The sequence below is a fragment of the Pinus tabuliformis genome, chromosome 3_1 (assembly GCF_031772625.1).
Source record: "Pinus tabuliformis cultivar Carrire ecotype Pingquan chromosome 3_1, CPIR1, whole genome shotgun sequence".
In the NCBI taxonomy this organism is placed as follows: Eukaryota; Viridiplantae; Streptophyta; class Pinopsida; order Pinales; family Pinaceae; genus Pinus; species Pinus tabuliformis.
This window is the reverse complement of record NC_142301.1, coordinates 833,341,893-833,597,942: the sequence shown is the minus strand read 5'-3', so window position 1 is coordinate 833,597,942 and position 256,050 is coordinate 833,341,893. Positions and strand designations below refer to the sequence as shown.

The 256,050-nt window shown below is 37.4% G+C and overlaps 1 protein-coding gene across 2 annotated transcripts; it reads left to right on the top strand.

Moving 5' to 3' along the window:
* Positions 1-76,500: 76,500 nt before the first annotated feature.
* On the top strand, positions 76,501-214,771 carry LOC149190080 (uncharacterized). 2 transcript variants are annotated; one of them, XM_089412020.1, is made up of 6 exons: positions 76,501-76,660; positions 84,526-84,693; positions 84,946-85,205; positions 149,962-150,049; positions 213,680-213,746; positions 213,927-214,771. In XM_089412020.1, the coding sequence occupies exons 2-6, from the start codon at positions 84,623-84,625 to the stop codon at positions 213,978-213,980; spliced, it is 540 nt and encodes a 179-aa protein (XP_089268146.1). In that variant the 5' UTR covers positions 76,501-76,660; positions 84,526-84,622; the 3' UTR covers positions 213,981-214,771. The 2 variants fall into 2 exon arrangements, with proteins under 2 accessions (XP_089268146.1, XP_089268147.1); XM_089412021.1 differs by lacking the exon at positions 76,501-76,660 and having other exon boundaries at positions 84,941-85,205.
* The last annotated feature ends 41,279 nt before the right edge of the window (positions 214,772-256,050 follow it).

Below are 256,050 nucleotides of genomic sequence, written 5' to 3'. Positions count from 1 at the left end.
AGCCTGAAATATCGATGGTGAATTACACACATTGATGCGCTTCACCAAAATTGAATTCCAAAACGTAGTTCGAATTTATTGTATTTGAATTTGATTTGTGCTCAAAACTCATTTATTTTGTTAGCTAACTCAATTTCATGAGTTTATGAGCCTAATTTGCAACATAACCACTAGGCAACTTGTACGAGTTAAAACACAGCTTTACATCTTTTAGAATAATTGCTAATTATCAGTGATGTGTTTAATTTATATTGTATATACATACTTGGACACTTCCATAAGGAGTTAAAACACAACTTTACATCTTTTAGAGTAATTGCTACTGCTTTTAATTTATACTATATATAAATATGTAACTAATTGGATGGTACTCCAAAATAAATGAATATTAACTAAAAAGTGTGATAACAATTAATGGGTAAATTAAAGATAACTAACTTTTATAATAATCTCCTCTTATATAAGCTACATATCATTCCACACACATAATTCATAAAACTAAATATTATAAAAATGGATAATTCTACAAGACTTATTACAATCTTTTCTATGAAAAAAAAGCATAATTCATAAAACTAAATATTATAAAAATGGATAATTTTACAAGACTTATTACAATCTTTTCTATGAAAAAAAAGCAAATATAGTGGAAATCAATGTGTAATTCTAAAATTCAAATTTTATTGCAATCTCCTCATACATATACCACATTTTATTACACATAACATATTATAATCTTTTACTCAAATGATAAACTTTTTAATTTTTTTCAACGAAATAATAAACCTTTTATTACTCAATACACTTGGAGAGGCTTTGAGATTGTATTAAATTGGATCCCAATGCAACATAGCACTTATTGGAATGTGAGATCAAATTTACCGCTTTTAATTGATTAAAGAGTGCTTTTAATTGCTAGTCCAAGGTTATTTGAAATGATTGACATACCTTGAAATAGTAAGGAAAGCCAATTAGAATATCATTGGAATGTGAGATCAAATTTACCGCTTTTAATTGATTAAAGAGTGTTTTTAATTGCTAGTCCAAGGTTATTTGAAATGATTGACATACCCTGAAATAGTAAGGAAAGCCAATTAGAATATCTAAGTTATTATGGACTAATTATAACCATTAACACAACGCAAAAAAAATTAAAGCAGAATTTGCATGCAGACTAAGCTCATTGGCAGGGATTTGCTGCTCAGCAACTCCCCTTGTTCTTTATACCATTGAGATTATAAACCTTGCTCCCATGTTTCTAACTCTATAGACTATATATATAGATACTTAAACCTTTGAGCTAGTTTTAGTCATTGATCATTACATGGAAATTTTGTCACGATGAAATTAGGTGAGGAGTGATTAAGATTTTGGTAAGCAATTAAGTTAAATTTATTTCAAGAGATTTGATTCTTCTCAGCTTTTGATAAAACCACTATTGAGATAGATTTAGGCCAAATTAATTACCCCCTTTAAATAGGCTATATTGCACATAAATACCAAGGATAATATCATGTGTTCTCATAAACGTGGAGCTGAAAAACCACTGCTAACTTGACCAAGTCAAATTTACTTTCACTACTCAACAAAAATTAATAATGGACAATTTGTATCTTAACACAGGGTTATTTTTATTTTATTTTGATGGAGTTAAAACATTTACATTATATTAAATTAATCTTTCTATTTTTTTTATTGAGCCAAAATGTTTACATAGGACATTACAACATCTCTTCTCTTTCATGCGTCTCTCGGTGCAATCAAAGAAAAATTATTATAATTAATTTAAAGAGATTATGTATGATAGTTTAAGATATAATAACAATGGTTTGGAGGTGCATAGTCTAAATCATAGATGAAATGACTCTTTTTTATGCTTCTTTTTTGGTCAATTTTGCCCTAAATCTAGTAGAGATTTTTAAGAATCATAAGTTTATGTAGTTTAATTTGCAAATTTCGAGTGCCTCAAGGTTTTTTAGGGTGTTGAGTCCATTTATACATTCAAAAGTGCATTTTAAACAACAATAAATTGCAATCTTTTACTGCATTGTATTAATGGATTCTGGTCAAAAAAATCATTTTGTCTATTAGTTAGACTACGCAGTTTTGAGGATGTCCATTTATCTAAATAGTTTGGAATTGATATTTATTATAAACTCAATTGAAATTATAGTATTAAGAAAAGGACAAATTGAAGGTGGAAAGCTTGGTATGGGCTTGAAAATAATCGTTAAGTTAGCAAATCTTTGGATACATGATTTTTAAAAACTCCTCTTTTAGACTCTCATCGCTCTTGCTAGTTTATATAGATGTGAGGTTTGGGGTTTCAATACTTCTAAGGAGACATGGAGAAATATAAAACAAATCCAAAAGCAGTTTAACTTGCAACCTCAAGATTGAAAGAAATAATATTAAAGCAATTCCTTCCCTCGTAAGAAGCATGACTATGAATAAGTATCTCACGTATAAAAAAAAGTTAAACAATATGGAAGACAAGAAGTTTCCTAAAATAAACTTTATCTCTAGCCAAAACCACCATATTGGCTCAAATGTGGATGGCATAGGGATGCTCAATCTTGGCTAGACCATTAGGTGATAAAGAAGGAGATCATTTTGCATAATAAGGATAATGCTAAAAATAATATTACATCAAAATTTAGGAGTAACTATGTGGTGATAAAGAGTTAGAGGGAAAGAGGAAACTAAGATATTATAAGGAAGTGATTGACCCAAATCTCAAAAATGAAAATTATCTCTCTATCTTGACTAAATGTAGAGAATAAAATATACTAAAATAAGAACAAATTCTCATAAGCTTCGTAGTGAAACTGGATGTTGGACAATTCCTAAAACATTGTGGGATGAAAGAGTTTGTCACCTTTGTGACAATAAAAGGGTTTAAAATGCAAAACATGTTTTCTTAGATTGTTCAACTTACGCTCATATTCAATCTAAATTTAAAAATATTTGTCACACTACCAACCTTCTTAACCTTATAATCCAACAAAACTATGGTGATCATGGAATGTTTCTCTTAATGTTTTCTTAACATAGAAATACAATGTAAAACAATTTTGAGTAATTCCTTACTTTCTTAAGGTCTAATAAACCATTTCATTCTTAGTGGATATTAATCATCATCATCATTATAAAATTTGTTAATGGATATGATAGTTATTATTTTTTTTCTCTTTCTTTTTCCTGAGCCAAGTTGAGCCTAAGGTAGGGTTAGCGCTAGGTGGAAGAATGATCTACCCTACTACCAAATGTTGCCACCAAGTAGATGAGTTAGTTTATGTGCGGTTTAATCCCCATCAGGTCAAAGGTTCAAATCTCATGGGTTTAGTCCCCATCGAGTTAGAGGTTCAAATCTTATGGGAAAGGGGTATAAGGTGGGAGCTAGTTATTGGAGATACAAACTATCATGTGAGGTGTTCAAGCTTGAATGAGCCTTGCTTTATATATATATAAACGAGGCCAAGCCTAAGTTCAGGTCATCCCTAATGTTGAATAGAAAAATTATCTACCCAATATTAGGATGTTATTATCAAGATTGTGATAAAATTGACCAAGCACATATGTAATGTCCCTAGCCCCAGTCAGGCAACACCACTTGACTACTATTGCATACACCATTAATTTGTTTGAAATTATCTATGGAAGCATACATGCTTATTTCCACCATAAATTTTAACATGTGCTTGGAAATTATAATTATCATGAAGTGCAGTACTACATGTCGTGCAAACAAACTTTTTTTTGTCTGTCAAGATGTATGTGATCCTCCAGGCTTGACCTGTGGCTTGAGGAGTCACGACCGAGGGGCATCGAAGTAGTCAAAGTCATCCAGGGATCACACCCAGCCTGGGTCACACCAGCCCTTAGCTGACTAGAGCTTTTAGCATGTCTCCTCCCCCTAGCACAAGGCACAACCACCCCTCATGAGGTTTGATCCTAGGTTGCCTTGTTGACGAGGCCCATCCTCAATCGGTTGTGCTAGTGGGACTTGACCTTGTCATGCAAACATTAAATATCACGTAAAACATGATTAAATAACACAACGAAAATAATTGACATACAACATATTGCCAGATTCCCTAAATCTAGGGTTTAAACACGAGTACATTAATTAAAACAACACATGCATAAACAATTATGTATGGGAAGTCAAATACTTCTCCGATAATAAGGATCCAAATGGCTATGAACTCTCCATGTTCCACACAGCCATAGAATTTGTGGTTCATAAGCTCAACCATAGGTCACCCCCGAGTTGAGGTAACAACTACAGGTAACAATTGTACAACCAACAATAGAATCTTGGCCACGACACTAACCCCAATAGCCTCAATCTCGACTCATGTTCCTTTGACTGGAACCCAAGTGGCGCAGCCTGAGTCCCTCGGTGGTGCCCACCTTCTACGGAAACTTACGATTGGCCATAATAGTCTTATATGGCAACTCCAGGAGCCATATTGTTGTCTGGAGTCCAAGTGTAACACAACCCAAACCGAAATAAACCCCTTAGTCGGTGCTAGAGCCCAAACCAAAACTCTTTGACTATCTTTGAATTGAGTTCCCCACCATAACTCGATGGCACCAAGCCAAAACCAAGGCCAACAAACCCTCTGACCCACCAAGCTCTCGGAGCCACTTAGGGGCTCACTTAAAATCCGGATGCATCTAATTGGTACGGTTAACTGAATAACCACATCTGAGCCAACTCCAGAGTCCAACCCTAGGACTCCCTAACACATCAGTCACCATGACTAAATTTCCTCCCATCCAACCATAACTAGTCGAATGAATGAATAACAACAAGAACTATAATTATTTTTATCTGCATGGCCCTATCTCGCCATGTGGCACTTTCTAGAGCCACGTGGACCCTGGGGTGCACTTTTCACCAAACGCAAGCCCAATTGTTTCCTTTTTCTTGGAGTTGTGCCCCCTATATTATTTTTGTGGAGTGGGCTTCGCAGACAACCTTATTTTATTAATATATAAGAATATTTACAAATTTACTTTATTTACATTGTGGCTCCCCTAACGACTTAGCCAAAAATGACACATCAATATCTAATGCAACTACATGGCCATGTAGGATGCATAATATATCAACCAACTTACCAGCCTAAGAATCAAAAGTGCATGTATTTATGTCTTCAAAAATAGGTAGGGGAATTGCATTCCTCCCCCCTTAATTTATGCATTGTCCTTAGTTCATAACATATACAAATATATACAACACATTAATAAAAACAATATGAGGGTATTTTGCCCTAGTGATCTATTCTTGCTCTCGAGCCGCATCCTCAAGACTGAGCATGGTCCAATACACCTTTATCATATCGGTGGCTAGATTCCATAGCACTTTGACGTAGTTGTCCAAAATCTGCACCGACTGAACCTAGGAGTCTCCCTCAGGTTCCACCTGAATCATTTTCCAATCAATAACATGATTAGTGCTAAGAACATATTTCTTAAGCAATGAAACTTGAAAGGAATCGTGAATATGTAAATATCCAGGCAATGAAATCCTATACACAGTTGCGCTGATCCTTTCCAGGATCTCAAAGGGTCCATAATATATGGCTACCAGCTTGGCACAACTGCCCAATTTTATTGAGCTCTTCTTTGCCTTCACTTTCAAAAATGTGTGCTCCCCAACTTTAAATTCCATGTTTTTCCTATTCTTGTCTGCATAGATTTTTTGCCTATGATGGGCAACTTTCAAATTCTGCCTAATTTTTGCCATATGCTCTTCCATATCCTTAAGAAATTCTAGACCAACCATGATTCTATCCACTCAATTACTGCAACTCACAGGAGTATTACATTTTATGTCGTACAAAGCTTCAAATGGGCTCATTTTCAATGAAGCTTGATACCCGTTGTTGTATACAAATTCTACCAAATGTAGGTAATCCTCTCATTTGGATGGTTTATCCATCAAGTACATCTGTAACATTTCTTCATATCTTATTAACCCTTTTTTTTCCCATCTCACTCAGGATGATACAATGTGCTAAAATTTAGACTAGTACCCAATCCTTTAAATGAACCCTTCCAAAAATTGTATGTGAATTTCGAATTATATTTGAAATTATTGCCTTAGGCACCTAATGAAGCTTGGTGATTTTCCATATGTAAATATTTGCAATATTAGTTTCTTTACACATTGCCTTTACCACAATAAAATCAACATCATTTGTGAGTTTAACCACCACCATCATTATAGAGTCAAGTTCCCTTAACATTATGGGCAAACTAGTAATAAAACCAATTAATACCACCTACCACTTCCACTTATGAATGGAATTGGCTAAAGAAAACCATCTAGGTGCTTGTGCTCAGCCTTAACCCTCTGGAATTCTAGACATCCAACTATGTAATTAGCCACTTCCTTCTTTAAACCCAACAAATAAAACTACTTCTTAATTGTCGGAAGAGTTTTCTGATTCCCTGGGTGACCAACATATGGTACCTTGTGCATTTCCTGTTGAATTAATTATTTTATTGTCGGTACATCCGGTACATAGAATCAACCTTTAAATAAAAGAACTTCGTCCTTGCCCATCTCATAATCTTTGTACATTATTTTGCCATGGGTTATTTTTAATTTCTACATACCGGTGGTTTGAATTTCCAACATGTAAAATTCTTCTAATTAAATATGTTTTTTAGTTGCTAACTATTGTGGCATGCGTAGTGTGCACTCTCTAACGAACTGCATTAGCCACCCGATTTTCTTTCCCCTTGATATATTTAATATCAAATTCATATTCAACCATCAATTCCAACAACCTGACTTGCCAAGCATTTAATTTTGGTTGTTCAAATAAATGTCGCAACCCATAATGATCTATTTGTAATTCAAATTTCCTATCCATGAGATAATGTCTCTACATTTTAAGTGGGCAACATAATTTTTCATGTGCTCCTATAATTTTTTGGACTTGTAGTAGATTACGTGTTCATTATTTTGCATGAGCACTCCACACAATCCTTCTTTACATGCATCATTGCACACCATAAAATCTGCATTTAGATTAGCAGTTTTTAATACTAGAACTCTAGTCAATAAAGATTTTAACTGCTAAAAAGTTGCTTCACATTTAGGTGACCATTCAAATTTTATGCCCTTCTTCTACGGCGATGTAATCAGGTGTGCTATCTTGGAAAACCCTTTGATAAATCTCTGGTAATACCGAGCTAGGACCATAAAATACTTGACTTCTATCACATTATTCAATGCTAGCCATTCTCTGGTAGCTTTAATTTTCTGTAGGCCCACAACTATTCCATCTTCTGAAATAATGTGACCTAAGTAATGGATCTGCTTCTAGTAAAACTTGAGCACTTACTCAACTTAACATACAAGTAAAGCTCCCTGAGTACCTGCAAGACCAATCTCAAATGTTGTTGATACTCCTCTTTAGATTTAGATTTATCCAAATATTCCTTGAAGACTCCATTCATTAAATACAAAAAAAACTCACAATGCATTGGATAAACCAAAAGGCACCATTACGAAGTCATAGTGTCTGTAACGAGTTCAAAATGTTGTTTTACTGTTATCTTCACATGTAATCCACAATTATTGATATCCCAACCTTAAATCAATTTTAGAAAATATTTTTTCCCCACGGAGTTGATTGAATAGATCGTCAATTATTGGCAATGGGTATTAATTTGTAATAGTGACTTTATTTAATTGTCAAAAATCAATACATAGTTGTAATGTACCATATTTCTTTTTAATGAAAAGAGTGGAGCACCCCATGGTGATACACTGGGACATATATAACCTTACTTCAATAATTCTGCTAACTGCATTTGCAATTCTTTAAGTTCTAGTGTACTCATCCTATACGGTGTCCTAGATACTGCAACAACCATTGACACCAAGTCAATTGAAAAATCAATATCCATCCTCATAGGTAATCCTGGTATCTCTACAAATACATTAGCAAATTCTTGTAGCATTGGGTAATTATTTGTATTAAATCTGTTGGTCCATATTTGATTCCTCCAAATGAGCTTCAAGGATCTGGCACCCTTTCTTAAAAAAATTCTTCAATTTCATGGTTGATATCTCTCTGATGGATATCAACTTAGGAATTCCTTGGACCTGATTTTGTCGTCCCTAATTATTAATATAATTAAAATATTTGTTGTAGCAATCAAGGATTACATGGTGCTTCCCCAGCCATTCCATGCCAATTAGACAATCATAAGACCCCAACAAAATTACATTTAACTCAGCTTTTGTACTTAACACATTCATACCAATTGAGCATTCTTTGATTGTTTTTGCAATTCTCTTCTTCACACATTTAACTAGTTGTGTTAACCATGCTTTGGAATCTTTAGTTTTCTTTAAATCAAACTTTTCAACCAATTTAAAGTCAATATAACTATGACTAGCTCCTGATTCAATCAAAATAGTTATGCGCTAATTATTAAGCTTACCTTCGACCTCAATCATATGAGCCAAGTGCTCTGCTTGCTTAGTATCTAATGTTGCATAAATTCTGAACACCCCCTACCCAAATCTTCCAAAATAGTTGTTGATTGTATATTGTGCACAGTCCTCATGTTTACTACCTTATGAGGACAATATTTGTACCTGTGATCCCCTTTACAACCCCAACATTTAATATGTGAAAGTTGAAGCTTATTGCTTGAAGAATCACCCCTTTCTGGCTCCTTAAAGGCTGGTATTGTTTGTTGATATCCCTGAGAATTATTATTAAATGGTGCGGGTTTAAAACCCTTTTTCCTCTATTCCATAAAATTCTTCTTCTTATTGCCCCAAGCTTTATACATAAATGATCTATTTTATTCTACTCATATAATTGCTCTGCCTTTCTCATTGTTTCCTCCAGGGTTTTAGGTCTATCAAATTTCAATTTTCTTGCATAAAATGAGGGTAGTCCACGAATATACCTTACAAACTTCATCTTGATGCCGTGAGTTCCCTCCCAAATATCTCCTCCTTAGATGACAATATTTCCAATCTCAAACTAACAACATAAGTTTATCTTCTCTGAGTTCTGACCTCCTCAATCCTCTACCCTCTAGTCATTTTATAGGCCAAGAGGAAGAATTTTCAGATCCAAAAGAGGAGGATGAGACTCCTTAATTGAGGTATTGGGTTTCTATGAGAAAAGGGATTAAGATGCATCATATGAGGGTTATAGTTCAAATAGTCACGACTTTGAAGCTTTCAGTTGGGAAATATTCGACCAACCTTGTTTCTAGAATGTACTTTTTATTTTTACTTTCTTGAATTCACCTGCGCAAGTTTATAGTGGCAGACAAAGTGCATCTTTGCACTGTTCTCAGAGTTAATTCCAACAAATGCGCGGGAAAAGATAGAAAAGACAGTGCAAGTGAAACTTAACAAGGTGTGACAACTATTTTCCCCAAATTTCTCATCTACTTCAAGATATTTTTTGTTGTTTGAATTCTAAGGGAGTTCATTCAAACATGTTCACGGATGGTAAAAAGACCCATAAACTGATCAAGTGTCATGGCGACAAATTGATATGTAACAACATCGATAAATAAATGTATGTTTCTGTTGAAGAACTTGGTACTGCATAACCTATTGCTATGAAATATGAACAATTTTTTTTATACAATGCCACTATATTGTTGTTTCTATGCATAAAAGTTCAAACAATGAGCATGCTACAAGATGTAGATGACTTTGGAAACCCCAACAACTGTATAAAATAAAGTGAATTACAATTTCAATGTTGATGACAAATGCTACATGCTTAAACACAGAGCATCAAAAAAATTTTATCTATTACGTTTTTCTAGACCTTCACTAGTAGTGGAAAATGATATAAAAACAAAATTTAGACTGAATACATATTCCAAAATGACTTAGACTGAACCCTTTAAAATAAAATAAAAATCACTTCTCCTACAAATTTGTGAATGAAACAATCTATATATTTTGAGCCAAAATCCATGTGTGCAAAAGAAACTTGTGTTTCTTACTCTACACACCCATTTTCTTGCACAAGAGTCGTGAGATGGGGATTTCTATGTTATTTAATAGAAAGTTCCGCGCCCTGCACATGATTGCATGCAATCATTTACACCTTAACAGTAAGACAATGGGGTGTTATTGAAGAGAAGCGAGAGACATGAAAGTTTTATGATAAACAAGAAATTTGACATCATGTCGCAGGGGTTTTATAGTGCGTTCCTCGGGCTCGCGCCGTAAGTCTCCTAGTTTGAAAATTCTTACCAAGTCTAACACAATTACCTATGAAGAAATTAATTTCTAACATATAAGATTACACTCATCATTGTAGGTAAAATTTGTGTGGAGTTGAAGTCTGTATGGAATAGACATGTGTGAAACAAAGATGTGTGGAACTACAAAGATAAAAGGGTAAGTTCCATTGTTCTACATAAGGTGAACCCAAAAGCAAATATTAAATCTATAATCGTATTGTTAAAGCGACACATATATCTAAACTTTGGTGTAATGATTTCTCTAGTCATATAATTTATTTTTGTGTTACATGGAGAGAAATTAAGATGGCCTTGACCTGGTAAATTGGAGAGTTAAAATGCTTGTAAAAGTGATAAATTTGAGAGTTAAAGGGTGGCCTATTAATTATCAATTACTAAACTTAGTACCTAATAATTTCAATACTGAAAGGCGGACCGAGGGTTTAAACACTTCACAAATGTTTACCATGTCTAACGATCATAAGACATAAAATATTGATGCAATTACGAAAAAAAGATAATAATTTCAAATATTAGTTTCAAATTATTGCCATTCATGCATTTCAAATTTATTTCTGATTGTAAATAAACAAAAAGTAAACTGGTATTGATAAACAAATGTATAGCTCGTGCTTTAAAAAATTGTCAATTTAATTTTCTCTACTTCATTTTTTAGACATTTTTCTTAGTTTTAATACAACTTAAATATTACAATTTTAATTTATCCCACCTTCAAATTTGATAAATATAAAAATATTAAAACAAATAAAAATATAATAATTATTACTTGAAATTACCTTAAACTAGATGGTTAGAAACAAAATACGAGGGTTATTCAAAATGAAATTTTGCAGGAGGCCCACAGGTCCTTCCATCCTTAGGCTCAAATGTAGGACTTGGACAAAACCCCTTCCCAATAAGTAGTTTGGTTCGTAAGTCCTCGTTAACAAAACACTTAGATAGTGGGTTGTTGACCCCTGTAGTGCTTGCTTTAAAACAACAAGCTAACAAGGTATTGACATAGTGCATTCAGCCTCCTGAAACTAAATGATACATTATCGAGCCTTTGGTGAATCTTTGTATTTGATTATGTTTTCATTAAAGAGTCAGGGTGGTGGTTGCCACTAGTGACAATCAATAAACCACTTTGCTTGACCACTTAGCTCAAACTGTGAATCCATTTCAGGGTTGATTAGTTGCACCAAATCCGAGGTGTACCTATCCTAAAAATGGTTTTTCTAACCATTTTTAGATACAAATATAACTATAATTGTTTGTGAACATTTGATTATGACATGCGATATGCTTTGTTGTGTCTTTGACTAATGCGTAGCCATCTATATTTATGAACCAGTATACTCAACATCTGCAGAATTATTTGAGAGTAGGCAACTAGCAAGCATTTACAACAAGCAACCCCATTTCTCTTCACATATGACATGCATCCAAACATGCCTCCACCAATTTTATACCTAGCAATATTGCCGAACCGGGAAGACTTATGACTCTAGCTAAAGTCTGTATGGAACAAAAGCATATGTAAGAGTACACATATATAAAGGTAAGTTTCACTGTTCTACACAAGGTGGGGTCAAAAGAAAATATTTAATTTATAATCATGTTGAGAAAGTCGCCCAGATATTTAGACTTGAGTATAATGATTTATCTACTTGTATAATTCATTTTTGTATTATGTGGAGAGAAATGAGGCTACTTTGATGTATGAAAGACAAATATAGATTCCAAAGTAGCTACACTTGGCTGTAAATTATAAATAATATTTTTTTTTCGTAAATAAATGAACAACAACTCATAAATGATTATTTATCTTCTTTGTAAGTAATAAAATAATGAAATTATGGCAAAAAAAGGTAATAGTTTCAGACAATAGTTTCAAGTTATTTTCATTTTACATTTGAATAATTTTGTGAGTCATCTGCAGAGCCAACCTAAATGGCATGAAAACTCTAATTCTTATATTTGATTCAGACATATTCAAACAGTCATGGACAAACATTTTATGTTGCAGTATTATTATTTTTTTGCATACTTTCGAGTTGATGGGGAACCGAATAGTGAAGAACTATTCTACTTTTATCCAGATTCTCTTCTATTGTTAACAGAGTAAACTGGTTATACCTCAGAATGATCCTCACTCATCTGGGCTTCCCTCTGGAGTTCATAAGCTGGATTATGGGTTGTATTACATCTGTATCCTTTGCAATCCTCATCAATGGGTCAACTTCCCACCCCTTTCAGGCGGAAAGGGGAATAAGACAAGGTTGTCCTCTATCCCCATTACTATTTCTCCTTGTTATGGAAGGCCTGAGTAAATTGATTGATTCGGAGAAGCGAACTGGGAGACTCAGGGGATTGAAGATTACTGATCATTTTACTTTGTCCCATCTTCTCTTTGTGGACGATATACTCATCTTCCTCAGTGGAAGTGTACAGGATATTATGTCCATGAAAGAGTCATTAAAGCTTTTCAGTAGTGCTACAGGGATGGAAATCAACAGGGAAAAGTCTACTATTTCCTTCTCAGAATGCTCACAGCAGGAAATACAACTCTCGCTTCAAAATTTCCCCTTTCAGGTATTAGATCTTCAGGCCGGACTAAAGTACCTAGGATTTAGACTCAAACCAGATGGTTACAAACTAGCTGATTGGAACTGGCTAATTACCAAGGTGGAGAAAAGAATCAATATCTGGTGTCATCGCTTCCTATCTAGGGCGGGAAGACTGATTCTTATCAAAGCAGTATTAGAAGCTACCCCTGTTTTTTGGATGTCTTTGGCATGGATCCCCATGGGGATTCTCAACAGAATACAAAAAGTGTGCAGTCATTTCCTGTGGAAGGGGCGGAAGGATGGGAAGCCTTTCACCTGGGTTAAATGGAGCAAAATTGCCATTCCCAAAAAATGGGGAGGTTGGGGACTAAAGCATCTTCCAGCCTTTGCACAAGCGCTGGCTGCAAAACAGGGGTGGCTACTACTAAAACACAAGAGTCTTTGGTTGGAGGTGGTCTCCCACAAATATATCTGGCCCAACTCCATTATTGATTGGATAAGGCGCCCCTCTTGGAGCAGAAAAGGAATCTCAGTCATATGGAGGGCTATTCTAAATACATTGCCCATCATCAAAGGAGGGCTCATCTGGAAAATTGGAAATGGTGCCTCTATGCGCATCGAGATTGATCCCTGGACAGGCAATGGGAACTCATATCAACTTCCACCAGAGCTGATCACATTCCTAAACAATATAGGCATTTTGTACATTTCGCAACTTGGTGACCACATAAATACTTCCTTTCTATCTCAAGCTTGGCACTCTGGGGTGGAATGGAATATCCCGATTCAATGGGAAATATCGTGGAAAAACTATATACAAGCTCTAATAGAGTCCCATGTTAGACTAAATGAAGACAAGGATGAGCTTATTTGGGGTCACTCCAAAAAGGGTCATTACTCCTGTTCAGTCAATTTAGTGTTGGCTAAATTGCTATCATAAATTGTTAACCAGGGGCTCGTAAGCTGATGAAGTGAAGGTGTACAGTATATACTTAAGTAACCTCTTAGATCTTTTTGTCGTTTGGGGGTGTTGTGGTCAATTTAACTTCCTAAGATGGAGTGATGATTTTATAAACAAATGAGTGATTTGTGTGTGTATGGTGGTTTCTAAATGAGTGAGTGTGTGTAACTGGTGGTTTCTAACTACCTTCTAAACTTGCAAAGAAAGAGCTTGAAAGAAATAACTTGAAATGAAACTGAAAGCAAAGCATAAAAACCACTTTCTAATGGCACTAGTCACTACTCATGCTGCTGCAATAAAAAGGTAAGAAAAACCACTTTAAAGACCAATTATAATGTTCATCTCTTCCTAACACTCTGCTTCCAACATATAGTACTATGTGAAACACGATTAAGAAGTAGTTAGATATAAGTCTAAAAAGTAATCAAGCTCTAAGATGACAAATTATAACACCACTGTGCCTCTCTTCAACATTCTGCTTCCAACATACATTGTAATGTGTAACAAGTGAAGAAAGAGTTAGTGATATAAGTCAAAAACTACTCAAAGCAAGCTGTGATTTATTAGTATTCTGATCTCTTAAAAATGAACAACTTATGATAAGGAGACCATCAATATGTTAGCATACAACTTGAGAAACTAAACTAGAAATCAAGCTAGAAAAACAGAGTAAAGGCAGCAACTATGAATATGACAACTGAAAATACCATTAGAGATAAAGCAAATACAACAAAGACACACAATCCCGGGCTAACACCTGCAGAAAACAATCCTGATCAGTTAAAGTAAATGTTGGAAATGAAATGACAGTGAAAGTAAATCAAAACTGTACATGTATTAAAGAAAAGGAAAATTGCTGAATTCGAAAGAAGGAAATGGCAAGAACATAAAGGTAAATTTACTGTACAAAGGCTGTTATGAATGGGGGCCCTCCATCCACAAAACCCAAGGAAAGATCAGCTACTTGAAGGAGTCAAAACAGCACAGTCTTCTATTAACTCATATGCAGAAATTACAGTAAAAAGCGCTGAAACAGCAGCTTCAAAACAGAGTTTCTGTATACGCTAAAATTGTAGCAATTACATAAACAAAGCAACTAAAACTAATCCTTAAGCGTGCGCAGACGCTGGATTTTATAGGCGTATGAACAACTGCCTACTGCGTAAAACGTGAAACTAGAAATTAACTGACAGTCATGCTAATTAAATGGTACAGCAACACGTAAATAGGTCCGTGTGTTATCTGGAGGGTACGGTCGTCATGGAGGTTGAATCCAAGGTTGGATCCTGTCTCCCATAACTTGCGTAGCGTGGAGGAATCGCCATCTGGAGTGACGTGACCTATCAGCTCACGCAGCACCGTTTGAGCTGGCTTTGTTGACCGAAGTTTGATCCACGTTGACCGGAGGTGTACGTGGCGTTGCTAACCGAACCAATAGCATAGGAACCTTTAACACCTTCATTCCCACGTGCCCATGTGATTCGTTTTTCAAAATGACACGTGGAACATAGAGATCAATGAAAAGGTTGCGGAATGACTAGATAGCTGCGTAATTGCTGAATGGCTGCGGAATTGCCAGACAGCTGCGGAATCTCTGTGCATATGTCAAAAATCTAGACAAACAGTCAAACATTAGCAAAGTTAACCAATCATGCTTAAAGACATCAAATGTAATGATCTGGATGGGTTTATGAGGAAAATAGGGCAAAAGAGAGGGATAAGTGAGGAAAAGCTGTAGGTAATGATAGATAATTAGGTGCAAGTTAGAGGCTCTACAACTCCTCCAAGCAAAGTTATGACATCATTCAAGCAGAGGCAGAGCCGGACAGACTGAAAGGTTGGTGGACTCATATCTAGAAATTGAAAGCCCCCCTGCGCACAAGACTATTGATGTGGAACATTCTCGAAGATAAAACACCTACAGGAACAAATCTAAGGAAGAGAGCCTACATTGGTCCTTCATGGTGTGTACTATGCCATCAGGAGGAGGAATCGACTCAACACCTATTCCTCTCTTGCCCTATTTCAAAGATGCTCTGGGAGCAAGTTCTGCTTTCACTCAACATAAACCAAATCTGGCACGGAGTAGATATCCCTAGTGCTTGGGACATCTGGTGGGGAGAAGCAAATGACCCAAAGTTAAGAAACCTGCCACTCCTGGTCTCCTGGCACATTTGGCTAGGACGTAACTGTATCATCTTCCAAGACAAGCCTATAAACTGGGCCCTGATTCCACCCAAGATCTGCTCGGGGTATGAGGAAATCCCAGCTGAAGAGATCATCAACAGGCCCAGGATCATAAATCAGGAACAGATTGACAAAACTCGGCCCTGGGCATATTTTGATGGGGTTGCACAAGCCCAGGGCTGCGGGGGAGGCATACTTTTCCATCTCACAGACACACATTACTTTCATATTTGCATGGGTTTGGGCGAGGGCACAAACAATTTCGCCAAACTGATCTCTCTTCGACATTTGATTTATTTTGCTATCCTTAAACAGTGCAGACATATACAAATATATGGGGACTCCAAGAATGTGATAAATTGGTTTAACAATGCAGCTACATGCCATGCATTTTCTCTAAGAACTATTATGGATGAAATTGTTTTTTTTCAAAACACATTTTGACCATATTTCATGCTCTCACATCTACAGGGAGCGTAATGAAAATGCGGACAAGCTTTCGAAAGAGGCAATGAATCGTCCTCGAGGAGAATGGCTGATCACTGAACACACACCGGAAAGAATCTATCAATATTTTCACAGGCCATACATAGACAGGGAACTTCGGAGGGGGGACAACCCCTAAGTATTTTCAGCATATTTTGATTATAAATACAGTTTGTAAATGATGTAATTAACAGCTTTGTTTTTTGAACAGTCATCACCGTTTGGTGACATTTTGGATTGTAATTGCATAATTGCACAACACACCCCACGGGGTCTACTTTGTATTTATTTCTGAACTACTATCAGTTGACTAAGGTCACAGTTTGCATATGCTCAAGGCCATCTATAGAACAATTTGTTAATTTTCAAATGGTTTTCTAGATTGAATATGTAATTTATTTAATTTAAAATTATTGGTTTAGCATAGTTATTTTCAGGGAAAATGAAAGAAATAGTTGGAGATCTTCACTCAAACAAAGTTTGAGTAAAGGTTCTATATTCTTAATGGTTACATCGAACTTAAATAAATTTGTTGGAGTATTGTCCAACACGCATGCAACGGTAAAATTGTGAGAGGAAATAAAACTTCCAAAAGTACAATGAAATATATATATCTACAATGAGTTACTTCCCACCATTATTTATGCAGGAGTAACATTATAAATGTGTAAACATCTCAATTTATTAGTTCCTACCAAATTGAGACTACGAGATTTGATTTGCCTATTGACCACTATTAATTTAGCATTAACCAATGTGATTCACAATTTTTTATGCAATTTTTTCTAGAGCATAATTTCTAGTTTTAAATGATTTGTAACCTCTTCCTCTTCGGTGTTCTCTTCCCCTGCTTTGGGGGTATGCTAGTTTTATTTTAGATATTTGATTGAGTTAATATACCATTACATAACACTTACATAACATTTTACAACATCACTACTATACACACTTTAACACAAAACTTATCATTATCAAATTTGAACATAGCCATTTAACAATGGCATCCTAAAAATATGTGTTGTTTAATCTAAGTAATTGATGATACTTTTATCATTGTCATTGTGTAACATGTTTCACAAATTTATATTAAAACCAATTATTAATTTGTTATTACATTTTCTCGAATTTATACATATAAAACATGAAATTTCAACATAATTATTGATTTGTTATTAATAGCCAAGTGATGCAAAGGTTGAATGCTAAGATTTGAACCACTAGAAAGCCAAAAGGCATTAGAATTTTATACAAGCGACGCCTTTTCTCTCATATTATTGTTCCTCTTTTGGCATACTGAGTTATCTTCATATGTTGAATAAAGTGACATATTAACTTATGCATCATACTCTTCTTAGTTGTTAGTGGTTGTAGATTATTCTCACCATTCACTTGCTTGGTTTCTTAGGAGTTTCAATGTTGTATCTTTTGAATATTGTGGAGAATGGTCATTCCCTTAATAACTACGTTCATTCTTGCTCATCTACACTTTGATAACTTGTTGGATAGAAATTTTGGGATATGTAGATTAACTTCGGTTCTCAAAACAAGTTTACGTTATAACGAAAATGGAAGTAGTATATTTTTCTCCATACCTTTGCATGTCTTTCTTTGATTTTATGTCTAGTGCTTTCAATGTGTGAAACTTAAATTTTTATAGGTAATTGTATCTATCTTTATGCATACTCAAAGAGGCCTTAGTTGTCTCATGTTTCAGTACTCTTATAGAGCTATTTCTTGGTTGTAAACTATTCTCACCATTCACCACTTCCTTGGTTGCTTCTAAAGATGGATGTCGTGGAAAAGGGGCATTCTCTTTATCAACATATGATTTTTTTCTTGCCATATATTGTGCTAATGGGTTGGATTTGTGGGATAGTAATCGATGGCTTATTCTCCTTACTCTCTGTAACCCCGTCATGTTCCATATCAAATTTGGATTTATTGAGTGTGTGCTCCTAATTGGCGTAAGATAAATAGTTATATAAATTAGATGGAGCGAATTAAGTGCATCCTGCAATGTTTCATCTTGGTTTCAATTGTACATTAGCACACTTTAGGAATCACAAGTGAACTATGCCTTAATTTGTGTAAGCACAAAAGAAGATCCAATTACAGCCAAGCCATATCTAGAGAGTTTTTCATTTAAATGGAGAATGATCAAGTTGCTCCCTTTCACCAAGTGAAATTATGTCATTGACTCATGACAAATTTTTTGAAGGAAACTTAATGGTTTACTTTGTCAAATCAACATGAAGCGTAGAGAAATCACATATATCCATATGAAATAATATTCAATTAATTAGAGGAATATATATGAGGTTGATTGTTAAAATGGGTACAATGGATGTATATATAAATACATGCAGGGATGATAGGTCACGTTCTTTGGAAAAATGCACAACTTACCATTATTACAATATTAATATAATATTAACTTGTGTGACTACTATTACAAGATATATGTTTATGCACTATTACATGATGGTAAAATACCCTAGATATATTGCAAGTGCCCCTCCAAAAATGTTTGTCCTCAAAGCATAGGTAGAGAATATGACTTTTAATAAAATGATTGATCATTTCCTAACTTCGGCATAATGATTCAATAAATTTGACAATATAAGGCGATATGAATTTTGAAACCTTGAACAATATTGCTGCACTAAAGGATTATTAATCCAATCTAAATGGATTCTTATTCAAAACCTTTCTTGATAAATGCATTAATTCAAACTTTTTTGTTGTTGACTTTGAGATGTATTTACTTTTGGATGCTTCAATATGTGAGAATAATGTTGACATTGGTACACTAATTTTTATGTGGTACTTTTTATGTAACTTGGGTGTTGATATGGTACCTTAATAAATTGATCCTTATGAATATTTAGTTTAATATTTTCATGGTATACATGTATGGAAAGGGCTAACCAGCCATATATTGGGTATTTAATGCCCTCAGAGCAGCACGCGACTTAACGCAATAACACGGGAACGGGCAAATTCGGCATTAAATAATATTTGCCCGCTCCCGTGTTATCGGGCTAAGTGGCGTGCTGCTCTGAGGGCATTAAATACCCAATATATGGTTGGTTAGCTCCAGCCATACATGTATCATCATGTTGATATTTGATATTTTGTATCCATTGGTGCATTTGCAACTTCATATAGGATGACCAATGGAAATTCAATCATCAATGAATATGTTGCCTTGTCATTGAATTGTTTCTTGAACTCACTTTTTTAGGATTCTTTTTCACTAATAAAACTTTCTCATAAAGGCATAGTGATTTTTAGTTTCAATCAATTTTGTTAGGGTCTCTTGATCCAGTCATATTAATTAAAGTTTCTCTATCTACAGTGTCAACTTCTAAAAACTTTCTTGATTGTCTATAAATGGATGTATCTTTGTCTACTTTAATGATTTATATATCTTTTTTGTTTTAAGTATTTCTTCCACAAGAAAGGTGTGACAATGGTTCTTTAAATCATTAAGTTCCTTCTCTTTATCTAACAATATTTTCTCTAAATGTTTCTTAGCATCAATCTCATTTTTCTTTTTCTTTTTTAATGAAATATAAGTACTATCTGTATTCATATAGAATGGTTGTGTAAGAGAAAACAACTAAAATTACATAGTTGTATAAAAAATAGATGTGATACTTCATAAAATGTATAGACTTCCAATATTATTTCTACCTGATTTTGCTTCACAATTGCAATGTCATTCCAAGTTATTTTAGAGGTAATTTCCTTTAAAATAAGACCCAAAAAACATATAACCTAGAAATACATAGATCCACTAGGTGAAAATTCATCTAGGGGGTTCAACTCCTCATTGTCCATTAGCTCCTTACTCTACTAAACAATTTACTTTTCATCTTTCCTAGTGTGTTGGGAGTGCCCTGAAACCAAGTTTTTTTTCCCGTAGAAAAAAGTCGTAATTTTATTCATATTGATAAAATTACATTTTGTAAATGCTTGAAGCAGATGGTTGTTCCTGTGTAATGACAGGCAGCAAACAGAAATAGCAACACAAAATAGCAGATGGTTGTTCCTGTAATGACAAGAAGGCAATAGTAATAACAGAAAAGTAATGTTGTGCCAACAGGCCTATTTTTTCCTGCCTTTTTTCTTCTCTACTTTGCGCCAGACTCCAGTGTTGGGAGTGGGAACAATTATAGCAAGTTGGTTTTCCTCTGTGTACATTGGTTGTTCTTTATCAGATTCCGATCCTTCGGAGCTATGTGCTCGTTTGGCGCCGCTTATTTCCAGCTGTAATTCTTGCTGCCGTACCAAGTGATTTGGCTCCAAATTGGGCCCCTCGGTGCTCTCTTCCTGTGTTTTTTCCTGTCTCCTTCGCACGTCTGTGGGTTCTGTGTTCAGTGCCTCTTCCTCCAGTGGTTCGGTATGCTGCCAACCTTTGGGTTTTTTCTGTTGTTTCTTGTTCCCTTTTGGCTCCTTACTAGCCAGTGGACATGCATATTGAAGGTGCCCTGTCTGCAAGCAGTCGCGGCATCTGAATGCCGTGTTCTCGTAGTCAAGTTGTTGCGTCCACAGTGAATTATTAAAATTCAATGTGATGTGATCTGGGAGTCCTTGACTTAGATCCACTTCAACACATATTCTGGCATATGTGAAAATTCCTCGGATAGCTCTGTCTTCATCTGTTTTAAGATGTTTTCCTAGGGAGTTCCCAATGGCTGTTAAAGCTTTTCGGTGCCAAAAATGCAGTGGGAGGTTATGCAGCCTTACCCAAACTGGCATCGTTGAAACTACCATGGTATTGGCATCAAAGTCCAGGAACCAGGGGGTGATAAAGAGACCAACACTACCCCAAAACCAAGGTCCCTGATTAATGGTATTGTCTCATTCCAGTTTTGTGCTAAATCTGACTATGAAAAAACCCTTAGGGCATAGATATATTTCACATTTAGATGACCAAGATGTAAAAACCCATTGATGCAGAGCATCCACTTTGGGCCAATAACCATTAAATCTGCATATAATAGCATTGTGGATTAAATCTGTGTATAGATCTATTACCTCCGGCAGCGATACAGTAAGCATGGGTGATTCTGGCTTCTGTTCCACTATGTAGGGGCCTGGAAGCTCTGATGTGGGTGTTGATCTGTGTTGTAATGGTTCCTTTCCTTTGACTGCATCGCGGAAGGAACCTGTAGTTTTTGAACTGGTTCCTTTGCACCCGCCTCGCAGTCTCAGATTGAGGATGATGGTTGAATCTTTAACAACTCCATAGTGCTGGAGTGTGTGCTGGTCCTGCATGTAGAGTCCTGAAAATAACAGATTTTGGTATGTCACTGGAGTTCCCAGTTTGATCTGGATCTCCTTTTTTAACTCCAAAACACTCATTCCTTCCCAGATCTGCACACAACAATGTCTGCCTTCTATTGATCTGATAAAGATTTGCTTCGGATCTGACGGATCAACCTTATCCAAGCCCCGATTTACTAGATTGATCTCCAGATCTGGCGGTTCGATGGTGGTTCTAGGGTTTATATGTCTTCCCGCTGCATAAGAGGGCATTCCACCTCCTGTCAGCAATTTTTCAGGTGCAGCCGTAATGGTTCCAGAGTGTGCTTCTGCGGGTCCAGGCCATTCAATAATAATAGCATAAGATCTATTTGATACATGCCCAGTTGCTCGCAGTTGTCCCTTCTGTTGATCATTCGCCGTATAGATCTCAGATATCAGATTTGGGTCATCCCTCATTATTCCAATGGGAAGTAAGGGCGTAACATTCTGTTTGGCTCCTATTCGCATAACCATTTCCGGCCAGATCGCTTCTTTCTTGCCCTTAAGCACGGTAAAAAGCACAGATTCAAGGTAGTAATGTGTTGTTGTTTGCAGATCTGGTCGCTAGTGGGCTGCATCACCCATACCATGTCCTGTTACAAAGAAAGCAAACGGTGCACAGTGAGACAGACCCTGAAATAGGTAAAAAGAGCTCGTCCATGACCTGTGTGAAGATCGATCTGCCACCGGGGACCGATCAGTCGCAGGGGATTTGTTGTCTGGGCCGCTGCGAGGCCAGATCCTTGACAGTGTATGCGATTCGGTTAATCCAGCGCATGATTTGTTGCGGGAGCTTCCTGCTATCACAGCCCCTTCGCTGATCCACAGTGTGTCGGCGGCGCTGCGGAGTTCTGATACCCTAGCCATCCTGTTCGCCAAGCCGTAGAGCCAAATGTATGTCGTAGAGAAACAATATTTAGCAACCAAGAAAGTTCTGATCCGCCCTGAAACCAAGTTATTAGAGGCTAGTGACAAATTATCTAGACATTAAGCAAGGAAAATATCTCAAAGATGACTGCATTCTGCTTCTAAGGAGTTAGTCCTCTAATTTTGCATATGCAATAGGCTAATCACATATGCATTATGAGCTATAATGGCTTGTTCCATCTCTACCAACTTAGTAGTAATGAGTGATAGGCCTTTGTTATTTGCAATATTTGTCTCTTCTTATATATTTAGGACCTAGCACACTTCCTTGGCATTCGCCCTATCCATCTCTACCATGTCTAATGAACACAACTCACCACAAAGAAAACTAGGGCAGTGATTATTTGCATATTGAAACCAAATAATACATAGATTGAAACTAGATTGTCTTTTGCCCAAAACTAGGATTATAAACATATATATATAAGATAAAACAAATCCAGTCATTCCACTTAAATCCATGAGAGAGAGACAAAAGAACAAATGGAATCTAAGTAAATGATTTCCCAAAACCCACCGAATGGGCCTTACCTTAGCTAGAAGTTACAAGCTTTTAGGAATGAGACCACAAACTAGCCATCACACGCTTTTTTTATTTGTTACCAAGATGCATTACTAAACTTGACCCTCCATAATTTTCAAATAAACACATATATAGGTGAATGCATCCATGGCCCCAAATAACTTCGAGGAGGCATCATTATCACATAGGTTAACCACACCTATAGTCACTTGAAGCAAGTGGAGAGTATGGGTGACCCATGCCCCATACATATTCATGCGAGGTAGCCTTTTCCCTTGAAAGGTGAACACTTTGGGATTTAAGCTATAACAATAATTTAAACGCATATTTAAGAAATATTAAGAGTGCTAATGATATCATTTTTATTTAGGGTTTTTTGTTGAAAGCTAGTCACAAATTTGGATTAACAATCTTCCTTTGTGTTTCTATTCCATTTTGATGTGAGAGGAGTGTTATAGCTCAAAAATACACCCTTAGGGTCTAAGAGAAAGAAACAACCCTTTCCAAGTCAAAGGGTTAACTTGTGATCAGTGGAACATCCAAAAAATTGGTCTTTTGAGGGTTCAATGCTCTTATGCAATTTTGGTTATGAAATAGAAGGCCTATCAATGTCCTTTGCTAGTGTTAAGCTCAAGATATTAGCCAACAATGCCCTCTCTCCAAAACAATTATGAAATAAAGTGCAAGTTCTAGAAGAATTGGCTTGATTTGGTCAAGTTTGATAAGGTCATGGTTTATTTGGTCATATTTAATCATAAACTATGATACGATCAAGAATGTGGCTATGTTTAATGTGGATAATCAGCAAGGAAATCTATATATATAAAGCTCTCCACTAGCCATAAAGGAGGATAAATGATTGTATGTTGAAATCTTGAGAGAATTTTTGCGATAAACTTATGCTAGCATGTTCTACATCTAGTGAGCATAGAGGCTAAGGAAGTGATCCAAACATGATCTACAAAATTTCTCAACCATATACTTCATTCTAATAGTAATGCAAAATATTGAAAGCTTTCCCCAATTATGTTCACATTTCTTTATTTCATGTTGCATGAGTAATTTGGCTTTGATAAGAACTAATATTTGTGGTTGCAGGAAATAGGAGTTCTTATTGAAGATTGTGTGTAGGTTTCAAGAGAGAATCTAGAGCTGATATTTTGAGGATATCTTCCTAAAGCTGGACTTATCAACAAAGATTGGATTCTCATGAAACCATGGTAATTATTTCAATTTCCTTATAGATTCTTATGCATGCTTGGTAGTTTCTTTCTTTGCTTAATCATTATACACACACATTGTCTTGGCAGACTATGGGCAAGTCTATTGGGCTTAAACTAGCCTTCTACTATAGGTGAAATTTACTCTTAAACATAACTGGTGACCATACTGGGGAGATCTTGGTGGGTGTAATTTTTTCACCTAATGCAACTCATTTTTCTTGGGGATTTTCTAGTCCTTTGGTGTTTTATAGTGGTCCATAGTCTTCCTAAAACCTTATATTCAAAACCCATAGGCCAAAAGGCTCTAGATTTTCTTTATCCCTTTCTGTTTCTTTCCTCTAGTGTTAACCATGTTGTTGAAGGCCATTTGTTTCAGAGTTTGTTCTGTGGAAGAGCGTTGTTAGCCTCTTTGTTTAAGAACTTCTTCTATGATAGAGCGTTGAAGGGAATCTTTTGAGATATTAAAGGGATTAACTCAGAAATTCCAAGGGATTTTTACATCTTTGTAAGCCCTGTAGGGGTCTGTACTTGAATCTCTAGTTTTGGAGTCTGGTCATTGTTCTTTTTGTTGAATTTACATGCAATCTTGTAGATTTGGTTATCTGATTATGGTTTAAACCTGCCTCTTGGGTTTTGATTCTTATCAGAAACATTAGTGTCTAGATACCTCTCTGGAATCATTGTACTGATAGCCATGTACTATTTTTCTACATGTAAGCTTGTTGTTTGATTGAATTATTTTTTCATATCTTAGTGCATTCTTGTTGGTAGATTTAGGGTTTTTGGTTTTGAGTAGATTTTTACTTGTTTCCTTCTATTATATTGCATTGTTGTAGTTGATTTTTCTAATTTGAATGATAGATCAAAGAGTTGAATGAAAGAGAAGTGAAGACGATGTGCATGGTTGCATATAAAAGAAAAACATATCTTCCTTGTTTTAGGTAGAATTCATAGAAATCAATTTTTTTTACATTGCATATACTTCCATGGTTTCTCTAGATCGAATGAGTCACAACACCATAAAAGTTTCATCCATTATTTATAACTTAACAAAAACCTTTAAAAATAGCATGCATTAATAAAATTAATTCGACATTTTTCTCTTTTCGTGGTAGCACACCAACATTAGATAAGTTAAGGTCTTGGGATAGGGAAGAAAATTTAACTTCCTCAAGACTAGGAAACAAACATAGAATTTTGAGATAGGGAGCGTAAATTCAATTTCACTGACACAGTTTGGGAAGCCCTTCTCACACAAGAGCTTAGCATTAGGATGCATTGGGACCTATAGGGTGATCTCCCCACTTTGCTTGGAACTAATGGTGGTTATATTCATAAACTACATCATACTTGTAAGGGTTTCTTTTGGGAGGCTTCGGGCTCGATACCCTGCCTGTGTGTGTAGTTCATGCTGACATATGTCCCCCCAAGATGTGTTATTGTTGGCGGTTACCCTAGTGGCCTTTCTTAGGAGACTATCACAGGTGATGACGAGGGGGCCAATCCTTGTTGTAGATTTAATCCGGACTCACTCGATTCTCCTAAGGGGGTGCTCCACTGTAGATATTTGTGTGCGAGCACTTGGTCTTAGGCATAAGAGTTGTTAAGTAGGTATCTCTTATAACTATCCTAACCATTTCCTCACCATTTATCCGCTCATTGATTAAAAGGGCTCCAACATTGGGAGGATCCATTTCTGCTCGGGTTTATTTGGTTTGTTGCTATAGGATATTTTTAGTGTGTGTTGTTTTTCCTATTGTATCTAGTGGCCTTAGGATTTTTCTTTCTTCATGCTTGTGTCACCTTTGGCTTCCACTGTGGTGGATTTTAGTTTGCGTCACTCTTATAGACTTGTGGCCCTTGCTTGCTGTGAGGTGGGTTCACCTCCCTGTAGGAATATACCTAACTCCACCATAGGTACAACCTTGTCTCAAGTTACTTTAGGTAATACAGAAATGCCTGAACCATTTGTTCATCGAGTGGTTGACCACGATCTACCACCTCATCACCATACCTTTGAACCCGTCTCATCAACTGGGAGTGTTGACTTGTTGGATATTTTCCTAGTCCTTTACCTAAAGTTTTCATGGATAACGCTACTACCTCTACATCGAAACCCATTGTTTCCACACCTGTAGTGACTGATAGTATTCCACATGTCACACCTACATTTATCCCTTTGACCATAAATCCATTCCACACAACATCCTTTAATTATTATTTCTCCTCATTTTGGCAAAATCTTCATGGAATTCTGCCACTTGGCACATCCAGTACAAGTGCTTCTACATCAACAACTTTTAAATACCCATTCACATTAAGTGGAGGTTCTAATTCCATTACATTTAATATCCCTATGTCCAATATTGGAGGGTTTAACTTATCTTTCGGATCTGGTTTCACGAGCCTTATGATAGGTTCTGGTATCTCAGTAGGAAGTATGACAATATGCAATAATAGGTTTCCATATGGTTGGAATCCTTGCAGTGTATCAATGTCATCCTCAAGCAACACTAAAGGTATGTTTTTTTCCAGTGGGTCCACGAATCCTTTTGGGAGTCAACTACTTGGAGGATCTACGTTCCACGGTCACACATCTAATCCATGGAATGCCTTTAGGGGCACAAACATTTTTTACATGTATAATATGTGGGACCGTAATCCTTTCAATAACCCTTTCAGATCCACCTATGGCCCAGGAGGTTAACAACCTCTTGGAAATACTTTTTCAACTGGGGCCACTTACCCTGGGGGCATTAACCAACCACAATTTTACATGGGTTTTGGAGCTAACACCTCTAGCCAAATCACTTCCATGAGTAGCCTTAATACTGAAAACAACACTACGGGGGAAAACCTCCCCCACTTGTGTCACAAGGGGCATTTAAACCCTCCCAAGCATCGTCACATCTCCTTTCTTGGGAACACTATATTTTCTTGATATTTCTAAGTTGATGAATAACCCTATAAGCTATAATCATGCATGGCCAATTTTTCCGCATAAACTCCTAGTAGACATACCAAATTTGATGGTAAACCTGGAGAATACTCTGCAACCCATATCACTACTTATAATTTGTGGTGTTCCTCCAACTCATTTATGGACGATAGCATTAGGTTGTGTCTTTTGCAACACACTCTCACCAATGGTGCTACCAAATGGTATATTGATTTAGATTCTACTACTTGTGATACTTTCTTATCTCTAACACAAATTTTTATTAATCATTATCAATTTCCTATTAGATATGAGGTTCGTACAAATATTCTTACTAGCTTTATCCAAGATAAATTCACACACATTTCTGACCATATTCATGAGTGGAGGAGGAGATGAACCTTACTCTAAACCAATTTTCCTAATGAGTTGTTATGCGAGTGGTTTATTGTCTTTATTGCCTCAAATTACCAAATATGTCGCAAAGGGTGGGGTCTAAATTAAGGAGCAAGATAATCTTACATGCCCACAACCTCGACTTGATCTGTTGTCAAGTGGGAAACTCATATTATTGTATTCCAAATGCCCCTTGATCATCCATTGATCCTTCAAATCAAAAAATTGAGACCTGTGATGATGGAGTCATGGGATTTGTATCTTCTAGAAACAAAGGCGAACTAGCCTCTCAGATGGTTCAAATGAACATATATTCTAGTGCCCCAGCTAGAAAACCTACTACTCAAACTCCTCGTGTCCTTGTTCCTTCCTTTGAGGTCAATTATATTTAGTCCACCTTGAATAAGAATCCTCGGTAACCAAGAGGTAAGAAGAAAAGGAATAAGCCTAAAATTTCACTAAGGAACAAGGGGAATCATAAACCCATGAAAACATTGGGACTTGTGCCAAGGAGAAGAAGAAGAAGAATCATTTTCCTTGAAATATTTGTGGGGATGATTATCTTACCCATGAGTGCACCTAGATGGATGAGATTAATTAGTATTTATCGCAGTAATCTATTCATCAACCAATTGTTTTGACGAATCCTCTTCTATCTCAACAACCACACATGGTTGCTAACCCTCCACCACCTCAGCAACGGAGCAGTGGGGGAAACACTTCTTCTAATGAATCATCTTCTATATAACATATCTTTGTTGATATTTAACTATAATTGCAATGACTAGAGCACATAATTGTGAGAAGCTTGAGAGTGGAACTTCTACCTCAGATCTCGTGACCCAACCTCTACCTGATGGTCAAATCCATTTTAATAAGGCATCGTTGACCACTTTTTCATGCCCACCTAAGGGTTCAATTCAAAAGACTACGCATAATCCTAATGCGAAGGTGTGACTCAGAACTACAATATTGTCAAGGATCTGGCCCAAGCTCCGGTTGCTACGTCTGCGCTAGAAGTTTTGCAAAGTTTCCAAATGAAATGCAAGGAAATGTTATCCACCATCAGTGGGGTGGATTCATGAAACTCAAATATCATGAGCTTCGATCCTACTTTTTGGAAACCCCATCTTCCACATCATCTCGCATTCCAAATAATGGTAAACATTTTTGGAGAACATATTCATTTGACAATTTTTTATGAGGGGATATCAATTTGCATTATGTCATCGAAATGTTGGAAAGCTCTTGGTTCCCCAACATTGTCTCCACCTAGATCAACATCAAAGGCTTTTGATTAACATACCTTGTAGCCTCTAGTCGTATTTCCATTTTACCTATATAGTTAGGGAGAAAAATGATCTGAGGTTGAGTTCATCAATGCACTACTTGATTATAACCTCCTTGGCCGAAGTTGGTTTTATGCTATGACTATAGTTGTGTCTTCAATCTTTCACATCATGGTATTCTCCCCTGAGGGTGAGATAATCACCATTGACTAATTGGACTTTTGCAAGCCTAATTTTTTATTTCACAATAGTTAGTATGTCCCCTTTGTAGGCGATTCCACCACTCTTGCTGAGAGTATTGGGGTATGAATGTTCAAAGAATCCACTTTGATGGGCACATTCCCCCTATGTAACCACCCCTTCCCACATTTACCCAAATTCACAAGATCTCCAAGGTACACATGAGATGAGTGTCACTATGACTTAGCCCGAACTCCTAGTTCCAATTAAGGAAGTGGGGCCTACAAAATGACCATAATTTGACATCCTATAGGGACTACAAATCACCCAAGAGTTGAAGAAAAACAGCAGGTGGTCAATCCTTGAGTTGTAACCTTTTTTCAATGACCTAGACTTATATCCACACTCTTGACACTACCTACATGTGGATGTGAGGCTCCAACTGCACCCACAAGCCTTGCTCCATGTGGTTATGACCCCATATCTCCAGTTTGTGCCTGTGGTTCCAGGATCTTAGTCACATTTCTAGGCTAGTCTCTAGACCACTGTCCATAAATTCTTGTAACTTTCTAGAATCATATTTCTCATAACAACAATGTTAATCATTCCAAATTAGAGGTAGAACATAACCTATATTGCCTATAACACATTAGACATTTTGTCAAACACATGGAAAAAATGTAAGCTACAAGACATGAATGCATATATGATCATAAGAGTTTGAGATTCATCTGAAGATCACCAAGAACACTCTATTCCCTCTCCACATACTTGCAACAACACTTATTAGTCCATATATCCATCAATCATTTGATAACTAAACAAATATTGACATGAGCCATAGATAACATACAACATGTCACCAACAAATAACAAGAAAATATCCAACATAGAAACCATGGCAACTCAGCCATAATAACACAAACATAATCACTAAAAGTATACATGAATCACGATAGAATAATAACTCTTATTAATATATGGAAATACCAACCAAGTCAGGGACTTCCGCGTACAACCTGAACATAGATTGGGATGAACCAAATCTCTCTTTCAGCCAATCACCCCCTCTCCATATTCCAAGCATGAATGTGGGATCTCATGGAATAAACCAAGATAAAACCAAATGAGGGCTTCCAGAGGCCAAACCACCTCAACCTTCATCCATAATGATTCCACCTCTATGGTCCAGAAATCGCTAACATCAACCATATCAGTCTCTACCCAAGTTGTCTAGGGCTCTGGTGTGGAATTTTCTCTACAAATCAGCTAGCTCACTGATATCATGTAGAAATTTCACCTGCAGATCAAACTGATATATGCAATGTACTAAAGCATAATACTAGATCTACATCTACCATAAACTTTGTGGAAGCTTAATTGAGCATGAGCAACATCAATCATGAACACATATAACTGATAAGAAGGAATCAATCAGAGATAACACAGAATATATCATTGGGGAAAGCACTAGCATAAAACCCCAACACTGTATTATCAACCAAGTGGCAATCTAGTCTGGATTACACAGTCTAGTGCTTCATATATTAATAAGAGTTATTATTCTATCGTGTTTCATGTATACTTTTATTTCCTTGAAGTCTAGCACTAGTAGTTATTATTCTATCGTGATTCATGTATACTTTTATTTCCATGAAGCTTATGGAAATAAAAGTATACATGAATCACGATAGAATAATAACTCCTAGCATAACTCCTATTTCCTTGTGCAGTTTCCTTGAAGTCTAGTGCTACCACCTGTGTGAATTGGCCTCTTCACACACTCACTAACCTCTAATCTAACTACACAAACTTGAAGGAGATAAATCCTCATCATGGACAAGCTTCCATTATAGGAAAAATATTCATCCAACTGATAGTACACTATCCCTCATCTGATCTCAACTGGGTCTCTGACAGAACCAACATGCATTAGTTATCCATGAGTGAATACACAGTTATCTGGAAATAATAGTTGTCACATGCATGCAAGCATCAACAAACTGTATCTCATTAATTTAACGACTTGTTAAATTAATCTAACTGAAATTGACTAAGTTAAACTAAGTCAACTGATCCTCTCAATATAGAACTCATCCTTAATTCCTCAATCAGTGGAGCAAATCAAGGACACATTCCCTAATTAGTGGAGAAATAATTGCATGTTCTCACAAAGACATCAAGTTTACTTTTCCTAACTAATTAACTCATGGAGAATTAATTAATTAATATTCAAACTGTTGGTAAGACAAAATTTGAATTTTACTTCCTATTTTAGATCAGGGACTGTCTAAAAATAGGAATCCAACTTGAACTACTAAAAATAGAACTTCTATTTTTAGCACTTCCATTTTTCATTCCCTGTTACCCAATCTAGCACTGATGCCCAAACTGCTAGTTTTAGCAGTGCTATTTTTGGCAATGCTATTTTTAGCACTTCTATTTTTAGCAATTTCTTGTTGCCAATTTTCAACACTCCCTCTCAACCAGAAAGGCTTCCTCTCGAACCCGATCCAGTACCTCTGGAATGTTCTGCATGCAACACATCTTCCAAGTGTGGTTGCTCCAGCAACTCTCGGAACAAAAAAAACTCCCAACTGACCACTCTGTTGGGCTAGAAACATACTTTGATGCTGAAGCTCTACCTGCTACTGACAAGTGCTCCCTCTATGGCCTCTGCGCTACTGCAACATCTCCATGCATTTCACACAGTTGCACCCTTCTCTGTACTACCCTGCATAGTGCAACACACTTGTGCCTCTTGCATTGCTGCAGCCTGCATGCTCTGTGCTGTCCTGGGATTCCCTGCACTGTAGCTCTCTCTGCCGCTCCATCCGCATCTGTCTCTACCCAATCAGTCAATTCCTGCTACTCCACATCGGGGCTCCCATAGCAAGGTCTCATCCAAGAGGTTGGGTACCTCAAGGATCCTGCCCCTCCTCCATGGGACAATCACTCCACATCGCCCCACCTCCTACCTGGAGGTATGGCTGCATGTGATCCCTTTGCCCACCTGGCTCGAAGTTCCCCCCTGCTGGAGGTCTTTGCATGAGTAGATGTCTCTACTCGATCTCCTCTCAGCTTCCCCTGTTATGGCTGCTCCACAACCTCCTGAAGCTGCTGCACTAATCGTGGCTCCTCCACAATTGTCTGAGACTTCTTCTGGCACTGCATGTTGAGAGGTAATATACTCTCCCTCTCAACCACCAAGTCTCTAACCTTTTCCTTGCTCCTCAAGGCTTTGCATGCATCTTGTACCTCAAGTGCATATAGGTTCTTAGCTAGCACACCAATCTATTTCCACTTTCCCGTCGTCACGAAATTTTCTAGAAAAAGAGTTGATTTTAAATCAGCAATATCTCCCTCATTCGAACTCCGATTAGGTCGATTTTTTTTTTGGGTATTTTTCCACAAGGAATCCAAATCTGCTATTTATTTCTGAAAAATTTGTATAGAAATTTTCAGATCTGCTCTGCAAACTCTTGGCCCAAAACTCAAAACTTTGAAATCTCCTCTCAGTATATTGTTCTCTCCTTGATCACCTCTGCTCTGATACCATGTAGAATTTTCTCTACAAATCAGCTAGCTCACTGATATCATGTAGAAATTTCACCTGCAGATCAAACTGATATATGCAATGTACTAAAGCATAATACTAGATCTACATCTACCATAAACTTTGTGGAAGCTTAATTGAACATGAACAACATCAAGCATGAACACATATAACTGATAAGAAGGAATCAATCACACATAACACAGAATATATCACTAGGGAAAGCACCAACATAAAACCCCAACACTGTATTATCAATCAAGTGGAAATCTAGTCCGGATTACACAAAGCCTTAGCTCGAAAGCTATCCAGCTCTCAGTACAATCCCTCACCTTGAGGTCCAGTGCTGCCACCTGTGTGAATTGGCCTCTTCACACACTCACTAACCTCTGATCTAACTGCACAAACTTGAAGGAGATAAATCATCATCATGGATGAGCTTCCTTTATAGGAAAAATATTCATCCAACTGATAGTACATTGTCCCTCATCTGATCTCAACTGGGTCTCTAACAAAACTGACATGCATCAGTTATCCATGAGTGAATACATAGTTATCTGAAAATAACAGTTGTCACATGCATGCAAGCATCAACAAACCGTATCTCATTAATTTAACAACTTGTTAAATTAATCTAACTGAACTTGACTAAGTTAAACTAAGTCAACTGATCCTCTCAATATAGAACTCATCCTTAATTCCTCAATCAGTGGAGCAAATCAAGGACACATTCCCCAATTAGTGGAGAAATAATTGCATGTTCTCACAAAGACTTCAAGTTTGCTTTTCCTTAACTAATTAACTCATGGAGAATTAATTAATTAATATTCAAACCGTTGGTAAGACCAAATTCGAATTTTACTTCCTATTTTAAACCAGGGACTGTCTAAAAATAGGAATCCAACTTGAACTGCTAAAAATAGAACTTCTATTTTTAACACTTCCATTTTTCATTCCCTGTTGCCCAGTCTAGCACTAATGCCCAAGCTTCTACTTTTAGCACTTCTATTTTATCAATTTCTTGTTGCCAATTTTCAACATCTAGGAACTAGTATCTCAACCCACAACCTTCCACGGCTCTGGAGCATTTATCCAACCTAACTCCAAGGACTAGTAGCTCATCCCACCAAGGGATCCAGAGCGTTTGTCCCAACCTACGCTCTAGGAATAGTAACTCAACCCAAGTTGTTCCAGGGCTTCCAGAGCATTTGTTCCAACCCATAGCTATAAGGAACATGAGCATTAGTTGAAAAAAACAAAAAAACAAAAAACAAAAAACAAAAAACAAAAAACAAAAACAAAGAAAACAAAAACAAAAACAAAACAAACAAAACAAACAAAACAAACAAAACAAACAAACAAACAAACAATCAAGTGGAAAAATCCACAACACCATGGTTATCCAGGAAATTGAAAGGCAAGGCTAAAACCACTATCAAACTAGGAAAAATATCCATGCCAATGACAACACATAACCAGAAAAAACACATGCATCTATCATGCATCCATAAATCAACAAGGAAATCACGTATGCAACTTGTTACCTGCAAAGAAATCCAGTTGTAGTTGTTGATCAAACTGTTCCCTTGCACTTTCCTGCTTTCCTTTCCTTCTTTCTCCAATCCAAGTGAATGCTCAAGTGTTACAAGAATGCTCCAAGATTTCTCTAAGTGTGCAAGAGTATGAGAGAATGAGAGAATGAAACGAGAGCTCCAAAAATGAACTGGAAGAAGCTGTGAACTGGTCCTCATAAGCCTTTTTATCATTGAGGACTCTATTTTCTTCATTTTCCTCTAATTTCCTTGGCATGCAAATATGTTTCTCTTCACCTTCCTTTTCTCCTATTTTCCTTTATTTTATAAATAAAATGCCAATTATTGCCACTTTGCCTTTATCAATACCTTTGCCAATTTCCATAGCCATTTATTAATCACAAATGGTACCCATCACTATGTTTTGCCCAAAATTCAGCTTGGGATACATGTCCCATGACCTTGGTCTTATTTTATTTACATAGAAAATCAACTAGGGGTTGTTACAAACCCCTCCTCCTTGGAGGAACACTATCTTCGGTGTTCTAAGTCACCCATGGAAAAAAAAATCGTTGGGAGCAACACATACTACCCATGGAGCTTTATAACATAGCTCGATATAATATTTACAATGACAACTACTGCAAATAATGACCAACATGACAAACATGACAATCATACTGCCTATTAGAGCTTGTGGTACCTACAACAACATCCATATATACATATACCAAAAACTCATTAGCTTGAACCAACAAATAATGAAGGATATAAAGGTTGCATCTGATCAACCATCTCCCATGTAGCTTCATTGGGCCCAAATTTCTTCCATTTCACTTTAACCTACTTGATTACTCTATTTCGGAGCATGAGTTATTTTCGCTACAATATGCATTATGGTTCTAGTTGGAATTCTCCATCGTGTTCCACTTGTAATACAAACCGATCAATCACATGATCAACATCCTTGACATACTTCTTAAGAAATCAAACATGGAAAACATCATGGACTTTCACTTAGTTGGAGGCAGTGCAAGTTGGTGGACCACTAGTCTAATCCTCTAAAGGATCTCAAAATGCCCGTAATACTGAGGTGCTAGATTGGCACATGACCCAATCCTCAAGCAAATCCTCTTAGGCTTGACGTGAAAGTACACATGCTCCCCATCCTGAAACTCCTTAAATACCTTGTGTTGATATGCATAACTCTTATGATTGTCCCGTGTTTCCTTTAAATTCCTCTTAATATCCTACATTTCCTATTCCATCTCTACCAACATATTTGGTCCAATAAACAACATATTCACTAGATCACTCTAGCTGATAGGAGTACCAATCAACACCCTATTCCCTAGATCACTCTAGCTGATAGGAGTATTACAACTCCACCCATGAAGCGCCTTAAATGGACTCATCTTCAAGTACTCTTGATACCCGTTATTATATGCAAACTCTATCAGTGGAAGATACTCCTCCCACTTCCTCTATTGATGCATAATGTACATCCTCAACACGTCCTTAAGAATATGTTAACCCTCTATGTCTGTCCATTTGTCTGCGGATAATAAGTTGTACTGAAAGCCAACTCTATCCCTAAACCTACAAACAACTCCTTCCAAAACCTAGAAGTGAACTTGGCATCTCTTTCGGATGCAATCTTCTTGGGAGCACCATGCAATCTCATCTCTCTCTCTAATGAAGATCTAATCTACCTCACTAGTTGAATTCTTAGACTTAACTGCAATGAAGTGAGCTACCTTACTTAACCTTTCAACCACAACCATGATGAAATGATGCTTTCTTGATATCCTCCACAAACTTGTAATGAAGTCCATGGAAATTACCTCCCACTTCCACTCTGGTATCGGAACCAGCTACAATAGACCACCTGAATGCTTGCACTCTACTTTTACCCATTGGCAGTCCAAACATCTCGCAACAAACTCAACCACCTCTTCCTTCAAGTTCGGCCAATGATAGAACTTATTAACTGCTACCAATGTCTTCTGATATCCCGGGTGACCTGGATAGGACTTGACATGAAACTCCCTTAAGAAAAGCTTCTTGAGCTCACTGTCATCTGGTACATAAAGGTTCTTCCTGAATCTGACCAAGCCATCCATTGTGAGATGATACTCCTCATCCCTATCACCTTCACCCTGTTGTTGTAACATGTGCCTCAATTGTTGATACTTGTCATCATGTTGTCCTGCCTGCAATATCTGCTCCTACAAGTTTGTCCCATAAGAACTCACTGTTGCAATGTGATTCACCTGCACTCTTCTACTAATAGAATATGCAACCCTGTTCTCCTTTCCCTTAATGAATTTAATCTCGAAATAAAACTCACCTAGAGTAGCCAACCATCTAGCTTGCCTGACATTCATATTAGGTTGGTAAAATAAGTACCTCAGCCCACTATGATCACTCATCAAGATGAACCTCCTACCAAGAAGATAATGTCTCCACATCTTCAAGGCATGAATGATAATTGTCAACTCAAGATTGTGAGTCACATAGTTGCACTTGTGCACATTCAACTTCCCTGAATCATAACATACTACTTGTCCTTGTTGCATTAGGACTCCATCAAGTCCTCTCTTGCAAGCATCTATACATACCACAAACTCTTTGTCGAGATATGTGATCTTCAAAAATGGAGAATTTGTAAGCAAATGCTTCAATTACTTAAAACTAGCTACACACTACTCAATCCATTCAATCTTCTTCCCTTTTTGTTGTAATAGGATAGGAAATCTGTGAGAAGTTCCTTATGAACCACTTGTATTAACCTACTAATCCCATGAATGATTTGACCTCATCCACATTCCTAGGAGCTTCCCACTCCATGATAGCTATGATATTTTTCGGGTCCATTGCTATACCTTGCTTGGAAAAACCATGTCTCAAGTAATGAACTTATGTCTAAATTAAACTGCACTTACTAAGCTTGGGATACAATTAATTCTCTCTCAACAATCTTAGCACCAATTTTAGGTTCTCTTCATGATCTTCCTCATTGTTAGAATATATCAATATGTCATCAATTAATACTATCACAAACTTGTATAAATAAGGATGCAACACACCATTCATCAAACACATGAAAGTAGTTGGAGCATTAGTAAGACAAAAAGGAACTACCACAAACCCATAATGCCATACCTGGTATGAAAATGTGGTTTTATAGATGTCCTCTTCTTTGATGCATACCTGATGATATGTTGATCTCAAGTAAATATTCGAGAACACTATTGCTCCCTTTAACTGATCAAACAAGTCATTAATCTGTGACAAAGGATACTTGTTCCTGATAGTCACGTTGTTCAACTACCTGTAATCAATACATAACCTATGAGTACCATCCTTGTTCTTCACAAACAATACTGATGCACCTTAAGGCAACATGTTTGGCCTAATTTATCCCTTATCAAGCATTTCCTTAAACTACAACTTCAATTCCACCAACTCTGAAGTGCTCATCATGTAAGGTGCCTTTGATGTTGGTGTTGCTCCCGGCATCAATTCAATAGAAATTCCACTTCCCTATGAGGAAGTAACTCTAAAATCTTTGCCCGAAACACATGCCGAAACTATTACAAAATTGAATGCCTCTTCAAGACTTCAACATCCTTAACATGAACTTTAAACAATACACACCCTTTCATGCTACTACTCTTTTCTTGCATGGATGTAACCATTCTCACTGATCCAGGCTTCTTTTTACCCTACAAGATTCTATTCTCTCTATTATCATCCATACACTCAATAACCTTATCATAGAAATCTACCTTGGTCCTGTGAATGTACAACTAATCCATGCCCAAAAGCATACTGTATGGTCCAAATGGAAAGACATTCAGATGTGTTGATGTGGACATACCATTCAATTCAAATGCACAAGATCTCACCCAATGACGAACTCTTTTCTTGGTCGCTATAACCAACTGCACCAACCAAGATTTTACATGCACTTCTTTATTCAAGAAACACTTATCCACCATGTCAAGACTAATATAACTATAGTTAGATCCATTTTCAATTAAAATAGAAATAATTCAATCACAAAGCTTACCTTCCATCTCGATAATATATGCATAATGATCAGCCTGCCTATTATCCAATGTTGTATAAATCCGAGGAATACTATGTCCAACATCCCCAACTGTCTGTGCCTCCCGAGCATTGTAGATATGAGGTCTTCCACCTTGATGTTGTGGAAAATATCTCTTGCGATGATCCTTGCCACAAGTCCAACACTTCAAAGGCCTCTTGCCATCACCCATGTTATGATCCTTAAATTAAAATCCTTGTCCTCTGTCAACTGCATTGAATTTCGTGTACATTGTTGCATTATCCTTATTACCTGCATGATGAGGTCTTCCTCGCTTCTTATCCCACTTTCCTTTAGTCTTTTTATTACCTTTCCAACCCTTCTTAGGATTTGATTTACACTTATACTGCTCATAACAATGTTTCAACTTCCCAATGAATTCCTTCAATGTTCGAGGCCCATCATACTCAATTTGATCCTTAAATGCTAATGGCAATCCACTAACGAATCTTTAAACCTCCGTCTTCTCATCCTTAAGATAATGCACATACCTCAACAATTCCAGAAACCTAGTAGTGTACTCTTTATCTGTCATAGACCCCATCTTCAATTCGTAGAACTCTTTAGCCTCATCATCATAGTATCTCTCTGACAAGTACTTATTTCTGAAGAGTCTTTTGAACGCATTCCAACTCGAATCCTCTATCCTGATGCCTCTTACATGCTTCACATCTTCCCACCAAATGCCCGCTTTTCCCTTCAGACTGAAAATAGCTATCTTGGCTTTCATATTATCTGTATAATCATGCATCCCATAGAAATTATTCATCCCAAGCAACCATGCTTCTGCATCTTACAGTTTCTTCAATTCTCCATCAAAGGTAGGAGGTTTGGATTTTTTGAACTTATCCGATAAGTATTGCTTCTCACTCCTTATGTAAGGATGATAACGATGATGACTATGTTTTCTCTTTGATCTAGAACTAAAATAGAACCCATAACTACCTCTTATGTTAGGTGTATCCATCCATTTACCACCTCTAACTGTGTCATCCCAATCCGACCTATGCCCTCCATGAGACTAACTATCATATGCCCCATTTGTCCTTTCACCATGTCCATAATTGACCTGTGGTTGTCCCTATCTCTGCAAATATGATAAACTCTAAAGGATCACTGCATTGAACTTTGCTTTCTTTTCTTGAGCTCTCGAAAGTCTTTCCCATGAATAAATTATCCTGTCATTATCCACCTTAAAACTTATGATCTCTGACTTTAAAATTCTCAATGCATCTGCTATGTTAGGAGAGTACTCATCTCCTTGTTGCTCAATTGATCTATAAGGATAGTCACGTGAACTGTAATCCACCATCTTTCTTTTCATCTTTTATCTTCTTCTTCCTGCAAACATACCATGTTAGATAACCAAATTTTAACATGATCAAACATACCTTAGTGAAGTTCGGGGGAGGCTATCTCGTCTGCACAAACCAGTCCATATTATCAAAATATATATACATATGTAACATCAACATGTCAATCATCTCAACATACCAACATCATCGACCTCTACATGATGGCACAACTGTGATAATGACCATCACGAGTAATAACCAACATGCATGCTTGATAAACACATAGATAATTGAACATGCATACATAACAATCACATATACCCCGAGGTACAATGCTACAACCTCGCTCTGATACCAATATGTGGTATTAGATATCACCTAAAGAGAACATAACCCGATCTTATACTAATCTGTAGCCACCCCTTCCCACACTTACCCGAATTCACAAGATCGCTAGGGTTAGAATGAAATGAGTGTCACTATTACTTGACTTGAACTCCTAGTTCTAGTTAAGGAAGTGGGGCTTACAAACTAACCATAAAATGACATCCTACGGGGACTACAGATCACCCAGGAGCTGAATAAACACCCCATGTGGTCAATCCCTTAGCTGGAACCTTGTTTCAATGACCTAGACCTATAATCACACCCTTGACACTGTCTACATGTGGTTGTGAGCCTTCAACCACACCCACAAGCCTTGCTCCATGCGGTTATGACCCCAAATCTCTAGTTATGTACTTGCAGTCCCAAGATCTGAGCCACTTTTCTAGGCTAGTCTCCAAACCACTGCCTAGAATTTCCTATAACTTTTTAGAATCGTACTTCTCATAATGACAATGCTAATAATTCAAACTTGAAGGAAGAACTTGACCTAGGCTGCCTAGAAGGCACTATAAATTTTGTAAAACAGATGGAAAACATGTAAGTTACAGGTCATGAATGCATATGTGATCATAAGAGTCTAATATTCATCTGAAGATCACTAAGAAGGTTCTATGCCCTCTCCACATAGCTACAAAAACACATAATAGTGCATATATACATCAACCATTCAATAACTAAAAAAATCAAGACATGATCCATAGATAATATACATCATATAACTAGCAAATAGCCAACAAATATCCAACACAAAAACCATGGAAACTTAGACATAATATCACTAACATAATCACTACAAGTGTTGGTATTATGGCTATTGTGTTGTCCTTTGATGGCAACTTGCTTCATAAAGATGTCAACATTATGATAATATGATGATTATGGAACTAATGCAGATTGGTACAAATGCTACAAAGGATATGGATAGAGGAAAGGAAATCTAGTTACACATGGATGACAAAAGTGAAGTTTGAGAAAGTATACACGATTCTCGTGAAGAAGGTTCGCATATATACACAATTCTTGTGAGTAAAAGTCACGTACATAATCTGGACCATGGAAATATGGATACTAAGGGTCATTACCACGGTATTGGACCATAGTAATTGGAGCGACAATGTTCATTTGATCCCATCAACATATACTGACGACATTACCAAAAGATTTACCTAAGGTAATGGGTAAGGAAAAAGCTATATAAGGAGATGGAGATCAATGTGCGTTATTCATATGTGATTTGATTTGAAATGGGTGTGCACTAGGGAGCGAGGAGATGGCTCAAATCTAATAGACCTGAAAGTGTATTAAAGACTAATGAATACACTTGTTTGATATGTTTATACTTGTAGCTAATGACGATAGATATATGGTTATAATGATGTTGTAATATGAATATGGGACAATGAGGTTTACGGAATGGGAATTGTGTTTGCAGTGAAAATTTTCAAATATGTAAGCAATATTTCTCCTGAATAGTCACGTACATACATGGATCTATTTATGGGTAATCACATATATAATCTATGATGTGTTTTTCAGTATGTTGAGACCTATACATGGGTTACCACATTATAAGCACATATATACATAGATATACTTAATTAAAATTGTGTACATATTATGAGTCAAATCTGGTCAGGGTTTGCAGTGCTGCGTGATGATAACTATTGATGATGTCTGTTCTATTTGTTGTTTTTTGTCAATGATCTCTTGATAAGCATGATTTGTATCTGGTAGTGTTGTTTGGGTTGATTGAGTTGTGGAGTGTTATATTGATCAATTATGATGATTGGGTTTTCATGTATCATTTGTGATTTAGTTTTTCAGTGATTTAGTGACTGACACAGTGATTCAGTTCGACAAACTTTTTAGTAGTCAGTGATTTGAAATCTATATACAGATATATGCAGAGGAATCACATATATACGTAACTTCTCTTAAGAACAATCACGTACATATTCTAAAGTTCATTTGTTTTGGTTGGGTTCTGTATGATTCAGTTGATTTACAAAGATTCAGTGATTCAGATTTGTGTTTTAGTATTTCAGTTTAGATATTGGTTTGGGCTTATTATTGGTGTGGGTTGAATATGAAAATTTGATGAAAGGTGGCTGACAGGTTGTTTGATGATAGTTTGACAGGTGGATCTAATCTGAAACATTATGAAAAGTGGTCCACAAGGACTTGAGGGTTGCAACCTTCAGAAAGAGGATAGGAGCTCCCTTCCGATAGGAGTTGGTAAACGCATTCAAGGGGATGTAGCTCCCTTCCAGTGGGTACTGGAGAACAGGTGGAGGTTGTAGCTTGCTACAGCTGGGTGCCTGCATTCTGGTAAGAGTTAACACCAGTACAAAATGTAATGAAGAATTTATTTATAGAATAAGAAAGAAGACAAAGATAACATCGATGGTGGTTTTCTCCCACATTGGGTTTCCACTTAAAATCCTAGAGTTCTATGTGTGTGGCTTATGTGTTTTGATTTATTTGTCTACATAGGAAATGGTTAATGAATCAATAATGCAATGGTTAAGTTAACTCACTGATGAAAGTTATGACAAATTAAGTTATTTAGATATACGTTGATTGCATTCACTAAAGTCACGTACATACGTTGGTTGCATGAAGAACAATAGTGCACAAAATTCTGAATAAGAAATTGAAAGTTAAAGTGAATTAAAAATACTGATTCACCCCCCTCCCCCCTCGATATTTTTCCTAACAACTGGTATAAGAGAAGGTTCCTCAGAAGATGCTTGATCGCTTAAAGGGAGATCCATCAATATGGGCAGTAAAGAGGGAGTATCTTCTATTAAGCTGCCTTTGTTTAATGGAACTAACTTTGTATTTTGGAAAGTCAAAATGAGAGCATATTTGTAGGCTCTAGGATTTGATGTATGGGAAATTGTCGAAGGTGGATATCAATACCCTACCTCCATTCCCAAAGATGATGTAGGGAAGAAACAATATGAGATCAATTCAAAGGTTGACAATGTTGTCTTGGGAAGTTTAGTTGAATCTGAGTTTGTGAAAGTCATACAGTTGAATACCGTAAAGGCAATATGGGATAAGCTTGTCCAAAGATATGAAGGTGACGCTAAGGTAAAAAGTGTTAAACTTCAGATATATAGAATTCAGTATGAGACTCTTAAAATGCATGATGATGAAAGTATTGCAAGGTTTTTCCTTAAAGTAGACGAGATTTTTAACTCAATGAAAAATCTTGGGGACGAAATAAAGGTTTCTAATGTTGTTGAAAATATTTTAAGATCTCTAACCCAACAGTTCGATTCCAAAGTTTTCGCCTTGAAGAAATGCAGGATTTGAAGAATCTCACTATTGAATAGCTCCATGGGAACTTAACATCTTATGAGATGAGAAAGAGGGGTACGTAAGGTATTAGAGGAGCAACATTCAAAGCCACAAACAAAGGGAAAGACAAATAAGAGCCTAAGGAAACATGTTTTATTTTAGATGAAGAAAAAGATAATTTTGTGAAGAAGCTTAAAGTAGGAATTGCCAAGTTCAAAGGTAAGCTTCCTTTTAAATTCTATGACTATGGAAGAGTAGGTCACTATGTCGCTAAGTGTATTTCATAAGTGTATGAACCAATGAATGGATGATGTGATGTGTGGAATGGGAGGTCAACGAACTTGAATTTATATGGGAGTTAGGAGGTGAGATTTCTCTCTCTATGCCGATTTGTCAAAATCATCTTGACTTAGACCAACATTAATAATAATATTTTTCCATGTGAAAATTTGATTTTTACCAAGTGGAAGAGGAGTCCCTTCAGGGGTTTCTAGGCTTCTCTAGTGGGGAAATTCATCCCTTCATTGCCAATTTTCAACACTCCCACTCAACTAGGGAGGAATTTCCATCTGCACCATAAGTCTCATCTTAGATGTACATGTCTCAACATAGGGTATCCCATCTCGTCTCATCTCTACTCATCTGCTAAACAATGGTGTCTCAATCTAAAGAAGAAGAATCATCGTAGGGGAGATCAATATCCATCCCTATATCCAATGAAAATAGGGGAGATACCACTTACCATCTTTGGTAAGGATTAAACACATCCTATTGTTCACTGATCTTCCCACCTTGATCCTCAAGAATCAAGTTGTAGAACACATGTATCCAATAACTTAGGGGAGATACCACTTACAACAAGTGGTAAGGATCTAACACATCCCAAGTCTCCTCACCCATTGGCCAGATGGGTGGAAATACCAATAAGCCCGACTTAGGGGTAGGATTCATACTAGAGTATACCCAATAGTAGGGGAGATACCACTTACCATTCCTGGTAAGGAGCAGACACATCTTACTTTGAAAATAGGGGAGATATCTATCACCATTTATGGTAAGGATCAAACACATCCTATTGTCCATGGCTCATAAGGAGCATCCTCAACCCCAGGAGCTCCTCGACTCCATCTGCCCCCCCCCCCCCCCCCCCCCCCCCCCTCAAATTAATGGAATTCAAAATACAAGGAGGAAGAACATAACTCAATGTTCTCAATCAACAGTGAACCCTTCTCAGAAGGGTCACATCCACCAATCCAAGCTGCTCTATGAAGACCAATAACTTCCCTTTTGGAAAATGCTTGTTAAGAATGCCAGTTATCTACTCATTAGTCAGGATGTGTTAGATCCTTACAACTCCATCATATCTTGGATATAGTGATATCTAATCTCAATGTGCTTAGAATTTTGGTGGAACAAGTGATTCTATGAAAGTTTGATCCCACTCTTATTGTCACTGTATATCACAATCATATCCAATACCTACTCAAACAACTCTCCAAATAGTTTCCTCAAACATACTACCTCATAGATATCCATGCTAGCATCAATGTACTCAACCTCAGCCATGCTAAGGGCAACAAATTTTTGCTTCCTACTCATCCAAAATATCATGGCAAACCCCAAGCTAAAACAACATCTAGATGTGCTATTCCTGTCAACAATGCTACCAGCCCAATCAACATCAGTATATCCATGAAGTCTCAGCTCGTCAGAAGTGTGTTTCAATCCATGATTGATAGTCCCATGCAGGTATCTCAACACATGCTTAGCAACAACCCAATGTGCATGTAATGACTCCACCATAAATTGGCTCAGAGTGTTGTCATCAAAACATATGTTTGTTTTAGTTTTCGCTAAGAACATTAGTGCCCTAATCAATTGTTGGTACTCAAAAGGATTTTCCAAGTCAAGTCCAACAAATTCACCACAAAGTTTCTTGAAGTTTATTTCCATTGGAGTGGCCATAGACTTGCACTCCACCATCCCAAATCTTTCCAACAACTTGACAACATATTTTCCTTGAGAAAGGGAAATCTCTCCAGGTCTTTGTCACACCTCTAAACACAGGAAGTAGTGCATCAAACCAAGGTATTTTATTTCAAAATTATATGCCAACTCCCTCTTACACTAGAGAATAAGAGGCTTTCCACCTATCAAGAATAAATCATCAAGATATGATACCAGGATCAATGGCATACCTTCTTCAACTTTGTAGTAGAGGTTTAGATCAACATTTCTTCTAGTAAATCTAAGCTTTATCAGATAAAGAACAATGAAAACATACCAAGCCCTAGGGGCTTGCTTCAATACATAAAAATCTTTCTTCAACCCGCACACATGAGTCTTCATGTCATGTGCCTCGAAGCTTCGTGGTTGCTCCAAGTATACCTCTTCCTTGAGAATGCATTGTAGAAATGTAGTCTTTACATCCATATAGTGAAGTTTCCATCCTTGGATAGAAACAAAATAAATGATAGATCAGATGGTAGTATATCGGGATACCGATGCAAAAATCTCATCACAATCATCTCCCTCTTTCTAGGAGAAACCTCTAGCTATGAACCTTACCTTGTACTTTTCAACACATCCACCAACACCATGCTTAATTTTGTAGATCCACTTTGAAGTCACAATAGAATTACCTTCTAGTCTCAGAACTGTTTCCCATACATCATTCTTCATTATGGAATCATATTCTTTAGCCATGGTATCCTTTCAAACTTGTCCTTTCACAACTTTTTCAAAAGTGCACGGTTCAACCTGTATAATGTTAGTCATGGCTACATCGCCATGCCTTCTTTCTCTCTCTGAAGGTTCCTCTCAGGGCAACATGTCTCTCAACATCCTGCAAAGTGTCACAAAGCCATAATGGTCTCTTTCTTAATTCTAACTTCCTTGCAAAAGTCAATGAATTCATTTGAAGTGAATTCTCCTCCATTTTCAATCCTCAAAATTTTGATTTTCTTTTGAATTTCATTTTACACAAGTGCCTTGAGGTCCCTAAACATGTCAAATGCTTGGTCCTTTTTCTTTAAGAATAAAATCCATATCTTGTGGGAAAAATTATCCATAGAGGTTATATAGTACAAATAGCCACTAAGAGAGGTCACATGCATGGGTCTACAAAGATCATAATGTATAAGTTGAAATAGTTCATTAGTCCTGCTGATACTAGAAGCAAAAGGTCCCTTCACATGTTTTCCACTTGCACATTCGTGACAAACTCCATCCTGATCTAGACGTATCTCAAGCATTCTAAGAACCATATTTCTCAAATTAGGCAAAGCTTTGTAGTCAAGGTAAGAAAATATTCGATGCCACAACTCACATTGATGAGTATTATCATGGACCAATGCTTGGATTGGTCTTCCATTGACTTTATAAAGGTCTTCAATTCCCTACCCCGTAGTGAAGGCATTCTTCAAGCTAGACTTCCTTGGCCAAGCAAGGACCTTTCCATTTATGGAAGCAACTTTGATTCATTTGTCCTTCAAGACAAATATAGAACAAGATTCTTTTTCAATATTGACACATACAAAACATTTTGTAGATGTATAATATAACCAAAATCCAATTGAAATGAAACAGATCGAGTCTCATTTATAGGATATGTAGCATTATCTCCAAGAATAATCTTCAAATTGGACTCCCTCTCAACCAGGTTTGAGAGGACTTCACGATAACTAGCAAAGTGTCTATAGGCCCCACTATCTACTAACTAGGTATCAAAAGAATTCAGAGGAGAGGAACTAGAAAGAGCAAAAATAAGAAGTATTCAAATTTAATTTAAGCTACATTATCATCATACATTGGGTTCCTTGATCTCTTTTGAGGATGATGACTTTCTTCATGAGCAATAGGAGTTTCTCTTCTTCTTTTATTGTTAGACCTGTTGTTGTTGCCACAGTTGTTGTTATTGGACCTTGGAGGACTTCTATTTTTGGGAAAGTCTCAGACATAATGACCATGCTTGTGGCAATTGTAGCATTGAACTTTTTTTAAGTCCCTTGTAAATCTTCTATTGAATTTCTTAGATGCTGGATCAAGCTTTCGTAAATTAGATGGTCCTCCTCTTTCTTTCCTCTTCTTGGCTTGGGTAGAAAAGGCAGCGGGTTCTCCTTCTTCATGCTTTGAAATTCTTCCTCTAGAGATCATCCTGGACTCCTCTTAAGTGCACTTGCCTAATATCTCATTGAATGTGGGGAGCTTGTCATTATTGCTAATAGTTGTGATAAATGTTTCCCAATACATAGGAAGGCCTCCAAGTGTGACCAATGCCAGGTCTCTATCAGATATAGTTTCACCAATAAACAAAAGTTGATCCTTGACTTTAGATATCCTTATGAAGTATGCTTGAATGGTCTCACCTTTGTTCATATTGATGTCCTTGAGTTGATTCTTCAAAGTGATGTTATTTCCCAAGTTATTGACTTCATGCAACCCAATCAAGTTATCATACATTTCATTGGACTTCTTCATCTTGGATATTTATGTGATCAAATGATATTTCAAAGAGTCAATAATGTGGCTTTGATCTCACCCTTTTTGTAATTTGACTTGACAGTAGCAATTTCATTTTTTGGTGGCTTAACTACCTTGCCTTTAACATATTTCATAACATAATTCTCTTCCAAATTCAAATCCAACCTAGCCCTCCAAGCAATAAAGTTTGAGGAGTCATTCAACTTCTCCTTGACCTTGAAGTATGAGGTAGAAATCTTTACTTGTCCAAATTACCTTTAACAACATGTAAGATATCTTCAAGGGTTGATTTATTTGGTCTCCTTGGGCTTGTCTTCACCTCAGCTCTGATACCATGTTAATTTTTCACAATGTTCTATGTTGTAACAATCACTTAAACAATTTCTTCTTTTAGTAGCATTCACTTTTCAATTTATTTTTAATCACCCAATAACAGTAAGCAATTGTAGATAGAACAATAAACAATATGCGCAATAGAATACAACCAAGATGAATTAGATACAAATATTTAGATCAAAAACCAAGGAAAAACCCCACAAGGGGGAAAACCCAACCAGATTATTCTTCTATTAGATAATCAATTGTTTAACAAATAATACATCCGTCAACAAGTCAAAGTCAATGTCTTGACTATCCAAGTCAATAATATAATAACCAATCAATGATGAGGCATAAGGTCATATATAGTCAAAGTGCCAACATGCAATTTTCGACCTTGTAAATGTATAATCAACAACAGTCAAAGATAGCCCTAACTAGTCAAAGTCAATGGTCAATAGTACTAATTCTTTTTCGGTCAACCCACAAAGAGTGTGGCCTTCGTTCCTCAATCAAAGCCAGTCAAAACAAATCCAAAATCCTTTCAACAATTCGATCAAATTCCACAATCAATAGCTCATATTTGTGATCAAACTAGTTAACGCATGCCCAAATGTTCAATCAACACCGTAGTCAATGTGGCATCCAAAGCATATCAAAATTTAGTCAAACCAAGTCAAAATAGCCCAAGTCAATGTTGGTCAAAGAATTCCCAAAACATAAAGTCAACGTTGGTCAATAGAGATCCTCTCTCTCTCCTTCACATGTGTGAAATCGAGCCTGCAATTTCAGAAGTGTAAGAACCAATAAATAAATTATGTGATGTATGAAATTGTCTCCAAGTTAGGTCAATGAACTTGTATTATATGGGAGTCAGGAGGTCAAATTTATCTCTCTACGCTGACTTGTCAAAATCATGTTGACTTGGACCAACATTAATAATAATATTTTTCCATGTGTAAATTTGATTTTCTTTTTTTAATTGGAAGAGGGGTCTCTTTTGGAGTTGTTGGGCTTCTCCAATGGGGAAATTCATCCCTCAGTTGCCAATTTTCAACATTACAGTCTTATAATAACCCATATTTAAGGTGTAGCACGAGCTCCCTGTGGCACATAAAGTGGCCAAATTTCAACCCTAGTACAGTCATGTAGCAAACCATTTTTGAGGTGAATTGCAAGCTCCCTATGGCAAATAACAAGCCCTAGTTCAGACCTGAAGTAGACCTTGACCAAGAGCACTTTGTGGATAACTTGTGGAATTTCTGATTTGGAGCTTTGTAGAGGGTCAACTTGGCATTTGTTGGACTATCATCTTGGTTAGTTATTTATGGCTTTGATATCTTTTGTTGAATTGATTCTCTAAGGAAAGAATTGTTGATTTTTTACCCCAACTGGGTTTTCCCAAGGTAAACATTGTGTTGGTTTTGTGCATTGTGATCTATCTTTCTCTTATTCTTGTATGGTTGAATTTTTTAAGTATAATTGCTTGATGAAGAAGTTGTAAATGTCGAAAGAAGACATATGATCATTAGAAGTAATTATTAGTGTTTTTAAGTAAGTGCTAGTCTATATTGTATTTGAAAAATCAACAAGGTTAAGAAATAAAGAGATGCAAAGATTGAGACCCAAAACATTCTTGATTTTCTTCCTCGTCTAATATATGGTTGGAGTGTTGCACATATCTCTAGTGCTTGGCTTAACCATACATTTTAGAACTTGATCAATCGAATTCAACCCTTTAGCAAATTGCTTGAAGGTTATTGTTTCCCAACGATTTAGTTGTTACAAGGGACACAACACTAACCGAGTGAAGGTAGGTGTGTGAGTTTGAAAGAATATATCTAGTGGAAATAGGGTAGGCGCGATCATCATTAGAAACAAATATGGGATACAAATTATTGGCTCAACGCCCTAATTGATCACACAAAGCTTGTCCCTCTAATATTCAAAGGAGGAATATTCTATTAGGAGGAATGCACAAATATCAAATCCACCATATATGCATTTATTCTTCAACTTGGGATCCTTAATTTTCAATATGTAGAAGTCATCTATATATATCATATTTTTGTAGTAGCTCTTATCCATATTTTTTTAACCACAGTAACATAGATCTCAGTGCCTCAAATTTGGACATAATTTGAAAGATAAAATGTAAATCGTAGACCTAAAATTTTGGGGCAAAGATCACTAAGGAATATTTCATGATTATGGAAAAGGCTTGCTCACCGTTAGATCTCAAAACTAATGCTTGTTCTTGGAACATTTTGGGTAGCTCCTCACTGTCTGGACAATTGAATACGATATGTCATGCCATTTAGTTTGAATCACTTAGACTTTTATTATATGATAAGGCCAAAAATATGTTTTCTTAGTTTATTCCACGTTTATTCAAAAAAATTGTTAAATTTGAGTTTATTTTTTATTAATAAGGTTGTACCATTTTCAATCACTAAGATGATCCTTTAGATCTTGAAGGACAATACATGTTGATTTTATAATTAGGCCATTTATTATATGATAGGCCAAATATATGTTTTCTCAGTTGATTCAAAATAAGTTGTTAAACCTAACTAGATTTTTGTTTGATAGGCTATACCATTTTCAAGTACTAAGATGATCCTTTAGATCTTGAAGGACAATACATGTAAATTCTAGAATAATCAAAAGAAAAAATCACATGTCCCAAGAAGTAGATTAGAGATGATCTCATTAACAAATTAGATCCCAAATAAATATATAAAGCAACAATTTGATAAAAAATAAAAATAATTGCCAGATCTTATGTGTACAACTATGAGTTCATATTGTGTTTGACATGTTGAGAATAACCAACAATTTCAAACGTATCTTGCATACATTACTTTAACGTTGAATATAGATTTTCTTTGACATGTCAAGAAGAGCCATCATCTCTCACCATGGACTCTCATTCAATTTCAAATCAAATTCACATGTACCACGAAGTATATCAAATATGATCTCATTGACAAGCTAGACCGCAAATAGATATCCAAAGCAATCATTTGATAAAAGAAAAATAAAAAATAATATATATACATCATATTTTTGTAGTAGCTCTTATCCACATTTTTTAAACACATTAACATAGATCTCAGTGCCTCAAATTTGGACATAATTTGAAAGATAAAATATAAATCATAGACCTAAAATTTTGGGGGCAAAGATCACTGAGGAATATTTCACGATTCTGGAAAAGGCTTGCCCACCGTTAAATCTCAAAACCAATGCTTGTTCTTGAAACGTTTTGGGTAGCTCCTCACTATCTGGACAATTGAATATGATATGTCATGCCATTTAGTTTGAATCACTAGGCATTTTATTATATAATAAGGCCAAAAGTATGTTTTCTTAGTTTATTCCATGTTTATTAAAAAAAAATGTTAAACCTGAGTTTATTTTTTTATTGATAAGGTTGTACCATTTTCAATTACTAAGATGGTCCTTTAGATCTTGAAGGACAATACATGTTGATTTTAGTATTAGTTAATTTATTATATGATAAGACCAAAAATATGTTTTCTCAGTTGATTCAAAATAAGTTATTAAACCTAACTATATTTCTGTTTGATAGGCTATACCATTTTCAAGTACTAAGATGATCCTTTAGATCTTGAAGGACAATACATGTAAATTATAGAATAATCAAAAGAAAAAATCATGCCCCAAGAAGTAGATTAGAGATGATCTCATTAAAAAATTAGATCCCAAATAAATATCTAAAGCAACAATTTCATAAAAAATAAAAATAATTTCCAGATCTTATGTATACAACTATGAATTCATATCATGTTTGACATGTTGAGAATAACCAACAATTTCAAACCTATCTTTCATACATTACTTTAATATTGAAGCTAGATTTTCTTTGACATGTCAAGAAGAGCCATCATTTGTCACCATAGACTCTAATTCAATTTCAAATCATGTACCAGGAAGTATATCAAATATGATCTCATTAACAAGATAGACCCCAAACAGATATCCAAAGCTATAATTTGATAAAAGAAAAATAATTTATGGATCTTATGTGTATCACGCTTGACATGTTGAGAACAACCACCAATTCCAACTCACTTTTTCATATGCTACTTTGCATCAAAACTAGATTTGCTTTGACACTTCAAGAAGATCATCCATCACCATGGACTCTTGTTGAATTAAGCACTTGCATTTTAACACCATTAACTACTCATATGAAATATCTCATAGAAAACTGCCATGGAGTTATGAGACCCTTAAAACTAAAGGAGTTTCGATACCATGTTAAGAGATAGAACATAAGATTGGACCAATAATTTAACAACAAAAGCGAAGTAGCCAACCCATATAATATTCGTATCAAAGTTATAAATGTATAGTACAATGGGCGATGCAACATCATATAAAGCTTTGCTCTAGATCCTAACACCTTGCATGGTGATGAGGCTAGGGAATCTTAACTAATTTATTTAGTCATTAGGGATTTTTTACTATTATCCTAAATGAACAGTGCAATTCAAAGGTGACAAGAAAACCCATTGAGTAAATTGGTAAGTCATAAGCAAACAAAAATACCTTTTTCAAGGTCTCTAATCATAGTCATGTAGACTTCTTTTTCTCCTCATGATTTGTTATTTGTTGTAGTAATTTGTCAACTTTTTATTTTTATTTTTATTTTTTATAAGGAAAAAAATATGCCTCCATCTTAGCCTAGGGGCTAGAGTGAGGTCATTGGTACTAAGCTAGCCCATAGGTATACTCACTTAAGCGTTCACAAGGCTTGAAGCCAATGCAACAATATTCATTGGCATGAAGCCATTACAACAATATTTACAAAGGCATTATAACTCATCATGTCACTAGTAGAGAATTGAACCTGAGTGGAGAAGATAATAGTCATTCCGCCCAACCACCCAAGATAAAACCCAATTGACAATAATTCACCAAATTTATTTCTAAGAATTTTGATCATTTTTTTTTGGTCAAGTAAGAGTGGAACCTTCAATTACCCAAACAAAGATTACATATTGTGCACGTCTTTACAAGTGTAAAGCCCAACAAAAGACAGACCCGTTGATGATCAACAAACAACAGGGTTTACAGAACCCAAAACCTTACACACATAACCACAAAGCCCCCTAGGCCATATTCCTAAGTGTTCAGACTGTTGATCTCTCTGCAATTCTTCTCTTTCAATTCTTACCGCTCAATCTCGCTAATTCTTAACCCTCCGTCTCCATCGTCGATCGTTCTTTCAATCGGACAGTTGATACATCCTCCGATCAATCGAGATCCATCGTCGATCTTACCTTTCATCGGATGATTGATAATCGATCCGATCAACCAAGTTGCACGGTGATCCTGCACCGTAGATCAAAACCCATTTGATCTGACGGTCCTCAAGTTATCGCTTCAGAAACTTGCGTGGTACTTACCCACTTTACGGAGCCAATATAGATTAAAACGTTGGTCTATAAAAATTTCGGGCCCGCTCTTCGGCTTAACCTCCGATTACTTTGAAACCCAATATCCATTCGATATCGAAGGCCTTCAGAGCCTATGGCCTATGGTCCTTCAACTAGCACGATGTTTATCACATCCTCAACACCCATAGTTGACTATGACATAAGCATTGACTGTGGGATCGATGGTTAGGATTTACTGCGGCACTTCAACCAGGCTCCAAGACTTCGGCTCTTTCCTACTCCCACTAGTCTTCCTCCTGCTCATTATTCATGATCTGGAAGTACTCTATGTCTTTGACCGGTTGTCGATGATAATCTTCCTAGTTTACCAGAGGGTATGGAATCCCAGTCGTACCAGATATATCTTTCCTTGCATATCACGCCTTCATTCGCGAGACGATTAGCTAACATATTGGTTTTTCTTTGTACATGAACAAAACTGACGGTTCTCAGGGTTCGCAAGTGGGAATGAATACGCTAAAAGACTTGCGAGAGCCTCCAATGTTTCGACACTTTTCCAGGTGTCATTCCATTACACATTTTCTTGGCCGCATTAATCACCAATTATGAGTCAGCTTCAATGATGGCATTGTGTAAATTTAACTCAATCAGGATTTCCATGCACTGTTCTAAGGCCATGAGCTCCGCCATGTTATTAGTGGCAGTCCCCAAATGACCATGGAAAATATCCTTTATGCTCCCCTGCTCATCTCTTATGACTCCTCCAAATCCACCCATCCCTGGGTTGCCCTTAGAGGCCCCCTTTATATTGATTTTCAAAAAACCATGAGGAGGAGATTGCCAGATATCTTTACCAACAGTTGTTTTGCTCACACTCTTAACAGTGCCTAGGGGAACCAGAGAATGGAGACCTAACTGCCTTAGTATGCGAGCCTCCTGGGCTGAAGGGGGGTCCTCCGGAATTTTCCATATAACAGATACTACTGTATCTTTGATCTGTCGTAGAATTTGAACAATGATATTCTGGGTCGAACCTATTTTGTTCTTGAAAATCCTGCCGTTGCGTTCTTTCCAAACATCCCAGATAATAAAACCTGGAACCAGAGTCCAAGCCTTGTTAATGATTTCATTACCTGAGAATTCTTTCCTCAAATTTTTCAACACGTTGGTGATGTTGAGTCTATCCCTGTCAATTTTCCTGAAGACTAAGGCCGCCCAATCCCACAAGGTAGAGGTGAAGGGGCAAAGGGTTAGTAAATGTTCCATTGTTTCTTCCTGTAAGCCACATAGATGGCATTTGGATGGGCCAACAAATCCCCTTTTAAGAAGATTCTCCCATGTGAGAATTTTCTTTTGGTGAACCAACCACATAAACAACTTGACTTTCATCCATTGCGGGTTCCTCCAAAGGTCCTTCCAAACCTGGTCAGGGTTTGGATAATCAAAACCTAGGGTCATGCGTTTAGCTTCTTTGAGGTTAAAAGTGCCTTCGGTGTTTCGACACCATCTCAGTTGGTCAGACAAGGAAGACACTAAAATCTTCCTCTTCTCCAAGTCAAGAGCAAGGGAATCCGCCTGGACTTTCAAAGGACTCTCTTCACTGTAACCAAGATTCTTCCATATTCTCCATTTACCATTGTCCCTTACCTGATCCCAGAAGTCACTTACCATGAGTAAACCTTTGTTGTCAGTGTCATTTTTTAGAGCAGTTAGTTCTTCTCCAAACAAATTTGGTTCCTGCTACCAGTTATCCTCCCAAAACCGTGCAAGGTTCCCAGCTCTGATCTCCCAGAAACTATGTTGTTGGATAATGGCTCTATTCTCCCAAGAAAGGTTCCAAATGTGGGAGCCTTTGATGAGCCTTGACATTCTGATATGATCCTTCTCCTGCCAATTATTTGCATATTTCTGTTTCCAAAGCTTTGCCCAAGGGGTTGCCGATTCCTTGGGCCACCTCCACCAAAGTTTGGCTCCTGAAACTCTGCTAAGGATTTTAGGGTCATGAAGCCCCAAACCACCATGGGCCTTAGGTTTTCAGAGCTTGTCCCAAGCTACCAAAGCCCACTTATTTTTCTCTTCCCCTTTGCCCCAAAGAAAATCTTGTTGAATACTCCTGATTTGTTGTATAACTCCTTTGGGAGCAGGAAGAGCTGAAAACATGAAAATGGGTATAGCCTGCAGGATAGCCCTTGTAAGCACAAGACGCCCCGCCAAATTCAAAGATCTGTAGGTCCATTTCCTGACTTTATCCTGAAGTTTATTAGTCACTGGCTCCCACACTCCCTTACACAGAGGTTTGTCAGTAAGAGGCATTCCAAGGTACTTGGAAGGTAACTGAGCCCTTTGAAACCCAAGGATTCTGGTGAGGTTCCTCTAAATAGCAATGTCAATATTGAAAAAAAAAACTTTGATTTATCAAGGCTTACCTCTGTACCAGTAGCCAATGCAAAGTCGTTCATGATTTGTTTGAAAGCTATGGCTTCCTTGACCGTAGAAATTTCCTGCACATTGTGTCATCCACAAATTGTTGATGAGTAGAGGCAACCCCAACCGAGGTAAGTTCCAGACCTTGGATTCTTCCTTTAGCATTTGCCATTTTTATCGCTCTGCCTAGTCCTTCCATCATGAGAACAAAGAGGAAGGGGGAGAGCGGATCCCCTTGTCTAAGACCCCTAGAGGATATAAAGGTTCTAAAGGGTGAGCCATTAAGCAGAATGGAGAAACTAGCTGTGGATATAAGGGCCATAACCCATCTTATCCAGTTGTGGTCGAAACTATAAGCTCTTAGCACTTCCTTGATGTACGCCCAACTTAGCTTATCATATGCTTTCACTAGGTCCAATTGCATGATCATACCAGATTGCTTATTGCTCTTAAGAGAGTCTACTACCTCGTGAGCTTGTATGATGTTGTTGAAAATCTGTCTTCCTTCCACAAAACCAATTTGCTCCTCAGAAATTAGAGCAAGACGAAGAGGCTTGAGTCTGTTAGCGATCACTTTGGAAATATTTTTGTACACCACATTACATAAGGCTATGGGTCTGAATCTATCCGGTGTCATAGCTTTTTCCTGCTTTGGAATCAAAGCTATGAACAAGGCATTAAGAGCTTTCAAAACAGTTTTGGATCTTCTAGAGTCTTCCACAACTTCAAGGATATCTTGTTTGACTATTTTCTAGAAAGCTTTGAAGAAATCCACATTGAACCCATCACAGCCAGGAGCTTTCCCATTTTGCATCTCATTGATAACTTCACTAACCTCCTCTTCAGACACTGGACGGTTAAGATTGTGGTTGTCTTCCCTGGTTATAAGCTTAGGAATGAACTTTGTGAATTTGTTAATGAACCGAGCTCTGTCGACGAGAGGCTCATCCTCTGTTGACGTGCTCTTTCCCTTGAGAGTCTTTCAGTTTGGAAATTCTGTTGTGAGATTTGTGATCCAAGGTTGATCTATGAAAAAACTTTGTGTTTCTTTCTCCTTCTCTAATCCACTGCACTCTCGATTTCTATCTCCAAAAAATCTCCTCTTGCATGCATCAATATTCCCATTCATTCCGAAGAGAGTCTACCTGAGTTTTCCATTCCTTGGTAAAACCCTCTGAGATGTTGATCTGATTAATCTCCTAGAGTTTCTGCTCAACTTCTTTTTTGGCTTTAAAAATATTACCAAACTCTTGTTTGTTCCAATCTTTAAGCCTATATTTGATGTGTTTGAGTCTCTGTTGCAGCACAAACATTTTAGTTCCTTGAACAGAGCTATCTTCCATCCACCATTTGTCAATATTGTTGGTGAAATCAGGGTGAGAGAGCCAGATATTTTCAAACCTAAAAGGTCTGTTCCTTGGTGTACTCATAAAAGTAGCTTCCATCTGGACAGGCCAGTGGTCTGAGCCTCCGAAGGGAAGGATTAAAGTTGAAATATCTAGGCCTGTGATAAAGAGGTCCTCTAAGATTATGAATCTGTCTAATTTGGAGGCGACTTGAGAAGCCCCTCCCCTCTTATTATTCCATGTAAAAATGCCATTTGTTGTTTCTATGTCCACTAACCCCATGTTATTCATGAAGTTATGGAAGGTAATGGTGTAGAATTTTTTCTACAAAACCAGCTAGCTCTGATACCATGTAGAAATTTCTACAAATCAGTTAGCTCTGATACCATGTAGAAATTCTCATTGTAGATTAAACTGATTATGCAATGTACTAAAGCAAAATAATTAATCTACTTCTACAACCAAACTTGTGAAAGCTTAATTGGTTTTGAGCAAGATCAACCAGAACAAATATAACAAAGAAGAAGATTCAATCACACAAGAAACACAAAAGAATACTCTGGGGAAAGCCTTAGCTAAAAACCCCGCTATCTGTATTATCATACAAGTGGAAATATCTCAGGATTACACAAAGCTTTAGCTCTCAAGCTATCCAGCTCTCAGTGCAATCCCTCATTGCTGCTCATAGACAGAATATATAACACATAAGCCTTCCTTCAATCCTCCAAGCCTCCTATTTCCTTGCATAATTTCTCCCGGGTCCTCCAACTGCAACCTGTGTGATTCTCACCTCACACACAACACTGACCTCTGAAATAACTGTCCAATCCTGGAGGAGTTAATTCCTTTTGCATGGATGAGTTTCCTTTATAGGAAAATTCCTCCAACTGATAGTACAATGTCCATATCTTTAATCTTAACTGGGTCTTTCTCTGAACTGACATGCATGAGTTATTTATGAGAGAATATTCAGTTATCTGGAGAACACTAGTTGCATGCATGCATGCATTAACTGACTGAACTCACAATTAGTTCCTCCAACTTTTTGGAACTAATTTAACTGGACTTAACTCAATTAACTGAGCTAACTAATTACAACTCAAATATAGCTCATCCTTGTCTCCTTAATTAAGGGATAACTTCCTCAATCAAAGGGATAACTGTTGCATCATGTTTTATTTTCTCCAACTAATTAACTCAAGATGAATTAATTAATTGTTTTTCAAACAGCTAGTGAGACTAAATCTGAATTTTAATTCTCAATTTTAATTCAAGGACAAATTAAAATTGGAACATATCCCGAAATGTTATCTATAACAACGTTATTTTTAGCATTCTTATTTTTGACATTCCTTGTTGCTACTTTCAACACTGGTACCTGAAATGCTATCTATAGCAATGCTATTTACGACATTTCTATTTTTAGCATTTCTTGTTGCTATTTTCAACACTCCCTCTCAACAGGAAAGGCATTCAACTCAAACCCAATGCTAAACCTTTGGAATGTTCTGCATGCAACACTTCTCTCAAGTGTTGTTGCTTTAGCAACTCCATAAACAAAAAAATATCCAACCTGAATCAGAATGATGCCTCTGTTATCAAATTCTCTAACTATTATTGCCTCTGTCGACTGAAAACTTTGCACCTTTGTGCTCTTCAGTATCTGACTGCTCTAGCCTCTGTCACTTTGATCTCTGACTGCATTAATCCCACTAATTCCTCCTGTTGCATCCGTGCTACTGCTGGCTCTATCTCCCATCATGTATCCGCACTGCACCTCCTCTCATCATGTTGCATTGTGCTGCCCATTACTGCAAATGCAACTCAGTTATTGAGAAGTAAGTAACTGATCCCCCAACTGACCTCCCTGTTGGGCTAGAAACACCCTTTGATGCTGAAGCTCCCTCTATCGCTCAATCCGCATCTATCTCTACCCACTCAGCCAGTCCTGCTACTCCTCGTTGGGGCTCCCGTAGCAAGGTCTAATCAAAGAGGTTGGGTACCTCAAGGATCCTGCCCCTATTTCAGCCTTCATGGGACTATCACTTCACATCGCCCCACCTCACACTTGGAGGTATGGCTGCATGTGATCCCTATGCCCACTTGGCTCGAAATTTCCTCCTACTAGAGGTCTCTGCATGAGTGGATGCCTCCACTCGGTCTCCTCTCGACTTCTCCAGTTGTGGTTGCTCCACAACCTCCTGAAGCTGCTTCACCAATTGTGGCTCCTCCACAATTGTCTAAGACTTCTTCTGGCGCTGCATGTTGAGAGGTAATGTACTCTCCCTCTCAACCACCAAGTCTCTAACATTTGCCTTGCTCCTCAAGGCTTTGCATGCATCTTGAACCTCAAGAGCATACAAGTTTTGTACCTGTGAATCAATCAGTTTCACCTGACCCATGGTGATGTGTCTAAGGAAAACCTTTCCCTTATTGAAGAGAACATCGTAGCCTTTGTCCTCCAACATCGTGATCGATACCAAGTTTTTCTTCAGTCCAGGCACATACTTCACATCAGTCAAGGTGATAGGAGCTCCATGCTCCCTCTGAAACACAACTGTACCTTCACCTGAAACATGGTACTTTCCATCATCGCCCATCTCTATGCACATCTGGAGGTCTTTCTCCTCCAAGGTACTGAACAAACTCTTATCGTCGGTCATGTGGAATGAGGCTCCAATATCAAGAAACCAACCACAACCCATCATCGATGAAACCATGCATGCGATGAGGGTAAAATCCAATTCGAACTGAGAGGCCAGGGCCTCACCTTCAGATCCTTCTGAGGATCCCTTCTTGGATTTCTTTGATGGACAATTAGTTGCATAATGGCCCACCTCATGACAATTAAAGCATCTCACTTTAGATTTGTCAATCTTCTTCCCACCATGGGAAGAACCCGATTTGGAATGAGAATCCTTCTCCTTCCCTTTCCTTGCCTTACAGGCTAAGGCTAGATTTACTTCATCCTCCTTGGATGAAAAACCATCTTTGGTGCTCCTCTTGATCTCCTCCTGCATCAGATCCAACCACAGTCGTTCCCAATCTGACAGTTTCTCTCTTCCATTCACTAAGTCCTGGTAGCTATGCCAGCTCTTAAGAAGATTGAGGAGAGCAAGACTCACCATGTCATCATCCGCTATCGTGATTCCCACACTTCCAAGCTCATCTCTACAGGTGGTGAGCTTGTTTAGATATGTAGAGATCGTGTCGCCCTTTTCACACTTGATTTTCCAAAGCTTGTCCTTCAACGCCAACTTCCTCTGGTCCCTGATGTTCTGATATAGATCCTTCAATGTCTTCCACATTGAAAATGGAGTCTCCTTCCCATGGAGACTCGAGACAATATGGTCTTGAACTCCCTCCAGAAGAATCCTCCTTGCTCTCGCCACACATCTCTTCCATTCCGCCAATTCTTGGGCATTAGCTGCTACTGGCTTGGGGAATTCTTGATTAATGAAGTCCTTCAAACCATTGCCCTCTAATACTGCTTCCATGCGATCCTTCCAGACTATGTAATTCGAGCTGCCATCCAGGGCATACTCGAATCTCAAGCCATTGAACACCATTGGTGAACTTTGAGATGTGATAAGAAATCGATTATGTACCTACAGTCAAGAACTTCAAACTTCGAACTTCTCCCTTCTTTGTATACTGTTCTCCGCTTTGATCACCTTTGCTCTGATACCATGTAGAACTTTTTCTACAAAACCAGCTAGCTCTGATACCATGTAGAAATTTCTACAAATCAGCTAGCTCTGATACCATGTAGAAATTCTTACTATAGATTAAACCGATTATGCAATGTACTAAAGCAAAATACTTAATCTACTTCTACAACCAAACTTACGGAAGATTAATCGATTTTGAGCAAGATCAACCAGAACACATATAACAGAGAAGAAGATTCAATCACACATGAAACACAAAAGAATACTCTGGGGAAGCCTCAGTTAAAAACCCCACTATCTGTATTATCATACAAGTGGAAATATCTCAGGATTACACAAAGCTTTAGCTCTCAAGCTATCTAGATCTCAGTACAATCCCTCACTGCTGCTCATAGACAAAATAGACAACACATATGCCTTCCTTCAGTCCTCCAAGCCTCCTATTTCCTTACGCAGTTTCTCCTGGGTCCTCTAGTTGCAACGTGTGTGATTCTCACCTCACACACAACACTGACGTTTGAAATAACTGTGCAATCCTGAAGGAGTTAATTCCTTCTGCATGGATGAGTTTCCTTTATAGGAAAATTCCTCCAACTGATAGTATAATGTCCTATCTTTAATCTCAATTGGGACTCTCTCTGAACTGACATGCATGAGTTATTTATGAGAGAATATTCAATTATCTGGAGAACACTAGTTTCATGCATGCATGTATTAACTTATTGAACTCACAAGTAGTTCCTCCAACTGTTTGGAACTAATTTAACTGGACTTAACTCAGTTAACTGAGCTAACTAATTACAACTCAAATACAACTCATCCTTATCTCCTTAATTAAAGGATAACTTCCTCAATCAAAGGGATAATTGTTGCATGTCTTCACAAAGACATCATGTTTGATTTTCTCCAACTAATTAACTCAAGATGAATTAATTAATTATTTTTCAAATAGGTAGTGAGACTAAATTCGAATTTTATTTCTCAATTTTAATTCAAGGACAAATTAAAATTGGAATATATCCCGAAATGCTATCTATAGCGATGCTATTTTTAACATTTTTATTTTTTGCATTCCTTTTTGCTACTTTCAACACTAGTACCTGAAATGCTATCCATAGCAATGCTATTTATAACATTTCTATTTTTAGCATTTCTTGTTGCCATTTTCAACAAATGGAGTCCCTGCCTAGTTTTTTGGTACCACCTTTTTTTCTCTGTAAGAGATCTAATCATATTGAAATCCCCTGCTAGAATCCAGGGCATATCAAGATATCTCTCCCTCAGGTCCTCAAGGGAGGTGAGAAGCTTTAGTTTCTCTTCTAGTTTTTGAGGACCATAGACATTAGTGATCATGTAGATCTCCTTATCTCCTAAAGGTTGAATCACCATCGATAGATAATTCCTAGAAGCTTCATCATCTAGGATTCCAAGTTTTTGAGGATCCCATAGAGTGAGAATCCCACCCGCCGAGTTATCCACTTTAACCTCTAGATACTCATACTTTATTAACCATTTGCTGTGTATCTCTATGATCTTGTCCATCGAACATTTTGTTTCATGAATAAAAACCATGTCTAATTTTTCTTCTTTTATTCTACTGCTGAGATTTCTTTGTTTCCTTTTACTTCCTAGACCCCTAATGTTCCAAGTTGTAAGCTTCATTAAGAAAGGTTTGTAAAGGAGTAATTGGTAAGATCCCTCATCTTACCTGAGTTAATCATAAGTTTCCCACATTCAGACAATAGTTTATTCTATTTTTTCCTTCCTCTTTTCCTACCCGGGTTCTTGTAAGAAAGCATCGGTGTATCCTCCATCGTTTTCACTCCCCTATTCTCCTAGCTGTCATGGTTTCTTTTGACTCCATAACACTTTGTTTGTGATCTCCAGAGGAAGAGCTGTTGAACCTGTCAAACTCCTCTTTTGGCAGAGAGTCTACCCCTTTGGTGATTCCCTGCTCCATAAACTTTTCTAGATCTAAATTCTCCCTCTCTAGAATCTCTTGCAATTCATGGTCTTCCATTCCTACCTCACTTGGGGTCATCTCGTTGTCCCTACTGAGCTCCATCATGCTCGGAAAATCCTCCATTTGTTTGTTTTTTTCTAGTATATCCTCCATCTCAGCATCCCTTTCCTTCTCAGTGGGAATATTCTCTGCTTCCTAGTTCATCCCATTGTTTTCGACTTCTTCTTCTAAGATCTTGAAACTATTGTGGTTCGGTTGTTTGTCTTCAGTAATTTTCTTTTGGTTCCGCTTGCCTCCTTTCTCTTTACCCCCAACTTTAGTAAAACCTTTGGGATCCTTGCATGTAGTGGCTTTCATATTGCTCTCCAGCTTGTTCATTGGGCAGTCCCTGTATAAGTGCCCGTGTTCATGGCACTTACGACACCTAAATGGGACGTGTTCATAGTCCACCGCCTGCACCCATTCCTCATCATACACTTCTAAAATGATTGCATCTGGAAGTGCCCCCGATAAGTTCATTTCCACGCATATCCGGGGAAAGGAAGTGTGTTTGCCTCTTAGAGTAGCATCTGAGGTCTTTATAAAATGCCCTAGTTTGTTGCCGATAGCCTTAAGAGACTCCGGCAGCCAATAATCTAAAGGGAGGGAGTAGAGTCTTATCCATACCGGCACTGAGGTGAAAGTATCTCGTTCTGGGACAAAGTTCATTACCCATGGTCTCATGTAAAGGCCTGTAGAAGCGTAAAAATAGGGTCCTCCCTCGAACACTCTGTCTTTATCCTCTAAGCTTGTGAACACCACCGTGAAGAAGCCCTTGGACCCAATGTGAAGGTTAATTTTCCCCTTTGGTTTCCAGTGGTTCCTGATCCATGCTTGCAAAGCCTTCTTCGTCGGCCAAATCCCCATAAATTTACAGATAACAACATATTCCGCCATGTGTTCTTTGTGCACCTGCAGTGCTGGGTCACTTAAAACAACTTGAGGAATGGTGGTTGACTTGGGTTTATAGGTCCAGGATGTACTCAGAGGAGAAACTTTTGGACTGCTAACCTCTGTTCTCTTCTCCTTACTAGCTTCCTCAGGATTCTCTTCCTGTCCTTGAGGTCCAATGGTTTCTGATTTTTCTTTATTCTTAGCCTTTGCTACTATCTCCGTTGGTTTCTTGAAGCGATGCAATCCACCTCCCTTGCTTCTGTCCGCAACCACTTGACTATAGGAGGGAGCCGAACTCCCCCCTCCGCACCCCGCCATGGTGACCAACAACCAAACCCTAGAGCAAAACCCTAGTTCAGATTTGTAGAGCTCTAATAGTTCTCCATTATGCAAATTAATACTTGTTTCGCCTCTGAACTCGAATTTTGATCATTTTCTTATGAATAATATATATAGAAAAGAAATTCTTATAATTACTTTTTAGTTCTTTATATATATTAACTATTAAATGGCACTCAAATTTTTAACGCAAGGTTATTAATTGTTCTGTTACAATTTTTTAGGGATTATATTTGAGTAATACCATAACTCTTTCATATAGTTTGTTTTTTCATTAATCACTGCTCTATGGCAATTATTGTTTTTCGTGAAAAGTAAAACTACGTTGATTTTATATTATTTAATTTTTTGGGGATTATATTTGAGTAATAACGTAACTCTTTCGTATAGTTTGTTTTTTTCATTAATCACTGTTCTATGGCGATTATTGTTTTTTTCCGCAAAAAGTAAAACTAAGTTGATTTTATATTATTTATTTTACACTCTTTTAATGATAGCTATTTCTATTTTATTTTTTTCTAAACAAAATGAGTAGGATTTGTATTAAAATTTGCACCCGGATGCAACGGTTACTCAGGAAGTGAGTTATAATATATTCTTCTTTAGCTAATAGCACTTTCAAAAAAACTAAGAGACCAACCTCCTCACGATAAGAGTAGAGAGGAAAAAGTTTAACATTAAGTCTTATGGTTTTTATTCCTACCACTATAAAAGAGCAGGAGTGAATTCTGACAAATTGCTTGCACATAAAAATGCAGAAACAATACATTTCTATAAATTGCTAGAGGATGGTCCACTACTTGACTCGCAGAAGTCAGAACCAAAGTTATTTCTACTATGATCTTTCATGCTTCTTGTTATCGGTGGGGAGGAACATTGCTTTTTAAGCACGTCTAAATAGGAAGGGGAAGAAGAGGAGGACTTCTTCTCGACCACCTTAATAGTTTTCCCATCTTTTAGTATAGAGATCTCTGTGGAAAGCTTTCCCACCATTGTTGGAGGGGTCCAATCTGGATTTTCTTCATCATTCAAATCAAGAGGGACCTTTGGAACATGGTTATTTAGATGATTTGCTTGGGCCTCAAGTTTCTCACTTTCTTCTTCAAAAGCATTTTGGACTTCAGAGCTTGTTTTGGAAAGGGGTTGATGCTTAGGATAAGCCTTACAAGTCTGTTGCTTTTTACTTCCTTGCTTCTTATGTTTCCTTTTAACGAGAGTGAATCCTTACTTGTTATCTCCTTGCTCTGGAGGAGGCAATGGAGTTGGGGAGCTTCGAGAAGTTGAAGCTTTTGGACAACTTTTCGCAAAGTGTCCATACTCGCGGCACAAATTACATTTGAAGGAACCTATTTGTAATCCAAAGCCTAAAGATGAGACCACCCATCTAGATTGAGCTGACTCACCTCAAGGAGGCCTTTGGAGAAATCCATTTTATTTTTAATTTAGTTTATTATTGTATTCATCTCAAATTTTAAAGTAATAGTTTTTTTTCACATATATATATATATATATATATATTAATTTCATACATTTATTCTTTCATTTAGTTTATATTGGATGTGATTTAATTTTTATAGTGTGCACATTTTTTTTTTTTGAGTTTTAAAAGTTAAGAAAAATGTCGTGAGTGGCTATTTTGATAAACTCTAACATCGACATTGGCTTCGATGTTCTAAATAGTGCAAGCTCTAATTGTCTAACTTTGATATTGGTTCTAATGGACATTGTTGTAGTCGAGGTGCAAGGCTCACTACTTCATCACTTGGCTATGTCCTTACCACCTATCCACCTTCTTCGTTCACCATAGGTCCTTAGAACCTACCCACCTCCACAACGTAAACTACATATACATTACATTGTTTTCAATAGTGTTTTATCATTGGTTGTTTTGCTTTTCTTTTTGTTTGCATTCTTAGGTTTTCGTTTGTTTGCCTGCTAGTCCTCTGTTGAAGCTGTAAGCTGTGTTACAACTCTATACTTCACGAAATCTTTTTAAATATTTCCTATGCATCAAAGGGAGTGTAAAGAAATGATTTAGTGGGAGAGGAATTAGAGAAGAAAAATGAAACATGTAAGTTTGTTTAAATGATCAAGTAACCTTCATGATCTTGAATTTTTTTGATTTAAACATCACAGACACACACACACACACACACACACACACACACATATATATATATATATATATTAATAATATTGCAAAGAATGATCTAGTCTAATTTGCTTAAGTGATTTGTTTCCTTTAAAATTTGTAAATATCTCTTTGTATTTGTACTCCGTAAAATAAACAGAGCAAACTGGAGTAATCTTACAATTTAATCCTAAGCTGCGAAGTTGGAATATTCAATAAGAAATCAATGAATCAATGTTATGGAATTCAAATAGAACTCTCTTAGACATGGAAGAATTTAATTTTTGTGCATTTTTTGGTTCACTTGTAGTTTGTCATAGCAACAATAAAGCTTCTTGTCATTGTTGTCACTGTTGTTCTACTGTGTCGTTCACCACTTTCTTTGTCTGCTCCAAGTGGTCGTGGTGCTTGGTTTACTTGCAACTTCCCTTTTGGTCTTCTTATGTGACATCTTATTCTCTTTTGAGTTTTCAAACCTGCACAACTACATAACCAAAATTGAAACCTAGGAAATCAAAGTTTCTTGAAGCCTAAATAGTTTAATCATATGAAAAAATTAGAATGTTTTTTTAAGCATGCATATTTAAGCCAATCAATATTTAAGTATAGATGTCTAAATATTTTAGCAGTACGACAAATGCTTATTATTATACCCTAGACATTAGATGCTTTAAATCCAAATATTGTTATTATTATTGGAATAATACATATTTAAGCCAATAAATATTTAGCTACACAAGTCTTCATATTTTAGTGGTAAACCAATTACCTATTATTCTACCTAATCACTAGATGTTTAAATCCAAATATTGTTATTTTTCTTGGAAGCATGCATATTTAAGCCAATTAATATTTAGCTACACAAGTTTGTAAATTTTAGCAGTAAACCCAATTACCTTTTATTATTAGTAAAGGTGGCCATAGTGCTTTGGTGAACAATTTGTTTCCCTAGCTAAATGGGTTCAAGTCTCTAGAGACATGTTACAACTAACCTATTTGTGGCATTTATGAAACAATTGTATTTGGTGTAATAGTGGCAAGCCGATATTTCAAAGTTACTGATTCTCTAGAAATTCTCATTCAGTTAAAAAGATAAAAGAAAAGTAAAGGCAACCATAGTGTCAATAATTGCTTCAAAATTCAATAGCATGAACCTGCCACTTTCGGTTAGGAGGATGAAACAAAATCCCAAGTAAACATAACAACCATTAACAAAGCTTTCTCTAATTTAGATTTTGTGGTATTTAACCACCAAAACTATTGGATTTTCATAGTCCCTAACATGCATATCAAAAGAAGACTTGTTTCTCATTATTGCCTTTAAAAGAAGGACCCATGGCAATCCCTCAGACATATAACATGCTTTTGCAACAAATGTAGAGCAAACTCCAAGCTTGTTCCATGTAGCGGTTAAACAAAATGCCTCTTTGCTCAACCTCTCAATCCATAACCACACCCTTTCCTAACAACATGAACAACTAACAACATTATGATAATAATATGCAATCATCACTTCCAAAAGCAAATGACAACAATGCTTTCATAGGCATATATTCACAAATGTATCACAGATTTCAAGATAATCTTGTTGGAGAGGTAAATCCCCTCTACGGATAGAGGCGATCCCTACTAGCCCAGCAAGGGTCTAGCAACAATCAAACAATGCTGCTATGCATGTTCCTAATTACAATTAAACAAGAGGTAAAGAGCACCTACTTGGATTCCAGCACTATTGTTTGACGAAGAGATGCTGCCTTCGCTCCTTCGCTTTGGCTGGTCACAATCTTCCACGATCTCCGCGAATAGATACCTGCACACACGAAGAGGAAACAAACACAAGCGTGAAATCTAGTAAAAGCAACCATACATCAGTCAGAAAAGATGTAATTCGCATTTAACCATTGCATAGACAAATGAGAATGGAATAATAATAGCAGTCATCTATTATTAATCAAACAGAGAAGAGTACAACCAAATGTTCTGACGTCGGTAACCTTCTCAGGAGGGGCCAGTCAGCAAGTGTCTCAAGCATTCACCTTTGGAAATGATTCTCCCAAAACAAGCAACTCTCTCTCTCTCACAAGCAACACAAAACAACCTTCCCTAAGCAATCAATCACTTCCACACCTAGCACACCAAATACCTATAGTAGCAGCAATCTGAGCACTATAAGATCTATACAATCCAAGCTATTCCAAACTAGCTGCTCATGGTAATGGTGGAAGTTTATATAGGAGAAGGAGCCTCCTAAAAGTGTGGAAGGATGAGCTTATCCTTGAGGGAAATGGTTACAAAGAGTCGAACAGACATGCCATAGAAGGGAGTCGATACTCACAAAGCCAACAACCAAACTTGGAGTTATCTGGAAGGCTGGCTTTTGGAACAAATTCGCCCAAACAGGATCAGCGCGGATTATGTGGTAACTGACGCGCTGACGTCGCGCCTCAATAACTGGGAAAGTCATGTCAGCGCGACCCAATACAAAGGAGAGATGCGCTGGCTCATAAAATGCGACCAGCGCGGAAAAGTGATGTGCTTCCGCGCTGGAAGCGCACTGAATACACTACGAGTCGCCAGTCAGCGCAGATATTTTAGAAACAGACGCGCTGATGAGGAAACTTTGGAAAAGTGGGTTTTGGGCCAGTTCAGAAGGCATGAACTTGATTATTGTGAATTCTTGACACAGTAGGGTGACTGACAGGGAGACAGTGACAAATTACTGTGTAACAATCTCAAGAACTCTATTCAAACTAATATATGTATTACATATAATAATTGAACCATTGTGACTTCTTGATCTCTTAGATTTCTAATTTTTCATTTTTAGTTTTTTATGTGTCAAAATAATGTTGGAAACCTTGAGAATGTATAAACTTCCCTCTAAGTAAACACAAAATACAATTGTCATTTGAAAAATTTAAAACAAAATTTAATAAAGTTTCTCCTAAGAATATTAGAAAGATGTATTTTATTTTTATTTTTAATTTTTTATTTTAATTTTAATTTTAATTTATTTAGATTCCACAATCTTGTCTAGGGTTAAAGACATGATGTTCTATTGTCGGAAAGGATAAATGTCAATAGAACATGCCAAACAATTGTGTTGGATATGACAATTGCATATAATAACATTTACGACCCGTATGATCAAAGTTCACATGTGATACTAGATACTTGCAAAGTTGTATCATTTGTTTATGGAATACATTAATGAGTAGATGAATTCAACTTGATTTTGCGCTAAGAGGTGCTCTATAGCCTAGTATAGGGGGAGATGTGTAGGTGTAAATGATTGTAAAAATTAACATATAACATAAACAAATTTAATGTAAGGTCGACCTTAATTAAAAATTTAGTAATTAATGTAATGTTTGCCCTAACAAAATATAATTATGTATAAATAAAATATAAAAACTAATTGAACACATCACACAAATCAAATCAATCTAGCATTTGGCTTAAGGATTTGGAGCAAAATTTAGAAAAGGTTGGAATTTTACTGTGCAAAACTCAGGTAATCTAATCGTTATACATGAGCATAAAATATATCTAGGCTCTAGGCTAACTCTACGCAATTAGGGTTTCCTATAGAGATTCTGGCATGTGCGAAGGTTGCTATCTTGTAAACATTTTGTATATCAAATATTTTGGTGTTTTGATTATGTTTCCGTGCTAAACGTGAAGATTATGCACATATTTCAATATTTCAATAAGACAATTAATCTTTACCTTTTTTTAACATATATGGATCATTTTAACAAGATTTTACCTAATTTACCCACAATAATATTTTACCTTTCTTAAACTCATTCCAATTCCTCATGTAATTAGGATTATGTAAATTTTGTATTAAAATTGACAATGTTGTGCGTAGCAATCCCTAACATTGAATGTAAAGCAAATAAATGTCCTTTCCATGGTATGTTTGTCACGCATTAAGATACATGTTTTGAAGACAATTTAAAATATATATATATATATATATATATATATATATTTTTCTATTTTTAAGGGTTACCTCAATCACAATTATTTTTCTCGATAACCCACACCACTTTAAATGTATGATTCCAATCATCGAAATTCCCATATAGTATAATAGTATTGGACCCTCTCACGTACACCCGGGAAATACTACATCCTTGAAAATACTACATCATATTCTCGATTTCCCTAATGGAATTCCCTTTGGATATATCAATCACTATGTCAGGTTTGTTGTTTGTTAAACTTGTCAATTTATGAGTTGATTGAATTATCTATACCTAAAAATCTAGTTCGCTTAACTGCATCTGCTGTGACAATGGAGATCTAAATATGCATAAAGTTTCAAATGACTAGCATGAAAAATGGGTAACCATCATAGAAATTTTAATTGGCAAGTAGAACAGATTTGAAATTCTAGAACTGAGTGGGTCACCTAATCTTTTACATGTGAATTCCTAGACTTAAAAATCTTTCAACTCGTGTGTGAAAAAATAACTAAAATTGTCTTCATCACACGCCAATAAAGTTCTTTTTTTGTTGGCAAATAGATCACATTATATTAACAGAGAAAAATACATAGAATACATACAAACAGACTTGGGAGGCCATTGCCCATGGGATGCCTTGGAGAAGTATCTAGGTGAGGTTATCTGCCCCTAGTAGGGGAAACCAAAAAAACCTTTTGAAAGTTTACAATTCAAAACCATTACATTGCATGAGAAAAACAAAACTAGAGACCAACAATTAGTGGTGGAACAAAGCCACTATTTGACTAACATTTGGAGAGTAAACAAAATTTCAAAACTAACTGTGCTAAAGGGAACCTATTTGAACTGTTGGTGCCATGGAGACTAGGAGAAACATTGACCTATTGCTGTTGAGCACGTCCATTGCTATGAGGGTTGTTATTGACAACTCTTGCAAGCGGTTCCTCTATGATGCAACAACCATGTGAACTAGGGTGGGGAGTGGAGAGCTTGGAAGCTGTTTGCAGGGTGTCATCCGGAAGAACTCATGTTTCTTGTTGTCTACGGGCTAGTGAGGGATGAGCATCATTTGCAAAGATGGTAGAAGGTGATGAGGAGCCAAGACAAAGGTCAAAGGGCTAGGGGAGGAAGAGGAGGGAAGGTCAGGAGGGAAAGTAATGGCCAGGTCGTGGGAGAGGTAACATAGGGATGAGGTCATGTGGTTATTTCTCGTAGAGAGTTCAATAATCCAACAAGTTGCTCTGGATTTTTCTCGTTCTTAAGTGAGGAGACGATGGGCGATAAGGTTGCAGAGCACCCAAAGTGCGTTCTGACCATGGTGGATGTCCTCGACTTCTAATTTGTTGACTTGACACTAGATATGAGCAAGAATGGTGTTGTCATACAAAGCCTAATCTTCATCAGTAATAAGGGCAGTGGGCGAGCAACCTCTTCCCCTTCCACGACCAATATAACGAACTCTTCCTCATTCACAACTCATGGTGGTGCAATTGGGATTTATGGGATGTACAAGAGGCACAGGTGTGTCGATGAATGCAAGAGCAGAGCAGGCAGGTGGGTGAGACCATGTGTTGAACGAATAAGCCAAAGAAGGAAGAGGAAAATAACAAATTGTGAGCATGATGCGATGAGTAAATATGTCGTGGGTGTCTGATCGGACATTAATTCTAGGCGTGTGAAGATGTTGCGAGAGGCAGATAATAAAGTGAGGCGTTGGCATGATTAGACACGCCAGAGATGAAGGATACCAAGTGGACGACATCGTCATTCAATCCTTAAGCAAGTGGTGGGGTTGTTCAAGACACCCAAATATGGGGGCATTACACGACAATAAAGTTCATGGAAGAGTCTTTGAAGAATAAATAAAGTTCATTGAAGAATCTTTGCATTCATGAGCGAAGAAAATATGGAAACAAATGGTCTGGAAAGTTGAAACGTACACGTAACTTTATTTTCATGTTTAATATTTATTTTCATTAAATTTAATTTCTTTAAAAGTATGATGTTGTGTAGGTTTGTATTCATGATAGTTATATGTTGAATGAAAAATTGGTTTATTATATATAGATTGTATCCTTATTGAGATTGTGAAATCCGATAGATTATATATATATATATATATATATATATATATATAGATATATATATAGATATATATAATGTTGAACATAAAATAAGTTTTCAAATAGAAATATTGTTATCAAGATTATAAAACTCAATAGGCCATATATATTTTTATTCTAACAATTAATTTCCATCTATATTGAAGTGTTTAATCCCACTCATAGTCATCAACCAAAAGCATACATTGAGGCCAATATCTCTTAGAGAGCCAAAATTCTTATTGCTCAGTTAAGGACTAATTCTCATCAACTTCGTTGTGAAACAAGGCGCTGGAAAAGACCAAAGGAAGTGTGGGAGGAATGAGTATGCATTTTTTGTTCTTCCGAAAAAGTGGAAACAGAAAAACATTTCATTTTAGAATGTGAGGCCTTCAAAGACAACATGGAAAGTTATGTAGGTATGCTGACAACTATCTCTTGGGATAATCTATTTAGCGAGGGTTTTGTCGAGAAGCTGGGAACATTTATTTTGAAGCTTCACAGAAAAAGGGCCGAATACATCAAGCGGATGAAGAAGCAATTTGTCCCATAGGCTATCTTTAGCGTCGTGGACATTAAAATAATTTCTTTCTTTCTTTCTTTCTACAACTCTTCAATATAAAATTTAAATTCAAAATAAAAAAACAAACCTTACATCAATCTAATCCACTAATTTACATTCAACAAATAATAAATATAATGCATTAAAACAATAATGATAAAATTGTATATTAAAAATGAATTACACCTTGAGTGCTTGCGTGAAAGTGAAAACTTCATCATGAAAGTTTAATGGTTAACACATTGATATCCACAGACACCCCATTAAACGAGCACGGGAAGGTAAATAAGCAATATCACTTTCTTTTAGTTTAAGAATATACTAGCCTAGATCCATCTTAACTCTAGATCTATCAAGCACTTAGAGGGATCAAATCCCTTGAGATGTAAACCTCTTTTAGAATGTAAAGAGATTTGATTCCTCTTAGTGCTTGGTATATCCCAAGTTTTTTTGGTTTTTTTAACTAAAATAAGTAGAATTTATATAAAATATATCTCCGATCACAACAAAAATATAGGGATTTTATAATATGGTCTTCTTGAAATAATCCCCTTTAACTAGCTTCATCTAATGGCATTTTTACAAAAGCAACTGAAAAGCCAACCTCCTCCTAGTATGGTAGGGAAAGTTCGAAGGCTAGATCTTCAGATTTTTCTACCCACTACTTCGTGGGAGCTAGAGTAAATTTTAATGAATTTCTTACAAAAGAAAGTGTAGAAACACAACATTTCTATAAAATGCAAGAAGACAATCGACCGCTTGACCCATGGGAGGCAAGACAATTCTCAGGACCACAGTTCGTTTTGCCATGATTCTTTCTACTTCTTGTTACTGGTGGAGAAGAATGCTGCTTTTAAGCACATCTGAATAAGAAGGAGAAGAAGAGGTGAACTTCTTCTTGTCCATTGTGCTGACTTCTTTATCTTTCAGTGGAGAAGGTTCCTTTGGAGAAGATTTTTCCACTAAAAGTTTTCTTTGGAGAATCATGATCTGAGCCTTCTTCATATTTCCTATTAGGAGGGATCTTTGGAATGAGAGTTTTCTTGGGAATTGGCTGATTTGCTTGGGCCTCATAATTTTCATCTTCTGTTTCAGGACATTTAAGACTTCAAAGCTATTTTTAGAAAGGGGCTGGTATTGAGGTTCTAACTTATATGGTTGTTGCTTCTTATTTCCATGCTTCTTTTGCTTTCTTTTAATTGGAATGAATCATTGCTTATCTTTGTCTTGCTCTTCGGGAGACGCCGAATATGGATAGCTTCATGCAACTAGAGCTTTTGGATAAATTTTCAGAAAGTGTCCATACTCATGACACATATTACACTTGAAGGGAATTTGTTCATAATCCAGAGCTTGGATATGAGACCAACCATCTAAGTTTAACTGGATCGCTTATGTGAGACCTTTTGAGAGGTCCATTTCAACATGAATTTTGGCACATGAAATATTCCCCCAATGTTTGTATCACTGGTAATAAGAAGGCCTAGTTTATCTCATATTGCCTTAAAAATACCATCACACTAACAAGGAAGAGGGGGAAATTGCATCTAATTCACACAGGTATTGATGAAATTTCCATCAGTGGATTAAATTCCAAAGTCCAATGGGTGAGGAACAAGCCTCTATTACCCATGAAATAAGGACCTGACTTATAGATCTGGTTTCTATTTTTTTGGTTCTAAAAAAGAAATGCATAATACCCATTTCCACAATAGAGAATACTCAAGGGTTCATGATTTTCCCAGTTGTCAAAAACCCAATCTTTAATGGTTTCATAGCTTGGCCACAAGCCATTAAACTTTCCCAATTACCCTTTTCCCTTCAAAAGAACCACATTTTGTTTTGTTGGGGAGGAAAACCCTAGATTTAAAGAAGGAATAGTTTTTGTCTTCTTCACAAATTTATCTGGGACACTCTGTGCTTCCATGAGGAAAGGGTCACAACGACAAGATAAACAATCATGTCATTAGCCTCAAAGCAAAAGACTAATGACCTTAAGACCTTGAGTAGGTTGATTACAAATGCATTAACAAAGAACATCTTCATGGCAATTGCTTCAAACTAGCAGGGAATAATACAACGTCACGATTTAGTTTTTGGTTGTGCCTGCAATCGGAAGGATTGTCAGTGGCTAGGGAAACCCTAGTCGCCGAGAGTATGAAGAGTGTTGAACTTCATTCCAAGAAGATCCTTGCATCGATAAACATTCTATTTAAAAAGTCACTTGGTAGATTCAAAGTTAAGATGGATCTAGTCTGATTATATAAATTCTTCCTCAAATTCAATTATCAGAAGTTAATAATTTTATGTGATTGATTGAAAATTTGACCATGCAACTTTGCAACTAAAGGTTTTAGTCCATTTTAAGAAAACCCAAACATTGAAATTTCAAAAAAATGAGTAGATCAAGATGGAACTTGCAAATTCAGTAAAAAAAAGTTATGTTTATCCATTTATTAAGTCATTCCTTTGTCTAAATTTTACAACAACAATAAAACCACATCTAATAATACTTATCCTCAATGATCTATCATTATGTGGATAAGGTAACTCCTAGTGAATTAAGTTTAAATGTAATTCCCGCCCTACACACATAAAAATATATAACCATTTTGTGCACACATAAAAACATATAACCATTTTCCTATTGCCAAACCATACAAATAAACCCATTTTAAAAATAATACCACAATACAAATAAAACACCTCTTTTAACATCCATTGCTCAAAACTTGTCCATAATAAAATAACAATATCATTATAAACCATATTTAAACAAACTTCCACATTAATAATAACAACCTAGACAGTATTGAACAATTTTGCACCAACCAAAGACAACATAAGCTTACAAAAGCAAAAATTAGTTTCAACCCATGCCTCTCTTTCTAAACCTTTCTAATAATCGGAGCTTTGTTGAACAACATCTTCCCTTCGACTCGACTTGGAGCCAATCTAATCGGAGTTTTGTTGCGCAACATTTGCCTTGCACTTGGAGCCAATCAAGTCATCATCAGGAAGACATCACCATGTTTCAACCTCAACGCATGCGAAGGAGGAAGAGCCCATGAAATCATATCCTCTAGTTTTCCAAATTTCACGTTTTAACAAATTTAACAGTAACATGAGCGACGCCCCTCGAACCCTTGAGATGTCATATCAACGAACTTCTCGCTTTCCCAACTTTACTTTTCAACAAATTTAACATGGCTACACTGCTCGCCGTATCATATAAACGAACTTCTCGTTATCACTGTGCCGAGGAACACGTGACAGGCTTTAATTAGCCAAGGGACAGGCTCCAGCATGGCGTTAGCTGATGACGTGGACTACAGTGAGATAGTGTTTCACGTAAACCGTGGGTTTCTCCAACTTGTTATTTATTTGCATTTTTTCCGCAAAACCTTTGAGAGCAAGAGAAGCCGGTCAGTGCTTGATATTAAAGAATAAAGAGGGTTTCCATTGACGGCCGTCTCTGCAAATAAATGATACTCCGTCGTTACTGTAGCGAAGGCTGTCCCAATGACAGGGAAGCGAAAAAATGTAAGTATTGCGAAGCCCTGCAACTCTACACCACAGGTAACCAAAATAACGAACGTTTCAATTTCATAGAAATGACTCAAAACCACATTGATTTGGTTAAAATTGATAGCTTATTCAGTTTTATCTGTGATTTTAAGGTTTTGCTGGTTTCATTGCTGTGGTTTTATGTATTCCTTATGTGAAACCCTTGAAACAAAACATGGATGTTACGATTTCTGTATTATCTTTGCAAGGGTTCTGTAAATCTGCGCGTCCCACTTGCTTGCAACATAACTCGCAATGTTCGTTGCATTTTGATTTTTAGGGTTCGTTTAATAGTCTGCTATGATTTATCGGCTGTTTCTTATAGATTTTTAATTTAAATTCTAACAATAAGACGTCAGATCCTTCATGCAAGTAACGGCATTGTAAGGAGGCCCAAATAATTAAATGAATTCTCTTAGCACAGCTCTGCACAATTCTTCAAGCCAGTGCGAATTGCAAAAGTATTTCCCGATGAATTAAATTGGAATATTTAATTGTAAAATATTCTACATAGGAGCACAGATCTTAATGAAAGTTAGATTGAGGGAGGGTCATTAAAATTGGCGAGGATGGATCTATGCTGGTTTAGAAAGGAAGTAAGGCACGTCATCCAATCAAAATTAGTCTGCCTTATGTTGTAAGAGCCGCTTTGGGTTGAAACCTTAAAGGCCTTTATTAGTTTACCTCGTATTGCTAGGGTTGCTTGATATAATTGGGGTTGGGTTGTCAGGGTTGATTGATAGCATCCGTCTTGGCGACGGCAACTTGGTTAAGCTCTGATGTAATTTGACAAGTAGTGGGCAACTTTACATATGTGTTCCGTAGAATCTAGTTTGAAGTGGGAAGTGTCTCGGCTAAGTTTTACGTTAATTGAATGAGCAATGGTATGTCGCTCTTATCTAAAGCAGCAGTTAAATCAGGCCAATTTATAGAATGTATCTGAATTTGTCGAGAACTGGGAAGTGGCACTAAAAGGTTTTGTTTTTTGCTCTAAAAACAGGCATTCTCATTTCCACTGCATTTTGGAATTATTCCCTCAGCTGGCTGTTGCCGTTCTTCAAATATTTTTTCTTCTGGAGCTGCTCAAATGCTCAAATAAGGATGTTTTTTATTCATGAAATGTTCTTGGTATGTTGTTTTGTGCATGGCTATTGACAATTCACTGTAACAGCTATGAAGTAACCTTGGGCGTGAAAGGGTGAAACTGAGAAGTTCCACAATTGTGGAGTGCGCTAGTTCTGGAGAATACTTAGTAGAGTTTTAACCAGAATAGATGCGTGGCTAAGTTGCTTCTGGCCAGGGTTACAGTTATGGGCATGACACTTTTTGAAACAGAGGGAGAAATACATCAAGGGTATAAAGTTACACAGACACACACACATATACAAAAAGGATGATGTGAATTGGCAATTATTCAGATTCAAATAATCAAATCATCCAATCATTCATGAATTGACATTCAACATTCATCAATGATCAGAGAAACTTAATCATTTTTATTGATAACTTGAGTCTTTAACCATGTACAAATTGCACAAGGGCATTTAAAAAAATGAAAAAGCAACATAGCTGAGTGATAAAGGATCTAATACTTCTGTCTCTGGCAGCTGCATTATCATCATTGATTAGGTCCTCCATCACCAAGCTCTTCAAGTGATCACTGCTCTCAAGCATAGGCTCTTCTCTTTGGACTGTAACTGCAGGCAGTTTGAGAAGGCCATCTGGTTTTGGCTCCTCATCCACACATGTAGTATTGGGCTACCTCTTGGAAGGTCCTTCCTTGTACTCCTCATTAAATTGATGAAAGAATAAGTGCACCAATTCCTATCACAAGAGAAGGCACTTGCTACTAGTAAGAGTAACCACCTACAACTCTGGAGCTTTGTGTACCATGAAGCTGCCAGCGATCAATTGGATCCTTGTTTTTACACCTATCTTTTATCGCATCATAAGAGCGAATTACACCTCATCCTTGTGAAGTTAGGCAAACTAAGTACATGTATCGGTGCCCTATGTAGAACCATTATATTCTTAACAACATTCAAGAGTCCTTTCACCATCTCCCTATTGTGGGAAAGGGGCCTCTTTGTTGTCTCGTGATCATACCAATTTGGATTTATGACATAAGTGCCATATAAAGTGGGGTATTCAACTTATTCCACCACCAATGTTTTCAACTGTTGGTACAAGATGGGATCTCTCTTATCTGTAGATTGTGATTGATTGAATCTTCTTAAACAGTTGATGTTTTCATAAATCTCACCCAAACATAGGCTGTTTATATTCACATTGTGGAGCATATCACCTTCACATACTACAAACTCTACAACGAATTTAACATATGGCCAAAAATGATTGTTCAAAATCATATGCCTTGCTTTGATGGCTATCTTTGGGGAAGATTACTTCCACAATTTCCATATTTCACCAACAACTGTGAAAGATAAAGCCCCCCTACACCTCCAATAGCCTCTGTAAAAGAATGTAGTAAGTGCAAATCTCATGTCAGCTGGTTTAACCCAATGTTATCATAACTGAACCAGTCATCGAACCGGTTGACCCCTCGAATTGAGAACCGATCCATAATTGGACTGGAACTAGAAAAAAATTGAACAAAAAACTGGTTGACCAAACAATACTTGAATTTTTAAAAATTTAAAGAAAAAATGTATATATTCATGTACATCCATATGAATCCAAATTATTTATACACAAATATGCAAAAATTCTCTTTTTTTTAATAGCAAGAGTGCATATAACAAAATGTAGCAATTAGTGCAATACATCTCTGAACCAAAATTACATCAACAAAGAGGCTATAAATGGCCTCTAGCATAAAAAAAAATATCATGCCACAACAAATACCTACATATCATCAAAATCATTGCCTCTATTGGGATCCTCATTGTCAATATCACCATCTAAGCATTGAAATAAGATAGAGAAAGCTTAACACGTTGAATTGATATTTTGTTTGAGTGATGGGTACATTTATATTAAGTTCATGATAGAGGAGTTCATCACTCAATGATGCTAACATGAAGGTACATAGAGGGCTTGGTGCTTTTGATTAAATGTTAGTTCCGTACCCTCATGCGTGACAAAATCCAATGAAAACATTGCAATCCCCCCAATCCTGAAATCTTAAAAATTGTTAAGTCTACAGGGTTTTGAGTGGGATCTAAAATTCTACTTTCTCCATATGAAATTCAGTGAGGTTGGAACCACTCAAACATCCTAAAATAGTTAATGGTAATGTTAAAAATTTAAGTAAAATGATAGAATTTAACATCACCATTAATTACATATCATTTGTACGGACCTAGGGTTGAATATTGGGCTGCAGCACTCATAAATCATTGTTCTTTTTAGAAAATTTCAGTTTGGAGGGTCATTGGTTATATTGTATAAAACTAGCCAATTTGGTGAAAATAGGGTGGTTCGGTACCTAATCGGCCATTTCTGGTTTTGTGTAGGCAGCAAAATGGTCAGACTGGCCGGTTCCACTGGTTTAATGAGCCGAACTTTGGCAAACATTGTAGCTTCATAATTGTTGAGTCTATTTTTCTTCCATGTTGCCACACTCCCACCGACTATTTGCAATCAACACTTAGTTCATGAAGAGCAAACATGCCCCAGGTGGGATTTGAACTTCCCAATTAATACCTAGCTCTTGAGGAGCGAACATGTCACAAGTGGGATTTGAACCTAGGTGTGGAGGATAAAAACTTTTATTCTCTACTACTTGAGCTAGACCCAATTGACCAATGTCAAGCCTATTTGCATGTGTGAGGGCACATGTAAAGCACGAGTTACATGATCATGGAATATTGAATAGGATTTATTTGTTTTCGCTGTAAGCCATCATGCCTCATTTTTTGGCACATTTTTCCCTATACTAATGATATTGAAGCAGAGATGAATGGTATTGGGAGTAGCAAATAAGATGTAAAGGGACAAAATTGTGAAAATTTGGATGCCCAAATTATGACTGCAACAACTTATTACGTTTCTCCTATTTGTTAATTACTGAACAAAATTATTTACTGTTTCCTATAGGAAACACTGAAACGAATACACTGCAGCCTTCACCATTTAAATAAAATGCGGAAACAAGAAACTGAACAAGAAAGAAATACAACACATCTACACAATTATTTTTGGACAAATGTCCTCGGAAAAACCTAATGTGCGAAAATTGGTGCAACAACTCAAAGAGTTTTATTATTATGCAGTAGTAATTTCTGAATACAATCTCTGGATGCCTTCTTGACAATCCAGTTACAGAGAATATCACTGACAGAGAGATAAGTGAGGTTACCTCACACTATCACTGGAAATCTTGGCTAATCCAACCACTAAATGAACTGCCCCTGGCTGCCTCTGTGTAGTCACTGAGTCAGTGCAACGTCACACCCTCTGGGGATAGCGTCACCCCTTCGGTTGATTGATTTGCTGCCCAGGAACTTCGATTTGGACCTCCCGGTCTCACGCCCCGGTTTTCGGCTTCTGCAATCGATTGCTTTAGCAAATTTTTGGATTCCATCTTGGCTTTTGCGATTGTCGCTGCCTCTGCATGGCCCTACGTGGCTCTGCGTCAACCTCTTCGGCTCTGCATTGCCTTTGTTGAATCTCTCTCTCTTCCTTGCTGAGTATTCTCCGATCGGGAAATATTTCCCTTCAGATACTATTCCTGCCCCTCACTCCAAAAGATCACTATCAAAAATCTCTCCGGTAGCTACTCTGCTTTAGAAAATCAAACTTCTGATCTCCCCTTTGTGTGTTCTCCAAGTGCCCATCAATGTCCTTCTTATAATCCTCCAGTTGTGAACCAACGGCCCAGATTAGATTCTAATCAATGACTCAGATCATTTGGACTCGATCTCCGTCTTCTTCTAGAAGTTTCACTGATAGTTTAGATTAATACCCCATTAATTATTTTAATTTCCGAGGTTTAGACTTAGGGACCCATTATAAATAATTAATTATTTTAATAGAACTGTCTTAGGGGGGAATTTCCCAAAATGATTTATGACTATTGGAGAATGCATGTGTCTAAGCCTCCCTGCAAATTTTGAGACTTAGAGCACATCTGATGCTACCAGAAATCAACAAAAACAAACAACTAGAGAGATGAATCACCCAAATCGGGGCTCATCCTCAAGGCGACCCTTTTTTCCTTTCTTTCTTTAAATCTTGGCTCAACCTTTCGAAGGCAGTTTGATTAAAGCGATCTGTAAATTATCATTATGCGTTGAGGGAGATTCCTTATCCGATTTTGAAGAAACATTACTATTCAATATGTCTGTGCTTGTTGAAGGAGCATGGTCCATGCCAGGAGCCGTTGAGCTGTGGATATTGTTCTCTAGATGTATTTCATCATCAACTTATTCATCATCCTTGTCCGACGTAGAGGAGGCCTTGCCATCCATAGGAGGAGGGTTGCAGGCCTTCTAACTTTTAGATATGGAATTGTGGATGTTCCGCTTCTGTTGAGAATTAAATACTAGACATGAATTTTGAAGTGGCTTGTTTGATGACAAAAGCGGCAACGAAAAACAGTATTCTCATAATCCAAAGCATGTGTCCACTGAAAATCACCGAGTTTTAAATTGATTTGATCTGGCAGCCCTTTACTAATATCAATTTCAGCACAAATTCATCCATAGGTGTATACACCAAGCTTCCCACGAGAGGCATCAATATCAAGATAACGTCCCAGAGTGTCTCTAATGCCCTAAAAGACTGTATAGTGTCACAAGTTAGCTAGCAGATTAGGAAGCCTTATCCATATTGACATCTTCGTAATGACAGCTGTGGATGGGTCAAAGTCTGGGAACAAAGGGGTAAAAGACAGTCCAACATTGCCCCAAATCCAGGTCCCTTTAGATAAAGCTTTCTGATAGTCTTCTGGTTCCCCAAATAACACAATAAAGAAACCTCTTGAGCAGAAAACACCCTTGCAATCTTTAGTTCATACGGTATGGATCCATTGGTAGAGATCAACCATGCGAGGCTAGAAGCCATTAAATTGACAAATGAGGGCTGCCTCTGAATATGCCTGATGAAGATCCTTCAGATCTGAGTGATAAATTTCTAGGGAAGGGGCTTCCTCTGATTTTTTCACTAAAAACGGCCCAGGAGTCATCTGGGTCTGATCTGCATTATGGGGGTGGCATCTTCATAAGAAAAAGTTTGAGAGGAGGAAGGCTTACCTCCAGCCCCCCCTTGTAGACGAAGAACCATGAAAACAGTGGCATCTTTACCAATGTTGTAAACTGAGAGAGGATCATCATCATCCAACTGCTTACCTTGAAAAAGCAGGCATTACATGCTCGAGGAAGTGCTCACTCGAAGCTCTAAATACGACTTGAGATCTCAAACCAGATCTGAAGAGGAAACCTTAATGAGCAGTGACTGCCCGGAGGAGAGCTTGACAAAGATCTGATATCAAGTTGGTGAATCTGGTACACGGTGTCCGGGCAACATATCTGCGAGTGTAAAGAAAAAAACCCTCTAGGAGATAGTCTGGGCTGCCATGAGTGTTTCTGAAAACTTTTGATTATACACAGATCCTGAAAACCCAAGCTAGCAAACATAGGATTTTGCAAAACTTATATTACTTGCAGCTTTTATTTTTCTCTATCGTGCTAGGGTGTGGATTTTGTAGCAGAAGAACACCTTGTGAACAGGCTATTTAATATTCAAACAATAATATGCAGCTTTGGATTGCTTTCCATGAAACTGTGAACAACTATATCTGTAAGTTAAAGCTTTTTATCAAATGAAAGTGGTCAGTAAAGAATCATGTTTCTTTTTAACATGGACTGAGAGTGGTAAAATGGCATGTGGCCTAATGTGTCCTGTAGCAAAAATTTGGTACAGGCAAGTTTTTTTTGAGTAAGCTAATCTCATAGCAAATGGACCCTCTTTTCCAGTCACAACTGTGGTAGGAATTTGGCAGAAATTTCAGGCATGAGCAGAGTTATACCATGATCCAAGGCCTGTCCATGGTGGAACAGTGCCATTAGGGGGTGTAGCCCCCAATTCTCAACCGAACCCATATTGTTGAAGAATCGATGAGAGTTCCAGATCAATGAGAACTGTTTCTGTATTGCTGGATTCTGGCAACTAGAGGGAAGTTTGTTACAAGATTTAGATGGGTCCATTTTCTGAATGTTTTGTAACTGCTCAAACATTATTAAAGGGGTGAACTTAGCCACTAATGACAATTGTTTCTGTATGAGTTAATTATGGTCATGACAGAATTACAAATCAATTCACTGCATTATCACATGGAACCATTTTGAGAAGGTTGTGCAGCGTCCATCTAAGATGGTCATACAATTTCAAGTTAGTGTGTTCAGTTACAATTTATTGGGTTTTCTACTCTTTGGGAATTGGATAGTTAAAGAACTACGAGGATTATGTGAACTACTCTTTTTTTTTTGGTGTAGTATGTGTGAACTACACTTATTTTTTTGGTGTAGTAAGTGTGAACTACACTTCTTTTTTTGTAGGATGTTTCAGCTGGACTACCCGTAATCAAAGTCCGGTCCCATCAAAATTTTGCATTCATATAATATTGAGCTGAATATTGAATTAGAGAAATACGACTTGTGTTTTTAATATCCAGTTTTTTTTTAGTTGAATGAAAGTTGCTCACATGTGTTTTTGTTAGTGCTTTTCCCATTTAAATCTGTGAGCAATTAAAGCATGTTTTTTTATTTGATTAATTGATATACTATACATGTATTAGCTTGTGTCATGAACAATGACCAGAAAGATTATACATTGTACAAAGATATATCAGTATTGATTAATTTACTTTGTTGGAGCAGGAGACATGGCATTCAACTAGTATTCAATATATTGAACTTCTACAAGGACGTCTTTGACAGGAGTGGTTGTCAAGCTTAACCTCCTAAGGACGTGCTTATGGTTGTTATCATTACAGAGCACTGCAAGAAATTAAGATTTCTGTCCTCTGTTTCATGTGCTTGCATGGGGTCGGTATTCTACAATGATTAAAAGATTATGATAACAAGAATTTGATTTAATATTTTTCCTCCACTGCAATAACGTGAGATAATAATAGTTAAATTTTAGTTTTGGTTCACAATTTTGGTCACTTAACTGGCTTTCCATCATTTCTCACTATTGCCTATGTCTTAGAAAATTGGTTATCTGAGCATTAAAGCACTAGGTATTAAGGTCCATTTGTTTTTCATTCTCATTAATATTATTTTCAAACAGAGCAGTGGTTGTGTTGGAGGATGTGCTAAACCCCCACCAGGCACCACTGTAGAAAGATCTTCAAGAAGGCATCCATCGAGAAGGGGAGTGAGTGGACTGTTTCTGGTGAAAAAGGACTGGTGGTCTTCTAGCCCAGACGATATGGAAAACAATGTGAACAGTTCCCATTCAATGCGAAGGAATCCATCAGTTGGCAGCACAAGCCAAGCTGAAGAAACACAGTTGACAAATGACAGTACAAACAGTACTACTTTTGTAAATCATGGTATGTATGTATTTCAGCTTGCATATATGTTATAAAGGTTATATAATAGAATGCCATTCTGGATGATTTTTCTTTCGTAGTTAAATAGTACTTATTAATTGATCTTAGCATAAGAAGCTCATGCAAAATATTACATAGTTAATTCCTCTTAGCATGTGGCAAATAGGAAAATTATAAATTGTTCAAGCATATGTATTTCATGTTTGCCTTTAATATGCAGAACTAAAATGGTCAATAACCCTAGTTGCACAGGAACATCTCTGGGGAGTTGGGAAACCCGTTCCTGCTCTTTCTCAAGTTCCAGGATTTTTGAAGCTTGTAGGAAATGTTCCAAAAGCACAGTGAATGGTTCTGTGAGTTTGGCAGGGTAGCCAACATCAGCCAAGTTGGGTCCAGAAACTGCCAATTGTGATCATGTACCCTTATGAATATGCTGCTTTGTGTGGTTTGCACTCATCAAGACCTAGTTGGGTCATTGAGTTGCGAGTTTAATGGTTGTTTCTCCATTTTCCAGAGGTGAATGAAGTCCTTCATTTTAATGGTTGTCGTCTCTTAAGTCTGTTGAATACCTTTGTTAGTTATATTTTTTTTCTGATTTGTTGTCAATGACCCCATGTTGGTTTATGTTTTTGAAGAGACTAGGGTAGTGTAAAAAATTCTCTAGGGTTCCACAGGGACGGGTCCCATAGGGTGGGGTGCACGGCACACACACCTCACGCTTCCCACACACTTGGGATGGAGCGACGCTTGGCGAAACATTTCCCCACATCCCCCTTTTGCGGAGACGTGGGGAGATGCAGGGGAAATGTTTCCCTAGTGTAGGGGGACACGTTTCCCCAAAAGGGGTGTTTGTGGGCATCCCCCCCTCAAAAAGGGCTAGGTGTCCCCCCTTGATTTTGCTTCAAAACAATGATTTATGAGTGGAGAAGCTTAATATTCAACCCTAAGGTCCTACTATTGCTATGTAATTAATGGTAATGTTTAAGTGACATTCTCCTTTATCTTTCATTTTCATCCTTTTACTTAAATTTTTAACATTACCATGAAATGGTTCGGGATGTTTGAGAGTGGTTCCGACATCATTGGATTTCATATGGAGAAAGTAGAATTTTAGATGTCACTCAAAGTCCAACAAACTTAACATTCTTTCAGGATTTCAAGATTGCAATGTTTCCATTCGATTTTGTTATGTACGAGGGTATGGAATTAGTATTTAATCAAGAACACCAAGCCCTCTATGTACCCTAGATTGATCAATCTTTACTATTTTTGAGTTTTAGTTATATCAATTTACTATTCTAGTCTTTAGATTTTAGTATCTACAAAGTTTATTTTGCTTAGTACTAATTAGATGCAGATTTTAGAATGGTGAATAATAAATGATGAATATTGATCAATGCATTTCGTTATTGAATCTCGTGGTCCATGGATGAATGATGTATGTATTAGTAAGAATGACGTGCATGGATCGACGTATTTCATTATTTAATTCAATTATGTATGGATAAAAAAAATGGACATGCAAAATTTGTGGCTCTGTTTTAGAGGAAATTGCCAAAGAGCCTATCATCATCTATTGGGTGGCCATCATTTTTGCATTGAGTCATGCATTTGTTCACATGAACAAAAAACTGAAATTGCTCGAGCTTATGAAGCTCACAACTTTAGAATCTAATCACTAGTACTTTTGTGAAGATAGACTTTACAGTTAAACTTTAGGCTATGTTACATTGTTATAACTTAAAAGACATTATATTTAAACTTTAAGTCTTTAACTATTTAACTAGATCATTAGAGAAATTTTGAGGTAAAAAATGGGCCTCTACAACCAAAATCAACTTTATAAGAACCAATAGGATTCCAGATGATGATGTCAACCATAGGGGATGATTCACCATTTTTGGAGTAAAAAGATTAAAAAATAAAAAACTACTTTGCCAACTCGTAATTTCAACTTATCTCCTTATGGTTTTACACAAATTTTGAGCGGGAGCACTCATTGGATGCGGAATTCAATTCTGCATCCATGCAATACCCATATTGCATAATTTCGATGGATCCTATTACACAAAAAATGAGAAATACATGAAAAACATGATTGCAATAACGTTTTTTCATGTATTTCTCATTTTTCGTGTATCAAGGTCCATTGAAAATATGCAACATGGGTACTACTTGGATGATGAATTGATTTCCATATCCAACAAGTGCTCCCGCTCAAAATACTAGCAAAACCGTAAGGAAATAAATTGAAAATGTGAGTTGAAAAAGTAGTTTTCCCCCCCTCTAAAATTTGATTTGATGTAATCTATTCTTATTTTATTATTTCCACTATTATTTTATAATATTCCTTATGAGGCCCATTTTAGACCTCAAAATTTCTCTAATGTAGATTCTGTTTTTGATCAATGCATTTAAAATTCTAATTTAACTAGTTCAATGATTATTTCAATATGTTATGGTTATTCTTATCAGTCATGTTCATTGTTATGCATATGGTGAATTTGAATTCTATACATATATATTTATATTTGTCGTCCCTTGAAAATTTGTTGGTGCGCTCTAGCTGTCCCAATGACTCGTCCCCTCGTCCTTGATGCCCCCCTTGTCCCCACAACCAGCCATTATAACATGCGTAATTCACTGTGACATTTATGATTTCCACTGAACAAAAACATCTCCAAGCATGTTGAAATGTTACAATTGTGCCATAAGCATATGGATGATATAGTTGCAATAACTGTTCTATGAGTAGCATTGCACTAAATTGAATAGTCTACATTGATTTAAAAAATTCACACATACTTTTGTTGTGGTTGTGTCGTTTGGAAGCAAATTCCAACAAAACGCACTTCAATAAAAAATATTGTTAACATGGATAGGCTAGACATAAAACATCATCATATTATTAAAATTTTCCTAGTTAAGGTGCATAAACATGTAATTTTATAATACCCCTCTCGGAAAAATTATCCTTAGGGGTGAAATTTTGGGCTAGGGTTTCAATGAGCGCATGACACGCTTGTATTTTATAGCAGTATTACAATACTTCTTCAATCTTTAAAATGATGCTGATTATTGAATGCGAGAATAATGTAAACAAGAATAATTGATTTCACCAGCAACACTATAAGTAAGCCCAATTCAACAAGTACTTAAAAGACTTACAAATCCACAACTTTTCCAATAACACAATGTAATTTTGGGACTCACAACTGCAGCTATCACACCAACAGACCTTATTGCTATCTTATACTATTCTTATGACCTCGAGTTTTCCCTTAGCTCCTCATTGTCAACCAGCCGCAACCTCAAATTCTTGAGTGGAATCCCTTGATCACTTGTTGCCTTGATTTGACCCTATATCAACTCGCTGTAGGATAGCATTCTACTTTTGGTAGCCTGCTACCCTTTTCCACCACAGATAACTAATCATTGCTCCTCTTCCAACCTTCGTTGCCTCAAAACCAGGCTCCAGATCTTGTTTGCCTTAGAAAGTGGGTTTGCTGCCTCAGAGGGATTGATCCCAAATCTCAAACAAGATGATTTGTTGTCTTAGTGGGATTGATCCCAACCCTCTTTGCTTCAAAAAAACCTGCGCTGCCATAGGAAACCGGTTCGTTGTCTCTAGGAGGACCTTAGTTACCTTAGAAAACCAATCTGCAACATCAGGAAGACTTTGTTGCCTAGAAAAGTAATTCATTGCCACATATAGATAAGTCACAACCCTTTTCTGTCCCAAAAAGTTATGCTCAGTTAGAATTTCGTCCTATAGCTAGAAAGATTTGAGAGTTGGCTAGGGTGGAATCTTTCACCACCGAAACCAATCAGAGAAAAAGGGGTCTTAAAACCCACCAAGTGCCTCGACCCAAAATAAGAAAGAACAACAATCCATGATGAGCATAATGAATCTCCTCTCTCCTTTTAATAGATTCTCTTTGGGGTTTTTCTCTCCTAATTTCAATATTGAGTGACTAACAAGTTTCCCTCCAATTGCCCCAAATTAACTAATTATTATCTAGTGTTAACTAAGTAACATTAAATAACAATTTCCCCCTTTTCAAATGACTATAGCCTACGGGGGTAAATAGGCTGCTATGTCCTCCCTTGGGCAATTAGTTTGAGGACAGTATAGGTCCCCCCTTCCTGACATTGCTTGTTCTCAAGCAATTCAAATTTAGGTGCTGCATGATCTAGTCTCCTTCCCATGTGGCATCCTCTTCAGGCAAATCCTTCCACCTGATAAGATATTTTGAGATTGTCCTTCCTCTCAATCTTCTGTCTCGGGAAACCATGATAGCTTCCAGAATCAATACCAACTGCCTCTTCTTGTCCAAAGGGGGTACTCAGCTGAAGTAGTGATTTGTCAACCTTCTTAAGGCATGATACATGGAAGACATTATTGATTTTGCTTCCCTCTGACAACGCTAGCTCATATGCTACTTCACCAATTTGTCTGATTATTTTGTAAGGTCCATAAAATCTTGGTTTTAGCTTCTATGCATCTCTTTCTTGAGTGAAGACTCTTTATATGGTTGCAATCTAAGAAACTGGATTCGTCCTAAACCCTTTGCATATCCCGAATTGGTAGAACCAAACATGATTCGGTGGGACACATGTCCTCCGATTGTGTTTGATTGTGTCTCGATCGTGTCTGGGGAACGAGTCCATCATGTCTCAATTCTGGGTCATTTCTCCCTCACTTTTCTCTGTCTCTCTTGCTGTGGGGGTGTGGGAGCAAATAACAAAGGGTTTGGGAGAATTTTGGAGGCAATTCGTCTTATTTACAGGTAGAGGGATGAGTGGTTGAAGGGAAAGACAAAGATATGGGATGTCTTTCTTGATGATATGGGTTTGGACAACAGTGTTGAGTTGGCATTGGTCGACTTGGATCTTATTGAGCCAGTGCTAGAGCCTGTCACTTTTGGTGATGGTGATACTGTTGAGGGGTCATCCTCCACACCAATAGATGCAAAGATGACATTGGATATAGAGGAGGAGGATGCAACAGAGGAGAGTAGTGGTGACCATGATGATGACAGTGATGTTGATTTTGATGATGATGATGATTGATGACTCATGAGCTACCTACTACCTTGAGGCTTGTAGTTGTTTTGTATTTGCTATTTCTGTTTGCCATTGGCATTGCTACTACTTATGTAACACATTTCGATTTTGATGACTTAATGAGAAAACTACAGTTTCTTGTCTTTCTCCTATTGGATCATTGATGAATTTGTCACAATTGTATTTGTATGCATAATGTTACTTTGTAAAACTTACATCTACATGAAGATCTATGTTTGAATCAATGAATTTGTATCATGAATGAGAATTTGTGTAAGAAATATCTAATTTTTAGCAACTATATAACGTTTCTTGTTCCGGGGGGTCATTGTGTTGGTGTCGAACACTTGAATCCTCGTGTCCTGCGTGTCCCGTGTCCCATGTCTGGTGACTTAGGTTGCAATCTTAGGAAAACTAAATCTCCTACCTCAAAGCCTGTGCTCTACTCTGTTCCTATATGCATACATCTTTTGTTGGTTCTAGGTGATTTGCAGATTCTCCTTAAGGACCATAGAATGTCCTGGCTTTCCTATATCCAATTTATGGCTTTTGGAGACCTGTTATTCCCAAAAGCCAAATCAACAAATGATGGAGCATCGTACCCTTACAGTGCCCTAAATGGGGTCATCCTAATGGATGGATGATAAGTGGTGTTGTAGTAGTGCTCCCCGAAATGCAACCATTTGATCCATGCCTTCTACTGTCCTGGCACATAGTTATGCAACCCCTTAACCCTTTATTCACAATCTCTGTCTGGCCATCTATTTGAGGATGATAATTGGTACTAGGGGTCAATCTAGCCAAATTGCATTGATAAACCTGCCATCTTGATCATTAACTATATTTTTAGACAACCCATGGAGTTTAAATACCTCCTTGAAGAACAATTCCGCCACTTGTGTTGCCTTATAATATGCTGAAATCACAAAGAAATGTGCGAACTTGGTCATCCTATCATATATCACGTAGATGCAACCAACGTTGCATGAAGTGGGGACGAAACGAGGAATTTTTTGGAAGCGGGGACGCGGAAGTGTCATTTTCCAAAAATCTAAGAAGCGAAGCATCTCGGAAGCGTCTATTATATATATATTGTATATTTTTTTTTTGCATTTATATTCAAAACAAACATCCCAAATACCAAATTAGTTGTAGAAGACATGGAAACATGCATATTTTTACATAAATCAAGATATGGCATCCATGATTCCATTGTACATCAATGATTAATTATTTGAGCATCAACCATTTATATTCTAGTAATTACAAACATACATCAAATTTTTAAGCATATTATAAAAAATAAAACATTTAAGCATATTATAAAACATAAAACATAAAGCATATTATCTAGCAAGTGAGCAACTGTCAACATTAGTCATGTCCAAAATTCAAATATTAATGTTACAAAATAGGCCACTTGGTCACCGCTAAGACAAAAAGGTTCAAATTCACAACAAGCCTACAAGTCTAATGATTAATCTATGATAAAAGTAGTAAATTGTGAATATATCTACTAATCTCTCCTCCTTCCACCATGAAGAGAACGTGGTTGTGGGCCTCCAAGTGGTGGCAATGAAGAAGATGGTGCCTGTGGAAGTTGTGGGAGTGGGACTAAAATTGATGAAGATGAAGCCCATGCTGTTGGTGTTGAACCATGGAACCTAGGAACCAAGGGACCAGATGGGTTTGGCAACTCAACTTGATCTTCATCATCCTGGAATCACTTAAAAAATTCATACCCAAAAAAACCACTAGTTAACAAAAAAAAATTAAAAACAGGAATTAGAGAAATGCTTTATAAGCAAAATTCATACCACAATGGACATACCTGGAGAAGAGCATCCTCTAATTGCTCTAATTGCAACAGTCCATCCTCCAAATTGGGCTCCTCTGGATTCCTGTCCCACACCTTAAGGTCTTTATTATTCTTTGCATCATCACAGTAATGGGACAACAATCGCAAGTTGTAATGAACATAAACCAAGCTCTCTGCCTGGAATAAGAGCTCCAACACCTGTCTGCAGAGGAAGTGTTTACCACCTGTGATAACACCCGCAACGCCAAAGTCTGTAGAAGTGGAGTAGCACCTCGATGCATGTTCCATCGCTCAAGAGAAGAAAAACTCTCTTGATCTCTAATTGCATGAATCCTCCCAAATGGACAAGTGCTAAGCGTATAGTTGCTCAACTATTTCTGTACAATGGCAGCCTCCTCCTCATCAGGGACTAATTTACCCAATGCAATCATATATTTTTCTAGAACCTCTGGATCTAGGTGTGGTTTTCTCCTGCTCCCCCCCAGGTGCTGGTGTTGAAAGCCATGATGGATGATAGTATTTAGGTGTCAAAACATATGCTAAGGCATGCAATGGAACATTCAACATTTCCCATCGGTTTTCCACCTCTGCACGAATATAATTGTACAAGGTGATATCTCTAGGCTCAACAATAATCTGCCCCACATGCTATCCATTTGCTCATACACCTCCCCAATTATTGGCTGATCTAAATATGCAAACTTGATCATGTAATAAATTGGTTTGGTTATTTGCAAAACATATTTAACCTGTGACCAAAAGAACATGTCAAGAATAGTGTCCTTGGCTACATTAGCACCATTGTGGTTTTCTCCTGCTCCCCCCCAGGTGCTGGTGTTGAAAGCCATGATGGATGATAGTATTTAGGTGTCAAAACATATGCTAAGGCATGCAATGGAACATTCAACATTTCCCATCGGTTTTCCACCTCTGCACGAATATAATTGTACAAGGTGATATCTCTAGGCTCAACAATAATCTGCCCCACATGCTATCCATTTGCTCATACACCTCCCCAATTATTGGCTGATCTAAATATGCAAACTTGATCATGTAATAAATTGGTTTGGTTATTTGCAAAACATATTTAACCTGTGACCAAAAGAACATGTCAAGAATAGTGTCCTTGGCTACATTAGCACCATCATTATCAGTGTTAATTTCCTCCCATGATTCAAAGGTCACCATATTAGTTAAAGCTTGTCTCACCATATTAGTTAAAGCTTGTCTCACCTTCACTAGCCGCCTAAAGGTGAGGTAATAACTTGCAAATCTTGTTCAACTGCAACTTGGAGTAAGTGCCATAGAAGTAGTTTACCCTTCTATGCCATGTGATAAATTTAATGAGTTGCTTCCCTTTCTTGTAAAGCTCATTAATCCATCCACATTCTTTATGCTTCACAATATCATGCATCAAAAGGTTCAATGTGTGCACCAAGCACCCAAACCAAAAGATGTGTGGATGAGTATGCTCAATAACTTTTCCTGCTGCCTTACAATTTGCTGCATTATCTGTGATCACTTGAACCACATTATTCAAACCAACATCTCTGATTGATTGCAATAGGAGATCTGCAATGTTTTGGGAAGATGCACTGATGGAGGAGGAGTCATGACATGTAATAAATATTGCACCACTAGCAAAAACACCAAGAACATTTATCAAATGTTGGTTTCTCATATTTGTCGACCCATCTGATACAATGGATACCCCACAATCCACCCACTCATTTGTAAAATGTGTCAAAGCTCTTTGAACCTTTGCTTTTTCTCTTTCTAATAACACTGTTCTAGCTTTCTCATAGTTGGGGGACTTTTATCCTTTTGGGGCTTCATTAATGGCCTTTACCATTTCATGCCAATAGGGAGAGCGAAGCATATTGAATGGTACATGGCAAGCACTAAGAAATCAAACTATCTTTCCATGAACATCATCCCTCCCAGCAACATTCAAGAAATCCCCTATTGTTCTTTTACCTCCAGAGCTTGCAAAAGTACCATGAGGAGATGAGCTACCAAATCTAGAGGTTGTACTTGATTCAAACTGAGTTTTTTGTTTCGTGCTTTCTTGTTGTGCAACCTCCTCTATTTGGATGTATTTTCTTCTTTATTCAACTGAAATGTTTGGGCAAATTTGTATCCCCATAATACCCTTTTTATCATCATTGTCCATCACCCCACAAAGATGCCTCCTAACACGGGTATATGAACCACTAAATGGTTTTCCTTCATGACAACCATGAGGGCATAGAAATTTGTAGCTTCCACCACCTTTTCCCCCATCAAGTTTCATCACATAGTTCCACAAGGGTGTCAATGCAGCTTTCCCCTCTAGTGTTTCACCATTCCCTTCAGGTTCATCCCCTTCTTCCTCATCAAACATTGGGTCACTCATATGGGGACCACTATCCTCTTGTTCTTCTTCCCTTTTATTCCTAATCTCCCTTGCCATCATTAAAATCAAAAGTGGAATGATACATAGAAGCCAAAAGAACACCATCTTGGAATATGAATATAGGTGGTGGACAACCTGCAATTAAATGAGCAAGAAGAAGGAATTGGAAAGGGTAGGAGAGGGAGGAGAAAATACAAAAAACAATGACAAAAAAATGAGGGAGTTTGGGGTTTGCACTACTTCTTTATATCTTGTAGATGGAAGCCCTTCTTCACTCCTCCAAGCTCCTCTTCCTTCTCCTAGCGCTGCCTTCTTCACTCCTCCAAGCTCCTCTTCCTTCTCCTAGCTCCTCCTTCTTCACTCCTCCAAGCTCTCCTCTCTTTCTCCTCTCTTCTCCAAGCTCTCATAAAATAGATGTGAGCCAATGAGAGATGAAAGGGCCTTTTAGTCCCATCACTCCCCACCCTAACCCAACTTGGACCCACCCCCAACCAATAGCAAAGAAAAAAAATAAAAAAAGGTGAATGAGTGGGCTACGCGACGGAAACGTTTTACTGCTCGTGGAAGCGGTCGTGATCCATACGGATCTGGCCCTGAAGCGCGACGTTTCGTATGACCGATCTGCCGACTGAAACACAGTCCGAAAATTCCGAAACGTGAATCGGGCAGTACGGTTCCGACAGGGCATGCATTGTCTTTTCCGGCCTGATCCGCGTTTCGGAATTTCTGAACCGCGTTTCGGCCGGTGGATCACCCACGGATCCGTACGGATCACGTTTCAGGCTTTTGATTGGGGGGGGGTTCGTGCAACATTGGATGGAACCCTTGTTCTGTACCTTGGGTAGACCCGTGATGAAGTCCATTTATACGCTCTCCCACTTTTGCTGTAGAATTGGCAAGGGCTATAGCAATCGCAGGAGGAATATGCTTGGGCTTTTTCTGTTGGCAAGTCATGCACTCCCTTACGTGTTTGAACACATCATCCTTGAGGCCTTTCCAAGAAAACATTTCTTGGAACCGCCTGTAAGTTTTGAAGAACCCTTGGTGTCCTGCTAGTGGTTCAACTCACAAGCAAACTTGTTTTTGGAATATTTACCAAGAGGCAGGCTTTCCAATCTCCTGTCATCTCTATGAGTGAACACACAACCAATTTCTTGGAAAATGCATTAGGCATAACGTTCTTCTTGCCTTTCACGTCCTTAATATCAAAATCATAGGCGTGAATCTTACTTTACCCATTTCTGCTGTCTTTTATTCAAGTCCTTTTGCTCCAGGAAGTATCGTAAGCTGTTGTGATATGTTTTGACCACAAACTTGTCCCCTACCAAGTGCTGTTTGAACTATGTCAAAGCATGCATAATGGCAAGCATCTCTTTGTTGCAGATGGAATAGAATTTCTCTGGATCCCCGAGTTTCTGGTTTTTGAAGGCTATCAGGTGTTTATTCTACATCAACATAGCTCCTATCCCCTCACCCAAAACATCACACTATAATATAAAGGCCTAGTTGAAGTCAAGAAGTGCCAACACTGAGCATGAGCTCATCACCTCTTTCCGCTTGTTAAATGTCTTCTTAGACTCTATCCACCTAAACGCCCCTTTCTTCGTTAAGTTTGTCAGTGGTACAGCTAATCGAGAGAATCCCTTAATCAATCGCCTTTAATAGCTGCAAACCTCAAACAATCGTCGCAACTCAGTAAGGTTCCTGGGTGTGGGCCAATCCAGTATGGCCTGTATCTTCTCTTGACATATTTGTACAACTTGCACATTGATTGTTGTATCTGTACCACTTGCGCATTGATTGCATGGCCCAAATAAAGGATATTGGTCATCCCAAACTCACACTTTGATGCCTTGGCATAAAGTGACTGCTCCTTCATAACAACGAAAATCTCATCCAAATGTCCCAAGTGCTCCTCCCATGTTTTACTCTATATGAGGAGGTCATCAAAGAATATCAGTAAGAACTTCCTTAACCATTTGTTGAAGATGTGGTTCATGCATGATTGAAAGGTGGGTAGTGCATTGGGCAACCCAAATGGTATGACCAAGAATTCAAAATGCCCATAGTGGCACCTGAAGGCTATTTTATGCACATCTTGCTCTCAGACTTGGATATGATGATAACTTGATTGAAGATCAATCTTCGAGAAATACACTGCTCCATGCAACTCATCCAACAACTCATTGATCTTGGGGATGGCGTACCTGTTTTTTATGGTGCATTGGGCAACCCAAATGGTATTACCAAGAATTCAAAATGCCCATAGTGGCACCTGAAGGCTATTTTATGCACATCTTGCTCTCAGACTTGGATATGATGATAACTTGATTGAAGATCAATCTTCGAGAAATACACTGCTCCATGCAACTCATCCAACAACTCATTGATCTTGGGGATGGCGTACCTGTTTTTTATGGTCTTCTTGTTCAAAGCTCAGTAGTTAATGCACATCTGCTAGATACCATCCTTTTTCTTCACCAAAACCACTGATGAGGCAAATGGACTCGAACTAGGTTTGATGTTGCCCATGGCTAGTAGTTCCTTGATTGTCTTCTCTATCTCATCCTTGAATTTCTTAAGATGTTTGTAAGGGGTGGTGATCACTGGTTCGACCCCCTCCTATAGCCCTATGGTGTGCCCAGGGCTCCTTGGGGGAATCTCTCTAGAAACCTGGTCATGCTTATTCAGTAATCGCTGGATATCTGCATGATAATGTTGGTTGTTATCTGACGACTTCTGACTTGTAATTAGACATTTTTCTACGCAAGCTACATTTCCACGCTTGAATATAGACTCCATTCTTTTAGCTGATTCAATTCAAGGAGCACCATTGGACATATCCCTAAGACTACTTTATTGCCATTGGAGGGGTTGAATCCCATCTCCATTACCTAGTAGGTCATTGAGAACTTCCCCAACGAGTATTACCGTTGGACCCCCAATACAACATTGGTGTTTGGAAGATGTACTACATAGAAGTCATCAACAAATGTGTAATTGCCTAGTGTCACGTTCAAGCGTGGAATCAACTCTATGCATGTCATGCTGTATCCATCAACCATCACAACGTTAAAGCCCTCAAAGTCTTTTATGGGGATACTTCTCTTTGCCACCAAGGCTGCATCGATGAAGTTGTGAGTTGCCCTGCCATCGACCAAAGTTGTGACTTGTTTTCCTTGTATGACCCCCTTGATTCTGAAGGTGTAGTGTCTAGGGACTCCAAAAAGAGTGGCAATAGTACCACCTTTATCTCCCGTACTAGGTTTTTCATCACCTTTAGCTTCCTCACGGGACTTCTCCCCCTCTGAACTACCAGGCTCACTACTTGGTTTTGGTGTTGTATCCTCTTCAATGTCGCTATCTGACATCACTTCGATATAATGGACCTTTCCGTTGCCTAAGCATCTGTGACTTGGTTTCCATGGTTCCTTGCAAGTGAAGTAGGGTTTCTTCCTTCTCAGCGTGCTCTGAGTCTCATTATCCAACCTGTCCTCCTTAGCCCACTCTTTCTGAAATGGCTTCTTATCTCACTTCCTTCGAGGGATTAGTGGTTTGGATGGAAATTTAGCTTTAGGTATTGCATTTTCCATGTCATGCGTCTTGGTGACGACGTCTTTTAAAGTGGTGGGTTTGAAGTCCTTGACCCAAGTACGTAGGGGTTCAGCGAAACCTCCTGTGAAGAGCATGATTAGCCTTTGCTCAAATATGTCTGTCACCACGACAACTTCTCGCTAAAATTCTGAAATGTAGGCATTTGGTGTTCAGATTTGCTTTATCTTTGCTAGCTCCTAAAAGCGTATCTTCAGATCTTTCCTGTCAAACCTGTCTATCAATCTTTGCATGAAGTCCATTTAAGAAGTAATGCTTGAATGTCCTAGGGTGACCAATCTGTGTTACCACCATTCATGAGCTTCTCCTTCCAAATGCAAGGTGGCGAATTTGATGGCCTCTACTTCCAACATTGGGTTAAGTTGGAAGTAAGTGTCTAACTTTTGTACCCAAGACCTTGCCAAGTATTTGGATGACCCATTGATGGAGGGGATGGGTGATTTCCCAATCTTGCGCAATAGCTCATAGTTCTGCAGCATGTCCCTAATATGATCCCTGGGCCTATTTCTGTACTTAATGTTACTGAATTCCTTAAATGTCATAACTGCTCGAACATCCGCTCCAAGTGACGCATACTCTTGGAAATATTTTGAAAAATCTCCGGTTTGTTCTGTAGGTCCTTGGTTTATTGCTCTCTAACCATCTAGAAATTGGGGTAATAGAATTCTAGGGTTCCTCCTATTGGTTTCCCTTGTTAGTTTGTGCAAATATGTTAAGAGGACCAAGATTATGGTTGTTTCTTCCTTCTGCTAAACTCTTGCTGCATTCATTAGATCCATTAGCAACATTGTTACTGCATTATTCAAATTTGCTACAATTTTGGGTGAAATTTGGGCCATTTGCTATTGCCCTTGTGCCATTAGTTGAGCCATTTGCTATTGCCCTTATGCCATTTGTTGAGTTATTTGCTGTTGCGATCTTGCTAGCTCCCCTAAGATGTCAAAGGGGTTAATTTCTAGAGGTTGCCCTTCCTTGTCTTCCATGACTGAACTGAAGGTACCCTTATTTTTCTTGATTTTAACGTTTTCCCTATCCTCTGAGAGCATCCAAAGCTCATATTCTCACAAGTTGGCAGGTTGCATAGCTTTGATACTACTATAATACCCCTCTTGGAAAAAGTACCCTCACGGGTGAAATTCTGGGTTAGGGTTTCAATGAGCACATGACAATTGTATTTGATAGTAGTATTACAATACTTCTTCAATCATTAAAACAATGATGATTATTGAATGCACAAATAGTGTAAACAAGAACAATTGATTTCACTAGCAACACTATAAGTATGCCCAATCCAACAAGTACTTAACAACTTACAAATCCACAATTTTTCCAATAACACAATGTAGTTTCTAGGCTCACAATTGTAGCTATACACTAGTAGACCTTATTGCTATTATACACTGTTATTTTGACCTTGATTTCTCCCTTAGCTCCTTGCTGTCAATGAGCCGTAGCCTTAGATTCTTGAGTGGATTCCCTTGGTCACTTGTTGTCTTGAGTTTGACCCTATATCAACTCTCTGTAGGATAACATTAAACTTTTGGTAGCCTGCTACCCTTTTCCACCATAGATAATCGGTTGCTGCATTTCTTCCAACATTCGTTGCCTTAGAACTAGGTTCTAGACCTTGTTTGCCTCAAAAAGTGGGTTCATTGCTTCAAAGCGATTGATCTTAGCCTCTCTATCTTAAACAAGATGATTTGTTGTCTCAGGGGGATTGATCTCGACTCTAGTTGCCCTAAAAAAACCTTCACTGCCATAGGAAACCAATCCACTATCTTTAGGAGGACCTTCGTTGCCCTAGAAAACAAGTCCACAACCTTAGGAAGACTTCATTGCCCAAAAAAGTATATTCACTGCCATAGATAGATAAGTCACAACCCTTTTTGCTTGCTCAAAAAATTATGCTCAGTTAGAATTCGGTCTTGTAGCTAGAAAGGTAGGAGGATTGGCTAGGGCAGAATCTTTCACCATTGAAACCAATAAGAGAAAAAGGGGTCTTAAAACCCTCCAAGAGCCTCAACCCAAAATCAGAAAGAACAAGAATCCATGATGATTCTAATGAATCTCCTCTATCCTCTTTATAGATTCTCTTTGGTGTTTTCCCTCCTAATTCCAATTTTGAGTGACTAGCAAGTTTCCCTCCATTTGTCCCAAATTAACTATTATTATCTAATATTACCCAAGTAACATTAAATAATGATTTTTCCCTTTTCAAATGACTATATCGTACTAGTTTAAATATGCTACTACATCCTCCTTTGGGCAATTAATTTGAAGAGTACATTACAAATTTGGCTAGTGATCTTACATTGCTCTGATGGCCGTCACTTTAGAATGAAGAGCAGAAAGCTTAAGCACTAGTGAAAAAAATCGATTCCTAATTGATGGTTGAGAGTTTAGAATCATCCCAACAAAAAATCAAAATAAAGATGAAATTGGGACTATTTGTAAGATTCATGTGAGTTAAGAACAAGATAATAAGATGAGATGAATTATTTCATGCCCAAATAGTAACCACAATAAGTAGGTCAATGGGACTGGAAAGTACATCTGTGTAAATTTATTGTGGGAGTGCAAAAGTAATTCTTAGTGCTAGTCTATCTCCAATAGAAATAGATAACAGAGTACATAGCTAGAATTACACAAGAAGTGCAAAAATGAAACCATGATAAGGAGAAAGGATGTCAAGGTGTGAAAAAATCTATGATGCACTTGGGATGCGTCCCCCTAAAAAAACCTTGTGTATGTTGAAAATGTAGAGAGAAAGGTCTTTTGGCTTGTGCCTTAGCTAGTGAAGACCTCGGGTTGCCCTCATGAGTTAGACTTCAGTTAGGATGAGTTATTTTCAGTTTTCGGGAATAATCATCTAGAGTTCATGCGTAGTGTTGGAGCTCTAGTTACGTGGAGCCTTCTTCAGTTTAACTACATGATTGGTTGGTAGTTACGAGTTCAATTTAGGATGAGTTGGGACTTCAGTTATTGATTGAAGGAAGGACGAGTTATAACTCTAGTGATGATTGGAGAGAGAACCAATTCGATTCAATTAACTTGTCAATCACAACTCAAGTTCTAAATTTGTACTTGCCTAATTTAGCATGGATTGAATCAATAAAGAGGAGGATGAAGGCACAAGGAATTATGAAGTTTTGTGCACAAAGGTTTGTGTGACAAGACAGAGCTCACAGGTTGTGAGAGAGCCTTGTTTGTATTCGATCTATTTGCTCAATCAATAAATACCACATCAAGCAAAGGGGTTTCCTAGTTGGGTTCCCTAAAAATATATTGTGTTATTGTGTGGCTATGTTCTTTATCTCTGTGATTATTACGCTGCTAATGGATCGTAGGGAAATTTTGTGTCTTGATGAAAAGAAACTAGTTTTTAGGTTTCAGATTGTTCATTGTAGCAATTGTAGAATTTCGTGGAATTTCTACATCGTATCAGAGCAAATATCAGTATAAAGACCAACATCAGATTGACCAGTTAATGAAGAGCGTAGATCAAGCAGAAGGCTTGTGTTAGAGATTTTTTAGGGCTGAGAGGAATTTTTCTTTTCTCACGAGTGATTTTTTTATTTTTTATTGAGTTGAAAGAAAAAGAGATGAAAAGAGAAATAAAGAGCCCATTTTTTTTTTGAAAAACAAAAATAAATAAATAAAAAGAAGTGGCTAGTGGCTGACACCCTAGCTGCTGCCATATTGCTGGCAACCACTAGAATGATGGAGAGCACACAACAAGACCAACAGTGTAGGGATTTGAGCGACGGGCCAATCGCAGAAGTTAGCGGGAGACAAGGAAACCAAGTCAGGGCTTGGAGGCAGAGGGACAAACCAATGATTGGATGCCACAAACGTGTAGAGATTGAAACAACACGGAGGATTGGAGGGCCGTTGGGCCACGAAAAATCTAGCACATGCTGACACGACCATGACATGAGAAAATCGGGCCACAGGGATAGAGCAGTTAGTTGTCGCGTGGGCACATGTGGTTGTTTGGGCCAACAAAAGTGCCAAGGTTGCAGGTTGACATGTGTGGCAAGCTATTAGTTAGAACGTGGACCAAGGAGTTGGGGGCAGAACACGGGCATAAGGACCGACAAGACTGTGGAAGATAGCCACGAGCAAGTTATGTTGCAGCGACAACCGAAAGTTGCAAAGCCAACAGACTAGTAGGTAGGCCTGCTCTGGAAGAACGACATTGGGGGCTTGGAAATTTGTGGCAGGTAGATGTAGACAAGATCACAAAGGCTGTATTGTGCATCGAGTTGACAGTCCACGAAGGTCAAGGGTCAAGTTGTCAAGCGGACAAGAGGCGCACGTTAGGGTCTGCAGTTGGAAAGCGGTAGGTTGAAGCCACTAGTTGAGATAGGTATGTCGTGTCTAATGGTCGAGGTCTGCTGTCAAGGATGCAAGGAGAGCTAGCGAACGAGTAGACATGGACACTCGAGGACCAAGAGCATAGGGCTGATAGTTTTTTGATTAGCTAGGAGTTAATTAAAAAAATGCTGCTACTTCTAAAGTGTTCATGCAACACGCGATTTCCAGGTAGCTAGTAAGAAGGCTCCGGACAATTGTGGGAAATGTGAAGGAAGGTTTGGGTAGCAGGAAGAAGGTTCGAGTAGCAAGCAACAGGCTCGGGTAGCAAGCTTGGGCAACATACAACAAAGGGATGAATAAGCAACAACTGAGATACACAGGGTACATGGCACTTATGACTAAGGTGATAGACTTGCAGAGCATGGTTGGAAAGAACAGAGCTGCAGATCAAATTTCACAGAAGAAAGGAGGGAAGTCTTCTAGTTCAGAGGGAGCAATTGCAGCAACAGATAACCTGGTGGTGAAGACATGTCTAGGTGGATGAGGTTCTTCTAGAAGTACCTTCCTCACTAAGAGGGAGCGTTGAAAATGTACTAAGCAAGTTCTTTTGGCTTGTGCCTTAGCCAGTGAAGACCTCGAGTTGTCCTCATGAGTTAGACTTTAGTTAAGATGAGTTATTTCCAGTTTTTGGGAATAGTCATCTATAGTTCATGCATATTGTTGGAGCTCCAGTTACGTGGAGCCTTCTTTAGTTTAACTGCAAAATTGGTTGGCAGTTACGAGTTCAATTTAGGACAAGTTGGGCTTCAATTATTGATTGAAGAAAGGACGAGTTATAACTCTAGTGGTGATTGGAAAGAGAACCAATTTGACTCAGTTAACTTTTCAATAACAAACCAAGTTCTAAATTTTTACTTGCCTAATTTAGCATGGATTGAATCTATAAAGAGGAGGACGAAAGCATAAGGAATTATGAAGTTTTGTGCACAAAGGTTTGCATGACAAGACAAAGCTCATAGGTTGTGAGAGAGCCTTATTTGTGGAGATCTCAAAAAGCTCGTGTCTTGAGTAATAGGAGATCATAAGAGCGCTAGGATTTAGGAGCTAGGATCAAGGGACAACAGGGCATGTCTAGGCTAGATCAATGGGAGAACAACTTTGTTCCCAAGAGACAGTTTGCTTTGTATTTGATCTATTTGCTCAATCAATAAATAACACATCAAGAAGGGGGTTTTCGTTGTTTGGTTCTCTAAAAAAATATTGTGTTATTGTGTGACTGTGTTCTTTATTTCTGTGATTATTTTGCTGCTTATCTATCATAGAGAAATTTTGTGTCTTGATGAAAAGAAACTAGTTTTCAGGTTTTAGATTGTTCAGTATAGCAGTTGTAGAATTTCGTGGAATTTCTATAGTGTACCTTGCATTTTGGTGTTTCAGGGACTTTAAAATAGCTTGGAAACGTTCTAGATTTTGTTGGGACACCCTCGGGGACTTGGGGACGTCCAAGCTGTTCCCATATTGTCCTTAGTTGATTTCAGGGACTTTTCGTGCACTGTTCCACCATCCCTCCAAAAAATAGGGACATTTGACCATCTATCGACTTGGTTAGAAAAGAAAAACTTGGGTGATGAAGCACTACGCCTTATCCCCCCCTTCCTGTGACTTATTTTCCCCTAACCGTAACTTCATTTCCCCTTCGCGATTTTGCTACATCTCCTCCAGGCTCTGTTGCATTTTCTCCTTTATGCTTTGACTCATGTTGTTCAAAGTCCCAACTGTTAAGTGTTTAATATATGCTTGTGGCTCCAACCTCTAACAGATCGATGTAGCATACCTCATGGGGGTCTAGTTCACTTGCACAATGCAAGGGTTCTATGCACCTATTGCTGATTGCGATGTCCATTGCTCCTCATCCTAGCTACCAAGTTTTTGTTCCAACTCTCACAAGCGATAACTTTGCTCCAACCTGTAGGTCTTTAGCTGCTTGTTCCAAGTATTTGAATTTAAATTTTTTAATATGATTAAACATTGTTATATTTATATTTTTAAATTTTTTAAAAGAAATTTTAAATTTCAAAATAAAAATTTATAATTCTAATGCTACAAACTTAATTTTATTTTTTTTAACCTATTATTAAATATATTATTTTTAAATGTTATTTAAATTTAAGTTTAAGCCCCTTCAAAAAAATTTAATGTGAACATTTTGCTCATTAAATTATTCCCTAAATATCCCAAATTTTTTAGATGGAAAACTCTTCTCCATCTCCTCAATTTGAAATGAGAGGACTTCCAAATACAAACCATAATCTTGAGTCAACTGAAAACTCAGTTTCCATTGGAATCAATGTGAAAAAACCATTGTTGCAATTTGTTAAGATCACTCAAAACAAGAGGAAATATAGTGGTGGTTTAGAGCAATGGTTATGCAACCTCTATAGTCATGTATTTAAGGGCAACTACACTAGAGTTTACCATTATTTATTGGCTATTCTGGGGGACGAAGTGAAAGTATGCAATTGCACAATGGAAAAAAGAGCTGAAATGACTAAACCTCACATGTTTGCCACAGGTGGTACTATTTTTGCAGAGGCAAAGGAGTACAATTATGCCATTTAAAAAAAACCAAAAATTCATAGCTCAATGGAGTCCTCTCAAGGAGCAACCAATGACCTCGATGACATTGATTCAATTGCAGGTTCTAGTTACATTAGTTTAAGCAAGAAAGATGCCATCATAGAAATGTTCAATATGGAATGCAGATAGGAGGCAAAGGATGTAGTGGCAAAATTTTTCTTTGCTAATGGAATATGATTTAATGCCACTCGTTCTCTTGTTTGCAAAGAGATGATGAGGAAAGTCATTGTTGTTGGCCCATTGTCAGGGCTCTTAATTGATGTTCTTATTGCTAGTTAGCTCGTTTTGACCTTATAAACCTGCGTTATTTGAGTATTACCTATGTTGCACGGGGATCGTCCCACCATAATTCATGATGTTTCCTCCGTTCTGACGATTCAGGAACTTTGGAACTCGTCAAAAACGTTCCAAATTTGTCGGGTACTCCATCAGGGACTTGGGGACTTAAAGGCTCGTCCCCTAGCCGTCCCTCGAAAAATCGGGGATTTTTTGGGGCTTCCAAAACATCCCTCGATAAATCAGGGACTTCTGGACGTCCCCAATATAATTTCAATTGACAACTTGCAAAAATTTTAATTTTTAATTTTTTATAAAAAAATCAAAACTTAATTCAAAATTGTAAATAAAAAAAATTAAAATTACATCGTTTACCTACCCTAGTGCATACCTAAATTTACAAAGGTAAAACATAACCCACATAACATTTTGGTTTCATCTACCATTCAGCGGACAGGGAGAGAACCGACATGGAGAGTTCCAAGTTCCATGCAGGTGGGTTTTCTTCATGCACACATGAGGGTTTTCTTCACGATGGGCAGGCAGTTTTCAGTGTTTGATGCAGGCTTCACGACAGGGGTTCACACCCACCTGGACACAGCCTTCACGCCCAACAGTGCACACCCTTCACGCCCTTCACACCCAGCAGTTCACACCCTTCACGCCCTTCACACCTAGCAATTCACACCCTTCATGCCCAACAATTTTAGTATTTTATCTTATAATTTTAATTTCAAAATAGTAATAGTTCTAATTTTTATATTTTAATTTATCATTTTGATTCATGTTTATGTTGTATTACTAAATTTTATTTTAATTTTTTAATAAATGTAAAAATTAGTTGCCACACTTGCCATCCCCAACCCACCATCCCCTGAAAATTTGGGGGTGCGCTCTAACCGTCCCGGAAACTTGTCCCCCAGTCCCCACAGCCAGTGCAACATAGAATACTACCCTCCTTTTCGCACCATTAATTTGGAAGCATCCACTTAAAGGAGCTTCAAGGTAATTTAGTTTATTGTTATTAATTCCATTGTTTTAATGAGTAAAAGGGACTTAATTGAGATTAATTCCACTAATGACAGTTTTGAGCCAAGTCCTGTAACCCACTTGGCATCTAGTAACTCGCCTCAATGATCAACGAGGTTGCACATTTCTAGAGAAAAAACCACGACATGGGTTTTCTTTTTGGCAACCTTGGGAAGCACTCATGTTCATTAGGTCAGCCCCAGGTCGAATGTGGGACGCGTTGGTTGTTGGTTAAAGTAGTAGTCATACAAAACCCCAAAATGGAGCGTACAAAAGAGTATTGGGCCTACACAACGAATTTGCGCTAATCAATATGCCAACAAAAGGATTGTGGTTCGTGTGGTTGAGTTTGAATCTAAAGATGTAATGGAATCTAACTAAACGACCCATTTTTTTTCTTTTTGTTATGCATCAATTACTCTTAGGCAAAAAACAGGTGATTTGTGAAATTCACTTGCTTGTTGTAGCTATCATGTAAACAATATATGATTCGACCTTTGTGCATCATAGAAGGTCAATTGGTCTGTGGATAATTAAAATATGGTATTTGAGTTTGTGATTCAATCTTTGATCATTATGCGCTCCTGCATTTCTATGTAATTTATGTAATTTTGAGATAGTAGTAAAAAGCTTATTTTCTGGTGTTCTTTATGATTTGATTGTTGTTTGATCTTTCATGTACTTTAGTTTCTCCTCAGGCAGTGTGAGCTGGTTGGGAAGGGCCCACCAAGTCAGCCACGCTCGCCTATGTTTTCATTAGTTTTGTAGCATAGTTGTTTGCATTTTCATTCATAGAGTGCGTATGAGATCAATTCTTTGGGTTGTAACTAGGTTGTGCGATTATTCCTTTTCGTAGCTAGGCCATGTGATCATTTTTAATAACCAAATTTATACATCGATCCCTTACAAAGTGATTAGATTGCACATTGATTGTTTTAACCAGATTATAACAATTTGCTTCATGACCAAATTGTGTGGTTACTTTCTTTAACAATCAAATTATGTATTATAGTGTGACTAGATTGAATGTCAATTGTTGTAACTAGATTGTGCATTGATTCCCTTTTTATGACCATGCTGTATGATTGCTCTTTAACACTTGTGTATTGAATCCTCTATAGTGTAATCAAATTGCATATTCATCATTGTAGCTAGCTTGCACTTGGTTCCATGTCTTTTGATCTATAATTAGAGTTGTGATTCAATATCCCTTGGTCTCATAATTAGAATTTGTGTTCGCTCAGTAATTTATGAAGGGCATGGTATTAGGTTTTAAATCCAATTTCGTGGAATGCATTAATGCTTTACTTTTTATCATTGCTTACAATTGGTTTCATTTATAGAAGCGAGATTGACCACTGAAGGGTAGGGATAACATGCTGCAACTCTTCATGGTTGCATGAACACCTTGTACTAACATTGTGAAAAATAGTAGCCTGTCATGAAGGGGCCTTGTGTTTTCACCCCAGTGATCACAATATCTCTTAGGTTTCCTTGCTTCTTGCATTTGTGTGGATGCTTGATAAAAGAGGGATTGCCTACTGAAGGGCATGGTATACATTGTAATTCTACTGCATGAATAATTTATAAAGTTGTTATGAAATATTGTGGTGAAGAGACCTTGTATTGATACCCCAGATAGCAAACATCCCTTAGATTGTATTTCGTATACTTTTCTGTTGGTAGTTACAATGGACTAGGTTGAAGGTGGGGTTTGAGACTTGTTTTGTAAACTAGATAGGAACAATTTGTTCACAGCTGAGTAAACGATCGTCTCCTGTGCCCTTAAGCCTACCATCCAATGAATAAGTCCTCTATAGCCTTAACTTACATTTTGTTTGGTTTCCTCGCGATATTCCCATTTTTTTATTAATAGAATAGAAGGTCCATTAATGTTTTGACCTTTGCAGATATGGTGTAGTATCTCTAAGTGTACGCTCACTAATTGATAATTTAATGTCTGAAATTTAAGCAATTAAATCGATAGACTTTTTTGGTATTGTTGCGGGAGATTCTAAAAGAGACTAATACATTAATGGTTCATTTTTTGCCTATCTTTTAAGAATTGTTCTGAAAATTTCTTTTCCTTTTTGGTGCCAACATTCTAGATCTAGTAATGAGATAATGACGGTAAGACACAAAGAAGACCTCACTTTGGAATTCTCAGTGTAATAGCTTGATGCATTCACTTTAGTGAGTCTGTTGTCCCTTGGTTCTAAAGCAATGTTAGTACGGTATGAGTAGGGCCAAAGATAGTAGCGGTAGATTTAAAGGGTGAAATAGTGTAATTATTTTGGATAAATACACCCCTTCAAACACTAACATGTTGGCAGTTACATCTATAAGAAGAAGACAAGCAAGCAAGACTCCATTAGATGTTCAAAGCTTGTGGCAAGTAGCTTAAGGAATCAAAGGTCTACAACAAGAAAAAATACAGAATTCGTGAACTTTTGGGCAGATTCAACAGTGAAAGCAAAAATAACAAGCATCCAAAATTGACAGCAAACCTTGAAGTGAATTTCAACCCAATCTGCTCAGTCCTATCGAGGGTTTCTTGTAGAAAAATGATATCACATGGCTCACTGCCCAAGAGCCTCTTGAGAGTTAATTTCTTGGAGGGGCTGGCTAAACCCCTGCAATTGAAGGATAACCACTTCATGGGGGAACACTGCCAAGGGTGTTTTGTGCTCTAATTACCCTTTCAATGGTGTTTTGTCTGCCCTGGGCCACATCAGCCCCAACAATCTTGATGGCTTTAGATATCTTAGATGGTCTCCCCGGGAGGGCTTTTGCTCGGGTTTTGAGGATGTGATGCCCAATCTAAGCGATTTAGGAAGGGCCTGGTGGTGGGTCGAAGGTTGTATGAGTGAGAGCCCGATGCAAATGGGGAAATAGGGAGGTCTCAGAATCCATGAGAATGTACAGCCAAGGGGTTGTGGAGAATGTGGACAGAGGGGGGTCAAGTGCACAAGTGATGGGGAAGGGTAACCATGCAAGGAAAAGATGCAGTACATGCCATAGAGAAAATAAAATTACTAACATTCAGAACTGAGGAAAAGGGGGAAGAAACAATACTCGTTGATAGAGCATCGCAGTAGACTGGGATCTAGTCATGGGTGGGGAGATAGGTGGAATCTGGGTAGCATAGGATGGTTGAACAGTGTCCCCAGCCGCATCCTTTGGACTATCCGGACCTGTGGGCTGCTCATCCACAATCGAGTCTTCTGTCTGGCGATGCTTCTTTCCCTTGGATGCAGGAGGAGAAGATGGCGAGATGAGTGGACAATCTTTGTAAAGATGCCCAACCTTGTGGCATCTTCTGCATCTGAATGGGACACCTTCATAATCTAGATTTTGTCTACATGAGTAGTGCCTCCAATGAAGGGTTATCTTCTCCTCCAGGCCTTCTCTGGTATCCAAGTGAACTAGAATACGAGCCATGGTCATATTGCCGGTTGTTTCATAGGACTGGTCATGCTCCAAATAGGTTCCTAGTGCATTGCTGATGCGCTTGAAGACATCCGGAGACCAATATTGCATAGGTAGCCCTGGTAAGCGTACCCATATCGACCCAACTCCTAGTTGTTCCCTTTCAGGATCAAACAATAGATCCCATCTTTTCAGCAAAACCAGTGCATATTCAATGTGCCAAAACCTTGAGAGTATAATTGGAGATCCAAAAATTCCCCTTGAAACGGAGTACAACTGGTTTGGAGGAAGAAATATGGTAGAAGGTGAAGGAGAAGTCCATACTAATGGAGAGGTGGAAACATATGCAAGAGATAAAGAAGATGTAACTTTTGGATTTCCTTTTGTGGACCCTACCCCAACAATACAAATGATGAACATCCCTCTACTGGCTTTACCTCACTGCCATGGCATGATTATTGAAGACCTTGACACATTTCTTTTTGAATTTGATATATTATGCCGTAGTTTTGATCATTCAAAAAATGCGCAAAAACTCAAAGTGTTTCCTGCCACTCTCAAGGACTCAACGTTGTGCTGGTTAATGGGATTGGGGGAAAATACAATTCAAACATGGGATGAAATGCATAGAGTCTTGGGAAATATCAAGAATACTGTAAAAATGATGAACCCTACCCCAACAGTACAAATGATGAACATCCCTCTATTGGCTTTACCTCACTTCCATGGCATGATTATTGAAGACCTTGACACATTTCTTTTTGAATTTGATATATTATGTCGCAGTTTTGATTATTCAAATAATGCACAAAAACTCAAAGTGTTTCCTGCCACTCTCAAGGACTCAACCTTGTGTTGGTTAATGGGATTGGGGGAAAATACAATTCAAACATGGGATGAAATGTATAGAGTCTTGGGAAATATCAAGAATACTGTAAAGCCAAAGATTTAAGAGGAGATTTTTTAAAATGATTAAAAATGATGAAGAATATTTAGAGTACTACCTTGAAAGATTTTATACAATCTCCAACGATCTAGGAAAAAAAAACTTGATAAAGATACCATTAGAACCATCTTCTTAAGAGGAGTGTAGAACTTGTTAGTGTCCTATATTATAGTAGTCAAAAACAAGTTTAGTCTTTCAAATTTATTTTGGCAAATGTGTAAAGGTTGGGCTATGATCTCTTAGAGATCAAGCTATTGGTCTTAGTAAAGAATGAAAGATTTCATTTTTGATGTAATTATGTCAGAGTGTGTGAAAGATGATGTAAAGATAGTTTATGATTGCCTAAAGGTTGAGTTAAGTGAGTCTAGGGTCATGTCTCATAAAAAATCATGAGTGAGGTCATAGTGTGTCTTGTCTTCTCATCATTGGCACAGATTTGTAGGGTTAGTATGGTCAGTTAGGGTGTCAAAATCACATTGTGCCATGACATCATCACCAATACAATGGTTATGAGACGTGCTACGCTTCTGACAGTTGTTGCGCTTTCATGATTAAGGTTCAAAATTGCAATCATTGCCCTTGAAAGTCGGGTTTTGTCACCTTGGGAGTTCAAAGGCTTGTTTTAACATCCAAAAATACTAGAGAGCCATTCCTTCTTCCATCGAGAGCTTGCTAGACATCGCTTGGGGTTCACTGCGCAAAGTCTGCAGGGGAGGCGCTGCGCTCATAGAGAGTCCTTGCGCTCACAAACAGTTACTGTGCTCCTTCAAGCCAAGTGGTTATCGCTATTTTTTAGTTTTCAATTCCTTAGCTTCTTGAATCATTTGTCTTGCATTTTGTCAAAATTGCCCTTATCTGATGAGAAAAATGCATTAATGACCTTGCAAACCTTGAATTCATAAGCTCGTTGCATTTCTTTTTTGAGCCTGGAAGGATACGCTACACTTCACCTCAGTTTGGAACCTCACATCTTGTTGTTGTTGCTTGCCCTTAAGGATATAGAAACACTTTTTCTCTCATGCGCTTCGCTTTTTTGTTGCGCCTGCGTTTTTAATTTTCCCATGGTAAGCAAAAACATTTCAGCTGCTATTTTGGGTTTGAGAGATAAGTTTTGTTGTCTGAGTTTGCTATATAGGGTTTTTCATTCTAAAATTGCCATAAAGTCCTTATCTAAAGCCCTATTTTCATCATTGCTACCCTATTGCTGCGCTAAATTGGCAAACACTGAAATTGCATTCAGAAACCCTAGAGTTCATCTTTGTGTGAAGTCACGACAACTCCAGATAGAAAGAAACAACAAGGGAGGAGACATAGTGAGGTTTGAGCCTCAAGACCTTACCTTAATAAACTCAGACCCAACAATTAGAGTTGCATTTGAACAAGTTGGCTGCATCAGATTTTGTGAGAAGATCTAGGGATATAGTGTACAACTCACCAAAGAGTTTGCCTTGAATTTCACTGGGCTAGATGTTAAGATTGGAGAGCTCAGTTTTCTAGTGTCAGATGTCACCATTTCAGCTGCTACAGAGATTCCTCTACAAGGAGAGCAATGGTTCAAGGGCATGCCTCTAGACATAGCCAACTACAAAGATTTCTTGAAACCAAAGTACAAAAACAAGGGGTATGGAGCTATTGTACCAAGAGAATACCTGCTTGAACCCTACAACAAACTTTTGAAGGTAATTCAGAGATACTTTACTTGTGAAGGTAGATTTGGGAGAATTTATCAGTATCATTTTAGGCTTTTGATGCATTTCACAGGAAAAAGCCCTTTGAATCTGCCTTTTTATTTGTTCAGAAGCCTTAGTAAGATGGCAGATAAGGTTCAAGGTAAGCAAAGCCAAGTGGAGCCCAGTCTTTTCCATTTCTCTTTGACTAAGTTGTTGGTGGTAGAAGAATTGAACAAGAGAAATCAGACATGGTAGGCATTCATAGATTCATCAAAGTTGGCAGTAGAGTTACCAACTAGCCCTTGGAGTAAAAAGGACACACCATCATCTATGCCAAGAGATGTGCAATCACCAGTTGAAAGTTCAGTAAAAAGGCCATCAGTTTTAGTTGATCCATCAGAAAAGAAGAAGGGTAAAAAGCTGCAATTTTCTTTGAGGTAGTGGAGGTTCCCAAGAAGCCACTCACTAGAGCCACTGCAAAGAAATTGCCTTTGGAACAAACACTTGAGCAGCCAATTGAAGCTTTAGAGACTATACCAGAGGATATTGTTCCAAATGATAAAGACAAGGAGATTTTAGAATTACAAGAACAACTGAAGAAGGCACACTTGGTTATTGCTCAACTACAACATGACAATAGGGAATTGAAGAAGACTATTTTAGAAAGGACACCTAAGATTGGTGAAACAGAACAAGTAATAAAAGCAACTCCATCTGTCACCAAGTCTAAAGGTAAAGAAAAGGTAGTAATAAAAGACATTCAAGAATTAGAAGCTCCATCAACAAGAATTCGTGTGACCAGGTCTTCAGCAAGAAAGTTGCAGCTGCAGAAGGAAGAATCAGTGCAAGAAGAGAAGAAAGTTGAGGTAGATGAAGGGAAACATACTTTCAATAGGTTGAGGATGCAATTGAAGAAAGCCCAAAATGAGATTACTAGGCTTAAGAAACAAGATGAAAGGGCTAGGCAAAAGATATATGACCATTTGAACATGTGTGAGCCAGCTGAGAAGGACTTTTCCCTTACATAGGCAACTCAAAAACATCTCTGCAGATAGAACCTCACCTTGAGGGAGGAGCTAAGGGTTGCCAAGCAACAGTTGCAAGGAGATACAAGAGAAGGATAGGGGAAAGCTTGATTTTTTGGCTGAAGTAGCCAAAGTTTGAGCCTTGAAGTAGGGAATTGAAACAATTTTGCTTTTGCCCTCTTGCCCAAGTATACTAGTTGAATGATGTTGGAATAAGGAGGTTGAGAGGTCATATTTTGCATGAAATCCTTCTAGGAGCATAGTCGGTTAGAGTTCTGAAGTTTATGAAACTTTTTCTAAAGGGAGCAACTCAGACAACATGTTGCATTTTGACAAGGCATTAGGGTTTAATGTAAATGTGAAAATTTGGCATCTTTTTGGTGAGTGGTTACTTGAAAAGGGCTTTCAACATTGTCAGTATCATCAGAAGATTGTTTATCTTGTTTAGAGACGTCAACACTAGTCAAAACCGTGAAGGATAAGTTTCGCTGCACTTTCATATAGGGGCTTTGCTTTTGCTGTAGGTGGAGTTTTGAGAGATGGAAGCTTTGTTGCGCTTTCATATAGGCGCACTGCGCTTCTGTGTTGCGTTTCTGCAGGACTAGGAAGTAGCACAGCGCCGGCGCTGCGCTTCCACACAATCAACCCTTTGACCATGGAATTCATGTCTAAACCTTATGTAAGTAATTTTTATGGTTATGGTTAATGTTTTGAGGTGTCTAAGAACTTTGAAACTCGTGCTTCCACACAATCAACCCTTTGACCGTGGAATTCATGTCTAAACCTTATGTAATTAATTTTTATGGTCATGGTTAATGTTTTGAGGTGTCTAAGAACTTTGAAACTCGATTTAGGCATTGTATTTAATGTAAATTTGTTTGAAAAAGCCTTAGTCAAAGTAGTTCCTAGTTTTTAGAAAAACAATTCTATATTCGCTGCAGTAGGCAGAAACATAAATCTTTTTAGGGAATTCGGTTCCTAGAGGTGGGAACTAATTGTTTTGATCTATTTATAATGTAATTTTGATGAAGAAATGGTTGGTCAGGGTTAGGAGAAGAAACAATGTGCATTGTATTTTTCTGATATTTTCCTAGTGAATGAAAAACACTGAGGTGTGACTTTACAGGGATTCCTGTGTCAGTTCCTAATGGTGATGTGATTTCTTATGTTGTAAGTTTTCTCTCTTGTCATTTCCATGTTTTGAATGTATGTCTTCATGTTTGGTTAAACAAGGATTTATCTCAAAACTCACTGTCAAAGTGCTCTGATATAGTTTGCTAAACAATTAATGTTTTCTTCTTAAATGACATTTAGAATTCATCCTTCAGTTTGATGCTCTATATGTCATTTCCACCATTCCTCTGCTCACCCTTCTACAACGAATTAAATTGAAAACACCAACAGGACTGCCTACCTTGCCCCTATCAAAAGATCCCTCATCCCTTCATCCTCTCATTGGAAAAACAATCAACTTTATATGAACATATGCCCAATGGATTTTCCCTCTACCCTACCAACAAATTGTTAAATCTATACCTCTGATTTTATTACCTAGCCTAAAACTTAAGTGACTGAACATTTGGATAGAGAGAGCCCTCTCTAAAACTGAAAGGGCTAGATTCCAGTTTCAAAGTGGTTTGTGGTTACCTTTGGGTTCCTCTCCTCAACCTAGAGGACTTACAAAGTGCTAACAAAACCATCTTCTTAAGAGGATTTTTTGATGAATCCATTAATCTTCTTAACTTGATGGGGGCAGGAGATGTTTCAAAACTAACTAATATGTGCTCTAGCTATGCATTTACTATCTCAAATTGCTAGTTCCTTTGTTGCAAAAAGGAACAAGTCCACATATAATTTTACCCACTCTTTTAAGAATAATAGGCTAACTTCTAATTGAGTGAAAAAAATAGTTTATGTGCATAACAATCTTCACCTACTTACAAGGAAAGCACCAAAGTATTTATAGGGACTAGCAACATAGTGGGATGTAGACCTGGAGGATGCTACCTAGATTGATGATGAGGTGGGTGGTCCATCTCTTGAGACGTGATTTGTAAATGTGCCATTATATGACATCAAATTGCAATTGTAAGACATTGATGATGAGGAGGGAGAAGGATGCGAGGCTCCTACATTTTTGGATTGACATTATGCAGAAGATCTAAACGTATGATTATTTTCAACCTTCATGCTAGTATGGGAAATTGAGTCAAGGATTCCATTTTTTGTTATTTTGAGGCATTTTGCTACTTGCACCCACGCTATCTATTATTTTTAGCATTTTGCAATTTTAAACTACCATGTAATATCCCTTCCAATAAAACTTGCTAAGTGCATTTCTCAATTTTGAAAATTTTGGATGGAGAACAATTTTGGGTACAAACTTAGGAAAAGTGGGTGAAAATTAATTAATTTAATTTTGTGTGGTATGGGAAGTCCCAAACATTAGACAAAGGGAAGATTAATCACATAGTGGGATGTGGGGGCCACCCCATGAGAAATTTGCACTCCTTGAGGAAGTCTAATTGCAGGGAAGAGAGAAGAGTCAAGGAGGTCGAATTGTGGAGCCCACAAGAGAGAAGAGAGCAGCGACTATAAATAGGAGAAGTGGCCTCCATTTTGGGGACTTTTTGACACTTTGACATTTACTCTCACCAAGCACGCTTGCGTTGTTGAGCCAAGTCTGCACCCAAGATTCTCAAGCGAGTTTCTCACCCCTTGCTTCGGTGGACTTCGAATGCCAACCCAAGGAGGGAAATCGACATCCTTTTTGTGAGCCAGTTCAACATCATCACAAGCATTTTGTGGAGCTTTTTTTGCTGCATTTTGGGCATAGTAGAGAAATCTGAATTTCTTGGAGAGACTAGCGTAGAGCATCAAACTTATTGAGAATTCCAGGGGGAATTACTGAGTATCACTGCCATTTTGGGGACCTTCAACAGTGATATTTACAGGCAATGTTTTAAAACTCCAACTCGGGTTCGAAACCGGCTGAGGGTAGACTCTGACTCCGACTCCGACCTGATATTGACTCAGCGAGATTCATTTCAGTGACTCAGTCGTTGTAAAAAATACATTAATTTTTTTTTAATGAAAAAACATAATTTGAAAGATTTTCATTCATATTTCCAAACACAAAGCATTAGAATATAGAGAGAAGACAACATATGATCAAAGTAGGCTCATGAATATATCCATTATATCAAAATGGCACCCAGTGCACTGTCCAATACATACATGATATAGAGATCAAAACAAAAACACATAACCAAGGAGGCTCTAAATGGCCTCTAACTTAGTCACCAGTACTACTGGCGACTGCTAGAGAAGCCAACATCATCTGACTCTAACTTTGAATCAGAGTGAAACAGGGAAACCCATGGCTCCTCCTCCTCCTCATGACCATCTCCAATTGCCACTGTAGAAGTAGTAGCACTAGTAGGCGCATCAGTTGCACACCGAGATAGACGAGATATGCGCTTTTGCCGAGGCTGAGTAGAGTAAGTGCCTGCAACTGGAGGACTTGGGGCTGGGCCTGGTACAAGTGGGTCTACATTCAACTAAACATTATGTTCAACTAATGCCTCCATTTGTATATCCAAATCAAGACCAATATCCTCTTCAGAATCAAACTCTGCTAGATGACTCTCCACTACCAAATCTGATGTTGGATCAATATCTTCCAATGCAATGGGATTTATATTAGGTCTTTTGTTCAGCAATTGGTTGCATCTTAGCCAGACATTGTATTGGACATAGACTAGATCATTTAACCGTTTTTGTTGCAAACAATTTCTCTTCTTCGTGTGAATCCTCTCAAAGACAGACCAATTGCGCTCACACTTGGTAGCACTGCAAGTTTGACTCAAAATACGGATTGAAAACTTCTACAATTGAGGACAATGGCTACCAAATGCCTCCCACCATTGTGTTGCAAAAAACATAGTTGTGTAACGAGTTAGCTCAACAAATTATATCCAACTTTCAAATTATAAACAATTTAACAAAATAAGAATTTGGAAATTGAAATTGTTTGTTTACCTGGCTTATTTGCTTCCCTTGCCATCCTCGCTAGGTTCTTGCCAAAGGTACCTGTGGCTCTACGGAAAGAAGTGATTAGTTGGTGTATCTCCAGCTGATCACTCTCCTTAGGGACCATGCGGTCAATGTAGTCAATCAATCCATCTCTAACCTCCCAGTCAAAGCTTCTGCCTCCAGAGATTTATAATGATACTTTGGGTTCAGAAAAAACCCAGCTGCATGTATAGAGCAATGGAGTTGATTGTTCCATCTTTGATCAATGATTTCCCAAATGGGCCCATACTTAGCCACTCTATCCTTGTATACAGCCTTTATTTTCTCCTTTGCTTGATCCATAGCCTCATAAATGAAGCCCATAGCCAATCTTTCCCCATCCACCAACGGCAACAACTTACCCTGTGGCTTAGCAACCTTCACTATCTCTGCTGCCTTTTTCCAAAATATTTCTTCATTAACTTTCTTTTTCACATCTCTGCCATCTTGTTTGTGAGACCATTGACATTCATTCCATTCATCACTGGAAAACAACCTTTGCAAGTTTCTATGTTGGGAAAGCATATATTGCAATGTCAAAAAATGAGTTGCAAATCTAGTTACTAAGTGTTGGAATATGTAATGTGGCAACTATTATTTCCAAATCTTTCTTAACCTCAATACTTGCTTGTGAACTTTATTATTCTTGTGTTTTTTATTAGATCTTTTCATCAAACAAATATCGAGAGCAAAACAATAAATATAGTGGACACAGATATTAGGCTCCAAGTCAGGGCAAAACCCCTCCAAGGGCAAAACCCGAATTTTCTTCTTCTTATAGAATCTTCTTCAAAAGAGGCAACAAAGATCCAAACTCTAGACCAAGTCCTCCTCCAAGTACCAAGTCAGCCCTTCCAAGAGAATCGGATCATCACAATTCAATCCTGCATCAACTAGCTTCTTACTGCAACTTTGACCACAACTTCCACCCTGCGACTTTGTCGTGCAGCTTTGTCTTGCAACTTTGGCCTTGTAGCTGTTGTAGAAACCCTGATCCAATTTCTTTAAGAGTTCCTTCTTCGAACAAGATAGATCCTCCCAAGGTCAATGAAGTCAAGACAAAATATTCCTCCTCCCAGTGACTTAATACCGCTTCTCGTCTTATTGCAACTCGAACTTGTAATTTTTGCCTCCTTTGTAGTTGCTGAAATCCTAGAATTTTGCATGTGTGAGAGAGATAGAGCCCAAAAATAATTTTTTCCCAGTGTTCCACAGGGTTGCGTCCCCCCACCTTGGGGTCGAGTTTCCTAACTCCCTTGTGCTCCGGGGACTTAGGGATGACTGGGGGTTGTTTTCCCACACTCCCAAAAAGCAAGGTATGCGCGGAAACTCAGAAGGAGCCGTTTCCTCTAAATTCAGGGTCGAATCCTCAAAAGGGGGTTGTCTAGGGTTGTTTCCTTTGACAAAATTCGAATTTTTTTTATTGAAACAATATATTTTTTTTTAAAATCATAAATTTATTATTTTTAACGCCCGCCTAGAGGGTTTTAATTCATTGTGCAACCTTATTTTATTGTGCCATTGGACGCCGCCATCACTGCCATAGGACGCCGCCGACTGCTGAACCGCTGCTGGATGTCGCCTCACTGTGCCTGCAACCTCACCCATCTACTTTGCAGCCTTGTGTCATTGTGGCGAGGGCCGACTATCGACTCTGTTGACGCCCATCGAGTTCCATTGTGTCGACTCCCATCCATTTATGTTGACGCCCATCCATTGTGCCGTTGTTCGACTGTGTTCAGTGCCCACTGCCATATACATCACACCTATGGAGTCTGCCGTCATGACCACATTGCACACTGTGACTACACAATAAGTAACGCTAGCCTGTCACTGTAATTTTTATTTTTATTTTTTGTAAATTTTTTTAATTTTCAGTGTTGTTGATTGTGTATTAATTTTTTTTTTGTAAATTTTTAATTTTTTTAATTTTCTGACTTTCAGTGTTGACTGTTTATAGTGTTAGTAAGCTTGTGTAATTTTTAATTTTTTTTTATTATTTATTTTCACTATGTATGAGTATGCATATGCCATAAAACTTTTATTAAAAATAAAATTTAAATTTAAACAGTAAACCCTTGTTGCAGGTTGTAGCCTACAAGTTACATTCAACTTACAACTATGAGTAAGAGTTATTCTGGGAACAATGGGAACAGTGACAACAACTACAGTGGTAGTGAGTCACATGATGCACAAGAAGAAATAGAAATTGAAAGCAGTCACAGGAGGGCAGGAAATCAGAATAGGCCTTTGCATGGTGTAGATTCTGAAGGCCCACCAAGAGATCTGGGAAAATTTGCAAAAGGGACATCTAATCCTCTAAAACCGCTTCTAAACTATGTAACCAGACTTCCGAAAAAAAAGCCAAAAGTTGGTGGTGGCTCACGTGATTGCGTTTGCAATATTTGTGGGCATCACTTTGTGGCAGCGATACCAGGGTGAAGCAACATATTTTTGCTATTACAGGTAAAGGAGTTAATATGTGTCCCTCAAAGAACCTGAATTCAACTCAAAGAGAGCAACTTTGGAGGCTAGAAAGGGTAGCCACTGGAAATCGGCTGTTTTCTAGCAAAAATGTTGATCCATGCACAAATATGCCTCCATCCAGTGCTTCATCAAAAAAAGACAAAGGGTTCTATTGGTGCATCTCGTTCTTGTGCAATGGGTGCTACAGTGTCTGGAATGTACAATGTTTTAGATCGAGATGACACAGATGATGCAATTGACAAATTTCTTTTTGCCAATGGAATTCCCTTCCATGTTGTTCGTTCTCCTTATTACAAGGAAATGGTCCAAGCAATTGCAAGAATAGGGCCTTCATATGTACCACCCAGAGAACATAAGCTAAGAACAACAATTTTAGATAGAGAAGTGTCCAAAATCAATGTGTAAAAAGAGAGAATGAGACAAACATAGTTGAGGTTTGGTTGCTCTATTATTATGGATGGATGGACTAACATCCAAAAACGCCCACTAATCAACATCATAGTGACATCTGCAGAAGGTCCATTCTTTCTTTTAGCTGTTGACTGTCCCGGAAAGCGAAAGGATGCATCTTTCCAATTTGAGCTTTTTTGAGAAGCTATAGAGGATGTTGGGCCTGATAGTGTGGTGCAGGTTGTGACAGGTGCAGCAACAGTTTGTAGGTTAGCTAGGTTATTGATTCAAAGTAGGCATCAACATATTTTTTGGACTCCTTGTTGTGTGCATGCACTCAATAATGCACTAAAGGACATTGGCAAAATTCAGTGGATATCAGACTTGGTGACAATTGCTAGAGATGTGTAGATGTTTATCAGCAACCACCATGAATCCTTGGCCATTTACAGGGCTCACACGAGGAAGGAATTCCTCAAGCCCACCGATACTAGATATGCTAGCTATTTTCTCTTATTTTGGAGGATCCTAGAGGTACAAGCACCTCTACAATCCTTGGTTGTTAGTTCAGAGTGGGGAAGGTGTTCAGAATCAAAGATAGACACGGGGAAGAAGGTTAGGCTTCAGGTGTTGGACAATGATTTGTGGGCAGATTGTTCTTATTTGGTGTCATTCTTGGGCCCTATTGTGGAGGTCATTCATTACACTAATTTAGATGCTCCTAGCCTTGGAGAAATCTATGAGACCTTTGATAGCATGTTGGGTTGTGTGAAGGCAACCATTCAGCATAGGGAGCCCTCATTAGAGTTCTATACATCCTAGATTCGACCCATCATTCAGCGTAGGTGGGATCACATGAACACACCTTTGCACATGGCATCACATGCATCAAACCCGAAATGGTATGCTGAAAGGCCTGGGAGGGTGCCTCCTAGTGATGATCCTGAGGTAAAGAATGGCTTCGTAGGTGCAATTGAAAAGATGTACAACGAGGAGGAGGGGGCAAAATTTCGAAGACAGTTTGTTCAGTTTGCATCTCTTAGTGGCCCCTTCAACACATGTGGTGCTCGGGAAGATCACATAGATCTAGTCCAAGATGACTTGATTAGTTGGTGGAGGATGCATGGGGACGGTGCTCTAGAGCTCAAACATCTAGCTATGCGTTTGTTGTCTTAGATTGCTAGTTCCTTTGCAGCAGAGAGGAATTGGTCCACACATAGCTTCATCCACTCTATCAAGAGGAACACGCTTACCTCTAAAAGTGCTGAGAAGTTAGTTGCTGTGCATAGTGCCCTACGCCTTGAGCATAGGAGGAGACTGGAGTATTTGAAGGGACCAACAAAACGATGGGACGTTGATCCAGAGGATGGTGCATAGGTAGATATGGAGGAGAGACTTGATGAGACACGGATGGGGTTGGTTGGTGTGCCACTTAGCATGTTTGAGAATGCAAGTGATTCTGATTCAGATGGTGATATGGTTGATCCTGATTTATTCATGCAGCAGCTGGATGCAAAGACTAGCGGGGCATTACCTTGAGCAATTATGCTCATTTATCTTTTGATATGTTCTTATGTTATTAACTTATTTGCTTTTTTGTTTCAGACTTCAGTTGTAGACTTTAGGTTATTTTGAATCTTGATATATGAATCATGATATATTAGACTTGAGTCTTGACTCTAAAATTTTGACTCTTGATGTATCATACTTGACTTTTATAATTTTATTTCAATATTCAGTGTTCAATGTTCATAGTTGGAACATCAATATGGTTTAAACTTTAAAAATTTAAACATTTATAATTTTATTTTCATTGTGCATTGTTAGTAACTTAGTAGTTACACTATACAGTTACAAACTTACATGTATGATGTATGATTATATGATAATGATATCAATGATCATGCTTTTCGTTTTAAATTTGTTTCAGTTATATGATTCATCGATTTTATCATTTATCCTTCATGATGTAAGTGTTATATTATATATATTATATAATATATAATGATAAAGACAATAACTTTATAAATATTAAAATTTCAATGATATGTATTTTATATTTATAAGTTTTTAAGACCTCGACGTCCCCCCACGTTTCCTAAAAATTGGTGGGGAGCTTTTGCATAGGCCGCTCTTGCTTATCCCCACTCCCTCGCCTCCTCGTCCTGAGAACTTGGCGGAACATTGGTTTTTCCTTGACTTCTTGGATTCCTTTTGCCTTCTAGACCATTGATCCTTCTTTCTTGCCTCTTCTAGCCTTAGATCAAACTTCTTTTCTTGAGATCGAATTTGTTAGCGAGTGTGTGCCAAATGAGGTCGAATCTGCTCCTTTATATAGCCTTTCCAAGGGGTCAAATTCCCTCCTTTAGGCCGACTTGAAGCTTCCAAGGCTGACTTGTACTTTGGAGGTTTTCAGGACTTTCTAGACTCAATAAATTCTTTTACAAGATATATTTTGCCTGGAAGGGTTTTATAAATATGATGTTGACTCTCTTGACTCATGACAATATATCCTATGACCAAACAAACCCTAGAAGCATGAACATGCTTTTACCTAGAAGACCATCAATAAAGAGCATGAAAAACCATGCTTTAAAATAATAACTTTTTCTTTTCCTCTTTTGTTTGTTACTTAAGTTACATATTGAAATGAGTAGAACAACAATTATGACGACCGAAACTAATTACATTTCCAACACTAAGACTTTGTCTAACTAGAGCATCTTGTCAACAAAAATTGATATAAATAGGGTGGCTGTGCCATACCTTTACACGCTGCAACATTGCTACACGAAAATGATTGCTAGAGATGTAAACAAAAAACTAGTAAATCATAATAGGTTGTGGTCGGAACCTCTAGGTATCTGCGGCTGTTGGTCACCATCGTCATCCGAGGAAAAGGGGATGTTAGTTGATCTCTTTGCTAGAATAGTCAAATTATCAATACGGTCGATTTTGTCCTCCAACTCTACTAGTTTGATTGCATCTTCTTGTTGAGTGTTTGATCAATCAGTGAGTACTCGCACCATGAGAATTTTGGTACGCCAATAACATTGACCATTTGCATGTACCAATAAAATTGTGATTTAGTTGAGGTCCCTGTATTAGGGATCCAATCACAAGTGGCAACATCAATATGGGGGTTTGGAATAAAGCGCCAGTCATGGCACACTGGCTTCCACTCGTTCAATTTCTTGCTAACCTAGTTTTGGAATAATTCCTTCATATCGAGCAGTGGAGTCACGAGTGTGGGCTTGAGCACCGAGCTGGGAGGTAGAGGCAACATGGTGATCTATTTGAGTAGAGACAGAGGAGCACCCCTGCCTACCCCCTTTGTGTGCAGTTGTTGATCTGCTGTGGGGCATTGCTGCATGAAAGAGCAAGGTAAAGACAAAAGGATAGAGGAACGAAACATAGGAATCAGAGGAGGCGTGGGGGGATGATTGGGTGGAAGAAGAGCTAAAGTGAGACAGGTGTAACCTAGAAGGAGCAATCAAGAAGATTGAAGGCGTGTGGTGTGGAGACGCTAATAGGAGAGAATGGATGGAGGCTTGTCCAGAGTGGCAAGGGAAGGCCTAGACGAATGTCCAGATAAGCCTAAGGAGGACGAAATTTGAGATGGTGAGGGAAAGGCATAAAACACAAAATAAAGAAAAGAGGACATGAGTGTAAAGTATGTGTTGAGAGAAGGTGAGATTCAACAAAAAAACACTGGGCACCAAAAATGGAGCATGGCTATAATACCTAGGAAAGAGACACGAACCTAAAATCCAACGAGTCCATAATTGAACAGACCTTTGCGAAAATAAATGGAGATGAAATAAAGCTGAATAGAGAGAACTGTTACCGAACACGGAGAGACGTCCACGGAGAGGTCGAGCCTGAGTGCTCTAATGGAGGTTGACAAGGAGAAGCTTGTATATATAAGCACAACTCCAACGATTTGCAACATGGTCAACTTTGAGAGCAGTGCATGCTTTGCCCTGTGGATTATTGCCAATGCCAAGAAACTATGCATTGACAAGCCAATAATTCAGAGACCAAAAGTAGTAATTATACTTGGTAGAAAGATGCCAAAATGGGAATTGGAGCTTGAAATGCCAGAAGAGTTGAACTTTGCATGAGCTCTGAGAACAATTTAATTGTGTGACGGAAGTTCCCATGGTGGACTATCTTCTTGCACAATGATGTAGCAAACCCAATGCGAATTCAATCCCAATTATGGTTCGTTCATGGAGAGAATCCACTTTGATCACCAATTGATACCTCCTGTACTCTCCTCTACTTCCCATAGGGATCGATTGACATCTCCCTTGATAGAAACTTCTTGTCATTATCATTGATATGACCAGAGCGCATGCATTGTGCCAGGTAGGCTGGGAGCCGCAACCACCTTTCAATTGGGTTGTCGCCATTTCAAGGTGGGGGGAAACACCTGCTCTTGGGCACTCTCCTTGGGCAAGGGCTATCATGCATATTTTTCCCGACCTTGGATATATAATCTCCTAAATTATTAATCAAATTTTCTCGACTCTTGAATCTCATGTTCTTAACCCCTTTCTGTTAATAGTTACAGATTCCAATCATTATAAATTTATAATTTATATGTGATTGTTCTATGTTTATTTTAATAAATTGTTTGCTATTTAAATTTTGACATGATGATGCATACATTGTTTAAGTTTGCAACTTGTAAATACTTTGTTATTTAATATTCGAATTTTGAAGCTATCATTGTTTTGGTTTGTGCAAACTTTAAAATTACATTTCTTTGAGTTTGGACATTTGTCATTTACTATGGATGGACGAAATGAAGATCCCTAGTTAAAGTACATGACACTACTTGAGATTGGACAAGAGCATTCCAAAAATTGGATGCGCAAAATTTGTGGCATCCGTTTTAGAGGAAATTGCCAAAAAACATATCATCATCTATGGGGTGATAGTGGGTCTGGTGTTAAGTCATGCATTTGTTCACATGAACAAAAAGCTGAAATTGCTTGGGCTTACGAAACTCACGACTTTAGAATCTGATTGGTATTATTTTTACTTTTATAAATTTAGAGTGTAAAGTTTAAACATTAGACTAAGTTAATAATGTATGTTTACTTTTAGCGTTTAAGGCTTGACAATGGACAAACGGTAAATTGTCAAATTACAAAGATGATTATTGATTAGACAATATTAATAGCTTTTTGTGCAGTAAAGGATTGGTTCAAAGCTTCAACGTGAATTTTAGATTTCAGATAGTGTATTTGGTTTTGTAATTATTAATATGAATTTCAGATTTCTTAACTACAATGTTTTTGCAATGATGTATTTATCATTCATCTTTATGCATATGATGAATTTAAAAATATATTTTATTTCTGTCCCCAACTTGCCATCCCTTGGAAAATTTGGAGGTGCGCTCTAGCTGTCCGAGAAACTTGTGCCCATCGTCCCCCCACTCCCCTGTCCCCAAAGGCAGTGCAACATAGGAGAAAATAGATTGAAGTAATTTAGTTCATATGTCCATGTTCTTTAATTGGTTATAGCAGTGTTTTCGGGTCCTGATTCCTTGCCATTGTGCAACCAGTTTGATTCTGTTGAAAAGGATCTGTCCTCTTCAGACATATGTGGGCCATTGATAATGAGTTGGATGAGGGAATTTTGAATCTGAAATTTGACACTTGAAGGAGGCAACTGGTTCTTTGCCACATTGACTTAAGTATTGTAACTGTGAAATGGTTGCGTATATTTTAGAATTATTAAAGGCAGACTTGAAACACTGATTTCCTTAATTGTGGTTCTCTTTTAGGTCTTTTCCTTTTTGGTGTTTCTTATTTTTTAAATGTGACAGATAATGGTACAAAGCATCTTGTGACGGTCACAACCTTTTGTAAACAGTGCTAAGAATTTTGGGGAGGGGGGATATTTTACCCGTTTTAGGTCTATATTTGTTTGCTCTTACTTATGCTGCACTGCCTTTGGGGATGGGGGACAGCGGGGATTGGGGGACAAGTTTCTGGGACAGATAGAGTGCACCCCCAATTTTTCTAGTTGATGGCAATAATAATAATAAATAAATAAATAAATAAATAATTAGAAAAAATTTCTCTCTTTCTATATATATATAATTCACCATATACATAAAGATGAATGGTAAACACATCACTGCAATAAACATTGAAGTAGTTAAGAAATCTACAATTCATATTAATAAAAATAAAAGCAAATACACAATCTGAAATCTGAAATTCGGATTGAAGATTTGAACCAATCCTTTTTTTCATTAAAAAAATTATTAATATTGTATAATCAATAACCATCTTTGTAATTTGACAATTTGGCATTTGTTCGTTGTTAAGCCCTAAAAGTTAAAACTAAACATACATTTCGAAGGTCCAAGGATTCAAACGATTAAAGTTAGTGTTTGAAGTTATGAACTTAGTCTAATGTTTAAACTCTAAATTCATAAAAGTAAAAATGCTATTAATTAGATTCTAAACTTGCGAGCTTCATAAGTCCCATCAATTTCAGCTTTTTGTTCATGTGAAGACTTAATGCCAAACCCACTATCACCCAATAGATGATGATATGCTTTTTGGCAATTTCCTCTAAAACACAGGCCACAAATTTTGTACATCTAATTTTTGGAATGCTCTTGTCCCTTCTCGAGTAGTGTCATGAACGTCAACATGGGATTTTCATTTTATGCAGCTTGGCCTTGAACATTTTGTTCATCCATAGTAAATGACAAATGTTCAAACTCAAAGAAATGTAATTTTAAAGTTTGAGCAGAAGTTACAAGACCATACAAAGCAAAACAATGATGACTTCAAAATTCGAATTTCTAAATATTAAATAACAAAATATTTACTAGTTGTAAACTTAGACATTGTATACATGATCGTGTCAAAATTTAATAGCAGGTACAATTTATTAAAATAAACTTAGAACAATCATAATGATATGAATCTATAACAGCAAGGGGTTAAGAATATAAGAACTATGCTTATCAATAGTTCAAAGGATCATAGAGCATTGCTTATTCCAAATCCTATAAGTTGCTTGTATTTGTGGAGAGAGCATTGCTTATTCCAAATCCTCTAGTGGGGAGACAGTTTGGCTAAACCTAGATGGACAACAGTTAAAACATCAAGAACCTAGTGAGCTCCAACTATTTTGGTGTGGGCCTTGTACAATTCTGCCTATCATTTAACATTTATTATGTGTCACTTAATAGTGTTTTATATAGGGAATTTTGAATTTACTTCAGGAAGACCAAGGATGAGGTTTTTGACAAGTTTCGAGAGTTTAAGGTTCTTGTAGAAAATCAGAAAATAAGGAAGATTAATTTATTGTAGTCTATAACAATGGAGAGAATATATGTCCAAGGAGTTTGACACTTTTTGTGGGCAATCAGAAATTGAGGAGGAGTTGATAGTATCTTACAACCCTTTGCAGAATGGGTTTGTAGAGAAGAACAGGTCCATCATAGAGGTGGCTAAACCTATGATTCATGATCTAGATCTACTCGTGTCGCTAGGAAAAAGCATTTGTTACATCTGTCTATATCGTGGACAGGTCCATCATATAGGCAGCTAAACCTATGATTCATGATCTTGATCTGCTCATGTGTCATTAAGAAAAAATATTTCATAAATCTGTCTATATGCTAAATAGGTGTTGATTCATGATCTTGATCTGCTCATGTGTCATTAAGAAAATTATTTCATAAATCTGTCTATATTCTGAATAGGTGTTTTTATAGAGTTTTGATGGACAAGACCCCAGAGGAGGCATTCACAAGTGAGAAGCCTTGGGTAGCACATCTTCATTTATTTGGTTGTCCTGTCTACATTCACAGTCCTAATGAGTAAAGGACCAAGCTTGAACCTTCTAGTTTGAAGCAATGTTACCAGACTCGGAATCAGCAATAAATCGGCAAGGCAAAAGAGCGAAGAGATTTAATCGGATCGGGAAAAAATCAGCAAAAAATCGTTGAATTCATTAAATAAAAATATACACATATATTGAATTAAAAAAACCATTTTTCATTAATATTGGGTAAAGGCATGTCCAAACAATGCATAATATCAATAGATGTCCAAAATATCATGAATAAATAAGTATCTCATATATGTTATGACTCCAAACATGATCCAAAGCACTGAGTCTTGAGTCCTTATAAAAAACTGCATACTAATCAGAAAAAAATTAGCAACTAAGAGTCTAAGACTCTTAAGAGTGAGAACTAGAAGCGATTCCTTCCACTCCTTCGCTTGCTTGACTCTCAAAGTTCTCCAAGTCATAAAGGCTTAAAAGAGGAGGCTCATCTAATTGAACCCAATCTGTCGCATTTGTAGCTTGCAAATCTATCTCTTCAAGGCCGAATGGTGAATGATCCATACCTGTCATTATCATGAGACATTGAAATGTGAATTAAAGTTTCACTTTGAAGTTTGAACTTTAAAGTACGAACTAGATTATGAAACCTTCAAATTCAAGCTCTCGAGTCTCACCTAGTATTTGTTTGTTGCAAAGTCGTAGATTGTAATGGACAAATACAAGGTCATTCAAGTGTTTTTGTGTCAATCGGTTTCGCTTCTTAGAATGTATTTTCTCAAACATGCTCCAGTTGCGTTCAGAACCTGAAGCACTGCATGCTTGGTTTAATATTCGAATGGCAAATCTCTTCAAATCTGGCGTATCACTACCAAAGTTTTGCCACCAAAGACCTAGCAAGTGGTAAGGGTTTGTGAGTAGAAGTACTAAATTAGTAAATAGTAAAAACTTAGAAAAGAAAATTTAATAAAACATTTAACATACAAAATAAAGTTTAAACAAATTTAATGAATTGATGAAGCCTTCAAGCTGGGTGCCTGGCAACATCTTAGACCTTTGTCTTATAGCATTGGTATAGGCAAACAATTTAGATGGTGCCCTATAATCTTGTAGTGGGAAAAGACACGACTTTGTTGTTCTGGATCAGGGAAGCACCTTTCCACGCATGTCATAAGTCCTCTGCCAACCTCCCCATCCTCATTAAATTTGCTCTTATCATAAAAATATTGTGGGTTTAAGAAGTACCCAGCAGCATGTAAGGGGGAATGCAATTGCCTATACCAACGTGCATCTATAATGTCCCAAAGAGGCATATACTTTGTCTCATTGTCCCCATATCTTCTTTTGATGGCCTCCTTTGCGAGATCCATCGCCTCATAAATGTAACCCATAGCGGGTTTGTCACCATCAACCATCCTGAAAGTTCAAGCATTCAAATTTAAAGAAATATGAAACATTGTAAATAAAAAGAATCTTGAAATGAAATTTAAAAAATGAAAAAGTTAAAAGACTTGAAGTACCTGAGAACTCTAACAAGGGACTCTGTCACAGCAATAATCTCTTCGGCATCTTTCCAGAAACCATCATTAAACACAAGTGCAACAATTTCGATGCCTTCAAGGGTCTTGGAATGTTTAGATCCCATCCACTAAGGTCCCAAGAACATCCTCTTCAAATTTATCTTTTGCTCAACCACAAATTGCAAAGATATAAAATTTGTTGCAAATCTAGTCACTGCAGGTCAAACAATTTCTTTACCTTCAGTGTATATTCTCATAGCGTTTAGGACAATAGTGTGGTTGTATAGGTATTTGGTTATGGATTTTGCCTTCTCCACAACCTCATGTATCCAATGAAGCTTACCAATGTCCTCAAGCATTAAATCTATGCAATGGGCAGCACAAGAGGTCCAAAAAATAGTGGGGTGCCTAATCTCAAAAAGTCTACCAGCGACCATATAATTAGCTGCATTATCGGTCACAATTTGTACAACATGTTCTTCTTCCACTTCTTGAACGACTTCCTCCATCATTTCACAGATAAGCTGGGCAGTCTTAAACTTGTCTGAAGCATCCACTGATTTGAGAAACATTGTGCCTGCGGGACAAGATACAAGGAAATTTATTAAAGTTCTATTCCTCTGATCTGTCCATCCATCACTCATGATGGTGCACCCTGTTTCTACCCATGATGAACGAAATTCAGCTAGCACAAGCATGACATCTTCAACACTCTCTAACAACATATCTGTCCTAAGGCTCTATGATGTAGGGGTTTTGAACCCTGGATTTGCAATAGCAATTGCATCAATCATAGCTTGCCAATAAGGACTTCTGGCACAGTGGAAAGGTATGTCAGAATAGTACCAAAAGTTAGCAATGGCCTTCCTTGCCTGACTATGGATATTTTTTTTCCAACCAGTGGCATCCAAGGTAGGTTGGGAACCGGGTTTTGTGCGGGGAGCAAAAAAGGTGTTTATGTTTCCACCTCCAGTGTTGAAGGAAGGAGTCGAAGGACTCGTATGGCTTTGAGTTTGACTTGGCCTTGGAGGCATGTGTGGAAAACTTGGGAACAACATTGAGGATTCAATAGAGTGAGGTGACATGGGGCTAGTGGTAGAAAAACTATCAACTCCAAGAGTTCCTATTTCAGTATTTTGATTTGCTTTCTTGGCATTATGCTGATCTAACATCTCAAGGGCCAAGGCTACTTGGTATTTGACATTATCGTCAACCTTGTGCAAAGACCTATATCATGGCCAGGTATTTGTGCAAGGTGGAACCTGAATCTATAAATGCCTCCACTACATTCCTTTTTGCAAAATTTACAAAGGAGCTTGGGGTCTCCGAGAATCTTGTCACAATAAGCCCAAGCAAAGTCCTCCTCTCTCGACATTGTTATTGCTTTGAACTTGTGTTTAATTTGTGGCTTCTGTTAAGATTTGGAGTCGTTTAATTTGTGGCTCCTGTGAAAGACAACAAAAAATCAAATTTAAAAATGATCCAAAAATTTAAAATATGCTAGAAATTTAAAAAATTAAATGAAGACAGATGTCAGTAAACAACAGTCAACTAAACATATGTCATATATATTATAGAGATTATGCAAAAGGAGAGTGAGGATCACTGTTATGGAGCAGTATTCTAAGGTACTAGGAGTCTAGGAGATAGATAGATCATAGGATCATAGGTGTGACTCTGTGAGGATCACTGTTATGAAAACAGGGACAATTCTAAAGACAGGCTATGGGTAGAGACCAGTTTTCAAATGCAAACTTTCAAGCCACCTCTGATGCCAGATGCAAGACAGAAGAATTTTCTTTCTCTTTGCTGTTAGGAAGAGAATTAGCTCTAGAAACTGCATTGCTATAGCTGCAACCTGCAACACTTTCCTTGTTTTAAACTTTTAGTATTTCAGTTTCTAATTTTCTCCAGCTAATGAATTTCTCTTGCCCCATTGTGACCAAAATTGCATTTTTCTTCATTGCCCATACCCTGCATTCTGTCTTTGAAGTTGCATTCTTGAAGATGCTTGTTGAAAGGCTAAAATTTAAAATTAACTTTAGTGCCTGTCCTTTACTATTTGTCATTTGTTACCTCTTATGACATGCTTCTAACTTCAGACTACAGAACAGTCACTTTGGAGGCATATAAAGCTCGGATTTGCATTTGTAGACAGTGCTAACTTAGGAATAACAAATAATTTCAAAGTGGGAAATGAAGGATTATTCACTAATTGAATGCTGATGAATTTATTCACTGTCTCGCACAAAATATTACCTATGTTTGTAGCTGACAATTTATTTCATTGGATACTCCAGTAAATAAGAAGCAAAATGATCTTGTAAAAGGGAGATATGACTTGGCAGATCTGATATGTTTCTGGAAAGAAAAGCGAGCAAGGTTTAATAAAAAAGATTTGATGCAAACGTTTGAATTTGTGAAGGCATGACAAAACGGAGGGATATTTGGTCAAGATTCTGATGCCTTCTTTGATAGTTTGATGATGATCCTATTTTATGCAAATAATTTTAACTCTGTTAAATTGTATGACCTTAAGTACACGTATCCAAAAAAATATATCTTGCTATCTTCATTAGAAAAGAGTGCCCTATTGCTCAGGCCCTACATGTGATAATTATGAATGCTATTAGTTGTGTTATCACTGCTAATAACATCTTGGACCAATCTCATATTGGAGCTCAAACCGTGGTTTAGATACCTCAGAACAATTACCATTTGGCAAAGTGTGTGAACAATAGGAGCTCGGAACCTTTGACAGCCTCCATTACAGCTCGGACAGTGGACAGAAGAGTGGACAGTGAGCTCAGACTGTTATAAGTTTTGTGGGAAAATTGATCTTATACCCCTCTGACAAGCCTGAAGTAGTGAAGCTCAGATTGAAGTGTAGAAGCTCGGATATGGAACAGTGATAGCATTGTTGACTGTGTCAACCTCGGATCTAAGGGTCACTCTATTGTGGAGTGCTCAGATTAGTTGTGGAGGAGACTTATGCTCAGGACAACAGTGGACTTGTAGCTCAGATATCTCAAGTGCAGACCTATATATCTTGGACAGGGACAGTCATATTTGATAGCCCAGATTTGTGGAAACAAGAAGCATGGACAGTCCTATAGTTTGAGGATTCTGTGACTACACCTTCACCTGTGGAATACAAGATCAGTTTTGTGGATTAGAAACTCAGATTGCAGTCCTAAAACTTGTGACAGCTTGGAGGGCTCGGACCAACTTGTGGTGACATCTCTTCCTTTGTAGTGACACATCCTTCGAACCTTGTACTGGTTGGCACGCCGCACAATACAACTTGTTCGTCACGGCGAAGGGGATAATATAACCAGTGTTCCACGGGGACGCGTCCCCCAGGGTGGGGTGCGCGCACCACTCGCACCCCACGCACCCGGGACGGGGAGACTCTCGGGGGTGCGTTTCCCCACGTCCCCCTTTTGGGGAGACTCGGAGAGACGCAAGGGGGTTCGTTTCCCCAGGGTGGGAGACTCGTCTCCTTGAAAGGGGTACTTCTGGGCGTTCCCCCCCAAAAATGGGGTTCTTCTGGGCGTCTCCCCGAAAATGGGGGTCTTCTGGGCGTCCCCTCTTCATTTTTGTCTAATTACCCTTTATATAAAAAAAATAAAAAAAATAAAAATGAAAATTAATTTATTAAAAAAAATAAAATAAAAATAAACTAAACTAACAATTACAAATAAAAAATTACATGAAAAGTTAGGTTTAACTCTACTTTTCATTCTTTCACCATTCATTATGCTCTTACCTCTGTTAAAAGTTAAAACAGCTAAGTGCATTTTTTTCTTCCATCGTTTCAGTGTGAATCTGCTCCCACTGCGCCCACGAGAGCCTCGGAGCTTCAGCTCACGCCTTATCCTCCCTCTTCTCCACACAGCGGCTTGCTCTTAGTAGTTACGTTGCAGTGGTTATTGGTTACCTTGCCGCTCCATGCAGCCGGCAACATTGCTGCTCCAGGGTTCCACCAGCCCTCCACGCAGCTAGCAGCTGAAACAACGATTTGTTATGTTCTATTTGCTGTGCTGGTAATTTTTGTTTTGCAATCTACTATGCCAGTCTCTTAACATTTTATCTACCTTCTAAATTTTAATCCAATTCAGGCCATGCATTATTATTATTAAATTGTTTTTCGGATTTCCCTGTGCTGTTTGTCTCTTTAAAACATGGGTTCAACCTCTACTTGCTAGGTGGGTGTTTATTTCATGGTTCCACCAAACCCACCACGCGGTCGGCAACATTGCTGCTATAATATGTTATTATTTGATTCAATTATGAATTTAAATTTTATGTATGGATCAAATTTGAAATTTCAATGTATTGGTATTACTATTACTAATTAGTCTATTTAATATGCTTTTATTATTGAACAATGAATATGAACATGAAAATTTCAAAATTATATACATATATATAATATATATAATTAAAAATTATATTGTATATACCTTGACGTCCCCTCGTCTCCCCTAAATTTCCCTAAAATTTGAGGGTACTCCCACACGTCCCCTTTGTGCGTCTCCCCGCACCCGCGTCTCCCCGTCCCGGAGACTTGGTGGAACATTGAATATAACACTCAAATATTCATTATGTTGGAGATTATGCAGTCCAACCACTAAAAAGATAATAACAACAGATTTGATCCCAGATTATCTATCCTTTCACGAACCTTGGATAATAACAAAACTTGTTTGCTGAGTCGTGGACAGTGGAAGCGCTAGAGTCTGCGGCGTCGACGGCTCTGCGACGTAGTGGAATGGCTGCGCGTCGAACTGGTTGTCTGCGGCTGTGTGGAACTGGAATGGCTGTGCGAGTCTGCGCGTCAGGTAAGATATATTAATAATAACGACAACCTGAAGTTCTGAACCCCGTAAACCTAAACAGAAATATGGCGGGACGCGGAACTGAAATCTGGCGGGACTCGGGAAACCGGCAATAATCGGGTAAATCGCCAGACTCGCGAGTCAAACTCGCGTTGACCACGAGTCAAACTCGGTCAACGCGAGTTGACTCGCAGAGTTTCAAATCGGATCTTTTCACCGCCGACCAGACTATGACTCGCTATTAATCGCCAAAATCGGCGATTCCTGTTTCACTGGTTTGAAGGGTATCTTTGTGGATTACAGTGAGACCTCCAAAGCTTATAGAGTTTACATTCCATGTCAATAGAAGGTAGTTGTGAGTAGAGATGCCAAGTTTGATGAAGATGCATGGTCCTTCAAGTATTGGGAATCTCTAATAGTGTTTTGGGGAAGTAGAGGAGCTTGCTACCCCAAAGGCTGATCTGTAGATTTTGGGTCAGCCATCCTTCCAAGGAACTTCTAAATTATGTGGCATTGATGTTTTCTATCATTGATACAGAGCCTCCTAGTTTTGAGGAGTTAACATGTTTGGTAAGATGCTATGGTGGAGGAGTACAACTCCAACTTGAAGAATGACATGTGGGTATTGTGCCTAGACTAGAGGGGAAATCAGTCATTGACTCTAGGTAGCTATAGAAAGTTAAGCATCAATAGATGGAAACATAGAGAAATTTAAAGCTTAGTTTGTGGCTAGAGGGTTCTGTTACTGCCTTAATCTATACCTAGGATTATTGTGGAGAAAATCTTTAACTCTACTTTGGTGTGGCCTTGGGGGCAAGTCTCGAGTTGAGGCTGTCGCCTCACCTTCACCTTTGTCTAGGCTTATTGCTAGTGAAGCCAAGGGGGGTGGACCCTAAAAGATATCTAAGACATAACTAAAGAAGTTAAGTTCTAGGAGTTAGTAAAGATTATCAAGATACACTTCACTATATAACATTAGAGTACATTCATGAGCATATACATCAACAAGAATAAATATTGCAAGAATCATAGTAAGACCAGTGCCAAGTTATGAGTACTTGCTAAAAAAATATTCCAAGTAAATATAATGATTTTGAAAAGGAAAACTTGGAAGTAAAAATGGCACAAGAGATACTCCTTTAAAGTAAAATGGCAAATGATAACTTACCAAGTTCTACACCTTGGAATATACTTGAGAATGAAATAAATGCTCAATATGATACTTGAAATAAATAAGGAGTGCTCAAACTAAATAACACTTGCCAAAATCAGAGCATATGGAACATAAACTCAAATATAAACCCTGCTTTGTAGTGTAGTAAAATTATTTTGGTAAATTTTAGCTTAAGTTAGTCCTAATATCTAAAGCAAGTTTTAAAACAAATCCTTTCCCCAGACCTTACCCTCGCTCAGGCCTGGATCTCAAAGTAAGGAGACAATAGGAGATGGAGGGTCCCTAATGTCTACTTTAGCCAATTTAAGTTGGAGGTAAATTATTAGTGCATAAATTGTCAAGTTGCTAATGAAATGTTGCTTGCAACATAAAAATGCTTGAAAGAGAAGGGAAAAATAACCCAATTAGAGATGAGCTAAATGAAGCTAAAAGACATACACACGTTTTGCAAGAACAAGTAAATCTATTAGTTGCAGGAAATAGAAAATTGCACAAGAGATGAAAGCAAAATCGCATGTAAAATGAAAATTAGCTACCTAATGAAAATTATTCAGCATATAAAACTAAATCGCATGTAAAATGAAATGGGCAATGTTGAAAAAAAATGCATGACTATAGAGATTGCATGTCAAGTAAAGAAATTCTATGCATGAAAAGCCACTTAAAAGAGATTGGATGCCTTAGCTTATTAATCTACCCTACTTAAGTAAATCAAAGCAAAAATGGAACCACTCAAGCAACCACAAGGTTTTCCCCAAATGGGGAAGGGGATGCCTAGGGGGAAGACCCCCTAACTCCCACAAAAAAAATGTTCTTTTATTAAATTAGGCCCCTCTTACGAAAATGAGGGATGAGGAGGTCTTTTGGAAAGAGTTTACAAGTTAATCCCTCAAAGGGGGAAATACACTCTTTTCTAAATGTTACAAGTGAAATCAACTCTTACTCCAAAATTACAATGGAAGTTGAGCAAGTAATTACAACCTTTTGGTTTGGATTCTTTTACAAATGAGATCAAGGTCCAAAGCCAAAATCAAAGCTCCCTTACAACCAAGTGAGAGCTATTACAAAATGTTACAAAAGGGGGGAAGTTCCTTGAAGGATCTTGAAAGGAATAAGGCTACAATGATGGAGGTTTAATGCTCTTTCAAAGGTGTCCTTGAAGGTGCCTAATTACTAGCTCCAAACTGCCTTGTCGCCAAAACTTATGCCAAAATCAGAGAAAGTGGGACACTCGAGGCCTGCCCAACAAATTAGTCCCAAATCTTTGTCCCAAAGAAGGTTCTCTCTGCCCCAAAATTCTGCCCAAAAGCAGTTCCAAGGGATCTGCGAATTGCCTTAGCAGACAACCCTCCAAATAGTTCACAAAAGATGGTCCTGGTTGCCTATGGATTTGTTCAAGAGGTGTTGAGAGATTTTTTAACTTCCAATTTTTTTTTTTTTTTTTTTAAGGATGCATCTTCGATCATTTTATTTTTATTTTTTATTTATTTTTATGATGCATATGCCTATGTTATAAAGAAAAATTGTCGGTAAATTTGCTACTAACATTCTCACCCAACTGACTTAAAAAAGACGCTTACGCATGTTTTCAGCCCCATCCTGGCTTTTATTTGTTACTTTACCTTAAGGGTTTTTGTCCTGATTTATTAACTTCCAATTTTTTTTTTCTTCAAACTTTTTGGTTCTTCTATTTTTGTTTCCCCTTTGAAGGATGCATCTTCAATCATTTGTTTTTAGGATGCATCTTTGATCATTTTTTTTAATGATGCATATGCCTATGTTATAAAGAAAAATCATCGGTATATTTGCTACTAACATTCTCACCCAACTGACTTAAAAAAGACGCTTACACATGTTTTCAGCCCCATCCTGGCCTTTATTTGTTACTTTACCTTAAGGTCCTGGCTTTTATTTGTTACTTTACCTTAAGGGTTTTTGTCATATAAGCGTCTTTTTTAAGTCAGTTGGGTGAGAATGTTAGTAGCAAATTTACCGATGATTTTTTTTTATAACATAGGCATATGCATCATAAAAAATAAAAATAAAAAAAATGATCGAAGATGCATCCTAAAAAATAAAAATAAAAATTTTTGGAAGTTAATAAATCTGATTTATTAACTTTCAATTTTTTTTTTTAAGGATGCATCTTCGATCATTTTTTAATTTATTTTTTATTTTATGATGCATATGCCTATGTTATAAAGAAAAATCGTCGGTAAATTTGCTACTAACATTCTCACCCAATTGACTTAAAAAAGACACTTACTCATGTTTTCAGCCCCATCCCGGCTTTTATTTGTTACTTTACCTTAAGGGTTTTTGTCATATGTACTTTTGTTGGTAAGTGGCTAACAAAACCTGAAAATAATGTTGTGAAGACTCATCATATATTTTGAATTAATCATTAGAAATAGTTTGGCATTAAATCAATGAAAAAACTACTCTAATTTGCTAAAAGGGAACCAAGTGAACTTGGTTCCTCTTGAGACAAATAGGACCACTTTTGGGACAATGGTCCAATTATGGAGCCTACTGCTCAAATATTCAACGCAACACATGTACAAGTAACCAAAAGAAATTTGAGTTTAAGAGGATGGGAGGAAGAAGTAATGTAGGTGCTTTGAAGCCCTTCTTTTGATCCTCTTGAAGGTCCAAGGGTTGGATCAAGGCAACTTGTATGTGGGGCTCCTTGGCTAACTTGGAGTTGGCTAGTCTAGCCAACAATGTCCCCAAACTCCAAGTATTTAGTAACCTGCATACAATAAATCGAGTCCTTGCAACACAAAAATCAGTACCAAGAGCACTTGCCCTTCTAATGACTAGATTTGACTTGTGGTTCAACTGAGAATCCACAAACCTAAATCATGTCTAGAAGATGGACAATTCTAAGAGGAACTACAAGTAGTTGTAGTTCCTCCTCCCTAGGCAATATTGCCTTCAAGCTAAGATACAAATAAGTGTAAGCAAGATAGAAAACTCATACAAATAAGAACATCAAAACCATTGCGAAATGTACAATGTTACCTCATACACCAAGAGAATTCACCACCATACAAGCCAAGATAACCCCCCAAAGACTTTCAATATTATTAAAGTAAGAATTATTTCGACAGAGTATGCCCAAGCATAGAGCTTCCAACCATGGGCAAGAGTGAGTCCAGTGGGCCTATTTATACAAGTGGGAGCAAATCCCAATGGTAACTTGAATTCCAAGTGGAAGAGGGTGAAGATCCCAATGTAGGTCGAGTTCAAGTGGTGAGATGACTGCTTGTAGGTAGTACAATACTAGCCTGTGCAAATCTTTTGATTGATGAGCATGTTCCCTTAATTGGCTGGTGCGAGTTACAACTGTGGATTAGTGTCTTCCATGTGGAGAATAAGTGAAAATGGAGGGAGAAAATTACCACATAATTTGACCCTCAACTTCCTGTGATTTGATCTTTAACAAGTGCCTTATCTTTTGTTGCATGGAGCCTTCAAAATGCTTGCATATTGACTAGAGAACTAGCTGTGAAAGCTGGCCTACTCTACGAGCGTAAGGCTGAGTGTGCTGGTAGCCAAGCATTGTGGTTAATGTTGATTTTTCAAGTGCAATAGATACAATCACTAATTTCTAAAAACTAATAATTACTTCTAATGATGTAGATATTATTTTAACATTTCCATTTTATCATTAAGCAATTACACTTAAGAAATTCAATCATAAAAGCACAAGGACAATAGAGATCATAATGCATAAACACAACACAAGATTTACTTGGGGGAAAAAACACTTGGGGGAAACTCAACAACCTTTTCCTTAGAGAAATTCTTTAGTTCAGCAAGAGATACACCTAATTTTGCTAGTCAACATTGATGGTCAAATTGACCAACAATGCTATGGTCGAACCTAGTCAAACAAGCCTCTAGTAAACTCAATCTTTTGCCCAACAAACTCGACCTTCCTTGATCTATCTAGGACGAAATTCAACCTCCCAGAAACTACCAAGAAACTCGGCCCTTCTGCCTAGAATTTTGGCCTTGCTGCCTAGACACTGCTTGCCAGAAGTTCGACCAACTGCCTAGAATATGCCTAGAAAGTCACACTTGCGAAGTCAAAGACATAGAGATATGTTTGTGATGAATTCATCCTTCTTGTCTTTCTTCTTCCTTTGCTTGGATGCCCATAATATATCTTCTTACGTGAGAGATCGAATGGTGCCTTGTGGAGGAGGTCGAGTGCCATATATATAGTGTTCTGCATGGTGGAATGGGTGTCTTTCTGCCTGGGGCCGACTTGACTTGAAAGAGGGTTGACTTGACAAGTTTGGAGCCAAAAATTCAAAATTCAAAATTTTCTCTTTTAAAACCGACATGAAGAACATGTCTTACATTTTTCATTTTATATATTTCAAGGGCTAAAACATTAATTATGAAGACCAACCATAGCTACAAAATTCAGTACTCCCTCCTAGCTAGGGAAGTATTCTTAATGACTATCTAGATGTTCTCTTGTTGACAAATTTCTCTAAGAAAAGGTTATAGCAATTCATCGTCATCAACATCATCCAATTACCATAATCCCAGTCAATAACTTTGACACATGGTAAATCAATAACCATAATTCCGGTTGGTACCTTTGACCTATGGTGTATCCTCACCATAATCCTGGACGATACTCTTGACACATGGTACATCATTAACATCAACTAGTCACCATAATTCCGGTCTATCTGACACGTGGTATGTTGACTAGTCTTGGTTCGCAATCATTTTGGTCAATATCTTTGACACATGGTGAATCTCCAAAGCCACACTCTACCTGAGTAATTCCGGGCCTGATGCTAAATGAGCCCGCTCAACCTATTAGGAGAGTTCTAAGCTTGATGCTAAAAGGAGCCCACTCAACTAAGTGATCTGGGCCTCTAGGACCATTCTTCCTAATTCCGATCAACATAGGACCATTCTTCCTAATTCCGATCAACATACCTGACACAAGAAGAATGATTGTTCTATGCTGGACCATTCTCCCTAGTTCCGGTCATACTTGACACAAGGAGAATGTTTGTCCTTGATGCTCATCAACAATCCCTCTCACTAATGGAGGTATTCTCAGCAAGTCCAAGCTTTCCCTGAAGTATACAAACTTTGCTTTGGATAGAGGCTTTGTAAGAATATCAACTATTTGCTCATCAAAAGAGATTTAATGAAGCTTTACTGCTCCCTTCTGCACCAGGTCACAAATGAAATGGTACTTGATATCTATGTGCTTCGACCATTCATGGAAAACTAGATTTTCTACAAGCTTCACATAACTTTGATCAAATAGTCTTGCGAGTAACTTCCAAAGCCAAACTGTTTCACAACTTGCTAAACTGGCTGCAATATACTTGACCTCGATAGTACTCAGTGCAACAAATGTCTGCCTCTTGCTCATCCAAGAAATCATAACAGAACCCAAACTGAAGTAATTTTTGGATGTACTCTTTTTGTCTTTCGCACTCCCTGCGCAATCTGAATTTGTAAATCCCTGTAGTTGTATGTCATCGTTTGAGACCTATCTCAAACCATAATCAACTGTACCATGTAAATATCTAAATATATGCTTTGCTGCAATCCAATGATCATGTCTTGCTTCCACATATAATTGGCTCATAGTGTTCACTGTAAAGCAAATGTCCAACTTGGTATTAACCAAATACATCAATGAGCCAATCAACTTTTGGTACATGGATGGATCTACCAAATCTGACTTAGAGTTTCTCAACTTCCTCAAATTAGTCACTATGGGAGTTGCCATTGATTTACAGTCCATCATTCCAAACTTCTGAAGGGTCTTGATAATGTACTTTCCTTGACCAAGGAGGATTTCACCAAGCCTCTGCTAGAGGCCAACTCCCTCTTACACTGAATAATGAGATACTCTACACTTGTCAGAAATAAGTCATCAACATACAATAACAAAATCACAGGTTCATTCTTCTCAACCTTGATATATAGATTTAGATGAACATCACTTTTGGAGAAACCAAGTCTTGTTAGGTATCCATCAATTCGAGAATACCAGGCTCTGGGTGCCTGCTCAAGTCCAGATAAGGCTTTCTTCAATCTGCAAATGTGAAACCCTTTCCCATGAACCTCAAAAGTCAAAACCTTGAGGTTTTTCTATGTAAACTTCTTCCCCAATCACACCATTAAGGAAAGAAACCTTTACATCACTCTAATGAAATTCTAACCCATAGAAGAGGCAATAGAAGTAATAGATCTAATAGTAGTGTACCTGGCAACTAGAGCAAAAGTCTCATCGTAATCCTCTAGCCACAAATCTTGGCTTGTACTTGTCAATACTACCATCCACTGCATGCTTAATCTTGTATATCCATTTAGAGATCACCACTGACTTCCCTTCAGGTCTAGGCACAATTTCCATAAATAATTCTTCATAATAGATTGGTATTCTTCCATCATTGCATTCTTCCAAACTTGCAAGATGTTGGCAAGCTGCCTCTTCATAGTTGGAGGGTTTAGAATCGATGAGATTAGTCATCAATGCTGCATATCTAGAATATCTCATTGGTCTCTTGCTTTCTTTGAAGGTGCCACGTGGAGTTGCATGTCCTTCTGCTTCTTGCAAAGTAGATTTAACCCAAGTTGGCCTTTTCTTGATTTCTGGAACAACAACTGGATCCATTGGTTCACTAGGCCCTTCTGGCTCTTCTTGATGATCTATGGGATGTTTTGAAGGATTGGATGGACCTAAGCCTTCTTCCTTGGGAGATTCATGTTCTTCATCATCATCAGAGTCCATGGGAACTTCTTTAGACTTCCAATAGGAAACATTCTCATCAAAGGTAACGTCCCTACTGACTTCAACCTGTCGCTGTCCAGGAACATAAATTCTATAGGCCTTTGATGACTCGTTGTATCCAAAAAATATTCATTTCTTTCCTGAAGGCTCTAATTTCTTCCTTTTATCTTTGGCTAGATGTATGTAAACTGGATAAGTAAAGATTCTCAAATGTCCAACCTTTGATTTATGTCCGTGAACACTTCTTCAGCAGTCTTGTCCTCCAAGATTCGATGAGGACTTCTATTTTGAATATAGACGGATGTAATGGATGCTTCACTCCATAAGAACATAGGAAAGTCTTGATGAAATTCTTCAATGGATCTGTTCTTTCTTTCAGCAACTCCATTTTGTTGTGGATTGTACGAGACTATCAACTCCCTCTTAATCCTATCTCCTTTACAAAAGGCAATGAGTTCCTTGGAAGTGTATTTTCCTTCGTTATCTGATCTCGGTATCTTGATTTTCTTTCCTGTCAAGTTTTCTACTTCAGCCTTAAATTCTTGAAACTTGTTGAAGACTTCACCCTAGATCCATGTCTTGCAGGAGAAGTCATCAATAAAAGTTACATAGTGTTGAGAACCTTAAAGAGATTTACCAGCATTAGACCACATACATCAGAATGAACTAGATCCAAAATTTCCTTGGACCTACTTTAACTGCTTGGAAAAGACTTCTTGACATTCTTCCCAAGCACACAACCTTTACATACCCCTTCATGCTCCATATACAATTCTGGAACCCCTGAAACCATTAACGCTGGCAAATCTCTGTAGTGAAGATGAGCATATCTTCTATGCCATAGTTCGTATGGAATGATATCATTATGAACTAATGCTTGAGATGGTTGTTTCAAGAGTCTATACAACCTTCCTTCACGGACTCCAACTACTCTTGCAGAGTTTATACTTGAGCCTTTAGGCCATAAGAGGACTTTACCATCAACAATTGCTACTCTATCTCCTTAATCTTCCAAACATGAAATAGAAACCAAATTCTTCTTCAAACTTGGTACATATAGTATGCTGCTAAAATGAACTCTTTCACCTGATTTCAGCTCAATGGATGTTGTCCCAATGCCTTTGATTGCATAACTATTGTTATCTCCAAGCTCTACCTTTTGAGATAATTTCTTTTCCATCAGACTTGTGAGATTGTCATGATCTCCTGTCATGTGTCTTGAGGCACCACTATCTACCAACCACAAGTCATCACTATCTGCAACAGAACTTGTAAGTGCAGAGAAATAGAAGAAATCTTTGTCACTTGGATTTGTGGGTTTCTTTGGATGTTCATCAATTTCTGCTGTGGTAGCATGTTGCTTTCCCTTTCTCTTTCTATCATTCGATATTTCAGGACAATGGCTTCTATAATGACCAAATTTGTGACAATGATAACATTGAACCTTTGACATATTATTCTTCCCTTGAGGAGCAGGTCTTCTATCTTCATTTCTTCTTTGGAAGCCAAACTTCTTTCTTCCTCCAACCTTCTTTGAACGTGTTGCAAATTCTTGAGAGTCACCTTCTTTAGATCTTTGAATCTTTCCCTTTGCTATGGGTCTAGATTCTTCTTGAGTAGATGAGATCCAGAGTTCTTCAAAACTTGGAATGTCCTTGCCATAGACACGATGCAAACGAATCCCATGAATCAGGCAAACCATTTATTGTTGTAGTCACAAGTTCTTTATGAGAAATGATTTCACCAATTGCTTGAAGTTGATCTCTTAATTGAGAGATCCTTCTGAAATATGAGGCCACAATATCATTTCTCGACATTTTAACATCATGAAGCTCATTCATAAAACTCATTGCTTTATCGATGTTATTTATAGCATATAATCCAACTAGGGCATCATACATTTTCTTTGAAGTGTCAAGATTTGTGACATATGGAATCAAATGATCTCTGATAGAATCCAGGATAATACTTCTAGCTATGATGTCATCCTTCTCATATTTTTCTTTCCCTTCATCATTTGAAGGTTTAGTAACCTTGCTCTTCTCAATATCCAAGACATCATTCTTTGTGAGGATGAGGTCAATCCTTGTCTTCCAAGGCTTGAAATTTGTAGCTCCTTCTAGCTTTTTCTCTGACTTCGTAGAGGAACCCATGGATATAGACATACAATCATATTGTAGATGTAGAACTCTTCAAAACTCTTTCCTTTACCAAAGATCTTTAGTAGTGATCTAATCCTTCACCAAAGCTTTGATACCATGTTGATTTTTCAAGTGCAATAGGTACAAGCACTAATATCTAAAATTTGATAATCACTTATAATGATGTAGATATTCTTTTAGCACTTCTAGTTTATCATTAAGCAGTTACACTGCAAAAAATTCAACCAGAAAAGCACAAGGATAGTAGAGATCACAATGCACAAAGACAACAAAAGATTTTCCCTAGGAAAACCCACTTGGGGGAAAACCCAACAACCTTTTCCTTAGAGAAATTTTTTGATTCAACAAGATATACACCTAATTATGCTAGTCAACTATGATGGTCAAATTGACCAACAATGCTATGGTCAAACCTGGTCAAACAACCCTCTTGTGAAGTCAATATTTTGCCCAACAAACTCAGCCTTCCTTGATATGTCTAGGATGAAATTCGGCCTCCTAGAAACCGCCCAAGAACTTGGTCTTTTGCTGAGAATATGCTGCTCAGAATTTTGGCCCTGCTGCCCAAAAGCTCGACCTGCCGCCCAAAATATCGACCTGCTGCCCAGAATATGCCCAGAAAGTCACACGTGCGAAGTCGGAGAGATCACAATGCACAAAGACAACAAAAGATTTTCCCTAGGAAAACCCACTTGGGGGAAAACCCAACAACCTTTTCCTTAGAGAAATTCTTTGATTCAACAAGATATACACCAAATTATGCTAGTCAACTATGATGGTCAAATTGACCAACAATGCTATGGTCAAACCTGGTCAAACAACCCTCTTGTGAAGTCAATATTTTTCCCATCAAACTCGGCCTTCCTTGATATGTCTAGGATGAAATTCGGCCTCCTAGAAATCGCCCAAGAACTTGGTCTTTTGCTGAGAATATGCTGCTCAGAATTTCGGCCCTGCTGCCCAAAAGCTCGACCTGCCGCCCAAAATATCGACCTGCTGCCCAGAATATGCCCAGAAAGTCACACGTGCGAAGTCGGAGAGGGAGAGGGAGATATGCTTGAGATGAATTCGTCCTTCCTCGGCCTTCTTTTCTTTCTTCTTCCTTCGCTTGGATGCCCAAAATATATCTTCTTGTGTGAGATACCAAATGTTGCCTTGTGGAGGATTTCAAGTGCCATATATATAGTGTTTTGCTTGGTGGAATTGGTGTCTCTCTGCCTGGGGCCAACTTGACAAGTTTGGAGCCAAAATTCAAAATTTCTCTTTTAAAATGGAAATGAAGAACATATCTAATATTAATCATTTCATGGGCTAAATAAAATGACATGAATAACATGTCTTTCATTTTTCATTATATATATTTCAAGGGCTAAAACATTAATTATGAAGACTGACCATAGCTACAAATTTCAATAGTTAAGTGGAGGGAAAGTTGGGAGTCAACTCCTACAAAATATGCTGCGACTGATCCATAACTGGCCCATCAAATCCTCGAGCCCTCCAAGAGATACTCGAACTTCCATGTCAGCCAATCGACCCCACTAAGAAGCAGTTAACTTGGCCTCATCAAGGCTCATGACTTGGCTGTCCAAGGTGGACCTCAACTCAACTTCTAACTGACCTTTGATTTTACTTAGATTTTCCATGTCATTTTGACTTCGGAACATATTTATTGTATCCACCATTTATTAATTTGTTTAATTTTTCTCTTTTTGCCAGTAACATTAGAGAAAGCGGGTGTTGAGGCGGTAATAGTCATTTTTGGACCCCCAAAGGTGGTGTTAGGATAATGTTGAGGTTGTGAGCATGAATTTCAAGTACCCAAATGCAAGCAACATATCTTAGATCCATTTATGAATGATTTTACATAGAAAATTAATTAAAATCCCATGATCCATCCCGCGGGAAATTTTAATTAATTAAAAAGTCCTATAATAACTTAGTCAAATTTCGTGACACTCTGGATATGACTTAGCATGGTAATATCCATCGACCTAGGCATTAGGACCAACCCAAGGTCCAATTATCAACCCGCACTCCAGCTTTGGGGGTTATGTGAGTGAAAAAACTCAGCAAATTATTCATTGCTGAAAAACGAGAATAATTAGCTAAGTAAAAAAACACTCTAGAGTGGACTCATGTGATAATTGGGTCCCAAGTCGCCTAAACCTGTTACAAAAATTCATCATGCTAGCGACATATAATACAATTTCCCCGTAGAGAGAGGAGAGAGAGGAGAGTGAAAGGGGCATAAGTGCCCTGCTGACTTCCGAATTTCTGAAAAATTTGATGAGTGCCCTGTACATTGGGCCATGGGGTCCTCAGATCCTGCTAGTTACAACTTAGCAGGTAACAGGTTCTCCCATAAAGAGGGAGTTGACTATGTGGAGACTTTTGCACTTGTTATTATGTGTACCTCAATGATATTCGTAATGTCTTTAACGTTAGTCCTTGGCTGGCATTTATATCAGATGGGTGTGAAGAGAACATTTCTTAATTTGTTGATTGAGGAGGTGTACCTAAATGGGCCAAGAGGTTTTGAGGTGCATGGGCATGAGATCGATGTTTGCAGATTCAAGAAGGCACTTTATGGGTTGTAGTGGGCATCACATTCATGGTACTGCATGATCAATGAGTATCTTTCAGGTTTTAGTTTCAGTAAAACAGATGTAAATTCCAATCTTTACTATTTGGTTGATGGTTTTAATCTGTTTCTTTTAGTTATGTATGTAGAGAGTCTTAGACTCATAGGAAGTTTAGAGAAACTCATAGCATGGTGCAAGGTAGGACTAGCAAGAGAATTTGACATGTCTTTACTTTGGCTTGTTGTACTAGGTTGTGTCTGAAGGTGTGGCAGTGTCTAGGTGAGGTTTTACTTGGATAGGGTAAGTATGCCATCAAGATTTTAGATGAACTGTAAGCACATTCCAATCTTTACTATTTGGTTGATGATTCTAATCTGTTTCTTTTAGTCCTATATGTAGAGGGTCTTAGACTTGTAGGAAGTTTAGAGAAACACATAGCATGGTGCAAGGTAGAACTAGCAAGAGACATTGACATGAGTTGACATTGGCTTGTTGTACTACATTTTGTGTCTGAAGGTGTGGCAGTGCCTAAGTGAGGTTTTCCTTGTATAGGGTAAATTTGCAATCAAGATTTTAGATGGATTATAAGCCTATGGCTTATCCTATGGTAGCAAATCTGAAGTCACTTATTGATTCAGATTTAGATTTGATTGATGCATTGGTGTATAGGTAGTTGATAGGTTCCCTCACATACCTGGTGAAGAACGAACAGTTATTTTGCAGTCAACACCTTGAGTTAGTACATAGTGGAGACCAGGCAGCTTCATTGGGTTGCTGCAAAACATCTGCTTTGATACTTGAACAGCGCAATGCATTTTGGTTGAGTATGTTGGCAATGGGGAGTTCGTGTCACATGGATTTACAGATTCTAATTGGGCAGGTAGTGCTAGTGTCAGAAGGAGCACTTTAGGTTGTTGCTTCAGTTTGGATTCAGGTATGGTTTTCTGGTTTAGGAGGAAGCAGACTTCAGTGGCACGCACTTCAGTAGTGGTAGAGTACATGGTAGCCTACTTTGCTTGTTGTGAAGCCATATGGCCTGTCAAGTTATTAGCAGAGTCGACAGATCAGACTTTGGACACAACCATGATTTACTGTGACGATCAAAGTTATAACAAACTCTCTGAGAATTTAGTTTTTCATGATTGGTCCAAGCATATTGTGATCAGGTACCACTTCATCAGAAAGAGAGAGTTTTTCCTGCTGAAGTAGAGTGTGCAGTTGGTAAGATAGAAGGGTCGCTCATGCATGAGGTTTCCAAGTGTAATGAAGGGCACAGATCTCTAGGAATGCGCACTCCCTTTTGGCTCAGTTATCCATTCAGCAAGGCACACTAAGGTTAGGAGTTTTTACTGCCATCTGAGTTACTGGCATGCATGTGTCCAGATTCATTGTATCTCTCTTCTTCCTAGTCTATAAAGGAGAAGGAGGCTGCACCATTTTGTGGTTGAGAATTTGAGTTTGGAGCTGTAGCTTTCAAGTTTTCAGATTGAAGAGAAAATTGTGATGCTGTTTTGAATGTTCAGAAATTGGTGTTTGCTATTTTATTCTATGAGCAGTATGCGTTTGTATGTTAAAACTTAAAAGTACTCCTAGAAGAAGTTTTGATTGATGTTTTTCAGCTTTAATGATCTATAGTTGTTATGTTAATTTTAGAGTACAGAATCTGCTCACTATGGTCTGATTTTTGATAGATAGAAGAGAGCCAGAAGTTTCATGGTTGATGTTTATTTCTATAGGATACAATTCCCGGGATTGTGGCACAGACTACTAGACAGAAGCTAAGTACCACATTCATGGTCAATGTTTATTTCTGTGGGATACATTCCTGGGATCAGGGCACAGACTACTAGATGGAAGCTAAATACAATATTCATGGTCGGCAAGAAAAGAAACTTGTCTTCACAAGCCTTGTGTATCTCATGGTTTCCTTTTTGAGCATCAGTTTCCTCAGCAGGGAGGAAAAGATGAGCATGTTAGTCTAGGACTAACAGAGCTTTGTAAACATTTAAGGGTTTGAACATTGAAGAAGTTTTAGTTTGAATATTTAGGATGATCTGTGTTGAAGAATAGTGTTTGTCCTTTGTGTGCCCAACTAAATTTGGGATTCCCATTGAGAAATTACACAAGTGTCCTTTCTAGATAATGGGCATTTACATAAGGTGACAGAACCATACAGAGGGTCCCTTCTATTTAAAGGCCCTCAACTTTTCATATACAACAGAGTGTGCTCAGTTAATGGAGTTCACTCTTTTATTAGTAAGTTTTATGTTTTAACTGGTGCAGTTTTTTTACTTCCCATTTGCTCTTGCCTTAGCTCACATCAGTAGTGTATCATCATTTATTAATCAGTTTCTCACAAACAAGATAAACTGTTGTAGTGTGGCATTCATAGTGCCAAAGTTGTGAGTGGATGTGGTGAAATATGTAAGCTTTTGAAGCCAGCATTTATTTCACGATAGCTCTCTTTTCTTTGATTCTCATTCTCTAATTCCCTTGGATGCTGTATGTTTGTAAGTTTTGGATGTTTGTCCTGTTTATTACGAGTTCAATGCTGATTGGACTTTTTTGGCAAATATTATTTGTAATGTGTGAATTTGAGTTGCCTTTCCTTGTGCTGGGTCTTGCTGGTACTGGATTGGATTTGTGTTTGCAACAATTAAAAATATACATAATCCAAATTGCAGCATTGATAATGTGGAACGAAAGAAGAAGAGAGTGGCTAGGAAACCGTTCTCAAAATCGGCCCCAAATGCCTAGAGAACCTATAATAAGGTAATATTGATCTTCCTTTTCACAATTTGATTTTTTTTTTATTGCCATAAATTCAGAGTTCATTTTATGATGCCATCATAAACAGGAAATGTTTCCCTTAGTTTTGAATTTTTTCACCCCGGTTTGCTGAAATGCTGAAACATGTGATTCTGTTTATTATCTTCTTCAGTGAGGAAAGAGGCGATACATTTTTATTCGGCATACATTAAATTTGACATTTCAGTTATCTGTTTGCTGTCTTTAATTACTGTTATATGTTTTCATCGTGCTTAGAGTTGCTTCTCAGAGGTAATTGATGTCTTAAAAAGAATCATTCAATATATTTTTCAGGTTATTGTCTTGGTCAGTAAGCAAAGGGGACAGACACCAATATTGAAGTTTCACATTATTTGTTTACCATTTTTCTTATGACCTTTGTATTCTTCAGGTCTTGCTTAGTGTTACTTCTCATAAGTGCTTGTGTTCAAGCAAGGTATTTGATATGGTTTCTTTGTAACTGTTAACATAAACTCAGTGGAAAACACCCCAAACTTCTATTTTCATAAGTTTGATATGGATTTACAAGATGCATGTTACTTGGATATGAATAACTTTGCATGGAAATTTCTAAAAGGAAATGCTAAATTGCCTGTCTTGTTGGGGGAATTTAGATCTTTGAAATTTGTACATAAATCTTTATTAAGTTTTAGACTAAATTGCTATATATAAAACTCAATGCTAATAAACTTGTCATATTTATAACCCTTGTTTTACGCTAAATTGAAACAAAAGTGAAATTAATGTCCCTGTATTTGGGGACTAAAACTTGATGTTTTATGTATTGTTATCGTATAATGATATCAAATGATATTGTAAATTGATCCTTTTCAAACCAGTGACCAGCAAGAAAAAAACAGATGGTGCATCACAAGAACCTGAAAGCAACCATTACTGTCCCCTCTAGTTGCGTAAACTACTTCGAAGTGTTAGGATACCTGAAGGCCTTAGAAAAGCTTGAAGACACTTGCCTTTGGGCAATACTGTTGGAAAAGTAATTTATCTTTGTACTTGTATCAATTTGTATTTTATGTAGAAGAAGAAAAATAATTTTATTTAAGCATGGATTTCATGCTCAAGTCTAGGTCAAGCATGTTCTTCATGCTCCTAGGGTTTAATGAGTCAAAAGAGTCTTTGTGATATATATAAGACCCATTTCGACAATTTGTAACAAAGTTTTTATTTTTTATTTTTTAATTAAATATTAGAAAGTCAATTTTGTCTCCCAAGGCCAAGTCAGCCCTGCTAGAGAAAGTTGGCCTAGGAGAGGCCTATTTGACCCCTTGAGAAGGGTATATATTGGAAGAGACTTTGGCCTATTTGGAGATACACTCAGGCATTCGATCTCTGCACCAAGAAAGGAAGAAAGAAGAACGAAGGACAAGGAAGGAAGAGAATGTCAAAGAGAGGAAGAAAATCTGATATTTTGATCATTTTCTCTCACACGTGTGAATATCCTAGGGTTTCTGCAGTTGTTGCAGGGCCGAAGATTGCAGGCCGAATTGCTGACCCAAGGAAGAAGGACGAGATTCAGACTTGGAACAAAATTTGTGGAGGTTGACCATATTTGACTTGATTGAGAAAGACTTTTCGAGGGCTGATTTGGTGCTTAGAGAAGGTCTTGGTCTTTGGTTCTTGGAGGTCTTATTTTGATTTGATTCTATAAGAAGAGGATTGTTCGGGTTTTTCCCTGGCTTGGAGCCTATATCTTGTGTTCTTTGCATCTTTGTGATCTTCATGTTTTGGTAATTGCTTGATGAAGAAGTAAAACTAAATAATAAAAAGCCAACAGATATCACAAGTAATTATCAAGTAAGGTGAATCAACATTAATCTACAAATATCTTGATTTTCCAACATGGTATTAGAACCAAGGTTGGTAAAAGGAGGCTTGAAGATCACTCTTGTTGCCCAGTAAATGGAGGCTTGAAGATCACTCTCGTTGGCATAATTGAAGATATCTCTACAACAGTTCCACCATCGAAGGCTAGAAGAAGACCTTAACATCTTGGAAGCAACTCTCTTAACAAGTCCTCACAAATACGAAGTTCTGTGAGAATAAATGCGGTAGTACGAAATTATGTGGAGGCAAGTTTCGCTGCGGAGCAATACCAATGATGCTGGGCACAAATCCAGGTTTTTCCTCTTGACAAAATTCCGATTTCAGCTGATACAAGTAATCCAAGTAATGCAAGAACTATGATATAAGGTATGATCCGAAGTATGCTACTGTTGCCAAGATTATAAGTATGTTTGTTCACTATGTATATATGATACGAGTAACTTCAAGAGGTATTTAATCAGAACTACTACAGTGATCTATGACAATATGACAACAACTTGACAAGAATTGATATATAACCTTGAGACAGTATGTTTGATAGCATAACAATGATCCATGAACAATAATACCAATGGCAGAAATAAAGAAGGTCCTTCCTTAACATGACAACAATATGCATGATACAGTGTCGTGGTGTCATATGAAAGATAGGTAACCCTATCTCTACAGTAATATGTGTTGTCTCTCCCATAGGCAATGCATGCCTATGATACAATGCTACTTTGACTATGATGCAAATTCAAATTGAAGATCTGAATTGCTTTCTCTTAGCAAGACTATGACAGTGATCTGTGGGTTAAGCTTGAAGAGATGGACTGCTAAGGAGGTTGTGATCTGATCCATTCTAATGCAATTTTTCTAGAAGATTTTTGTCAAGAAGGATCATGTTCTCAAGGAGTAAGCTGGGTTTTGTATTTTGAAATCTAGTCATGCTCATGCAGGACTTGTTCTTGCAATAAAGCAACCAAGTTTGAGAGAAAGGGATCATCTTGATCCTTATGGAGGCTGAGTAGGTCCAGTAGGGCTACAAGAAGAAGACGTTCATAGGTGCATATTCCTCAAGTGAAAGCTGTGCAGAGGAAGGCCACTTTCCTCAGGTCTGTGCAAACATGGTGTTGATTCATTGCAGGAAAAGAGAGGCTGGATGGTCGAGTTAGAAGGAAACTCTGGGCATGTGTTGAGGAGCGGACTCTCTGATATAAGATTGAGGATTTCTGGGCATTGTAGGAAGGCTGTAAGGCCTGTTTTTGAGGGTCGAGAGGCCTAACAGAATACTAGTGCAAGGTTGCATCCTCCTGAAGCAATTGCGCATGAGATCAGGGTCCGAGGAGAAGATCGTTGTGAGGAAAGGCCGAGCTCCTTGGACAGGGTACTATCTCTGCAACAAGATCACTGAGTTTGTATGGATAGAAAATTCAAGAAATGGCCACATTCTAGAGCAAAAAGATTAGCAAAAAACCAGTATGTTGTGGATTGTCATGAAGAGGAGAGAAAAGTGAGGCCTGTTCAAGATCTGAACAACAATGGTTTGTACCCTTGCCAAGGGTTCCTTCCATGGTACGTTCCTTACTATTATCACTCAAGGATGAAGAGAAGTCGACCTACAATTTTGAGGAGAGAAAGATCTTCAAAGAATGAGAAGATGGGCAACCAAGATGGGCTTGTACAGTGAAGGTAAAAAGGCAGATTGATGGAGAAGATTGGAAGTCTGCTCATAGGTAATGAGCAACTATGTTATGAGGAGCCTAGATCAGTCAAAGTATTAGCTGTAAGAGGGCATATCCTTTAGCCCTATTTTTGTGGTTTGAGGGTCAAACCACTAGTGTGAGGGCAAAGTTTTTTGAGTCTATGGAGCTGCGTTGACTGACATAAACTAATTGGAAAGGTCAGCCAAGTTGTGTTCACAGGTTAACTGAACAATAGATTGGCTAACCTTGTGCTGTGATAATTAGTCAGTTGAAGGAACTGTGTGATGGACTATCTTCAAAGCAGGAAACAATGCAGTGCAAGAAGTAGTGTTGGACAACTGCAGTAGGTGAAGATCTCAAGTACACGATCATAGACTGTTAGGAGGTAGATTTGGAGCCCTGGTTCAAGAAGTTGCAAGATGAGCAAACTTATTGATAAGACGGTTGGTTGAGGAAGCTACAACAATTGTAGGTGGCTGATGTAAGGGAAGTATGGGTACTTCTGACACAAGCTGACGCTTGTTGTTGCCGTCTCCTTGTTTAAGAGGGAGTGAGCATGGATTTCTCCTCTCAGGTTGAGAGGGAGTAAGGTTGGACACTAATTCTCCTTGTGTCAGATTCTCTAATGGATTAGGACTGATATCCCAAGTCAAGTACATGGACATGGATAAGGAGAATGGTGGATTGGATAAGTATCTTGGACAGGCATTCTTGAGTCATGTACCGTGATGGATTAGGATGGAGATGATGGATTAGGATGGAGATCCTAAGTCAAGTACATGGAGTTGGATAAATGATGGTCCGGTGGACAAACATTTCCTTGAGGGAAATGGTTCAGTGGAGGACATACTCCATATATCTTAGGCGGAGTATGTACCTTGGTGAGGCGGTGTGGTGTCCCATGGAATGGCTCCCAACATTGTGCTTTGATCTTGTGGAGAGATAGAGTGTACCTGTCAAGGCCTTGGTAATGTGGCAATGTTGGCTATGATGATATATCATCATTAATGCTTATCAATTTGGATCTCTTCTTATGAAAATATTTCAATTTGAGATAAACCTAATACCTACCTAGTTAAGAGGGAGTGTTGGAAAAGTAACTAGGTTCGATTTTCATATTTATCTTTGTACTTGTATAATTTGTATTTTATTTAAAAGAAGAAAAATAATTTTATTTATGCATGGGTTTCATGCTCAAGACTAGGTCAAGCATGTTCTTCATGCTCCTAGGGTTTAATGAGTCAAATGAGTCATTGTCATATGTATAAGACCCATTTGGGCGATTTGTAACAAGAAAGAAAAAATATTATTTTTTATGTTAGAAAGTCAAGTTTGTCTCGCAAGACCAAGTCGGCCCTACTAGAGAAAGTTGGCCTAGGATAGGCCTATTTGACCCCTTAATCAGGGTATATATTGGAAGAGACTTCAACCTATTTGGAGATACACTCAAGCAATTGATCTCTGCACCAAGAAGGAAGAAAGAAGAACGAAGGCTTACTTTATCTAATCTTATTTAACATTGTGGGTTTGAATTTGAATTCTGTTAAACTTTGACAAGGCCAATTGACCTATGGGATGGAATAGCTCACATCTAATATAATATTCTAATGTACATATGAAAAAGGAAAACTTAATGAGAAGGTAAGATACATGTTGTTGAGAATTGTTAGCTGAGGGATGAATTTTCTTGCATAAAATCTCATTTCTAACAATTCTAGAGTGACTTTCTAAAACTAGAAAGTCATGTCTATCATTTCAAGCATGACTTTCCAAAAATAGTAAATCACCTTGCTTCAATTGGTAATCAAGTATAGATGATGGAAAATCACTTAACTTATCCTTAATCAATCTTAATTGTTCAATTTTTACTTAATCATCAATATTATCATTAATATTATTATTATTATCCTTATGATACTATAATATTATTATCAAAATAGAAATACATGTCACCTTTCCTACTTGGCACTCAATCATGCCACTTCGTACCTCTCTCTCCCATTGATGGCACTCGTACTCATCTCTCTCTCTCTCTCTCTCTCTCTCTCAATGGATTCATTGCACTCCTCTTACACTCTTACACACATTAAAGATTCGTCATAACACTCCTCTTACACATTAAAGTCTCGTCATAAAATATTCCTCTTACGCACTCTTCAATGCATAAGTTACACTCTCTCCTTCAAGGCATGCGTACTCCTCTTTATGGCATAAGTTGCAAAGGCAAACGTACCTCCTTAATGGCATGAGTTACAAAGGCATGCATTCCTCCCTAAATGGCATATGTAACTCCCCCTCAAGGCATGCAAGTTACTCCTCTCCTTCATGGCTCAAACTCCTTGCTCCTCATATATATATGTGCCTCTCATCTTCACTCTTACTCACTTGTGCATTGTGAAAGGAGACTTCAAACTTGTGAAAGAGAAGCCTTGTTTAAGTCTCAACCTTAGAAAATAAAGGTTATGAGCTTATCTTCAGCAGAGAAATTTCCTCAAGCCCTTAAATTCTTGAGCAATGAAGCAGATTGGAGTTAGGGTGAAGAACCTCTATAGGCTATAGTTTGAGATAAAAGTGACCTTGAGCAGTAGAGAGATCAGTGCACATAGATGTGACCTTGGAGAGATTTGGCATAGGTGTATGGGTCATTTACACTATGAATCACTGAAGATTTTGAGGGAGATTGCTATAGGGTTACCACAGTATAGTGTAGATCAACATGATGTGTGCAAGGGTTGCACACTTGGCAAGTATGCCAAGACATCCTTTACCAACAGAGACAACAAGGCCAAGAGCATCTTGGAGTCAGTACATTTGGATGTATGCGAACCATTTTCCTCTCCATCCCTGATGGGATACATATATTATGTCACCTTCATTGATGACCACTTGAGAAAGACTTGGATCCTATTCATGAAGAAGAAAGATCAAGTCTTCTAAAAGTTCGTGGAGTTTAAAGCCTTGGTGGAGAACCAAACTGGTAGGAGGATCAAGGTGCTGAGGTCAAACAATGGTGGAGAGTACATCTCCATCGCTTTCAAAGACTTGTGTGGCAAGGATGGCATCAAGAGAGAGCTCATCACATCTATGTTTCTTTGGGAAAATGCATGCAACACTACAACTTTTTGCAGAACAAGAGTCCACACAGGTTGCTAGGCAAAGTCACACCTAAGGAGGCTTTCATGGGCAAGAAGCTTGACATGTCTCACTTCTGCATTTTTGGCAGCCTTGTTCATTGCCATGTGTCTTCTGATAACTAGAAGAAGCTGGAACCTACAACAAAGAATGACATTTTTGTGGGCTCGAGACATCTAAGGCATGCATGGTGTATATGCCAACACTCAGGAAGACAGTGATCAGATGTGATGTGAAGTTCGAGGAAGAAAGGTCTCTCAGGAAGTTCTTGGAGTGTGAGAAGGGCGCAATAGGAGGAGTAGTAGGCTTAGCCAATCTCTCAGGTTTCATCATAGTCAGTTGTTGGCTAGGCCAACCGGCACAAAGTTGAGGATAAAAGTGTAGGAACAGGAGTAGAGTGTAGAGTTAGTGGGGTCTACTCAACCACTGACTCCCAGTGGAGGGAGAGGACAAGCCAGGGGGGCAAATTAGTTGATTAGGGATGCTTAGGAGAGAATTGGAGGCCCCCACTGCACATTTAGATAGAGTAAACAACCACAAGGATATATGGGGTACATGACACTTATGACTGAGGTTATAGACTCAAATCCTTCTTGTTATAAGGAGGCAAATTCTCAGCAGGTATGGCAAGATGCCATGGTGGAGGAGTATTCCTCTATCATGCAAAATGACGTTTGGGAGATTGTACTGAGACCAGTGGGCAATCAGTGGTTGGTTCACGTTGGTTGGACAAGATGCATGCAGTTGATGGGAGTGTGGAGAAGTGTAAGACCAAATTTGTGGCCAAAGGGTTCTCTCAAGTCGAAGGGATAGACTATGATGAGAAGTTTGCACCATAGGCCTAATATTCGCCTATTAGGACTATTCTGGCGATTGCAATGCAGATGGGGTGGAAGATCCACCAAATGGACATGAAGACTGCCTTCTGTAACAAAGTTGTTGAGGAATAGATACATGTTGAGCATCTTGAGAGATTTGAGACTTTCGGCAAAGACACAGATGTGTGTAGGCTGAAGAGATCTCTTTATGGGCTCAAGCAAGCACCAAGGGCATGGTATGTCTAGATAGACAACTACCTTCTCGGTTTTGGCTTCACCAAGAGTGAAGCTGACCCTAACCTGTACTATTTTGTGTTTGAGGGCCAACCTCTCATTCTTGTGTTATATGTTGATGATTTAAAAATTAATATTGATAGGGGATGAGGAGCTCATTCGTGATTGCAAGAGAGATCTTGTAGAAGAGTGATGGGGAGATATTCTTGGGATAGGGTAGGTATGTGTAGGAGATTCTTAAGAGATTCCACATGTAGGATTGCAAGCCCATGACCATGCCTCTAGTCACAAACTAGAGGAAGGTGGACCCTACCAGAGGTGAGTGGGTGGATCCCACTCTCTAGGCAGCTGATAGGGTCATTGATGTATCTAGTGAACACATGACCAGACATTTGCTTCGCAGTCAACTAGTTGAGCTAGTTTATGGTTGAGCTGACCAGAGTTCATTGCGTTGTTGCCAAGCACATGTTGAGGTATCTTAGGGGCACAACAAATTATGGGTTGTTGTATAGGTAGGTTGATGGAGTGAGTCTTCAGGCATTCACATATGTAAATTGGGCAGGGGGTTCAATAGATAGGAAGAGCAATTCAAGTTGTGCTTTCAGTGTTGGGTTAACACTTGTTTTCTGGTTTTGCGGGAAAACGAGATCAATGGCATTGAGCTCACCTAAGTCTGAGTACATGGCTACCAACTTGGCAACTTGCGAGGCTATTTGGTTGAGGAAGCTGCTTGTCGGGTTGTTTAGTCAGAGGTTGGAGCCTACAATCATAAACTGTGATAATCAGAGCTGCATCAAGCTCTCTGAAAATCCAATGTTTCATGACCGCTCTGAGCACATCGAGATCAGGTGCCACCATATTAGAGATTGTGTTTAGAAGGGTAAAGTCAGACTTCAGTATGTACCTACAGAGGAGCAGACAACAAATATCTTGACCAAGGCATTGGCAAGAGGTAGATTCATCTACTTCAAAGATAAACTGGGTGTAGTCAATAACACCTTCCTCTCTAAGAGGGAGCGTCAATTGAAGTTAGAGATGGAAGGGTTCTACTAAATTTAGAAGTGTAGCAGTGGGACCGACAAGTGAAGCTTAGGTGTAGTTATAATTTCACTTAATTTTGACTTGGGAGAATTCTAATTTTCCTATAGTCAAAAAGTAAATCGACCTCAACAGTTCGACTTGAGTTGATGGGCCAGTTTGATTTTATAAAAAGGGAAGGGCACATACTTGGCTAATCAGATTATGCACTAGAGATTTCCGTGTTCAACTTAGCAAAGGAGATTTTTCAAATCAACACATTAGGGTAGAGAAGAGAGGTCGAATTGCTTAAGATTTTTTTAGCTAACGTGCTCACTTTCTAAGGCCGAGTTAGCATGCACAAGAGGTTCGAATAGCTTGTATGGGTTCATATAAATGCGTATGTAGAGGCTCAGTTGGTTAGAAAGACACAAAACAATGTGAAGGGGAATTTTATCTAGTTTTTGTAATCAATTTTCTAAGATTTTTTGCTGAGCAAAATAATAATAGAATAGACACATTGGTAGGTTTTCCTTAGTTGGGGTTTCCAAGGTAGATTCTGGTGTATTGTTTATTGTGTGCTAGTGTCTTCGTGAATTTATTTTTTGCTACTATTATTTGTTAGAATACTTAGCATATTTAGTAAAAGTGTTTGGAGTTCAGTTTTCAGTTTCTTGATTGCAATTTTTTTATTAAATTAGTAGCTGGGTATTAGAAAGCTAACATGATTGACGCGTTGGCCAATTTTGTGACCTTCTACGACTGAAGGTTAACTTGGGTAAAACCAAGGTTCTTATATTCAATGCTTCGAAGAACTCTATTGCAGACCTACACTTCTACTACCGTGGGATAAAGATTGAGATCACCACATCTTACACCTACTTGGGGGTACTGTTCACAAGGCCCAGATTTGGTATGTGGTAGGCACTCCAACCTCGGTTCAGTAATGGTTACAGTTCCCTAACCCTCGTCGAGTGACAATGCTTCCAGGAATAGTTCCAGGACATCTTGTCCAAGCTCCACCTCATGGAAGCCATTACCAGACCCACGGACCTCTATGGCTTTGAATTTTTGGGACCTAGTTTACTACAGTTAAATTGGGCCACAACGGAGAGAGTCCAAACGTCGCTTCTTCAACTTATCATTCGTTGCAAACACATAGTTCCACAACCCACTATTCAAGCAAACTTCATGGTCCACCCATTTCGCCTTGAGTTCCTTTTTCGCTTGATCTCTTTCCTCCATCGGGTCAAGTCTTACAAAGATTTTTCTACCAGGATAGAGAGATACCCCTATCTTGTACTTTGTTCTTTTGAGGCCATTGCTTTGGCTACCCCCTAAAGTCATGCTCGTGGATGGTTTACAAAAGCATCTTAGCTCCTTCAGTGGATGACCATCTCCCTAGAGTGGCTTCCTCCATTTAGTTTCTCCCTTGACAGACCAACACATTTTTTACTGACTTAGCAGATACTGAATCAAGCCATCAGAGAGGATATCTACAGATTATATGTTCAGGCCACTTGGACATCCACCTTGGTTAGCCTTGGGTCAAAGATGTCCTACCTAGAGCATTTTTTGGAGCTGTAGGATGGCCTCATCATCTATCCCCTTTATACTGGTAGCCACTAGATGCACTCACTCAGGATCCTACTAGGGCAACTTCAGGTTGGGTCTCATTGACTTCAGGTGGAGACGGATCACCGTATGCCATGATACAATAGGGTCTACAATTGTGCCACCTATAGGATTCAGAGATTGAGATGCAACTCATTTTCGGTGCCCCATATACTATTGAGGTCAGAGGACGATATTATTGCTATATAGAGAGTCTATAGGATCCGTCTCTAACTTCTTTTGGTATCCTGACCAAAGATTTCTATCCCTCTTCATCAGGGAGATATTTAGATATAGATCTTAGATCCTACATGCCCTGCCTCACTCAGGGATGATTTGGATGATGACATCATACTTCAGGTTGATTTGGCTGGTCAGAGCAACAAGCGACAAATTAGTTCCAGGGTATTTTAGATAGTAAAGTAGTGAAACCTCTGGTCTCTCCTCAGCCCCCCTCGCCTCCTTTGGAGGCTAACTAGTACCCTCGAGACCAATGTGGAGTTGCTGAACATTACATTAGTTCACTCACTTGTAGAGTGTCAAAGGGTTTAGTACTAGAGGGTTTTCGAACAAGGCCCCACCACTGGATGTGTTCCTTTGTAGCCCCAACAGAGTAGCCAAAGACTTACTTAGAGCTTCTTTCTTTTGGCTTCAGATGTTAGGAGTATCCCTTGCTCCTACAACCCCCCAGGATCATGTAGCCAAATTCTTTGTTGCATCCAAAGGACTTCGATAGTGAGCCATTGCCATTGTCGCTCCTCTTGCCGTCGGCTATCAAAATAGTTCACTCTTGACATCTACGACCTCCAACCTTGGACTTATTCACTTAGACTTCTACATGATCGATTATATACATGTTTATGAGGTTGTTCTTATTATTGTATCCTTCTTTACTTTATTTAATCCTAGATTTAGCTTTGGTGTTTTCTAGGAGTTGTGTTTGCACTCCCACAGTGTACTCGTACTAGTAGTATCCTTCTGTCCCATTGATCTATTTATGGTCATTTGTTGGACATTAATGAAATTATCTTATCTTATTACCTACATGGCCTTCTTGTAATGTGGACTCTAAATTGTACTTCTCTATTTTTGCTCCCTTCTTGATGTGGTTGTATGGATCATAGTGCTATAAGAAATGTTGCTCCATCTTCACCTTTCTGTTTTTGCACACTTGAGATGTGCTCTTTTTCCATTCTTGTTAGCTTTTGTGGGTTTACTTGAAAAGTGTTTTTAACTAGATAGGAGAGAGCTAGGTCTCTTAGCCCCTTGGTTACTTGATCCATAATGGATCATTATATAATTTGTCTTTTATCTTGTTGTATCGATTGGATGCCATTTCAACATCCATTACTCCCATATGGAGCTGGTCACATGTGGACTTTCAAGAATATTCCAGAGGGTCCAAAACTCTAACACTAATTGAGGGTTGAGGCATGCAAAAACCCTAATACTAACCCTAAACTGCTCTCAACCTATGTTAAATACTGGGCCACTAGGAAAAGAAAGGGTTCATTCTTTCGGTATTGTTGGTGTTCCATAGTTAAGAAGAGCATCTAGGAGTGGGATATTGAAACATAACAAAGGGGGTAGAAGATTTGGTAACAACCATTCAAGTCACAATGTCCATGGACACTCCATAGTGAGTGCCGTTTTCTTTGAACTTGCATTTCATAATTGAGAAAAGGAGAGCAGAGCATAGCCCACACCTTCTAGTTAGATTTTGTCATGTATTAAGTTTCCCACATCACATCTTGTGTTCATTCGTGTGGTTGGTGTGTTCATTTGCTCATTTCTTTTATGTTTGGTTTTAGTTATTCCATAATTTGAGCACCACGCTAGTAATATTAAATCTCAAGTCTAATGTAATAATTTGCATTATAAAAGATTTCAAAATATTGTAAGATCTATAGTGATGAATTGTTCTAGTAAAATATCCATGCAAGTTACAGATCATATTGGTATTAGAGTAATTTGCTTTGGGCTTTTGTGGGAAGTTATAAGATCTAGGAATTAGCTTAAGAAGGAAGTCTCAAAACCATAGCCGTAGTGGAGATTCCAATCATCAAAACCCTTTACTAATGAGGTAGAGGAGATAATTTTGAAATTGGAAGAACATGTTTTTGTTATCCTTTGCAACATGGCCCTCCTCATGGCGGCTCTGGAGAACAAGTTTGGACCTTTTGGTGGGGGGAATGTTGGTGGCTCTTAGTCAAAAGTTGGATCGGACAAGAAATTAGGAGATAATGAAGACACAAATAAGAATTTGAAAAAAGAGCTAGAGAAAGAGCAACAAAGTCATAATGTCATCACTTCACAAAATTTATTTAAAATGGAAGCGAAAGTGGACATCAAACCCTACCAAGGTGAGATTGATGCTATTAAGTTGAATCATAGTTGCAAGTTATAATTTTATTTCAGTGTCCATAACACGGAATAAGAGCAAAAGATCTCATTTGCCCGACTGAAATTAGATGGCCATTCCCTAACTTAGTGGCTAGTGCATGAAACATCGAAACCAGTGGAAGTTTTTGAAACAAAAATGCCTAGAAACATGAACCTCCCAAAAATGGAAATGCTCAGGGAAATGTCGTGTGTGTATATGTTATATCTAATTAAAAAAAACTCATTATCCTGCAAGAAAGAAAGAAATGATACATGTAAATGGCATTTTAGAAGGAAAACCATGTCTGTATTAACTCCCATAGATGATAACATGATGTGAAGTCCAAAATTAGCTTTTATAGATGAGGCTATAGATCGAAAATCAGTCTTTATACACGAGGCTATACATTGAAAATCAATGTTTATACATGAGGCTATATGTGCTTAAAATGAAATAACACGAGCTAAACACAATATAATTACATATCCTAATACAACTCATCGTCATCCTTATCAACAAAAATAGAACAAGATGCTTGTTCAACAGAAATAGAGTATGGATTAGAAGAAGAGGCGACTCCTCATCCATTTGCTTCACCACCAATATCAAGAGAATCAATAGAGAGTAGTCTTGAATGCACATATACAAGATCTTGAGCCTTTCGTGATCCCAACCTATTACGCTTCACGTAATGGATGAAACTATAGGTGCTCTATTTCCTTTTTGTTGATGAAGAGCTTACCACTTGTGATAGAATACAAGTGGCAATGCTTTGCAAATATACACCATTTGTCTTATGCAAGTCCACCATTTAACCAGGTTCATGGCCGTCATCTCATCCAAAGGTGTTATGTCTGCAAATCCTCTAATCCATCAACAAAACAAGCAAATTCCTCCCTTGCTTCAATTCGTAAAAAAGCTAGAAACAACATCTGAAAGTCTTTCTTCACTCCATTGGCCACCATTTTGCTATTAAGTTGTTTGTCTATCATTCTATTTTTCTTGATTGTATATTTAAAATAATCTATTTACCCAATTCCTAAATTTTTTTGGGGTCACATTTCCGTGCCTTTCTAGAAATCTGTATTTGTTTGCAAATTTTTTGCAACATAAGGAGAATAACTTACTTTGAGTCATAAAGGCTCTACAAACAAGGCTATTTTTAATTTAAAAGAACTGTCAAAGGTAAGCTATCCTTGATATGTTTGGATCTAGTCTCGAAAAACCAAAAAACAAAAAATGTGTCACTAGCGCAATTACTTTAGGAATTATATTTTTATGATGCATAATGACTTGCAGATAGTCTGTCTCCATTTCTATTGTTGTCCATATGGGCTCTACTATTTAATGGAGATGGCTAGTTATTTTCTCCAAACAACAAAAATTGTTTGACAGAGGCTAATGGACATGGACAACAAACAAAACATAGTGCCACAATCTTCCATATGGACATATTGTCATCCTCCCCAACATATTTCAATTTTCTCCTACTGAGTGGCCCACATAGAAAACATCTTGGCAAGATTGGAGGGAATTGAAATGAAAAAGCAAACCATAATGTGAGGTTATTGATCTCTCAAAGAGGGTGGTAAAGTGGAGTTAACAAACCTCATCTTGAAACAATTGGTGAGAGAAATGAAAACTTAGGAAAATGTATGTTTGCAAATCTTGCTCAGATTCACCTTCATGTTGTAATTTGAAATCTTTGAAACTAAAATAATGCAGGAGGAGATGAGATCCCAACTTGTATTAATTAAACGCAGATTTAATCTTGTTGATCGGTTGTTTGAAAGAAGGCAAAATGCCCCCTCACCCCCTCAACTTGTCACTTTTGTGAACCTAGCACCCGACAGTTATTTCCTAGTAGACTTATGACAGATCTATTGAATAAATGCACAACTAGGTTCTTAATATAATTATTTAGCATAAGCAAAATTACAACCAATCTCAATCATACGTGACACATACAAATTCTGCCTAATCAAATCAATTCTTCATTAAATCTTAATCTAAGCCTACTTGGTTTCTTGTCTTGGGATAATGGCCCAACTAAGAAATTTATAGTTATAACATACCCTGGATCTGATCTAGCTGATCTGGCTCTAGATCTATCTTTGATCTCCTTCGCTGATCTGGATCTCCTAGGCAACACCCTACACCTTCCTTGGACCTAACAAACTAGAATCGAAGTCTTTCTCCGCTCAACATTGAGATGCCTCTCTCAATGACTTGCGTTGTTGTATGGTGTGTCTTTCTCCTCTTCTTAGCCTGCTTTTATAACTTTACATTGAGCTAAATCCCTAACCCTAATCTCCAAAGTGATTAATGACCAGGATTATATCTCACCTGACTTGAGATCAACGGTTGAAATAAAAATATAATCACTAAAATAGATACTTAATTTTTTTTTGAAGTTTCTTTAGCTCAATAGCCAACATATTTAGTTAGACTTAGGCTAAGTTACAATATCAACTTACTCATACTTGAGCAAGAGTCCTAAGGAGACTTTGGGCGACTCCTACATGCCTAGACACTTAGGTTGGTGCAAAGTACCTGTGCAAGCTACAAACATCAGCACCACTCAACAAAGTTGAAGAGATGGTTTAGGACAAGCTCACAAAATAACGCCTTAAGTGAACAAGGGAGCTCAATCTCAGTATTCGTGGACTATTCTATGTACATCTTTGGACCCTATGTTGATGGGCAATTTTATCTTTCACGACACCCTTGATCTCAAGGACATGAACCTTAAGAGAGCTTGATTTGGTGCCAAATTGACACATTTTTATATCCTCATGGAGATAGTCTAAGATACTGGTATAAAACACAGTACAAGTTAATTCAAATTTAGTCAACTCGGTCTCAAGTTAATCGCTAGTCATATTGACTCAACCATATGCTCAGTTTGGAGGACCAATTTGGTATTGAATTCGCCAAGTCAAGGCATGACCTAGCCGATTTGGTACAAAATTGGCCCTACTCGGTTGATTTTGTGCCTACTAGGCCAAGTAGGTATTGGACCCCACTATGGTAGACTCAACTTGGAAAATACATCATTTTGTTTAAATAAAAAAAATGAAAAACCTAATTTTCAAACCCTTCCTAAATTGCTATAAAGACTCTGCCCCTCTATTTACCTTACACCTCTCACTGAGCATTTGTGAGCATTTGGAGTTTTGGCGTAGTGATCTATCGCATTTAGCTATATTGTATATTAATAGTTAAATGAAAAATACCCTATGTTTTCCTCTTATTAATTTGCAGATCTGAAATCTATCTTCAAAGTTTTGTACTTAGCCTTGTGCTTGTTTCAATTATGAGTATTGAACTCTGCATACTCAAAATTTAAGATAGGGTTTGCAATGTTGCATGGGAAATTTATTATGACGTTAAGAGTTAGAGAACATGCATTGATCCATGATGATCTTGTTGACGAGGAGATTTATTTCAAATATTGCATGAAATGCATAAAGGTGGGGTGGGTGGCAGAGTTATAGATTAATTGAATACTTGGTTGGTATAAGAGTCCAAGTTGCCCCATGCATGGTGCCATTAGAGGAGATTAGACAGATTAGATTTCAATTGGAAAGTCAACGCGTGAAATTTGAAGAAGGCAAGGCTAGGCAAAAGAAGATGGTTGTAGCATGTTTTTAAGACTCTAGAGTCTAGAGGCCATTTAGGGCCTCATTGATTATATATTTTGTTGCTTATGTGTTTTGCAGTCGGTGCCATTTTGAAAATTTTTGATATCTTCATCCTTGCATTGTATATGCATGAGCAAACCTTGCATATTTTGTCTCTAGTGGTTTGGAATCTTTTATATATATATATATATATATATTTGTGTATTTTTCTTGGGCAATAACTAGGAATTTCTTATTTATAAAAGGGATGTGGTCAAAGCCTCTAGAAAAGAGCACAAAAATTCACGTTGAGGGTGAACTAGAGTTTCTGAAACAAAATGTTGTGAGCATGCAATTACAAAAAAACCGTACAACTTCCTTTTTCAACCGAGCTACAAATTTCCATATCTGGTTTAGGTATTGATCCCTTAACAAAGTCTCTAAATCATAACTAACAATACAGTTACAAAATTCATAAGAGGAATACTATTATGCCTATTAATTGTTATCTTCAGAGTTGGATGAACGAGATTGAACTTGTGCAGCTGGTGTAGGGAGAACAAAATTTTAAGATGGAAGGGAGTTGTGCATGATGGCGACGAAGTGTCGAGGAACTAGTTCCAAGACAAAGAGTAGTGTGTCTATAAAGCTCGTTGAGTGAACTCATTTTTGTGTATATTTTTAGCAAACCAAATAATTGAAGCTAGATTGGTCTAAGTAATTTTGAGTTTGAGTTGGAGTTCAAGTTGACCTTGATTGATTTTGATCCTTAGTCTAAGTTTTAAAATGTTGGTCTTAGAGCCCTCTAGTCCAAGGAACGACTCTTGTCCCTTCCTTGGAGGGTTTTTTTGGGATGTCAAACTCAGTAATCCTAGTGTGTCGAGCTTAAGTAATCTAGAGAATAGGTCATGGAAGCAAGGAAGAAAGGAAAGTGGACAAAAAATTGGGACGTTAGAGAAGTTATTTGGGTTGACCCCCCCACTTGGGGTTCCTAGCCTTGGTGTTTGAAAGGATGAGCTTGTTTGGGTGGGGAAGGGTTTTTCACCATTTCAATTGCTCATTGAACTATATTGGTGCCCCTTTTTTTCTCTCTTTGTACACTCTATGATGTGCTTGGGATATGTGATCTCTTTCTCACCAAAATGAATGCGAGCTTGAGCACATGCCACCTACTATCCAAGGCTACAATCTTTGGTTAGAAAACACAATACCTGTCATTTTAGTAGTGAGAGAGGATCATAAAATGTTGCATAATTAATTCGTAGCTCTCTTGAAGACATGGTTTCTATGCTCACCTCTGATGAACATGGCAAGTTATTTTGGTTTTGAGTCCAAAGGAGTGCTCCCTCCCTCAAAACATGTACATCATAGCTTGCTACTTTCCTCAATTTCTTCACATTTTGCACTTCAATGTGAGTCAGATTGGGACTCTTCCCTTGGCTTATATGAAGATATTTCTCATTACTATTCTCTTGGTGAGGGTTTTCTTCTAGGGGGTTTCATTGTTTGTATCTATATGCATTATAGGTACCACTTCATAGTAGATTCAAGGATGCCCTTTGGCTTTAGGAGATTGACCCGAGCACTATTGGTCTTCTATAGACTTCAAATGATGGTTTTGGACCTCTTATAGCCCATGGGAGGCACCTTCAACAACTTGGGGAATCTCATGACCCATTGGTTTTGAATGGTATTCTATGCTACACTGACTTGGTGGGCTTCACATGTTTCACTCACGGTACCTTGGCCAATGTGGTTGATTATTTCTTGGTTAAGTAGGAGTTACTTTCTCACATCCCATACCTCACAACATGTTCATTGTAGCGTGCTGCTTCCCTCAACTTTGCCCCACTTCACACTTCATAGTGAGTTGGATGGGGATTGTTTCCTTGACTTATATGAATATATGTCTGATTACTCTACTCTTGGTGAGGTTTCTCTTTTGTGGGACTTCATTTCTTATACTTGGGCCTTATAATTACTGCTTCATGATAATTCAAGGATGCCCATTGCTTTTAGGTGATTGACTTGAGTAGTGGGCCTTCTTAGGACTTGAAATTATGGTCTTGGACCTCTTACAACGCATGGTAGGCACCTTCTACATCTTGGGGAATCTCATGATGTATTGCTCCCAGTGGCTTCACTTGTTTCCCTCACAATAGTAGGGCTAGTGTGGTTGATTCTTTCTTGGCCAATAATGAGTTACTCTGTCACTTCCTACATTTTTTAAGTTGCCCCTTTTTGCTTGCAGACAATGCTGTACTATCCTTCTCCCTCTTTACTTCCTCCCTTCTCTTATCTAGCCTCCCCTAGCATCCCACCGCCATTATCTTCTTTGATAGGGAGTTCCTGTGAACTCCTACACCACCCAACTTTGGCAATTGATTCCTTCCCCCTTCCATTTCTTGTACTTTTGAGGCAACCTCACCCAAATAAGATATTTTTTCCATTTTGGGACATTGATCTTAAATCTCACCACTATTCCATTCGGCAATCCCCACTAATGCCCCCACACTTCACTTTTTCCCCATGCACTGCTAGTTTGACAAGGATTGGAAAATCCATCACATGCATCTTTGTATTGCTTTTATACGAGATAACACTTCCTTTACACACCTTTGGAAATCCCAATGATGCCTCCTCCATCGTATAAGGTAGGGGTTTCTTTCCTTGCAAAAATGCTAATTTTGTGAGGCCTTCATCATTCTCTCAAAACTTTTTGGCCCTTCCTTTTCCCTAGACATATTACTTTCTCCCAAGTTTAAGACCCCCAATTCATGTTTTGTCATATGGTCTCTATTTATGATGTTCCAAAGTAGACCTATATTGATATCGCCTTTGCACCCTTTGTCATCTTTTCTCGTTCGACAACTTTGGGTAAGTAGTGAAGGTCATGAGCCCTAACATGGTTGTAGATGAGAAACACTGTCATGTTGAGTTCCTCAATCATGGTATTCACTCCCTCATTTGTCACATTGTTGATTTGTCTAATCATGGTATTCACTCCCTTAATTGTCAAATTGTTGATTTGTCTAATCATGTTGTTTGCTTTGGTTTCCACAAAGCTTGGTCACATCATATCATTCACTTGGTTTTGAAATTGAGTGCAAACTAAGATCTATATAAGAATAACCATCATGATTTAAACGAACCCTCTTGAAGTTCTATGTAATAATTCTTCGTTTATGTCTTTTAAATGAGATTGAGTGGTGCCACATCACGGCCAAAGGAAAGGTAGGGTTTTGCTTGCTTGAAGTACTAGACTACATATCATATTTTCACACTCAGGGCCATTATTGATGAGGCTCATCATTACTCTTCAAAACTCTTTTGTTGTCTTATTTTCTTTCAAAAAGCATTTGAAATAGCCTTGAGAGAAGCCTTGTTTCATAGGCTTTATGACATTCACATTTTGTAGATACTCTTGGCTGCCATCATGAGAGTCTTTCAATTGGTCCTTGGTTGTCTTTGTACAACTTGTGACCTTTTCAATTAGCACCATTAGGGTTTATGCAACGATGCATCCTCACATCAACTCTCTTTGGGATTTCCATTGAAGGCCTTGAGTCTTTCCTTTAGAATGTGTAAAGGATAGTGATCTTTGTCTTTTACACCTTGTGTTGATATCTTTGCTTATTTTTGCTTATGGTATTACCTTTCTAGCCATCACTTGAGGGCCTTTAAAGACAATTTTGAGATAGGTTGATGCCATTGGGCTCTTTCAAAAGATGGCCCCTGACCACTCTCAAAAGATCTACTTGACGGATTATTGGATCTCTTCAAAAGAACGTCTTTCAAATTCCTTGATTAAGTGTCAGGTGTCTCGAAAAGGTCATTTGAAAGTCCCTGATGAACTATCGATCATCTTTGCAAGATCAACTTCTCATCTTTTGGATTTCCTTGATGAAGTATTGGGCATCTTCCAAAGATCAACCACACATCTTTTGAAATTTCTTGATGAACTACCAGGTGTCTTCCTTCCTTTTAAAAGTCCTTGATGAAATATCAGGTGTTTTCAAAAGATCAACCACGCTTTTTTTGAATGTCCCTATTGAACTATTGGGTGTCTTTGAAAGATTATCTTTCGAAAGTCGTCATTGAACGATTGGGAATCTTTGGAAGATCTCAATGAACTATTGAGTGTCCCTCCAAAAGATCAATTGACAAATAGCAATGAGCCCTAAGAATAGCCCAATTGGGCCACTTTGAAGATAACACTTCCATCCAAAGGGAGAAAGGCTTTTGGCCCATTCAAAAGATATTTTCTCACTCAAGCAAAGTGGTCAATTTGAATGGACTGTCTTCAAGTACATATGATTTATCGACCTACATTGAAGGAATTGCTCGAATTAAAATAATTAATGGTTAAAATGACCACTATTCAAGTTAACACTTTGAACTTTAATTAAAGATGCATTGATCCAACTACAACAGTGGCAATTTGAATATCACACAAGCAAATGGGGCTTTCAATCCCATTTGAAGAACACTTTGAAATGAAGATAAAAGACTCGTAGGGAATGTTTTAAAACTTAAACTTAGGCTCAAATTGACTTGGACTGATCTAATTTCAATGACTTGGTTTACTAGAAAAACCATAAAACATTTAAATTTTAATTAAAAAATATATTTTAAAGATTACGAACCACGATTTGAAACCATTAGAGACAAAATGTGCAAAGTATGCTCATGGAACATAATTACACCATGTAAAGGTAGATATATGATGTTTCAAAATGGCATTGAGTGCAATACATATTACCAACAAAATACATAATCAGTGGGGGGGGGGGGGGGACTCTAAATGGCCTTTAGGATTGAGTCTAAAAACATGCTACAACCATCTCCATTTGCTTAGCCTTATCTTCTTCAAATTTTGCAAGCTGATTTTGCAATTCCAATCTTATCTATCCAATCTCCTCCAATGGGGCCATGCATAGGGAACCTTGGCCTCTTATACAAGCCTAGTGTTCTTTCAACCTATGAAATCCACTCCCTCCTCCTAACACACATGCATTTCTTGAAATATCTGCAATAAATCTCCTCATCAACTAGATTAGCAATCCCCTCCAGCCCCACCTACTAGGGGAGCCCTTGTAAGTTTTGAAGTTATTTGAATGAAGCACTGATTTGAAGGGCACAAAATCTTGTGTGCATGTGATTGAAACTGGTGTGATTTAATTCGTCAATGTTGTTATATTTGTTTTACATGTCAAAATCCCACTCGTGTCTTTTATTTAGTAGAATTGTGTAATAATTAAATGTTATTGCAAAGAATTTGCTAGGTTGTTGGGTTTAAGGAAGACTAAGATGGTATTAGAGCATTTTCTCAAAAGAATCAGTCACTAAGTATTGCACACTACAGAACTTGTATAGGGCCAAGTGTGTGGAAGGCGAATCTACAAAGGTACTATATGATCTGTGGTACAACCTAGTAGGGCAATCAAGCCAATTACTACCTAGAAAATTCTTTGCAATAAGATTCTTTACATTCAGTGAGGTATTGCGGCTGTATGAGAAGACACAAATAAAAATCCATACAACAAAGTTGTAGGAAAGTCGCCGTTGGGAAAAATCGGTTGAGTGAAGTAGTCGACAAAGTAAAATTTTTAGGCTAATTAAATTTTTTTCATATGGTGACAGGAAATGTAAGTGAATACAAGTTTTTTTTTCAAAAATTACTAAAGGGGTCAGTTGTAAAGAGCTACATGCTAGGCTAGTTGACACGGTTGTCATATAGCTAGAAACTGTTAAACGCACACATTACAGCAACAGAATATTAAAGATAAGCAGGAGAGTGCATCTATTATTAACAAACGATATACATTTATAGTACATACATATGACCTTTGGTTTCGTATTCCAAGGTCTCTTGGACTTCCTTAGTCTATTTGGTTTCCACACCAACCCTTAGAGGATTAGGTGTCCAACATTCCCCCCCTTAATCTGAAGGGTTATGTATGAGTCCAAGAAGAGAGCTGTAATACAAAACATGCAAAAATGCATGGCAACACTAGGCTGAATGTGCTCTCTGAAATGTTGGTATAAAGGGAGGTGGTTTAAGGATGGCCACCAACACTGGAATGTTTAGTGTAGTTCCCGGAACTCTTCCAATTCTGGCATGAAGCTCAGGTCTTCTGCTAGAGGAAGTGCTCCTGATGTTTTGAAGAAGGAGACCTTCAACCAATAAAGGGAGGTCTCACCCCGCATAAAAGGGAGAACCTCAACCTGAAAAGGGAGGTCTCAACCTGTGATGGTTTAAGGATGACCAACAACTCGGGAATGTTTAATGCAATTCCTGGAACTCTTCCAAAACTGGCAAGAAGATGAATTCTTCTACTAGAGGAAGTGTCCCCACTTCTTTTAAGAGGCATCACCAACTGACGGCATGCTCAGGGGCATCTTTGTCTCTGGCTACAACTCTGAATCTGGTATGGTAGGTTGTGGCTTAGGATCGCTTGATGTGACTTTGAAGCTTGTAGATGACCATCATTTCCCCCCCTGTCAGATACAAGGTGAGATGATGGAGAAAACTCAACTGCAAGACTGTTCAATACTCTAGAACATGTTCTGATATGTGACTGGAATATCTTCTTGGCTGTTGTTGCCCATTGCCAAGAAGTGATCCATCCAAGATGAATCTTTGTTCTTGTAGGAGGTTTGTTTTTGAAGCATCTGTTTGAAGAATGACTAGTTTTATGACAATGCTTACGTAGATGAAGATCAAAACAGTGATCTTTCAGATAGCCAACTCGGTCACAATGTTGGCATTTCACAATCTGTTGTTGTTGCTGTGGAAGAGGAGCAGAATCTGGAACAGCTGAAGGTGAACTGTCATGAAGGAATCCAACACTCTGAAAATGAATGGGCTTTGAGTAATCTGGAATATGAAAGGACATGTCCTTGTCATATCCAAGACCAGTTCTGTGCTTGTTGTGGACAAGCTCTTCCCAAGGTTTGATGACCGACTTGGGAAGTGCAGACTGAATTTCTGCATTTGCATGTACAACTGCTGCTTTATTGGGCACTGGATCTGAATCAATTGTAACATTATTGTCTTGCTGTTTATGGGAGTCTGTTTCAATCTTCTGAACAGAAACAGGTTCAGAATGATGACTCCACTGCTGTAATTCTTCCTGCTGTAGTTGAGATTCAAGCTGCAAAAAACAATGTTTTCTTGTGCATGTTGTAAAGATGTTTGAATATCTCTGAGAGTGTCTTTGCTGACTTTAACTGTGCTTCCACCAGTAGATAAGATTAGAGTGCTTAATAACTCTAATAATCCATGAATTTTCTCCATTATTCAAACAATCAAATCAATAAATGACCAAAAATGCACTTGTAGAAACAATAATGGTTTCAGAAAATTAATTTGGCAACTTTTCAATACGAATTAATTGCACTGATGTCTGCTCATGTTCTCACTTCACAATGTCTTGTGCCTCAATTTCTACACAGCAAGCCCGATATTGTTGCCTTAACAGAATGTCCAGCTTGACAGGTTTGCAGCCCACAGGCTCTTCTGATCTAGATGAAGTCTTCAAGGGTCCTTACATGAGTTGGTGCATGACACATTCACTGTTGAAAACTTCTTCCTTCCTTGAGTCAAAAATGCTTTCTTCCTACAGAGATGCATAAGTTTGATTCTCCTTCAAGACTCAGATTCTTTTCCACGGGTCGGTTTACTGTCTCACTATTTTTGGATCGGACTGTATATTTATATACTCAGAATTTACCACCGTATTACTTGCTCCAAGATGATATCGTGAAGGAGGGTGATAGATTAATTGAGAACTCAATCTTGCTCAGAATTTCGGCTATTTTTTTTTTTTTTGAAGGTGACAGTGGCCAGACTTTAGGGCTTCCAATTTATATTTTATGCTTAGAATTTTGAGGGAGATCAACTCCTTTCCATAGTGAAAATGTATTTGTAAAATCTTCAAACTACTCGCTCCTTTCAGGACTGATATAATCATAAATTTGGATTATTGTTGTAGCACATAAATGATCTTTAAATGATGATTTCAGATCTTATATAGAAACCTTACACTTTCGCTCTCTTCTCTAGGTAGCTCGGCCTTCATTGGTGTAATATCCCTTCTTTGAAAAAACTTAATTTCTCATACTAAATTTCTGAGTTTGTGCTATGGTTTCAGTGTAGCATTTCGTTAAACAGCTCAACTGTGTACTGCTGTAGGTGTTTTCTCACAATTCCAACTCAGAAAATACACGCAATAAATGACATGTACCTAGAATGAAGCTACCAAAATTTCAAGCTGATATATTTCAAGCACGGAGATTTACATAGGACTGATATATGTAATTTCTGTCATAGAAAGAGAGAAAATAGGCAACTTCCTCTTAGTATTTACCATGCAAATAGAATGGAGACAATTAGAGTAGAGGAACTTGGGTACAATAGACGATTCAATGTAGTTTTTCTGTTCTTCAATGACACATATAAGTTCAGAATCTGCTCCTCTCCTTACAGCACCTCAGATTGTCCCAACAGAAATCAATATAAAGGTACCAGCAGTTGTCATAGACACCATAAGGTGGTCGTATCACCTTCCAGCTCACCAATAAAGGCTAGGACTCCACACAGTCAGCAATATGAGCCTCTCCAAGATGATATACAGCCTCATGCAGTGGGGGATAGTGGCAGCCTTCGAATAGCAGTTAACTCGTTCCACCTTAACTGTGACTCAGCCCAGAAATTATGCAGCTCTCGTCCAGCATTAACAGTGAGGGATTTCGACCCTATTTCTCCTTGGAATCATGCCCAGCAATTAAAACTTCTTTCGTATCTACATTCAACCTCCCACAGTCACGAATTTGTCAAGATATGGCCCTCTGTAGATTCAGTCATGCAAGCCTCTGCCATTCTAATTCTTTAAAGAGATCTGAACTGGCCCCACCATAAAATATGCAGCTTGCTCAATAATTCGTGGGTCCTATGAAGCTGGAGTATTTACTGATATTAATTTGCCTTGGACTCTTCATTCTCCATGAAGCCTTCAGTTTGTCATAGGAAATAGGAAAATGCAGTATAAGAATATAAAACAATTGATAAGCTTGAATACCTCAATACTTCGCAGAAAATTCGTTCTCCATTGAAGCTCTACAGTGAATGTTTTGCAAACAGTTTTGAGGCACTGTGACTTCAGTATTGTCCGTTGTCTTGTAATTGCAAGTCCAGGTTTTACAAAGGATCAATTCTATAGTCGTTTGTTGCTTGAGGCTGAAAGACGAGAATTAAGATCCATTACCAGTTCCATCAGGAGTAGCGTTATACTATGTCTACAAACTGCGTTATACCAGGAGCAGCGTTCATAACTTCGCGAGCTTTCAAGCTTCAAAACAAGGTCTCGGCTTCCACATATACTCCAACAATGTACACACTAGACTATTAAAGGCAGAAATCATAGAATGCTCTGTCCATTGCAGGGATTCATGGCAGGAATGGGAGTTACAAATCTGAGCGCAGAAAAGGCTGAGCGTTTTGTATGCAGGTATCGAGCAGTGACAGGAGCAGAGAAGGCAGCACTACAGAAACGTTCAAGTCAATGAATACACTGTCAGACCAGTGGAAGCGTCAGCGTCAGAGCTGCCAGGCTTAGCCAGAATGGCACAAAACCGATAAGGAGAAGTGCTCAGATCTACAAAGGCCACAAAACAATGGCTCAAATTTGAGCAGGGCAGGAGAACGCCCACTCTGATACCATGTTAAACACACACATGGCAGCAACAGAATATTAAAGATAAGCAGGAGAGTGCATCTATTATTAACAAATGATATACATTTATAGTACATTCATATGACCTTTGGTTTCGTATTCCAAGGTCTCTTGGACTTCCTTAGTCTATTCGGTTTCCACACTAACCCTTAGAGGATTAGGTGTCCAACAGAAACAAAAATTTTGTTTCCCTATGTGAGGACAAGACATGGGTGGCATTGGGTAGGGGAATAGTGTTGTCAGTTGCCACGAGCTTACGGAGGTGACTTTCCAATTGTAGTTGCAATTGCGGGCAGGATGCATGTCACGAGTGGGTACGCTTGAGGTGTCAACCACTAGAATTTACCCACGCAAGGTGAAAAGACAACTGCCAGGTCTGAGGGAAGTGGCATGGTACAAAACTGAAAACTATGACATAGGTGATGCATCACAATGCATAACACAGTTGTATAGGAGTATGAGAGATGTATAGCCACATGGAGGTTGTAAGGAGCAACAAGTAGTATAATAGTCACAATAGAGTTTGACAATGTTAGGGGTGTTGTATAACACGTGCAATCATGGCAAAATGATAGAGCTCATAGAATAAACAGGGATCGTAAAGTAGCTAGATTTTTTATTAGTGATTGATAGAGGGCATTCTTCGATGTTTTGGTAGAAAATATTTTTTGTGGGTGTTTTAAACATAGATTCTAGGAAGAGATCTCAACGGATCTATAAACAAACATTTATTTCTTATGGGTGCAGGACTGACCACATGGAAATTTTTTATTAAATCTAGAGATGGCAACTAGTTTGAGATTCAAGGACAGGTTGGAAGGAGTAGCTAACTTCCTTCCTTAGAAGCAAGGGTCAACTTGGTGTGAAAGGAACATGACCTTTGGGAGTTTTTAGAAAAGGTTGTTCCTAATTCAACATATCAAACAGATAAAGGCGACCTATGTGTAGAAAAACATTAGAGCTTAGAGGATTATTATTGATGTCGTGAAGGATCATTTGATCTTGCACTTGGTAGAAGAGAAGACAACCAAGGATATGTTTAAGCTTGTGACAACATGAACAGGAAGATGATCTCGAGAAACAAGCTCATATCCATACTGAAGCATAAAAACTATCGCTAAAGCAAGAAAACTGATAGCTTGAAAACTTGAATGTAAAATACAAGGTATTTAATAATAATAATTTATTAATATATAAAATTGTATAAGATGATATAAGATGATTTGAATGTTACAATGAGGCCTTGCTTTTATACCTCAGCAGGTGACCTTTCGTGAATGGGCATGTCTTTTAGACATGCCTTTTCACCTAACTTAATGATTCTTTAACCTAATTAATATTTAATTATTTACTATTTATATTTATTTATTTTATTTAATTGTTATGAATTATATTCATAACATAGCCCTTCTTTCAGAAGCTTTGTCTTCAAAGCTTTAATGCTCGGGGTTTTCTTCACTTAGTGTATGTCATCTAGATGTATGTAACGTGACCATCCTCTTGTCTTATAGCTAAACAATGATATTCCTTTGGATTTATTATTATTTTTTTAATTATATATAGCTATCTCTCTCTCTCTCTCTCTCTCTACATATATATATATATATATTTTTTTTTTTGAACTCTATATTTTTTAATTATTTATATATTTTAAATAACTCTAGTTATTTTTTTATTTTTATAACTTCAATTTTTGTTTTTTGTTTTTTTTGTTTTTATAATTCTAATTAATTTTTTTTTAATATAATAATGTTTTTTTTTTGGTTTTTATTTATTTTTAATACTGATTTTTGTTATTAATAATTTAATTAATTAAATAATATTAACGTAATTTGAAACATAGAGGTCTATCGAACCAGCGTGATTCACCACCCCGGTATGAATCTAATTCAGAAACAATTGTACATTGTATTGCATCCAACATTTTGTCCATGAGTCAACATGGTTGTGGGTGGCGTAAAATAGGTTGTGCGGACGAGGCCAACGAGCAATGGAAGACGACAGCTGGCTGATTGTTTGACGCAGGTGGATGAACCATGACGGATGCCTGATTGTTTGACCTGAAATGAGACATGAAGCATAAAGCAGCGTGGACATCGGTTGGTTGGTGATAGAGCAGAGAGCTTGTGGAATACTGGCGGAGGGTGGATGGAGGACGCAGATTGAACAGGTAGCGACACTTGAAACCAATTAACCCAACACATTTTATGCAGTTCTCTGGCAGAGTATTGAACCGTGTTGACAGCAAAGAATAGGTTAACAGACTTGTGTTCGTTGACCGTGGCTCTGTTATGAATTTAATTCATAACAATTAGATAAATAAAATAAATATAAATATTAAATAATTAAATATTATTTAGGTTAAATAGTCATTAAATTAAGTGAAAAGGCATGTCCATTCACGAAAGGTCACCTGCTGAGATATAAAAGCAGGGCCTCATTGTAAATCTTATATCATCTTATACATTTTATATATATTAATAAATTATTATTAAAATACCTCTCGTGTATTTTTAACAATTAAATCTACAAGCTATCAGTCTTTGTGTTTCAGCATAAGTTTTTATGCTATGGTGGTATCAGAGCCATGGTGCACGATATAATCATGCGGGTCTTTGAACGTTGTTCGCAGCGCAATGTGCCATTACGTTCATGTCCTGAATGCGTTGAGCGGTTTAATGAAATTCAAGAAGCATTTCAACAACTAGAAAAATCATTTGTAGAAGTTAAAGAATGTCCAAAGGAAATCGATAATAAGGAAAATGATCTAGATCAAGTTAATGATTTAGATGAAGATGATGTGGATGAGGACTATCTTGAGAAACAAGAAGATGAACAACTACCTTCTGTATTTAGTGGCATTTTTAGAGAAGCAGTGGCTATAAGCAGAGATTCTAAGACCAGCAGTCAGAAAAGCCATAATGACGAAGTACCCAGTGGGAGAAACTCTATGACCAACAGTCAGAAAAGCTGCAGAAATGAAGTACACACCAGCAGAGACTCTGAAATCTACCATACAAGTTACATATATGAGAAACCGGGACGCAGAAAATCTAAAACCAGCCACAAGTTAAGCAAAGAAGTTATACTAGATGAAATTTCACCTGTCTGCTGGAAAAACAATAGTAACCCTATAACCTTCCATGTGCCGGGGTATGTCAAATCCGTTTAGGTGTCGGCAGACAAACATTTTGGGAAGGAAGCCTGGTAGCTTACCTACAATGTTCTCCGATTCATCTTGTGCACCAACAGAGTGTCACTGGTATTCATATCCCAGGACGAAGAAAAACTTTTAAAAGATGATGATACGGGTCCGAATTGGAAGTGTTATCAGTTCGAAGTGGTGCAAGATTCTCCTGAAAGGGAGGCACACCTCGAATCCTTGAGGACAACTAAACTGCCTGCAGATACTCATGGAAGTTGTTCATGGTATCCCAATATTCTTAAGAAGCTTAAATCCTCAAGAAGCAAGCCACAATACTGTTCGAAATTCTTATTTCATGGAAGCAATGCAGATAACTGGTATTCCATTCTAACGAACAGTTTGAGATGCTTAAGCAGCACAACTTTAATGTTAAGAGGCAATACCTTTGGCGACGATATTTATATGGCAAAATACTTCAATATATCTGCAGGCTATGGCTTTGAACCTGGCTGGGCGACATCATCCCTTTTTGGTTGGCAGAATGGCATGTACAAGGACGGTTTCTATGCGATGAGCATTTGTGAGATTATTTCTTGTCCAATAAAGAAGTTTACGATAGCAATGGAATGCGTGATTCCAAAAGAGTACGAGGGTAGTGTGGCCATGCCATACCTTCTTATCAACACTTGCAGCAAAACACACAAAGACTATATTGCACTCACCAAGTGCCCATTCTGTTTTGGTGCTTACATTACTGATGGGAAATCCTGTGTAAATAAGCCATTTCGGCTCCGAAAATCGAAAAGCTTGAAATTGTTAAAGATTGAGAAATGTGGCTGGGGAGTGCATGCCGGCGAAGATAATATGGCTGGAGAAGTCTTGATAGAATATGTTGGAGAAGTAATTGATATCAAAACATGTGGAGAAACGCTATGTAAGATGAAGGAACAAGGTGGAGCACGACTGTCACATGCTCAAGAGGAGGACTGTGGATGGGATGAGTTGGATGAGGATATTGTTGCAGTAAATTTATGGGATCTACAAGAACCCGAGCCAACTGAAAGCCCCATATGCAGCAGCAGCGACGAATCTCACATGAGCCCCATTGAGGAAGGACACTCTGATGATGACGACGTTGTCATTGGCGAACACTTTACTTTCGGCTTGTGGCCATATGGAGAAACTGTTGTCCCGTGGGGGCATTGGCCACATCAATTTTTTCTTCAACTGTTGGGCCATTGGCCACCTGCGCGTCACCTGTTCAATGATGATGATGATGGCGACGGTAGGGTGGCAGAGACGTGGAGACGGTCATCCGGATCAATTCCATCCTCGCCAGCGCTGTTATTTTCAAACTCAGGGACTTCCTTGTTGAGATTTCATGTTGATGCCCTTGTTCCAGCCCCAACCTCGTCCGCTGTATTGATGCGAGTGGACTGCTGTGTCATCGAATACACAGTCAAACCTGTATTGTTAACACTCTATTCCCTGAAGCCGACAAACCCTTTTAAATTTGTCCATGCTGTCAAGCATCATGACCAGGAGTCAAAGGGCAGATATGGATTCGATATGCGGGTTGCGGATACAACAAATAATTTAATTAATTTGATTAATTAAAATTATATATATATATATATATATATATTAGTTACAAATATATATATTAAAAAAAAGGAAAAAACTATATTAAAAAAAAATGTAAGTTGAAAAAAAATTTAGAGTTCTTTAAAAAAAAATTGATAACGTTGGATTAAAAAAGAAAACTTATTTAAAAAAAAAACTTGGACTCAAAATAGAGTTATTAGCGAATTATAGAGGCTGAGCCAACTTTTCGCCTTCCATACGCCGAGACGACAACCGCAAAGACAATTGCCAACAATATAGCTTTGAGGACAAAGCTTCTGAAGGGAGAGGCTATGTTATGAATATAATTCATAACAATTAGATAAATAAAATAAATATAAATATTAAATAATTAAATATTATTTAGGTTAAATAGTCATTAAATTAAGTGAAAAGGCATGTTTAAAAGACATTCCCATTCATGAAAGTTCACCTGCTGAGATATAAAAGTAGGGCCTCATTGTAAATCTTATATCATCTTATACATTTTATATATATTAATAAATTATAATTAAAATACCTCGTGTATTTTTAACAATTAAATCTACAAGCTGTCAGTCTTTGTGTTTCAGCATAAGTTTTTATGCTACAGGCTCTCCCGTCGCTCTCGCAACGCCAATAATGCATTCACAATGCAGAAATTGACAGTTTCTACAGTGATGTGGGGGTCGCCAGAAAGTGGAGCGATTCTGTGGTTGACAGAAGGTGGAGGCCGTATCTCTCACATTGATAACTTTTCTTGGCCCGCCATCACTGAACTCATTCATACCTTCAATTTCAAGAAAAACAACAAGGTCCCCATCCTTGAACTGGAGCCTCTCATTATCATCCATAGATGATACCAGAGTAGGATTGTCAATGGTAATAAAAGTAACAATCCCTGTGTGTGGTTCCCCATCATTCACATCAAACACAATAATTTTTGGCCCAAGGTTGCAAAACACACTTCCACATAGTCCTCTAATATCTATTTTGATGAAAGTGATTGTGTTCAATTGCTTTTTCCACACTTGAGTTTGTGAACACCATCATTTGGAAGAAAGACAGGGGTTGTGGTGATATGAGAGCAACACTTCTTTTGTCCCGCCTCTTGCAAATAATATTTGCTTCTAATAAATTTTGATTCTCTTCAAGTTGTGTGAGTGGACTGGGACCAATATCTCCTATACGTGCAACTCCTTTCATCGATGTTGTCTTCATATGTTCTCGAACAAGATTTTTAGAATTTCTAACCTTTCTTTTATAGACATAGTTGTTCTATTTCAATGATATAACCTCTTCTGAAATTTTGGTTCGAAAACCTCTTGCAAGTTTCTTCTCTTGCTTACAATCAGGGGAGGACTCAGCTTTATCAAACATATTGACATTGTCATCAATCGGACAATTATCTAAGTGACTGCCTCTCTGCAAGGGAGGCTCTGTTGCCAAAAGGAAATCTGAAGGTTTCTTTATCAAGTGTCTAGCATCTCGAGTATCGACACAAGAAATATTACTAGCTGATTCATAGGCTCCTCTTGAAGGTGCATTGGACAGATTTAGTTCCCTTTCAGCTACCAATTCCTCTGACAATAAAACACTCTTATTGATATATGCATAGTTCATTTTACTCTAGTTGAGAATGGCATCTGGCTGAAGACTAAGAGAAGTATCAAGTTCAAAATCATTTTCAATACCCTGTTTTTTCTCAAAAGCCACCGATGGCAGTTTTTCATTGTCAACATCTTCTTCATTGTTATGATATTGTAAATCTTCTTGTTTCTCAAGATAGGCTTCTTCTTCTGCTTCACCTTGTTTCGTTTCTTCACTGTCACTATTATCTTCCTTAATATCGATTTCCTTTTGACATGCTTTAACTTCTGAAAATGATTTTTTTAACGCTGAAATGCTTCTTGAATTTTACTAAACTGCTCAATGCAATTAGGATGTGAACGTAATGGCACGTTGTGTGGCGAACAACGTTCAAAGACCTGCATGATTATATCGTGTGCCATGGCTTTGATACCACTGAAGCATAAAAACTATGGCTGAAGCAAGAAAACTGATAGCTTGAAAACTTGAATGTAAAATACACCAGAGGTATTTAATAATAATAATTTATTAATATATAAAATTGTATAAGATGATATAAGATGATTTGAATGTTACAATGAGGCCCTGCTTTTATACCTCAGCAGGTGAACTTTCGTGAATGGGCATGTCTTTTAGACATGCCTTTTCACCCAACTTAATGATTCTTTAACCTAATTAATATTTAATTATTTACTATTTATATTTATTCTATTTGTTTAATTGTTGTGAATTATATTCATAACACATACAAATCTTAAGGTTTGATAACATTACCATTTACTTCATGAAGATAACCTAGACACAGAATGAACTTGTGGCTATTGGGGAGAAAATGGAGGATGCAGAGCTTGTAAATGTGTTATTGAATGGTTTTCCCAAGTTATGGGAACCATTTGTCAAGGGGATTTGCACTCAGGAAAACCTTCCCAATGGGGAAAGGCTTTGGGATGACTACATCTAGGAATAAACTCGGGGGGAGTCTAAAGCCAAAAAGTAGGGAGATGGAGAGGAGAACTTGGCCCTGGTCAGTATGGACAAGAAGGGCAAAGGGAAGGGTTCCAAGGGTAATAATGAGGGGGAACCTCTCACTCAGGGAAAAAAAGGACTTGAGTAAGTTCAAGTGCTTCATTTGCCACAAGAATGGTGACTATGCATTACAATGTCTAAAGAAGAAGAAGGGGAAGGAGAAGTCACAATAGATAATAATATCAATAGAGGATCAACTTGATGAGTTTGCAGTGAAGTTCGAGGACTTCTTTTGTCTCTTACTTGTTTGCTAGCACCATAACAAGGAGTGCTTAGTACTTGGACGATGGTGCATCATGTCATATGATAGAGGCACGTGAACTATTTTGCAGTTTGATGGAGAGAGACTCGAATTTACGTGGAGCTTGGTAATGATGCAAGGTATGCAGTAAAGGATGTCGAAACTATTAAGTCCAAGATAGAGTTTAAGAGGAACGTTAGAAGCTAATGACATGCTATTGTACCAAGACTGAAGAAGAACTTGCTCTCAGTGATTTAGTACAAAGGATATGAGGCCATGTTCAGGGTTGGGCAGGTACTTGTTTGTCTAAAGGAGTCTAGCCCAAACAAAATAATGGTTATTGGGGTCAGAGAGCAAATGATATAAGTTGACTGGCAAACCTATTTAGGCATTGGTACATGATAGTGAGAACTCGTGTGAGCTATGGCACAAGAGGATGGGACACTTGCACTACTCGACATTGCCGATATTATGGGAGATTGTCAATGCTCTCTCAGATTTCAACATTGAGCAGTGGGGCATGTGCAGAGGGTGCGCACTTGGCAAGAATGCCAAGGCTACTTTTCCAAGTAGCAAGCGTAGGTCCAAGGGGATATTGGATCTCATTCACTCAAATGTATGTGGGCCAATGTTAGTGACATTAATACAGGGAGCATTGTACTGTGTCACGTTTATAGATGACTATTCTAGGAAAACCTATATTTTCTTCATGAGACCAACGATGAGGTCTTTAGTCAGTTTGAGGAGTTGAAGGCCCAGGTGGAAAACTAGATAGGAAAGAAGATCAAGGTCTTGAGGTCAAAAAATGGGGGAGAGTACACCTCCAACAACTTCAAGGAGGTAGGGATCAAAAAGGAGATGATTGTCTCGTACAACTCACAAAAGAATGGGGTTGCAGAAAGAAAGAATAGGTCAATCATTGATTTTGCCAAGGAAATGCTACATGACCAAGAATTGCCTATGTTTCTTTGGGAAAAAGGCATGTAACACTATAGTATATGTGCAGAACAAGAGTCTTCATATGATATTGGTGGACAAGACTCTAGAGGAGGCATTCATTGGGGCGAGGCCAAATATAAGACAATTGAGGATCTTCAGTTGTCCAGTATACATCCATGTTCCTACAGAGAAGAGGACGAAGTTGGAGCCTTCAAGATAAAATGGTATTTGTGGGATACAACGAGACTTGAAAGGCTTACAGGGTCTTCATATCAACGTAGAGGAAGACAATTATGAGCAAGGATGTTAAGTGCAAGGAAAATTTGGCACCTAGGAAATGTCATGAGTTGCCCCAATAGTGACATAGGACGAGGACCTAGAAGCTTTGAAGGTAGAGCAACAAGCAAACGCTTACAATTCAAGGAGTCAACCTTCAGGTGGTGAGGAGTTAGTATCTCCTAGTTTTGTAAGAAGGCCCAAATGGTTTGAGAAGACCAATGTTATTAGAATCGAACTGGTGATTGAATCGAAAAACCTTGTGGACCAGGAACTGGTCGAAATCGGTAAAAAACCAGAGAAAAACCGGTTTACCAAAAACACATAAAATATTCATATTTTAAAGAAAAACATATATATATTCATGTGCATCCATATGAATCCAAACCATTCATACACAAATATGCAAAATTTCTCATTTACATAACATGTAAGGGTGCACATAAACAAAATAACATAGAGGGCAATCCATCTCTGAACCAAAAATATATCAACAAATAGGCTCTAGATGGCCTCTAGCATCCAAAAAAGCTCATGCTACAACAAATGCCTACATATCATCAAAATCGTTGCCTATAACCATTTAGGCATTAAAATAAGATAGAAAAAATGTAGCATGTCATTTCAGGGTTTTGTTTGAGTGATGGATACACTTCTAGTAGATTCATGATAGATGAGTTTGACAACCAATGGCACTAACATCAAAGTACATACAGGGTTTGGTGCTCTTTATTAAATACTAGTTCCATACCCTCATACAGGACAAATTCCAATGGAAACGTTGCAGTTCCCCCAATCTTGAAATCTTGAAAAACTGTTAAGTCTGCTGGATTTTGAGTGAAATCTAAAATTCTACTTTCTCCATATGAAATCCAACGAGGTTGGAACCACTCTCAAACATCTTAAGGCATTTCATGGTAATGTTAAAAATTTAAGTAAAAGAATGTCACTTTTACTTTAAGAATTTAACATTACCATGAATTGCATAGCAATACTAGGGCCATAGGCTTGATTATTAGGTTGAGGGCCATAACTTGAATATTAGGCCAACTTAGGGGAGAATTAGAATTTTGCGAACCAACTAAAAAAATAAAAAAGGCAATTTTTTTATGCTGGCCTGCATAGGTACAAACTGCACGGAATCGGTCTTGAACCGACTGGTTTGGTGAAATATGCCGGTTCGGTACTGAACTGACCTATTCTGATTTGGTACTGAATTGACCTATTTTGGTTCGGAGGCTCGGTTCAGGCCTGTTTTGGGCAAAAAACGGCCAGACCAATTGGTTGCACTGGTTCCCTGTCCAGTTTTGATAACACTGGAGAAGACATCGAGGGGTGCTCAAGAGCACATGGAGGCTCGTAAGAGCACATTCAAGGAGAGCAGGTCTTCAAAGAAGTTACATAACTATATGGCACTGATGAGTAGCATCCTTGAAGAGGCAGTAAACCAGGAGGTTTAGAGGAAAGCCATGGGACATTGTGCCAGGATTAGAGGGACAACCAGTTTAGGTGGCTCGTCTGGGAGTACCTTCCTCGCTAAGAGGGAGTGTTGATGAGAGTAGCTCGAGTAGGTACTTCTGCATAAGCCTAAATGTCTAGGAATGTGGATGTCATGTAATTGACCCTCAACCTTAACAATTACTTTGATAATTAAAGTAATTGACTTTTTTTACGATAAATTGAGTTAATATGATGAAATGCAAAGGTTATTTTCATTAGTGAATTAGATGAATCTCAACTGTTTATCTCAAGTGATGTTGAGATCTAATCTCAATCATCAATCACTTTGGGCTCATAGATCCCCTAGTGGGCTCATAGACCTTGTTATCCCTTTTTTGTAGCCAACCTTGAACTTGCATATTAATTTTTGAAATAGTATTTACATGTTGAGAATATCATGTCAATCTTTTTCATGGTATGTAAAAAACATAATTATCGGAAATATGTGCCTAGAGATTCTCTAGTTGAGCCTTGGCCTTTGCTTTGCACTAGGAATTCATGTGAGATATTTGCACTATTTACACAAGGGGTCATTTTGTCATGTCATCATATCTATTTATTCACCATTTATACATAATTTAATCCAAACTTGGAAAATGGATCTCTAATGGCATCCTCCAACTCCCACTTAGCCTCATCAACACCAGAGTTCTTCCATTGTGCCGTTATTTTTTTTTGATGGCTTGGTTCAATATCAATATTACTTTCACGTGGAGGATGCTCAAGGGTTCAACTTGGAAATCTTCCTTTGGTTCCACTTATATCGCAACCCAATTAATCACATGGTTAGGATCATGCACACTTTTCTTAATTAGACAAACATGGAAAGCATCATGAGGTTTAATGCTAGTAGGAAATGCAAGTGTATATGCCATTGGCCCTATATTCTCAAGGATCTTGAATGGCCCACAATATTTGAGTGACAACTTGGTGCAACTTCCAAGCTTCAAGGAACTCGCCTTCCCTCCCTCGACGATAAACATGATCCCTAACTTAAACTTTCTATTAGGGGAAAACCCACTCTCTAAGTTGAATGCCCTTGTGTCTATGGACAACATCCATGAGTGGGAAGAAAAACAAATTTATACATAAATGAAAACAATGATAACCAAACCTTACTCCTTACAATGGACACTTTATATACATGTCCTGAATCTCTTACTACCTCGTGTTGAATGTTGTAGGTCAAACAGGTACTTCTACATTGGCTTTGTATCTAGCATGTGGAAGTCTCTGAAAAGGTACTCTCTAGATATTAACTTGGACTTTTAATTTATAATGATTAAAATGTGACTTAAGTTGTGTCAATGAGAGATTAGATCACAACCGTTGATCCCAAGTGATCAAGATTTGATCTTGACCATCAATCACTTTGGAGAGAGGGTTTTAGTAATTGGAAAGTCATAAAAAAATATAAGGAGAGGAAGGGACACACATTGCATGAATAAGTGAGGGTTTGAGCTGAAGCGGAAGAGGGAAAAAGATTGCAGTTGGAGAAAATTACAGGGACAACAAAGAGGGCGAGCTAGGGTACACATTTCAAGGAAGCCCATACATAGATTTTGGGCATGGAGTTCCAGGCAACAAAGAAGCAGTTTTTTAGGCAATGGGACAATAGCAGTTTGCTGTATCGCACTATATAGATCCACACCATATGGATTATGTACAATACACACAGGCATACATACAGGCTGTACAACCTTCAAAACCATGTTATGCAGAGTTGTTTTGCACACAGTTCGAGGCATGCTTCTGTGGGTGAATTTCTTAGATTTGTAGGCCAAGTACAGATTCATAAATTGCTATAGTAATTTCCCAATTTATTTTCTCACATCCCTAGACCTCCCCCACCCTACTCGCAGTGATCGAAGGGGTTGTGTAGGCCAAGTTACACGAGGGATGTCTCTGCCAGTTTAGGAGCTAAATCTTAGAGTATGTGGACTCCCAACTTTTGCCACCCCAGTAGATCCTCTACAAGTTGACACCACCTTCCTCCATGACGAATTGGGCTTACATGATCTCTTTTTAGAGCATGCATTAATGGGACCCAATGCCACTCTTTTCCTCTGCTTTTAGACACTTGAGGACTGAATCAAAGCCCTTGAGAAAAAAAAATGGTTGTTCTCTCGCCCACTAAGAGGATCTCCCTCGATGATGACCTCACCAAAGCACAACAGATAGGACTCAAATAGGCTTGAGATCAGGTGACAACTGCACGGAAAGAAGGGAAATATATAGTTGTTCGGGACCGTAAAGCTGTCATCCGTGACTTGTGCATCCCCCTCAACCCCAAGTTATTCTCGACCATGGGCGAAATGATATTCGTGTTTAGAGGGAGGGTAGGGCAAGGGGGGGCGAGCCCAATATCTCCATTGGTTGCTAGAATTGTAATGGTGCATTTTGGTCTTCTGCAAGCACGTTGAATGATGCTATTGGTTCTTGTGACCTCCTTTTTCTCACAAAGACACATGCAAGCCCCATGAGGACCCCATCCCTAATCTTGGGGTATCATGCGAGACACGTTTCAACAACGTGAGAGGATCTGGGGTAGTTGCTTGCCTTGTATGAGACTTCCTTTGCAGTAGAGTTACCATGTTGTCTTTGGACGAGCACACTTGATTCTTGTGGTTTCCAGCTACATCAGGACCGCTACACAATGCTGCATACTACAAGGTTCCATGTCCACTTGTGTGAGAGAAATATAGTGCCATCTCAAGTATATCAACAATTTGTTAATCATAAGGATCAGATGTATCAATCGAAGTAACTTGAAGGCAAGCTTCCTATCATTACACCAAGGATCTCATTCAGAGGAAGCATCAATGCATCTACTTCAATCACTTTCAACATGATCAAGGTGAAGATTTCATCTTCACATGTCGAGTAAGTATTTTTCATTCTTTAATCAATTTGGTAAAATGACTTCTTGAGTGGCAGGAGATCTATAGCTTGGATAGGTTATCAAAGGTCCTTGCATGGAATAAGGAGGATTGTCATAGTATTCATAGATAAGAGGAGTCGGTAAACTTATCAATGAAAAGGGTCTCCTTTGAATTCATGGGAGGGAACTCTTAAGGTCCTCTCATCCCTATGTAGTAGGAGAGGAGACATCAAAGAGATATATGAAATGCTAGAAGATACATTCTCTGAAAATACAGTAAAGAAGGTCATATCACTTAGACCTTATCTCTACAAAATTGAAGGTATCAAAGAATGAAGGAATATCTTCATGAGATCTCAATTGGGAGATCTAGGAGAGATGATAAGAAGATAATCATCATTGTTCTTAAATGCACAAGAACAAGAAAGTTACCTCATTCAACAACTTGTGGCCTCTATGTTAGATAGAAAAACACAAGTTGAGGGCAAAAGTGTTGAAGGTTAAAGGACTCAAACATTTGCTGAAAGGAAAGGGAAGTTTTGGTCCAAAAACAAGATAGACCAATATAGCTAAGATTCAATGATATGAAAATATTATGGAAAGAAAGCTCATATCATCGGAAAGATGGAGGAAGCTGAAGAAAAGGGCCAAGGAAAGAGGGAGTAATAGATCTCTACTATGATTGAGATGGTATCCCTCACAAAAGGGTCTTATCATAAGCTCCTAAATATTTTGTTATAGATATGACCATGATAATAAGATGCATCGTGGCATCATGGATGCATTAGAAACAAGAGCTCATGACATCACCATGGGAATCATGAAGGACAAAATCCATGGCAGTCAAACATGAAGGATATAGCTCTTGAGAACCCCATTGGACATTGAAGGAAAGGATGAAGTCATCTAGGACAAGGCTCATCATACATTAAGTCAAAAAGGATACATCTGCCAGATGGGGATATGCAAGATCCTCAAGATTCTCTGATGGAATCTTCATCGGGAGATTCACAGATCTAGAGTAGAAGCAAATGTTTCATCAGGAACTCCAACTTATGGAATTCATGGGATGATGGTATGATGACATGAAAAATGAAGCAAATCAAGAGGATCTTTTCAATCAAGGAAGCTGCTGGAAGAAGCCTAGATGACCTAAAGGTAAAATGAGGTATGTATGCTTGTATTTAATATTATAAAGTCATGTTGTATGGTTGCAGGTAACATGGATCACTACTTCTATCTTGAGAAGCATGATCAAAGGAAAAGGATCTCCTCCTCTAGGATGCAGGAAGGCATAAGTCGCACTAGATGAAATCAACATAATATGTCCTCATATGAAGTATGAGGTGGTTGACTACAATAAAGGAACTCTGATTGGAAGCTCCTGGGAATGGAATGTGTAAGGAAGGAAGAGATCATGAGATATGCAACAATGATGAAGGCGATCAACATCCAAAATACCAAGAAGATTTGACTAGAAAATCTCCCGGAAAGACATGAAGACTCTGATGGAAGTCTGAAAAGGATGGAGACCCTTGACAATGGATATCTTTGGGAGATGTGTCAACATGCATGCAGGATGCTGATACCTACTGGAAGATGTCATGATAAAGAGCCATCTCATAAGGTACTATTTGATTTAATGTTATGTTTTGATTTCTTGAATAATATCTGGATGAGTTCATGTAGGGCTACTAGAACAAGAGTTGTAAGTGCAAGTACAACTAGCATTCATGTGGTGTTGAAATTCCTGAAAGAAGTAGCCATGTGAAGAAGATTCTAGATATGTACCAAGAAGGCCACTTTCCATGAAGAAAGGAATAACATGACAAACTAAGAAGGAAAGTGATCAATGGTTGTTGCCCTACAAGAAAGAAGCTCAACTGAATTTCATGACATCAAGGAAAAAAAGTGATCAAGCAGCGCAAGGACCCACGAAGAAGTTGCCGATGAAAAGGAGAGTCCCTAGTTGAGAGGGAGCTTTGACAAGTCCCTAATCAAGAGGGAGCTTGGGCAAGTTCTTGGTTAGAGGGAGCTTGGGTACATTCCTTCACAGGAATGGACATATCTTCCCTAAGTGACATGGAGAGATAGACACAACATTCTTGTCTTCATTTGGGAAGAAATAATGGAGGATTGGGTAATCATTTGGCATCCGATGCTCTTTGAGGATGTGTCGGGCATCCAAGATAAGAGTAGGCAAGATGACTGATATTCTTTGAGGGCTGGGAACCCAAGATAAGAATAGTCCTAGAAGGTCATACTCAGTGAATACCCGGGTGGGTATGTACCTTGAGAGACAATGATGAAGGTGTCTATAGTCATTGGTCTCGCCAACATTGTGCTCTGATCTAATGAGAGATAGAGCTGTCAGTCAAGGCCTTGCTGTGGAAACAATGTTGGTTACTATGATGCTATACAGATGGATTATCAATCCGATTCTTCATGGGAAATTCTTTAGATCGAGAATGACCAAGTACCATTATGAATACCACCCTAGTTAAGAGGGAGTGTTGTAAAATGTAACTAGGTTTGGTCTTCATAATGACATGTAATTGTGATTTTTGTAAATAATGTAATGAAGAAAATAATTTATTATTGGCTTGCTTCATGGGTTTCATGAGCAAGGGATTTTTGTTTTTAAAGTCAATGTTATATATGACCCTTCTTGGGCATATAAAGAATATATCTAGGTCTACAAGTTGACTAGAAGCCCTCCAATAGACAAGAACAATCATCCTCTTCTTGATGTCGGCCTCAAAAGGTATACAAATGACAAGTCGACTCACATATGGAGACACACCCTTTCAAGTGATCATGTCGGCTCAAATGTAGGGGCAAACAACTATATATAGGAGCCTGTACCCTCGCATTTCCATAGTGGACAAATTCGATATATCTTTGAAATTTCGGATGGGTACAATAGAGATAAAATGCGGATTATCCACAGGTAACTTCTCGGCATATTTTCTGAGGTTCTCGGTGGTCAAGACAACAAGGAGTTTGATCATAGTGCGAACTAGTTTGGGGTGATATTACAGTGATATCCTCCTCACTGTCTTAGGCATATATTCACTGAAATGCGGATGGACAGTGGTGCAGTTTGGATAAGGTCTCAGTAAGATGATACTCAGTGATGCTCGGTGCTAGATCTCGGTGATAGCAGGAGCTGTAGTGATATGATGATCAGTAAGTGCTACATAATGCTGCTAGATGTTACATGGTGCAACTCGATGAAGGTATGATGCACAACTCTGTGAGGCCAAAGTTCAGGGATATATCACAACGTTTGGATGTTGTAGTGATCATGTTTTGGTGCCATGAAGAAATCAAAGAATCAAGGAAGAAGGATGACTGTGTCTTGGTCTAGGAATGGCAACATAGGTCGAGGGTCTTGGTTCTGTTATTCATCACTTGAATCTCTATAAGAAGAATTTGTGTGGGTTTTCCTTTCAAAGAGTGAAAGATTTTGGCCCTGGCAGAAAGCCAACATCTTGTGTTCTTGTCTCTTTTGTTTTGGTAACTATTTGATGAAGTAAAGAAAACACACTATAATAATAACAAGAGAAGATTGTGCAAATAAGAAAGAGTAAAAAGTACCTCACAAATAGTTATCATCATGAGAAGAATCCTATTAACCTAATTGCCCTAGATTCTTCAACAGGGGAGGGGTGGGGTGTGAGAAAATTGCCTTGTAAAATATTGTAATTTTGTAGTCAATGTAGACTGTTCATTAGGCAAAAGATATAATAGTAGAAGTTATGTTAATTTAGGGTTTTTTTCCTTAGAAGACAACCCTTCATTTGTACGAGGGAATTTTTTTGTGGCTGGGCATTTTTCTGTATCTATTCCTATCTTTTGCTAGCACTTGATCAGAAGTTTGGACTCATATAGTCTTGTTCCAACCCTTTTCCTTCTCACTAGCTTTGTCACATTCTTTTACAAGGGTTTTGAATAGTAGAGTGAATTTTTTTTTGCGAAGAAAAGCTAGGGAGCAATTTTTTTCTTTGCGGGAGTGCTCTCTTGGGGTTGCTCCCTGAGCGCTTCCGTTCAGTGCACGCTTCGGGAACGAGAGCGAGAGGGGGGGGGCACTCCCTCACAACTCTGGTCTTCACAGTTGTTCACAGGATTAGTATAGCCCCCTTAGGTTATGGGAGGCATCTCTTACAATTGGGTGAGTCCCATGGGTTATTGATCCTAAACGGGTTTCCCCTTTCTTCCCTAGCTCAGGAGTTTTCACTTGTATTCCCCCACAGTGGGGGGTGGGGGTGGGAGCGGGGTAGGTGTTGTGGATTATGTCTTGACCACCCAAGATCTTCCTCACATATCAAACATTTCTCCATTTCCCGCCTCCCTTTGGTAGATCATGCACTCCTCACTTTCCTCCACTCTACTTCCCCTCTCCTTGCTACCTCCCCCACCTTCCAAACCACCTCACTACCCCATTGTACCACTTTCTGTCTCATTAGAGATTTTGCCCCTTTATATGACACCCATCTCAAGGAACTTCTCCCCCCATTTCCCATTTTAGAGCCTTGGAAACCGCCACAACCAAATGTGAGTTACTCTCTAAAGCCGTTGTGGAAGCTACCCCAGACTTTGACCCCCATTTGACTCACGAATACACCTGTAAGCCCACTTTTGGCTCCTATCCCATGAACCAATGGTACAATGAGGACTACAAAGCTCTCAAAAAGCATCTTCGCTTCACCCTCACACATGATCCCTCTGCCTCCCCTTCTCTCCAGGCAACCAACCGTAAACTCCTTTGCCAGAAAAAGCGTATATTTCTCTCCCAAAGGAGGAAAGAGCTTCGTAAGGCCCTCCACTTCCCTCCAAGGCCTTTTGGCGTACTGTTTTCCCTAGGCATCAGACCATCCCACCTAAAATGAACTCCATAACCATGTTTTCACATACTCCTTCCCTCTAAGACATTCCCGGGAACCTCCTATCCACGTCTCCACCCCCTTCCTCATGTCGCATTTTTTTCAGAATTGGAGGTCAGGAGGGCAACCAGAGCTCTGAACTCTAGTAGAGTTGTTGATGAAGAAGGCATATAGGCGCAATTCCTAAAGCATGACAGTAAACGCACACATCAAAATTAACACAGTTAATTTTGGACAAATGTCCTCAGAAAAACCCAATGTGGGAAAATCAGTGCAACAACTGAGGGTTTTATATTATTAAGCAACAGTGAATTTCGGAGTACAATTTGGATGCCGAAAACTGGGAATCCTAAAGAGAAAATTACTAGCAAAAATTTCTTGAGGGAAATTACCCTCACTCCGTGCAATCCCGACACTTGAATTCCACTGAGAAGCTAGCCTTCCAATTGGGCCTGCGTAGGCTCTGCGTCACACTGAAACTGCTTGTCGCACGTGTTGCTTGAATCGATTGCTAATCTAGTTGTCCTGCCTGTTGCTGACTAGGAAAACGCTTCGCCGACACTCTGGGACCCCTTCCTGGTCTTTGGAACATAAGACGCCTTCTCCTCAACAAAAATTGTACTGCCCTTTGAGGGTCTGCGTTGCCTTTGCGCAAAATCCTAGAGAAAATCTCGGTTTCTCTGCAAAGTACTCACCGGATATGGAAAAACTTTTCTCTAGCCTAACTGTCTTTGCCCCTCTCTGTCTCTACTTCCTTCTCTAGGTCGAACTCTTCTAGATGTTGCCTCTGGCAAATCGAACTCTCCAAGGAAATCGCGCTGTGTGTGTGTGTTCTCCATCTATCCATCGACTTCTTATTATAATCTTATGTTGAGACTCCAACGACTAAGATTAAAACTTAATCAAGGGCTAAGATCATATCTGAGTCGATCCATGTGAGTTTCTAGATGATTCACACCTTATCTTAATTAATTCTGATTAATTAAGCCCTTTTCCTAAGTTTAGACTTGGGAAATATTTAAAAATAGGTTAACAATCTAATTGAGACACTTCTAGGTGAAATTTCTAGAAACAATTTCTAGGTTATGGAGAACTCTTGTGTTTTAACCTCTCCACAAAGTTTCAAGACTAGAACACCTCCGATGCTACAAAAGCCAACGCTAGGTTGTTTCATCTAACCAAAATAATAAGCGGCAGGAAGAGCCTTAATATGCAACAAATGGGAGAAGGGTGAGACCTCAGGGTTCATTGCGACCCCCCTTTATGAGACAAACATGTATCTTTAAGACTGACCCATTGATGCAATACCATTCTTTAGTCGAACTATACACGGAGGGTTAGAGGGAATGGTTTGAAACAGAGACAACATAGGCACCTCTTGCTCGCTAGACCTCCTAGCCACAACTCAACGGACAGAGAATAATTTGAGTTTGAAATTTTTATTTTTATTTTTATTTTTTTATTTTTTATTTATTTTTTATCTTTCTGAGTTCTTCAATAATTTTTTTATTATTTATTAATAGGGTCTTGACTCCATTTTTATTAATAGGATCTTGACTCCTTTTGTTATATTTTTTGACTGTGCTTCTTGGTTGAGGTTTGACTTTGATTGTTTGATTCTTTTTATTCCTTATATATTTCGAAACTAATCTATTTCTTGATTTTATTTAATATAATAGGATCCTAATAATTAATGTTATTAATTAAATAATATTATTCATAAACTAGCCCTTTATTATTTGAGGTTTGACTTTGAATATTTGATTCTTTTTATTTTATAAATATTTTGAACCTTAACCTATTTTTTGATTTTATTTAATATAATTGGTTCCTATTAATTAATGTTATAAATTAAATAATATTATTCATAAGCTCGCTGTTTATTAGAGCCCTTATATGAACTAAGCTGGTGCCATGATCTGTCTTTTCATCTTGTCGTAACGATGTGCTACATTGGACGGTTCGAAACACGTTGGCAAAAATTCTCCTATGTGATTTCTACCGATTGTTTTTCTTTATTCAATATGGATCACAGAACTCTGAATTCAGAGATTAATAAATATTATTATGTATAAGGTCATAATATCATAATAATAGTATAAATTGGAATAAAAGAAAAAATCAATATCAATAAATGCAAATTAAATATTAATAAATATTGTAAATCTATAAAAATTTATATAACTATTTATTTTATAGTTTATATAAAAATCAAGTTAATAGGGGTAAAAAATATATCCCTATGCTATCGATAAGTAAAAAGCTAATAAATAAAAAATCTTTTAAATTAATTTAGAAGAAATCTAAATATAATGGTAGAGACCAGGACTAAATATCTAATACTAAAAATAAGTCAAATAAAAATAATATTATAGCCCTTAAAAATATTATAGCCCTTGATATTATTGTGATAAGTAAAAGTAAATAAACTTATTATAAAGAAATAAAAGGCTTATAATAAATACAAATGAAATATTATATATATATATATATATGAAAAATGCAATATACTAAATATAAATACAAACAAAATATTATATATATATATATATATATATAAAATGCAATATACTAAATATAAATACAAACAAAACCAGGGATAAATAATAATTAAATATTATGAATAATTAAATATTTATATAACTATTTTAATTATATAAATATTTATATAAAAACTATAATACGCTAAAATGTTATTAATAAATAAAAAGCTATTAAATAAATATAAATTAGTTAAATGAAATCTAAACGTAATTCTCTAGGAGTAAATATATAATATTTTAAAATTTACTAAATAAATTAAGTCAAAAAGATCTAAATTTAAGGAAAACTAAAAATAAGTAAAAACAAAAATAAAAATAATATTATAACCCTTAGTACTATTATCATAATAAAAAGTAAATAAAATTAACATATAGTAAAAATAAATAAAATTAACATAAAAGAATAAAAATTAAGCCAAATGAAATATAAAAAGACTAATAATAAAATGTTATAAATAATATATTGTAACTAGATAGAAAAATTAAAAAATTTAGCCGGGGTTAAAATAAATTAATCAGAAGTAAAAATAAGAGAATAACAAGAGAATAACTGAAATAGATGGAAAAAGGGAATAAAATTGAAATTAAATTAAGAAGAAGAAGGTTTAAAGGAGATGACGACAATTCAATTTTTGTTGATTCTCTAGTCATTATCTCTATTAAGATTGTTGGCTGCCTGCTTTTCTATCCCAATGGCTTCCCTGAACTTTCTGCGCTGATAATGAGAAATGAGAAATATTAGCAAGGACCGAAGCATCCTCAATACAAATGTGATGCTTAGTTTTTGCTGAATGCTCAGCAAGATTCGAAGAGCGAGAGTGATTATTCAAATTGTGGGGGCGCGGGACTTCTCATGAGTCAACTCATCATTGAATACTAACTAGTGACAAATGACAATCAAAGGAGGAGCCACCAGACTGACTTGGCTACTGGATTTTTGAGGGTGATGGACAACAACACTTGAATATTTACCCTCGAGTTTAAACATATATCATATATGTTTCAGTTAACGAGGGCTTGCAATTTTTAACTATATATATATATATATATAATATTTTGAAAGTCTTGAGATTTTTACACGTGAATTTGATGGCGAATTTTATGTTTGAATCTCATATGACAATTTGAATTTATCGAAAACCCAATACTGCCTAATTTGATCCCAAACTCAAAACATGTGACAATGCAGAAATGTTGGAAATACTGAGAGGGGGGTGAATCAATATTTCTTTTTCTCACTATTGTTTTACTAGTTAAAACATATATGTTCAGAAACACAAAATGAACAACAGGAATAAATGCTTTTATTAATATAACTGTGTAGTAAAAATAAATACAATAAATAGATTGTCACAATTGGTTGCCAAGCTCCAACTTGGACTTTGGTGAGGCTCCAACCTCCTGAGCACCAACTCTATTTTGCCAAGACACCAATCTTGGACTTAGGAGCACCAACTCCCAAGGACTTCAATCCTGTTCAATTCTGAGGCTCCAACCTCTTTGGTATACACTGGTGTGCTGCTGCGCTCTTTTCAGCTTCCACTGCTTCTGCTGCCCCCTTTTCTTCTGCTGCTTCCACTATCTCATGCTCAGGTTATCCCGTCCCCGAACAACAACAACTACTCTCACTGTTTTCTGCTGCTTTTTTTTTTCATATGCTCCATGCCTCTGTCCCTTCATTTCTTCTTTCTCATTGGCTCTTTGACTTCCTTTCTTCACAGGCTCTTCAGCTTCCTTACTCCGTAGGCTCTTCGGTTTCCTCAGCGCTTGCTTGCCCTGTCAGTTACCTCTGTTTATCCAACCGTTCCAATAATCACAGGATACATACATCAAAATTATAACAACACTCCTGTTTTGCTCATGATCGCAGGCATACACTGGAGCCGCTTGACACTTCGGCTTCCATTTCTTTTCTTTTTTTTTTTTTTTTTTTTTTTTTGTCTTACAGGCTTTATCGGTGCTTTTAATCACCCATCGGAAGCCACCACCCGAGCGTTTTAATCAACCATCGGAAGCCACCACCCGAGCGTTTTAATCAACCATCGGAAGCCACCACCCGAGCACTTTAAATCAACCATCGGAAGCCTTATATCATATGCAATATATGGCCAACACTATAAAAACCCCGCAGCCACATATATTTTAACACACAGGAAAATAACGTAATTCCTGTTCTCATTCAACAGACGCGGATCTCAATTCTTATCCGTCCGCCTTTATAATTATCGGTGGATCCGGATTTCGGCGATCACTACAAAACTGTTAAGGCCTGACCTCCGACGAGGTGCGGACCCGACACACCTTTAGGCTGCCTTTTATTATGATTTCGGTCCCGATGGATTTCGGCGACTTCCCTTCTGGCAGTTTCAAAGTCTAACGGACCTTGCGGACCCGACGACCCATTAAACCATCCTCAATATAATACTTCGGCTCCGAATTTCGGAGCTCGTCACTTAACCGCGCTGAGGTTCCTTTCGGACCCGAAAAGGTTTAGATGCCACGCTATATATATTTCGGCGGGTCCGCTTATCGGCGGTCGCCACAGACAATAACACTCCCTCCTCCGAACCCGATATGGGTCTGGACCAATCTGAATAAGAATTCGCGTCCGCTCTCATCCCTAAGGGTTCCGGGGTCTGGACCAATCTGAATAAGAATTCGCGTTCACTCTCATCCCTAAGGGTTCCGATACGATATTGCTGCGATTTGCCTCCACTCCCGATAATTGTTAATACATGCATATGTGGGTTTTCATTGCCCGAACAATGCCCGATAGTATTAATAAAGGCATATATGGCTCCTCTTGCGCTGGCACTCCTCCGATATGGCTCCTCTTGCTCTGATATATGTGGCTCCTCCGATTTGGTTCCTCTGGCTCCTTTTGATCCTCTCGGCTCCGATATGCTCTGTCTCCTCCTCTTGAATATTGCCATATTGACGTCAATGACAATCTGTGTCCAATAATCTCCCCCTTTGTTATTGATAGCAATATTCTTCTGCCTTCTCCCCCTTTGACATCAATGGCAAAGGCATGCATACGAACTCCCCCTGTCAAGCTGCTCCCCCTGTCCTGCTGCATCTTTATGAATAAACTTGAGTGATGATAAAGAAATAACCCCCATCTTTTGTCGCAGATGTTCGAATGCTTCCCGAGGAAGAGGTTTTGTGAAAATATCAGCTATCTGCTCCTTAGTACTGATATATTCCAGAGCGATGTTTTGTTCAGCTACTTGCTCACGGAGGAAACGATAGTTGATTGGTATGTGTTTGGTTCTTGAGTGCATCACTGGATTTTTGCTGAAACTGATAGCACTAGTGTTGTCACAATAAACGGTAATTGGTTGATCTGTACATATGTCGACATCTTTTAGCGCTTCCTTCATCCATAGTATCTGAGTACAACAGTCTGCTGCAACAATATACTCGGCTTCGGTTGCGGATAATGATATGGATGACTGTTTTTTGCTGAGCCAGGATACCAAACAGTCTCCTAGGAAGAATGCATTTCCACTAGTACTTTTCCGATCATCTATATTTCCGGCCCAATCAGCATCGGTGTATGCAGTTACAGTCAGTGTTGAGTTCCTTGGGTACCAAAGACCGAAATCAGAAGTTCCCTTAAGATATCTGAGGATTCTTTTTACAACTAATAAATGGGATTGTTTGGGAGCCGATTGAAATCTTCCCACCATTCCTACTGCTTGCATTATGTCTGGTCGTGTAGCTGTTAAGTATAGAAGGGCTCCAATCATTGACCTGTAATGAGTTGCATCTACTAGAGGGGAGTCATCATCTTTGCTTAGTTTGCAATTTGTGGTCATGGGAGTGCTCATGGGTGCACAGTCCTCCATTCCATATTTTTTCAGCATGTCTTTTAGATATTTGGCTTGAGATATACACAATCTTGCTCTGGTTTGAGATACTTGAAGTCCAAGGAAGTGGGACAGTTCTCCTATCATTGACATCTCAAATTCTTTTGCCATGCTTTGAGAAAATTCGTGGCTCATTTCATCATTATTACTAGCAAAAATCAGATCATCGACATAAACAAGAGCAACTAGTAACTTACCTTGATCTGTCTTTATGTATAGATTGCTTCCAGCGACTCCCTTTTTGAAGCCTTGTTGTTGGAGATAGTTATCCAGTCTTGCATACCAAGCTCTAGGAGCTTGTTTCAACCCATACAAAGCCTTTTTCAACTTACAGACTAGGTCCTTTCCTGCTGTCAGATCAAAACCTTCTGGCCGCTCCATGTAGACTTCCTCCTTGAGTTCCCCATTTAGAAATGCTGATTTCACGTCCATTTGATAGATTTTGAATCCTTTTGAGCAAGCAAATGCTAAGAACATCCTGATAGCTTCCATACGGGCCACTGGTGCAAATGTCTCTTCAAAGTCAACTCCTTCAATTTGTGAATAGCCTTTGCAGACAAGTCTTGCCTTGTTTCTGATAACCTGTCCTTCCTCATTCATTTTATTTTTGAACACCCATTTGGTTCCTATTATGTTTTTGTCCTTTGGACGAGATACCAGCTCCCATGTCTTGTTCTTCTCAATTTGGGACATTTCTTCTTCCATTGCTTTTACCCAATGAGGATCCTTACTTGCTTCTGTGAATGTTTCTGGTTCTATCATAGATAGGAGGGCAACGACTTTTCTCTTGGGTGAGGTTGTTGTCCTTCTTCTGGTCTGCACACCTTCATCTCTATCGCCAATGATCTGTTCTTCTGGATGGTATCTTTCTACATACTTCATCTTTGAAGGGGTATGAGGTGGTTCTCTTTCCTCTTCTTCTTCATCATCATCTATCTCTTCTTCTTTAGGTTCTTCTTCTTCAATGAGAAAGTCATCTTCCTGTTCTTCAATTTCCTTTTCTGGAAGATCTTCATCAACCTTTACATCGATGCTTTCCACTATTTTCTTCAGTCGAAAATTGTAGCACTTGTAAGCCTTGCTCCGTGGAGAGTATCCAAGAAATATCCCCTCATCAACCCGAGAATCAAACTTTCCAGGTGAACCATCATTTATTTTTATGAAGCACTTGCTTCCAAATATTTTGAAATACTTCACCGAAGCAGGTCTCCCTTTCCATAGCTCATAAGGAGTTTTGGCACAATTTGGTCTTAATTGAGTCCGATTCAATGTATAGACAGCTGTCCCTACTGCTTCCCTCCAGAATTTAGGTTGTAGGTCTGCTGCTAACAGTATGGTTCTTGCCATTTCTTAGATAGTTCGGTTTCGTCTTTCAACTACCCCATTTTGCTGAGGTGTTCTGGCAACCGAGTATTCCCTTTTAATTCCATGCATATTGCAGAACTCTCTGAACTCGTTTGATGTGAATTCTCCTCCTCTGTCTGTTCTGAGACACTTAATTTTTGAATCTTTTTCATTTTCTACAAGGGCTTTTAGATTCTTAAAACACTCAAAAGTTTCAGATTTATATTTTATGAAATATATCCACATCATTCTAGTATAATCATCAACAAATAATACAAAGTACCTTTCTCCTTGGAGTGCTTGATTTCTAGTTGGCCCACACACATCAGCATGTATGATCTCCAAGGGCTTTGATGTATAGTGTTCCTTTGTCTTGTGGCTGGTTCTGGTCTGTTTTCCATGTTGACATGGACCATACATTGCTTGCTTTGGTTTGGACAACCTTGGGATGTCTTGTACAGCTTTGATCTTGCTGATATTGACCAGATTTTCGAAGCTGGTATGTCCAAGTCTCTTGTGCCACAACCAACTCTCATCTGCCTGACTCAAGTAGCATTTGTTTTCCTGAATCTTGTTCAGAACGTAAATATTGTCTGGTGTTCTCACTCCTTTTGCCACAAGTTTCCCTGAGGCAGAGTTCCTTATTTCACAGTCTTTGGTGCTGAAAACAACCTTATGTCCTTGATCACAAATTTGGCTGACACTCAGAAGGTTGTGTTTGAGTCCGTCAACCAGCAGAGCATCTTGAGCTTTTCCTTTTCCATTGATCAGAGTAACTGTTCCTCTTCCTGCAATTTTGCGAGTTCCGCTTCCAAAGGACACATTCCCTTCCTTTTTGCTCAATGAGATAAATTTCCTTCTGTCTCCTGTCATGTGTCTGGAGCACCCACTATCCACAAACCACTGGTTTCCATTATTTTGCGCACATAGAGCTAGGCCGCATTTGTCCATTGCAGAGATCTTGCTACTCGTCTTTCTTCCTTTGAGTGGGCAGTTTTGTTCATAGTGTCCATTATTGTAGCAAAAAGAGCAAGTCAGATCAAATTTAGTCAAGGGATCGAATGAATTGAAGGTTTTGATTTGTCCCTGTCTTTTGGGAGCATATGAGTTGATTACTTGGTCCTTATGCGTTGTCTTTTCACTTCTGCGAGCCATACAGTGTCTAGCTTGGTGATCGAAGTTTTTACATTGAAAACAGTGTCCAAGAAATATGGTTTTGAAGCAACCATGGTTTAATTTGCTTTCCTTTCTGAGAATTACTCCTCCCTTGTCCTTTGGATTTTTGATGGGCCCTTGGTGGAGTACATGTTTGTATTTGCTGTAGTGTCCATGATTCGACTCCACATTCTTCTTTGGAGTAACTCTTTCTTTATTCTTGGAATCTGGGATGCACTTTTGATAAGATACTTCTTCATCTTTTGGGTTGCAGGAAAGTGCATCGGCATAGCTTTTCACACTATTCTTAGTGCTTGAGGATTCTCCCTTGAAACCTATTCCAGACTTATCATGTTGAGGTTTTTGATTTTTCAGAATAGTATCAAGTATTTGAGAGCTTTTACAACCCTTTTTAATTTGCTCCAACTTCTTTCTCAGAGATACTACTTCGGCCTCACGTTCTTCACAAGTCTCTTCTTTTTCCTTAAGCTTTGTTTCCAAGAGATCTTCTCTCCTTCTTGTTTCCTCGTTTTCCACTTTGAGAGAGATAATTTTGTTCCGTAGTTTCTCGTTCTCTTCAATGGCACTTATTAACAGTTCATCCACATTTCCTCCTGGCCCCGAGTCATCATCATCTGTGAGTGCCATGAATAATGCTTCTTGGCTTTCATCATGATCGCTTTCCTCATCTGATTTCTTTTTGATGACCATAAACTCATCCTCATCAGACTCACCTTGCTTGGAGAGAAGGTTTTTCTTATTGAACCCTTTCTTTTTGTATGTCATTCTTTTAGAATTTCTTTCATCATCACTGTCATGTTTATGAGGACATTTTGCTGCATAATGACCTATTTTACCACATTTAAAATAGATAAGAGGATACTTGCCTTTAAGCTTAGATCCTCTCTTCAGCTTTCGTACATATTGAGCCAATTCGGATTCCACATCTGACTCATCACTACAGTCATTCCTTTCTTTCCCTTTCTTTGACTTTGAGGCCTTGAATGCTGCATCTTTGGAGCTAGGTCCACCTTTCCTCATTTCATAGGCAGTGAGAATTCCATGGAGTTCATCCATTTTGAGGGTGTCAAGATCCTTTGATTCTTCTATAGCACTTATTTTGGAGTCAAATCTGTCTGGAAGAGACCTTAATACCTTTTGTACAATAGTACTTTCTTCAACTTTTTCGTCCAATCCTTTCAGGGAATTTACCACTTCAGCTACTCGGAGGAGGTATGCTGCAATGTCTTCTTCCTCTTCCATCTTCAAACTTTCAAATTGTCTTCTGTGAGTTTGGAGCTTTGCCTTTTTGACTTTTGAGTCTCCATCGTACAAGCTGACTAGCTTCTCCCACATTTCTCTGGCAGAGTTACAGTGCATGATTTTTGTAAACTCGGAATCAGTGATTCCACTAGTGATAGAGTTCATGGATTTTGCATTTGCAGTGTAGGCTTTCCTCTCGTCTTGGTCTGTTGGAAGAGTGGAAGTCGCTCGGTATTCAGTTTGACAAAAATGCCAGAGTTCAGGTCCAAGGGACATTAAATAGTAAGTCATTCTTTTCTTCCAAAACCCAAAGTTAGTGCCATCGAACAGAGGAGGTTTTCCTGATGCTTCATGATTTCTCATCATGGTTGCTGATCCTTCTTCAAGCTGTTAGGCTAGAATGAAGAAGCCCGCTCTGATACCAATTGTTGGAAATACTGAGAGGGGGGTGAATCAGTGTTTCTTTTTCTCACTATTGTTTTACTAGTTAAAACATATATGTTCAGAAACACAAAATGAACAACAGGAATAAATGCTTTTATTAATATAACTGTGCAGTAAAAATAAATACAATAAATAGATTGTCACAATTGGTTGCCAAGCTCCAACTTGGACTTTGGTGAGGCTCCAACCTCCTGAGCACCAACTCTATTTTGCCAAGACACCAATCTTGGACTTAGGAGCACCAACTCCCAAGGACTTCAATCCTGTTCAATTCTGAGGCTCCAACCTCTTTGGTATACATTGGTGTGCTGCTGCGCTCTTTTCAGCTTCCACTGCTTCTGCTGCCCCCTTTTCTTCTGCTGCTTCCACTATCTCATGCTCAGGTTATCCCGTCCTCGAACAACAACAACTACTCTCACTGTTTTTTGCTGCTTTTTTTTTTCATATGCTCCATGCCTCTGTCCCTTCATTTCTTCTTTCTCATTGGCTCTTTGACTTCCTTTCTTCACAGGCTCTTCAGCTTCCTTACTTCGTAGGCTCTTCGGTTTCCTCAGCGCTTGCTTGCCCTGTCAGTTACCTCTGTTTATCCAACCGTTCCAATAATCACAGGGTACATACATCAAAATTATAACAACACTCCTGTTTTGCTCATGATCGCAGGCATACACTGGAGTAGCTTGACACTTCGACTTCCAATTTTTTTTTTTTTTTTGTCTTACAGGCTTTATCGGTGCTTTTAATCACCCATCGGAAGCCACCACCCGAGCGTTTTAATCAACCATCGGAAGCCACCACCCGAGCACTTTAAATCAACCATCAGAAGCCTTATATCATATGCAATATATGGCCAACACTATAAAAACCCCGCAGCCACATATATTTTAACACAGGAAAATAACGTAATTCCTGTTCTCATTCAACAGACGCGGATCTCAATTCTTATCCGTCCGCCTTTATAATTATCGGTGGATCCGGATTTCGGCGATCACTACAAAACTGTTAAGGCTTGACCTCCGACGAGGTGCGGACCCGACACACCTTTAGGCTGCCTTTTATTATGATTTCGGTCCCGATGGATTTCGGCGACTTCCCTTCTGGTAGTTTCAAAGTCTAACGGACCTTGCGGACTCGACGACCCATTAAACCATCCTCAATATAATACTTCGGCACCGAATTTCAGAGCTCGTCACTTAACCGCGCTGAGGTTCCTTTCGGACCCGAAAAGGTTTAGATGCCACGCTATATATATTTCGGCGGGTCCGCTTATCGGCGGTCGCCATAGACAATAACACTCCCTCCTCCGAACCCGATATGGGTCTGGACCAGTGTTTTACAACCGGCCCGTTTCGAATCCGAATCGGCCGTTTCGAACCGAGCCAGCACCAAAATCTTTGACCCGGCCAGCAACCCGGCTCGGTTGACCGAGTCACATATGACTCGGCTGAGTCATCCAATGACTCGGCCGAGTCATATGTAACTCGGTCAACCCGGCCGAGTCCGTTATGACTCGGCCGAGTCAATGAACCTACAGCTGGGCAGCGTAAAAGATGAAAAAAATTCACTTTTTATGTGATTTTTGAAAAAGTTAAATGCAGTTAATGGATTCTAAAGGGTAATGCAGTTTGAAGTGGTTTGATTTGAGGTATCTTTGAAGTATAAGACAGTGCCCTTGGCTTTAAGATTGGTCTTGTACATTTGTTCCCTGCATATTGGTAACTATCTTGCATAAGGGTAGACAAATTTTCTTTGACAGCAATCTAATACACAGTCCCTCGTTGCAGAATTTTCAACACATATCAGATCTGAATATCAATAAAATTGAGCCCTAGGAGCAGTGCAGAGAGTGGATCTTATGATAGTTTGCTCTTTTCTCATCATTCTTGTCACGGATTAAGCTACAGTAGTCTAATACTTGGTGACAGTGAGTTGTTTGAGGCATTTGGAGAACCTTTGAATATTGCATAAGTTCTCTCTGGCCTGGATAGCTTTGTTTTAGTTGCATCTCATTGGTCACTTGTTTCTAACTGTTAAATCATAAGTGGAAAGCTTCCCAAATAAGTGCATAACTAAAGCATTTGCTCTCTTTGTCTCAACTGTCATTATTTCATTAAACAGTTCTGAAGTGCTTCATTGGTTAATATTGATTGGTTGGGCATTTCCCACACTGAAGTACCTTGGCAGTTTGCATAATAAAGGTTCAATCTATTGTGTCATCTCATTGTACTAACATTTTCCTTACAGCAGTTACCCATCTTATGACTTGGCATTTTACTTACAAGTGTTTCTAATTTATAACTTGGGCATTGTTATTGAAGGCACTGGTATCTTAACTGTTAAATGAAAATCTTGAAGTGTCTAATCTAATCAAGATCTCTAATACATTACTCATTAATCACAGTTGCGAACGAATTATAATCAAGTTCATAAGATAGCTAAGTGTATCTCCTAGAACTTGTTGGTCCCCAACAAGTCTCCTAGTTCATGAGCCTACTTTGATCATAATACATATGTTGTCTTCCATCTATATTATAATGCTGTGTGTTTGGAAACATGAATGAAAATCTTTAAAATTATGTTTAAAATATTTAAAATTATGTTTTTTTATAAAAAAAATAAATATTTAATGTATTTTTTACAACGACCGAGTCATTGAAATCGAGCCGGCCGAGTCATTACCGAGTCGGAGTCGGAGTCGGAGTCGATCCTCGGCCGAATCGGAGTCGGAGTCGGAGTTGTAAAACACTGGTCTGGACCAATCTGAATAAGAATTCGCGTCTGCTCTCATCCCTAAGGGTTCCGATACGATATCGCTGCGATTTGCCTCCACTCCCGATAATTGTTAATACATGCATATGTGGGTTTTCATTGCCCGAACAACGCCCGATAGTATTAATAAAGGCATATATGGCTCCTCTTGCGCTGGCACTCCTCCGATATGGCTCCTCTTGCTCTGATATATGTGGCTCCTCCGATTTGGTTCCTCTGGCTCCTTTTGATCCTCTCGGCTCCGATATGCTCTGTCTCCTTCTCTTGAATATTGCCATATTGACATCAATGACAATCTGTGTCCAACAAGAAAATCATAGATTATTGTTTAGGGAAGGCACTTTTCACGATATTCCTTTTTGCATCTAGAAAGTCACTTAATTAGTTGAAGTGGAGCTCCACTTAATTAGATAGATTATTGATTTCTGCCTCCCAACAAGACTCTCTCTTTGATTTCATGTAGTTTGTTCACTATCAAACTAATTTTTGAGGTTGGGCATTGGGAAATTGCCTTTGTTTTCTTCTTGGACCTTGTGCTGGATTCTTCTACCTTAAACTTTGAATTTACATAATGACCCTGATTCAGTCACCCTTTCCCTAAAATCTTCTAGCTCTAAAGCGAGACCCGTTAACGTGTTGATCACTTCCCACCTCGTGTTTTTCCAACAGAGCACATTCATGCCCTTCCTTGAGGTGCAATCATCAATGTTTGTGTCTTGAGTTCATCTTTTAGCTGAACTATTGTTAAACGATTTCTTGTTGGAGATTGCCACCTTCAAGATTGTCATTCTTGGCCTTTTCTTTGGACACTCCACTTGTCTCGTCAATCCTTTACCTTTGCCTATAACATTTCTCCTTTTTTTATTAGCCAAAAGTCTATGCTTTGTCATAATCCACTTCTCCAACACCAATTGTGTATGTGGCGTGTTGACCCTGCTACCTACACCTACCTACAAGTCAGTGATAAAAGCCTTCAACCCCACAAGGTGTTGTTGGTGGCAGGGAATTCAGAGAAGGGGCTGTCACACTAATCCCAACTCTCTCCGTCTATAAGCTATCTCCTAGGTTAGCTAAGGGTGGTGGTCTCTAATGAAAAGTTAAGTTTAAAAAATGTGAGTTTCTAGGAGAATTGTTAGAGTTAAATATATTATTTTTTAAAGATTTATAAGCAAAACTGATATGAGCAATAACCATAAATACATAAGATAAGCATGAAATACATAAACAACTAGTGCCTTCAAAGTATTGCTCTTTAAGAAATGAAATCATATTTGCTTAGAATGAAGTGAAATGCTTTCAAATGGAAAGCCAAAATAATCTTGAAAAGTGAAACAATAAATTGTTAGCACAAGATATTATAAATGCTTTTAAGATGAATAACTCTACAAATCAAAGCATGGAAACTATCTTGCTCAAAATGATACAAAAATAACTCAAATGTTAGACCAAGATGACAACATGCAATTAAGTTTGCAACCCAAAATAATAGTACTTGAAAGTGAAATCAACCAATTATGGCAATAATTAAATCACAAGATGAGTTAATTTTCTAGTACAAGAAAAATTAAACTTGTTGCAAAATTTAAAAGGAATTAGAATGTTTGCATCCAAAGTGCCTCTTGAAAGAAGATTTGCATGTGAGACTTTAAACCATTAAGATAACAAGAAATTTAATAACTTTGCAAACAAAGCAAATATGATGGAATGAGTTCTTGGTTTATTTTATTAATTAGTGCTAAGGCAAAGTTACAATTGAACTCTAGTCCTCAGACCTCACCTTGCCCAAATATTTGGATCTCACAAAGAAGAGTCAATAGAAGTAGAGGGTCCCTAAAAGTCTATTCAACCAAGTTAAGTTGGAGGTAAGTTTTAGTGAGGCTTGGGGCCTTTCTGTAATAAAATGTCTAGATGAAGTGCAAATTGTGTTAATTCCACAAATTAAATTAATGTTTCATGCAAATGCTTCAAAGAGAAATAGTTTGCAAAACTTGAGTGTATGCATGTGGGAATTTAAATACAAGGTTAGTAAAAATTTGTATGTAAAGTGAAATGTGTTGCTTTTAAGCATGCACAATATGAAATTAAAAGCTAGAAAGTTAAGAAAAAATAAAAGCAAGATTAGGCCACCCACAAGAATCCCTCCTCTAAATGAGGAAGGGGGATGCCAAGGGAAAAATCCCAAGCTCCCTCCAACTTTTTATTTTTATTTTTTATTAGCGCTTAAAGCAGATAAAAATGCCGTTAAGAGGGCAGTCCACAATACGAGAGAGATCTTTACAAAGATGAGACTAACAGAGCTAGATTCTCCCCCCAAAAAATATAACAAGAACAAACTTGAAGATGAAAAGAACTCTCCAAAAGAGATTCACAAGGCTCAAAAGGCCCACGGCTTCGATGAGTTTGCAACTCTCCCAAGTGATTATGGCCTCCTTAGAAATCAGTCTTTGGATAGCGTGAGGGGGTCCTGCATACACACGAGTGAGTAGTTTTCAAAGGCTTTTCCTCAAGCTCCTTGTTGCCCAATGCTCAAGCCTATGGGCTGCAAAACGCAAAAAATTATCAATTGTCAATGTGAAATTAGAAAAAAGAAATCAAAACTAAACTTAGAATTTAATTTACGAAGTACTAGCTCAAGTAATGAGAGTGAACCCCCACAGTTGCCTAGCTTTAGAAATAACACTTGATTATGAGATATAACTTTGAAATAACTAGGACCAAAGAAGTATTTTGAATTTTAAATGGATGATTAAGTAGCTATAGATTAAGAAAACTCCTTTTTGCTCTTCGTTGGATGGAAAACTTGGAGCAAAAAAATGACCGAGTCTTGGATCGTTGTGACTCTAGGAGTGAGTTGTTCTAATTGGGATTTCTCTCACTTCCAGATGGATTCCTACACACAATACAAAAGATCTCTCCTACACACTTGAACACGTATTAGTTTGCACAAGATTAGAACAATATAATGAATAAGATAAACCAAACATTCCTCCTAAAATGAATTGACAAGCTTATCCCTGGAATACTATTCTAAATCAATAATATGTACAAGATAGCCTGCACACACCAATCCAAGCAATATGGCAAGCATAAACTAATGTTGATTTAACATGTTAAAGAAATTAAATACAATAGCAGTAATATGAAAGGACATCACCTCATAACGCCAAGAGAACACCAACCAGATACCCCGAAAGTCTTGATTATATTAAGAAAGTACGCAATGACATAATGACAGAGTTTCCTCAAGCCCAATAGCTTATTACATGATACAATATGAGAGCCCATGGCTCTATTATATAGAGAGTTGGGTGCAAATCCCAATGAAGAATGACAATGCCAAATGGCATTGGAGCTAATCCCAATGTAGAAGTGATTAAACAAGTGGCATGAGGTGACAATCCCAAAGAGAAATTCAAATTTGTTGAATGAAGCTACAATGCCAAGTGTAAAAATCGAATTCTAGCAAGCAGACATCATTTTCTTCTTCCCTTATGTGTCAAATTCGAATTTTATGATAAAATGACAAGTGTATATGGGTGGTAACCCATGTGAGGACAATTTCCCACAAAAATCTCCACCAAATATTCTCCAAAATCTTCCCAAATGTGCATTACAAATTCGAATTTCCAAGTGAGCAACTTTCTCATTTAATGCCATAAATTCAATTTTATTTGAGCACGTCTTTTCCTTGATTTTAAGAGTTCACATAACCTTGAGACTTCACTTTAATTCCCCATAATTTTCCACCACATTTCAACATTTAGCATATGTGGATATTTATTTTTCTCCATTTATTTAATTTCTGGCTTAATTAATTGTCAGATTTTCCACTAAACCTAGAAAAAATGGGTTTTGAGGGTTCAAAACACATTTTTAACCCCTTAAAGTGTGTCATAGTAGAAATTTGAGGGTGAGAGGTACAAATTTCATTATTCATACTCTATAAAACTTCTCTAGACATCACTTATTACATTACAAATACAATTTTATTAGCAATTTCTGTAGTGTGGAAAATCTAAAAATAAAAAAATGACTACCTAGACCTAACCAAATTCCATGAAATTTTTTGTGTGATCTAGTATGGTAATATACATCGACTCTAGACATTAAGATGTGTTAAGGGCTCAACCTTCAAACCGTCACCCCGGCTTTGGAGTAAAACGTGAGTGAAAAAATTGAGAAAATTATCCGCCTTTGAAAAAGAAGGGAGAATTAACCAGATAAAAAACACTCCAAGGTGTACTCATTTGTTGATCGAGCCCCACATCTTAGCCCTGTTACAGACTCAAAAACTCATTATTACTAGTATTACTTATTCCCTAAGTCACAGGACACGTCCTCCAAGGTCCCGTGTCCCGTATTTTACATGTTGGACACGAAAACGGCCCTAAAACGTGTCGAAAACGTTTTTCATCGTGTCCTATAAAATGTAAAACGTATTCGCCAGTTTTCGTCGTGTCCTGCATCTGGAAAACGTGTATTCCGTTGATAGAAAATGTTGCTGCATAAGCTGCAATTTTTTTTGAAAGAAACAAATAATTTTTGAGTGGGGCAGCTTAATGATCAAGTCTAGGCCCTAGTATTGATATTCTATTCATGGTAATGTTAAATTCTTGAAGTAAAAGTGACATTCTCCTTAATCTTCATTTTCATCATTTTACTTAAATTTTTAACATTACTAAGAAATGACTCGGGATGTTTGAGAGTGGTTCCGACCTCATTGGATTTCATATGGAGAAAGTAGAATTTTATATTTCATTCAAAATGCAGCAGACTTATCAGTTTTTCAGGATTGGGAGATTGTAATGTTTCCAGGTGACACCACCTGCCCGGGCTACCCCTGCCACCAGTAGAGGACGTGGTCTACCTCCTATAGCTCCTACTTCTAGTTCTTCAGCTTCTAGAGCATAGCAAACTCCACTGCCAACTCCACCAGCACCAACATCTACATCTAGAGGGAAAGGGAAAGCTGTGGCATTTTCTCGCAAGAGGGGTAGAGGAAATCAATAGGATTAGACTTTAGTTATTTTCTTATGTGCTTGTAAGTTGTACATGAACAATGAACATTGAATATTCAAGAATCAAGACCAAGCATATCACATTCTAATTTCTAAATAGTAAATTTTGATTCTATTTATTTTTTTAAAGTGAACTATGAACTTTGAGAAGTAATTATATTTTAATTTGATTAGATAAGCTGCAACCTGCAATTTAATATGGATAAAAAACTATATTTCGGTATCTATATATATATATATATTTATTATTAAATATATATAAAACGTGTCCCCTGTGTCCTGTTTCCAGGTCGTTGCGTTTCGTATTGAATACTCGTATTTACGTGTCCTCCGTGTCTCGTGTCCTCGTGTCATGTGACTTAGCTTATTACAGTTCCCCACAGAGTGTGGAATCCGGGTACAAGAAAGATGATGAGAAGATAAAAGTAGAGTTAAAAAACTTTTTTGAGTGATGATATATGATGGTACAAGTGTCTTCTAGATTATCCTTGGACATGGAGTCTTCATATAATCATTAGGTGCCACTCCGGTGGTCAACACAATGCAACTCCCTTCACAATTTTTTTTTCTCTTGTGATATTGTCTTCCCTGATAAATGTCAAAAAGATATGACAAGACTTGACCACTCTCATGGGTTACTGTGGTGTTTGGAAGCCTGTGTGCAAGCTTATTATAATAAGTAATCTTTAGTTTGTCCATCTCTTGTACTTTATTAAATATGTTTTGCAGCTTTTTCCATTAAGTATTAGAATAATTGCCATTATAATAGTTTAAATTGTCAAAGCAGTAGATGTAACAGTAAATTCTTGTTTTATCTTTGGCCAACATTAAAGCTTCATAGTTATATATTTTTCATGTTGGAGGTGCTAATACTTCTTGCTATTTACAACTATGTCATTGAATTAAAATTTTTAAATCACATGGCTGGTATTTTACTCGGTATTTTACTCGAGTCCAATTAAACCTTAATCTCTAGCATCAAACGGACTTGAAGAATTTGATGCTTTCCTTGCAGTTGGAACACAACATATGATGATTTGCTTGCAACCAACCAACCTTTTCCACAACCTGTTCCATTACCTGTGAGTCTTCTCTGTAAATCTCATCTTTTTTTTTCTTCACAGCAGCCACTTTTATTATTGCATGACAATAGTGATCGTTTGTATAAGTACTCCAACAGTAAAGGTTGAGTAACAAATGCTTAGAACAAGTCGGTATATTACTTGGACATGCATAATTAGACTCTACTGGACGCATTGCAGGAGATGATCGACTTTCTTGTGGATGTATGGCATGAAGAAGGGCTTTATGAGTAAATGTGATCCAATGAAGAATGATGAAGAATCAGAATTTCTTAGCAGTAAAAGGCTTCACTTTTATTGTGATTTAGGGAAGCATTAGAAGTTCTTAGCACGGCAAGCTTACATTTCTATTATGATTTAAGAGTTTTAAGTCCATGCTCATTGTATGCATGTTGAGTTTCCACAAATCTTATCAATAGAAACTCTGTTGTATTCCAACTTACAACTGTTTTACATTTTTTTTGACATTAATGTACGTTTGAAAGTAAAGACTCTTGTCAGAATGATCTTTATTTTTCTGTTCAAAGGGGAAGAAAGATTTCATGAACTCAGAAGTGACTGAAGCACAGATGTATGATCACCTTAGATCCCGAGTCTATTTAAATTCCCTTGTGCACTTTGATCAGTAAGCCTTCAATTCCTATTTCAGCTACAATGCCGGGAGTGTGCAGTGTCTTTTTTGTCAAAATCACCAACGACTTGCAAGTTACTCCTGGCTTTAATCGCAAATTCACCATTGGGTCAATAATCGGCTCAATTTCCAATGATGGACGACTCTTACAGATTCTGGGGTCTATCTATTTGCAAGCATCATCTATGTGCTTTTCTTACCTGGTCTCTCCACTTTTCCTTTTTTCCTAGATGAAGAAGAATCCTTAGTAGTTTCTTCCGTATCATTCTTGTAAAACAATCTCCAGTCAATTCAGAATCGTCTTAAGTGGGGTCCAACTAAAATTACCGATTCCTTCCTGGCTATGTCACTAGCCAGAGTTATTTTATGATTATTTATGTACATGTTTCTTATATCACGCTTTTGCACACCCTTCCAATTCTGTTCCGCCACGAGGATGTATTTGAGGGATCAAGTTAATATGATCTCAGGTCACTAAATGAAACATATTTATATGATTGGTGGCTGAGATCTTTATAGGAGTCCGTACTTGTGCACTATAAGATGGCGTTATGCTGATTATTAATTTCTGTTATTAATGTGTGAAGAACCAGCAGCAATTTGTTTAGGGCTGCTTATAAATTTACGTTCAAATAATGTCAAGAAAATCATTATGAGCTGTTTTTGACCAGTTCGTTAGCACTGCTTGTTTATGATGAAATAGGCCATCATGGATGAAGATAGTGTTGTGCAATAACAGTACATTATCCAGACCTCTTGTTCAACCATCTTGTAGTATTTTCTATGTGAATATATTCCTTTGACTAATATATGAGAGGATTGTTATGATGTCTAACCAGCCCTACATGAAGCTTATTTTGTAATCAACATATCCAGTAGCTGTTGGCTATACTTTCTTGGCATTAGCTTTATACATTTTGTAATTTTATTCCTTCAATTAATGTGCATGAGTGCAATAATAACCAGCCTAGATCCATCTTAAATCCAGATCTACCATGCGCCAAGAGAGATCAAATCTCTTTTCATTCTAAAAGAGGTTTGCACCTCAAGAGATTTGATCCATCTCTTCATTGTAGATCCAGAGTTAAGATGGATTTGGGTTGGTTATATTACTTCTTACATAAGAATACCATTGAAAAAAACCATGCGTTGTCAAAATTTGGAGCCCAAAAGCTGTCAATGGTAAATTTTACTATTTTACCTCAATTTTATATTTTAATTTGATTAATTTGATTTTTTTTTTTTTTGACCGAGCCAAAACGTTTAGATAACATAATAATATAGCATGATAGTATATCTCTTCTACACTGGGTTGGAAATGGCAATGCCAAAAATTAAATCCTAATTATTTTAAAAAAGGGGTAATTCTGCCTCTAATAATAGAGAGTATTAATGCCTGTTGTGCTTAGCTTGCCCTTTTTTAATACCATGGAGAAGATATTTGTTCATCTAATTGCATTATTCAACTGCTTATAGTTAAGGTATTATCCTTCATTGTTTTGCATTCTTCTAAAAACCGATTAGCATTCCTTCATTTTGGTAATTTTATTCTTTCAATCGATTTGCATGAGTGCAATATTAATAATTCAAGTATTAGGTCATCAATGTAAAAAGGACCAAAATCGAGTCAGTTAATTCTTTTTAAAATAATTCTCCATCTAATAGAGAGGATCGATAGCGATTATGCTGAGCTTGGCTTTGTTCATACGATGGAGAAGATATTTGTTCATCTAATTGCGTTCTTCAACGATCAATAGTTGTTCAACTGCCAGCTAGTTCAATAGCTGTTGTGCTTAGCTTGGATTTATTTATACCATGGAGTTTGTGAATCTAATTGCATTCTTCAACCGATCAATAGTTCAATTGCCAGCTATTGTTTTTTTATATGTGAAAGAGTCAGCCTCACTCTGCAACCTATCGACAGCTTATTGCTAATTGTTGATGTTTATATGCTTAATTGTCAATCAGCGATGAACCACTTTTTGTGTAGTTATGGTTGTATGTAAAATCGGCATCAAACTTGGTTTGTGTTCGGTTGTTTCATCTTTTAAAAGTTTAATTTCAGCATGTTTGTGTACATACATACATTTGTGTCCTTGGTGATTTGCACTTGGACCTAGTAAGTTCTCAGGATACATTTTATGTCGATCTGAGAAGAGTAGTAAATGGAGAGTTGCCAAGGAATTGTACTTCGAAGTAGGTCCCAGATGGGATATTCCGATCCACAAGAAAACCCAACTTGGAGCTGGTAACCAAGTGCGTGAGGCATTTTTGCAAGATGCGTGGATAATTCAGTCAAATGCACAACGTATGCATATTGTGAAAAGAATCTACGAATAAATGTCTTGACCTGGAGGATCTCGTGGTTAATTTGGTTGGCTGTCTAGGCAATCTAGGTGATGACAGGTACATAATAAGATGTTTTGGATCATGGATATGGAGCATTGATGTTGGTTAGTCGGTGCAATTTATGATGACGGCATGTGAGGATGATGTTGAAGTGACTGTGATGCTGAGGTGACATTAGACACAATGGCTTGTACGAAGGTGGCAAATATGATTTGTTTTTGTGATTTTTCAATTTGTTACTATCAAAATTTGTCCCGACAATAATTGCGAAAAAAAAGAAGAGGAGAATTTGGATTGATGAAATTGTTAATTTTTAATGCAGATATAGATTCAACACTTTTGAATACCTCATTGCAATAATGATTGTGTAATGTTAGCACTGTATATTTGTAATTCTATCGATTCAAAATTATTTTTATTATATTTTAGATAAATTGTTGCTTTCCTTCCCATTATTTTGAATGGCCATAAAGAGCCAATTCAAAGCACATTTAGACTATGGCAACACATAGGGCCAAAGCATTAGTGCCAAAGCATTAATGACTTATATCTGTGATGATTATCTCATCACAAAAATCTTTAATTTTCTCTTTGAACCATTCTGCATCATGTTTACAATAAGTACCTGTACAACTCACACGAATTCCCATCTCTCTAGCAAGTATCTTAGTGATTGAAGCAACATGAGTTGCATCACCAAAAACCACTGTTTCTTTCCCCGTAAAATCCTGACAATCGATAGATCTTGAGAACCAAGCAGCTTGGGAAACGAATCGAGTTTGTCCATCGATATAGGATTCGTAATCAACCCTTTTGCTCGATAAAATAGGAGCCGCCAAGGTCTCAAGAGATTTCTTTATCTGTCGGATGCACTCGGCCATATCTACAGCTCCTACTAAATGGCTTAAGGTTTTGACTCTGTTCATTATGCAGTTGCTGAAGCTGTTGATTGAGCCAAAGATCCATAGCCATATCCCGTAGCAGCAGATCCTTTAGCTCGAGCATATCCATATCATACAGTTCCATATCTAGTTCCAAAGCTAGTTGTCGTTGTTCCAATTTCAGTAGAACCAGCAGCTCCAACACCATCTATAGATACATATCCACCAGCACCAAATACCCTTATTTGGCGGGTAGAGATAGAGATGTGCACCTCGGCGAGATAGCGTAATTACATATATAATAACGGTGATAATACACCCTGCTTTGACTCATTCCCTCCTAATTGATAGCCCGGTGAAAAAGCCCTCTCATTAGCAATCGAGCGTACTAACGTACCCTTGCCCCTCCTATTTCTTCTCTGGCGGCCCCCAATAATAGTTGAGCAACTATGGTTCCATCATTTCGGCATCTTCAAGTGGAAAATTTAGGACTGGGAAAGTGGTGTTTGACAATGCTTTTGGTTCAAAGTGGTTGGAAACGATGAGCGTATGGATATGGTAAATTGAAGAGTGGTAAGGTGGCGTGTCAGTAGGCCCCACCTTTTCTCTATTCATCCTTGGCTCTAGTTCTAAGGCTTCTATTTCTTTTTCCTTGTTTCTCTTAGGTCAGGAATGGGCAACATTCAAAGGCACGTTTGCATGAAGGAATGGCACTAATACGTTGACCAGTTTCTGACTTCTTTATGAACTGAGTAGCTTATTCGATTATGCTTGAGATCTTTTTGAGTTACTTGCCTGAGGTGGTGGATGATGGAACAGTTGGCTCGGCGTACCTCTCTTGTTATTATGTAATTACGCGAAAACATCTTTCTTAGTCATTTGCCTGTTACGGAGGAGGGAATCGCAAAACAAAAAAGTGAGACGTTCGGTCAAATTCACAAGGTTACATAGCTATCGAAAGCCCTAAAATTGCCCTAATTTGTGCTATTGGGGCGTGGAATAGAAGCAACTATGGGATTTCCTGGGTGTGGAGGAGAACCTTATCCGCTCCAGACATACGCAATGCTTTAGCTGGTACACCAAAGTGTATACCATGATTTGGTTTTTTCTGTCTGCATACCCTTATTATAATAGTAGGGGCCTGCCCTTAGGTCCAGGCCAATCAACGGCTTAACGGCGGGGTAGAGCAAATGAACGACATGTGACCCGTTGTGACAGACATGGGAAAGCTTAGCATAGCGGGATGTTATGGCTCTTACTACTAGAAGACCATATTCTGCTGATTAACCGATTTCGGCAATGGGTTCTTTATACCCAAGCAGATTGATTCGTCCTGCTTCGTAGCAAGAAGTTTCTATTGCTCGACCAACGTTTGAAGGGAGAAGGGACAAGGTATCCCTCCGTTGGAAATATGAGCGCCAGCGATCGTGCTGAACAGCTAAAAGAGTTGGTAGCAACGGAGTGCTCATTTATCTGGAAAAGAATTTGAGTTCGCCAGTCGGATGCCTATAAAGAGCCAGGTCTTGTTGTTCAGCTCTAAACCTCATATGAATCGGGGGGGTTGGCCGAGTCTCTTGTCTACGGATTCAAAAACGAACCATTATTTAGGACGAGTGCTAACACCTAAAATTTAGGATATTTGAGTCAACAGTACTGGGGGGATATTCGAGTCCACCCCAACCCTACTTATAAAGGGGAAGGGCTATCGGTCCAGTGCTTCTCAGATAGTTGGAAATCGACCCTTTTTCCCTATACAGCAGTGACTACGAAATTGATCGGGTGGGCTTATAAAAAGAAAAAGAAATACCCTATGATTCATGTGTATCTCACTGGATTATTCTATTCGCCCTCAAGCAAATGGAGAAGGTCGCTACAACGTTTCAATCGTATCTCCTCTCCTGGCGTGCTTCGGGAAGGAAAAGCCTTCCGAAAAAGGCAGTAGTCTTATGTTTTGGGGCCCTATATGTTACAAGCAGGATGTTATCTCCTCTCCCTCCTGATTAGGGTTGAGCTTTACATTAAAGTGCTGGTCGAGTTGCTCTTGAAAGAAACGTTTGTCGGCTACCCAACTAGGTTTTATCATTTATGTGATCTGAGAGAAATTTACTTCAATTTTTCACATTAACTCAATGTCAATTCCAGATTAGCAATCACATTTAGCATGATAGTAAAATGCAGATAAAACATAAACATAAATCGCAGAAGACAAGCCCAGACAAGAGGACACAAGATGTGGCGCTAACTAGGGACAAACCCCAATGTGGGGAAACCCTTGATCAATTCTTCTTATATGTTCTTCAATAGTTTAACATAGAGAGCGATAGTACATATACATCAGAATCATGTTATGGACTTAAAATTCATAACAATTAATTAAAATATCAAAACATTAAAACATTATTAGTTGTAATCAATTAATTAACAGTTAATAAGCTAAAATGAAGAGACATTAGTCCCCAAAGGACATGTTTCTCTGATTAGGCATGGCTAGTCAATTCCTATTTAAGGAGCACCGCCTCAACGTTGTAAACATAACTCAATTTTTATCAATATATATATATATATTTAGAAATTATCTGGTGTTTTATTATCAATTAAATAGCAATTAAAAATATATATATTTCTAATAGTGGTATCAAAGTAGAGGGTAAGGTCAACCGTCGTGAGACTGCAAAGGGCAGGGTCAACCGTCGGAGACTAGGCGATGTGATTGTTGAGCGGGGTGGAGTTAACTTATATATAATAGATACATATATAATATATAATTATATAACAATTATATATATGTAATTGTAATTTAATTAATTAATATCTTTTAATTAATTAAAAAAATAATAATTATTTAATAATATTTAAAAAAAATTGGGTCTTAAAAAAAATCGGAACAAAATGACGAGCGACAACAATGACGGGATGAAAAAGATCCAAGAGGACATCAACAAGCTAAATAAACGTCTGGATAACATCGAGAAGTCAGTTAGTAAGAAAGACTAGATGGCCAACGATATCTCTTAAAAAAAACTTAATGAGCCGACATTTCGGAGAGGCCGATTCACCTTCAGCTACACAGAGTCCCAAGACTTTGAAAGGGGAGACTTCTTTAGAGCATGAGTACCTGAGGCATGAGAAGCAACAAATACCCCAAATTCGCTTTGAAAGAAGCCAATATTATACTCAATCTTCTGGAAGGAACCATCCTAAAATAAAAAATGAATTACCGAAATATGATGGCAAGAATTTTAAAGGTGTTGTCGTATGGGTAAATAAGATGGATGCAATTTTTCTAGCAAACCCTCCACTCGGCGAACAAGAAAGAGTCATGACTGCCTCCAACTACCTAGAAGCAGAAGCGTACGATTGGTTTTTATGGTGGTCGTCTAAATGCCCAGGTTGCTCGTTCAATTGGCAAAACTTTAAAAACGCTTTGTTAAAAAGGTTTCACGAGGAGGAGGATGATGTTTATGAGAGATTTGTTCACTTGAAGCAAAAAGGATTAGTGAGTGAATACACTCACGAATGGGAAGTATTAGCAGTAAGGCAGAGAGGGTTTTCAGATGAGGAGCTGCTAAAAATGTATCGTTGTGGCCTTAAAGATTACATTCGCGAAGAATTAAAATTGCATAAACCCAAAACCATTGAGGAGGCCAGACATGCAGCCATAATTATCGAGTGGAAATATAAACTTCACAAAGCACCATATGTCAGTAACGACAGGACTAACAACTATTCCAAGGGGAAGGCAAGTAAACCCTCGTTAGAGAATACTAGCAAGTACGTCCCACCACTATTGCGAAATGAAGGGAAACAACAATCTAATGTCGAAAAGAAAAAGGATGGCAAACGCTGTGTTAGCATTATGATGCATGTGTTGTACTTGATGGCAATCCACTTGTAGTAGAACAACTCACTTGTATATGGTAACTAGATGAATCTACGATGAAATTGCAGGAGAGATATCAGATGTGACAGAATTCATTGCAGTTGTGTATACATATGTGACAAAATGAAGGGCAGTTCAAAGGAATCATTTCAGAAGTAATATGGAAAATCACATTATAACAGGTGTATTCAGAGGGAAAAAAGTAATGGTACAAAAGAATAGGATGAAGGAACAAAAGAATACATATCAGAATCAAGAAATTGAAGAAAGAGAATGGTTTAAGAAGTATACACTGGTTCACCTTGTCCGAGTAGTGTATACATGCGGGCTTATGGAATAGAAGAAGCGTATACGTATGCACACACTTTCACAGAAGAATAAGCACATATGGGATGGAAAATCAAGGTTTTGGTCCAAGGTATTTGGTCTGAGGTATTGGTCCGAGGTATTAGTCCGATGTATTTGGTCCTAGGTATTGGTTCTAAGTGGTTTTGGTCCAAGGTATTGAGAAAGGCTTAAAACTATATAAGGAGGAGAAGATCAAAGGTATAAGTGCACAAGTAATGAATATTTTATGAATTGTAAGATAAAAAACAAATATGCATGTTATGGGTTTATGATGCTTTGCTTGATCTGAATTAAGTATGCACCTGAGTGTTTGATGATGGATGAGATCTAATAATGGATTATGATCATAATGATTTATCATTATGTGATCTGATAATGGATAGGCTAGATCTGATTACTAACGCATGTTTTATCCGTTATATGTGATGATCTGGGTATGTCTGAAGTCTGGAATTGCAACGAAGTTATAAGTAAGTATTTGTAGATCTATACACTGGTTTGCTTTGGTGAAGATGCGTATACACGCTAGTTCGACTCTCCCAAGTAGCGTATGCAAAAGAAAAGCTTGATGTTCTGGGATGATTGATCTATCAGATCAATGTTGTTGTTTTACTGCTGTTTGTCAATGAAGTCTTCTTAGATCTTAAAGTAAAAACTGAATGCATAAAGAGTTGTGTTTGATTGATTGATTGATTGAGTAAGAAGGGTGATCCTTGTTGTTATCTATTTAGAACTCTATAAATTGACAGTAGATCTTCAGATGTCATTGATGGTACAATTTGTGGTTCAGAGGTTTTATGATTCAATATCTTAAGAGGTATACGCAGGTTGGGCTTAAGGAAGTTGCGTATACACGCAGATTGGCTTCATTGAAGAAGCGTATATAGTTTGACACATGCCTTTTGAAGTTACAGTTAGTTCTGGTTGTTGATGCAACGTTCTGGGTTCAGATTTGTGCACTGGTTACAATGATCTGTCTGTTCCAGTTGATTGGTTGAATTTGATTAAGTTTGAATGAATAGCTGATTCAGTTGTGTCAGAGGTTCAATAATTGTTTGATTCAGTATTTCAGAGGTTTTAGTGATTGATTGATTGAGTTATGGTTGATTTAGAGATTGATGATTGGTTTCAATAATGTTAGAGATTGAGTTTCAGTGATTGGTTTTGATGGTTGTATTGCAGTGGTGATTGATTTTGAGATTCAATGTTACTAATGGGTCAAGTCTGAAAATTTGATGAAACATGGCCTTCATATTGTAGTGTTGTGTATCAGGAGTATCAAGTCTGAAAATTCATGAAACATGGTCCCTAGAGGATACCGAGGGTTGGAGCCTTTAGTGAGGAAGTCGAAGCTTCCTGCCAGTGGTGGCTGGTGATTTGATGAGGAGGTTGGAGCTCCCTTCTAGTAGCAGCTGGAGAACGAGTGAAGGTTGTAGCCTACGTACTAATAAATATATCGGCTAGTACAAGAACTAGGGGGATGTAGCTCCCTTCCAGTGGAATCTGGAAAATGAGAGAAGGTTGTAGCCTTTTGCAGGTGGGTGTTGCGTACTAGTATGAATATGCACCAGTACAAGATTGTAAATAGATTTTCTTACTATTAAAAGAAGATAGAGATGACAGCGACAGGTGGTTTTCACCTACATTGGGTTTCCACCTTAAATCTTGGTGTTCATGTGTGTTGCTTATGTGTGATGGTTTATTATGTTATTACTGCACATTGTTACTGTTTAATTTTTAATAAAGTACCGATGCACTGATTAAAGATCAACATATGATGAATTAATTGAATCATAAGTTCACTGGATATACGCTGGTTGCCTTAAGAACAATTGTATGCACACGCGAGTTCCTTTCACTGAAGTAGCGTATATAAATCTGATTATGGAAATGAAAAAGTTATTGATTTGTAAACATTGATTCACTCCCCCCTCAGTATTATTTCCAACATGCTGGAAGTGCAGAGACAAGTATTACGCATGACACAAATGCGCAACACAAAAATTGTACAACTGTGAAGCTGAATAAGAAGAGGAATCTTCAGAAGACAACTTTGACGAAGAGGACAATGAAGAAAATGCAAACCCTAGTCCAGAATCAGAAGACGATATGCCACGAATTTCAATAACAGCCATCACAGGGATAGCTCAGCCACAGACACTGAAGCTTAAAGGTCACATCAAGAAGCAAAGCGTTATCTTTGTATTAGACTTAGGAAATACGCACAACTTTGTAGATGTCAATGTTGCAAAAAGACTGAACATCTTTGCTTACTTGGTAACAGAGTTAAAGGTTATGGTAGCAGATGGAAAACATATAGATGGAGTGGGCAAGTGCCATAAGGTTAAATTGCAATTAAACGACTATGCAATGGAGTCCAGTTTTTATATGGTTCCCCTAGGATGAGTAGATGTTGTTTTGGGTGTACAATGGTTAAGAACACTAGGCACATACTCAACAAATCACATAAAACAACTCATTAGATTCAAATGGGATGGAAGGAAATATCAGTTGTTCGCGTTTCAGGCACAACCAACACAAGTCATCTCCGTTCAACAGATGAAGAAGCTTATTCGTAAGGGGGCACCAGCATTTGTTGCATAATGTCAGCGCTTGGAATTATTATCGACAGAAGGGACTCATCACCATCAGAGATTTCATCCTTGATCCAAAGATACAAGAAGGTTTTCCAAGATCTCCCAATGAAGTTCCCCCGAAAAGGCAAATTGAACACATTATTGAAGTCAAACCAAACTTAACTCTAGTTAATGTTAAGCCATATTGTTATCCCCATCACCATAAGATAGAAATAAAATACTTAATATAAGACTTGCTGAAGCATGGAATTATTATGAAGAGTAGAAGTCCATACGCTGCACCCGTAGTATTGGTCAGAAAGAATGACAGATCTTTCCGATTATGTATAGATTACAAAGGCTTCAACAAAATCACTACTAAACATAAGTTTCCAATTCCGTTCATTGATGAAATGCTAGATGAATTACACAGTGTTGAATATTTTTCCAAGTTAGATCTAAGATCAGGCTACTACCAAATAAGAGTAAGATTAGAAGACATCGAAAAGACAACATTCATGACTCATCAAGGGCATTACGAGTTTAAGGTCATGCCATTTGGATTAATAAATGCACCAACCACCTTCTAAGCAACCATGAATGAGATATTTCACCCTTATCTTTGGAAGTTTGTATTAGTTTTCTTCGATGATATTCTAGTCTACAGTAAGACATGGAAAGAACATCTCAAACATCAAAAAGAAGTGTTGTCTATTTTGGAAAAGAACCAATTTTATGCCAAGCTATCAAAATGTATGTTTGGGCAGAAGGAAGTTGAATACCTAGGACATATTATATCGAGGGAAGGAGTCCAAGTGGATCCTAACAAAATCAAGGCAATCAAAGAATGACCCAAACCCAAGAACATATCTAAGCTGAGGGGATTTTTAGGTTTAACAGGGTATTACAGAAGATTTATAAAAAACTATGCACATCTAACGACACCCCTGAAGAATTTGCTAATGAAAAATGCTTTTAAGTGGGATGATCAAACAGAAGTGTTTTGAGAAATTAAAGGAAGTGATGTCAACCAAACAAGTACTAGCAACCCCTGACCTCTCCAAACCATTCGTAGTCGAATGTGATGTTTCTGGGTTTAGAATTGGAGTTGTATTAACGCAGGACAACCACCCTATAACATTTGAGTGCAAGAAACTTAATACATGAGAAGGCTTAAAATCAACATACCAAAAGGAGATGCTCACCATCATACACGCTTTGATGAAGTGGTGCCAATATTTGCTTGGAAGTAAATTTCCAATCCGAATCGACCACAACAGTATTCAATTCTTACTTTAACAAAAGACATTATCAACTGAACAACATAAGTGGATGGAGAAGTTGTCAGCGTTTGATTTAGAAATATTACACAAGAAGGGAAATGAGACTGTCGTAGCTGATGCACTCTCACGTAAATTACACAAGAAGGGAAAGGAGACTGTCGTAGTTGATGCACTCTCACGTAAAGATGACGATCACACAACATGTGCCGCCATGACAATTGTTTCGGAATGGTTGGACGAAATACGAGCCGAATATGCCAAGGATAAGGATTGTGACTCCATGATTAACAATATTAGTTAGTATACCAACTTCGAGTGGAAAAATGACATCTTATGGTACAAGGGTAGAATTTACCTAACACCCACATCCAAATTTAAGGTGAAAATACTAAATGAGTCTCACAATTCACCAGTAGCGGGACATGTCTGATTCTACAAGATTTACAACAACATCTAACAGTCATTCTATTGGAAAGGTATGAGCAAGGAAATTCAGAAATATGTTGCAGAATGTGATATTTGTCAAATAAACAAGAGCGGAAATGTTCCAAGTCCAGGATTGCTACATCCACTACACATTCCAAATCAGAAGTGGGAGGAGATTTTGATGGATTTTATTGAAGGACTACCTGCATCTGACAGAAAGGATAGAATATTTGTAATAGTCGACATGATCACTAAATATGCCCACTTTATGGCTATTAAAAAAACTGACACAACTAAACAAATCGCTGATGTGTTTTATAAAAATATTTACAAACTACACGAGTTTCCTAAGGTCATAGTCAACAATAGAAATGTAAGGTTTAAAGGAAAATTTTGAAAGGAATTCTGCCATCAAGCAGGGATTTCCCTCAATATGAGTTCGACCTATCACCCCCAAACGGATGGGCAAATCGAAATCGTTAATAAATGCTTGGAAACATATCTTCGTTGTTTCATACAGATAAACAAAAAAGATGGACACAGTGGCTACACCTAGCAGAATGGTGGTATAATACTGCGTGCCACACGTCAGCTAAGATGACACTCTTCCAAGCCTTATATGGTTACGAGCCATCACGGTGGAAGGAGTTTGCACTCCTTGATTCTAGGGTACCTGTAGTTAAAGACCACTAAGGAGAAAGTCAAAGGATCATCAACTTACTAAAAGAAAATCTAACAATGGCTCGTAATAGAATGAAAAAACACGCTGAACAACACTATTTTGAAAGAGAGTTCGAGGAGAGAGATTGGGTCTTTGTTAGACTCCAACCTTATAAGCAACTATCACTAAAACAACAAGGGAAGAATAAATTGTCATCTAAATATTATGGACTATACCAGGTAATCAAAAAGATAAGTAGTGTAGCTTATGGGTTAAAGTTACCAGACAACTTCCGAATCCATAATACCTTTCACGTATCAAGTCTCAAAAGAGTATTAGGGTGAAACCAAATAGCACAAACATAAATATCAGAGACCGATGAAGAAGGAAGAATATTCTTTGAACCTAAAGGTATACTCGCTACCCGAGAAAAGGTTTTACGATCCAAGACAATAAAGGAATACCTCATCAAATGGAAGAGGTTACTAGAGGAAGATTCATCTTGGGAATCAAAACGTTTCTTGCATCAACACCCAGGTCTACCTATGCTTTGAGGACAAAGCATCTTAAGGGGAAGGCAATGTTATGAACTTAAAATTCATAACAATTAATTAAAATATCAAAACATTAAAATATTATTTAAATAAATACATTATTAGTTGTAATCAATTAATTAACATATAATTAGCTAAATGAAGAGACATTAGTCCCCAAAGGACATGTCTCTTTGATTAGGCATGACCAGTTAACTCCTATTTAAGGAGCACCACCTTAGCCTTGTAAACATCATTCAATTTATTTCAATATATATATATATATATATTACATTAAAAAAATTATCTGGTGTTTTTATTATCAGTTAAATAGCAATTAGAAATATATATATTTCTAACACAACGTCTTGACTTATTAAAATAAGAGTAGATATCTTCTTGAATATGTCACATGAGGTAGCTGATCTGGACACAGGTGATTCCATCACCTTTATGTACCTATCACTGTGCTACACCATATTGCACCATCATACCATTTCCATAATCACTGTGCTGCACCATCACTGAGCTGTACCTCATCATGCTGTACCCAACATGTTGCTCTTCATAATCATGTTGCACAATGCATCACTATCACTGCTATACCCATCACTGTGCACTATGACTACTATACCCATCACTGTGCACTATGTTGCACTATGACTGTTGTACCCATCACTGTGCACTATGCTGCACTAATGACCGTTATACCCATCACTTAGTCTATCTTCAGACCATTTGATTACAATTCAAATTATTTCTGCCTTCATAAGAATCATGTCATATGTATGTTTGCCATACAAATGTTTGCCATCAACAAAGGGTCTGCACATCTGAATTACATCATCGTCATATAAGGTCTGCTATCATAGGCCTGCCATCCAAATGCCATCATATAAAGGTTTGTCATCATCATACAAACCATTCAAGGGCATGTCTTTCATACTAAGATCATCAAAAGGTCATCCAATAAATCTGGTCTGCCATGTGAATATGTATGGCCATAAAATCATGTATGTGAGCCAAGGTAAATCTGGTCTGCCATGCGAATATGTAACCCTACACAAACATGCATAAGATCCATCCCAAATCTTGGTCTGCCATGCGAGGCTATGGAGCCATGAAAACATACATAAGGATTATACCAAATCTGATCTGTCATGAGTAGGAAATACATCCAAATCTAGTTTGCCATGCGACTGTATCAAGCCACAGAATTTTACATACAAATCCATCCAAGTCTAGTATAAGGATCATGCCGAGACTGTTTGCCTTGTGAGAATAGATACAAATCTAGCCGTTGTCAATATAGCCGTTACCTGGTCTTGGAATACAGCCGTTGGAGTTTCTGCTCTATCTATTTAATCATACTAAGCCTGATCTGCTCATTCAACTTGTCCTGACGATGAACCACACTTGTTGGTTCGAAACGCGTTGACAAATGAAATTTCTTGTGATTTATGCCGAAGAAACTCTCTTATATGAGAATAGAGACCACAGAAATATGGATAAGAACTGAAAACCTGTCTACCATGCGAAGATATATGAGACCTCAGACTTACAAGATATCCAAATTCTTTCATGACTGCTTGCAAGACTCCTCCTTTGACTGCGTTAAGGACTTGCTTCATTAACTGAAAAGTAGGGCAGCGTAGGATCTACAAGAAGACCCTTTTTCTTCCACGGCTAGGGCACTTCATGGCAGCGTATATCCTAGAGCACTCCCTCTAGATCTCTTCTTCATCAAACCCAAAACAGAATGAAGAGAGATCACAAGAGTGTGTGTGCAAATGACTAGCAAGCCACCTCTTTTTATACTAAAACGTTGAGCACATGTGGGGGCAATTTGGTTGCTGGCCGACCTTGACGAATTGTCCCATAACACAAATAAATTCATATCTCCATGAATACATGTCGGAATTGGATGATGTTTAAATCAATCCTATACCTCTCGACGAGAGGAATCCAAGAAAAATATCAGCTGCTATGAATAAGTAGATCCACATGGAGTTTGGCCCTAGTTGCCAATTTTAACATATTGTTAAAAAAATAATAAGTTGGGTTATTCAGTTGCTCCCATGGGGAGCTCACATGACAAGCCCCGTGAAAATGCAAAGTAAATGTGAGTAAAAGGTCCCATGTTCAAATCCTTGGTTGCTTATCCGTGGACGGGCGCTGGGCGTTGATGCAATTATAGTGGTAGTGGTCAAAATCAAGCTTGTGTCAGTGAAATGCACATCATATGCATATTGTGAAAAAAATCTATGAATAAATTGTCTTGACCTGGAAGATCTCGTGGTTAATTTGGTTGGCTATCTAGGTAATCCAATGGATGATAAGTACATAGTCAGGTTGTTTTGGATCATGGATTTGGAGCATTGATGTTGGTTAGTCAGTGTAGTTTATGATGATGCAATATGATGATGATGTTGAGGTGGCATTAGACACAATGACTCATACAAAGGTGGATAAATATGATTTGTTATTGAGATTTTTCAATTTATTACTATCAAAATTTGTCTAGACAATATTTGTAAAAAACTGAGAATTTGGATTCATGAAATTGTTATATTTAATGTAGAAATGGATTCAACATGTTGGAATACCCCATTGCAAAAATGATTGTATAATGTTAGCTTTGAATATTTGCAATTCCATCAAACCAAAATTATTCTTATTAGATTTTAGATAAAATGTTGCTTTCCCTCCCATTATTTTAAACGGCCATAAAAGGCCAATTCAAAGCACATTTACACCATGGAAACACATAGTACCAAATCATTAATGATTTGCCTTAATGAACATATTGTTATATTGTTAAAGAGTAATAAGTCGAGTTATTCCGCTGCCCTACCCGAGGAGCTCACTTGGCAAGCCTCGTGAAAATGCGTAGTAAATGTGAGTAGAAGGTCACATGTTCAAATCAATGGTTTGCTTACCTATGGCCGTGTGCTGGTGGTTGGCGTAGTTATAGTGGTAGCTGTCAAAATCAACCTTGTGTTAGTCAAATGCACATCATATGCATATTGTGAAAATAATCTATGAATAAATGTCTTGACCTTGAAGCCCTTGTGGTTAATTTGGTTTGTTGTCTAGGCAATCTAGTAGATGACAAGTACATAGTAAGGATGTTTTGGATCATGGATTTGGAGCGTTGATGTTGGTTAGTTAGTGCAATTTATGATGATGCGATATGAGGATGATGTTGATGTGACATCAGACACAATGACTCATGAAGGTGGCTAATATGATTTGTTTTTGAGATTTTTCGATTTGTTACTGTTAAAATATGTTTAGACTAAGTACAAAAAATTGAGAATTTGGATTGATGAAATTGTTAGTTTTTAATGTAGAAATGGATTCAACCCCTTTGAATACCCCATTGCAATTGTGTAATGTTAGCATTGAATATTTGCAATTCCATCAAGACAAAATTATTCTTATTAGATTTTAGATAAAATGTTGCTTTCCTTCCCATTATTTTGAACAACCGTAACGGGCCATTTCAAAGCACTATTAGGCTATGGAAACACATAGTGCCAAACATTAAAGACTCACCTTAAGTTAGGTTATTCCACTGCCCCCCAAAGGGCCGTTGAAATATGTAACTAGTGTTGGTCTTCATAATTGTATTCAAGTCATGATGTAATGTATTTTTTCAAAAGAAAGAAAATTATTTTTTTATTATAAAAGAAATTGACTTATTAAAGCATGGGTTTCATGCTTGGGTCAATGGTTTTTAGGTGAAAGCCTCCATTGTAGGATTCTAGGGTTTATGTCAAGTGTCATTGTCCATGTCATAATGTAAAAGACTCTTCTTGGGCTTCACATATCAAGAACGAAATTTATTTTAATCTAAGATAGGTCTTTTAGGTATCCTCCACCAAGTCGGCCTCATCAAGGAAATCCGACCTTCACACAAACACTATATAAAGACAACAATTCGACTCAGTTGGAGTACACTCTCTCAACAAGTTTTATCTGCAATTGATGGAGGTAGAAAAGATTTTTTGGAGAAGGATAGAAGAAGTTGGAAGACCTAAATCAAGTTCATGGGAAATTTATCTCTCACATGCGAAATTTCCTGGATTGTAGTGGGGCTGAAATTTTGAAATTGCTAGGGGGCAAAATTCTGGATTCTTGCTGGGAGCCGAAATTTTGAAGTTGTTGGGGATCGAAATTCTGAGTTGTTGTTGGGTTGTAGCTGCTAGATAAAAAGAGACTACTGAAGTTTGTTGAATCATCTTGGAAGGATGACTTGCTGGAGGAGGAAGGTCTTTTGGGTCTAAGGTCTTGGTCGATCTCAATTTGATTTACTAGTGGAAGAGTTTGATTGGGTTTTCCCCTATAGAGGGGTTTTAGCCCTAACTGAGTGCCTACATTTGGTGTCGTTGATCTTCATGTTTTGTTTTGATGATTGCTTGATGAAAAAGATAAAGATAAAAGATGAACATAAAGAAGATAATAATAATATTAGAATAACACAAGTAATTATTAACATAAGAAAATATTTTTGCCTTTATGATTTTCTAACATGGTATTGGATCTAAGGTGAAGAAGGAAGGGAAAAGAAACTTGAATATCAATTGAAATAAGAGTTAAGAAGGATAATGATCATATAAGAAGAGGAAGGTCTATCCATATCAAGAAAAGAAGACATGGCAACGAATTCTGAAAGAAAGCTAGAAGGAGCCTCCAACTACATGGCATGGAAGAAGATGATAGATCTTATTCTTGCTCAACATAAAGTTTTGGATCTTGTTGAAGGAAAATTTAAGCAACCTATAAATAATGTGGGAAATGAGAAGTTAAGGGACACTGACATCTTGGCCATGAATCTGATAGTAGATGGAGTAAAGAAAATTCTAATCCCATACATATCCAATATAGATTTTACTCGAGAAATGTATGAAACCCCTCCAAGTTGTTCACCATCAAGAATATTGGTAAAATAGCTAGCCTCAAGAATGAACTAAGGATAATAAAGATGAAAAAAGACGATACATTGGCTTCTTTTTTGTAAGGATCTTTAGAATAAGAGATGGACTCCAAGCTATAGATGAAGTTGTACTAGAAAAAAATCGTGATTGCTGCACTTCTAGGTCTACGGAAATCATGGAGCTCATTTGCACATATGGAATTAACAATTGGAAAGACACAAATACCTTTGAACAAGAAGAATCCCACATATCATTAGTAAACAACAAGAAGGATGACGAAGTAAACAATGTAACGAAAAGGTTCGAATACGCAGCAGTATAATTCAGAAAAACTGAATTACAATGCGGGCCCGCTTAGCTTATATACTGTTATGAATAAAATATTCATAATTATATATATTAAATAAATAAAAAACAATAAATTCATAAATAATAACAATTAATAAATTATTTAAATTAAATTGCCCATTAATTATGAAAGGGAACATATGTCGAAAGACATTCTTTAGTCCTTATAGCCATTCAACACCTATAAAGGTGAACTGTACAAGGACTTGTAAATCATCATTTGAGTATTGGAATAATAAAATATATTGTTTATACACATAAATGTGTCTTTGCAATCGGAAATTGCTAGTGAACAAGGGTTTTATGTTCTAGTGGTATCAGAGCCTAGGTCTTCGAGAAATGGTTTTGCTGCCTCCCATTTCTTCCACGAGCAACTCATCACCACCGTATCATTTCACTGCCTATCACATTCTGTTGCCGTCCTCCCCATCTGCCGACAATTCTCTGTCAACACTCTTTTTGATATGCAAAATGCAACTAAACGACTATGAAATGCAACTAAACGACTATGAAAGTCAAAATGCAACTAAATGACTATGAAATGTAGTCCAATTTTTATACAACTCCATTAAGGGGTATAGATGTTGTCTGAGGAGTACAATGGTTACAAACGCTAGGGACGCACTCTGCAAATCACCAAAAAAAATTCATTAAGTTCAAAATGGGTGGAAGAAAGTATACACTGTTCGGATTCCAATCCCTTCCTACCCAAATCATTTCTGCTCAGTAAATGAAGAAACTTGTTCGTAAAGGAACTCTGGTATTCGTTGCGCAACACCAATAGTTAGAGTTATTATCGATGGAAGGGACTCACCAACAGTATGAAGTTACATCCCTAATCCAGAAATATGACAAGGTATTTCAAGAATTGCCGATGAAATTACCTCCTGAAAGGAAAATTGAACATATCATTGAAGTCAAACAAGATTTGACACCGGAAAATGTAAAACCACATCGATACCCCCATCATCATAAAACAAAAATATAAAGGCTGATACAAGATCTGTTAAAGTGTGGAGTCATTATGAAAAGTAGAAGTCCATACACTGCATGAGTAGTGTTAGTCAAGAAGAAGGACAAATCCTTCCAGTTGTTTATAGATAATCAAGGATTAAACAAAATTACTATTAAACACAAATTTCCAATTCCATTTATTGATGAGATGTTAGACGAACTCTATTGTGCAGAATATTTTTCAAAATTAGCTTTGAGGTCAGGGTACTATCAAATTCGAGTAAGATTAGAAGACGTCGAGAAGACTGCATCATAACTCATGAAGGGCACTGCAAGTTTAAGGTAATGGCATTTGGTTTAACAAATGCACCAGCCGCCTTTGGTCTTCTTTGGCGATATCCTCATCTACAACAAAACGTGGAGGGAGCACCTCAAGCATCTATAAGAAGTAAACAATGCAAACTTTGAAACGGGAACTGATACGGTTACCCGTTTTGTTGAGGTAGCAAAAAAATCATCTGATTTCGAAAAACACTGATTCAGAATACACTTTTATTTTTCGGAGCATATTTTTGACATTTTAAATTTTCTTATGTATCAAATATAAATATTTATTTTTAAATGTTGGTGATTTTCATGCTGATTTTGAAACGTGTTGATGCAATATCGACCCCTTTTTTTAGAGGGCTTATTTTTGACACTTTAATTTTTTTTTTTTTAATGTCCAATTGTTTTTTAAATGTTGATTACTTAACAATTTTTTTAGTTGTCTTATTTCTCTTTTTTAAAATATTGATTACTTAAAAAAATAAATATAAAAAAACAAAAAAAACGTTAAAAAATATAATTTTTTTTTTGATAAAAAAGTAAAATAATAATATATATATATATATACACAAATTTTAAAAAACTATTAAAAAACCTAAAACTATATATTAAAAACAAACTTGATTAAAAAAAAAAACTAAAAAATTAACCAAAAAAACTTAAAATTATTTTAGATAATTAAAAAAATCACAAATAAACAATTTTTTTTAAAAGCTATTAAAAATAAATTGAAAACAAAAATAAAATTATACTAAACACAAAAAAATCATATTTAAAAAAACATAATTAATTTAAAAAAATTTAAAATCTTAAAAAATAAAATTTATTAACAATATATTATAATTTTTTTTAAGCATCGCTCCCGCCCAGGGGGACACGACCATGGGCAAGCGGAGCTGCGTGGGGGGGGAGCGACGCTCCAATTATATATATTTTTTTAAATATGATTTTTTTTGTTTTATTATGTTTAATATAATTTTTTTTAAAATAGTTTTTAAATTTTTGTTTGTTTGTTTTTAAATTATTTAAAATAATTTTAAGTTTTTTGGTTATTTATTTTTATTTTTTATTTTTTTAATCAGGCCTGTGTTTAATATTTTTTTTAAATTTGTATATATATATATATACATACATATATATATATAATTAATTTAAATATGTTGTTATTATTTATTTCTTTATATTTTTAATTTTTTTAATTTTTATATTTTATATTAATTTTGTTTTTATTTTTTTAACATTTTTTTGTCTTTTTAGGTTAATGCTGTTTTTGTTTTTATTTTTATTTTTATATTTGATTTCTTTTTTGTCTTTTTATATATTTTATTTCTTTTGTCAATTTTTTTAACTTTGTTTTTTTTAATATATATTTTTATTTACTTTTTGTTATTTGTTTTGTTTTGTTTTGTCTTTTTTTCATTGTTTTAATTTTGTTTTTATTTTTAAATTTATGTTTTCATTATTTTTTTGAAATTTTAATGTTTTTTCAGAGTCGTGATAAAATCTTTTACGCCATTATTTCAAAATGTTGAAAATTTATACTGGAAAAAAAAAACAGAGGTTATTTCAACATCAACACATCAATACTTTTCGTTTTCAGATGTTTTTTGCACAATTTTTGCACAAAAAAATGGTTTTCACTACCATTTTTAAAACATGTTGAAAATTTACCCTAGAAAAAAAAGGTGTTATTGCAGCGTCAACACTTTTCATTTTCGAGTTGATTTTTCATGTTTTTGGGGGGTTTTTGACTAGAGTTCTCGTTTTGAGTTTATAGTTTCCGTTTCAAAGTTTACATTGTTAGTATTTTTCGTATTGGAGAAGAATAAATTTTATGCAAAGTTATCAAAATGTACCTTCGGGCAAAAGGAAGTTGAATCGCTGGGACACGTCATATCCAAAGGAGTCAAAGTGGATCCCGACAAGTTCTATGAGCAGAATTGTGGTGTTTCCATGGGTTCCCCCCTATCTCCTGTTGTTGCTAATCTTTTTATGGAAGATTTTGAATCCAAGGCTTTAGCCTCAGCCGGTCTCTTGCCCAAGATCTGGAAGAGATTTGTGGATGACATTGATGTCATTTGTTCTCATGGCCAAGACGAATTGGATTTTTTCTTCAAGCATCTCAACAATCAATCCCCTGCCATTAAGTTCATGATGGAACAAGAAGTTGATGGATGCCTTCCTTTCCTCGATGTCCTTATTTCAAAGAATAATGATGGTTCCTTCTCCCACCAAGTATTTCAGAAAAAAAATCATACTAAGCAATATCTTCATGCCAATTCCCATCATTTCCTTGCTCAAAAGTTGCGCGTTCTCAACACGCTTGCCACTCGTGCTCTGAGAATCTCTGATTAAAAGAGCCTTGATAAAGAGAAGGCCCACCTCCTTAATGTCTTTGTTAAGAACGGTTACAGTAGGCACCTCAGTCATAAAGCTTTCCTTAAAGCCAACAAGAATTCATTGGTCAAGAAAAACCCTAAAGATCGAGTCTCAGGGGTTCATCTCCCTTTCATCCAAGGAACCACTGATGATTGCAAGGATTCTTAGGAAACATAATGTTCCCTCTACCTTTATACCCCTTAAGACAATCCGTAGCTCCCTTTGGTTAGTAAAAGACCCGGTCGACCCCAAGGACATGAAAGGTGTCTATGTTATTCCCTGTTCCTATGGGACCCCCTACATTGGTGAGATGGGTCATTCTATTAATCAAATGATTAATGAGCACTCAGCTGACTTAAAACATGGGAGGACCCGGTCTTTTGCCTTAGCAGAGCATGCTGAAAAGACAAAACATCATGTATGTATTGAGGAGGCTCATGTTATTGCTAGGGTTGCTCAGTTTCATCACAGGAAACTTAGGGAAGCAATTGAGATTGAAAAAAGGCCAAACAATCTCAATAGAGATGATGGCTGGAAAATCAGCAATTGCTGGATCCCTGGCCTCTCTTCCTAGCTGTTTCCCACTGCCCTCGATCCTTTTGTTGTTCTTCCCCCTCATTTTCTGGATTATCGGTTTTTCGTTTTTATCATCCCTTTGATTTTTATATTTTTTGTTCACCTATTCTCTTTCCCTTCCTCTCTTGAAAGCTTTATTGTTTGCTTAAGAAATAAAAATCCTTTTATAAAAACTTTCTTTTCCTAATTAGTGATGAATGATTTTTATGATGAACTAACCTCTTTAAAACAAGCTTATTCTTCGTATTTTTTTTTGATCCCTTATTCAACTACCTTGATAAGTTATCCTTTAAAGAATCATTCTTATTATATAAGGCTTAAGTTAATTTATTTTAATAGCTTTATTAATAAGATCGATTAATAGATCTAACAATAATTAGTGGTTATGGTAATAAATATAGCAATACTAACTTACAATTAGATTTTTAATTTTTATTAACCTCTTTGATTAAATATAAATTAAAACTAACTTACAATTAATTAACTAAATATTTAATTTTAAATAAATATGAAATATTTATTTATATAGCTCTTATGTGTATTTAATGTAAACCCTTTTAATTCATGTTAATTAAATATGTTACTTTATATACATTTGTTTTAAACTAACTTCCCATTAACTATTTAATTATATATAAATTTAAACCCCTTTTAATTTAATAATAGTAAAACTAACTTACTATTGATTTAATAATTATTTAAATTTGTAACTTTAACTTATTTATCTATTTAATATATTACCTAGTTTTTATTTGATACTTAACTAACTTTCAATTAACTAACTAAATATTTATTTATCTTACTTAAATATATGTGATTAATTCCTATTGATTAATTTTTAATTAAATATAGTTATGCTCTCCTATCCCTGTCCCTTAGTCCAGTCCGACTAGCCGTTTCCCAGTCAAATATAGCCATTAGCGGGTCTAGCCCACTAGTTCAATATAGCTGTTACCTGGTCAAATATAGCCGTTGGATGTTTTACTCTGACTATTTAACATACAACCTAGATCTGATTCTTCAACTTGTCCTGATGATGAACCACATTGGTTGGTTCAAAACGTGTCGACAAAGGAATTCGAATGTGATTTACACTGAAAATTCTTCTAAAAAAACATGATATGGATCACAAAAGTTTAAATTCATGAAAATTAAAGCGATTAAAGAATGTCCAGAACCCAAGAACATATCAAAATTGAGATGTTTTCTAGGTTTAATGGGATATTATAGAAGGTTCATAAAGAACTATGCACATTTGACTGTGCCACAGACAAACTTGTTAAAAAAGAACGCTTTCCAATGGACTAAACAAACAGACGAATGCTTTGAGAATCTAAAAAGGGTAATGTCAACCACATCGGTACTGACAACTCCAAATTTCTCCAAACCATTCGTAGTCGAATGTGATGCTTCAAGATTTGGAATTGGAGCAATATTAATGCAAGACAACCATCCTATAGCCTTCGAAAGCAGGAAGCTTAACAAACGAGAAAACTTGAAGTCGACTTACCAAAAGGAGATGCTTACCATCTTACATGCATTAAATAAATGACGACATTACCTGCTTGGAAATAAGTTCTCAATTCGAACCAACCACAATAGTTTTCAATTCCTACTTCAACAAAAAACATTATAAATAGAACAACAAAAATGGATGGAGAAACTTTCAACATTTGACCTGGAAATACTGCACAAAAAGGGAAAGGAAAATGTCGTAGCTGATGCACTCTCACGGAAAGATGATGACAACATAACGTGTGCCGCATTGGTAGTTGTTCCTGACTAGTTAGACAAAATACGAGTTGAGTATGCCAAGGATTTGGACTCTAGTTCTATATTTGAAAATATCAATCAATATGCCAACTTTGAATGGAAAAATGACATATTGTGGTACAAAGGTAGAATTTTTCTAACTCCATCATCCAAATTTAGAATGAAAATTCCAAAAGAATCTCATAATTCTCTTGTAGTTGGACATGTTGGATTCTTCAAAACCTACTACAACATTCAACAATCATTTTACTGGAAAGGTATGTGTAAGGAAATCCAAAAGGATGTTGCCGAATGCGATGTTTGTTAGAGAAATAAGAGTGAAAATATTCCAACTGGGTTACTACATCTATTACATATTCCAAATAAAAAATGGGAGGAAATATTGATGGATTTCATTAAAGGACTACCTATGTCTGATGGCAAGGACACGATATTTGTCATAGTAGATAGACTCATCAAATATGCCCACTTCATGGCAATCAGAAAAACAGACACAACCGTGCAAGTTGTGGAAGTGTTTTGTAAAAACATTTACAAACTACATGGTTTTCCCAAGGTCATTGTAAGTGATATAGACACAAAATTTAAAGGCAATTTTTGGAAATATTTCTGCCACCAAGCGGGAATATCCCTCAACATGAGATTAAGTTGTGAAACTGAAGTTGTAAATAAATGTTTGGAAACAATCTCTATTGTTACGTCACCGACAAACAAAAGAAATGGTCTTAGTGGCTACACCTAGTAAAATGGTGGTACAATACCACATATCATACTTCAACCAAAATGACTCCCTTCCAAGCCCTATATGGCTATGAACCACCCAAGTGGAAGGATTTTGTGTTACACAATTCGAAGGTTCAAGCAGTAAAGAACAACTTAGAGGAAAACCAAAGAATTATTAACTTGTTAAATGAAAATTTAACAATGGCACGCAATAGAATGAAGCAACAAGCCGACCAACATCGTACAGAAAGAGAATTTGAAGGAGATTAGGTTTTCGTCATAATTGAACCCTATAAGCAGTTATCGTTAAAACAAAAAGGGGGAAATAAGTTAGCTCCTAAGTATTATGGGTCATACCAAAAAAAAAAACAAGTAGTGTTGCTTATGGATTGAAGCTACCAAACAATTGTCGAATCCACAACACATTTCATGTATTAAGTCTAAAAAAAGTACTGGGTCAAAATCAAACATCTCAAACAGAAATACCTGATACTGACGAAGAAGGAATGATCATATTAGAACTTGAAGGCATACTCACTACCAGAGAGAAAGTACTATGATCCAAGACTATTAAATAATACCCTATCAAATGGAAGAGACTACCAGAAGAAGACTCATCATGGGAGACAAAACATTTTCGCCAATGACACTCGACATTGCCTATGCTTTGAAGGCAAAGCATTTTAAAGGAGAGACAATGTTATGAATAAAATATTCATAATTATATATATCAAATAAATAAATTCTTAAATTTTAATAATTAATAAATTAGTTAAATTAAATTTCCCATTAATTATGAAAGGGCACATATGTCAAAATACATGTTCTTTAGTCCTTGTGGCCAGTCAACACCTATAAAGGCCAATCACCCAAGGACTTGTAAATAATCATTTGAGTATTGGAATAATAAAATATATTGTTTATACGCATAAATGTGTCTCTGCAATTGGAAATTGCTAGTGAACAAGGGTTTTCTATTCCATATACCTAGGCAGGTGCCCTTTCATGAATGGTCATGTTTCTAAGACATACCTCTTCATTACTAACTAACTAACTATTAGTTAATTAATTATTATATTTATATTTACATTTATTAATTTTATATGGATTATATTTATAACATTACCCCTCTCTTCAAAAAGCTTTGTCCTCAAAGCTTATTGATGAAAGGGTCATATCTATTTTCTCGTTTTCTTCTTGTCTTGGAACTTTTCATCTTCATTGATACAAGACGATATGATCCTCTGAGTGATAAAAAAATTGTCCGAATGAGAATGGATCTGACCATCCTAGATTATTCTTCTGTGAAACTTTGCAGTGACTGTAAATTTGTAGCAATGTGTTATCATAGGATTGGATTCTGCAAACTTCAAAATCCTTTGGAACATAAATATGTTGTTTTCGTTATGAATGGTTCAAATATGTAGAATGACTTAGTTGTCTAATCTTGTGATTCAGATGTTGATAAGGAGTTCTTTCAGTTTGATCTTTCCCTAATTTGTTTGTGGTGATTTCCTGATTTACTTTAGGCACTGTTGTTGTTGAGTTGGTTATTGAATCATCACTTGGAATTTCTATCGTCTAAATTGCAACATCTGAATATGCTTTTCCTTCAACTGGTTTGTCATTTTTTTGAGTTGTGGTGTTGATTGGATTGATGTTTATATCTTTTTCTTCAACTTGGACTAAAGATTTCGACACTTCCTTCGTGATGAATTCTTCTAATTTGTTGTTCAATGATTTCTTATCTTTTTTAAGTTTATTAATTTGAGTGAGTAGACTCTAATTATGATTTTTGAGAAGAGTTACTCATTTTCTGAGACAAATTTATTTTGGCATTCAAGCTTCTCGTCTCTTAAACACTTGATTTGTTCTAATAATTTTTTATTAAGATTTTTTAAGTGCATTTTTTCTTCTTCCTTCTCTAATAACTCATTGAATTTCTTCTCAAAACTTTTATTTTCTTGCTTTAATTTTTACTTCTTAACCTTGAACTTCTTGATCTTTTCAAGTAAGTTTTGATTATGGTCCCTTAGGCGCAAAATTTCCTCGTCTTTTTCTTTTGACTTATTGTAAAACATGTCTTTGAGATATTTATATTTATTTTCCAATGTGTTGTTTTTTTGTTCAAGCTATGCAAATCCTTTCTCTAATAATTTTGTTTGTGTCCGTGTATTACCTTGATGCTCTTTGATACTAAATAATCTTCCACATGCTCGACAACTTAATTTGTAATTTTTTTGAATATATGTATATCCAATTTCGTTTAGACAAAATGGACATTTAGTCCAAAATAATGATGGTTGTGTGGAACTCATCTTGACTGCTTCCTTTATTTCCAAATTATACTCTATTTTTTGTTGTTGACAATTTCTTCAAATGAGTTATGAAACCTATATATTCTTCGTGTAAGTAACGACTTCTTAAAAATATAATATGTCTGTCCTTCTTTTTTAAAAATTGAATCCTGTTTAAAAAAATATTCTTTCTTTCTATAATAATACTTTTTTTCTTTTCAAGTTATAAAAACCTCATAAACCTTTTTAACTTTATAATTTCTCTTAATATCCCTCTTTCTTTTTCTATATTATAATAACAATACCTTTATTTGTATTTTTTTTTAATAATATTTTCTTTCCCATTTTCTTTAAACTTTTAAAATTCCAATGTAATAGGAATCTCCCAGACTTTTAATAGAACCCCTTCCTTAACTCTAAAATACCTCTCTCAAAAATTGCGCCCCCATGGTTTTTTATTATGGTGTACGAAATTTGTATGATATTTCACAATGCCATCACAAGAATGGCTCCACTAAAACATGTCCACGATAAGGGAAAACAATTTCTATATAATCTCACAACATCTTTTTGGTCCTTTTAAAAAAAATTTGTTTATCACTTACAAATTATAATGAAGCCATGAAATGTCTGCTTGGGGTAGCTCAATTAGCAATGGCCATGTAAATGAAGTCTCACCCAACCGACAGTATTGGGTTCAAATCTTGTGCTATCCCCCCGATCGAGGTGAGAAGTTGGACATGATGAAGATGTAGTCCTACAAATTTTACAAAAAAAAATAAAGAAGTCAGGAAATAAAATCAACCGTAAGTCTTGATGTTTGACCTTGGTTATGAATTCTCAAAACGTGCACTTCAAATATTTTCTGTGATATGCATGATGAGAGGGCGGGGGGGAACATGTATGGTAGAGGAGTTGGTGGCAGTGCAGTTCCATATGATACTAATGTAACCAAGAGTGAAACAAATAACCTGGCCAACGATGGAAGAAGCGGTGGTTGGTGAAAAGTCTGGCTAGTGGAACAATAGACAATGAACTGTGGAAAATTGGCATGGTGAGGCAGAATGGTTTCTGGATGGCTCGACTATTGTAGCAACATAGGTTTTTCGGTGGCGGTGGCAACAACGTGGTACAGATTTGTTTGACGGGTGATGGTGTACTGTAGTCGCTGCGTGGGCTGCTTCCGGCAGGAGACACGACATTATTGTTTTCTTTCAAGTTTTTAATATAATTATTTTTTTTAATCTTATGATTTTTAACTTTTAGTGGAATGCTCAAACAGAGGTAATGATGGCCTGAAGGTGGAAAGGCAATTGAGTGGGGCTGTGGGTCGTCAGACATCGATTGTCGATATATTAGATAACATTGAGTGCAATAAGAGTGGATGATGACGAAGAAAAATGACAATGTGGTGCGGGCAAATAAACCAGCAACAACGAAATGGAGCTGGTTTGTCAATGGTAGCGATGACAATGGTGTAGAAAATGTTGGATGCAGGTTGCCACTACAGGGAGGATGTTGGCAAGAAACGATTTTGCGGCAGGAAAGGCAAGTGAAAACGACAATTGTCTTGAAGGTACCCTATTTTTTCCCCTGGAAAAATTGTAATATTTCGTTATGATTGAAAAATTACATGTTGTAGATGCCTTCCGGCATATGCTGTAAAAACAGATTCAAAAATGTTGTGCAAAAAAGAAGCAAAGATCCTTCATCACCACGCAGGGTGTACGGATTTCAAGAAGTAGTCATGTAAATGCAAAATTAATCTTCCACATGCTCTACTGAATCTGTCTCTTTTACCCAAATTATTTTCGATTTACCTTCGGGGGTTTTTACAAAAACTTGAAAACTGTATGGTCTTACCAGGGTTTCAGATTTTGTTTTCTGCAGATCTAACCCTGTGCTTTTGCTCTGCATCTTTTGCTTACTTCGAAATAGCTTTTCCCGTGAGTGTGTTTCCAGATCTGACCAGAATAGGGGTAGATATGCTCTACAGAGGTCTAGATCGGAGAGCCCAAGACCCGATCTGTGCACAATGCTGCTGATCGATGAATATGATGCCCAATCTGGGCTCAAAGGCGATTGTTCGGACATATGGAAAACAAGATCTGCATAATAGTTCAAATCGGAGTTTTGACCTAAAGAGCTTAATAATTTCTTCATACCTTTTGCTTTGTCGGCGGTCTACCGTCCTGAGAGCTCCATTGTTACTCGAGACAACACCCTCCGATGCAGTTGTTGCCACAGAGCAGACTTTCAATGGCTCGATCCTTCTGGATTTCGGAGGCATAGCCGGCCCTGTTGGGCCTATCGGGGGTTTATCAGCAGTATTCGCCACATTTTGCAGCAGATCCGTCCGGATTCGCACTTCCGCACTTCTTTTAAACTCTGACTGCAGCAAATGACGTGATACCCTTGCTCTCGGCCGTGTAAAGTTGATCAGTACCCGTCGAGCGGATTCAGACTTCTTACTTGTGGAATCTCCGGATGTTTGACAGGCGCGGGTAGATCTGAGAGCCATTGCCTTCGCAGGTTCGAACTCGGGTCGCCGCAACAGATCTCCTTTCCGCCTTCCCTAATTAAATCAAACTATTGAAGGTACCCTGTTATATATATAGATATATATTTTATAATATTTTTTTTCTTCATATATATATATATATATATTTAAAGATATTTTTTTTCAAAATAAGTTCACTTTTTTTATTCTCTTTGATTTTTTAAAATTAATATAGATAGGTATGTTGCTTTTTTTCTTCTATTTTTTTTTGACTTCTTCTCTCTCTCACTCTCTCTTTTTAATAATTTTATGGCCAAAGGCCTGATGGCGAATCTGGTAGAATGGAGAATCTCCAAATATATAATGAAACACTTGATCGCAACGACAACTACATTGACAAAAACTTTAATGGCCAATGTTCAGGATCAAAGAATGTGGCTCTGATACTAATGTAACAAACAAAGTTCATATACTCAAAGGAATGATTAAGAAGAACTAAAATATGTAAGTATCCATCATAGGACAAGTAATAATTGTATATAAGAATTGTTGAATGTAAAAAACATGTGTGAAATGATTACAATGAGGGTCCGCTTATATACCTAGGCAGGTGCCCTTTCATGAATGGTCATGTCTGTAAGACATGTCTCTTCATTACTAACTAACTAACTATTAGTTAATTAATTTTTAATTATTATATTTACATTTTTTTATTTTTATATGAATTATATTCATAATAGACAACACCTTTAATGCCTATTCATCTCATCACGAGAAGGGAACATTCAAAAAGTTCAAAGGACCAAGGAAGAAAGTTGACCTATCAAAGATTGAATGTTACAATTGTCATAAGATGGGTCATTACAAAAGTCATTGCCTTGAAGATCCAAGGAATAAGAAAAGAGAAAGCGAACATGCGAATGTTACTGATGAAGCTCCACTTAAGAGAAACAAGACTCAAGAATCCAAAATCAAAGATCTATTTTCCAAAGACTCTTAGGGAATACTTCCCTCGCATATCCTTCTATCTTAAGTTTTGCAATGTTTTCTTTTACGCTTTTAGGCCTAATATATCTTGTTAGAACATTTTTGGATTATTTAAAAGTGTAGGTATCCCTCAAAGGACTAGATTAAGAGGGAGGATCCACCATTTTGCCAAAAGATAAGTATTTTGTTCCTTGTTTACTCTTTTATGTTAGGTTTCCTCACATCAAGATTTTTTGTATTGTATACTAATAACCTCTTTTTTATATTTTCCTTGTTAGGTAAGCTTTCAAAATACACAAAGGTTATGTGGGAGACTTCAAAGGAAAGAATCATGAAAGAAGTTTTGTTGCAAAGGAATCTCTTCAAGATTGATGTCCTACAAGGTTTGTTAAGGAACAAATCAAGGCGTGTCTTAGACTACAATTTTTGTCACAAGGTTCTCTTCATACAGAAGGTGTGATCATTCTCTTTTGAAATTCACTGTACATTATTAACATCTTTATGTCTAGGGTTTTGAATCATAAAAATTCTTGTTAGGGTGATTAATCATTAGATTGACTCTACCCTTATTATACTGTCTCTTGTTATTTGGTCGTTCATGTGAAGCCCTAACCCTTAGGGTCAATGTCAAACCCTAGTCTCTTGTTGCTAGGGGTATGTCGATATTAATAATGAAACCCTAGTCTACTTTTGGGTTGATGATAAAGTCTAGAAATCCTATTCTTTTGAAGTTTAGGGTTTTGGTAATGTCATGGTAAAAACCTAGTCCTTTAAGGTTTGCGGTAAATGTCTAAATGAAAGCCTAGATCTTTTATGGTTTGGTAATTTAGGGTTTATAAACAAAACCCTTGTAAAGAAATTAATATCATACGAATGAAATCCTAGGTTTATATTATTCTATATGACCGAAACCCTAGCCTGGTCAAAATCGTTGTATATCTAACTTTGATGTATTGATGTTTGTATTTTAACTAGTAAATATTGATGTAAATTCTAGTACATCCTAGATATGCCAGTATGCTAACTTAATGTTTTAGTTTATGAAATATAGGGCTTGCAATAAAACCCTAGTAGAGATTGATATTCTAGGACATGGTAATATTGTTTAGATTTGATGATGAAATTTAGGGTTTGCAACAAATCCTAGTAGAGTTTGTCATGTTATTATAAAAGCATATTGTTGAAAACTTAGATGTATAGTACTATGATTGAATTTTTATTTGATTGTTATCTAAGGCTTTGTGTCTCAAAGATGGAGTCTAGGGTTTATGACAAAACCTTAGCAAGATAGTGAAGTATTGAATGTAACCCTTTCTGATTATGAACCTAACCAAGTTTAGGTATTTGAGGTCTAAGGCTTGAACGTTTTAATTCTTCCATTATAATGACATGATTTTGATATGGTTTATTTCATGCTTCTGTATATTTATATTTGGTTTTACTTGCTATTAATTTTTTGTAGGTACACAATCTTCAAGATGATGAATTGTTTGAAATTAAAGATGATGATAAGCATGATGAAGGAAGCTGATCAAGATGGCCTTGATGCCATTGAAGCCTTGAAAGGATAAAGGTAATCCGATATTAAAGAAGGAAGCTATTGATATCCCTAAGTTGAGAGGGAGCTTGGATGAAATAAAGGGTATATCTCCCCAGTTAAGACTGAGGGCATATTATGACAAGCCATAAGTAAATACATTAAAGAAAGAATGAAACCGAAGTACTACACATGGATGTCCGTGATTCATGATGTTGCAAACAAAATTATTGAGACGTACCAAGGCTGTGTTTGGTGCTACCAAAGAAATGAAAGAAGAAAGCTTCCAACAAGTTGTATCTAGATAACTTGATGTTGATATAAGTAGCATCAAAATGATTGAGGGCCCTAAATGTTTGTGTTTTCTTTTATATATATATATATTTGAAAGGTTATTACTGATTGGGGTTGTGATTGTGAAATATATCTTTATAAAAATATTGAACATTTGAAGCATGCTTGAAGTGGTGGATATAAACTTAATTTAATTAAAAGGAGAGATGAAACATATTGTGGAAACTAGATGTTTGGGAGGAAATTTGGCTGGCCCATGTGTTGATGTCTAGATCTTGAAGTAGGGAGCGTTCCATTGGTCATGGAGCTCTGACCTTGGAGACACACCTAGATCCCTAGGTTGGTGATAACACTTAAAAGCCTGATGGTACCTAGAGATGATAAAGCTTGATTTCACCTTAGTCCCACCCGATTAGAGTATCTTGGTCAGGTATCTAATCTGTAACAATGTGTGTGCTAGAACTCTTCATAGTTCATATCTCTTTGAGATCTTCCATGTACCTTTGTATGCATGTAATTATGAATACCTCCCTAGTTAAAAGGGAGTGTTGAAAAATGTAACTACTGTCGGTCTTCATAATTGTATTCAAGTCATGATGTAATGTATTTTATCAAAATAAAGAAGAATAATTTTTTATTATAAAAGAAATCAACTTATTAAAGCGTGGGTTTCATGCTTGGGTCAATGGTGTTTAGGTCAAATTCTCCATTGTATGCTTCTAGGGTTTATGTCAAGTGTCCTTGTCCAGGTCATAATGTAAAAGGCCCTTCTCAGGCTTCATCTATCAAGAAATAAATTTATTTGAATATAACATAGGTCTTTTAGGTCTCCTACACTAAGTCAGCCTCAAAAAGGACAAGTTGGCCTCATCAAGGGAATTTGACCTCCAATAAAAACTATATAAAGGCAACAATTCGACTCATTTGGAGTAAAATCTCTCAACAAGTTCGATCTGCAATTGCTGGAGGCAGAAAAAGATAACGAAGTTGCTGGAGAAGGATAAAAGAAGTTGGAAGACCTGAATCGAGTTCTTGGGAAATTTATCTCTCACACGTGCGAATTTTTTTGGATTGTAGCTAGGTCAAAATTCTAAAATTGTTGGGGGTCAAATTTTTTTATTGGTTTTGGGGGACAAAATTATGAAGTTGTTGGCGATCAAAATTCTGGGTTGTTGCTAGGCTATAATTGTTGGACAAAAAGATACTAGTGAATTTTGTTGAATCATCTTGGAAGGCTGACTTGGCGGAGGAGGAATGTCTTTTGGGTCTAAGATCTTGGTCTATCTCAATTTGATTTACTAGTGGAAGAGTTTGAATGGGTTTTCCCCTATAGAGGGGTTTTAGCCTTGGTTGAGTGCTTACATCTCGTGCTGTTGATCTTCATGTTTTGTTTTGATGATTGCTTGATGAAATAAAAAAAAGATAAAAGAGGAACATAAATAAGATAATAATAATAGTATAATAACACAAGTAATGATCAACATAAGAAAATATTTCCACCTTTATGATTTTATAACAAGATCTCACTTGGCAAGCCCCAGGGAAATGTAAAGTAACTAAGTACAAGATCCCATGTTCAAATCCTTGGTTACTTACCTATGGCCGCGTGTTGTAGGTTGACGCAGTTATAGTGGTAGCGGTCAGAATTGACCTTCTGTTAGTCAAATGCACATCATATGCATATTGTGAAAATAATCTATGAATACATTTCTTGACTTGAAAGACCTCGTGGTGAATTTGGTTGTATGTCCAGGAAATTCAATAGATGATAGGTATAGAGTCAGGATTTTTTGAATCATGGATTTGGAACGTTGATGTTGGTTAGTTAGTGAAATTTATGATGATGCAATATGAGGATGATATTGAGGTGATATTAGACACGATGGCTCATACAAAGGTGTCTAAATATGATTTGTTTTTGAGTTTTTTCAATTTGTTACTATCAAAATTTGTCTAGATAATATTTGAAAAAAGTTAAGGATTTGGATTGATGAATTGTTACTTTTTAATGTAGAAATGGATTCAACACCTTTGAATACAACATTGCAATAATGGTTGTGTAATGTTAGCATTGAATATTTGCAATTCCATCACCAAAATTATTCTTATTAGATTTTAGATAAAATGTTGTTTTTCTTCCCATTATTTTGAAATTCCATAAAGGGATAATGCAAAGCACATTTAGACTATGAAAGCACATAGTTCCAAAGTATTTATTACTTGCCTTAATGACCATATTGTTGTATTGTTAGAAAAGTAATAAGTTGGGTTTTTCATTTGCCCCTCCCCCTCATGGAGCTCACTTGTCAAGCCTCGTGAAAATGTAAAGTAAATGTGAGTACAAGGCCCCATGTTCAAATCCTTGGTTAGTTATCTATGGAAATATTATATTGGGTGGCACAATTATAGTGGTAGCGGTCAAAATCGACCTCGTGTCACACGAGTACGAGACTGACCAAATTGTCAATTCCCGTAGACAGAAAAAAAGTTAAGATATTATTGGTATCCCTATTATGATGGTGAATATCTCATGCCTCTGTTGTTGAGATTCCTAAGTGATTGCATGGATTGAGTAACACCAATATGTAAACCGTAATTCTTGTGATAAATGAGTAAAACACGAGTCGGGAAACACAACATAAAACCCTAACAACTATGCTAAAGAGAAGGAAATGCAACCCAAGTATAAGAGAGTAAACATTTTATATTGTCCCTATAGGCTAAATTGTGAATCACTTAGTATAAAAGTGATGGTTTAGATTATATTTATACACACCTCAAGAGGCAAGGTTCCTTCCCCATCAAAGCTAATGGGCATAAATAATGACTAGGCTAGTCTTAACCACATGCGTATAAAATAATGTAGTGAGTAGGTTGTCCAAGAAACATACTAATAAACAATAAAAAAAGCAAGCTCAATGATCGTCGTATGTGAAGGTAATATCATTGGTTCAACAATATCCCTTACTATAAGCAACAAGCCATAAAGAACACAATTAAAAATTGGACAGCAGGTCTATAGAGACCCAACTTAATATAATATCAATATTTGTTGGACATTGGGGTGAGCTTATGTGAATACCCAACTTGATAAATATATATTATAGTTGAAATGAAAATGAGAGCGAGTCTTTGAATACCCAACTCAATATGTATGAGTGGGATTAGGAGTACTTGACTTGATACAAGGTTGACCAAGGGAAAAATACAAAATATAGTGGTTTATGTATAGATAACTTGAATACATCAAAACTAGCTTCAATGTAGTTAATAATTCTCAAATACACTCAATATGGATACCTAAACCAAATATTTTTAGAGCTTGAACTATAAGAAACCTAGTCCCTTAATGCTTGATCAAGGCTGTGCGGTATCTAGATATGAACTCCTAAGTCACCTTAAGGAAGTGGGATAATCAAGATTACTCTTTATTTAACCTCCTCAAACTTGGTTTTGAGATCACCATCATCTTCTGCTCACTAAGAACTTTCTAATGATATAATTTTCATCTCAAAGTGAGCTTTGGGCACAATGTTATGCCCAATTGAAGATTTTCCCATCAAAGGGCCATATCAACATGTATGCTGCCACATGTTTACCTCATTGGCCTACATCAACCAACTTAACCTATATATCTATCTATCTTCTTCCTTATTTATCCACCGGGTCATTCCCCCTTTTGACACCCTAAGCACTTAACAACTCATCACGTTGGAATTTTCTTGAGTCGATAATACATTGTTGTTTGATGAAATCCATATTTCGTCACCTCCCCCTTCTGTCTATTGGGCCACTGACCTCCCTGGCCCCTTGTGATAATGCACTCTTTCACCTAATGTTTGATAGTTAACGTCTTGATGCACTGACACCCAATAGGTTGATAACCCAGCCGTTAGGAAGAAGTTAAAGGTATAACCGACATAGATTTATTGATATCTCAACATCTGATAGTCCACATCACGTCTAAACTCTGTTGCCACCTAATTTCCACCATAGTGTTGTTGTACATTTTGATCCATTTCATCATGCCACATTGTCATGCCATGTCATCAAGGACATACTTTATGCCATGTTTCATACTACATGGACATGCCACACCAATTCCACGTTAGTGTTATGTCATATCCATGCTAGTGCCATGTTAATGCCACATCAGTTCCATGGACATGCCATGCTAGGCCCTTATTGAACTTCAATAATGTTGTGATTTCCCCAGTTTATCCCCAACACTAAAGAGGTTCTTATAGGACAAGGGGTTTCCCAAGGGACTTCTAAAACTGCAAGGTCCTTGCTAACCTTGAAGGTATCCATACTCCATCTCATTTCCATATTTCAAGCCTTTCCTTTAGTTTCTTCAACAACATTCCATTAGCTCTAGGGTTGTTCAATGAATTCTTTAATACTTTTTAGTAGATGTTTTCAGAAGACCCTTTCCTTGAAATTTTCCATTGAGAGGTCAAGGATTATATTCTTATCTCAAAGCCCATATCATACACATTTGATCACTTCAACAAGCCTAAAGATTCTCTAGCTTGTCTAATAACATATCACAGACATTAGCTATAATTAGGACTAAAATTCTTTTGGTCCCACACTTAAGGCGAACCAGTTAATTCTTGTCCATAAACATGAAAAACATAAGATGAGCACATTAACTGTTGATTAATGGGCATATGAATATTGTGCAACCATTACAACCAAATCAATTAACATTCATCACAAACATGCATTACATCGGCCATATGATCCATTTGAGAGACAAACACATAAACATAACACCTTTCATCAATCATATTTTCTTTCCTATTAACATGGTTTACATTGCAGGGATGTAGTCGGCATGGGTACTTATTTGATCTAGTTCATTACCTGTTTGCAAATGATGAAGGGTGAGCCATGTTCCACCCCACCATAGGCTCAACTACACTACAATATTTCTTGTAGTTGGCCACTCTTGAACCATACCATGAAACCATAGAGGTAATTATAACTCATAATTATAGTGTGGAGTCATGAAGGCCATTCTCCTTCATCTAATCAAGCTCATTAGTTCTCTTAAGATCACACCAAGCCCAATGTCTTCCCAATTGTTATGAGTGGTTTCTCAATTGCCATGTACAACAAGCATTGAAAAGGAAATTGTCTCCCAGGTTATTATTGGTGTAAGGATGAAGGCTACTCTCATTTATCAACACAAAAGTCAGTATGAGATCTCTCAACTGATTGATCCAGGGCATTCTCTCATTCATACTAGGGCCACCATGGGTCCGCACATCACAAAGGGAGCCCTTCTTGGTGCTTCCATTTTGTGCTTCTCGTGCATAGGTGTAACAAGTTTCTAGCAATTGGCCCTACAGGCCCTACACAACATGAAGGAATTCCTTCACTCAACTAATAGTTCTTTGGTTTTGTCGTGCATAACACAAACATTCCTTAGAAATACAATTGGCCCTTTAACATAGGTTGAATACTTAAACACTGACCTCACTTCCAACTAGGTAGACTCAATCACACAAATGATTTTTTTTGGTTAACACAAAAACCTCCTCTTGTCACTCTGATATGCTTCTTTGAACTCTTCTGCTTTTCATTTCTCTCTGCCCTATGCATCAATGTTCTTTTCTTTTTTCTTCTTCCTTGATTTTCCTTCCTTGACGGGTTACATAAGAAATCAGAATTCTTCAGAAAAGAGGGTATGTAGCCCATAATTTTGATCAGTTTGGTACCACTGCCCCACTCTTTTCATAACTTCTCACATTTATTACTATACCTTCCCATTAGATATTTTATTGGGGAATGTAGGTAATATTAGATTTGGCTCAACCAAATAATTCTTGCCAAGGATTAATTTCCTATAACCTTTTTTGTTGGCTTCCCTCCTCCTCATGGCTTCTTATGGTCCATATCAAGGCTTTACCTATGCATCAACACAATTATTTCGGGTCTTTTTCCATTTTACACTTACCTGCCCATACAAGCATCATTAACGTAATGCAATTACAATATTTGTGGGGGATTAAATGTTGGGATGTTACACTGGATACATTTGAGAGACACGAAGTACAATAATGTGTGGGTGTATGCTCCCTAGATTGGATATAGGTTGGATTTGGACAAGATACATAGGTGAGTGGGTTTATGGATACCCAGGACAAAATATGGTATACCCAATTTGCAACATTTCACTTTAATCTAAATAAGAGGCCTTGGAGAGAAGGTATTACATTATAATTTTTTCATCAATGGTGAACACATGCCATATAACCTCCTTTGAACACCTTATCTTCCTTACGAATAAGTTTCCGCAACTAAGGGACCAACCGGCACTATCATTAAAAATAAAGTTTTTGAAAATAGTACATAGAAAGGACTAACATCATGATGTCGAAAGAAGAAATAATGTTGGTAAAATAATCTAAAAATAAAATAAAAGGATATATCTCACATATTTAAGTATATACTCCATCAAAGGAGGTGATGAAGCACTTTCTCTTCTTGAAAAAGGACCAATATCATAATGTGGAAAGAAGTGATCCACAAAAATACAATAAGAATCGTTGGTAGAATCGTCATTAAAAAAATAATATAGATCTTGCATATTTGTGGGTAAAATTCATCAAAGAAGATGAGGAGGCACTTTGGTCTTCCTCATAAACAACTATTCATATACCAAAAATGTCACTATGAACTAACTCTAATTTTTGAGTCATGCATCACATCATAATAAATCAAAGAATCCATTATAAAACCACAAACCCTTATCTAAATGTGGCGAGCTCAATAATGAATTTATAAAAGCTTCATAGCAAATATCATTTATTCTTTTAATTGATGCATGCGTAAAATGATCGTACATATAATATCTTGGAAGATGAACCCATGAACTTGATCCAAACATGTTGAAATGCAACATTGACAATCTCATACCTTGAATATTGGGGAAAATGGTTTCTATTGGATTCATCCATAAACCCTTGTTTTGAAGAAGTGTATATGCTTTGCCCAAATATCATAATCAATCCTATTTAATTATGTAAATACATATATGACTCGCAGGGAAAATTTTAAGGATGGAAATTTATCTTAAAGTTTAGAAACCTTAGCGAATCTTGCTAGTCTCTAATATGAAAACTATAAAATATTTGGTGATATCTTTGTAAAAACATTCAAATTTATTATGTTTTTATATATACTCTCTATATAATTTTGGTGATATTTAAGGTAAAATAATTTTATATTATAAAACTTGGGTGAATTATTTTTAGAAAAAATGGAAATTGGCATCTTTTTTTTGGAAAAACCATGGAAAATTAGCCCACCTACGAATATTAGCCCCTAAAATTTTCCATGTTAATATGAGTCCATGGGTTTTCAATGATGAGATTATTTTGTAGGCTATTCACAATTTACTTCTATACGAAGTGGAAGATAGATGCTAGCTTCTTCGAATAAATTTGTAAAAGTGGTTGCAAGCTTCTTACAAAGGAAGGATTAAAGACTTATGGATTTAGGGTTTTAAACCTTAGGAAAACCCTAGAGAAGAGACATTGGCCTTGAGCGAGCCCTTAAACCCTAGGAAAGCTTTAAAAATAAGGAAATGGCTTAAAACATTTACATTAATGGGAAAAGATTGGAAACCTTGGTTGAATGGTCACAAAGCAAGAATGTTTCCACCAGTGGAAAGCCTCAAATCATCCACCAATTTTTTTGGGAATAAATCAGTGAGTAAAAACCCAATATGGGCTCCACAATGCTATGCATAAGATATCTTCTAAGGTTATTTCAAAAAGGTAAATATAGCCTCAAATAAAGTTCTCTTCTTTGACCAATAATACAATGAGAGAACAATGCCAAAAACTCCTTTAAGTTCGACAATCTTCTGATGCAATCATTTATCACAAAAGGGTGCCAACAAAAACAAAAGGAAAATACCCTCATTAACAAAAAAACATTGAAGGAGATGTTGTCTCTGCGACAAGAACCCTCCAAATTTTTTGCTTATGTCAATTTTGGAGCCTATGCTAACTTTCGTTTCAAGTCCGCATGCATCATCATGTGGTTTGATCTATTATTTGAGAGTTTTCTCCTAGTGTCACATCCTCCTAAGTCAACGTGTCTCAAACGTAGTCACTTAACCATTAGAAGTGTTTGAGTTGGTAAGTTGTGGTTAGGTGAACTCACAGTCTTTATTGACTTAGAAACTTGCCTTTTATCCATGCACACACCAAAAAATCACAAAAAGCGGGAAAAACAAGAAAAAAGCAAGAAAAAGAAGAAGCAAAAAGCAAGAAAAAACAAGCAAAAAGCAAGAAAATCTCTCACAAAAGAAAAATCTCACTTTGAGTTGACCAAGGCTTGCACTTTCTTGAGCGCACTTTCTTCATGCTTTGAAAGTGCGGCCTACTAGGGCACACTCCTTCAGGCTAAGTAAGTGCGCCCTACCTGGGCGCAATCCTCCGTGACGAAGATTTGCGCCCGATCCAGATGCATGCTTGATCTAATTTGTTGCATGTAGGTGAACTCCTAGAAAATAGGAATTGCCTTAACTCCTTTTTAACTGATCCTTTCATCAGATGACAAGTGCCACTCATGGCACTTGTCACTTAACCATTAGAAGTGTTTGAGTTAATAAGTTGTGGTTAAGTGAAGTCACCGTCTTTCTTGACTTAGAAACTTGCCTTCTAGCCATGCACACACTAAAAAAACAAAAAAAAATAGAAAAAACAAGCAAAAAGGAAGAAAATCTCTCACAAAAACAAAATCTCACTTTGAGTTGACAAAGACTTTCACTTTCTTGAGTGCACTTTCTTCATACTTTGAAAGTGCAGTATACTAGGGCGCACTCCTTCATTAGGGGAATTTTGAGGTGTAACATGGGTCTCCTAAGAAAAATGTACAATCAAAATTCACTTTATGAGAACCAATAATATTTTAGAGGATGCCATCATCCCCAATGGTTGAGGTGGCATTGCTTGAGATAAAAAAACTTACTTGTAACATTCTCAATGGTGGATAAAAACTCATGGTTAACCATGGTAATGCTTTAAGTACTTTTAAAGTCATAAAATAAAGTACTCATAATAAAGGTCATTTCACACTTT

Coding starts and splice junctions, on each gene's coding strand:
- LOC149190080 (XM_089412020.1), top strand. CDS start 84,623: ATGGTTGTTATCATTACAGAGCACTGCAAGAAATTAAGATTTCTGTCC. Junction 150,050..213,679: donor CCTAGAGAACCTATAATAAG/GTAATATTGATC, acceptor CTTTCCTTGCAG/TTGGAACACAACATATGATG. Junction 213,747..213,926: donor CACAACCTGTTCCATTACCT/GTGAGTCTTCTC, acceptor GACGCATTGCAG/GAGATGATCGACTTTCTTGT.